This window comes from Vanellus vanellus (genome assembly GCF_965231255.1).
Source record: "Vanellus vanellus genome assembly, chromosome: 9".
In the NCBI taxonomy this organism is placed as follows: domain Eukaryota; kingdom Metazoa; phylum Chordata; class Aves; order Charadriiformes; family Charadriidae; genus Vanellus; species Vanellus vanellus.
The window spans coordinates 4390175-4678532 of record NC_138914.1 but is presented as its reverse complement, the minus strand read 5'-3'; the positions used below and the strand labels follow the sequence as shown (position 1 = coordinate 4678532).

Sequence of the window (288358 nt, the reverse complement as noted above, 5' to 3'; positions counted from 1 at the left end):
AAACAAACTGAGAGTGCCACAAGTAGCTTGTACTGGAAAACAATGAGGAATTAAATAACAAGTCTGAATATTGACAAAAGCAGGTAGAATTGAGAAGAGAGCACAAAAGGAAAGATTTTTACAGTTGCTTTTCGCAGCCTACCCTAAAGGTGTTGCTATTCCTCGTTAAAGGGATGGATGCCTAGTCTTCACAATTACTGTATTTGGGAGGCAAGGATTCCGCTTCTTACAGTTTTTCCATGCCTAAGAGAGGAGAGAAAGAAAAAAAGAACGTATCTATATTTGTCAAGGAAGTTTATATCAAAAAGTTTGTGTCCTAGTTATTTTTAAAGTATGTAGGACAAAGCACAAAAAAATCTCAACCCTTATCTAGAACTTGCCATGAGCCAACAAGATCAGTACTTGCTAAGGATTAACAAGACAAATTATCTGTGCAGTACATTATCATCATGCAACAAAATGAATATACTGAGTGCTATTGAAAAAATACAACCCATAAAAACATGACCGTGCTCAGGATATCATGGCAGGTAAACATAACCTTCATACAATGAAGACAAGTTGTTTATTTAGTTTCAGTTCAGAGATACCAAAAAGCAAAGAAATTTAAGTTAAAACAGCCTTAGAGTGATGCCGGTCATGGTGTTCTTGTCAAGTAGCGACACTTATCCTTTATCAGCTATACATTAGCTGGAGAGATCATCCTGATCCGAAAATGCAGAATCTCCTCTTCTCATTAATTCTCAACTTTGGCATTAGCACAAACTCAAGAGCCTTCAGCCCAGACATTCTTACAGTAGCTTAGTTGAACCTATTCCATGAAATACTATTGAAATATTCCTAGTTTCAGGAAAAACTATTACTGTTGACAGTCTGCAGTTCCCTTTCCAGACCAGTTAAAACCACATTACATGTGAGGCTCATCTACAGCAGACAAATCACGGGCCAGAGTGCATGAACTGAAAATTAGTATATCTACTGTCAGAGAGGACACTTGGTATTTGATTTATCAGTTTCAGTATGTCAAATATCAGTCCCCAAGCACAGGTTTAGTATTTACTTTTGCTGCTGAAAAGTCAATTTTTACATGAAGGTACAAGCGTTTTCAATATTCACAACATAAATAAAATAAATCCAACAGAAGCAAAGCGATTGAGACACTCTGGGAGGCAAATTCACTATGCGGAGTTCAGACATGGTCACTGGGCTGTCTTCACTCCCTCTGGGCTTGCTGCATTCCCACCTTTCAGTTACACTTAACAAACAATAGGTCTCCGTTATCTCCAGGTAATGAAAAAAAGGAGGCTTCAACAGCAGCTAAGGTAAGCCACTTCTGTTAAAGTTCATGTATTTCAGACACCAACATAGAAATGGGGCTATCTAGGAAACAAATTTCTCCCTACAGCATTGCAGCAAGTCACCCCCAGCTCAATACCCCATCTCCTTCCCAGCAGTGCTGTGGCAGACTCTCCCCTGGCCCAACCGGCCTCCCACCTTCTCCTGGCGTAGGGAACCTAGTAGGAAAGGGAGCCAGGAGCCATAGCAGAAAGGTCCCCACACAGACCAAAGCTCAAATATACATCAACACTTTCCTGGCTGCCCTCACCCCTCCCCAGCATCAACGGGAAGAGAAAGAGCTTTCCCAACACGCCATGAAAGCTCGAATCGTGAGCACAGCCAGGAACCGACTCCTTCAGCCCCAAGTCTAGATCCCAAGTACCAACCTTGAAAAAACAAGTCTGGGCTCACCAGCAAGCTTAACTCTTTTTTTCTGTGTCCCCCCCCAAATCAAAAACTTCTTTCTGTAATTTTTTGGCTGCTGCTGCCCCCACTCCTGAAGCAAACACCACCATAACCTCACCCCGCTCTTCCCACCCCCTTCCCCCGATTGGGAACTTTCATAAACTCAAACCACCTGAGCCTTTAAAGGGTTCACAACCTGGCAGAGGGAGGAGCTGGTCTGAAGGCTCAACAAACTGTGAGGCGCAAAGTATTTTTTGGTCAGAGTAAATCCCCGTGACAAGGCACAACCGGGCTGATTTGGGAAGTATGCCAGGACGGTGGTGCTGTGTGGTAGGGAAGGCGGCTCCGAGCTCTGCTATGAGCTTAATGCCTGTCCTGGCTGTGAAATGTCTCCAGGCACCCACTGGGTGCTCCAGTACACAGCAAACGCGCATCCTGGCACAACCCAGCCCCTGTGCTCAGAAACGTCTTATTTTGGAAAGAAAGCTTTGTCTGGCACCTCTGCAAAAGGAAAATGCAAAGAGGCAATTCAGCTCTGCCGTGTTGCACTTCTGGTCTTTGTAACTCCAGGTGCTACCCTGAAAATAGCACTTTAAAGTCTACTAATTCTGCATCGGCCCCAGCTGCAGAGGAAATCTCAGCTCTTATATTACACTAGGGGATTGACCAAATAGCTTATTTGTAAACCTGTGTATTTGCTTCCACTTTATCACAAAGCAAGCCAGTGGTGGAAAAACATTAACAAATTGAGAGGTTTCTTTGCTGCTTGCCCCCTGCAGGGTGAATACTTGTAATGGATTCGCTGTGTGATCTTAAATTATATTTCAGTTTATTACTTCTAAAATGTCCTGGATTCTGCAGGGGCACAGTGTGGCTTCCACACACCTATTTCAGCATGCTTAGAGATCCTCAGATTAGAGGGGCTCCATAAGGAAATTCGGTTATGGATGAAACAGGCTAGGGCGCAATACCGTAGCCTGGAGTTTGTAGGAAAATCCTTGGAAAGATAAAGCAGGCAGGCAGGGACAATTTCAGACTTCAGTTATGTTCATGAAAAAAAAAACCCAACCAACTGAAAAAGTGAGAAAGCAACACAAAAGGCTCCTTTACAGAGGTGCAAACGAGAGATTGGGGAAAGTTCTCCCAACGGAACAAGAAAAAGTGAGAATCAGCACGAATATGCGGTATGCAGCAGCCAAGACTTCCCTGATGCCATCACTTCAGCAAACACAATACCTTAAGATTTAATTCCTTGTCACAGCTATGCGCTTTGTCGTTATTTAAGAACGCCACCCCGAGCGCTCTCCTCCACGCCTCACCTACTTGTTTGCGGGGCCGGGCAGAGAGTGCAGCCAGAGCCCTGCGTGCTGGAAACGGTTAGTTTCCGAGTAAGGAATTAGTGCATGAAATGAGCATGGGAAAAAAAATCATATACTGTTCTGCCTTTGCTTCAAAACAGGTTGGTTGATTGACAGCAAACCCTATATAACAATTCCTTCCAGGCAGATGGCAAGATCATGATTTGCTCTTCAGTTGCAATTTTCTGCTGCCTCTCACAAGCATCCGAACTGCATGATCTACCAATAGGAAGGGTCTGGGCCGTTTCGCATGAGTTTCACAATGCTCACATCAAAACATATGGATTAATATTGTGACTAGTTCTCGTATTCCATTTTGTAAAAATTTGCCTTGAATTTGCCTCCAACATCTCGCAGCTGATCATATGTAGATAATAGCTTCAGAAATCCAGACAAAAGCAACTCGTGAATTCCTACACCACCCCTGACAGACAATACTCTTTTGAACGTTTGCGTAGGTGTTGAAAATCTTGCCATACATCTCGAGCTCTCTCAGCACATATTGTTTTTAGGCTGCCATCTGCTAATGCACAGTTCCACCCTAAGAGAGATGCAGGAGCGCTCCAGTCTCCAGTCTGTTCTCTTTTCAGATTTACTCTTTTATTTCTTCCAGTTCCTCACGCTCAGATTCTGTCATTCTTAACCCTGATCGTAGTTACAAAGTTCAAGAGACCCGTTCACACCACTGCTAAAATTCAGTAATAAAGGACGTTTACCGAACGCATACTCCGGCATTTGCTTTAATGAACCAAAGCGATGCTTTGTGCAGCAGTGTCCCTGGAGGCAGATCCATTTGTCTCCGTGTCACCTGGTGCGCACACAGAGAGGTGCTGGGCCGACCGGCAACTTTTGAAGCGCTCATTCCCACTGCATGGATACCAAAAGCGTGTGTATTAAGTTGGGGGCAAGGGAAGAAGAAAACTCCCAAAGAAACAATGTGGATAACATCTTGAACAAAGCAAGCCATGCGCATCGCCGTGCAGAATGTCGGGATCTAATTATTACAGTAAATAAGGAATGATGAACATTATACTTGACTGATTTTGTTCTTCGCTGAAATTGTCAGCAGTGGTCTTTGTCTTACTGCCGATTTTCCTTCACTATCAAGCACATTAGCAAAATTTATAAGTGATATTTCATTCTTTTTTTTTTTTTTTTGCGCTAGGAAACAAATTTATAAAGGATAATTTAGGCTAAGTTTGCTGTGTGGGATCCATCACTAAAATATATTGGAAGCTACAAATTTAACTCCAGGAAACTATAGGAGTATGTTATCACACGGCAGCTGAAATTTATCTGCTTTGATCCTTTTTTTATATTCCTTTTCTCCCACACATCCGTTTTACTACCCCACCTTCTTCTCAGGTTTTCAAAGATTTTGTTGTCATTTACTTCTGAATAAGATACTACATTCTTTTGGCATTGTAGGCTCTGTACATCAAATTGTTGTTCATGTCACGCCCTGACTTCTGTGCACCAAGCAGAGAAGTCAGAATAAGTGAGCGTACACGATGGCACAGAAGTCCTTGCCATATTGCTTGCAAAGCATGACAGTGAATAAGAGAGGTCCAAGAAAAGAAAACGGAGATTGGAAAATGAAAATATAAAGCGGAGCATGTTTGAAAGAGACGGAACTAGTGGGTTTGCTTTTTTTCCAGCTTGTAGAGCAATCCTCTCTCTCATTCCCTAAATTGTAGGAAAATGGTTTGTAGACTCAAGTTGTATGTTTTCCTCGATTTCAGTAATCAAGGTAAGCCAGGACAATCGTTTCCATTGAAAAAAAGAATTCTTTTTACATCAAAGCAAGAGTAGTAGTTTTTGTTTCTTCTATCTGTGCTCCAGCGAAAGACTGCAACTGCCTTTTTACAAGGTTTTAGTTGCTGAAGGTACAAACTCTCTCTCCAAAGTATGACAGATGAATTCTCATGCAATGAAATATGATGCCTTTCAGAGAGCCTGAAAGCAACTAATAGATTTTCAGGAAAATGCTGAAAATTGGCTTAATGTTGCATAAAGATATTTATGCAACCTGGAATGAAATTCTGCCCCAAGCGGAAGGCGAGGCCCTGCTTAGGATATCAAAGCCTTCTTTTGGCAGTTTGCGTGGGTCTTCAATGGACGCGGGGTCATTCGCTGGCCTTCTGGCTCTCACCTGACAGAGTCGTCATAGCTAAATTTTAAATATGAATCCTTTCCCAGGCAGGATAACATCCAGTTGGCTCCTCCTTCCACTTCCCCACAGGAGGCTGAAAAATGTTAAACTGTTCTCTTCACAATTAAATTCATGAAACACTTAAATTCGATGGCAGCCAGACACCAAGGAACAGGAAAATCATTTCATCTCATAATATTTCAGAGCCCCTAGGCAAATGTAAACAGTGTGTGATGCGATAGAGGACGGATTTATTGCTGCTGCTGAACAGAGAATCTGCTGATTTATTTTTAATTCCGGTAAGATTTTTGAGGTTAATTTATTTATTACAGAATTTTGGTGGCATTCTTATTTAGGAAGTCTGAACGCACCAGACCAATTTGTATGGAAATGCTTTTTAAACAAAAAGATACAGAACCCAAATCAGTCTGTATTGAGCTAACACTGCCCTGTAGCAGTGACTCATTACTGCGCTCACTCTCCTGCCAGAGCTTAAAAGGGGGGTTGAGCTCTCCCACGTATCGCAGCTTCTGGAGTCCAAGTAACATCATTTCATGGGCTACCACTGGAGGTGCTGCTGAAGCAAGTTTAAGCTGAGGCAGAGAAGTGTCTAAGTCACTTTTCTATTCCTGCAAATGTTTTGCCCAAGAGTAGTTTCATTGATTTTGCTGACAAAAACGTCACTAAACTCTGCACCCAAGAGCTGTTTCATCCATTCGTGCAGTTTGCCATTCGACCCAGACTGGCAAAGGTTACCACTTTGAGTCGGTACAGCTCTGTTAGTATACCACATTCATGGAAAGATTAGTAAAAATATGACTTTATGTCATGCCACTTCCTTTTACAGTAAGCACTTCGCCTTACTAGAGCGCACTCCTCTGCTTCAGCGGCACTCAGCAGCCCTGGGAACCGTTTGCAAAACTAAAGGAGGGGAAACTCACTTTCAGGGCAGAGGTGAAGCCACGAGTCTCCACCACCAGTGAGCAGTGGATGTGCGCACGCGGGGACAGCCGTGCCCACACCAGATGTCTGTCTCCGTGCCTATCCAAGCGCCAGCAACAGTCTGTCGTCTTGTGTCCTCCTATCTTTTCGTCCTGCGTAAGCCGCTGGCTCCCGCTGCAGTCTCTGGCTTAGTACTTTGGGCAGAAGCCACCTCCTTTACATCTGCGTGTAGGAGATGTCGCAGCAGAGGCGGAGGTGAGACTAGAGCCCGTGGCCATGCCACAGCACCGCTAAGGAAATCATGAGGAGTCGTAACCTGACCATCACCATAGTTGACAATTCATCAGCTATGTCTTCACTCAAAGGTGCCTGCACATTACTCGAGTAATTTTTCATTCTCTTCTTACCCTCCATGCTTGTTTAATAGGGCTGACAGTAAACAGACTTGTTTCAAAAAATGCATAATTTCTGAATTTCTCTTCAAAGACGCCACAGAAATCACCCCGGAAGATCTGCCAAGCTGGCAGTCCCCTGAGACTGCTTTAGCTCTTTGCTGTGGCTAACTCGAAGGAAGAACTTGAACCATATCTCAGATAACTGCTGTAGAGAATCAATTTTCAATTTCCTGCTGAACTTCAGATATATATTTAAATACTCACTACTTCTGGCATCTGGAAAGAAACCAGCAATAAAATCAAATGGTCAAACCACTCACCTGATAAGAGAAAAATCTGCAATGAATCAAGCAAACAGGAGACACAGACATGGGCTCGAAGGGTAAATTTTCTCAGCGCAAGTGTAAAATCAGTGCCACGATCTTCCCCTCTTTTTGACAAAAAATACCTAGTTACCCAATGGCAATTTTGTCTAAACCAGAATATTTCTGTAGAATTCATAGTTCATTTTAAGAAGCCTAATTTTCTAGTGGAAGGGAAAAAATAAATGAAGTTCATAACGAGCTTGAAATTGGAGAAAGTGTTGATAGTGACTTAATTAGAAACGAGGTTCAGTCAAAGAAGGAGAACCTCTGCTCTTACAAGAAAGACAGTGGAGAAATGCTGATCTTCCTGAAAACAATGGAGCTTTGTCATTGTTCATGGCCAGACTTTTATCCTAATAACTGACTCTGCACCTGTTGTTATTCGGACATCAGTCTCTCAGCTCATCAGTCTGCAGGTTTGCCCGCTTGCCTTTATTTTTCTCAATCTGCAATGTCCTTAATAATAAACAAATAAGTAAATACAATAGCCCCTGAAAAAAAAAAAATCATGCTTAAAACAAGGCCATTGGAAAGATTCGTGTGAAAAAAGTTATAGCAGCTTTGATTGAGGTGTTATTTGAACAAAATTTTAACAAATAGATCGGTGTTCCTCAAGAACGTTAAAATGTTACCAAGCGAGAAAAAAATGCTTCCTGGCTCAGCCTCTAAACACACCAGCAAATGCATCTTACTGCATTCAGAAGGCAAAATATTATTGATGCCCATGGAAAATTACAGCTGTGAGGACATATTACACTGGAATACACAAGCTAGCAAGGACGATAGGAAAAAAAAATCACGGCACCTATAATTGCCCTGCAGCTTCGCAAGATGTTGCTGCTTGAAGGGAATGGGAACAATAAAATGCCTCCCTCCCCTTTTCCAGCTGTGTAAGACTGTTTCTGGGAGTAGCTAACGGGAAGAACGAACAAATACTTTTCTCTGCGATGCTCTGAATGCAGGAATTTGTAAACCATTTCTTTGAAGTCAGAGCGATTGCAAACTGAAGAGGGAAAGCCATGCAAATAGTATTAAAACTGCGTCTCTGGGAGGTTTTGTTCCCCGCTAACCCGCTCCCGCGGTTTGTCCAGACAGCTGATGTGCCGGGAGCCTTCTCCAATTTGCAACGAGCCATCAGCGTCTTGCAAACAGAAAACAAAGAGAAATGACAACGAGGTATCAAATATAAGCTCATCTTGATGCCACTGTTCAGGAGGGAAGCAGCAAACAAAATAATAGGCAGACTGGTGACAACTTCTGAATTTTTTTGGCTTTCAGAGGTGTGAGAGTAGAATTGGAAAAATTAATTGGGTTCCAATTTTATCCTTGCTCTGCGAAAGTGCATGAGCAACTATGGGCAAAAATGCCAATAATAGTAATAGTAATTGTAATAACCAATATGACAGGAACTGCCTGAAAGATGCTAATTTGCAAAGTTAGAGCTTTTCAGAACTCCTACCCGAGGGACCTTTGGAGGCAGTTTCTTGCAGAATGATAGATCGTCCTTTTCAGTCGAGTCAACCAGGATTTAGACCCACGTCCTGCCGGGCGGTACCCCTGCCACGCAGCACAGCACGGCTCCACGCTTCTGTGGATCTGGGGGAAAGGATCAGCCGTGCCCAAGGAAAAACGTTGCCTATGCCACAATGCCCTCTCCTCCGCCCCGCGCGGGATTTCAGGCCAGGTGGTGCCAGCGCAAACGCAAGGAAAGGAGTGGTTCTCCGTGGTCAAAAGTGAGGCAACAGGAAGGAGGTTCACGAGCACTCCAGCTTGCCTTAGCTTAGCCCTCATTACATCGCGCCTAAATTTTAAAATATGATGTTCTGCATTTTTTTTTTTTTGCACAGAAGAGGTTTGGAAAGCCGTACTCTAATTCCCCTCGCACGGAAATCAATAGTAAAGCTCCCGTTGCGTTAGAAGAGCTAGATCTATATCAGGGCTCTGCAAAATCCCACCCTGCTGGCGCAACGCCTTCACCTGCCTTGAAAACACACACAGAAACTGAGAACGTCCCTCTTCAGTAAGGGGCAGCCGCATTGCCGTAGGAGAAGACTCTTTGACGGCCATCAGCTGACCATCAGCGTGGGCAGACCCAGCCACGGCTTCGCCTGGAGACGCGGGGACTCCGCACGCAGCAGCACGAGACACTGAGGGGGCTTCAGGCATCACATCCACCCCGGTCTGGAAACGGGTGGGAAACCATGGCCCCAGCGGAGAAGATCTTTCTGTGTCTTTGTTCTACAGATATCAGTGGCGACGGGGGATAGATGTAGCTGAGAAAAGAAATCCAATTCAAAGTCATTTTTCTCTAAGGATAATTTAACCATCCTGATACTGCTGAGTGATTGTGCGTAGTCGAAAGACAGAAAAGCAAATACCCGAAGGCCTCTTGTTTAAAAGGTTGCAATTTCAGGCAGTTGCTGTGTGGCGGAATGGGGTGTGGATCACAGAGGAGATAATCCGGTTTGATAGTGCTATCGGCACCTGAGGAGTAATAACTGATCTGCTTCGTTTTTACCGAAGGTACCAAGCACTCCGTATTATGTTTACCTAATGATTAAAAGGAGCAGTAAATGGAATGACTTTCTCTTAATCAGTACGTCAGCTTGAGCAGCATAATGAAATTAGTCAAGGGTGACTATGGGCTTCTGAGCCAAAAGAGGCATTTCATTCCAACTTACTTCTAAAATCCATAGCATCGCCCTTTCCGTGGCAGGCCATTGTGTGATGCTGGATCCCTTATGCAAATACAGTGTACGCAAAATTAAAAGAAAAAGCCCTGTTTCTACATTTTATCGTGTCTAGTCTCCTAGCTTGCAAGTTCACCGCAGTCTCAGCCAAGGATTCTTTTTCTTTAAGACACGTTTGTTAATCATTTGCTCATGTCTACCTAGTTACACATGGGTGATATCTGACAGGTTATCCCAGTTATCATTAATAACTATTAATGACCCTGTTGTTACAATCAAGCTGCATCAACTCATAGCCTCGCTTGCATTCATCTAATTTTTCATTTAATTATGAACTTCAGAATGCTTATTTTACAGGCAAGCTTGCTTACTTAAAAGGGCAGGGATCTGTCCATTTGATTGCTTTTAGAAATGGGGTAGATTACACTATTCAACTGCTCTTACTGAGATGTGGAATCCATAATGCGTTTCCTTAATCCTCAAATATAAGTTATTGTCACTCCCACGGAAGCTACAGCTTATGAAAGTTTTAGATGCAAAAATATCCAAATTGAAAGGCGTCATGTTTTCTCAACGCTGAGAAGGTTTAACAAATTCATGTAGACGCTAATGAGTATTGCTAGGCTTATGTAAGGTCATGGAAAATTAGACTGGCTTTTTAAGCCATTATTACAGATTTTCTCATTGTTACATGCTCAGTTCTCTATTATTAATATAGCTTACTTTTGCATTTGCAATTGGACAATGTTTGAGTTTCAGTGACATGGCTCTCTTTTCATATTTTTTGTTTCTTTGGTAACCACATATTTTTCCCAACTTTAAGATTTTGGCAGGATTTCATTTCTAACTTTAACTTACTGGCTTCTTCCAGAAATTTGCTTTGTATCTATTCTGAGAAGAAAATTGTCATGCAACACAGAGTGCTTATTTACCTCATTTTCCAATCAGTACTTGATGGAATGGTATATGTCACCACTGCTGTAAAAACATCTACAATAAGATTAGTTTCTTAAAGGTGCAATGCTGTGTTCCGGCCTGATTAAGTACCACTGGAGCCAGCAGTTACCAGAGTATAATCAGGAGCACAATTTGGAAGTCTGTACGTAGAGTTAGCATACATAGTACAGGGCTTTCACTCGTAAAGTATATTATCCTCTGTTTCAACACAGCGTAAAGAACCTGCCAGTATCCACATCTTGAATGAGCTCAAAGGTGAGGAGCTGAGCTGTGGAGGACATGTTTCACCCAGTGCAGTTTCTCGACATTAGAGGGCTCCATAATCCACAGAGTATGGCAAAAGCGAGTCTCATTTTGAGGTCAGTAGAGATGACACTGGAAAGAGAATTATAGACTCCTCTTGGAGCTGTGGTTTGATGGTACTGTAAATTCAGCTTCTGAGGTCCTGGTATTAAGTCAGAAGCATCGCAGCTGAAAACGCAAAGAGCTGGGCTGGTATAAAGTCATTCCAGCAGTTCATACTGGTTTAGAAAGTTTGAGTGGGGCTTGATTTTACCAAGAGTAGATCACATATCATGGATATCTCTCTCTCTTGTGTTATGATGGATCTGATGTTATACTGGTATTATCTATCTTCCCAGGACTCAGAAGAACTTGGCATACGCTGTCTATCAGGGGATCTTGTTAATGAGACACAAATGCAGGGAGTGTCCGTGCCTGATACAGATTAAATCTGCGTCTGAACTTGGCTATAACAATTGCAGAGACACAGCTGCATGCCACGCTGGTCGTCCATCACCATCAGAGCTGTAGAAGGAGCTGGCAGCACAGCAGGGTGACACCAGGCAACAGAGCAGGAGCACGTGGTCAGAAAACCTGGGAACAGTGCGTGGTCAGAAGGGAAGTTCAGAAAAGCTTCTGAGACAATAAAGAAAAAAAGCCTGAGGTCAGGTCAAAGGACGTGCAAGCCACTGCTTGATCACCCTCTGGATAAGGATAGGGTAGAGCGTGTATCCCACTTGACACCCATAAAGAGTCTCGACCTCGTGCTAGAACCTGGGTTAAGTAGCTCTGGGTTATCTTTTGGCATAACTGCCAAGTCAGCATGCCTTTTCTGTCTCCTATTTCTGTCAACGTGGGTTACATATAAGAAGTAATGTGGACCTGGCAAGGTCCACGCTTCGTGGCTACAGCACATACCTCCAGCCTGAGACTGCACAGACACGCCGAGAGCAGCAGGGGACCACTCATGCCACACAGCATGGTACGGCACAACAGGTAGCAGTTGCTGGTCCTTATCTTGCAGAAATCATCAGTGTCATTCTATTATCTTGTCCTATCATGCCGAGGAAGAAATTTTTGTGACCATCACAGAATGCCACACAGCAGAGTTTGACGGGCCTACAAGAAGCCTCTATCTTTGCATCGACCTGAGCGTAACTATAAAGAATCAATCGCAGAAAATTTGCATCATGAATGTGAGAGCTTTTCCTTGACACAGATAATGTAATAAGGTAATCACTGTGGAACAAGAACAAATATTTGAATGCCATTATCTCACCTTTATGGCTCAATTTATTAACAAAAATACTTTTGCAATATCTTAAACGGCCAAACTTCAGAAAGAGCTTTTACATATTATGTCATAGACTTTAGAAAATGCAACTTGTCTTCGTTGCACTTCAAAGAGCCTAATCCTAAAGATATCTTCCTAAGGAAGCTCATGAGCTGAGCTAACCCCATTCTATGGAAGATAAAAGAGCTTTTCCAAGTAGTGCTTGTCCAGTTCCAAGCCTGCAAAAGTGAACTGGCTCTTTATTGAGGCAGCCATTTACAGAGGTGCTTCATTCAAGCCTCGTGCCCACGGCTGCCCCACCAGCCTGCATCCTGACTGAGTGGCTACCGCAGGGGCAAGCAGGTTGATTGGCTTCTCAGAGGCTACAAAAGAAATCAGTATCTTGGAGAGAATTAAAACTCTCCCTGCTTCCTGTGCTCAGACATGGCTTTCTATAATTAATGACCGGCATATTGGTGTAGCTTTTCTGGCAAATATTGAAAGAGGGTTGGATTATTTTGGTAGGGACCGCCAGATTGTTACAAATAATAGGATTTTCTAAAAGAAAATCAAGCACAGCTGGCTAAAGAAAATCTCATGCTGTGAATTTTTGGCCTGATATATGACCCGTGTTTTTCTCAAATGTTGTGGGCATAATTTGGTCACATAGTTCTGGAAAATGACAGTAGAAATAATCATTTTACTAGTCAACAATAAAGACAGTAAGAAGGAGGAGAAATGTACTGTTCGGAGTACAGCCACCAGTAAAGCATGGAAAATCTCAGTATCTTTTTCGAAGTTACAGAGCTGGACACTCCAACTTCAGCACTTGCAAATTGTGCATACCCAAGATAGCAGGAAAATTCCCACCGTGAAAGGCAGCGGCTGCTTTTGAAGCAAATGTGTGAAATTTACACCAGCTGAGGATCCAGTACTTCTTGTTGAATTTATTGAGCTTGAACCAAATCTCACTGTAACCAATGGGGAAAAAAAAAAAAAAAAAAGGGAAGAAAGAAAAAAAATAGAAGCCCTTCACTTCGGTGCCTTAGAGACCAGACTTGCTGTGTGCGGACCCCTTCGGGCCGTGTGACACGGATATCAGCAGCTTTCAAACCATGACCATCTGATTAATACAAGGATACTGACTCGTTCTTGGTTTGCTGAAAAATCCCATAAGTAATATAAGTGGCATACATTTGGTCACAAAACTGCTAGGAAAAGCTTGCAGATTTATATATCTGAAACCAAGTACTCTCTGAAAAATTTGGAGGTGATAGTGTGTCTCCTTCCCGTCTGTGCCTACAGCGCATAGAGCCTGGTACCCAAATCACAGATCAATAATATTCTGGCAAGATGATGCCTCATCGTGCTTCATTTTGAGAAAAATTCATGTAATGTGGAGAGGCAGCTGCAGGAGGAGAGCAAGTAAAAACTCAGTATTTCCTCATGGCAGTTGAAATTTTTGCTGAATTTCTAATTTTGTGTCTGTATTTGATGGGTCACTGATTTAAATAAATTAAAGACATAAATCACATAAAACTGTGAGGGACTATTTTTTCAGTTTATGTTTATAAAGAATATTTATTTCAGAGTGTTTTATGGCCTCAGCTGTCGTTGTACTGAGATAGTTTCTTCCTTGGGATTTCTCTCTGCCTGGTTCCAGAACCATAAGCTAGCCATTTCCAGAGATTAGGGGACCCTTGCTAGCCAGGATCTGGCTGACTTTCCTACCCAATCTCCCCACACAGCAATCTGCCTTGAAACACCTCCACCTGACAAGAAGTGCCCTTTCTCTGACGACCCCGACACCCCAGAGGCTGCAGACTCCCTTTGGTCTTATTTGGGCAGCCAGACTTATCACGGGCTTTACCGGAGCGCAGCTGGGACTGTAACCAAAGCTGTGCAGCAGTCAGGGATGCCGCAGGACTACGTCAAACACTGGGAGAAATCTGGGATAAACGCAATCCTCGGTAAGGTTTTCAGGGACTGTGTGTGGCCGGAAAAGTGAGTTTACCCGATGCTCTCCAAGAAGCCAATGAGGCACCTGAGGTGGCGGGAGCTAGTGATGGGTGCTGACCGCTTTTACAGCTCCGAGTTTGTGGTGGCCTTCCAGATCTGCTGCACAGCCACAGCCCATTTGCGCTGGCCCTAACAAACAGCCAACCGAGAGTGCCAGACTGGGTGAAAAAGGCACAGAATTAAATATTCTAAAAATGCAGACGTGACTAACATGGCCGAGCTTGCCGTGCAGCCAGCCCAGGGAAGAAAGCAAACTGTCAATGACACATCTGCTCACACTTCTCCATTTATTAAATTTGAAACCAAATTTTGACAGCAATAAACCAGAAGGAGCAGTTGTGTGTTTGTATTAAAACATCATTTGGATAAGCAATAACCAGAGATTGGTGTAAAGGAACATCTGTGATATTATCCTGCTATTTTTGTCTGAGTCATGTCACACTGAGGAAGGCAAAGAAAGAAGGAAAAAAAGAAATAGAATTATCACATGTGATGGTTCAAATTTAGCTTTCTTAAAAGCACACTCCTTTTTATTTTCCAGTGCTATTCCCATAGAGTTAAGATAAAGACATCTGCCTTTTCTAAGGAATCAAATAAACATTCTGGTATTTTGGTTTAACTATGAATCATGCTCCTAAAACATTTTTGGTGATTAATTTTTAATCCCAAATTGATAAATTCCTGCTCACACAACAATGTTAACATTAAGATCCAAGCCTTTGTGAGCCCTTAATCTGAATCTCCCTTGTTAGTACTAATGGAGTTTACTTTGCCTATGAGAAAAATAATTAACTATAGCAGAAAACAAGGCTGAGATGAAAAGGACAATAGGAAAGATATGATTTTTTAAAGCTAAAGCATGTTAGCCTTTTGTTAGGTAATAACAAAGCCACTTTGGTTATTAGTATCCACTATAGAAAGACTGAGGAAATTTATTCTAGCCACAGAAAAAGCACTTCCACTGTTGTATAAAAGCAAATATTTTCTTCATGTGTACCAGGGAGAGAGCTTAAAAGCATTTGTAGGACTTTCAGCTCATCATAGTTTATGTCAGACAAGAAAGTGATAAAATATGTTGATTTTATTAATAATTTATGTGGTAGCAATATTTATAGCCTGCTCAGCACATGGGAAATTGGAGGTCCACAGTAATAAACAACTTATTAGAAACACTAAGCATTAGAATTGTTTACATGTACAGAAAACAATTGACAACTACATGCAGATCATTAAACCCCTTTGAAGGAATATACGTACACTCATATATGCATCTCTTCCTCCTGGAAAGAACACCCATAACATCCATTTCCCTTACGTCTCCTGCTCCATTATTCTTGTTACTAAAGGGTATTCGCAACCCGCAGTGATGGTCCCTGAGGACCAGTGGGAAGCTGGCCAGTGTGTGATCCGAAATGTGTTCCCGCCTGACCCCCACAGCTCATTGTCTAGATGTTACTTCAGGTGCTTCTTTTAAAAAATCAATTCCTTACGATTAATCTGAGAAAGTATCTATTTACCACCCCTAATTGAGGTTAATAAGGAGGGAACATTCGGTATACACATTTGATCTTAGTCCAGCGGTTTAAAAAACAACTTTTTTTTTAAAATGAAAACTTAACTGATATCAATATTCCTCAGCAGGAATTTGTACGGTGAATTAAAGAAAAAAGTTCTTAGCTATAGACCCCATCTTCCTTTCAAGCCTAGCTGATCTCTGTGTCCCAATGGCAGTTTAGGAGTGATGCTGCCGTAACACATTATAAACTTTTTGTCAAATGTTTTGGGTGGAGCTTTTTCACTGCTTTCCCTGGGCAGTTTTGAGATATTAAATCCCTACCATGGGGCTGGAAACTAGGGCCAGTATCTAGTTCAGTCCCCAACTTCCGCTGGAAGTTTGTTCAGAGCACGTACTTTATTTTATGTCTCCAGCAAAATTTCTTGGCTGACAGTGATTTATGAAGATAACGTTTCCTACACGATAAAATTCTGAAAAGACCAGATATTGAAGCGATGTCAAAGTTACCTAAAGTGTAAGCTGAAACAATTAATTTAAGGCCTAATGCTGTAATGCTCACATTGATCAAATTTCTACTACTGCTTACATTAAAGAACTCCTTGATTTTGTGCATACGTGATTATTATGAAAAGACTGCCTATAAAAAATCTCTGCGCACATCAGATCAATAACCTGTCCAAGAAGCAAGAAGCTGTGGAAATGAGTTATAGAGGGAACTGGGAAGATAAATTCTATGGAATAATTAAATAAAAAAGCATTGAGTGTGATTGACAGGGAGAAGATATTTTTGTGAATATCTAGTCAACATTTTAATGCGTTTTTTTTTTTTCATTCTTAAAAGGTACTGAAAAATTCAAATTAGGCCTTTCTGTTACTGCTTTTTGTACCTTTCATAATTAAATCTAGTCTCAAGGGAAGGACTTGTTTATGATTCCGTACTGTATGCAGGACTGCTCAGAGAAGACCCGAAAAAACATCAGCAAAGATGTGAGAAAGACACTGGTGCATGCACTCTCCTGGTGCAAAAGAAGCAGAAAAGAATTGCCGAGAACTTATAAAGAAATTGCAGCAGATCAGATAGCACAGGCTAGAGAAGAAGAGCGGGTCAAGAGATGGAACGAGAAGGCTGTAGCCAAATTCTACGAACGGCCACAGGTCTGGGCCCACCACCCAGTGGCTCCCAGCATGGGGAGCCAAACCTGACCCCTGACACCTTAATAGTCCAACACGACAACTCTAAGTTATTGATTTGATGGAAAATGGAACAACTACACGTTTAAAAGACAAATGATACTGTGAATTAGAAATGCCAACCTTCTACAATACGTGCCTTTTTAGAAGAGACTTCAGAATATTAAAGAAATGCTTCTAGAAGTAGAAGTTGGTTTGGCTGTAATTGTATTATTTTGCTACTTAATGGCCTAGAACTCAGGACACAGTGCACGGCTCAGTTTACTTTCCTGAGATGGCAATTGGTAATATAAGTTAACGTGGTATATGCTTTTTATCCATTTATGGGAAGCCAAAAGTGATGAAATCACACGATCTGAGTTCCATAGGCACAACAGTCATATTTATTTAGCGTGCCCTATTTACAATGGATTTTTAAAAGCTGTAATCCACATGAGTGCCATCATATTAGGATACAAGAAATTGTTTAGATTGTTTCATGTTTCCAAGTTCTGGACTGGGGAATAAAATGCTGTGCTAAAGATGTGCAGTGTGAATAATGTGTGTGGTCATTCATATTTCCAATTGGTTTTATCGTACAAATGAATTTATTATCGAGCAATGCAATAATTTAACATATTCTGTATTTAAATATGCATGCTTTGCATCTAGTATATATTTATAGACAATACGTTTGTGCAAGTGTATCTAGTAAGTTAGAGGGGTTTACTAATCTTGGAATTACTGTGTAGTAAAAGCATTATTTCTTTCGCTTCTCTATTGTTTAATAGAAATGACAAGTAGATCAGACATTTGGAGATGAATGAAGCCGCACCAAGAACAGTTCCCTTGGAAAAAACTCAATAAACATCTACAGTTGTAAATCTAACCACTTTTCTTGGCAAAACAACATTGAAGAACTGTTACAGAATTATAAAATATAGCAAAGCGGCCTTTTTTAGGATGGAACAAGAATTCTGTGCTGTTCTGTTAAAGAAAGACGGCTGTTCACAAATCGGCTTCCCCTCTGCACTTTCCAACTTACTTTGTAGAAATGACCTACTTGTAACACTGGCTACTTCTGCCACCAAACGTTCATTTTATCGTAAATCACGTGACATTTTAGCCGGAGTCGGATAAGCCCAGTAAGGACCGGCTGCAGTAGTCCAAGATGCCACATCTAACAATGCAGTTAGCTGGGATTACTCATAGGAAATACAGCTGAGGAGAGAGGCATTGTAGGCTTGTGTTAGGGGGTGTATTATTTCCAGAAGATAAGGTGCACTATAGATGCTCCTAATGCAGTCTTCCATCAATGCCCGGTCTGCTAAAACAGTGAATGGAAGTGACTGATCTACAATTTGCATTCTCTTTTCAGTCCATCAACAGAACATTATTAAAACCATTGAGCCCAAACCCATTAGAACAGCACTCACGTATGAAACAATGCACAGGTCTGCTTGTTCCCATTTTTATGCACTGCTATAGGACTATAAATATTCATCGTAATGTAACCGAAAATTATTGAAGTGAGAAAAAAGAGAAACAGGGAAGCCATTTGCTTCAATTCATAAACAGCATCTGTTGGGAAGTTATTCATAGATTGCTTCAGGGCCTGCTGAGCAGTAAGCCCATGGAAAAGGATGCCATTGCAAGCAAATTGGCCAAAACTGCAATGGAGATGCTATTAAACATGATTCACTGACAGCCAGGGAGAACGATCAGGCACCGGGTTGTTTTATGTCTTCTTTTATCACTGGGACACAGAAGCAGCCTCCAGCCAAAGTCTCACACAGTTCAAATTAGAAGAGCAACCTCCTAAGTACATTAAGGCCTAACTAGTGGCAAGAGAAAGTTGCACAAAGTGATATTGTAGTGAATACAGCTGTTTATTTGTCCCTACCTGAGGCACGTGTAAAATCCCCTTGCAAATCATGCTGGCTATAACCTTTCCTACTGTATGTATAATTTTGGCCAAAAGCCGTTTAAATATCTTCTTGTAAAAAAGTGAAAATGCAGCCTAATGGATCGGTGATAAGTAATTAATAACTTAATAAGCATCCTTTAGCATCTCATCAAATTTCAAAACACATTTTGGCTAAAAAGGGCCACGATGCCAAAGAAAAATGTATCTGTGCAAATCCACAGAAGACAGTAGGTACAAACATTCGCAAGTACAGTTCATTATTGAGACTAAAACACTCCGCTGCCAAATTTTGTTTGCCGATTTACAGAGCAGAGCTACGCTAAGGCAAAACTGTTCAGCAGTTCTGAATTCAATGCAAATGGTGCTGAGTTTTCAGTTAATGATCGGCCTAAATTTTCTGTGCCACCTGCGGGATTTACCCCATCATGATGAAGTTGAAAAATGCCCTTGCAATCAATATGTGGACAAACAATTTTCCCAGCCCCGTTCCTCCTCTTGTTGCAAATTGTTTATACTTTTAATTAACTTCCGCAATTCACTGATTCTAAGTAACTGAAAGTTGAGTCCCCTTCGTAACCAGGATGCTGCACCGGCCCACAGCTCGCAAGGGGAACTGTTTTCTTATGTATTTGCTCTATTTTCCTGTGTTGCAACTGAGACCAACAGCAAGAGAGATGGAGCTATTGGAAAGATCTTTTTGCTCATCTGTACCTGTTACTACTTTTAAATACGCCCATAAGTTGTTTTCTCTTTTCACGAAAATCTGGGGAAAGAGGTGTTCTTCAGCTGCCTGACCTGCACGAGGTGGGAGACTTTCAGACTCCTGGTCGGCTCTAAATCAAGCCTGTAAAAATGCCTGAATTTGCAAGCAAACAATGACATTTTCTCCTAAGCAAACATTAATCATTTGTCATTTGGTATTTACTTTTTGTTGTTGAAGTACAAACTTGCCTGTGACTCAAGTGAATGAAGGCCTTTTGCGCAGAACAAATACTATTTTGTTTGCATGCATTTTTCGAGGGCTGTTTGTGGCTAGCAAATACACTTCCACAAATTAGGACTGTTTCATGCTAGAGGAAAAAAAAAGATAATTTATTCACCAAGTACCCTGGAATGTGATAACTAGTGGGCATCAGTTACATCTATTCATTAGACTGCTTCTCGGGAAAGTTAAGATAGCTTTAAATTATTCATTTAAAGGTTGACACACTCTCCAGGAACAGTAGGAGATGTGGTGGGTGTGATGCATTTAAGGGGTAACAAATGCTTAAGCACAGAGAAACCTCCACTCAACCTTTACATAGAAGAAAAAACATTTTAAGAAGTTTCATCTAAATTTTCTTTATGCTATCTTTTGCCATAATACGCCCCTTTGATATTCATTTGCATGAAACTGTTTGTTAGAACAACTGAGATTTTACCAATAAGGAATGTTACTGAGAAAATATTTGTTGTCAATAAATTACACATCTGAACACCTACAAGATGCGACGCACAGCTTCAGCACTGTCCTATTCAAGATGAAGAACTATACCATATGATTAACGACAGATAATTAAACAACATACCCTGAAAGTTACAGATCAGGCAAAACTATTCAAACGCGCGTGATATTATCAAGTCCTAGTAAGGTCAAACGAGAAAATCAATGTTTGACAAGTAAAACCAGATCTTAACTTCATAGATTAATTATTCTTTGCATATAACTTGCTTGTCCTTTCATCTCTCCATAATCAGATTGTGTAATTCTGTTAATTCCTTGGACACTGTTTTTAAACGCGTGAGGATGTGGTCTGGCAGCTCCATCTGGAACCTAAGTGTGGGTTTTCTAGCTCAGGGGCATCCCGGCCTGGGACCCAGTTTGGGATTCACAGGTAGACTGCCAGAACAGCCTCCAGCCCGGTTCTGCCATGCTGAATATAAATCCTGGTACTGTCCCTTCTCTGTCAAGTCAAGTAATAAAATTAAGGGCTCGAGTTCTTGCAGATTTAGGTTCCATATTCTCCGAGGAACTACCTTTTGGGGTGTATTTATGCCTGTCCTCTTACACTTCCAGCACAAAACAGCAGAAGGCATTTGAACAAAACACTTGTACAGATCTCTCTATTCATAACTTCCCTAGTCCCCAAGTGAAGCTTCAGGGACAGTTCAACTGGAATTGGCATAAATTTAGACATATTAAAGTGATTTTAGGCATGATCAAAAAAAACCCCATTCTTGTATATGGAGGAAGATAATTAATTTTTCAAAAATGCTACTGCATATATTAGAGCTCTTAGGAACAGCTCTAATTTGTGCTGAGACCATTTATGGAGATTTCCAGTCCTTTATTTATTCCCTTATTAAATAAGGGAGATGCCATAGCAACCCCTGTCACTCACTTCTGTTCATGTATTGATTCTGCATTATTCAATCTATGTAGGTTTTATTGTGGCCATTGTCTCACATTATGCCGTAGGCTCTCCAAATCAAAACCATTCATGGTAATCCTCCTACATTTCAGGGCTCTCAATAACTTGGGACAGAAAAACAACCGCCCTCAGGACCTGGGTCTAAGAAGACTTTACCTATGAAGTAAAGTCTTCCCCCAGTTTTTTTCTCTCAACTCCCATTTTGTATCATCTCCACCTAAAATACCAACAAGCCCAAAGCCTAGTCATTCATCTGAACGAACCCAATTTATAGTGAGAGGGAAACCAAACCAATATGCCAATCAGCTTCGAAACGGTCTTGCTTTGGCACATCGCCAGTAAAACTCTGCGTCTCATAGAAGGCTAGTCTTCGAAGCAGAAATTATATGTACAAAACCTATGTTTCTCAGTATAATCGCCATTTTTTACCATTACAAACATTTTAAGCCATTCAACAAAATGGGTTTAGTCTCTTCAGGGATATAGTTCATACCCTGAAATGACAAAACCTGGATCATCTCGGCTTTCTTGTTAAGACCACAAGTGACGAGTGCCATGACAACAATTTTTCCTCCTGAATATCAGACGGAACCTATACAATAGTCCATCAAGCCACTTAAGCACGCGATGCCATAGCACCACTCATGGGTTCATAGCTAGGTGTGAGCCTAAAACACAGGAGCGGTTCAGTACCTATGTACGCACGGAGCATGTCCTGGAAGTGTCCTACCTACCTGAGCTATCTAACCGGCACATAAATTACCTGTGTAGCTGTTCTTAGCCTATTGTGCAGCTTTCTACTCCTTCCTGTAAGGAAGCTGGAGTTCAGTTTGTTTCTACAAGACCTTTCTCTGCCCGTGGAGACCAGAGCTTGCTCCTTGTGTATGCCAAGTCATTCCAGACGCTCTGTGACCACAGCAGCCCAGTTCCCAGCCTGCCTTAGGAAAAGTAAATTAGCTCAGACTTGGACACGCGTTAGTGTAATCCCAGGACTGTGAGTCAGAGAAGATCCCTCCCGCAGCCGGGAATACAAGCACAGCAAACTTTCAGGTAGACAGACCCTTGAAAGGCACACGACTGTTCAGCACTGAGAAAGTCTGGCAGACGCCTGGGAAATCTTCCTTTGCGTTACTTACTTCCCCTAGGAACTAACACTTTTTTTTACCTGTTATGGCTTTGTTGCAAAAGAGAAGAGCTGTTCACCCACAAAGTGAAAGAAAGTTGGATAACCACTTTTAATGGCATATGGCATGTCCATCTGTTAAGGCTATGGCACGTCACACATCTGTTTTCTGGCGCTGGCCTGGGAGCAGAGCTGCTCCAAGCTGCTATCAACACTATCAGCTCCCTTCCTAAATAGCAAGCGATGGCTTTCCCAGGAAGAGAGCATCGAGCAGTAAGCTCAAATCAGCATCCTGAGCCACACCAGTATGAATCATGCAAGTGCTTGTGCCTTGTGCACACAAATTGGACGGGGTGTCAGCAAACAGCAATGAGAGCGGATTTTGCCCACACAGACGTCGCTCCCCATAAATGTAGAAAATAGAAGAAAAGGGAATGAAAGAAAAAGAGAACAACTCTGTTGTAAAAGCTTTGTTCACATCAAACTTCCTTGACAAACCTGCCCCTAACTCTTCTCACCAAACAAACTGTAAGTAAAAGATGTGGTGACATGGTCCATATGGTTTTGGTTTTCTGGCACGCTCTGAATCTTAATAGATCTGAATCCTAAAATCCCAGGTGCCTCAGCAGGCAGCTTTAGCCATAGCTTTACTGAAGACTCAAAAAACCTAAAGGTTCCTTTCCAGGAGGGAGACTCAAAAAGCACAGGACCAGGCAGTGATTAATTCTTAGGAAAAACCCACTGAGGCAACACCCAAATTTAAATAATCTCATTAGTTTTCTCCTCTGGGGGCAACTCTTTCTCATGTGTGATGTCAGCTGAGGAAAACTATGGAACCAAAGTCTTCCCACCAAAAATTATTTAACAGGTTTAGAGGCTCTTTAGGATAAGAATTTTACTCATCTATTCTATTTCTAGTATGAACAATTATGTAAATAGGAACGAAAGTGAGAGTTTCATGTACGCTCTTTGAAATACTGTTCATTCACCAAAAAAATCTAATCGATATCCCTGGGGTAGTTCAGAGAGTGAACATATAATCGTAAAATACAGGAACAGAGTGTGTTAGCAGGGACAGAAAAAAATCAGAACAAATGACATGGCTTCAGCATGTAGCCCAGGAAACAAAAATATCTCATTCAGCTGGCATTTTTCAAAGTGATATATGTCAATACTGTTGTTCCCTTGTAGGTTAACTAAATCTATCAAAAATGGATTCAGACTAAGACTTGGTAAAACAGTCTCTTTTTTACAGATTTCTTTCTTAGGAAAGTTCAATTTCTATTATAGGAGGCCAGCAGTTAAAGAGTCACATATCTCTAGCCTGCTATTCTCTGCCTCCATTTGATTTTTATAAATTTGTGCCATAGTATAATCAGAGCTTTCAGCACTGAAAACATGCAGTCCCTTTTGTTAACACTTTAAAATTTGAAAACTCAGCAGCAGGAGGTTAAATCAAAGATTGCTTGGCCTCATTCTCTTATTCAGTGGAGGAAAAAATAATAATAAAAAGAAGCTTTTTGTTAGGCAGAGAAAGCAAGCTCTTCAGGCACCGCAAACAGAACCAGTACAAGGGATTTTTAAACAATGGGCTGACAATTGCTGATCCTGAAAGGTTAAAAATGGTGTGAGTCTGAACAAGAAGAGATTCAACTGCTTCTTCACTTCCGCTTGCAAAGAGAATACAGAACATCATCCAGCTTTCTAGCACTGTTATTATGCATAAAGATGAAACGGAACATCATATGCCTTTCTATTACTATTATTTTGCATAGTTAAAGCTGGAGGTACGGCACAAGTTACTGACTGTACAGAAGATACGAGTGGAGGGTTTCCCAAGGCATATGGACGATAGTGTTTGCACTCCTGCATGTGGAAATCTGTGTTTGCAGAAAGACAGTTCATGCAGTCTAAAAGACCGTATGAAAGACTATTCATAGAGCCCATCCATGTGATAGGCGAGGATGAGTACATTGTACATTAATAGTGCTGATATTCTGCAACTCTGCGAGTCCTCATGATCTGAGTGAGAAAAGGATATTTTGAATATTAGATGATAGTCACAATACAGTGTACTGCAGAGAACACTGTACCTATCTCAACAAATTTCCTCTTTCACTTCGCTACAGCTCAAGGATCCTTAACTTTTTCACGGGGGATAAACTACCCCATAGACTGTTTGGACTCTTTCCCTATTGGACCTTGTGCCAATTCACTGTCACCCCTTTTTTCTCTAAGAACACTAAGTGCAATCTTTAGCTTCAGTGAGCCTTTAGTATAACTAAGGTAACTTAAAAAAAAAAAGCAGTAGAGAAAAGAGACTGTGAAGGACAGAGTGGTAGTAGCCTTTACAGCCAAGAGCAGTTGCAGCTGCCCAGCTCTGTGGCACCCCCAAACTCTCCGTTGGCTCCAACACCCAGTGAGTGACTGGGTAAGACTCCAGGCAAAAAGCCACCACTAAGCTTTGTGCTGTCAGGCTAACAAATCCAAAGCTTGTTAGTTTAATGCTGCCTTTGGTGTGTCTCCACTCCATAACGTTCACAGCAGCAACGGCAGCGCAGACTTACCCAGGGAGAGGCCAACAGATGTGGTGAGCTGTGCTCACAGCTAGAAGTACAAAGTGTTTGATCAGCTGCATGTAGATAATTAGTTCTATAATTTAAAAAGTTTCTGTTATTCCTTAACATCCGTGCTAAGCTGCAACTAGAGAAATGCTTCTCTAAACACCAACTGTCAGAGGAAATTTCCATTCACGAGAACTTTATTTTTAATTCACGGAAGAACCGAAAACAAAAGAATGCTCAGAAGACTCACAAGCCAACCTTACATTATTTCTGTAAACTTTAATTTAAAAAAACCCAGTAGATTGATTCCCAAATGTTGTTGAAATGATCCAGTAAGAAATAAAGTGACAAACATTGAGCTAGGTGTTCTTCCAAAACAAGCCTCTACATCTTTTTCTTGGAAAATTACTTCGAGCGCAACCCTGAGCTTTGACGGTGGTGAGCATGAGTATGCAATATTGCTTAATCAAATGAATGGAAATTGCACTTGCCTAATTTTTGCATGCCACAGTGTATTTTAAGGATTAATACTAGCCTGCTCTGATCCCTCGTCAGCTGCTAGTGGACTACGGCTACTTCTATTTTTCTAGGTGCAACCAAACATTAATGTCCAGAGAATAACTTGCTCACGGCTCCCTTAAACCAGCTCAGTGAGAATTTTCTGTATGGGGAAAAAAGGGTATCCACTACAATTCAAGTTGTGATTCCAGTTGGAAAAGAACATTATACGAACACTACCTTTTTCTGTGGCCTATGTCCTTTTCATTCAGCCGTCGCCTTATCCTGTTGACTATTATGACAGAATTTACTTTGATTGTTCTCAGCTCCTAAGAACCAGATCAGAGGTAAGAGTGGAATGGAAGGTACCTCCTTTGTATCACCATCATATAAGCTGTTTAATAAGTTTTAGCCTTCTGCAGATGCATTAAAGAAGCTGAAGTTATTGAGGTGTTAATTGGGGCCTAATTTGGCATAGAGCCTTCATCTTTATTTTCAATGCGTGAGATAGATAGAAAGTTTGCACCTTGACTTCCAGAGTACAGGCTGGAACTTGGAAAAGGGAACAGAATATATTTCTAATTATATACTTAACAGGTTTTATGTTGGATTCTTGAGTGACAAACACAAAACTTTATAAATATCATATTTATAGCCATTCATTGGAGCAAACAGCAATGTTAAAACCTGACATTTCTGATATTATATTTTTCTAAGCCCTGCATAGCTTTGCCTTACAAAAGCTTGAAAATGTTTAAATGAGACTTCGGGTATTTCTCTACATCCTGTTGACGACAGCACTACTGCCTTTTTTTGTTTGTTTTTTTCAGAGCTTTTAATTCAAAGTATGCATCTCTTTTCGGAATATATAGAAACAACTGATTAAAGCACTGCCCTGTGTAGTGTATCTGACGTTTAATCAACATTTACCTACTGTACTGGATCTCAATACCAAAAGGAAGATAAAGACTTTTGCTATTTTCAATTCATGCGTATCTATGCATGGCTTTGCAAAAGAGGCGTTACTGAATTTCTTCTGAATTGCACCATTTCGTGTCCAGCATAAAGCACGGTGATATGAATCTGCTACTTCTGTGCATTTACTTGGAAGAGTTAACTTAAAAAAAAAAATCAGGTTATCATCCCATTTACGCAAATGAGAATGTTGTTATTCAAGACAGCAGCGACCGAGTGTTATATAGCAGAGTTCAGACTACAGACGAGAAAAGGCAAGGAAGGACTCCTGGGTTATACGCTTACGCTCCCTGCCTCTCTCTAGTTTTATGAATGTACCTGGTCATTGCCAAAACTGTGACAAATGTCAGCCATGTAAAACGATGTCCAGGAAGGTTTGCTCAAACACAAAGGGTCCAGATTTGATCAATCATCATTGCTGCTGTTCTTTCATTCATTATTCTTACTTTAGATAGAAGGATCCTAAGGCCAAAGGAATTATAACACCTCGTTGACGCCAATGAATCTCCTTACTACAGGGAAGTCTGTAGGTTTTGGTCCAATTTAAGGTATGAACTGGACCACGGACACCAATGGGACAGTAGCAGTATCCTTCAGTTTTGGAAAGAATGGTGGCTGCAGATATGTAAAGACTTTGAGTCTCTTGTAAAAATTATTTTGGAAACTAAGGGGAGAAAAAAATTGTGGGATGATTTCCTCTCAGCCAGGGAAATGATGCTCTGTGGAGCATGTGATTGCTTTATGCCGCCAAGTAACCCACCAATACCCTTAAGAAGCAGGGGGATAAAGTGAGCTGTTTGTTTTGCATTTCTTGATAGATTACCTATGATAAGGATCTAGAGCTCTAGATTTGGAATGTTTACTTTAAGTGTTTCCTTTGTATATACAGTGTCCTACATGTATAGAGCAAAAAATACATTTAACCTCTATACCCTTGTTTAATAATGTAGAATGTCCCTGTTAGTTCTGTATCAATTTCTTGTAATTAAGACATTAGATGTCTTTTTGTTACAGAAATATAATAAATGAACATCTGCCTTCAAACTACCCTTATACAGCGCAGCTTTTTGCTGTAAGTGAGATGCACTGAAGTGGCATCAGCGATGTCAGTGATGCTCCTGCATCATGCTATGCTGAGCCCACTACAGAGAATTATTACCACAGACCATTCCTCCACAAGGTACTATTACAGGCTACGAGCAGAGGGAAAGTCCGAAATAACCTGAGGAAAATTACTTCCAGAGCAAATCCACAACTTCTTTTCTGGATATCTAGGCAGAAAAAATAGAAAAAGCAAATCCTTTTCTTACCACCGTTCTTGAACTGGAATCTGGCCACTTTTTGTGTCCAACATTTGGCAGTAGGGACTAGTCTTCAGCAACTGATACGCAGTTAAATTCTCTTCTTTGCATCTGTACAATAGATACAGAAGTTTAATAAACATACAAAATGACAGTTTTTAAGACCTTAACCTGGCGGCCAACTAACAGTAGTTCTCTTAGCTAACAGCCATGAGTGCTCAGAAAGACTGTTGTCTTTAAAACATTAATGACATCCCAAGGCTACTGCAGCAGCCACCCTATATATTACTATAAACGTTTCAAGGAACCTAAGCACAGCCAAGCCCTCTTAAAGCCAAATAGATTTGCTTCATTTAAGCTTAAATATATGCTTAGGGCTATGTATACATTTAAGAGTTCTGCAGAATAGCATTTTTCTTCAAAGAACAGCCCCGTTAATTTCAATAAGACTATTTATATGATCGTGTTCTTCCAGTCTTAAAGTATAAATTTACAATCCATTAATCGCAAGGCCAAACCTATGAAATACCATCATAATGAACTTATTTAATAAAGTTCACCTTTACTCAGTTCTAAGCCTGATAATATATCTGTAAGGAATCTCAAGAACGTAGGATTCCAATACTTAAAGGGCACTGAATATGGAATTTTAGAATCCGCATCCATAAATTGGATTTTATCCCCTTTTATTTGCCCGCGTATTTAAAGGAGGTCTTGGTGCCATTTCAAATATGGTTTTGCATCCAAACAAAGGTACTTCGGAGCAACACATCACTGTTTTGCTGCCACTAAAACAACGGAAGGAAACAGTCTAGAAATGCAGAAGCACTTTTCAGCCTATTTATAAAACACATAAAGCAGGTTGCGTATCAAACCTCTCTGTGAATTATGCTTAAAAATCAATTTTATAAATATTAAACAGGCCGAACAACACCTTTACACCTTTTGCTTAAACAAAGGCTTTCAGGTTTCCTGTGAGTGATGGCATCTGTTTATTCTCAGCCTGGGCAGTGAGATCCTTGAAAGGGCATTGCCATTGTCGAGTGGCCATTTTGGGAAGGGGAACACCGCTCCTGACCAAGAGAGCAACTAACCCTGACCAGAAAGAGGTTTCAGGGAATACGGCACGTGGCGAGCAGGAAGGAGCCGTGCACAGCAGGGCACCAGGAGCCTGCGGCACGCACAGAAACCCACATCGCTGGGAGCAGCCAGCCGGGCCGCGGGAGTCACAGCAGAGGCTTATGAGGGACCAGAAGGGAAGAGGCAGCATCTGCCGCAGCTCCCAGAGCCACTTAGGTGGTTAGCCTGGATGCAAAGACTCACAAAGATACTGTAGAAGCGGGAGCAAGGAGTTTTTATTAATATTTTGTCTGGTGTAGTCACCTTCAGATTTATTTATGTACCGAGCTAACACATGTTCTGGAACGAAACGGCAAAAAAATACGTATGTCACGTTTCAGGTCAGAGCTTACGTGATGTATATTGTACAAAAGCCTAAGGGATACATAATGGAGTGGGGGAGAGAGGGGAAGATACACAGAGACTCTCATCCCTGGGGATCCTGTGCATCCACCGGAGAAGGGGTGGGCTCCCCTGCAGCACAACTCAGAGCGGATATGAAATGCGACGTACACTCACCATGCTGTTTTTTCTGCTATATAAGAAATGAAGGAAACTACAAGGGGAAGCCAATGAGAAACCCCCATCTCGTCTTGGACTTTGGGCTGAAACAAATACATCTCATCCTTCCCGCTTGCTTTCCTTGATCAGAAAACAGGAAATATTGGTTTTCCCTTTCAGTGAAAGAATTCCTCATTTCCTATTTTGTGACCCGGGATTCAGTGGCTATTGCTAACAGCAGTGAGACTTGGACAGACAGCTGGAAGACCCGGAGGATACCAGCTGACTCTTGAAAAACGAAGAGACAGCAAGAGGGAGAGGAGACAGACGGGTGTGGGATGGGGGTATAACCTCTTTAAGCAGCACAGATGCTCCAGCAGAGAATGTGTGTCTGCAGCCTTACACCCAGTGGTGGGGACTCAGATGAGGCACGAACCGGTAACGTTCGTAGCAGGAGCGGAAGGTGCAATCATGGATACAGGCATCTGAGTCTCTTCAATTCCTTCAGCAGTCCTTTGCTAAATGCTGCTCTCAGTGCTGTGGGGTTACTTGGCACTGTATTTCTGGATTTACAGTGAGGCAACAGACCCCACACCTTCTGTATGTTGAGATGATATGGCCTGTGAGCGATTTGACATTTTCACAGGGATTTGAGCACTTAATTTATTTGCAAATCTAGGTACTGCAACTCTAGGAAGTTCTGCTATTGATTTCCAGCGTGCTAAGATTTCACCTATGGCTCCACAACTACTGTTGTAACACAGAATTGCTCTTCTGTGTCTGGGAAAACCAAACTTTATTCTTGGTCTACATCTAAATAATAGCAACACCTGTTAAATTCATTGTTAAGAATGTTAACTGTTAAGTTGTTAGTCCTTTTAGAATAATATATGAGTTTTACTCTTGAATTTAACCTCCGGTGAGATTAAGAGAAATAAAGACATGATGGTTAAATAGTTAGAACATTGGCAGATTTTCATATAATTTTCTCCTACTAAAAGCAATATTGCTACTCATCCTCTCAAGTTTTAGTAAGTTAAAAGGTATAACAGAGCAAAGAGACGAAGTTGTTAGCTCCAAATATTATATAAAGTAGCTAAGCACAGAAAAGAAGAGAAAACGTAGTCTCTTAAGAAGAGTCAGAACAAGGAACAAAAGCCCAATAACTTACAAGCCTGCTTCTAAAAACAGAGGCTGCAAAGTGTTTTCATTGCACTTTAGGCAACGTTCCCTACTTTTCATCGGAAAACAAAGAAAAGAAAAGAATAGCTTGTTATTGCATCTATCAGCAGTGCTTGCAATATTCATCTATGTGACCTGGCACTGGGAGAGAGAAATGAATTAAAGTACTGGTGGAAAAGGAGGGGTAGGAATATCTGAGTGGGTATTGCACTTTGCTAGAAGCGGTGAGCTGTTCATATTGCATTTTGGTTTTGTAGATTGAAATAATTGGCAGGGTGCTCAGAGCAGGTGGATGGTTATTTCTAGTCTAGTCTATTCTGGGCTCGATCAAAACTAATAAATAAAGTAGCAAATGCACTCAGCCTCTGGGTCCTTAGATGGGCTTTGGTTTTATTACTTATGTACTACCTGCAGCCTCAACTATTTGCTTAGTTTTGGTGTGTAATGAATTGCTAGTTTCATTTATGGCTGTAAGCATGACAGAAATCATTACATCGTGCCTTATAAGAAGAAACCTTTTTTAATTTCACCCTGCTTCGGTGACTATATTCATACTATTGTGCAGCATAATCACCTCTTATTACCACACGTTGCACTTCAGAACTGGCAAAGCAGAAGTGCCCTTTAAATGGAAATCAAGTTCTTCCCCAACTGTTTTCAACATCTGGGGCAAGCCTGCTTTTTGTCTGATTTTCCTTCTCAAGACCTGCCCCTCTCGCTATGAGTATCGCTCAGTTGAACAGCTCTATCATTAGACTTTACGGAAAGGCGTGCAAGAGCATCTGGGCCTCTGAGACAAGGAGTGAAAAATGTCACCGCCTGGATCCCAGACTGCTGACAAAGCAGGCGGCGGCTGGGGGAGGCAAACAGAAGCAATTCAGTAAATGATACACAGTCCCTGACGTGATGGATTCTGAAGTTAGAAAGAAAGGAAAAAGCAATCAGGAAATGCGTTTGCCATGGTTGCTAACACTATTCCAACTCATCATGAGGAAGGGAAAAACTCTCATTTAATATACAGCAGTGAAAAGCATCACCCCTGTTTGGCTGTCAGAAAAAGTCCATTAATAATACTTCCTACTAAATAGCTTATCTAAATTGCTCTAGCTGCTTTTTAAAGCTGGTTTTATTGGCCCCATTAAAAGGACTGCCAAACCGAGGTCCAGAGATGCAGCCTTTCTAAGACTGCAGCTCCTGGTTCCTGAACAATTAACTTCACATCAAAGGTGTGTCTCTGTCTGTGTCTGTGTTGCAAGATGAATTCTGGATTTGGGAGCAAATTTGGGCAAAATCATCCATGGGATCATTATACGCCTTCTGGCACAGGTAAATTGGAGATGTCTGTATTCACCTCAGGAAGATACAGATTTGAAATCTGAAGGGGACTGGACTTGAGCTCACTGGTGCTCCTTCCAGCTAGACCATGGGAATGAATAAATGCTCAGACCCCGTCCAGGTTTGTCCCTCTCTAGAGAGCTCCACACATGGACACAAGAACTATTCCATCAGGATTCAAAAAAGAGACCTTTTCATTAGACTCATCCCCTATAAAACACACCTGTGCCCTTCAAAGGCACAGAATTTCTTGGGCAGAATAAAGAGCAACCAGGGAAGCTGTCCTTTCCATTAGATGAAGAAATAGCACATTATGATGCTCCTGTCTAGTCTACAGGTCCTGAATTTTCTCTCTTTAAATGGCCATGTAAATCTAGTGCCAAAAGCAGGCAGTATGTCAATGAATGAATAGCCACCAGAGCAGTGCACCACGTCACCGTGCTTCGGCAGCTATTATACCTGAGAAGTGTTTTGCAGAAGAAACTGGCAAATATATGCAGGCTGAAGCTTTCAAAAGAAACTAAAGGAAGCTTCACTCCTTCATTTCTAAATTAACAAACTAATGTTCCAACATGGCTTTTTCAAAGGTTAAAGATTTCCCATCAAAAATGTCTCTATATTGTAACTCTACATTAAATCATGCATGCCAAAAAGTTGCTCTGAATTCCTGGTACGCATTGTTGCTTCTCGCTCACCAAAGCCTCTTATGTACAAGCCCAGCCAAAACAGCACAATATGGCAGTCTACTTACATGATCCAAAAATCACTGCTATGTGAATACTCCGAAGTACGTTCTCTTGCCATTTAAACCGCTAACACCTAAAAAAGAAAAAAAAAAAAAGAAACACTTTTTGAGATTTCATTTTATACAGTTCACACCTTCACAGATCACATGAGAGAAGACAACTTTTCCCATCACAGAAGATCATGATCTCCTCTCTGGAAACCAAACCAAACCAAACCAAACCATAACAAAACAGATAGTCCAGAAATCATTTTTATTTCTAAATAAGATTGAATCAGAAACACATCTTTTAGGCCACAGCTCTGCTTTACTCAAGTTGGTATTCCAGGTAACCTAGCAGGAAAAAAAGAAAATTGATGTGGTTTTTTTTGAGACTGACCTTCTGGGTCATAAATTTAAACTATACTTCAGTGATTTAGCACTAAAAAACATTTTTGAAGGCTGAAAGATTTGGCAGAAGCTGAACACGAAACGTGTGCATCTGGAAGATTTAGACAGTTAAGAGGTTTTTAACCCAGTCAACATCAGGTATCTAATTTCGGTGTCATGAATGAACTAGAAGCCCTTAACATTTTTTTCCTTAACTATAGAAGCAGGTCAGGCTTCCAAATTTGGGGGCTCCAAGTAGCGTTTTGCTGAGATGCCCAAGGCAGCCTCAGCGGGGTGTGTGAACGACCCTTTGCTACATAGCACAGAAGCAGCATTTTGTAATGGAACTGGAGGAAATGGTGGCACAAACTGGTTTGCACCCATTGTCCTGAGGTTTTAAAGAATTCTGACACCAGCAGGTCGGTTCTCAGTGGCACAGACATCAGTGCCACACTTCCCAGGGCTAAGGACACGAGCTGTACTTGCGAGCACTTCTAGGAGCCACCGTGCTCCCCCAGTGGCAACCTGCGTGGTCTGTCATACCTCACGCTCTCGGGGAAAACGCAACAAATTGGTAAGACAGTCACCAGTTTCAGTCCTGACGGAGACATATATGCAGACCCTTCCCACCTACATATACAACCTTGCACTGCATTGTTAAAGACAATTTACGATGTGGCGGTAGATGCCAGGGAGGCTGGGCACTGAAAACCGTACTCTTTAAAGATTTAGAACTTTAGCAAAATACATTTGAAAACAGTATCAGCTTCGTTTCCCTGTCTGCCCCATGCAAAAAAAAAAAAAAAAAAAAAAAAAAGCTGTAAAGGGTTAGGTTTTTTCTTGTAATTTGCTTAATTGCTTAATTTGATTGATGTAGATGACTGAACAAAGGGTAAGGCAATGAAAAACAGGCCATTATCTTTATTTGTTAGCATGTTTTTATTTTGTGTAAATATTTGGGTTTGATTTTATTCAGGTTCTTGCACTGGAGAACATTTTTCAAAAGCAAACAATTTTTACTAACAAAAGACTTGTCACCAGAAATTTCTCTCCCCAAAGGTAAAGAGGAACTGACTTAACCAGCTCAATATTACAGGACTCAGTGCAATCATAAGCAAGAGACTGACTGCAAAATGAGCAATGTGCTACTCCTCCTGCTCCCAGCAGCTGAGAAGCCACTGCTCTCATTTCGGTTTGACACTTTTTCCAGCATGTCAAATAGCAAATTAATACTTTATCTGTTGAGCTGTTCCTCGGTGGCTAAATTTTACTGAACTACAAGATTCACTTTGTAAAGCAGTTGTTCTTTTGGTAATTGCGCTGTGCTTCATTTAGGAAAAATATAGAGCACAGTGAATTATGCCTAACAGGCATTTGGTGTTCAGATTCTGATTGTGCCTCTAAAAAAATAGGGAAAGATTGTTACTCAGAAAGAAGGTCTTGATAAACGTTACGATAGAAGAGTTAGAAGCAGTGTAGGGAAAAGGACATTCACACGGATTGGCTTAATTATTGATTGAAGAAAAATGCTTTTGTCCAAGGAATATCAGTATTATAGGATGATGGTTCTAAAGTAAATGCATGTTCTTTCCTGTTCACTGTGGCATTGCTTTAATTTCACAACTCAGTAGCCCAGGCACCACCTGAGCTCCTAAAGAATTGAATAATTGATCCATAATTAATGGATGCACAGAGCAGGAAAACAGCAGCGGGATGCTAGTTAATACAACAGTCAGCTATGGGGAATGAGGCTGTGTACCTGTCTAACTTTGTGAAATTGTTTTATTAACTTTTATTAGATCTACATGGCCACATGTTGAAAGACACTTTTAAGAGCAAAAGTCATTTGAGAAAATGTTGTGTACATATGCCAAGTTACTTTCTATGAAGAATAACCTAAGAAGTTCAGTAAATGCACACAGAATTGTGTGTGTGATGATACACATTCACTCCATGGCCACAGTAATCATGAGCTTTTCTTTGTACAGATGGAATGAACTGAACAGGTGACACTTTCACATTGAATCACCCACAAGACATCTCAGCATTTATATGAAAAAGAAAATTTCAGCATAGAGGCTTCCGCCCTGCCCTCATCTTTTCCACAAAGTTTGATTTACACCGTCAAGAGAGAAGAGCCCTTGTTACTTGGTCTCTGGGCATGTTGTAGTATGACAAGTAACCTCCCTTGCTTCCTGGGCTTGGGGAGGAGAGGACCTCCTCGCTTCCAACTAGACCACTGTGGCAGGCAAGATCTATTCAAAGGCTTCCCATATTCCGGATTTTCCCTGTCACCGTCCTTATGCCAGCACTATGCACCCACGTGCATATGCGCTCCATGAGCATGGGCACGTACTCTGCAATTAGCTCAAGTTTAAAAGACTCAGGTTACCATAACACCCAGCTCTCAGATATGAACAGATGGCATTTATAAATGCACAGAAACTAGAAGGTAATCCTCTAAAGTAACTTTATTTCTGTAAGCCTGTCAGTGTCACATGAAAACGATGGAGTATTAATCCATTGATCTGCTGAACAAGAGAAACAGAGCAATCTGGCTTGTCCAAGTATCTTTGGGTCTTCATGTGACTTTTAGCAAATGACAATGTGTATAGAAACCTCTACAGTTAGGTTATCAGTTCAGTCTGCAAGTACTTGTTTTGCAACACTGGCTACTGACCTGACGGCTATCATTTGGCCTCAAGCAGGTCTCATCTCTTACTTCTTTGACCGTGATTGAAATGTTCCCAAGAAGAGGAACCTTAGACAGCTGCATGGGGATCTCCCCATCCCGCAAGGCACCGAATGCCTCCTGCATGATCGCCATGTACTTCGGAAAGCAGCCAGCAATGTGCATGCAATTGGAGAACACAAATGAATTAAGTTGAGAGGCATGCTCTTTAGAGACCAGACTCAAAATGAAGGTCCTGTCCAGCTTTAAGCACGGTGAATCTCTGAAAGCCTCAAGCTGACAGCCGTCTGCAGAACTGGATTCTAAATTAAAGACTCAGTTTCCCATGTACAGCAGATGGAACTAAATGACAGAACATGGATAAATATAGAGGACCAAAAAATATAATATCTATTTGAAGCAAATAAATCACCGTGTTCATAACCATCCAAGGAAAGATACCTAACCCCGCTAAGGGGCTGACCAGCATTAGCAAGCTCCCGACTTCAGGCTGTGTCCTCTCAGAAGAACACAGGGAAGTTGTTAGGCACTTGCCAAGCACCCGTACGCCTAAGACACCTGGTCTCTGCTCATCAGTGTTAGGATGACATAGATGAAAAGCAGAGAACTTCAGACGGGAAGCTCTCCTGTTCACGGACTGCTGAGAAAGTTGGATCACACGTACGTGTGACGTGAGAGCTATTTTGAAACGAGTCGGTAGGCACGTCAGCTAGAACACGTTAGGACTAATGTCAGCGCACTTGCCCGGGACTTACAGTGCCGGGGTTCCTAACTGATCTGACAGTTAAGTGGAGAAAAGTACCCCCACAACAGGCAAAGGCACTTTGCCTTTTCCTAGTCTAAAAGTCGACATCAGATTTCATCTCCAGGCTTCTTGAAAACTGGCGCGTTGAGGTTGGATTTTTTTTGCTTCGTGCTTTTTGTTGATGCTAAAATTCAACAGTAGACAGCATCTAAATGCAGCCTAACTTCAGAATGGATCTGCCTTATTTAAAAGAGTGTGCCAGCACTTGTCCGTTCAACTGAAGCATAAAGATGCAAAGTAATTAACATAAACACAAGTATCATCTACGTTATGGAGATGGATTCCTGTCAGGTGGGTGTACACTGCTTCAGTGTGGATAGCCAGATGCTCGAGTCATTCTTTTAAAGGACCTAGAACATTTATAATGATTAATCACATTTCTAAAGCAGTAATGTATGCTACCATCTGTTTAATTAAATCTCATCCTTCCAGACATACTCCAGCCAGCTTACAGGGGTCAGACATTAATTGCCCCCTTTTTACCTCAGGGGACAATTGGTTTACGCCATTATACTTTTTATTCAGTCCTTCTGGTTTTAGGTACCAACCACTAATAGAGATATGACTGACAGCATGACAGGAGAGAAAACTATTTTAAAATGTAGAGATCTGACCTCAGATCTTGTTTTCTCTACAATTACTCTACGGTTTTTAAGTACCCATTACTTTGTACCTGACACAGCTATAGGTATCCTACTCTAAAGTGAACTAAAAGAGCAAACTCAACAGGTTATGAAAAAACTAAAGTGCTCTAGAAACATTTGCTCGCTTCTTCACATGCTTGAGTTGACATGCCCAGAGGCTTCTGTTTCATTGAGTGTAAAAAAGGATTTTGACGGGGTTGTACGTATCATCTCGTCCTGTCCATTTCGTGAGATTTGTCACTATGAGTTTTGGGTTGTCTTAGGTATGCCTAAAGCCTTTTTCACCCATTTCCTTGTAATGATTAAGCTCTTGGTTAATAATGCTCAAAAAAAGTAGCCTTAGGGATTTTGAAGATTAACATCTCCTACTTTCATTTTGTAGAGACACTAAAGTATATAGGTTTGCAGTATTACATTTAACACAAGCTACTGAAGGATGCTTTATATTTCAGATTGAACTTTAAATTCCACAACTCATACAGACTTGCACTTTATTAGCATTGCTACGGTGGGTTTTTTTCTTTGTTTGTTTTTCTAGAGGAGTTGCTGAACTGACAAAATCTTCCATGATGCAGTATCTCAGGAGCATTCCTGCCCTCCAAACCATACAAGCTGTTTGAATCCCACCTGCTGCCTTTCACAAGGACTGTGCCAACCCTATCCTCCAGCCAGAAAGAATGACCATTTCGGTTGCACCAATTCTCCTCCAAAGTGAGACAGACTGTTCTAAAACATAACTATTTCTCCAAATAATGCTTGATCCTAGAGTACATGTTAGGTTTCTTACACAGAGTAGCTGCTGAATCTGCTATAGACACAAAAAGAAGAACTAATTCAATACCGTGTACGTGCTGACAAGATACATCCATTTCTTACCCAGGTAGCACCCTGACAAAATGACCTAGTTGCCTGAAGGAAAATGAATGCATTTACTTGCATTTATGAACTTGAGGGCTGGTTTATGTTAGAGCGAAACGAAGCAGTTTTATTACCTAGCTATGCTTGAGTCAGATCTTCATACTATTCAGTGCTTGGCAATTTTGTTAAACCTTTCCTGAATTCAAACCTTAAATGTAAACTGTTTATTGAAGGAGAATGCCAACCTATGATACCTTCTAGTGAGGTGCTTACTGGCAAATCTTTTGCTTATCTCCGTTAGATGTGGGAGCCCATTTATTTTCTTGTGTCTTTTCAATTTCTATTTGGTTATGTCAGTATTTAGGAGAATAGGCTTTCCGACAGTAGGTCTGATCCTTCTATCCACCAATGGCCAGATTCAGAAGACAAGGTAAGAAAACACTTCTGGGAAGAGTCTTGGAATAATGTGAACACTAACCTTTTCACTGGCTGTCATCATTAGGTAGTCAGTACAGGCATTGGTTAGAACTTCTGCAACATTAATCTTGAGAAATATTCCTTCTGCACACAGAAGTGAACTATTATGTAAATCTCTTTAAAAGTATTTCTAAAAGTCACACTAAATGAGATGTTCAGCCATCTAAAAATATCTGCAAGGCTGAACAGTTCCTCAGTCAGACCTTCGAGCCCCGTTCTGCTGTCTACAATTACTTCTGAACTTGCAGTAGCTGCACTACCTCCACGCTGGCAGGAGAATGTATTTAACATCACAGCGTGCAGGTTGAAACTCTATTTGGGACGGAACAGGGAAGATCCTAATATGGCTTTGAAGCCCGAGGTCCTCGAGAACTTCCCGAGATGCACAGAGATGACAGCACTCTTTGTTGGTACAAGTATCACCGTTTCATTCTTTTCTGTCATTTGAAATTTAACATTGTCACAAACTCTGGAGCCTTGGCAAGGGAATGCATTCAGCTAATCCTCACTGTCAGAGGAGAGGATTATTCATGGCAGAAGAAATCTCATATGTGCTTTGGACACTGAATGAGTAGAAGAGTTTAGAAACTATCAGACTATATAGATGAATGGATCTGAATGCCAGAAGAGGATCCTGTCAAAATGTAGTTGGACTTGGTCCCCCCTGCAGGTTCCAGTTTGGTTTGATTGTTTCCAAAGGGGACATCCAGTCCTATTGCATATTTTTACAAAAACAAGCAGCTTGCATATAGATCTCATAATCTTTGCTTCCTGTGCAATCTGTTTGGCAAATATCCCTTTACATAAAGGGACCTCTTCACATAATTCTCATTATAAATATTTCAATAATAGAAACAGTTATTGCAGAAAAAAAATTGCCGATGATTGATTAATTTTTCAAAGGGGTCAGCACCCACCCAAAAGTCACTAGATAAAACAAGTGTGCACAATTAATTGTTTAGTCACAACACTTGGACTTGAAAACTGCATGTGCCAAGGTATAAGACCTTACACATAGTATAATCCCGTCTCCGATAGACTGTCTCAGACAAGGGTAAAATAGAAGCATCACTCTTACTGAAGCATCAAATGCTGATGATTACTACAACTGAAACGCAGGACTAGACCGAACACAACTTGAGCTGCTAAGGCAATGTCTGTTCTGAACTCAAGTGTTTTATTAAGCAGGCCCAAAATAAGCAGGTAATTTTTAGAGGTAACTTCAGAAACATTGCAAACTGAAGTCAGAAAAAAACCTGTTTTCAAATTCTCCGGAGCCAAGATTTCACCCCAAGTATCCAGTCAGTCTTGAGCTTCTCACGTATGACTCTTATAGTTGGGCATTCTGACTATAAACAGTAGCCAGTATAAACATACTAAATGAAACGAAGTAGGTGTATCATAATATGAAATTTTGAAACATTACAGGACTTTAATCTCTCTGACACATCTGAGCTGGCACCTTATTCTGTTTCTTCTTGAACAGATGGTGACATTACAGTCACCACAAACACTGAAGAAAAATTGCAAGAAAAAATAAAAACTTATACACACAGAATTTAGAGTTTGTGTGATGAAAAACATTGTTGATGCAGTCTAACACTCCATTTTGAAGCCTGTCCATATTTAAAGCCTCAATCCCAGGCAGAGTACCCAGCTTCAAAGCCTGATAATCCAAGTACCAATGAGGTATTGGAAGCAGGTGAAAATAAAGATCCCTAAAAAGTTATGCTAAAAGAATCAAGTTTCCTTTCCTAACATTTAGTGATTTTTAGAGTCCTCCTATAAGGAGAGATTAAAATAGCATCTGGATAAGACTAGAGCCAGATCATCTTATTGTCCTGAAGTTTCTGCCAGAAAAGGCACTGAAGCAAGAAAACCTCTCAACAGTCTCATGTACGTGCACAGAGATAAAATTCTTTAGAAGGAAACTGATCATAACTCATGATCTGAAAAAGATCCCTTATGGATCATAAATTTGGAAGTTTTTCTACATGGATGCTCAAGCTCCTAAACTGTCGATGTAAACCATGGGGCTGTGCGCCACATGACAGGATGGGCTCTGTTCTGCCTGACCAAGAGGAAACTGCCCCCAGCTTTTCACCTATCACACGGATGGTAGATGTCACCATTGTGGGGATAACTGGATGGCTTGTGAGGAACCATCAGCCTCAGCAGTTTTCTGTTTGGTCTATTAGATAACCTGACAGTGGTTCACTTAATGCACTGACTTCGAAATGGAATAGTTTTAGGAGTCTTTCATAAGATGTTCTGGTGTCCCTGCAAATAGAATGAAAACACACATCAACCAGGATCAGGCAGAGAGCTGGAAGGTCTAGGTGCACCTGCAATCCAATTTTAACACCCCAGATGACTGTTGAAGCCTCTACAGACTCTTTTGGACTTGTACACGTACAAACCTGCAGCTGCCTAGGTTGCCCCATGCAGTGAGAAAAACCTCAGAGTGGCTGCTACAGCTTAGCTGAGCTCTGAAGCTGAACAGATTATTTGCTCTTGGTTTTCCCAATAGATAGTCCAACTGGACTTAGCTGTCAGAGTTGGTATTATTGTCCTCAGCTATGCCTTGGCTGGGCAGGTGGACTTTGTCAGCCATTACAACTAGAACATAGACATTCATGGGCCCACAGCCAAATATTTTTACAGCTATTAGTTTTGAATGCTTTATGGTACAGGTCAAAGGAAAGGATTTAATATATAAAGCCTAGTATTATACAAAATAGCAATTCTACTCTGTAGCCCATCAAGGCTGATACTCAGGTGGGTAAAATAATCGCGGTATCTTTCAGATCAGGAACCATTCAAAACAATAGTGATCATCATAATGGGAAATACATAATAGGGAAGTATGAGGGAATGTGAGTAATGACACAAAATGCCTCTGGGCTGAAAAGCAGTAAGAGAAGGACCTTTACAGCACCATATTAAAATACACAGTTGATCAGGTGATGGCCAGAAAAAAGAAAAAAAAAAAAAAGTGCTGTGTAAGAAAAAGCCCTTATTTATTACTGTTCAACAGCTAAAGCAGTGCTTTCATCCCCCAATAACAGCTTAAAACAATTGCTAGCAGAGTTCTCTGCAGCTGGAAGGATTATCTGACTCTTACACAATTCCTGTTACTCAGGTTCATTTCTGAGAGATGTGGTTCATAAACTTAAAATGACTGGTAGTATTTTGGGGATTGCTTTAATGTAAAATTCACTGCTAACACGATTACATTCTGATCATCTGCTAAAGGAAAGTCTGAGTTGCCCAACAAAAGTACAGTGAGCTTACGGTTCAAGGCTCCAAAGGAGGTTGTAGCAGCTATTGGACCTGGAGGGAATTAGATGCATTTACCAGCTTTGGAAAGTTTCCAGGCTTTATCACTGAAGGCTGTTGGAAACAATCCTAAGAGCATCTGGATCTTATAACAATATTTTCCAAAGGTTTGTTGTAGTTCATGATCCTTGGGCAATTTCCAAAGAACCTGGGCAATTTTACAGTTATTAGAAAGCAATGCAAAAGCCAGTGGCTGAAATTCATTTCCCTTAAATTGCAGGATTAAAAATCTCAAGAAAGAGTCAAAGGAGTATGAACTTGGTATACAATAAAATCGAGAGGTCCGCCCGTGAACTGCTATGGCTGTGTTTCACACAAACCTGGTTCCATCAGAATAAAGTGGGCATCACCAGTTCTATAGTGACTCAAGTCGCTCTCACCTGCCTCCTTAGCTGTCCTTCCACTGTGACTTTCTGTGGGGTGTTTCACATTCTACTTATAATAAATAATAGGAGAAAATCCTATTTAATAACATATTTTAAGAACTTGTATGCAATATCTTGAAATCAATAGAACTGCAGTGGCTCAGCAGCCCTCAGGACACACTATGAAGCTATTATCACAAACTGTGGGATCTCATTTCAGTTCCACTTGGCCAGATAACAATCATTCTTATTTCATGTTACAAAAATATACTATTTAACATTGATCTTTAATTCAGGGATGATTTAGATGGACAGAGGGGTAGGATAAATTGGCATAAATAACATGGTAGCTCACCTGACAGAAAAACTAGCCAGTAACCTCTGCTTAACACTGTTTTTCAAAGGACAAGATAGTCGAGAGTAAAATGAAAGAAACTGAATATCAGACAGACTTTCATATCACCAAGTACCCTGGATGACTAGCGATGGAAACTGAGACAGAAGGCAGCACTATACTTTGATTCATTTTTTCAAATACTCAGATGCTTTGAGATGCTCTATCCCTGAATTCCTAAAATCTGACATAATCTTGTCATATAGTCTGACCTATATCTTAGTATCTACACAATACCGATTCATTGCTAAGCTGCAGAGTATTGATGCAAAGTTCTGCTCTAAATAATTGTCCTCCTAGCTGCTCTTGCAGGTTAGATTTGTCCAAGGGTTAATCAGATGGGTACGTGCAAAAAGTTATCTACAAAGCACCCAGAAATTTCTGTAGGTATAAAACTGAAATGCCAGGAAATGCACCTAAGCTTCCTCCCTTAAATCTATGGATCTGATGTTTCCCTCTGTGGGCAAGACTGAGAATTTATCTCTTATCCCATCTGAAACATGTCTACATGTGATAAAAATCCTCCTCCAGATTAACATCTCAGATATTTCACTCATACTGCCCCTTCCTTTCTTAAAAAAGCAAGCTTAGAACTGAAAGAAACACTGCCCTCTTCCTACAATTAGGAAAGTAGGCTCTCTGATCCTTTGTAAGCTGCAGGGACTGCATTATACCGGCTATTACTTACCTAGACTAAGGAAATAAGGTCTTTGAAGCATGATTAATTTACAGAGGCCTTCCCACTACAATATAAACTGTAACCCAGAAAGATAAGCATGAATCTTGATTTATTTTTGATACAAGAATGACGGCAGCAGTGGGAGCTACTAGATCTATATCAGTCTTCCCAAGCAGAAAGGTCGGAACACCATACCTCTTCAAACCATTCTGCAGTAATAGGGCACTTTTTTGCTGTACCAGGCGATTTTGACCAATGTAAGTTGCTTTGTGCAGAGAGATTGAGAGGTGACACGTTTACATCTCAGTTGCCTGGACTATGTTCAAATTCAGCTCACATGATGCCCTCCCTTTCCGTATTCAGTCCAAACACTCAAAGCTGTCATAGTCTTGTCTTCCATTTTTCTTCACTGTCCCTGTGATCTACAGTTGACAACTTGCTTATTCAAGCTTTGAGTAACATGGAAAAAGCAATGAATTCACTAGAAATTGTATCCTTTTTTGTTGCACAATGTCTGGCTCAAATATCTACTTGGTAGATCTGCAAAAAATGTGCTTAACAATTCCCCTCCCTGCTTTCCAGTTTTAGATGGATTTTAGAAATGTTGTACCAAAGCATCCAATTTCTACCCTGTATTACCTGCCACATCTCCATTCTACAGACAACACTGAAGATGTTGCTGCTGTAGAACTTCACTTTACTTTTCAGAGGCATCTTTCTGTTAGATCTCTGAGAGCTGTCAGAATGTATTGCCTTCTTGCCTGACATTTGCATGGGCCTTCCATCAGATATTGCCTTCCACAGCCATCCAGCTGTTCAGATAAGTGAAATTCTCCTTTTTTCAGCTCTTTTCCTGCAAACATTACTCTTGCATCTTTTTATATTCCTCCCACCCTCATCAGCTTTGATTTGGAACTACATACACACAGACCGTATACACAAATACAAAGATGCTATAGAAACAACTGAAGAAATCCCGGTGCCTCTCAAAGCATGATCACTCTGAGTTAGACGAGGAAATGTAATGCATATTTTGTCATTGCTGTTTTATGCATCATTGTTAATGTCACCACTGGATGTGCCTCTTCTGGAAGATGGAAATGCTGATTTTTTGGCATGCAGGATTGTCCCAGAAATGCCATTACTTAAGTTTCACAAGTAATGCAAGACTGCAGCAAACTGGTGAATGTGCAAAAACATTCAGTAGTTTTCTTTTTTAAAGATGAGTGACATTTTAATACTCACAGCTTTAACGGAAGACAGTGCATCTGGCCCTACTCTCTATGAAATGAATTGAGTGTTCTTGGTAAGGCTGGACAATAAATACAGTGATATGTTATCAGTATAAATTGATGAGCTGCAAGGGATAGCCTTCATTCCCATTTATTTAAGAAACTTTGCCTTGTAGTAATAAACATCCAGTAATAAATTAAGGACTTAAGAGATACCCATTCTAGCCTTCTTACGGCTTTAACTCTCTGCTAGCTTAACTCTAAAGTTTCACAAGAATGAAGAATTTAAGAATTCAGATATTCATCCAGATCCAGAGAGTCTCCACTTGCCTGGATGAAGTAAGATTGCTATGTCCAAACTTTATAAGCCATTCTCAAGGGCAGGTAACCAAACTAAATAAACAGAAAGAGCGAAACATTCAGCCAAGTATCAGAAAAAGTATTTCCCGTTGATCACAAAAGGACAAGACTTACACACAGAATAGACCTGATTTCATTTTTGGTTTTGATACTAAATTCTATTAAACCTGTTGATGAAACTTGTTGATAAGTCCCTGAACTTTCTTTCCCCCTCTATTCCCCGTGGAATCCAAACTATGAAAGACCTTAGGAACGTCAGCTGAGCCAGGAAAGATCAGAGGGGCACCAGGCTCCTTCCACTGGTTCACTGAAGAGGAAACACCTGCTTGGCAGACAGAGGTGGGAAACAAAAGGCTTGCTGCCTTTTAGACAATTCCCGACTGCTCTTCTCTCCTACTCAAGTGACCATGACAAATAACTTCAACAGAAATTTTAAGCTTCTCTGTGCTACAGTGAGCATCACGACTTGCCCTCTGTTGTTGATCACATTTTGTGTGAAAGTTCAGCTTCTCGTTTGTATTTTTCGTAACACCTAGGAATCCAAAGAATACACTGAGTGCTAAGTGCAAAATGAAAGTTCACATCTATATCTTTCCTCTAGTGGCTTTGACGATATGACTTCTGTGATGCTACGGGCTTTTGTTTATACTTTTATGCTTTTTCTTTTCAGGCAGTCAACTCCCAACTTGTGGTTTCTCTCCCCTTTCCTAACCATTATGTGGATGCCTTTGCAGCTTCCATGTGCACTCCTTCTAGCTAACTGCTATTCCAGCCCTTTTGACAGCTAAATACTTAGTTCTTCTACTCCTGTAGACTTCGCATTCATATATGTGACAACCTGCCAAAATTCTTGGGCCTCAGTGTCCATAGGTTAATAATCAATGATAGGCCCTTCAAATCGAGAGAGGAATGTAGGAAGTCGATAACACCAAATGAATTATTCTAGGGTAGTTGAATAGTATTTACAAATATGTACAGCAACAAAATATGCTATTGTGGCCTTTTAAGTATCACAAAGTACTGTGCGTGCTCAAAGCAATGTCACACATCCTATTGGAGTCAGCTGGAAAAGCATTAGACCTCAGTAATTGGATAGAAACTACCCATAGCCTAGTTCAGCTCCTAAGCTAGGATGTTCTTTCCAAGACTTTAGTTAAAGCTGAAATGTTTTTGCATTTGGCTTTGCATCTGAGCCTGGAATATTTTATTACTGCTGAGTCATTCCAATGCATTTTTCAGAAATGCCTCAGGATAGTCTTTGAATGGCTGATAAGAAGTGAATTCCAATGCATTCAATGGCAGAAATAAACCCCAAACTGCCGTGGAACAAGTTGATCTTATTAGTCATGTCCTAGTGAAATGACAACCCTCAAAGACATAGACTTCACTTTCCTTACTTAAATACCTATATCCTAATAGAGCTAAAAGAGGAGAACCACCTAAGCAAGATACACTTTTGAGGCTCTTATGTTCATAGGCTATTGGTTACTAATTCCATGTAGAACATTTGGAGGAGGCTGGAGTTGAGAAGGTAAGAGCAGTACAAAGAGCAAGACACTATCAGAAGGGGTAGAGAAGGAAAGAGGTCATAGAAATGCTATATGCTGTTTTCAGATTAGGGGGAAAAAAAAGGAAATAGGAAATTCTGAGCCAGGCTTAGAACAAAGCTAAACGGTACTTCATGCAACAAGCATGTGGTCTGTGAAATGTTTTGTCAAAGGGAACTGTAGATGCTACTGTAGGCTGGTTTGAGGGAAAACTGGAAAGTTCATGGAATCATAATCCATTGATGTTTACTAAAAACTTACTACCCATACTGAGAACAGCTGGAGTCTGGCAAGAGTTTAGAGAGGAGAATCACATATATGCCCCTTCTTCTACTCATCCCCAGGTATCAGATTTTGACAACTGTCACAGACAACATATTGGCCTAGATGGACCTTTAGTTTGACTCACAACTCATTCATATGGCAAGAGGTAGGGGATGCAGCCCTGAAGAAAAGTGGTAAAGTTAGAGTGAGTGCATATATATGTAGGGAGAAAATTAGAAGGGCCAAAGCCCAGCTAGAACTTAATGTGGCTTCTGATGTTAAGGACAATAAAAATGTTTCTACAAACACATTAGCAATAAAAGGAGGACTAAGAATAATCTCCAACCTTTATTAGAGGGGACGGAAACCTAGTGACCAAGGATGAAGAAAAGGCTGAGGTACTTAATGCCTTCTTTGCCTCAGTCTTTAGTAGCAGGACCAGTTGCTCCCTGAGTACCCAGGCCCCTGAGCTAGGAGACAGGGGCGGGGAGCAGAATGAAGCCCCCGTAACCCAAGAGGAAAAGGTGAGTGACCTGCTACAGCTCTCAGACACACACGAGACTGTGGGGCTGGATGGGATCCACCCAGGCATACGGAGGGAGCTGGTGGACGGGCTCACCAAGCCACTTTCCATCATTTATCAGCAGTCCTGGCTAACCGGGGAGGTCCCGGTTGACTGGAGGTTAGCAAATGTGACATCCATCCGCAAGAAGGGCCAGAAGGAGGATCTGGGGAACTCCAGGGCTGTCAGTCTGACCTCGGTGCCTGGGAAGGTTATGGAACAGATCATCTCGAGTGTCATCATGTGTCTCATATAGGACAACCAGGTGATCAGGCCCAGTCAGCATGGGTTTATGAAAGGCAGGTCCTGCTTGACAAACCTGGTCTCCTCCTATGATAAGGTGACCTGCTTAGTGGATGAGGGAAAGGCTGTGGATGTTGTTTACCTGGACTTGAGTAAAGCCTTTGACACCATTTCCCACAGCATTCTCCTGGAGAAACTGGCTGCTCATGGCTTGGATAGGTGTACTTATTGCTGGGTGAAAAACTGGCTGGCTGGCCAGGCCTAGAGAGCGGGGGTGAATGGAGTTAAATCCCGTTGGCGGCCGGTCACGAGTGGTGTTCCCCAGAAAGACATTGAGGTGCTGGAGCGTGTCCAGAGAAGAGCAACAAAGCTGGTGAGGGGTCTGGAGCACAACTCTTATGAGGAGCGGCTGAGGGAACTGGGGGTGTTCAGCCTGGAGAAAAGGAGGCTGAGGGGAAACCTTATCGCTCTCTACAGCTCCCCGAAAGGAGGGTGTAGCGAGGTGGGAGTCGGTCTCTTCTCCCAAGTAACAAGTGATAGGACAAGAGGAAATGGCCTCAAGTTGCACCAGGGGTGGTTTAGATTGGATATTAGGAAACATTTCTTCACCAAAAAGGTTATCAAACGTTGGAACAGGCTGCCCAGGGAAGCGGTAGAATCACCATCCCGGGAGGTATTTAAAGGACGGGTAGACGTGGTGCTGAGGGACATGGTTTAGCGGTGGTTTTGGCAGTGTTAGGTTGATGGTTGGACTTGGTGATCTTCAAGGTCCCTTCCAACCTAGACAACTCTATGATTCTATTCTATATATGATAGATGTGTGTATGCAATGAATGTCAGCAATGCACACACCTACCTCACTCAACAGAACACACAGCTGCTCCTGAAAGAAGTGACATTTTGGAAACTGCAAAGTGTTTCCACTACCAAATGGCATGCTGTCTCCGTGAAACACATCTGTGGCTTGCTCCTCGTGAAATTTCACTCTGCTCACATAGAAAAGCTGTCTTTGCTCGCAATAGTAGCAGTATCTTCTTGTAGAATAAATTCATGGTTTCTTTGCAAGTATCTCGACATTTGCATGCAAATACTAACTAGAGCAAAAGTATGTCATTTTGCTTAGTTCAAATCCATAAGAGAGGGAGTAATGTTTGAAACCAGCAAGCAAGAAACTGAGGACTGAAAAAAAAAAAAGGAGAATTTTTTCAAACAGGATAAGAAACCCAGTCTGAAAATATCCATGGAGCACAGAGCATAACAAACTAAATATGAGCTACAAATACAGAATAATATAAATACATAAATACAAGCATACTTGATTTTGAGATTTTCAGATACAGGCCTTGAACTTCCTCTCCTCAGTCTATTGCAGTTTGTTTGTTTTGCATAATAAAATTATTTTGGTTTGTTCCTTAAAACATACTGCAATTTCTTTCCTCAAAAAAGCCCACATCTCAGTGCAATGACATTCGCTCTGTGAAGACACATGGCTTATTTCAGCTGAGAAGTGTTCTGATCTACAGGAACTAATTAGAGCATTTTCTCGAGCTCGTTCCTTTCTTCTCATTACTGGTGACCAAAGACAAGTGCTGAGACATGATTATTGCAGAACTGTCTGCTAGTGTATGCATTATCTTTTCAGAAATAAATTGGCAAATATTACCAGAGTAGGTAATGCTTAGGAAAAGAGCCACTGGCAGAAAACAGCACCCGTAACAGTCATCCTAAGGCCACACAAGCTGATGTCTGCCAGAAACAACTTCAGAAAAAAAAGTTATTGGGGAAACAGAACGTAGAAGAAATTAACTCTGTGCAGTGTGATGTGAGTAATTATTTACAAAGGCATTCATAAAATGATCAGAGGGCTGGAACACCTCTCCTGTGAGGACAGGCTGAGAGAGTTGGGGTTATTCAACCTGGAGAAGAGAAGGCTCCGGGGAGACCTCATAGCGGCCCTTCCAGTACTTAAAGAGGGCTTATAAGAAAGATGGGGACACGCTTTTTAAGAGGGCCTGTAGCAAGAGGACAAGGGGTAATGGTTTTAAACTAAAAGAGGGCAGATTTAGCCTAGATATAAGGAAGAAATTTTTTACAATGAGGGTGGTGAAACACTGGCCCAGGTTGCCCACAGAGGTGGTGGATGCCCCATCCCTGAAACATTCCAGGTCAGGTTGGACGGGGCTCTGAGCAACCTGATCTGGTTGAAGATGTCCCTGCTCACTGCAGGGGGGTTGGACTAAGTGACCTTTAAAGGTCGCTTCCAACCCAAACCATTCTATGATTGTATGATTTCTTTGTGTGGTCTGCAGGCTGTTGCAACTGTTGGGTATTTCAACCAGTGATTTGAGGCGTACCACCTTGTCTGGAAGGCTGAACAGCTTCATACAAAGAGTTCTTGAGTTCAATAAATTAGAGTTATTTGCAAATTAGTTTATTTGTTTAGAGCCATTCCTTAGCACTATACTCTATGAGTGATATATTTGACCTCAAAAGGGACAGCTTGCTTCATCTGCAAGTTCTTAATTGCTGTGCAAAGAAGCAGCAATAATTACATAAGAAGTGAGGAAAAGGAAGGCATAAGCTGTTCACCCAGTTTAAATGTGGCCATCCATACCAATGGTATAGCACTTCTGCATTTGGGGTGCTTTTCTACATTTCTGCATGTCATGCCTTTTTATTGTCTGGCTGCATGAACTTCTAAAAACCTGAATTAAGTTGTCAGAGCACCATACTCTTAGTGGACTGAATATACCACGGAGTCAGCTGATACATCTGCACATGATAAAGACAGAATAAGATTAATGTGAAGGAAGTGCAGAGAGCTGTTCACAGTATTGGCACCATCGTGCCCCTAAGAAGTGTAAAGGTTGCTCCAGCTGTTCAAACAGTCTCGCCTGACTATATGTTTCAGACAAAAAGTGGGTTGCTTTGCTGAAGAGTGTTAATAAGACATACCAGATCTTAACCGAGTCAGTCAATATGACAAATTCTATAGTCTGAAAAAAGTGGTCAGGGCAGAATTTAGCTTCAAAGAGCAACCCCACCGCCAGAGACAGGCTCGAATAATTATAAAATCCATCGTGTTGCGCAGGCACACTCAACAATAAGTATTTTAACTTCCCCAGTCCTTCAAAATCCCATTTGTTTCTACTTCCAGAGTGCAGCGGGGCTTAAAGAGCATAAGTTTTCAGAAGTGACAGATTTAAATCCAAACCAAAATAACATCAACAGGAAAAAAGGAAAACACCACACCAGGTTTATGAGGGAGAAAATCAGATGGCATTTTTACATGCAAATGATGGATATCAGTGGGAAAGAATTCTATATGATAAATGTGCTCAGTTTCCTCTCTGCTATTAAGTGAGCTTCTGCGATGCCATTGCCTATCCCGGCCTTACATTTCCATAGGAAATTGCACAAGCTTTCCCATGCAAATTTGCGGCAGCTGTATAGGGGACACAGAGCACAAAGCCATGACTGGTTGACCCATCAGTCAAAAGTATCTGATGGATCTTTTTCCTACCAAGGAAGCCAGCTAAAAAGAAGAAAGACGCTTCTAGGGTTTTTTGTGGGCTGTTTTGGGGGTTGTATTTTTTTTTGGGGGGGGGGGGGAGGAGAGGGGAGTTTCACTTTTAACATTTTGTTACTGCTACCAGTATTTTTCATTTCTTTAGGAAGAACAGAGTCTCTCATAGTCACAGAGTTCATGGACAACCCAGCAGTAGTTTCCCATGGTGCCCCCAGCCAAGACTACACTGAAAAGTTTAGCTTGGTCTCACTGTGTCTTTCAGCCTGAAAAAAAAAAAATTACATACTTCAAAAATTCCCCCCAAAAGAGTTTAGTTTATCTCCTCAATAGCTATGCCAGCAGGGAAAACTACTTTCAGCAGTATACATTATCCCTTCACCAGGGGTTTCCACAACAGTACTATAGCACAGAGACCTTGGTAGTTGTACCTTGTGACCTGTCCTTGCTTAAATTCTCTTATTTAAAAGACTGAATAAAGAGAGAAAACCAAATAATTTTCTCACTTCCATAGGCAACTGATTACTTTCTGATTTTTAACACTTGGAAGCTAACATCCAAAGACATCATCTTGCTGTCCCGAAACACACAGAATTTTCACTACAGCCAATGAAGGTTTTGCCAGGAAAGACTGTAATAGTAAACCAAACACACTGAACCTTACTTTCAGGAGAGACAAAATGGAAGTGAAATGAGTTAATCATAAATATTCTTCTTGAAAGGACACTAATACTTTAAGGCAGTACTAGAAACAAAGGGTTAGATTTCCGATGGAGAAATGTTACAATTGTTTTGTGTCCATATGCCCTAATTTGAGGACAAGGAAAACCTTTCCACCACTGTAGTAGGCTCCTTGATTAGGAAAAAAAAAAAAGGAAGAAACAAATAATGACAGCCAATTTCCAGTGCTTTTAGGCTATTTCATATCAAACAGTGTGATGAATGTAGCAATATCACTTTTGGCTATAGCACAAAAAATATTATTCTCTATAGACGCTGCAGCATAAAACAAAAATGCTTTTATTACCAGTAGCAATGATGTGACATGCCTGATGAATGCCACTTTAAGACTCCTTTGGGTCCCAGCATCCCTTCACACTTATTATCAAGTTACTAATAGATTCTGCAGGTTTGACTGGCCATCATTTAGGAGTGTCATTTACTCTAAAATGACAGAAAAGTAAAATGTTCTAAAATGTTCAATTTTTCTCTTTTCCCTGACTGACTGACTAATGACTAAGAATAATAACTTTTATTCATGTTGTCTAGGTGATGAAATGGCCACTGTAGAATGATGAATATCAAGTAAAGATGTTTTCATTTAACATAGGCAGGGGAAAAAAACCCATGGACCTTTAAGTCTTAAAAATACAAAAGAGAGCAGGCAGCTATTTAAGTATTCACATCTCTTGTATGACAACTGAGTCTGTTTCCCATTGTTATTAGTTTTATTTGGATGCATGGAAGCATTGATAACAACAGGGTCAAACAAGTTACAGATTAAATCCGTATTTGCAAGATGATACTGTCCAAAGGCCCCCACTGAGATTAACACCCCTTTATTCTAGGTACTGTATAGACATACCATAAAGGTTAATTCCCACAGAAAAGTGTAGAAGTTTGATAAATCAGAGCAGAGCAGAGATGTACAGAAAGAGAAAACAGTTGTACAGCAGATCCATGGCAGACCTCACAATGGCTTCTATTTAGATTGGAGATGATACTTAGGTTGCAAACAACTCATAAGGGTCCCTGCCTTTGCAAATCATAAACGTAATACCCAGCAGAAGACGATCGTCACTCACCGATGCTTTCTTCAGTATACTACAGTACAGAAATAAGAATATAAACCACATCTTTCTGCAAATTTAATTAATTTGAGCTGAGTGCCTAATTCTCTTAAGCCACTTAAAAAATCAGCATAAATTCTTGTCTGTATTAGAGGATTTGATCTCACCATGACAAAGATGCAGTAATTCTACATTAACTAACTCAACATAAGTGCTCACCTGACCCTCCCCTTAACATGCTCAGTCCTTGTAGTTCAGTCTGGTCAGCAATGAGGGCCACTGGGAGTTGATCTTTTCTGGAAAGAACAAAACATTAAATAGTAAACTTTCCTTTCAAGGGAATAGATTTTGTCTTTCTCCTTACCTGGGAAAAAGCAAAAACTTTATTTCAACATAATTTCGTGTTGATAAAGTACAGTTTTTTCAAGATTTTTCTTAAAAATTTATCTTTACCTGAAATAGCTTGACCTCTTCAGTTCAGTAAGTTTATATGTGGATCAAAGCCACAAAGCAAGATGTGATTCATTTTTTGTCTGTATAAATATGGTAGCAAGTAAGCATATTCTAATGTTACTTTTACATAAAGTATATACCATGGCTTTAGCAGGGTTACTTTAGATTTGACATGGCAGCAATTCCAATAACTTCAGTGGAGATACTACTGATTTGCACTGACTTTAGCACTGAGTCCAGCCATCCCAGATCTTTAGCCTTCCAGTTCTGTGAGGAGATTGAAATGTCTGGAGAGCCCGATTTGGCCAAACAGGGATTAAGCGAGCTGCATTTGAGCAAGCTTTTTAAGTTGTTCTCCTTGAGATGGAAAAACTCCATCATGTAAAGGGCTTGAGGGACAAAGGGCTTTATGGTATAGGGGATGAAGGGCCACCATCCCAATTGACTCACCAGGCAGAGCAAACGAGAGACTATGGGAGATAAAAGCATCCGCTGCCACAGCCTCAGTAAAGAAGTCATCTCTGCAGCTTCTGCCACAGCCTGTGATCCACTTTGAGAGGACTCCCATTGCTACTGTGTTTCTTATTCATTAGACACACTTTGAAACACCAGCTCCTGGTCACTCGGCGGTCATTTTTGATCATAACAAGTTCCCTGGAAAAGAGGAGAAGAAAGCGAACTATATGATCAGAAAGATCACAAAATGCTGCTCTGGCTGTATTGCAGGCTGTGTAATGTAAACTCTATCAAATAAACACTCCCGGATATTTTCCTACTCTATGATTACTGCAGTAGAAATGCTCAATAATGTTCAACAAATGTACGAAAACAGCATATGTCAATCCAGCATTTCCTTCAAACTGTTCTATTTTGAGTTCCTGTTTTGTTCAATTAACACCGCTATAACTGACTCACTCTAGTTACATCTGATCTGCTCAGGAGGAACAGAAGGAGCTTTCGTTAGCACTGAAAATCTATAGTTAAGCAACTTCATAGCAGTGACACACAGAGGTGAAAGTCAGAAAGATCTGAGGTCTGATGCTTAGAGGTCCTTCTCAAAATGCTGGCAAAAAGCATTAAGGCTGGTATTAAGGCTACGCAAAGTCTGTGACTTTCTCCAGCCAGAAAAGAAGACAGGCAAAAAGCACCTTTGTATCAGATGTTATTAGTGATAACTGTTGTGCGTTAACACTGGAAAGAGCAATAAATTAATCTTTTTTTCTGTTTTCTTAAGTGTCTTGTGCGCGTTTCTTCCACATGCTCTCTTTTTCTTTGTGTATTAACAGGAATTCAACTATTTAACAGAAGAAGACAGCAGAATATACTTTTGGCTAAACCAAAAAACCAGACTAAATCCCAGCATGGAAACCTTAGGGAGAAAGGGCTTTATTGTAGCTGGGAGAGGTGGTCCCACACAGGCAAACATCTATATAATTTACCTCTTTCAAAACCCAAAGTCTCTTCATGCCAAATAAACCACTAGTGATTACAATTAGTGTTATTCTACAGCGATGCTGATCAGTGCTAAGTACCACCCAGCACAGCTGTGGGCCCTGTGTAGAAGACTGTCTGATCTAATTTCACACACAGCACTCTGAAATAAAAAAAGTGGGTGGGAAGGACAGAGGAGTGCTTCCAGTACTCCTGTGGTTATGGAGCAAAGCTTGCTGTTCGAGCACTGGCAGGTAAAAAGCTGACGGTGGTGACTAGTAAGCATGCTGAAGAAAAACACGAGAGGGTGAGGGCCCAGCCTGAGGGTGTTTCCCAGCTGTTAGGGCAGCAGAGGACACAGTAGGATGCTCAGGAGAGACTGTGGAAGCCCCTTTAATGCAAGAAGTTGGGTGGTCCTGATTTGCCAGTGCTCAACTGGAGCTGTGGTTTGTGAGGCGTCTGGGAGAGAATGTGTGCAGCCTGACAAATGAAGAGTAAATGGTAGGAAACAGGTCAGGGGTGGAAAGATGCGTGTTGTGAGCCAGACAGTCAGAGCAGGTAGCTAAAGCCACACTGGGGAACAAAATTCGAGGCCATGCACTGGCATAACTGTTTTCCTACCAGAATCACAGAATGGTCAGAGGTAGAAGGGACCTTAAAGATCCTCTAGTTTCAACTCCCCTGCCGCAGGCAGGGACACCCCCCACTAGACCAGGTTTCTCAAAGCCCCATCCAGCCTGGCCTTGAATACTTCCAGGGACGGGGCATCCACAACTTCTCTGGGCAACCTGGGCCAGTGCCTCACCACCCTCACAGTAAAGAATTTCTTCCTAATATCAAATCTAAATCTCCCCTCTTTCAGCTTAAAACCATTACCCCTCATCCTGTCACTGCACTCCCTGATAAAGAGTCCCTCCCCATCTTTCCTGTAGGCCCCTTTTAGGCACTGGAAGACCACTATAAGGTCTCCTTGGAGCCTTCTCTTCTCCAGGCTGAACGACACCAACCCTCTCACCCTGTCCTCATAGAAGAGGTGCTCCAACCCTCTGATCATTTTTGTGGCCCTCCTCTGGACCTGATCCAACAGGTCCATGTCATTCTTATGTTGCGGGCTCCAGAGCTGGATGCAGTACTCCAGGTGGGGTCTCACGAAAGTGGAGCAGAGGGGCAGAATCACCTCCTTTGACCTGCTGGCCACACTTCTTCTGATGCATCCCAGGATTCGGTTGGCCTTCTGGGCTCCAAGTGCACACTGCCGGCTCATGTTGAGCCTCTCATCAACCAACACCTCCAAGTCCTTCTCCTCAGGGCTGCTCTCAAACCATTCTCCATCCAGCCTGTGCTTGGGATTGCCCTGATCGACATGCAGGACCTTGCACTTGGCCTTGTTGAACTTCAGGAGGTTTGCCCTCTCAAGGTCTCCCCGGATCATAACCCTTCCCTCCAGTGCGTCAGCTGCACCACACAGCTTGGTGCCGTTGGCAAACTTGCTGAGGGTGCACTCAATCCCATGGTCCATGTTGCCAACAAAGATGTTAAACAGCAATGGTCGCAATACTGATCCTTGAGGAATGCCGCTCATCACTGGTCTCCACTCGGACATCAAGCCATTGACTGCAACTCTTTGAGTGCGGCCATCCATCCGATTCCTTATCCACTGAGTTGTCCATCTGTCAAATCCACGTCTCTCCAGTTTAGAGACACTAAAGAAAAGTTAAGGGTCCAGGACTCTAATGACTTCACCGAGAACATGACTCAATGGCACACTTATTTAAAAATGTATTTAAGCATCTAATTATGGTTTCTGTCTTAAAGAAAAATACTTATGAGCTTGGCCAAATCCAAATCCAACAAAGTGGGAGAAATGCAACCAGACTTCAAATACGGTTCAGATAAACTCTGAGAATCAACAAACAGCACATCCATCCCAGACTCCCTGGTGAACTGTGCATTAGAAATCATTCGTAAAATTATTATTTTAGTCCTAAAGACAAATTCATTTTACACAAGCCTAGAAGACTCTGTTGCTATTAAATCATCATCAAAAACATCAACGAAAGGTCATTTTGTCAGTGTTCTCATTTTATATTGCTAGACCCATATTTCCCTGTGCCTGCCTGGATCTCTCTGCCTGAGGCACTCTCTTCCCTTGTTGCTTAGGTGAAGGCAGCTGCTATGTGGATATGCTTTACAATGTGTTTTGAAATTATTCTCTAAATAAAAATTGGGTTCTGTAGGCTGCAATAGGCAAGTATAAATAAGGAATGTGTCTCTGGTTTAAATACAGTAAGAAAACACACATCCCTAATGCAGAGTAAGGAACATTTCTGGATAAAGGCAGGAAGGTAAGACATTATGTTTTAAATAAAAGCTAACACTAATGAGCATTTCTAAGATGGATTTGTACTAAAGTAACCCTGAAAAGATTTTAGAAACAGGTGTATTAAAATGTTCATTTGAAATCGTTATGAATTTTTGTCTGAGGAGCAAGTTGTCTTAAAGGTTCCATTTTCTAACAGAGAACTGTTTTCACTTCATGAAATATTTTGCATTATATTTTAATTAAAGTTATAATTACAGAACTAAATATAATTAGCTTCTTTCTTCAAAAGAAATTGGAAGTGAACTTACTTTATTAAATTTTCAATTTGTTTCCTGCAGTGTTACATAGTTTATTCTAATTAATTGAATGAGATCTCATAAATATTTTATCAACATAGGGATGTGATTAACAGCTCGAGTTTTGTGTGGTTTTCTTTTTTCTTTCCAGCTTTCTTCTTCTCTGCATTACCATTCCCCCAGTTTTCATGTGCACTCTCCTGCCTACAGTGACAACTTAAATATGGGAGCCCTGACAGAGCCCCCCCCCCCCCTCCCCCTTCCACAGCAAAATGTTGTGTTTTAGCAGTCTTGGCCATAGGAAGCCATTTTTAACTTCTCTTTGGGAATGTTTGTTATCTAAGCGAGACCTCATATAACACAGACCATGGAAGCGACACTCATTTCTTGTGTGATTTATGACTTCCACACTGAATCGCTTCCTGCAGAATCTTCTCCGCTTTCAGCGTGTGTTTGTGTGTGCGGCATATTTGTTTATTCTCAGAGCAGATAAAGCAGAAAGGAGTAGAAAGGACTGTAACCCCCCATTAGCGCACCCTACGCTAGAGATTAGAAAATGGATCAGAAGGTACATATGGCACAGCTCCCTAGTCTCCGTTGGGTTGCAAAGGTCTCAATTTTTCCGTGGCATCAGCGGGATTTAAACTTGGGAGTGCTGAATGGAGCCGTCGTGGTTTGAGCCTCTGGCTTGACCTGTTCAGCCTCCCCCCTGCAGTGTGGATATTCAGCACAGCAGAAACATCAGCACAGTGCCCTCAGGCCCCTCTTACAAGATGGAGAGTAGCATCGGGGGAAACCACACCGGGGGCTTCACAGACTCACAAGGCAAGAGGCAATCCCCTCTTGAGAGCACGTCAAAGCAAAGAAAAAGGGAAGGAGGGCGCGGAGGTGAAGTGACCTGCCTGCAGTTACACACTGTATCAGGACAAACATGAGAATACGCTCTCCTAATCCCCGGTCCAATAATGCCTCCCTCCCCACCACTACTGAAATGGGATGATTACAATTTACGTTGGAAGCGCTGCTCTGCAGCCACAGCGGCGAGTAGATACACTTATCAGCCCGGAGAGCTAAGCAAATAAACAGCATGTTGATCGTATCAAACAGAAAGAAATGTAAGTACATCTGTATGTAAACTGAATAGTCAGAAAGTAAGAAGATAATCATTATGGCTCTGGATCAGATTGAATCTCTGTGAGTGCCCAGTTTAGAGGGGAAGGGAGTGGTGTCACAGAAAGTACCACTGTGTTCTTTTAATATATTCCAGATTAATTTAATTAAGCACTGCTTTAATAATATCAAAGGAAAGCTTCAGACGTCACCATGACCTTTGCATCCCACAATGTCAAAGGTATGGGATAAACTGAACAAAAATGAAATCCATATATATTTTATCTATCCATTTAGCTCAGGCAGGCGTTGTGTCACTTGCCCATCTTGTATTGCTGACAGCAACAGGCTGAGTATCTTTTAATATCTAAAGAACAAATTGTTTTCCTGCAAGCATGCTTCAAAAGTCCCAGTGATGCTAGCTGGAAGCGTACACATTCCTCCCTGGGAAAAAAACTTCCCCTAATTGTTTTTCCTGTTCATGCATTCCTTTACCAATTATTCTTCAATTTAGGCCAAATTGTGGAACTAAAAAAGTGGATCAGATTTGTTTCTCATTCTATATGTTGTACAAAACTGGGCAGTCCCCATCTGCGTGCACAGTAGTCCTTCTTTTGAATGATGAAATAAATCAGTCGAAATCATGTTGACAAGAACCTTGCAATGATGCCTTGCACTGATGATTCAGTGATCCTGTTGCACTGTTAGTGTTGTTTTCCAAAGTCTAAAACTATTTTCCGATCAACCCGAATTCTGATGGATAGATGATGTTATTAACCCTGATGTTTACAGGCATTTCTTGCAGAGGCTGGAGCTGCGACTGTTGATGCCAGACCTGGATTTGACCCGAGAGTTGCTCTAGGTTTATGTCTTGTAATGACTCCAAAGCAGCTTTATTGTGTTTGGGTCGTCACCCCCTGTTAATTTACATTACTTGTCTGAAATCAAGTACTTGCACAGCTGCAAAGGCAATAATAACAGTAAATGCTATTTTTATGTGGAGAAGGTCCGCATTTCTCAGTTCCTAATACACCAAGAAAGATGAAAAGGCCAGAAAACTTGTTCTGCTGTTAAAATGACAAGATTATGGATATTTTCTAAAATTATTACAAGAGAGGCCTGGGATTCACATGTAATATTTAAAGCACATCGAACATACTTTAGGCACTGCATTATTAATGTCAAATGAAGTATATTCTCTAAGTATTTATTTACAGCTCTCCAGTGTTAAAGCTTGGAGTGGGGATTCCTTCCCGTGGCTGTATTTCCCACTGTGGCAAACATCTTGCTCCTTCTCAGGGTAATGCAACCTCCCATTTTCCTAATTCCGACTTCCTAACCTTTAATTCTCTGTGTTCTCTCCCGGTCAGAGCTACATGTCATATGGGTAGTCGAGAGGGAACTTCGTGTAATATCAGCATCAGCAAAGTCAGCTGGGCCAGTTCCCAAACCCTTACAATTCCCTCACCACCACACTTCAACAAACAATGGCATCACAGTACTATCACTTTATCTAGTAAAGGGTATTTTATCTCCTTCTCTTGTTTTAGTTTGTTTTCACAGCTACAGTCTTGTCTTTTACCTTGTAACATAACTTCAGATACTTTTCCTGTTACCAGATTCTTTACTGCCTGCTGCAGATTTTTTCTCAACATATGGGGAAAACAGTCTTCACGCTTTTCGTTCCATTCCATGTCCTTGACACAACGGGTGGTTTAAACAGTTTGCATATGTATACACAATGGAGAGGGGAATCTGCGCTAACAGAGAGATGGATGCTTGAAGCATTTTGTTGAAACAAGTTTTAGAGAAGGTTCTACATTTTGTTAAAAAGTTTGAAGCTGATTTGAAACCCAGATAGTATTAACTCATTTGTAATGTTAACTCACAACCACTGGCAACACCGCAACCGTTCTGTTCCTGCATTTTATTTTATAACTGAGTTATTTTATAACTGAGTTATTTTATAACTGAGATCACTGTGCTAGGCATGGGACAGGCAGGCGCACAGATCCCTCCGTGGCAGGAGCTCCCAGCTTTGTGGGCTCAGACGATCCCCTTACACATTCACGGCAGAGGAACACAGAAGCTCTACGGGCTTACAAAGCCATGCTGAAAAGAGAAGCACTGGTGCTCGTATTCAGGGAGCTGGCATAGCGCACACTACATCGACTCTGCTGCGTCCTGAAAAGATGTTGAATTCTGAGACGGAGAATAACTCATGTCATATTTCTCGCTGCCAATTTGGCCAGAATAGTTTCTATTTCATATCTCCTTTTAATTCACAGCAAACTTCTTGATGATAAAAATACTGTGAGCTACGTTATGCTAAGTTGGCATATTCCGATAACCAAGGGTCCTTGGAACAACTGCAAGGGCTTTGAAGAAAGATGCACTAAAACCGGTCCTGAAAGTTTTCAGGGTGTGATCACTTCTGTAAGGGAGGACAAGTGAATAGATACTTTGATGCTGGAACTTAGATCAATATAATTTTTCACTCTAACCGTAACAAAACCTCAGTCTGGATTATTCAGTCTCTGTGGTTTTGTCACAGCATTCACGTGGCATATGTACCACAGTATCCTGATCAGTAGGTAGCATCTGTCCTGAGTTTTGTTCTATTTAATTTGATAAAAGTGGAGCTCATGCAAAGACAACTAATTGGGGAGCTGAATACACAACCTACCACCCACCATGTGTCATTACTGGAAATAACTCCACAAAGAAACCACATTTGGAGCTGAAAACCTAAGACAGCTTTAACTCCTGATAGCATTCTCTGTTTCATTAGCTCAGTAACTTGGGATGTTTTTTATGACACATACACACCACACATCCCCGTGCAGAAGAAACTGGACCCAAAGGCATTCTGAGTAAGGGAACTCTGAAATCCCGTAGCTACGACAGTGCAGGCTTTACACCGACTTCAAGAGTGGGACAGCTTGGCAGGAAGACGTGGCCAGAGCACAGATATTCTCCCTCTGTATCATTTGGTGCGATGGTACCAAGATGATTATAGGACCAAAAATTTAGTAAAAAGCTGCCACATGGCCTGATAATACACAGGGCACAAATACTGTTTAATGCACGCAGCAATTCCCTTGCTAGGACCTCACTTTGTGGGACAAAAGAGAGACATGATACTGGGACAGGGGCAGATAAATAAAGACAAAAAGGACTTGGTGGCTACAGTGTCACCTCTCTTTAGCTTCCTGGAGAATGATGAAGAGCCTTACGGTTGTCAGGAAAAACTCACTGCCCCAAGACAACTTTGAAAGTGTTGGGGAAAGTGTTGGCCACCCTTGTCTTCTCTCCTTGGCAATGACAGACACTCCTCTCAGACATCTACAGGGCACTAAATGACTAGGCAGGTTTCACTACAAGGAAATACCAGGTCTTTACAGCACTCCTGGGAGAAGCAAAGGAAAAAAATAAGTCCCTATCTGGCTTTTCCAAAAAGCCTCTGCACAAAAGCATATCTACGTATATCCACGTCACCTTCAGTCTGATGCTCATCACACTCATTCAGACCATACCAGTTCAGATGGGCAGGCGACCAGGGGCATTTATCCTACCACAGTCAGCGTGTCAATACACCTGTGGCTTTAAACTAGCCACCAGACCAGCCACTGCTCTGTGCGCCCAGCCCGACTTGGAGAGCATCACTCACCCAGGCACCCCTGAAGTCCTACTTCTTTTGTAGCTGTTATTCATTCCAGTTCATTCTCTTTGCCCCATATTGATTCATCTCAACAGCTCTGTCTCCACAAAGTATTAAAGAAATTCTCCCTGTGATATTTCCATTTGCCTGTGTTTTTAAATGGGATCAGTTTGGCAGTTTCAAACAGATGCTATATTTTATTGTCACCTGGAGTATACCACAGCGTTTCTCCCCCTCCTGATTTACATATAACAATACGGGATAAGCGGAAACACGAAGTTTTTATTTTAGAGGCACTGTCACTAAAATGCCTTTAGAAGCTTCCAGAAGAATAAGAGGTCACCTATTTCTTTTGGCCTTATAATTTCCTAATTACAGAGCTACAAGCTATGGTTGAAGCCACTGCAAAAGCATATCCTTTTCTCTGCAGACATTTGTTTCACTGAGGCCCCCATAGCTTTCCACACCTTGAATCATCATTGATATGCTGCTGAAGATCTGGACCCAAAAAATAAATAGAATCACTCCAAAAAGGACTTCAACCTTTAGTGAATTATGTCCTTGACTCTTTATTGCCAACTCAAATCCTCGTAACTTTGTGTTTAGACATGCCTTAGATGTCATATCAATTTTAATACAGAACTTCCTAAAAATTTAAAAGGTCTACATCTTTTTTCACTGTTACAATTGAAATCCTTGAATGACCTGCTATCAAAAGAGACTAAGTAAGGCCAAATTTTCCATTCTCCACAGTACTTCGATACTTGCTCCTGTTACTTTGTCTCCTAGTAGTTTCTGAAACTCTTGTTTTGCTCATTTAATGCAATTAGAATTCAACATGAGTCTCAAAAAATCAAGACAATATAATCACATCTCACTGTAACTTTTAAGCTGTTGCAAAAGCTCATATTCTTTCCCAAATTCTTTCTTTTTCTCCAATTAACTATTATATATTTAGTGCTTATTTTCAAACATTAAATGCTTCAGTTCAAAAGTGCACTAAGCAAATAAGTAATGTGCAAGGATTTTTAGCACTCAAAGGAAATCCTATGAACCTGTGACACCCTATTTTTCAGCAGGAAGAAAACCAGACAATTGTGGATAATTTAAATTAAACTACTTTGTAGTAGTTCTAATTTTGTAGCCATAATTTTCACTTTATAATGTACTTTCACGAAGCCAAAAGGAAAATTTTAGGAGTTCTGAATACATGTGGGTGTGAAAATGTTATCAAGGGAAACATGACTTTTTTACTGATTTCTGATGATATACTCAGATTTCAAAGAGATGGATTTTTTCATCACCTTGCTTTCACCAAGTATGAAATAAAAAGAAATGGGACAGTGCAGCTCTGTGATCAAGTAAATGATGTGGAAATATGCAAGTTCATAAATGAACAGTATTATTTTGCAATTCGTTGGAGTTAGGCAGAGGAAAGCAGACACCCATCACGTTGACCATTGTGAAAATCCAGTGTGACCAGTGGCCTTTAATGCTGTGTGGGAAAGTGTTTGCAGTAGCTCCTAATGCCTTTTCTTTTGGGTATGTTCAGAAACTTTCTGATGTAACATTTTTTACTGGCAAATGTCAGTTATGCAATCTGAAACAGTTCACAAGAAGGGGTTAGTTTCAATATATTTCCCTCCACACATTTCTGACTCACACAAAATACCGAAATTAGCAAACATCTTGTTTGCCAAGAAGTTTCATTTCCCGGTCTAATAGACTGTCAGTATTTTCAAAATGATTGAAATGAGGATCTTAAGTGATACAGCACGAGATGATCAGTTGCTTTGGATTTTTCCATTGCCAATTTCATCCTACTTCAAAATTATTGTTTCTAAAATTTTTACAAACCACCGCAGACTAGGAAACCCATTTGCCACGCAGGTGCAGTATCAGGTACTCCTGGTTCCAGACAGGTGTTCCTGCAGAGAGTGTGTCTGCTTCTGCAACGCACTTTCATTTAGAATTGATTAAGAATTGCTTGATCCTTTTTTTCTCCCGTATTGGAACATGTTGGTTATTTAGCACTGGACATTCAAGTTCTTCTGGGCACTTTTTACCCATGTAGGTATAGCTCAGGGCTCAGGCACCAGGGAACAATGTTACATGAGGAACTTTATATTCTGCCCAGGGTTTAACAGATATGACTATAATGGACTCAGATAGAACTTCCATAGGAAAAAGGGAAGGGACGAACAGCAAGTAACTGTACAAACTTTAGATAAAGTTTATAGCCACTTTACCATCCCTGATAAGTCTGTGCCTGTGCTATACTTGCTAATATGCATCTCTCTTGGCAGTGTTAGCTCTGACCTCCTAGAAACAGTCATCTGTATTGTGCACCTGTGAGCCAAAGACATTTTACAACAGCACAAAGTGAACAGCCCATAGTAGCAGTATTTCAGCTGGAAGGACTAGAGGTGAAACAAGAGATACCACATATCTATGAACATCCTGAAGGGACCTCTCACACTGGTATCATTTTATAATCCCTTAAGAAAAAAAGGGCATAACTTCTAGGAAACCCCAGGAGACTGATGACCATTAGCAACTTGACAGAAGGGGAGGAAGTTCAGCTAGCAGCTTTTTACCAAAACTAAACAAAAGATACTGTAAGTGACCCGGAACTCCAGCTCGGCTTCATGAGGACAAAGCCACAGAACCATGTGTGTCCTTTCTTCTTCCCACCTACAACCTTTCCTGGGACTTTGCAATCAAAGGAAGCAGAAATGTACTTTTCCCTACTAGGAGCAATATTGGAAAAGGCTGCGCTTTACAGAGCATATTTTCTGTTCAGTTTGTTCCTTACGTGCAGGCTGGAGTCCTCTTTCATAAGGACTGAGTGGCATCTCACTAGATACGCTTACCAGAAGAGATGTTGCGTTTGGGCTGGGGGAGGGAGCAGGGAGTTTGAGGCTCCTGCTAACAGATGTTAGAGCAACCCCAAGCCTGCTCCAACCAATGCCCAGGAAATGGTACGCATGCTCTCAGCCCCGTACTGAATTTAAGGGAGCCTGAACGTGGCAGTAAAGAAGCACATGGCTTAGGAGCTTGCACAGGGGAAATCAGAGGAGACAGCTTGGCTGAGTCCAAATGGAGCACGCTAGTTGAGTTATTCAAATATTAATAACAGCTGCCGGAAATTTGGAAGAGCCAGCAAAGTTGAAGAATGCCCTGAGCATCTGCCCTTTTGTAACCATGTGGCCAACACATACTCTGTCTCTGCCAGGAGCAGTATTCCCTCTCTGCAAGGCATTACAGTTGGCACGAATGCCTGCCTGGACCACTGCCGGTACCTGGCAAGCATGCCGCGGAGAGCAGTTGTTCTCCAGTCCCCAACCTCACCACGTTCACTGAAACCCCTCCAACATGGCCAGCGCACAGCCTGCGGGAAGAGGGGAAGTGGTTTATTATTCCCTCTTCTCTGAACTAAGTAACACAAGGAACTGAGGAGTTCTTACCATTTGGATAGCACTCATGGCTATAGATGGAAATATACAAGCGTAAGTAAAGCGTAAGTAAAAAGTAAAAAGAATGTAGCCCCTCACTGGCTACCGCAGTTGTCTCCTGCCGCTGGCTGCAATGATACAGCTGGCTAAGTAGGGCCTATCAGCTCTTTGGATGGATTAGCCCACGGCTGCCACAAAAAAGGCATGTGTACATGTGTTCTCTCAGTTCAGTCAATAAATTCAAACTATGGTTAAACTAGCTGTCTCAGGGAGCAAAAATCTCACCCCATGCTAGCCACCTCAGCAGATCTGTTGCTGGGCTTGTTGAATGAACCCTATTTCTAGGGGCTGCAATAGTCTCAATGCTCCGGCTAGGTGGTTTAAAGCTACCTTAGATATGTTTATAAACTCTGTATTCATGGCAATGTAGACACACTCTGAGATTACATGCAGATTACTGCCAGAAAGATGGAGAGAAGCACACCATACAAATAGAAACATGCTATCAGTCTAGTCTGTTACGTCAACCCACCATCCATTATCATGGTTATTAACCTACTTTATTGCAGATATGTCAAATGTTCTGAAGGAAATTCTCAATTTCAGCTCCACCCTAACTGACTTCCTACAGTCACTGAAGAGGACACCTCCATTGCACCAGAAAGTTTGTAAGTGAAGCATATCAGACAGACAAGAAGAGGACAGAGGGAACTGTTAGACAGTGGCAACTGGCAGTGGGGGACAGAACGTGCCAGAGAGGCAGGAATGAATGTAGATCTCCCAGATCTCAGCCATAAAAATATTCTTCCTATCACCTGTGAACACTCCATGTTGGTTAATGACCCTACATACTCGAATACAGCAGCAGGCTCAGAACTGAAAGCTCCTGAATGATCTTCTCTTATTTATATTTCTTTTCTTGGTGCATAATTATAAGTGTGTCCATATGCATTCCTCACGTGTACCACAACTTCTGTTGGACTAGGTTTTTTTCAAAGAGAAAGCAGTACAGCAAGGAACTTTTCCACTTAAAAGTATTCTGCTCCAATGAATCACGGCTGTCACTTCAAAGCTATTTATCGTGCTAACAATATTTTTCCAGAAGACTGTTTCGTTTAGTGATTTGGAATGTAAGGACAATTGTGGGGAATAAATAACCATGCCAGCCATAAGATCGAAAATCCACAAAGATTTCAGAACATATGAAAAGAAATGTATTTTAAAAAATCCCGGACATGCAAAACAAAAGATTCAGATGAAATTCTCATAGCTGTAGGGCTTTTGCTTGCTATTCATGAGAGCTATGGAATTCGCTTCTACTTGACATCAGAAATGCAGATTCAGTGAATTCATTTAAGAAAAAATTGAAATCTTATCTTTTTAGGCTGGCTTTTCCAGCCTTAAATGCAGCTCAGTTTTAAAGCTCCCAGATATTATTTTATGTAAAGCCATTTGAGATCCTTTGTATTATATACATTTAGTTTTATTGTATTTAGTTAATGTGCATCATAAAATACAAAGGAAAATAGTTGAAAGGTGACAAACTGGATAATGGGAAAGGCAAAGTAGTCATTTGCTAATGCAAAAGGATAAATACAACAGAAACGGAAGGAGACCTCTAAATCACGTTCTTGGATATGAAGAAATACTTAGTCAATGAATATACCACAGGGATTTCTTCATCCTCTTTCTTTAGCTGCCATGCACAGCTGTGTGGGTACGGGGACAAATTCCAAATTGTACCGCTCCACCATACCCCCGTTTCTACCTGCCCATACCACAGCATTTCCCAATGTTCCTCCTTCTTTTTCCCTAAATGTGAAATCCAGCTATTCTCTCTTCATGCTTAGTACCTACCACCTGCTTATGGACTACCGCAGGAGCAGCCCGCCAACCAGGCAGAACAAACGGGGCTGCTCCAGAGCCCTGGTGAGGCAGGGAATACACGTGTGTCCCTGTAGCCAGCAAGTCAGGAGGACAGAAGGGTAAACATCTTTGCTCAGTTGCCAAAAGGCTGAAGAATCGCTGAACCCTAATGTATAGCTTCGTCATACTGACCCGAAATCAACCTACTGTCAACGGAGGCAAATTTCAACGTAGCAACCTTTCCTGAAGTTTCAGTAACTCCTCCATAAGCCCATAGGCAACCAGTCCCCTTTGGCTTTTTTAAAAGGTGAATTTTGTTGAATCACAAACTCTTCCTTTAAATGTTATGATTGAGTATTGACTTCCCTAATATATAGCGCTGCACAAACACATGACCCTGACAAGATTTATTATGTCAATTCTTGGAAAAAGTCTGGGAGTGAATTAGGACAAAAAAGGGAGTAATCTGTTTCAAATTTGACTCAGGCGATCACATACTTTAAATATCAAAGGTGCTTTCAGTGAAATCTGTTATTTCTAAGAACTCGGAACTCTCCATTCAGGAGATACAGCTAGGTATTTCTGCGCTCCCAAGTGACAAAAGGTTTAGTTCAACTTTTGCCTTTAGTTCACTCACGAGAGTGGCTGCTGCCGCCCCAAGTCTGTGGTCACTCACTCGCTGTCTATCCCTCCCCCCAGCCCCGTGTACACCAGCATGCTGCAGCGCAAATCCAGCGACAGAGCTCAGTTCAGAGCGCCCCGTCGGGGTGTTTGTTAGGAGTATGGAGCAAATGGCAAACTAAAGGACGGACGCACCTACCTGCCTGCGATAACAAGGATTTGTGCTGCCAAACTCATCGTATGTTCTAACCGGATGAACGAGCAGAACTCATTTTCTGCGGAAAAATGGGATTTCAACTGAATATTCTTCAGCTTTCTGGGAGAAATTTTCCTTACAAAAAGCAGTTTAGCCCTAACCTGATAGATGCAGGCTGAAACAAGAGTGTCATTTGTCCCGCCTTCACCATTTTTCTCCGTGGGCAAAAGGACTGAGGAGGGCATGTTTTGCAGGAGGCATACATGCATCACTGACTGCTGTGGTGCAGAGAGAAGGACCAGGTTCAGCCTCCTGCTATCCGTTATGTTCCCAGGACCAGCTATCTATATCCCATCTTTACCATCAATGAGCAAGCAGACATGCACCATGCAGAGTAGCCAGAACAACCTGCTGGAGGACCGTTTGCCTGCATTGCCCATTTCCCCTCCTCCTAATTTCAGGGAATTTTCTTCTGCTGCAGAAGAAAAAAAAAAACAATCAGATGAGCTATTTTCATGATGCTACGCCCTGTAATTAAAGATTTCTGAACTATAAATGGCACCTACACTCCTGTGCAATGTACAGGGTGGTCTGGGTGTACGGTCTCGTGTCAGCTACATATATAGGTAGCATGCCATGTGACATCAGATAGATCCTTTCACTAAAATAAGAAGTGATAATAGCTTCTGACCAAGTTATTTACATTGCGCTTCATGTTTTCTCTTTTGGAAAAACATTTCCTCTGCGTCTGCATTTGCAACAGTCCATCAGTTCCTATCAGTTCCCTTTAAGGGAGCAGGACCACTCGACAGCCTGATCTGCCACTAAGAAATAACAGCACTGGGAGTCTTAAATTGTAAAAAAGGCATGTTTTCTACATGAAGACTTTGAACTTGGGGAAATGATTTCTGAAAATGATAGTGGAACTAGTAATAATCAAAAAGCTAGTCTTTGCTAGGATGACATTGTTCTAGTTACTTTATTTTAATCAGCCTACTCTAGAAAGGAATTTGGCTTATAATTTGTATTTTAAAAACTCAACATCTTCTGATATTTATAATTTATTTTGGTACAGAATTATCAAAGGAATGCAGAACAAAAATTGAAGAACTTGCTTAAAAACATTAGCAGAGCTAAATTATATATCATGAACATGAAAAAAAGCATAGCGCACAGGCAGCAGAAAGTGAAAGGCAGCTGGGTACAGTAAGAAGAGAGATCAAGGTGCAAAAATATCAATTCAAATATTCTAAACATGACTTAAATATTCATCAACTTGTTCTTCTGTATTTTACAGTTCATTCATCTGTGACTTAAGGGTCACATGATAGCAGGCATGGATTGAATTAGGAAACCCATCTTTGCTGGCTTTAGACTCAGCTTTGCATGAGAATAAGTAGATAGTATTTCCTCCTTCCTTGGGTTTCCCAAGCTATGCAATAGAAAGAATGATAATTATCTTCCTTTTTATGATGCTTTGAGATCTGTGATGAAGAAGTGCTCTGCCAGAGCTTGGATAAGGCCATGTCGCGGGCAACTTTCTCCTTATTTGACTCCATTTTTCTTTTTACAGGCACAGTGTCAATCCATGTTAGGTGCCCTTTTGAAACTCATGTTTCTTTTAAATGACCCCAGGTCTCTTTAAGCTCTGTGTCTTTTCATTCAGTCCCTCTGTGAGTACCCCTTGCACAGGTAACCACTGGGCATGTTCCCATGCAGTCACACTGTCCCCGGCTGCCACTGAACTGATCAGACTCTTTACGATGGCCCTCTTCACGCACTTGGCTTGAGGGCAAGCCTTACATTTTGATCTGTGATAATGACCTACGTTGTGTCATCAGACAAGGAAACGTATTTGGTTTGTGATCCAGATTTAGTTTTGGAGGAGCTGAAAGACAGACGTTGCCAGGGCTGGAACCAGAGTGTTTTTAGAGCAACCCAATGCTGACAATATACTCCTTTTAAGCCAGGTAAACGTCCTTCAGATTTGCTGGAGTCTGTGCGCAGCCTTCCTGCATTTGCACAGGTCTGAAACATAGTAAAATTCATTCCCATTGGCATGCTCCAGTCTAGACCACCTTCTGTTCTTGGCACGCATAATAACTATTTTCACTGTATCCTTGTCAGCTTGTTCTTTCAGGAAATGCATTCTATTTTCCATTAAGTCCTTTTTGCATAAAGTAATTCTTACACCAAGTAGTCTGCCAGGCTTTCTTTATCCTTGGCTGACCCTCGCTAGGTTAGGCTGGCTAATGCCTTGCCTATCAGTTCCACTGCTCACAGTCTTGTGCTATTCTTACTGAGGGCAGTGCTTTCCAGGAAGTACAGACATAGCACTACAAGCAGCCGCTTCACTCAACTAAAATCATGAAGAGATCTATGCAGTGCCAAAATCTTCAGATTTGATCTTAATAAGAAGCCGCTTGCATATTTACGTCCAGGTGCAGTTTTTAAGTCAGATTCTTGGCCCCCTCTGTGGATGGGAACAGCAGAATCCGGTGCGCGGGCACAGGTCTACGGCAGAGTGAGAACCTCACTATGCCAAAATGCCTCCATCCACACAGGGCTGTGAAGGCTCTATGGCACTATTCAGTACAAGAAAAGCCATCTGAATCCAGCCATTAGGAAAGTGCATGCCAAATTTAAAAGCTCTGTTTTGATGGATGTCCTGGTTTCAGCTGGGATAGTTTGTTTGTTTTTTTTTTTTTTTCTAGTAGCTGTTGTGTTTTGGTTTTAATATGAGAATAATGGTGATAACACATATTGTTTTAGTTGTTGCTAGGTAATGTTTATATTAAGTCAAGGACTTTTTCAGCTTCCCATAGACGCTGAGAGGGAGCATAAACCGGACAAGCTGACCAGAGGAATATTCCATACCATAGATGTCATGCTCAGCGTATAAAGGGGGCTTAGCTGGGGGGCAAGGGTCCACAATCGCTGCTTGGGATGGGCTGGGCAACCAATCATCGGGTGGTGAGAGCAATTTGTTGCATCACTTTATTTTGTATACTCTTTAACCATTATTTTTTTTTTTCTCTTTCATTACTGTTCTATTAAACTGTCTTTGTCCCAACCCACGAGGGTTTTTTTCCCCTCCTTTCCTCCCTCTCCTCCCTAACCTACTGGGGGGGGGGGGGGGGGGGGCAGGAGTGAGCGAGGGGCTGTGTGGTCCTAGTTGCTGGCCGGAGTTAAACAATGACAATGAATTAACTGGAATCCTGATTGCTCCAAATGAAGACCACACAGATTTTTGCTTTCTGCCAAGAAGTAGCAGTAGGTTCATAGCACTGTAGAGCTAAAAGATCTTTTTGTCTAGCACCTTATGTCACATAGCCTTATGAATTTTATTCAATTATTCATGTACAGCCTATTACTGTAACTATAACAAAGGGTTAATGTGTCAGGCTAGCAACAGGCACTTCCAGGGCATGTGTATTGTTTTGAAATAAAAGCAATACAAACACATCTAAAAGAATGTAAATTATATCACTGCTGAGAATCTGAAAAGCAGTGATGATTACTTGTCTTTGATCTGCCTTGTTGTGTATTATTATATTTCTGGACTGACAGAAAATATGTTCATTTCAAGGCACCAAAATGTCTGAACTATTTAGGAATTGTCACCTTGAATCAATTCTAGTTTCATGTACTGCATCTTCACAGGCATTATTTCTTCCAAATCAATTCCATCTCTAAACTAATTGTTTAAAAGCCATGACTTCATTCCTATGTTAAGGGAATATCTGTGGCACTCCCAATTAAAACAGAAATACTTACAGTAGGGTACATCATTTACACAATGGCATTGACATCAGTAAAATTTTCTAAACACAGATCTTTTGCTTTTGCACATACACAAAGCAGCTTTTTAAAGGCTGAAGGGCCTATGTTAGAAAAACATACAGTGACTACTTCAACAAGAGAATCAGACATCATTTATAATTCATGTAAGTATATTGAAGTTTTCCACTGCCATCCGAGAAAGATGGTTTCAAATCTACGGAGTGCAATAAGCCAATATTCTGTGTAGCAACTTCTATATATCTCACAGAGATTTTACTCAGGAGATCATTTCTATACTGAGGTCTTCACATCTACAGTGTGATACATTCAAAACCATCACTTTCTCTGCATATCTATCAGCGTTAATTTGTCAGTTTGTTCCCCATGTTATTTTCATAAATGCTTTGGGGACAAGAATTTTTTGAACAGATAGAAGATAGAGTTAAATGTAATCTGAGAGTAATCAGAAGCAAGAGGAATAGTTATCCCAACATTCCAACTATTTTTTTTTTTTATATCCAATATAAAAACCAAAAAGAAACGAATGGTATCTCTGGTCAGTTCCTCCTGCGTTGATGGGCTGATGCAAAACTCCTGCATATAATTCAGCTATTTCCTACAACCACACAATTTAAAAGCCCAGCAAGTGAGGTGCTGAGCTAAGGGAAGTTCATTACAGTTCAACCACAAACATGTCAGTTCTTCTCAAAGAAGGACTTAGATTGTATTTGCCAGTATGAGAAATTTGCACTATGACTGCCTGCAAGGCATCTAACCTATCCAAGACATCTTTGGATCACAAAAGCAATTCCATTTTCAGCTCTTTCTCTTAATTCTCACAAGCATGTAGTCTTAAATAATCCTCTGAAATTTTAGGACTTATAGTAAATGACCGTGTCTAATGTATAAAATCCAGTTTTACACTTTGGAAAAAGCTCCCAAAGAACTTGATTTCTAATAAAATTTTCCTCCATCTCAGCAGCTGGTGATAGTATTTAGCACACAGCAGAAAAGGCTAGAGACTGTATAATGCATCACAAGCGACTTTATTGGCTGTCATATACTTAAAACAGCTTTGTTCTGCACTTGATTAATTTGCGAAGCAGTTTATTTCAGATATTGAAGCTGCTTGTTCTGCATGATTATGAAAACTAAACAGAAGCAAGTATCCATTATTACCTAAAAATAATGAATGCAGAAGAGGCAGACACTTGGGACCCAAGGAGGTGACATTAATGTTCAACATCTTGAAAACAGCAGCATATCAAATTATTGATGCAAAGCATTTGACGACTGTCTTTAAGAGGCAGGGACATAGGCTGTCTAGACATGATCAGATATCAAAGTCTACGAGTTTTGCAATCTGATCATTTTGTTTCCCTTTTACTAAGGTAAAGAGGCGCCTGTCAGTATTTGACAGGCTGCAGACACAATGATTATAACAACAATAAGAATAACTGCTCTCTGTAGTACTATTATCCTCTGAATAACTTTGTTGGAGGAACTCTGTTGCAGTTTGTTTACTTGTTTGTTTAGTGGCTTGGTTGGTTTTTATCTCTGATGGAGGCTAATGTCTGTATATTCTGTGACCCCTTGTTACAGCTCCCATTAGACCAGGATTTAGACACAGATCCCAAATTGATCTCAAACCACAGTGGAGAGACTAAGTGGCCGCATCTGCAGAAGCTGAATTGGAATATATTCCAGATCAGACAAGTTGATCTTTTTTGAATTGGACTTAGTGGGTAAAATCGGACTTAACCCTTCCCATGCACTAGACAATTTCTGTAAGCTTCTCATCTCAGGGTTGTTTAACAGGCTGAAGGCACAATGACTGTGACAGTAGCTGCTCTTTTTAGCAGCGGCCTATGATAATAGATTTTCAAGCGGTACACTATATATTTAGCATATGCCAACAGCAATTTTAGGAGTTGCTGTGTGCTTGTTTTATAATTCTAATTCAATATATCTGTCAATGTTGCTTTTCGTCCCAGGCTTCACGTTTGTGCTTTTGTCAACAGAAAATGACAATATTTTCTTCTAAAGGAAATTTCAAGGTCAAATGAAAGTTGAAATAGATAGAAAGCACGTGGTAACAGAAACTATGATTAGGGCATTTGGTTTAGCCTTTTCTTTGTATCAGAATGTGTGGGCAGCCCCAGCTTAACTATATGTAAGGACAAATTCTCAACTCAGTATTAGTGTTTGATTTGATTTAGACAATGATGCTGATGTCATTTGGGTGAATACCTATGAGAAAAATAAATAGGATAAGACAGATACTTAATGGGAGATTAAGTGATTCAGTGTGAAACGTCACAATTGTAGTTTAAAGAACTAGAACATGTTCCAATTCCTGAAACTGAAACTGTCAAAATTGTACTCTATAATTTTATATTGCCATCTCCAAGCTTTCAAATGTCTCTTAAGTAATAATATCACACGATGCCACATTATGATATTTAAGCCTCTGGGTTAGAATACCAAGTCTATATCATCATGCTGTCTCATACCCTGATGTTATGTCACATGCAGAGATTTTCAAAGGCTTTAAAACCAGACTGTGCCCAACTGCTATTTATCACCACTAGGGACTCGATTTCTAACCGCCACCTCTACGAAGGCTGATCGTCATAGCAGTGAATCAATTTCCATATTGCAAAAGTAATACTGTTGCCTGTTATCAAGAGGACTTTAGACAACTGGTCAGTAACCATTGCTCATAGCAGCCAGCGCAAACTTCCAGCAGAAAATCAGAAAACTAATAGGAACAGGCTTGTCATAACTCACCTATAAAAGGTGTTTCCCCTTTGTGGGCTTCAGAAGGCTTTGGGGGTTAACAAGAGAGTTTCTGCTTTGCTTTGCAAAATCAGTACCCTGTTGCATTCAGCATTAGATGCACACAGAGTAGGAAAATGTTCTTGTCCTTACAAAGTTACCTACATAGATCAGAAAACATCTTATTGTTCCATTTCAGAGCAAGGAAATCAAGGCCATTGTCTGAAAACTGCAGCAGAAGCAAGAAGTAAATCCGTGTCTCCTAAATGTCCACAAATGATCTTTCTTTTGCATGAAATCAGTGAAGGAAAGACAGGGAAAAGCTGTGAAGACTGCAATTATTTAGACAACTAGGGTAGCACGGAGGATAATGAGCGGATGGCCCTGCAAGTAATCTTAGCACTCAAGGCAAAGGCTGGCTAATCCATGGGCATCCCCTAAACCCCACGGATGGTTCCTTGGATCAGAGCTGAAGCCTGTTGCTTACAGTCTGAAATACGATGTGGTCAGCACTTCTGTGCCGCCAGTGAACTGAACTGTTAAACCTCCATGGCTGTCATTTCTCCTATACAGAGAATCCATACAGGCATTTCGGTGCTTAAAGGTGCAATGGGCTGTCTCCGATCCAGAACAGCAGCGAATCCCTGACTCGTCCATGGTTACTGTATCATGGCCTGGTTCACACAGAAGCACAGATGTCATATGTGCTCCAGCACCTGCTGGGACTTAAGAGTCTGAAGCAACAAACCACATGAGTGATGGGAAGGTTCAGGGAACCAAACTGAATCTAGTCCCAAGTAACGCCCCAGACGCACAGCGTGCAGATGGAGGGGGCACAGCACCAACTGCTCCGCTCCCATCGTGCCAAATACCCCCTCTAATGTAGACATGACTATAGACATGCACGTGGTCTGTAAAAATGCGTAAACCAGGGCAGCGTGAAAGACACGCTCTTGTGAATCCTGGTGTGTTTGTACACTTCATTAAGCTTTTGTCCGCACGTCTAAACTCCCAAATGCTTTCCAATTCTGCCCCTCAAAGCACAGTGCTGTTTTGACCAGCCTTTAGGTAGCTGGGATTCCTACTTAACCAAAGGTCAGCCAAGTTAGTGCCCTATGTACTTCTTCCCTTCTTACTCCACAGTCTCAATTCACTAAGGATTTCTGATATCTCCTGAACTCTTGATCTGTACTATGAATAATGACAGATCAGCAGATAACATTACCAGGCTGCCCTACATCCATATCCAGAATCTGATGAACTTTTGCTTATGTCAGTAGAAATACTTAATGGAAAAAGAGCCTCTTGTCCCTGCAGAAGTCTTCATCTATTAACCTCTTTTTACTAAAAAATGCATCTCTAACCTCAAATGGGAGGGTTTATCATATAAAGTTTACAAGACAAATGAGTCATTATTCAAGAAGTTAGTTAATAGCACTGCACACACCTGACCAGAAATGTCAACTACTAGGGAGAAGGGGCAGAGGATACTTTATGAAATTGCAACCGTTGCTCAGGGGCACTTATGTCCGAGTCTTTCTGACAACATCTACAACACTCTAATTGAACTGCCTGGGCATAGAGGAATTGCTTTTTGCTACTGCAAAATAGCTAGCAGAATTACAAAAATGGTGTATCAGAAAAATGTAGTGTATTTTCAAGCTTTTGAAATGTCACACTCCTGGGCACCAATTTATCTGAGTTACATTGCAACATTACAAATAGCCAGCAAGTCTTACAGGGCCATTTTTCACAATAAAAATACTTTCCTAACTGCTATTTTAGTTCAGTAATGATTGTATAGATCTGTTTATTATGCATTTATATTTCCCCCTAAATAATACCTTACTGTTGGCAACGTACTGAAACAGAGGAAAGTGTGTAATATTAATGGGGCCAACCACTCACTTCAGCGTAAAAATATTTTTGACTTCGTGGAAAAAAAGAAAGAGAAAAAAAGAAAAAACTTATAAGAAATCCATAAAGAAAACAAAGAAATCCTTCTGCTATTTTTCTAATTTAATACTGCTTCCACTTCTATCTGTTGTCTTCAGGATAATGGCCATTATGATCATAGCGAAAAGATTACATTGATTGCAGAGTGCCAGGGAAGCTGTATTAAAGGTCAATAAGGAAAAGTGGTATATATCTCTGCTGGAGCTATGATTCAGCCTCTTGAGACCACTTCTTAAGATATTTCCATTGTTTTCTGTTGTATGTAGCAGCACAGATAAGCTGCCACTTTTAGAAAAGCACAGCCAAAAACATAAGGAATCCAGCTTCTAAATGCTTTAATGCACCTGCGTCGTACAAGTTATACAGCATCAAAGAAACTATTAGGCATTGAATTCCCAGTTCTTGGAGACTTCCTTCATTAGCCCTAAGGTAGCTGCTCTTGCTGATGTATGTTCTGCACCTGGCTAGGGTAGCTGGCTGTAAGGGCTGAATTTGGGATTCCTAGCTCAAATGAATATGTTGTACTGCTAGAGCAAAGATATGATGCTATATATCTGACTAATCCTCAGCTCTCTGTGGCTTACGCATCTCTGGGAGGAATACAGCAACACATCTCACCAAATGCACACATCTGAATTTGACCACTGAATATATGTTCCCTCTGGTACCAGAGACTGCAACAGTGAGCTAATTCCAGCCAAGAATGATATTGAACCATTTACACCTATGCATCTAAAGCACCATTTCCTCTTGCATTTGTCCTGGAGTTATTGAGTCATAATTATTAATAGTAAATTAGCATGCAATTGGCCACAACTAACTAATCATCTTAACAAACTCTCGGCATATCCCTGTTACCGCTGAGAAAACTGCAACTCTGGAAGGTCAGGACTTGATTTCAATGGAACCTCTACTGTTCCAACTTCATCTTTTAATGTATGTGCACACCTCACACAGGTACTTTCCTGATGTCAGGACTTATAGATGAGGTTACCTGACTCTAATACACTGGAAACAGCGCATCTATCTACAAATGGGTTTAAAGTTGTATTTTCCTTGGTAATCACCGAAACAAGAAGGCAGTTCCTATTCCTTGCTTAGAGTAGTTCCAACGCAATCAAAGAATGGGATAAATTTAGTCTGTTGTTTTCCCCAGACACCGAACGGAGCCTGCTTTCGTCCCTGCTCAGCTCAGCATAACCATCTACCTATGATGCCTGTGGTATAAGCACAGTAATCCTAGGTACCTTCTACAGTACCTAGGAAAAATGTCTGTATCTCCAGATGGTTCCTTAGTCTATTCCTGATCTGAATCACATCTGAAGAAGTTAGCATCTCTTCATCATCTACAGAAAGAACCTAAAGAAAGCAACAAGTTAAACGCCACTTAAAATTAGAGGGTATGAGTACTCACCCACTATGTCAACATGCCAAATTTCTCTTACAAAGGGAGGTTTGGAAAATCTCTCCATTGCGGTTCTAAGTGCCAGTAACTTTCTAACAGAAGTAGTTGTTAAAGGAACAGCTCTGCCACTTGAAAAAATGGTTGTTTTTCAAAGAATTAATTGCCATCGGCTTGCTTGGCAGTGAGAGCAATGGAAAATAGTCGGTGTGTTTCATGTAATAGCAAATGGAAATGTTTTAGGACTCCTCCTCCTCTGATGTTATGCAGAGGTGAGCAGAGACTAAAGAAGTATTTTTTACGCTGTAATAAAAAAAGTTTAAGTACTAATAACTATTGCTCATTCTGTTGGCGGGATTTTCATACAACACCCTTTGTCTTTGATTTTTAGAAGCATGATACTACAACCTGGAGAAAACAACATTTACACTTTATATGGACATAAGGCAATTCCACGCATGTATTCTAAGCACATGCCTTAGCACACAGACTACTCCACTGGGTGCACGTGTCTATAAACCGGACTCTTTAAAATAAACTCTGGGAAGCTTCCAGATTAATTAGCAAATAAAACACATGGAAAGTAGTTCAGTCCATGGTTCCATACATGAATGACATTCTCATAATAGTTTAATTTTATTTGTACTTTCATACTATATTTGAGGAATGGTTTGAGGAATTACAAGTGTTGCCACAGGGAAACAGTGGGCTCAAGAAGAATCTTGGGATAAGCAAAAGCAGGCTAGAAACCACAAAAACAGAATATTGGCTATTTTGAAGGGCAATGTGCATGTGACTTTTACCACATAGAGAGAGTCTACCAGAAGTTATTCGTTTTCTAACATATCTTCCTCAACTAACTTCTCTGTATTTGTGACTTCTACCTCCTGTTTTGCAAAGGGGGAATATCTCTGTGTAGCACAAGGGAAGCAGCTGAAGTCAGGATTAGGTGAGGAACATGCAGAGAAGCACTGACCTGCAGGATCATCTCATGGATTTGAGCTTCAGAGCAGAAAGTTTAGGTTATTCAGAAGGATGCTGAAGTTGGTATTCAGCAGACACCAGCCCATTCACACTTGCGAAGGTGACAGTTGGGACAATCAACAGGTCTTGTTTTCAGTATCTGCTCATCTCTCGAGACAAAGGCTCTTCCCTGAGCGGCAGTACAACTTTGCTGAAGTGATCACCTGAACCACAAGAAAAACTGAACAACTATTGTGCTACTGAAGAAGCCCAAAAGGAATTGTTTAGATTTTCTTGCTCTTTTACTTACTAGCATTGAGGGTTAGTATATTTCTATCAGCACAGCACGCTAAACCTACCAGGAGAACTGATGTTTAATGCCCAGTGATTTTTATCTCTTCAATAATAGAAGACAGATAAAAACTTCCTATCCAAAACCAAAACCTCAGCCTAGAAAAGTAGATTGCCAAAGAAGGATACGAAGCATAATGGCAGCTTGAGAAAATATTTCTTTGAGATAAACAGACCAAGTTTAAACAGTCCAATTGCTTGTGCCAGTTAAATCAGTGCCAACCAAACATCTAACCCATCTTCTACAAAGCATTCTTCCAAGTAAGAACATTACAGAATATTAGAAACTTCCCTTGGTTCTTTTTTCTTTTCAAAACAAATTTGAACTTTTGCATTTTCATGCAACTCACAAAGAAAAGAAGACTTATTATTAAGAAAATAAGTCATGATAGACACTGCATATTTTATCATTTGATGACAAAGACATTGTTATTTGTTTTATTAAGCAGTGCACAATTAAAAGTCAATATGCAATAACGTAATAGAATCTGTGTAACTAGTCAATTTTTTGCCAATGACAATGTCTAATTTATAGGAAATCAGTAATAAAATGTTTGTTTTCAACATTATCTGCAAAATTATTTGTTTATTATGAAAATAAATCCATATGGCTTTGGGTCAGCAGATGAAGTTCATGGGAAGGTGATCCAGCCTAGGCGCTGATCTCAGAAGTGCTATTCAGGGAAGACAAATTACAGTTTACTTCTTCAGGTCTCTAGCATATTGTGCAGAAATGAGTTTAGTTCCTTTGAGAGTATCTGTCATATCCAAGCAGGAGAGAATACCTTAATAGGCTGTGCCCATTTCATAATGCATACAAGATAGATGTCTCCAGAGGAGGGAGAGGAATCTTGTGTTTAAAAGTTTCTGAGCACAAGCTTGTTAAGAAAGTTGGCAATCAATTACAGAAACTAATCCACTCAATGAATTATTAGTGTTTGTTAGTGAAGCACCACCGGTGTGAAATAATTTCATTAAGTGTAACAATATACATGCTACACCACGCCCTAGTCTTCATTTGCTCCAGCAAGTATAGCAGACAGTTTTTTAAAGTCTGACATGAGTCAATGAGTGGCAAGCACCCAAATCAGAGGAAACAAAACCACTAATCCTAAGGATTTTACTTCCAAAGGAATTTAAAAGGAAATAGTACCTATTAGTTGTAGTGCTTGACAGGAGCATGTACACGAATAACAAAGAGAATCTCCAGATTGAAATGGGATACTTCCAGACAGTTCTTCGCAATGCCTGAAAACATTTCCAAAAGGATTTGTTTACACCAAGAAAAGCAATCTTTTTTCCATTGTTGCTCAAGATGCCAGGCATGGTACAAGCGCACAGAGAGAGGGCACGGAGCCAGACTCAACCAGCTCCTGTGTGCATTGGAAACAAACTAAAAAGCCATGCCTGATTCAGAGAGCTCAGGCTGAGATCTTGATCTGAACCTTCCCACTGCCTGGGTCAGGCTGAAATCAGACTCCTTGCTCTGGACCTCTCCTGAGCTTGTCTTGACTGAATGGAATTTTTTTTTTTTTTTTGTTCTTCTGAGGAGAAATGAGGGGGTGATTTGACATGCAAACAGCACAGCTCTGCAGCAGCAAGCACATGAAAGATAAGAGTCCTACTGCTGTAAAGTAAGCACCAGAATTGGTTTGCGTTTTGAGCAAGGGCATAGCTACTGAGTGTGCAGTTACAGCACGGAGCTAATGGACCAGATCTGCTGGGAAGGGGCTACAGAGATGGGAGAAACCGTAGGGACTGAGTGGGCAGATGGATCCCCTTTGGTTCCATGATTCCTTCCGCATTCCTATTTACTAGGCTGTGGGACTGACGTGCTGATGCTACAGCAGTGTTAACCTGCCATAGCAATACTTAGAGCCTGAAGCACTTTCTAGACCTACCTCAGTTGTCCCTAAGTGAGAGAACGAAATGCAAGTGTGGCTGTGCATTCAGGACAGGCACTGTTAAAATTCTGTGTCACAAACCCCCTAAACCTATTCTAGAAAAGCATTTTCCCTCTGTGACCATAGGTGGGCAGAATCCAGTTCAGAGACATGTTGAATCCGCAAACACTTGAACTTTGAAAACCTGCTGCCTGGGGCTGAGACATAAGGGGGGGGGGAGAGGGAGAGACTCAAAAGAGATGCCTGATTGCCTACATGTAGAGCATTGGCAAAGCATTGGCCTCAACATCTGTCCCCCCTTTTTAGCCTTTTGTATACCCTACAGAAATTTACACTGAGTTGCAGTAAATTGCTCAGATCCTCCTCCTTCCCACCTCCCCCCCTACCGGCTGCGATCCCTTGCGAAGACTTTGAAAATCTTCCAGTCATAATAAGAGAGGAAGCAAATTACTACTTCCCCAGCACAGGAGCAGAGGAAGCACGCTGGCTCGCTCTGTGGGCGGTGCAGATCTGGGCTCTCATTAAAGTTACAGTAGAAATTTCACCCTGCTGAAGTCATCAGGAGTTTGGCACTGGATTTCATCCTCTGCAAATGACTGTGTTACACCCTTTGAAAGCACTGGCTAATACCTCAGCACCCCCAAACTAGTAGAACCAGGAATTTCCAGTTTGGAGGAGATTATCTAACAGATGGATTAAGAGGTTTTAGTAACCCCCCACCACCCCACCCCAGTTACTTCAGCTAGTATAGCTTAGCAAAGTATGCTCCACATTACAGGAACAAGAACCCCCCTCCACATATACGGTGACCACCTGTAGCCCATCGCCCACAGAGTGCCTTCACAAGAGTCGCAAAAGCTCAGAGGCAAAACGCTCCCACCTCTGCACCAGCAGGGAGTCCGCTGCTGTGTCTGGCACGTCCCCTGTTCCCGCGCACGCCTGCCCAGTTGCACGCTGATTTTGGGCACACGTCCCAGGAAAGGCGGCACATCCCTGCACCAGCCTCTCTCTGCAAAGGGCTCTCCGCCGCCCTGCAGACTGCACAGCCCCGCGACGCGCGCGGTAGCCCCGAGAGAAGGTGCGTCTTAACATCTCCATCTACAGAAATTGATATTATTTTCCCATTGTATAAAGTTGTCCATCTCTTGGAGAAAAATTCTGTGAAAGAATTTTTTTACTCTCTGAGCTTCTTTTAAAGTTGAATTCCTGTCTTAAGGGTCCCCAGCCCTGTAAGCTGACCATTTTCTTATCCCATGTGTTTTGGAGACACCAGGCATTTTAAACCACTGGGCAACACAGTGAATTTTTATGGAACATTCTTCTTATTTGCAAGCACTCAGCCACTTAAAAGAAATATATTTTTCACATGCGTGTAGAAGTGATTTGGCATCTTGATGTTAATATTAACTAATTTTATGGTGTTACCTTCTGGCTGCTGCTCATGACAATTTAGAGTTTGCAGTTACAGCCCATTATAAAAGGGAAGGGCTGCAAGAGGGTGTTAACAGCCTATTTAGGATATAAAGCATCGTGCAGTACACAGATTTAAATTCAGGTGAAGTATAAGGTCAGCTTTGAATTGTATGTATAATATGTTTGCCAGGCACCCCATGTGTAAAACTGACAGCTCTAACCTCGTTGCCACAGGCTGTTTTATACAGTTGGGAATATTATGTCTCTTTGACTTCGGTGATGTACACTTGAAAAGAAAATTGTTTCATTTTCAGGAAACTTGGAAAGCCAGAGCCTATTGCAGTAATGAAATATAACATAAACTTCTGAGTTAAAAAGGCTATTTGGAATTAATTAACATCAGCTCATGCCACAATTACATGCAACACATACACGTTAATAATAATAATAAAAGAATAATGAAGCTCACATAATCCAGTTTTCTTTTTGTATAAATTTGACACAAGCCTGGCTTTGCTCTGCTACATTGGAAACGTGAGCTGAATGCTTTAAGCACTCCAGATTCCAGCGGGTGCTTGGTGCAGGGCTCCGAGAGCTGTGCACAGAGCCGGCAGTGCTCTCAACTCTGTGCCTCTCGCAGTACTTGAACCTCGTGTTTTCTGCATGATCCTGACATGCACATTGCACCAGGATTAGGGGGTGAATTTCCCACTTCCAGCTTTAAGACACAGGTTGTTTCCCCATACACACCATCATCTTCCGGACCTGCGAAGCTGTGGCCCCGCCCATTCCCAGCTGATTTGGTAATGTTAGTTGTTCCTGTTTTACATTTAGTCTGCTCTAACATGGACAGAATAATCCAGTCATTGAGCGAAACACGAGCAGCCTATGGCAGGGGCAATGCTCTAGTGCAAATCATTTTGGATGGCACAGGCTGCCCAGGGAGGGGGGGAGTCCCCTTCGCTGGAGGTTTTCAAGACCCGCCTGGATGCAGTCCTGAGGGATGTGCTCCGGGCAATCCTGCTTTGGCAGGGGAGTGGGGCTGGATGATCTCTAGAGGTCCCTTCCAACTCTGAAAATTCCGTGATTCCGTGATTTGAATTGAAACACCAGACACTTCTCACCTACATCAATCCTGCCTTTCAGAAAGAAAAGGATAGTGGAAAGAAAGGGTAGCGTAGAAGGAGCATGTTGATGAAGAAACTGAGGCACACAATAGCACTGTAGTTTGCCAGTCATGTAATGGATCTGGGACAACACCGTTTCCCAATCTACCACCTCAGTGGAAAGCCCACTCTCTTGCACTACATGCAACCACCACACTGAAATGGAGGAGGGAACATCGTACAACAAATGCAGAAGTGACGAAGGTGTAGGCTCTGAAAAGGCGAGGGCTGACCACTATTAGGATACCGTCTCTTCATTATGCCCTACAGCTTTCTTCCAGAGAACAACAGTGCTGTTTCAAATAATTTCTTCCTCGCTTTCTCAGAAGAAATGGATGATGATTTGTCAGGCCATTGCACACTGATATAAAAAGTCCTGCTCTTCACACAGCAGTTTGAAGATACCAAAGTTTTTTATGAGTGCTCTTGGGAGTTAGATTCTCAGCTGGTGTAAAACAACGCTCAGTAACGTCAAAAGGAAACATGCCAATTTACATCGTCTGTAGATTTTGCAGCTCTATTTCTTATATAAGTGTTCTCAATATCTTTTAGTCACCTCCCTAAAAGGTACCATTTAGATCGAATATTTATCATCCTTCTATATTTCTTATCTTCACTTTAAATTAGAAAAGAAAATAACAAGCTGTCTGCAGAGTAATCAATTGCTATAGTAAACATTACTTTAGCATACAATGCAGTACTTATCTCTGTTCTCCTTAATTAAATCTGTGGTGTATGCTGTCATTTGTCTATGCAGAATAAGTGTTCTTCTCACCAACCAGAAACTTACCTCCAGTAATTAACTCCTTGGTTTTAGAACAAATTAGGAAAGAAGTTAACTTAGCCTGATTTTCCTCAGGCAGTTTTCCCGTTTTCCACATTACTGCAGAACAGTCATTTTTGTCCCTCAGCACCTCTGATATGCAGAATCTTCGTTATTGCTCTGAACAAGCAAACTTCAGCACCCATATATGGAAAAAATATTTATACTATGTAAGAAAAGCCACTTTTATAGGCCTTATTTATCTTCTAATGATAATGAATATTCCAAATAACTGAATATATGAATATTTACATTGGGAGGATCACATGCAGGCACCATGTACCACTAGTCAAGAGCAAAAGCAGGGAGAACATACTCATGAAATAGACGTGAGACTGATTTCAAACACTTAGATGAACAAGTATTTGGATATGAATTGCTCATGTGTACAGACATATAAAACATGTACCGGTCTTATAGGTCATTTGTTCAGCTGGGCGAAATCACTGAAAGGTCCTTCTACATCAGGGACAATGGTGAGGCTTATGTCAGCTAAGTATCTTGTCCTACAGTCTGAAGAGCAAGAAAGTATGTTGTCTTGGGAATTTCTCACGGAAAAATGTAGCCAAAGGCAAGTTTTCCTACAACTGAGAAAGTACCTGGAAAGTAATTTTAACTGAAGGTTCCAGCTATTAAACCCAGGCAATGCTTAGAAGTGAGATGCCCAGACAGCAGTACGTAACAGTAACATAAGAGAAGCATCCCAAATAGCGCAACACTGTGCTCAGCTACACAGTCTGGAAGCTGTACTGAGATCAATGTAAATGAATGATGCCTCCAGCTATTATTCATATAGGTTTAGAACCCACTCTGCCCCCAGGTACGTGCAGATCTTGGCTGAGTATTATAACTGAAGCACAGTTTGTTTCTGAGCCAATGGCTTCCAAATACTGTACTAGACCCTTATTAGACCAGACCCCAAAATTGGACTATTAAAAGCAGTAATAACACAGCACTGGTTGTAAAATATTGCCTGAATTTTTGTCAATGCAATTTGCAGATATGATTTTTACCTCTCGTGTAACACTTTTAACAGTTCGGTCATTCTACAGAGTTACTGTATATCGTTGGTACAGAGACGTAGAAAACTTTGTGTCATTTCACAGTTCTGCAGTGGGGCCCATGGGCACTGATCTAATTTCACTGCATCACAAGGCATCTGCAATATTACACAACCTACAACTGAGCTGGAGTTAGCACAGCCACCACAGTACCGGCACAACCCCTGTCATTTCAATTCTTTACGCTTTTTTCAGCAGCAAGGTCTCATCTCCCCACTCTAATAGTGTCAGCTAATAACCAATAACAGTCTCAACAATGAAAAATCTAATGAAAGTGAAGGGAAAAAAATGATGAAACAGAAGTTCACATTCCTGATCCAACCCCAAGTTGAAGGAGTGGGACAAGAAGGGTCTTTTAATTTGTAATCTAAAGGAAAATAAGGAAGCCACAATGTTCATTCTTCATAGTGACCTTGCCTAAAAATTACATCAGTGTGACCCAAAGTTTTACGGTGATAAAACCAAAATCAAACAAAGAGTGAAAATCTCTTTGGTTCAAATGGTCACAGCTCAACTGAATTGACATTTGGATGTGCATTTTTGGGTTTACATGAAAATAATACTTCCCATAGAAATAGCAATTTTCATTAAATAAATAAATAACAGTGAACCATTGGAAATACAGGTTTTGACAGAAAATTTTGAACTTACTTCAACATAAATGGATTATGGTGTCCTTGAGAATTAGATCAAATGGGTTTGCTGGGATATTATAAAAATGAACAGCAAAGCCACACAGCACAGCAGGAGTCTCTGCACATCTATTTTCCATACCAAATTTTGCCGGCACTTTTATTTGTTCAAACCCATCATCTAGTCCTGGAGTAGTGCCCATGAGAAAAAAAATAAATACCATAACTGATGAGCACAATGGACAGTACAGTGGAACCTCCTTGGAACTGTTTCATATATTGAAGATCTCTTTCATTAAGCATCTCTGTGACCTGCCTTCTCTTTTTCTCCCCTTACTAAGAAATTTTAAAGGAGAAAGAAAAAAGATCAACCCTGTAGAAACCACACAGACGAAGGCGCTTGCAGAAAGCAGTGCCACCTGTGCATACCAAATTGCATTTCCAAGCAATCTGTTTGGCCAGTACTGGAATGAAGCAGGGAATAGAACCCTATACTGTCTTTTCTTCAAGCACCTCAATGTGCTATAGAAGCACAAATTAATTAAACCTCATAACACCTGGAAGAGGGAGGTAAAAGACCTGGGACTACTTTACCTGTCCTAGAGCAGGAGCCACTGCAGCTGTTTAACAGTAGACTGCAACAGTATACGTCTGTGAAGGGAAGAGAAGGGAAAGAATTAATATGCCCAACAAAATATTGAAGGGAATTTAATTCGGACTCATCTTTTATTCTTACAAAAACAGCCCCCAAACCTCTACTTTTCATAGGTACTTAGGGCCTCTACTTTATCTCCCATCAGCTCCTCCAGAAGCCAATGCTGACTGCACTACGGAGGCACAGCTTCTGCACCAGATCATAGACAGGAACTGCTGATTCTAAAATCAATTATGCATTTACTTGGAAGTGTGTATACTGCACCTGATTATTTTTTTCAGTTTTCTTTTCCTGTAAGTTGCAAAACAGACTTTCATCTCAGCTACAGCACCCGTTTTCAGTGCAAGAACACTAGCTTTGCACAATGGAAATGGTGATTAGTAGCTGCCTGTTCAGACTTTTGCTTGATTACTGTCCAAATAAGCCTTACATAGATTTACTTCAGTAGCTAAGATTTTACAATAATCCAGAAAAAATGTAAACAAAATTAGGCTTCTTTATGAAGATTTAGACTATCCTTACGCTATTCATTTTTTGCTACATAAGGTGATAAACTATATGATCTCTTGATCTCTCATAAAAAACATACTGAATTGTAAACTGTATTGCATATATAAACGTATGCTCTCCAGCTGCCAAAATTATTCTCCAATGATGCTAAATAATATTCCTTGTCATTTTTACTTAGACCGTATATTAAACTAATAAATTTGTTGAAAAAATATTGCATAATAGAAAAGGAGATATGTTTATTTTTCTAATAACCTCCATGTTTTTTAATCAGTTCAATGTGAATTCAATACAGCCAATCTTCTCTTGGTACTGCTTCCCTTATTGAAATCAATTCTTTAAAAGAGAAGGCAATAAAAAAAAGTAAATATCTGAGTTACAGTCAATGGAAATAATCCCATAGTTCACTCCCATTTCTGGGAAATAAACTAACTGGGAGCTCTGCTTTCGCACTTGTGCAAAGGTGATAGTTCTCTCCCAAACGAAGCACTCAGAAGTGACACATCTTTGCTACCCACGTGTGCGATTCAGTCTGACCAGTTAGCCAATCTGTGTCTTCTGCTTTTAGCACAGTGAACTACACAACTTTCCTCTGGGTTTGAAAATTGGTACGCAGTGGCTGCTTAAAGCACCTCTGATGATTTCTCATTAAGTAAATGCAAAATTCTTACCTAAGTTCATAATCAAAACACTACAAATTCTAGGACTTCTCTCTGTGATTTAAGAAACTATATAAACCAGTGTCATACAACATACAGAAAACACAAACAGCTTTCACAGTTCCCTGTTGTTGGAAAAAAACAGCCAACTGTTGGTAATTTGGTATGATGATGTTGCACTACAATTTTCAATGACCAAATAGCAACAGACCCACTCAGCTAACTACAGGACTCAGAGTAATGAATGTTGAATCACGAGTGATGAGAGAAGGTGTGCTGCCAAACTTCATGCTTGTCCACTTACATTCCCTTTATTTTTATAGTATGATTTATACATAGCCACAACTATTATTACAAAGACAATCCCATACCGCAGCAAAGAAAATAAAATGGAATTTCTCTATGGGGTGGTATCAAACACTGTGACTGATGCTTGAAACATTCAATGGTAACAAATTTCCTGGGACACCATGACTGCTTAGATTGCCATAGAATTGCTCTTGGGGGTCTTGACATTGTTCCATGTAGATAGCCAGTTTCATACTCTACCACTTAATTCAAGAGCTGAGAATGATACATTTTATTCAATCTATGAGCTAAATATTATTTTGCACAATTTCAGGTTCAGGATCTTGTCCTTTTGGTTCAGGATTTTGTAATTTTGGAAATATCTTGTTTGATGTTTTATTTTTAAACCTCCTCAAAGGAAAATAATTGCATGCACAGGAATTTATAAAGCAAGGGTTATCTAAAGAAAGTGTCTTAGCTTGTGATAAACTATTCTGTCAACACTTTAGCTGAACTTCATAATTCTTCATTCCTGTGAAGAATATATTCTGGATCTCAGACAGGACTTCTTAATTTTTTTTATTTTACAAGCAGAGCAGAGTTAGCATTTTCTTTTCTACAGAAGAAATCTACCTCCTCATCCCCTTCTCAGCGCCTGGATCTCAAACAGCATTTGGTAGTTTACATCATCAGTTTGCCCTATGCCATTTCCTCTAGGGTAAGGACATCACCTCTTCATTGCACTGATGAAAATGTGCCTGTTCTTTACAATAATTAAGAAAAAGAAAAGTATCAAATGGACTAGATGTATCACGGCATTCACGGTTCAGGTATGATCATCAGAGGAGTAATGTGAGTAGGATCCACATGGTTCTGGAGCTGTAGGATACTAAACGTAAGCCAGTGTGCCCTTGTCTGCTTATTTTGCTAATCGAGGATGGGGCATAGCAGAATTGTATTGATTGTCCTTTGACTCTTCCTTCCTTCCCTGTTGTCTCAGCCTGTTCCAAAACATCCAGAAACTTCACAGATGTCAGATCCAAAGCAAGAGATAACAGAATTAGCTGCATCAACTTTACACAGATGAAGATTCCCTCTAGCACAAGGTGTATTCTCCAGGTGTCAATCTGGCCAGTTAAATTCATTTTGTACTGACTGAACTTAATGGACTGTAAAATCTATTTCACTATAAGCAATTCTGTTTCAAACCTAGAAGATAAAAATAATTTCTTCTCCCTTTTTGTAGCCAAAATCAAAAGTCCCATGAGCTTCTTTGCAAACTGCCCACACTCTTGAATGCTTCTTTCCTAGCGTGATGCAATGTTCTCCACTTGAGAGAATGATATATAAACAATTTCTGAAAAACAGTATAAAAGCATTATAAACAAAACCACTCCTGCTTCATCCCCAGTATACCATTACAGTTGGGAAAGGGCATTTATGGACATTCTTCTCCTTCCTTCACGGAGTCCTGAATTTGTTCTCTTCTTGTTCTTCTCAAATCCATTAGCAAGTGAAGAGTCAGCCATGCCAGCATGTTCATCTACGATTTGCTACTTGAAAGCATCTGATCCCCAGAATCAAAGCCCTGAATCAAAGATGCTTGTCTGAAGTGATTTGGCTGAGGAATAAGCCATCTTCCCTGGGAAAGATTTCCCATCATAATGGGAAAGATAAAGTGAACAAAAACTTGTTCTCTAGCAGTAGTCACTATCAGAAAAACGCAAAAAACACCTGAAGATATAAAGCAACTTCCATGTGCTGAATGCACAGGCACAGAAACATTCAGCTGCTGCAATGTTTAGGTGTTGTTTTCAATACCCTTTGGCAGGCAGGCTGCAGTAAGCATTGCAAAACTGTTGCCAGGGGCGAAGATACAAAAAAAACCCCGTGCAGAAACACAGGTTCCTGTGCTATATTGTGTTCATGAAGATTAGCAACGATACTTGCCTGAAATGCTGGAATATCACCTTTAATAAAGGTAGCATCCAGGTTTGTCTTCAGAATCCCTGCTTACTGATTAGCGTTCAGGGGTTTTTAATGCGTTGCAGGCATTTTTGACATTTGTAGCATCAGAAAGTTACAGCTGCACTCACAATCTTCACTTGAAGGCATCTTCACCACTGAGAGTTTTTCTGAGAAATGGCAACCTCTCCCCTCATCCACAAGTGTGATTTTTGAATGGAGTGCAGTTAGACGATTTCAGCTGAATGGGTGTCTTTTAGAGGTAGACTCTCACATCTTTTACAATGAGTTCTTAATTTCTTTTTGTGATAGCAAAAGCCTGAGTCTATTTATTCAATTACCATGTGTTTGAGCCTACAGGCTTTGCATGCTTCTGCCTAGCTCAAATAACTCGCTCCACTGCTGAAATCTAATTGAAAGAGTTCTGTGCAGTCCCATTATGAATTATTCTGTGTTATGCTAGGAAGGCTAGAGGTTGTGAAACTAGTTATATCAGCAAAGCTGGCATCTGATTTCATTAGCTGACAATGTAATTGCCTTACATATGATGGGCCTGATACTACCACTTCCCACTGTCTTTGTTTCAGAGCTGTCAGTTCCACTTCGGGAGCTTGTGGCTCTGTGATCCCAGACTGCATACTACAATGAGTATCTGGCTCTCAAAAATATCGCAAGCAGTCAGGGTGAGACAAGGGACATGGAGATGGATGTGTATGTCTTACAGGAAAATGCTTCTACCAGCTCTAGAATTAGCCCAGTCCATTTTGGACCGCTCTTAACTATTACAGTCCTCGCATTTCTTTAGAAGGGCTTCCATGAAGGGAAGCTAGGTATGACACACAGGCATGGTTAGAATGAGGAGAGGCTGGTTTGCCCAGGAGAAACAATGTCTATAAGGCATTGTGCAGTGGTCCAGGTAAAGCAAGACAAGTAGGTGCCCATAACTACATAGTGCCAGATAACAATGACAGTTCTGAAGGCAGAACACGTGGATCAGTGCTGGAGCACAAGCAGTGACAAGGTATATGTGCTTCCAATGCCACCCTCTTCTAGAAATCTTGATCGATGTGGACTTTTCCAGCAGGATTTGGGGAATTGAAGTATTAGTACCTCTTTCCCCTAGCATTTCTTTGAGTATTGATATCAATCACTGTAGTACCCAAATAGTTGATGAACAAGTTTTGTCTTTCATCCAGTGGGAAAGCAGAGCGGAAAGGGGATCCTCTGTCTCTGCCATTTACAAGAAGAAGGATGCCATATACCAGTTATTAAGCTTCATCTAGATTTATGACATGTGTTTGCCATGCAAAATGAAGACATTATCCACAAAGATTCTGTGATTTATTACCTGGAGAGGTGATGAATCACTGAAGAAAAGGAAACTGTGAAGGAATAATAAAAGAGAGAGATAAGCACGGGCAGCAGCAAGGTGGCGGTGGCAAAGGTTTTCTTCCTCTGCCTACAGGAATTATGCTTCCTAATCCATGCACTTCTTTTAGCTCAAGGAAAGGAATTGGAATTCACAAGGATTTCTGCAGGCAACCTCAAATTGCAGCTGGAAGGCACATTCTTCCATCAGTTTCTTATCACTGCTCTCCAGTTCAGTGTAATATTTGCAACTGTCTTTTCCTCCTTTTAAATTCCCTGAGCCTCTGAGCAACAATATAATGAAAAATAGTATATCCGCCATTTCTGGAAAAGTTGTGAACTTAAGTCTGCCATTTTCTTCCACAGTTAAAGAGATCACAGCATTCTTTCTTCTGGAGCTGTCGAAAATGTGCGCTTGGACTTTTTATGTGCCGTTGCCTGAGCCAAAGCAGGACGAGCTCCTGGGGATCTAGAGCACTAGACCATAACGCCACTACTAAGAATCACAGTAAGAATCACTATCAAACACCTCCTAACAAATCGAATTCAACCCTCTCAAACTCTTGGGATAAGAATAGTACAATTGTCCAAAATACATCACATTCTGTATGAGGTTTCCAGCTCCTTTTAAGTCTTTTCTTTGAAAGTATACATGAAAGTACAAAGTTACTGGCGCCTTTAGTAGAATGTCACTTACCTTTCTCTGTCTGCTATTGAATCCTTATAAACTATTTGGAAGTAGTAAAAATACAATGGTTTCTGTAAAAAAACTGTAAATCATGAATGGTTTTTAGAGAAAAGCTATAAAACAGTTTGTCATAAACCAGCTGCCTTGCTGCAGAACACAGGGTGCTTTCAATGCATACTCTACAAAAAGGTTAAATGGCTGGAGCATTACAATAGTTTAATATAATATTTGCCATTGTTTCTAATGTGGAGGTAGAAGATACCAATATAGCTAGGGTACATTTTACTTGATGCTATATACTGTTGGAATACTACTTTAATTTATATAAAGTTTCCAACTATTCTTGGATTATTTGGCTTTTTTAATGCTTTGCCATGCAGTTTTATGATAGCAAATTCTTCTGGAACACATAGCATAATTGAGCTGGTCAAGCAACCACGATTTCCTATCGAAACACATTCTAATGGGGTATAAATTATTGAGTGGTCCTGAGGAAGAAGGTGTAATTACATACACAATGCAATATTTCCAATAAAATCTCAGACTAGGCTTGAGAAAATGAATTTTCAAAGCATTTGACCATGAAGTCCAGAATGTGGAAGAATGAACCTGAAAAAAAAAAATCAAAATAGAGCTCTACAGCAAAAAAAAAAAAAAAAAAATCAGTATTCAGCATTCACATCTGTAAAGACGGAATGTCACTAAAGAAATAAGTGCATGTGCTCAGGTCAGATGGAAAGTAGCTGAACATAAACAGGCTGGGGTACATCTAAGAAGAACAGCCACCCAACTCAGTCACAACAGGAAGGCTGACAAAAGTACTTCTTTATGACAATAAGATATGTCTATCTTTGCTACAGAGTCCTTTGCAAGGAAAATGGATCAGAAACATTACCCCCACACCGTGTGGACAAAGGAGTGAGAGATGATGCTGAGCAATCTACTAAACAGTTCTGTGATGGAGCTGTAAGCCACATCATAAGGTGAAAGGAAACTAAAGCAGAGTCTGTGACAAATCTAAATAACTGGCAGCATTTCTTAGATAAATGGAAGCAAGTGACAACAGACAAGAAGCCAGGCTGTCTGGGCAAAGACTTTGTAGCTCTGAACTTTCAGGTGACAGAAAAACACGCCAATATTTTTAAAGGCTTTTTTTTTTTTTTTTCCCAGAACCGTTGACACGTCACTAGGGAATATCAGCAAATAAAGAGATAATAAAATTTATTTTATGCAAAAGAGAGTTGCTATGAATATTCATTCATTGTTTTAATGGCATTTGCGATTGGCCATTTCTATACCGTTTTAGTGCACAAAAGGCATTTTGGGCACAGAACTGTGGGAAGCAGATTTTAGGAAGAATCTTATTGAGTGCCAGAAAGACTGTTGGTCTGACACAACATCATATGACTTTGCTTCAGTAGTGACACTGGAGTAACATGTCTAAGATATAGATTATTCCTCACAAATTAATTGAATCTAAAAACACCAAAAAGCTATCCTTGAATAACAACTACGAGGAAGGAAACGATGGCAGTTCATAGGCATCTCCTGAGAAAATGCAAATTACTGTGTTCACCCAAAGTTATCAACTTGGCTCCAATCAAATCAGATATATTAGCTGTAAACTGTATTGAATGAAAAGGGTGCAACAAAGGTGGAAAGGGTGTACTTTTCTTCATATTTTTGTGGACTTCAGAAGTATCCTCTATGGCTATTTAGCTAGGGTAGATTTAGCCTGTAGCTTCTGACATGAAACTGTACCTTTTCCTCCTACAGGGAAAAAAAACAACTCTGTGAAATTCAAATCTTGATCCTAGATCATAAAATCAGACCCAGTGAGAAAAGCCCTATCAACTGCTGTCAATGACTGGAAAATAAGTTGAATGTTCTCTGAGTAAGGATCACGTGCTTGATTCCAGAAAGACTTCTTGCTGTATAGTAAGGCATTCATGGCAATACCATCAACTACACTAAAATCAGAATCAAGCAGAATATTGATCTGCAGGATCTGAAAGCACTCTTAAGAAAGTTAGCCATCTAAATATCAAGCAGTAGTAAACTACGAAATAAGTTCATTGTTTCTTAGTACACCTTGCTATCGAATTTTTCCACATTCCAGAATTTTTTTACTGAGCTTATATAGTTTATTGTGGGAGTAATAGAACGAGTGAATAAAATAAAAGTACTCTATCTTCTGTGTCATTCAAATGCAATCAGATATCCTCAAAGAAAGAGTACCATACCAGTCTCCATCCCCCGTGTTAACATTCAGGACTTCCTTCCAGGTTTGCTTATCTGATAAAAAGCCTCTCCATCTGGAGTCTGATACTAATGCATAAATCCCAGAAATGTGTCCAGAAAAGTTCACGCTATTCAACTAAAAAACATTAAACAGAACAAGAAGGGAGGATAAAACTCTTTTGGGATAAAATATGATTTCTATGTTTCCTTTGGAAAGAGTAACAACAGACTACAATCTCAAGGGAAATTGTAAATTCTCCAAGGAACAAACAAAATAGCTGAAAACTTTAGAGATTAATTTGAATAAAAAGTTTTTAACAAATTAAATATTCACAACTCTGCTGTTTATTTAGGCCTCAATAGTGTAACGATGTTAGACTGCAGCATGGAGATAAACAAGCAATGAACTGGAGACCTCTGGACCTAAATATATCAGCTATTTCTGCTTGAGTTTAATGACCAACCCTGGAGCTAAAAGCGGTAACAGCATATCATATGTGGATTGGGACCTGAGAGGATAAGGAAAAGGTACTGACTGCTGGGCAATAAACACTTAATCATGTCTATCCATCTCTCTTAGGGTTTTATACTGCCGTCCATCACTGTACCATCTGAGTGCCTTCATGTAAAATCAATAGCAATAGTGAAACCCCTGGAGGATGTCACAGAAACTCTAACACATCTCCTCTTCTGGGTCAAACTTTGTGTTTGCATAGCCACATACTCATGCTCTTTGATTTTTTTGAGCTTATTCATGAGTACTATGTTAAGGAAACTTTCCGTAATGATACAAACATTAAATTATTCCTCCAAATACTGTTGCTAACAAAAAGGACCAGGTTCAGATGCTATGATTTTTTTCTTAAAACTTGCAAAAACTAGCTCAAATAGCTTAACCCATAAAGTCACAAAAAACCTAAAACTTTTTCTTTGACTTCACAAAGAAGTGTTAATTCTTTCTGAAGAGCTTTGATTCTGAAACTAGAAAATGAAGATGACATGGGTTTCAGGACTGATTTGCACCAACGGTTTAGCAATGTTTCTACAAAATTTTGATATTGAAAGTATTACTGTTGCACCTATGGAGAAAGACACACATAGCATCTTTGGATACACTCTATAACTCGGTTTGAACATTTGATGAACAAATGATTTCGCAGTTTACCCATCAGCTGCACCCTTTTCATCATTTACTGTCAAGAAAAGGAACAGGCAAATCCACAAATACTCTCAAGGGCTGCCTCGTTTCATAGAGGAAGCAATTTACTGCCTCCCTTATTTACACCCTTTGTCAGTGCTAATCCTGTATCATTGTACCTAAACGATGCTACCATCACCTTCTGTCATGCTGATGTCTCCACTCCATTTTTCAGTACACTCAACACATCAGATGAGTTAGGAATAGATGTACTTACATATTCATATGGACTCAGCTTCATTTACTACCGCATGCAAGACTGAGGTTCAGTTACGATAACTCCTAAACAGATTTATTTAAACACAGTTCTGATTTTCTTCACCATACAACGAGTATAACATTATTTCATTTCTCTAATTCTCCAAATGTTAATGATTCCTTAGCAAATCAGTAAATAATGCCCCTCAGGAAGACAGCGGGCAAATGCATATGCCAAAAGGTTTATACGTACATCTCCCTCTCTTCTCGGCTCACTGAGAGATGGCAGCAAAGAGCTCCTTTCCTAAGTTTCAGAGCTGCCCCAGTTTCACACAAGTATTTTGTGAACATGTGAGCTAGATATCTTTTCAGATGGATGACCAAAACGACTGCGAGTTTTCTTCAAGAGAGTTTGTCTCTTGCCATTGCCACATTCAAGGAGCAGATAAATATGACCATTGATCTATCAAAAATAACCCCCATGAGCTGCCTAAGCCTATGTGGCCTGTTGGACTGGCATGCTGAGGGCAGGCCGATGTCCGTGGTAATGGTACCCAAAGGAGACTTTTGGTAGCATCATATGGAGCTGTCTTTGATGCTCTGACCTGTAAAACAAGGTATAATGGATGGAGGGTTGGCCAATGAATCACCCCAGACCTTAGAAGAATGGCCACAAACCCAACCTTACTCTGAACGTTCTCTATGCATACTACCATACACCGGATATTTATATAGGGGAACTGCAATTTCAGAGATAACCAAAAAAAGGCTCGATACAAGAAATGGGCTAGAGTATAAGGATCCTCATCAGCTGTTAGCAGGGAGCCAGTCCTTCTGTTATGCTCTGTGTTACCCTGCTGAAGTCATAGGGTACCAGGCAAAAAAACCCAAACACTGAGGTTGCTCCCACTGCAGTGTCTGCAAAGGCAGATGGGATTTACATGCAGGCTGAGTTTAGACAGCTCATAAAGACTGTAGGTATGGATGCAGAGTATCTTGTCTGAGCATCTGTTGTTCCTGGGGCTGGTCAGTTACGTTACCCAGCAGATATGAACAATATTTTTGCATTGCTGCGCTGAAGCAGAAAGAAGATTTTTCTTAGCATTCATTTCATTCATTAAAATAAATCCTGCTAGTAAGTTATTGGATGGGAATTGAGTTCTTAAACCACACAGAAAAGAAAGAAACAAACAAACAAACAAAACCCCAAACCACGTTTTGCTAGTTTTATGGTATGGGTATCATTTCTCAAATCAAATATTTTAAAGGTTGCTATTACAGATCTTTTCTGGGTGCTTGCAATGGAAACTGGCATGTTACATTTTAATTTCCTCAGCATACAGGAATGCTGGATATGGCTGGAGGAATCTTTACTGGGTTTGTCTTTTAAAATTGCCACTAAAATATAGCAGTATTTGCTCACCCTGCTCTTCCCTCCCTTTGGGGAAAATGGTACCTCAAAAGCTCCTCCTTTTATGCAATGGTATCTAGACCTCCTCTCCCCCAACTCCATGCTCCCAAAATAGAGACCTATGTCTGCCCCTGTTTTTGTTTTTGCTAACCACCAATTTCTTCCTAAAAAGATTTTAGCAAATTTTTCTTTACAGTATGTTTCAAAACTGCAGAAGGAATGATGGAAAACAGTAAAAACATTACAGCATATCCCCTTCTCCCCCACTCCCACCCTATAATCTCTGTAATTAGAAAGCAATCATATTGCTTTTTGTTTTTCTCAGGCTTTCCAGAATAATTCAACTTTCAGCAAAGAACAGATCTGGAAATACATTTATGTTCTAAATATAGAAATAAAAATGTTCTAATGAAAGTTAAGTTGCACTCTTACCTACAGCATTCCCTACTGTGAAGGTTACTGTTTAAAAAGTCTGTTTATAATGCACCATCTGCTTGGCTTCTTTACACTCACTTTATTCTTTATTGTGTGCTGTAATTAATGAGGCTTTCTGTATTATTACCATAATAGCTGATGTTTTTCTTTATAAATGAGAAGCGATAGCTCCCTGATGAAAATTTCAGCTTACTTCAACAAATGAGGAGAATTGCCTTAAGATCGGACCATTGTTTAGGTGTCATCGCGGTATCTGAGCTCAAGTCTTAGCAATATTGCAGACCACTTGCCTTGAGACACCATGAGCATTAAGATGAGTTGGATGAAGTTAGGATGGCAACCTTGTCTTTAAAGGAGAGTTGTCGTATATGACTACTGTACTCTTTAGCAGATAACAAAAGGAACGAGACAAAATAAGTTAACATGAAATCCCTCTGCACGCTTTTGCTTCCTCTTTGCTTGGTGGCTGTCATGGTTTAGGCTGGGCTGGCCACTAAACAAATGACACTTTGAAATACATCACAGAGATAAGGACATGCTGCAAATGCCTTTTTGACTAAACCGGGACAGTTTCTGTATGCCTCTTTTTTTTATTTTTTTTTTTTAAGTTGCAGATGATGTTATCTTCCTGGGGAATGACTGAGTATTTTAGGTATACGAAACTAGCATTCTTCGCAAAAAGAGCAGAAATTGCATAATAAACATGCACTCTGGTTTGGTTTCACATAGACAAAGGAGCAAAAGTATCACACAATGTGAAACAATCCCTGGCTTTTAGTTCACCGATAAACATGCTGTCCTAAAACAAAGGACTCTCCTCTTCGTGGACTTTGACTTTGTCTCTTTTCTTCAACTTTCGTCTACAATAAACACACTTCATTCTGCAGACCACAGCTGTACATATGAGACTTTTGAACTTGCCATTTAATCTCAGATAAAGCCTAAAAGATAATCAACTGAGGCTAAAATGACCTCTGATAGTTGCCTTTCAAAAACTTCACCGCCTACCTTCAAAAACACATTTCTCCATCTGCCCATCAAGAAAAATGATTTCTGATGGTCTGTCCTCACTGTTCATCGAGGACTGATTTTCTCATTTGGGTAGAGTTTTATGGAGCTGATTCCCACTCTCTCAGCCTTTCAGGTTATTAAGACAGACCTGTTCAACCTGACAGCACAGATGCAACAGGGCAGGACTGGGCTACATATTAACAATTCTATACAATTTGATCTGTGTTATATGCAATTAATCTGTACATGCTTGCTAGTGATCTCTGGAATATTAGGTGCACTGAAACGTCCGCACAGTTTTGAATAAGCAGGAAGAAACTGGAGGAATTGGGAAGGAAAATATTGCAGAATTCCTAATGTCCTCTAACAAAAACAGTAGAAGGAAGATCTTACATAATATTTTAGCGTATATTTTAATATATATCTTCTGTCAGTAAGACAGAAGTAAGTCTCCATTGTATGTATATCTTCTTTTCTTTATGTGGTGCTGGAAATCTTTGACATATTACTCCCACTGGCCCGAAAAGAATGAAAGACTTCTGCAAGATATACTATTGACAAGTTTGTATAAGGCACAGTGCCCCTGCTTAGGTCTGTGCTTCTGATATGAAGCAGCATGAATCTAACTGCTCCTTACATTGAGAGGTGAGGGTTAAAGTAAAGACTCATTGCCCAGGAACTCTGGACAAGAGACAAATACCTTCTCAAGCCTCTTCATTGTCTGTTTATTGACTGGAGCTCGTATTTATATGCTGTATCACAAGATCATACTTAGCATTAAAACTTGGGTCACAACAACCCCATGCAGCGCTACAGACTGGGGGCGGAGTGGCTGGAAAGCTGCCTGGCAGAAAAGGCCCTGGGGGTGTTGGTGGACAGCCGGCTGAGCATGAGCCAGCAGTGTGCCCAGGCAGCCAAGAAGGCCAACACCATCCTGGCCGGCATCAGGAATAGTGTGGTGAGCCGGACTAGGGAAGTAATCATCCCCCTGTACTCGGCACTGGTGAGGCCTCACCTCGAGTACTGCGTTCAGTTTTGGGCACCTCACTACAAGAAGGACATTGAGGTGTTGGAGCGTGTCCAGAGAAGGGCTACAAAGCTGGTGAGGGGTCTGGAGGACAAACCTTATGAGGAACGACTGAGGGATCTGGGGTTGTTTAGCCTGGAGAAGAGGAGGCTGAGGGGAGACCTTATCACCCTCTACAACTACCTGAAAGGAGGTTTTAGAGAGATGGGAGCTGACCTCTTCTCCCTGGTGACAAGTGATAGGACAAGAGGAAACGGGCTCAAGTTATGTCAGGGCAGGTTTAGATTGGATATTAGGAAGCGTTTTTTCACTGAAAGGGTTATTAAACACTGGAATAGGCTTCCCAGAGAGGTGGTGGATTCACCATCCCTGGAGGTGTTTAAGAAAAGGGTAGATGAGGTGCTTAGGGACATGGTTTAGAAGTGGTGGTGTTTTTATCAGGGTAGGTTAACGGTTGGACTTGATGATCTTAAAGGTCCCTTCCAACCTCACTAATTCTATGATTCTATGATTCTAAGTGATTAATTCACAACCATTATTGCCTAACAAATTCTTTTCTTCACATAACACTGATGTATTTTCCAAATTCCTCAATTATTTGTTGTTCTGAAATAATGAATTAATTGTAATGCTTTTCAGTTTTATTGGGTGGTAATAGTCGTGTTTTCAGTTGAAACATGGCAGGCAGTTGCATGTGTCATACAAGTCATATAGTATTGTTTTTCTTTCCTGGCTGGCAATATTATATGCAAATATTGAAAGAAACAACCATAAACTCTTACATAAATATAAATTCCATTAGAATTTGGGGGAGTATTCATTGGCAATATTGAAATTCTTTCAATTATAAACAACACTTCATGACTTGGGTATTCCTACTGCCAAAACCATATTATGCACTTGCATTAATATCTGCAGGTTGATTAGTATTAGTAAGTTTGGCATTTTGTATAGAATTGAACCATGGGCCATAGACACTAATAACTATGTTCCCATAAACCAGCAGAGATAAGAAAGTTTACTCTTGGCATTTATCCTTTCAAATGGTCATTTGTCAGGAATCCTGCTCTGAATTCTATCAAGTAAGCCACATATAGCCTTGAGTAACGAACTGATTCATTTCAGTATATAGCTCAACACTCATTAAAAATACGCTAAAAGTCTAAAGAAGCTAAATCTAAAGTGAATAAAAGAGTGATTTTCTCAGAATACTACACTTCAGATGCATATTACCTTAATTTTAAACATAAAATCATCACAGCCTTTAAATGAGCTGTCCGTGTAGATTTTCTATTTTTTCCCTGAATTTTTATTACAGTATGCATTTTGAGCCTAAATGACTCTCAGAACAAATCACATACCTCCTATGGCATTTGTTTTTAATGGAATTGGTCTTCACTGGTTCTCTACTTCAGAAAAATTTCAACATCTTCTGAAGCACAGACTGATAGTACAAAAATACCCATTGGGGAAGAATTTTGATTGTACACTTGCTTGTATGCACTAAATCATTCTCAACTTTCCTAGAGAAGCAAAACCATCAAAAACATTTATTAAGGACAAACAATATACATAGCAGAAGCTATACCTGATAGCATTAAACTGAACAGCTAAGCTTGCAAATGTTATTTTACTAAATCAGATGGATACTAGAACTAGCAGTTGCTTGGAGAAATTTTATTCCAGTTTTGGTTTTGACGCAGAATGTAAAAGAAGAATTTTTTAGGCTCTGCTACAGCCAAGCTGATGGCTAAAGCATTCCCATTTTGATCTGTTTAACAAATGCATATTAATTAAAAATTTGGTAATTCCTACATACTTTTGTAGAAGCTATTAAATAAGATAGGCCACGGGGAAGTTTTTTGATTCCTCCTAGCTCCAATAGTAGAAAAAAAGCTTTCTATTATTATTTCCTGAAGCATGAAAAAGCTGTAGTATATATGTGTACACAGATATAAGTTTTGAAAGCGTGACTACTTGTCTATGTCCATATCCATGAGTTTATAAAATTAGTTGAATGCATTTTTTTTAATTACAGATTCTAAAAATTTTCATATGCAAAACTTTTTTGAGTTATTCTGCTTACAGGCTAAAAAAAAGTTTCACCAAAATGAAGTTGTTCCTTAGTCTGTACATGATATGGCTTCTTTTACTGAATAAAATGCATCTATGTAGAAAGCATCAATAAGTCTGTACCCTCCCTACTAATTTGCTCATATAGGTACTGTCCCATGGGGATACAGTGCTTGCTTTTTTTGCCAGGTTTCCCATTTTCTTTTTCAATTTCCATAGAATTTGCAAACACCATTCAAACAGCAAATACTAATGCTGTTTATTTACAAACCTACACTCCTCTGTGTAGGGAAGGTGATGCTTGGAAATGTAGTAGGAATTCTGGTCAACTATTTAGGCTATACGGTCAGGAAAATATTTACAGTCCACCATAGGCATGGTCAGTTCTTACTCAGTTATGTTTTATGTTCTCATCAGGCTTCTAAAGGCTTCCTGCCTGTAATTGGAAGGGACCTCCAGAAACATTCACAGCCTGTTTTTTCTACTCCAGAAACTTACATTTTCCCTACACTTTCATTTCTGAACAGTTGATACATAAGCTGGTAATTGATACATTAGCTAGCAAAAGAGACACCTGGAAGCACCCTTTACCAGTACTATGCGTAGGAAGATTGCTATTCACTGATAGTTTCTATTCCAAAGGGAACTGATTGAAAAATAAATCACCGCAACCTTACCTATGTGGTTGAATTTGGAGATATTCTCCTTCTCCTCACAGCTGGTCTCAGAGCTGAGCCCAGACAACATACCAAATATGGAAAAAAAATTTACAAACATTGCTCTTTTTATATAAAAGCACTTTGAGAGAATTCACGTTTGACATTCTCTCACTGCAAGCCCTTCAAGCCTTGATGACAACAGTGGCCACTAACGAATGACATGAGGTCAGTACAGGAAAAGACAAAAATGAAATGACTTAACGTGTAAAATACAAATAGTAAGAAATACTGAAGCACTGTCTGAAAAAATGGAAGGAGATATAAACTGAAATGGAATAAAAAGCACAGAATGAGAGAGAAACAATAAATTGTTGAATTTATTGAACAGCAAATTGATGCAAGGCACCCCGTAACCCAGAATAGTCTGTATTGGGTCTGATACCAGCACCAGATTCCTGCACGGTAGGATGTACAAGCCCAAGATTTACATTATAAAATATAAGTGCTATTCCAAGATCTCATTAAGGCATTTCAATCTTTTCAAACCACCAGTTGTGCTGTCTACCTACAATTGTGACTGCAGAGAGCACAACTCCATTAGGCGTAACTACTCTTGTCACCAGCTAAGGCAAAAAATCCTCCTTTATATTACATACTTGTAAATGTCCAAATATGTGGTCTCGATAACAAAACAGCAAGCGTATACACCAAATACCATAGTAACTGTTGTTACCGTGGTTTATGTGTAAGCAGTTCAGTTTTCTCTAGTGGTGCATTCAGGTTTTGCTGTAAGATTTTTTACACAGTACTGTACTTCTTTGTTAGGCTGTTCAGAAAGGTCATGGTTTTCATGAACTTCCATGATCACTGAACCACTTGCTGGTGTCCAACCAATTGTAATGAAAGTGAAACCTGCGTCCATGCCAAAAGATTTCATTGAAATAGGAAAACACAGCAAGAAATCTACAAAATCCACTGAAATAGTACCCCATGACCCCAAACTAGGTAGCATAGAAAGCTACTTTTAAATCAATACTTAATTTGGCAGAAAAATCAATTCCCTCCCTCTGCAATCCATAAAATTCATCAGGAAAAAATTACCCCTCACATATTAGCAGCCCTTTCACCCTACAGGTTTAGAAATTAATTACAATAGACAATTTCAAGCCCTGTAACACGTTGGGATGACATGCTGTAAGGTATTTTGCAACCTGTGAATTAAAACATGGATTAGATGTGATGTGAACACATAAAGATCTCCTAATTTTGCTAGCCTCCCTTTGGTAAAGGCAAAGATTATTTTTTTAGTTACAGCTGCCCACAGTCTCAAGCAGTATCCAGGTTTCATCCCTGGAAAACGGTCACCTTTTTGTAGATACAGTGCAGGACACAAACAATCCTACATAATAAAGCTTGTTCTGGCAGCATCCAAATAATTTCTCTTAAGGCAGTGACATCTTGCCTTTATTCTTCCACATGGGTATTCCAGCCCTGCTCTGCAATAGTTAAGGAGCTTTACTGCACAGCGTACACAGTTCACAGATTCCTATCAGTAAGCATGTGCCCTTGGGTATGGATGTTCCACGTTTGACTGTCTGGGCAATCTCTTAATCTGTGAACTTTCCTTTACACTCTAGATAGCTTGCTTTTAATATGTTTTTAAATATAATGTTTTGCTGTTAAGTATGCTTTAAAATACAATGTATAGAATAGTATCGATCTGGACAAGATTCTGCATCATATTTAATAAATTTATGTTTCTTTTTAGAATGTTTACCTGCATAATAGACTGAATTGCTTAGCATACACATGACAGAGCCTGCCTTTTCATTACATCACTGTTTTGCTGCTATTCTAACCTCCATTCCTTTCCCCAATAACTCTTTACCTTTTTTTTTTTCCCCAGACTGTTACACATTTCTTTCCTGAATTTAGATTGTCTATACTTTTTACAGGCTTCAAAGTCTTTGTGGAGATACAGTCACATTTTATCAAAGAGGTCCAGCCTCTGAGAGGTTGTTTTCTTCCACTGTATCCCACAGCTCAGATCTTTACACTTTTTGTATTCACAGTCCCATATTGTTTCTGACAGAAGCTCAATAAAATTGTCTTTCTACCTACAATATCAGGGTTATCAGCGTTGTTGGAACTGAGTGTTATAGACCTACGGTCTATCTTCTGAGAAACTCGAACTCCCCTGTCTGCCTTATTATACAGTAGGCCGCTGGCAAAAGGTAGCAGTACATCTCTTGTAAATTGATGCATCACTTCTACTGTTTTCAGCCAATTAATTTATGTCATAATTCCTGCATGTTTCCTTTTTACACAGAGTCAAATGGGTAGGTATCAAAAAGGTGGAGCATTACTGTTACTATTACTCCCCTTGGTGTTGCTTCTCTTGCTATAAATCTTTTTAAAGTGGGTTGTTTCACTACTTTTTCTCTTTATTCCTACATGTTATTATTTAAAGTCTTCCCTGTTTTAGGCACTTCTTTTCAGTTTTTAGCTTTAACTGCATGTCAAAGTTATCACACAGTGTTAAAATGCAGCACCCTGGCTTCCCACAGCATCAAATAGAAGATACAAAGACTGTTTTAAGGCTTCATTTTATTCTTTTGCTCCTAGCCACATACAAGTTCCACTATGTACAGCAGAGGTGCATACAATTTGAAAATTAAAAAGGCAAACTAATACTGACATACATAGATCGATGATGCAGCAATAGATAGACCTCATATATTTGCTGAAGACAGTGCAAACAGAAAATTTGATCCTACCTAGCCAAAAAACACCCTGTCCTGCTTGCTTCCAGGATCCCTCCCATTATATTAAAGTAATTTTTTAATGAATGGAACTTTTGAGGCTATATGCAATGACGGAACTCAGTGACCTAGGAGGTCATTTACAATTCTAATATGCTATTTTTCGTTCTATTTTTATGCTTCTTTTGTTTTCTAGACTTTAACATTGTTAATTTAATTTTAATCTTTTATTACCCTTCCTCCACTCATTGCTATATCTACCACTTATCATAATTTTTTCTTTTTGGTTTTACATTTGAAGACAAGCAGATGTGACCAGAGAAAAGGAATGAGGAACACTGAAGGACTGGAACAGCATCACAGGCTGAAAAGGACTTCCGCATCAGGACTCCTACTCTACAGTGTCACCATAAGACTCGGTTTACAATCTTGCTTCCCGTTCTTCAGTCACCTACAGTGGGACTATTTTAGTGAGTCTGTTGCAGTTTTGCTATGCTCATGAATTATTTTGGGGGATGCTGTGTGTGGTGTATCTTTTACATACAGACTGGTGGCCTTCTATGAAGAGATTACAGCGGCAGTGGACAAGGGAAGACCAACTGATGTCACCTACTTGGATTTCTGCAAAGTGTTTGACACTGTCCCACACGATATCCTGGTCTCTAAATTGAAGAGACATGGATTCGACAAATGGACCACTCAGTGGATACAGAACTGGCTGGACGGTCACACTCAAAGAGTTGCGGTCAACAGCTCGATGTCCAAGTGGAGAGCAGCGACGAGTGATGTTCCTCAGGGGTCGGTACTGGGGCCTGTACTGTTCAACATCTTTGTCGGCGACATGGAGAGTGGGGTCGAGTGCACCCTCAGCAAGTGTGCCGATGATACCAAGCTGTTTGGCGAGGTAGACACGCTGGAGGGGAGGGATGCCACCCAGAGGGACCTGGATAGGCTGGAGAGGTGGGCCCAAGCCAACCTCACGCAGTTCAACAAGGCCAAGTGCAAGTTCCTGCATCTGGGTCGGGGTAATCCGAAGCACAAATCCAGGCTGGGCGGGGAATGGCTAGAGAGCAGCCCTGAGGAGAAAGACCTGGGTGTGCTGATTGATGAGAAGCTCAACATGAGCTGGCAATGCGTGATTGCAGCCCAGAAGGCCAACTGTATCCTGGGCTGCATCAAAAGAAGTGTGGCCAGCAGGTCAAAGGAGGTGATTCTGCCCCTCTACTCCACTCTTGTGAGACCCCACCTGGAGTACTACATCCAGCTCTGGAGTCCCCAACAGAAGAAGGACATGGACCTGCTGGAGCGTGTCCAGCGGAGAGCCACGAGGATGATGCGACGGCTGGAGCACCTCTCCTATGAGGAGAGGCTGAAAGAGTTGGGGCTGTTCAGGCTGGAGAAGAGAAGGTTCCGGGGAGATCTTATTGCGGCCTTCCAGTACCTAAAGGGGGCCTACAGGAGAGCTGGGGAAGGACTTTTTACTGGGGCATGTAGCAATAGGACGAGGGGGAGTGGCTTTAAACTAGAAGAGGGCAGGTTCAGATTAAACATTAGAAAGAAGTTTTTCACTTTGAGGGTGGTAAGGCACTAGAACAAGTTGCCCACAGAGGTTGTTGAGGCCCCATCCCTGGAGGTGTTCAAGGCCAGGCTGGACGTGGCCTTGGGCAACATGGTCTAGTGAGAGGTGTCCTCAATGATCTTCAAGGTCCTTTCCAACCTAAACCATTCTATGATTCTATGATTAAGTTATTCACTAGGAAATTTATCTGGATGTGAAGCTCAAGTTCTACAGTTGACACAAGAATAATTACAAAGTAATACGCAGATGACGAAATGTCGTTCAGTCCACTGTTTACAGTTTTCTGAAAAAGAGGCTACAACCCATTAAAACCAGACTGGAGCAACCATATTATCAGTGAGCAAAAGTGAAAGCGTGAGGCTCACCTGTCTCGCAAGTACACTACTGAAGTTGAAGATTAATCGTGTGAATAAGAAAAGACGTATTTGGACCAATTCTATCTCTGTCTAAGTTAGAAGAGTATCCTATCCATGAAAACATAAATGGTCCCTGCTTCATTGCTGTAATAGTGATTTTATTCCTGACATGTATCAGCATGAGCTCAGATATGTTACTCAGGAAAAATTGTTAAGAAAAAAAAATCCATTCAGCTCTGCTAGATATAAAGAGTTTATATTTGTCAAATGGTTTTACGGTTAAATGAAAAGTTAACGATAAACAACCTTTCTGACAGGCTGGATCCACCATCCATGTGCTGGGTGTGACATTTGTCTTTAGCGAATGGTTGGGGAGGTAATCTGCATGGATGAGAAAATGAATATACTATTTCATTGTTAACAAGCACTGCTGCAATGAAGAGGAAATGAAAAAACACTTAAAATTATGTTTTACCTGTGATAAAATAACTTTTTTGGTTTTCAAATGTTTTCACTTGAACGCTATCAATTATTTAGGCTTAAGGATAAGTTCTTAAGAGTTAAGCCTAATGCGATGCTTTTTCTAAACTTAATTGCAAAAACATTATTGGTTATTTTGTATTAAGTAGACGACTGCTAAAAAGCTTAGCTACAATCTAGCTTTTTATGCATCCTGGGGAAGATGAGAGAAAGGCAGCACCCTCAAATGCTGCATACCCATAAGAGATACAGGGATTCCTCAGCACAGGAAAGACATGGACCTGTTGGAGTGGGATCCAGAGGAGGGCAACAAAAATGATCAGAGAAATAGAATACCTGTCCTATGAGGACAGGCTGAGAGAGTTGGGGTTATTCAACCTGGAGAAGAGAAAGCTCCAGGGAGACCTTACAGCGGCCTTCCAGTACTTAAAGAGGGCTCATAAGAAAGATGGGGACACGCTTTTTAAGAGGGCCTGTGGCAAGAGGACAAGGGGTTTTAAACTAAAAGAGGGCAGATTTAGCCTAGATATAAGGAAGAAATTTTTTACAATGAGGGTGGTGAAACACTGTCTCGGGTTGCTCAGAGAGGTGGTAGATGCCCCATCCCTGGACACGTTCCACGTCAGGTTGGACGGGGTTCTGAGCAACCTGATCTAGTTGAAGATCTCCCTGCTCATGGCAGGGGGGTTTGACCAGATGATCTTTTAAAGGTCCCTTCCAACCTAAACTATTCCATGATTCAATGAATGTTTGGAAGCCTAGAAGGAATGTCCTTTGAAATCAGCCTCTCTCCCTCTACCCTTTTTAATTTTGCAGTTCACTCACCTTCCCTCCTTATTTGTCAGGCTAGTGTGCTGGGATTATTCCTTAGTTGTTCCCAAATTCCTGCATCCCAAGTAAGTTTCCTAACAATAATTCATATGGTGTACCTCTTCTCTCACACACCCACACACGTATCCTTGTACCCCATACTCCAAGAAGTCTGTCTGTTGCTTGCTATGCTAGTTGCTTCAGAGACCTGTTTGATCTAAATTTTCTTTGGTTTACGCATATATAGAAGGAAACTGAATGTGAAGACAATGAATCTCTATACCTTTTCTCATCATACTTTAAAGAGATACAAAAAAATCATGTCTTGGTGACTAACCTAGACTGTGCGTTTGCAGTGTTTTTCCATTTACTAAATCTAAACAATAAAAAATAAAGAAGGTTCTCCACTATTTCTATTATGCAGTGAAAGTGCTCCTTGTAGCATTAAACGATAGCGTTGCATGCAATCCACACACATTATCGGAAAGCTTATATACCTGTTATATATATAAACCTAATGCAGACAGCCATAATAGTTTGTATGAAAAGGAAACACTGTGCTTACTGAACCACAGTCATGAAACTAAAAATGAAATTATATTTCCTCCATCATAATACCAAAGTCAGTATATAATATTCTGAAAGAATAAGGACACAGTAATACCTAGGTTAATACTGGGTACCATACATTATTGCTCAATGCTATCAAAAAGCTGCATCTTCAGATTCTTTATTGAAACATATTACATTACTTAAATTGCCATGACAAAGACAAAACTGTTCAATTTCAGATTTTTCTAGCACCTCAGGTTTTATGAAATTGCAGATTTTTTTCTAATAGAAGTATAATTTATTTGCTGATTAAATTCCAATAAAGGAGTTGTTCAGTCCTGATTTTTTTTAAAAACACATCTAGGAGTGTAAGTTCTAAGCACTGACAAGAGCATCCCAGACTAGAAGATGGGGATTTGAGTGCTTTGTTTATCCAACCGTTTCATCATAAACCACTGAATAAATAATGTTCAGCATAACTAATGCTAAACTCCGCATGCTTCAATAAAGGCAAATTAATATCAACTGCTGTAAAATTGCAAGGGTATCTCATCTCCTGCTCAATTGTTGAAAAATTTTTTTCCAAACCATCACTGTTAATTGGTAGCTTGCATGAACTATTTAAAGTCAACTCTCCATTACTCACAGGTGGATTATGCAGATTGTGCATTAACCAGAAAGACACAGAACGCTTGGTGGGCTCACATAGAGACTGTAACTGCAAAGACCAGGCCATCTGACTATTGAGCTTGCTTCAGATTGTAGACACGCTACACCTGTGTCCACACCAGCCCCTAAGTCATTCCCGATGGATGGAATGAGGTATTTTCACAAATCTGGCTTCTGGGACTCACTTTGATGAAGCCACAGCTCAGACAGAGAACTCCACAAGCTACGAGGGCTCTGGTCTTAGCACTGTGTCCCCGGTGGGCCTGACTTCAGCATCTCAGTTTTGACTTTTAACGGGTTTTACCTGCAGGTGAAGAACGGACAGATCCACTTTTGTGGCACTCAGATTAAAGTGCCTATGAAGAGTCAGCTACATCCCAGCAGTGCTTATTAGGGCTTATTAGCTTGGGTTAATTAGCTATTTCCTATTAAAGAAAAAAAAAAAAAAGTGCTTTTAGTCATAAAAAAAAAAGGCGGCAAACCAGCCAGGGTCTCACCTCCAGTAGTTCAAGGCTGTCGCCTCACGCCACCCCACACACCCTTGTCCCCACCGTTCCCCGCCACCGCCTTCCCCCCAAAGCCCCCTCCAGCTCTAACCACCCGCCCCGGCCCCCCGAGCCCCCCCACCGCCGCTCTCGGCGTGAGTACCCCCAATCGCGCCCTTCCCTCACACCGGCCCCAGCCACGCACCCTGCCCCAAGATGTCCGCTCCGCGCGGCCCCACACGGAACCCCACCCCGCCCGTCCCCTCTCCTCCCCTCCGGCGGGGTGGGCGCCGCGGGGCCGCGCCGAGCTTCCGCCCGGGGAGCGGGGCAGGGCGGAGACAGCGGCGGCCGGGAGGGCTTTGGCGGCGCGGCTAAGATGGCGGCTCCCTTGGCTGGGCAGGCGGGGGTTGTGCTGCGGGACCTGGCCCTGAGATCCGCCCGCCTGCGGGGCAGCTTCCCGGTGAGTGAGCCCGGCCCCGGCCGCCGCGTCCCGCCGGCACCGCTCGGGAGGGCGGCGGGCCGCGGCACTTGGCGCGCTGGGGAGCCTCTCCTCAGGAGCAGCCCTGCTCCCCGGCCCCTCCATCGCCGCTTTCCGCCCCTTGAAGCCGCCCGTTCCCCCGCTCCCCTTCGGAGCCTCCCCCGTTGCTCGCAGGTGGAGAGAGACCTTTCGCTTTCCGCCTTGGCGGAGCTGGGGCTGCCGCTCGGGTTTCGTCGCCTGGAGGATGCGGTCCAGCCCGGAGCCCGGCTGTGCTTTTGGCGGGGGAAGCGAAAGGGGACGAGCGGCCCTCGCCGGATCGCGCCCGGCGCTCTGCGGGGCCGGGGCAAAGGTCTGGTAGCGACCGGCCGCTCCGCCGGGCCAGGGCTGCCGCCCACCAAAGCGCCCCCTGAAGCGGCAGCTCTGAAAGTCTCCCTGCCCCTAAAACTAACCATACTGAAGTAATGTCGTTTATGGGAACACGTTTCGGCTGGCGGGGGCGGGTTGGCTTTGGGTTTGTGCTGGTGGCCGAGGTCAGGCAGGAGCGCGGCCGCCCCATTGCGCTCACCTGGGAAGGCCGCTGGCAGCTCTGCCTTCCCGGGGGTCGTGGCTCCCAGAAGTGGGACCGGGAAGAGTAAGTGGGGCCTCCTTGAAGGGCTCGCGTTCAGGAGCTCTCTTGGGGTGTAGCGGGAGTCCTTTATTCACCTTGACAGCAAACATGCTAAGGTAAAATGAGATGTGTACGTTTTAGACAGCTCTGGTGCCTTTGGCAACCAGCCTCTTTATTTTGTCTTTTTATCAGATCAGCAGCTGCACGGGAATCGACTTTGGTCCATGCTTCTGAGCATAAGTATTTTTCCCAGAAGCAAAAGGCTCCGGAGCGAACAAAGCGTGTTTCTGGCCGGTTCTGCTCCGCAGGTGCCACTGCTGGGGATGCTCGTGGCTGCCGGTGTACGGCTGCGTGGGACGGCTGTCGGATAAAACGTGGTGTTGGTGCTGAACCTAACTTGCACTGCACATCTACGTTCATGTGGTTTATCTTTTAACCTAAAGGAAGTTAGCTAGCTCGGTTTTAAATTTGAAATCTTTGGTGCCCAACTTTCCTCTTGTAATGGTGGGTATACCCTTTGGCAGTTCTGTGCAATTAATTGATTTAGTGTATGTCCATTTCATGTGTGTGCGCGTATGTATATACACACGGACAAGGACAGTGTATATGTGTGTGTATATATACATACACATAATTGTGTGTATACGTATATTTATCTGTGTACATACATGCATATTTACATCTGTTTGTGTTGATGACCAATCCTGTCAGTCCCAACAGTGTTTGGTGCGTATGTGTTATATGGCTGAAGTTGCGTTCCTGCCATGATGGCTTATGTGACTCTGATCCTACAATAAGGAGCTTGGAGGTAACTTCCCTGGTTTCGTGTGTTTCCCTACTGTTCTCACAGGGCTCTGATATGGAAGGCTTTTGTAGGGCTTGAGCATGGAGCGCTGTCTGGACTGAGTCATCTCAGAGCGAGGCATAGAAAGTGCTTTGGTTGAGCTCGGTTTCAAGCTCTGTCTGTCTGGTGCTGCAGTGGGGATTTGAGGTGGAGGTGGAAATTAGTATTTTATGCTCTGTTCTGTCATCTCTCAAAGCATGGAGTGATTCTGTAAGTTACCCCACTGAAATCACTGGATATCAACTCGGATTCTCAAGAGTATTCTTCGGGTATTAAGGTGGCCAACTTCTTAAAAAACTTTATCTTTTTTTGTGTGTTACTTATGAAATAGAGGTATTGAACTTGCATTATCATAGAATAGAATCATAGAATGGTTTAGGTTGGACAGGACCTTGAAGATCATTGAGTTCCAACCCCCCTGCCATAGGCAGGGACACCTCCCAACGGACCAGGTTGCCCTGTGGTTGTTCCTGTGAAAGGGTCTTCATTTTTGCTATGTTACATTATAGAATTCCCATCTAAATAATCTCCTAATCTTCCACTGTCTCAGACTTCAAACTACAAACAAATTCATCATTCAGTGTCTGCATTTCTGTGCTACAAAGTAGGATAAAGCATCTGAGAGTAAGAGTCCTTCCCTTGGAAAGAGTTTTTCTCATTTGTATCGTTCACTACTTACCTCAGACTAGAAGTTACACTGTTACTTTTAGTTATTTCTTTACCATAAACCAGCAAAACCTGTCTTCTTCTCAAAGCCTGTCACATTGTTCTTTTCACAGATAAGGGTCTTCCATATGATAAGGATATAATCAAGAAATATCAGTCTTAAACTTTGTTATTTTGGTAACCCTATGTGAGTAGATACTTGCTGAGATTTAAAAATCTTTCCTCATATCCTTCATGACTTACTATTGGAGTGGTGTTTGTACGCTTTGTATCTGTTACAAAATTTCTTATTATTTCAAAACTGTTGATGTTGTTCATAGTTGTGTTGAAACAAGCTTGTTGAGAAGTTTGGTTGTGTACTGTCATTATAATCTACACACAAACATTTTTTCTGTGTTACTTCGTTTTAAGGGTGGAATAAGTGGTAGTTGATGCTATCACATGAAAATATTTTATTGTCCTTCTGCATTCCCTTTGGCTCTTTACCTTTTTATAGCCGTTAAACACTTTTTACTCTTTTTACTTTTTATATGCTTGATAGGTTCAGTTCTTTGTGCTTTTGGATTTTAAATCTGACCAAGTGTTTCAAGAAGTTAAAAGACAGATTTCAGTTGTCTGCAGTGCATGTGGACAAGTGTATTTAGACCTGCTCTTACCGGAGCAATATTTGTAAAGAGCTGTGACAAACGCTCCAGGGACCACTCTGCAGCAGAATTCAATCTTGTTGGCTAGCAACAAATAGGCTCCATTGAAGGCTGTTTATTTGAATGGGAGTTGGATTGGGCCCTTTGGGAGAATGTTGTGTTTTCAAAATAGCTTCAGATGCAGTGGATTTCAGTGATGAATATAAATAAGGAACAATTAAATCAGAATCATATAAAAAAAAATGCTTAAGGTAACTCTCCAGTATTTCTAATGCAGTGAGCAGATTAGCTGGTGCGCTATGCAGCCCTATCCTAGCCTTCAGAAGGGTCCTGTCCTGCCGCAACACCTCCAAATTTCATGCATGTTGAAAACATTAAAAAAAAAGGGGGGGGGGGGAGGGGGGGAAGATGAGATAAAACAATATTCCTGTTATAAAATCTGCCAAATGCTATCTATGTTAAAAATAGGGAACTGTACAAGGTTGTTCACTGCAGATGCCTTCAGTTCCTAGACTTGAATACCTATAAAATCTCATTAATGCTGAACAGAGGAAGTACTGTCTTTGTTAAGAAGCTATCAGCTGTGAGTTTAATGATCGTCCATGCAACAGAAAACATTGCTGGAAATAACTTTCAGTTTATGACTTCAGAAGCTACTTCAGTGCCAAATTCTTAATTTTTTCTTGGCTTTATGTTAAGTTCTTGAAAGTTTCTTGAAGGTTCGTATTGTTTCCCTATTTGGCTTTCCCTGGTTGACAGTTTTGCTGTAATTTGTAAGGTTTTACATTTAGAGGCAGGGAATACATGAGCCTACGGGCTTTCACAAACAGTTTTTTTCTGTAAGTACCCAAACTAAATGACTGGAAATCCCTCTTCAAACTCCAGACAAAACTGAAATGCCAAAGTGGAGCTTGTGTTTGGCCCACTCTTCCCTGGCAGTTCCATTAAACACGTGGTTATTGATTCCTTTTTGGGGATGAAAGAAGGAAATGAGAACATAAATATAACCTTAGACTATGATTATTTTATTTTTTTTAATTATTTTTTCAGGTTGTTTCATACTGGTGGAACTTCTACCTTGGGAGCAATCTGGCTCTGGCACAAATATTCACAGCTTTGTCTTGAAGTAGGGAAGCTGCACTTTGCTGCATTTATTTACCTTTTGTACCTCATGTAGCTGTAATCAGGGGATAAGGCTAATTAGATAAGAAGAGACAGCCTTCATGAATATGACATTAGGTTGAGAATTAGCTGGGACACCTGCGGTCTTAAACCTGGCTGTGAATAAGTAAACTCTTCCTCCCCGCCCTCTATCTGAACTCCCAACCAGTTTACCCAAAGAGACTCCTTACCTTGCTTGGGTATGTTTAGGATTCATTAAAGGTTTTGCTATAAAATCAAGTGTTTCTTCATTTATCTGCCTCCTGAGGCACTAGATAAAGTGTCGATAGACAAACTCTGTGTTTTCTTTACAGGTATCTGAGTGATTGTTTGTTTCCTTCTGTTTTTCTCTGGAATATTGTCAGTGTATGGCAATTTATTTCTATTTAATTTTTTTTTTTTTTTTAAACTTTCATTTGATCTTTCTGGCTGATGTCTGCCAACAATGATACTATGAAGAATGTGTGAAGATGTGATTCTTTTGGGAACACATAAATGTGAGATGAGTGTTTATAAGCACTTGGGATTTGGTTGATTAGAAGTAGGTAATTCCTCCACTATATTTTCCCCTCTTTTGTTTGGAAGGTTCATTTTCAGCAAACATTGGAAATGTATTCATTTAGTGCTTAGAGATATGATTTTCCCACTCCCTGTTTTGGGGACTCACTCACAGATACAGTTCCTTGATTACTTAACCCCAACTGATAGATTATTTTTTTTGTTGCTGTTGACCACACCTGTAGCGAGTAGCTCAGCTCATTATTGCCTCAGGCAGTCCAGTCTTTCTGTGTATGTTTGAGACTATAATCTGCAGCTTTGAGCATATACCCCAAGGATTTTCTCCAGAAAATTCCCTTCTTTAATACTCTCTGCTGAGAAAGCCCATTTCTAGCCATCTGTGAATCAGTTAGCTGTATGCTCACCTCTTCCCCGCTCCATAGCATTGTAATAAAACATGGGACATAGGAATCATGTTATTTTTGCAACTGATTATGACAGTAACTTTGGAACTGGTAATTAAGCATTGATCCATAATTAATAGCTGTCTATTGATCTTATTTTAACTAGATAACACAGCAGGAGTAGGCATGAAACTAAGAGAAGTTAAGAATGACTATCGTCGAAAAATTCCTTAATAGTGGAGGTATGCTGTGCTGTTGAAAAGGTGGTGTTGAAGTCTCTGTTGCATGAATGATATTAAATCACATTCTAAACTGTAAGATGAAGCCCTCCTATGATATGGAAATAGGTACCCAAGGTTGGTGGTTTTTTTTTGTGGTGGGGTTTTTTGCTTTGTTTGTGACATTATGCTGATGTTGTTCTTGTACAATTAGTGGCTAAAAGTTGACTGTGAATGAATTGAAAAACAGCAAGTGGTTACAGTTATTTGTTGCAACACTTCTTAAAATCCTCAGTTAAAACCTTACACTGATAGCACAAAATATATTCAGTAAATAAAAGTTTTTGAGTTTCACTTTTTCTGGTTGGTTTGTTAAAAGATGCTGGCTTGTTGAGCAGATTTACCCATGACATTTTTTCTTCCTGGTGTCTGTCAGGTCTCTTTCTGCTTGCTCATAGGTTTCCTAAACTACCAGAGTCTGTATCCCACAATTGAATTAAGCTTTGTTTTATTTCTGTGGTGATCTGATAGCATATAAGCTTAGAATCCAAAATCATAAATTTCTAGGCACTGTCATCATTGGGCATGAACATGAGTTGGGCTGTTTCACTTAAAGGCTGTTTCATTTAAGAAAAGCACTTTTTAAATATTTTATGAGTGATAAATTATTATTCTTTTGGGTTTATTTACTTTGTACATTGGTAGTATTTGGTGGTGGATCAATTTCAGTCCACCCTGTTTGTCTTCAATTTGTGCAGGAGTGCTTTATTGATTGGCCCTAGAAAGCACAGTTGTTTAAATTTGCCTCTATCATTTGCATCTTTGTATAATTAGTGATTTGGATTTTACTTCTCTGATTTTTATAATAAAAAGGTATAGATTTGTGTTGTTTGCAAGTGAAGGACCAAAGGTTACATGCACGTCCTTATCAGCTAAATTGGTTTGTACAAGAGGCGTTATAAATGTTGCAACTTTGCAGTGTGCTTTCTGCATTTGTAGAGTGAAGATGTGACTCTATATAAGGTGCCTGTGTGTTTTAAGTTAGTAAACTTGGTGGTTTCTCTTAAGGAAGGTGGAACAGACAAAATACCTTCAGGATTCAGTGGGCAGTAATTCAGTTTGGAACAAAAGGGTTATTTTATTTTATTTTTTTTTTTAGCCATTCAACTGTAAATGGAAGAGTTTTGTTTATCCAAAAATGGATAGATATTTTGACAGCATCAGTAGCAGCAACTTTATACACGAATTCGTATAGTGTGGACCACGAGCAATAAGCAAGCTCGTGGGAACAATAACTGGGAAAGATGAAAAATGGCAAGGTATTACAGGAGTGGATAGGCTCTGAGGAATATAAGCAGTGAGCAAGAGTCTCAATTTGTGTCATGAGGAGAGAGAATCACTCTTACTGTAGTTACTTTACCTTTGGCATTTAACTATCGTCCACTTAAATACTTCATGAGATGCAAAAGTTTTGTAGGAATTGCCAAGAATGGAGAATTAAAGATTTTTGATCATGTTTGGTAGGTTTGTCTGCTTATCCAAGACTTTTGACTAAAAAATATGAAGCTGCAAATTAAAAGCCAGACACAAATTACTAGTGGAATATTTCATCATTCTTTTGAGATCTTCCTCTGAGGGATTCATGGACAAAAGAATAGTTTAATTTGATGTCTGCTAATTTAGTGGCAGCCAAGAAAGCAGTTACTCCTTTAGGGGGTGAAAAAAAAAGTTGCTCATACACGATATTGGTATAAAAGTGTCTGGGAAATTCCAGTTATGGGAAAAAATATATGTGCAAATTATAGATAACAATGATGGGTAAAGGTAAAAGATACAGATATTTATGAAAATTGTAGATGAAAGGGCTATTAAAAACAACAGAAAAATTTTTATTGTCACCAGTTTACTTGCTTGGCTTTTTAAGGTCTGAAGATGGCATGAGAAATTTATTTTTCTGTAAATTTTCTAGCTTCAACTCTTCTACCCCAAACACATTGGAGACAGTGAATCTATTTAATTGAATTCTTTCATGCAGAGTTTCAGTCTGAATTTGTTTTTCAGTTAAATGGCGCAGATTAAAATAGTCTACAGTAATGCCATAAATTTTGGGAACAGAGGAACCGATGTTCAGAGCTTTCTTTAAACATGATGTGAAATGTTACGTGAAAGAGCAGCTGGAATGCATAGAGCTCCATCTAGGGAGGGGTGATGACCCAGCCTATGGGTCAGGATCAGTGGGCAGACCAACATTATTAATGATGTTATTGCACATGTCTGCTACAGACAGCTTGATCAGCAAGAATCAGATGAAGCTTCAGCCAACTGGAAGAAGCCTCGTGTTAGCAGGCCCTGGTCCTCGTGGGGGACTTCATTCACTCCAGTATCTGCTGGAGTGACAGTGCAGCAGGGCACAAATAATCAAGTAATCCAGGAGGTTTCTGGAGAGCCTTGATAACAACTTCCTAGTGCAGATGACTGAGGAGCTGACAACGGGAGACACTACTGGACCTCATGTGCGCAAGCAAGGCAGAACTCATTGGGGATGTGAAGATTAGGACAGCCTGGATTTATGAAGGGGAAATGCTTGGCCAACCTGACAGCTCTCTCTGGTGAGGTAACTGGCCGTGTAGTTGAGGGAAGAGCAGTGGATGTTGTTTATTTTGATAGCTACAGTATGGGCTGTAATGAGGTACTAGGACAGAGGCTGGGAATATTCCCAGTTTCCTTAATCAGTGAAGTAATGCCATCAGTCTTTGGGCTTGGAAGTTCTGTTCCATTGGATTAAATCCCTTTTCATTCCTCTCCCTCCATATAGTCAGGCCATATGTTTTAATAAGTCTCTCAGTGCCATTCAGAACCATCGATACTCTGACTGGAGTTTTCTTAAGGGTATATTTAATTTACCTGTGATCCATGTTATGCCTGTTATACATTTAGGTTTTAGGACCTGCATAGATTTTGTTTTTGGTTTTGTTTGTGGTTGTTTTTTTTTTTTTTGTCAGGGATCAACCAAGGGTAGAAAAACTCTGGGGGATAACCTGTCTATCTGGGATTTTTTCAATGTCTTCTCAGTTAGTACTTCTCTGTGTGGTGCTAATGGAGAGGTTATTTTGGTCAGTCCTTTTTCAAAATCTTCTAGCTGCCCGATAGTTTATCCAAGGTGACAAAAACATGGCAGGCAGAGGTGTCACTCTGTCAGACGGGGAAGTGAGGAGTTTCAAGTTCTCTGTGGTCTTGCAATGTGTTACAGATTATGGATTGTAATGTCTGGTCATTTTTCAGTATTTTCTTCCACTGGTGCAGAGGTGTCCCATCCTGCACCACATTTGTAGCATCTGTTAGGAGTGAAATAAAATGAGATTTTATGATTAAAAAGCAAAATACATGTGTTTTAAGTTCTGACCTCAGTAAGACATTCCTTTGAAGGTCCAGTATACAGAGGTATTCTGAAACCCCATCCGTCATAGCCAGTTGCCTAGGATATTTTTTTAGACCTTTCCTATAGCAGTGGGAGATTTGAGGTGGGGATGGAATGTTTCGCTTGGTGTTTGTCACAGAGGAGCCCGGGGCCAGGAGGAGCACTTGGGAGTTTCTGATGCTGCAGAGTTGGCACTTCCCACCTCGTATGGGAGGTTGGCTGGGATGGTTCTGGCTGGTTACAGGTTGGATTTCTGCCAGCGGCTGAATGCTTTCTTCGTTACTTTCCTGTCTCTTATGAGCAGCCGTTTTGGGTCGGCATTGGCTTTGCTGGTGACCTCTGTCGCTTAGTGCCTGATTAATGTTATCAGGTAGGCAGTGTTTTTAGAGAGCTACTCGATGAACATGCTTCTGATGAAGGATTGCTCTCCCCTACTCCCGTTGCTCCCTGATTAGCTTTTACTGTACACCCAGTTTCCACGTGTCTGCAAGTCTCAATCATTCCAAATGGCCGAGCACAGGCAGTGAACGTGCCTACGTTTCCAGGAAGCAAGAAATCAGAGATTGCTTTGTTTTAGGGATGACTTGAAATAGTCTTTCATTTGCCTGGAAAGTTTGGTCAGTGGTGTTAGAAACGTAGAAATCTGCTTTAAGGTCAGAGTCTTTGATGATGAAGAGATGCTGCTGCTGCTTGTCGTTTCCTAGGCTTGCTTTGAGATTTGAGAATGGCATCAAGGTGATTTGCAGTGTGAAAAACGGAGAAATATTAATAAAGAAATGATGTGCAAAGGAAGGAAAAATGTTCATAACTTCTGGATTCCTATTAAAAGCATACTTTCATTGAATATTCCGTGGAAGTTTCTGGTTTCTCCCCAACTCTGCCCAAGCAGCCAGAAGACTGTTTTCCTCTTGCATGTTTCTGCCTTTGAGTTTGCTTCATGTCAAAGTCAAATGGTCTAACTAAAAACAAGATTTATTAACAGTAAAAGATGTGAAGCATTCAGATTTAAACAAAAATCATGTACCAGTCTTTTATTTTGGTGCTTCCAGGATAGAAATGTTTGCAGTCCATTCTGCACTAGTTTGGCGAACCAACTATGACTTAAACATGCAGTAGAACTGTTTCTGTGCATACTTGACTATATTTCTTTATCTACTGCAATGGGCATTTGCATCTTTATTGCCTGGAAGTGCTATGCTGCTTAGTGCTCAAAGTCATAAGCTTCTCTGATGATATAATTAGGTAGCATGGAAATAATCATGATTTGACTTCAGGTATTAGAGAGTGGAACAAAAAAAACTGATTACGTTTCGTATTTGCTTCTCTGTGATGAGAAATAGAGCTCAAACTGTCTAAACTAGCATTTTGTTGTTGCTGTTCTTAAAGTATCATTGACTCCTAACACTTGAAAAAATATTCTTCTAGTGTATGGTAGGAGTGAAAAGCTTCTTTGATAGATATGATTACTTGAGTCGGGAATCTCAAAACGTTTCTGATCAACCCATTGACCACGCTTTGAGTTTCCTAATGAATCAGGAAGCTTAATTAGGATCAAGTGTACAAAAATTTGATAGTGGGGATACTCTGAAAAGCATACTCTTTTACCAGCAATGATGAGATATAAATAGTTTTAGAATTATTTTTTTCTAGTTATATTTAATATTTAAAGCATTTCTTCGTAGTTGCATAAAAGTATATTCTAATATTGTAAAAAAATTAGGAATGCAAAACACTTCATAAGATGAGAACAAAAATATTAAATTTCTGCTGAAGATATTTAAAATAAAAGAATATTTCTGATTTATGTGGAGAAGATAGCTCATTTCATGTTTTGAATAGGCGGTGCATATCGCCAGCAATCTTCTTTCATTTGCAAAGGCAGGGGAAGTATTGCGGTATTTTCTGCAACTGATTATGCAGTTGTGTATGGTGGCAAGTTTATTTTCATCAGATGCTTCAAAGCCCTTACTTTTTAGGTCAGGAAAGTATGCTTTTCCTAAAGCTTTGAAGTTTTAAATAAGCAAAATGAACCTAATCTGAGTAAAATTAATTACTAATGCAAAGCAGTGCTACTAATGGCTAGCACATTGACAAAAGCAGAAATTGAATCTTTGAATTCATATTCTTGTTTCCTTTACCGAAGCAAAGGCTCTGAAAATTGGTTCCAGAAGTATAAATCTTCTGTAGGCACCCTTGCTTCTTGGGCACATGTGGATGTACAATATGTATTTTAAATACTGTTCTATTCTGCTGAAGTTTGGTTAAAGAATGCAAGAAAAAAATGTTTTGCAAGTGTTTTGTGAAGTAAGTGGGGAGAGCATCTTCCCTACCTAGTACAAAGCTCTTTGCCCTGCTGAGTGGACTAGCAGCTTTGTGCTTGGGCGGGCTGCTTTATTTGGTGACGTCCTCTTTGTTATGTGACCTTAGGCATGTTGTTCAAACCAGAAAGCTTTAAGGTAATCTCACAGAATAAGGAGCCTGCCATGTTTCAGCTGAGATTTCTCAAGTTGTTCATGTTTACTGCTCAGGTGAACTTCAGTGGGATTTGAGTATACTCAGCTCTGCTCAGTCAGCCTTTAAACGCTAAGCAGAATGCATCAGAGAACTTGTCAAAAGTGTGCTGTCACTTAATTTGCAGCAATTTCTGTTTTGCTGTTTGCATGTAAATAGCAGCCGTGATACTCCCCTGGGTGGAGGTGCGGGATCCAGGGTGTCAGGGATTTGGCTCTGTCCTCCTTAATTTGGAGGTCAGTCTGTAGCAGCCCGACTGGAGCAGCTGCTGAACAATAGGCTGGCAAGGTATGGGAAATGGAATAGTGAGGTCAGGATCTTACTGTCCAAGAGGAATTTCATTCCACCATCTCCTCTTTTACTCTTGAGGCCTGCAGTCCTCACGAAACCATATCTGAAGGCACCCAGAAAGATCATCCAGGTGGTAGCTGCTAGGATCTGCCTCGTAATGCACAAGGATGTCAGCTCAGATTCTGGTTTTCTGAGATAAGGAGAATAAGGATGACAGAAGGAGCTCAAGTCTGACCCTGTGCATGTTCCTGGTAGTTTACAATGGAGCTTAGTGGGTAGGAGAGTGTATTTACAGAATAGCTGTCAAAATCCCTGTGTGTAAGCAAGCTGTAAATAAGTCTATAAAGTATAATCATTACCGGAGACTTTAAATCTGCAATGAGTGAAGGACTTGCTTCAAGTTCATTCTTGTCTCTGCTTCCTTGCACGAGAAGTAAACAGAAGGATAAATCAGACAGCTGAGTTTATAAATGTGATTTAAAGGCACATTGGAACAGAATTGTGTAGTTTCTTTTTCTTTTTTTCTTGAGCTAATGACCCAAATGAGTTCTGCAGTGTAGGAACATCACACCACGCTGCATCATTTCCAGGGGAGTGCAGAGGTTAGGCTTGGGATCAATCAGTTTGCAATCAGACTGATTATAAAAGGACAAGAAGGAGTACAAGATGAAATCAAAAGAACACAGTAGGACAGAAAGGTATAGAGACAGACATTTGGGAACCCTTGAAGGAAAAAGGTTTCTTGCAGTAGATGGCTAGCAGGAACATTCAGGAGAACTCTTAAGAGAGGCATTATGGTTTTGTTAAAATAGCAGTTCGGGGTTTTCAGCCGCACTTCCATCCTGAGTACATTTACTAAGAGACTGGCAAAGCTTAAATAATCCTTACCGTTTTCTCAGCAATACTGTGAAATACCCAAGACATAACTGAGATGCTTCTAAAACTTTGTGGTTTTCATTTGCATATTGCTATGATTTAGGTAAAAGGGAAAGATTCCTGAATAGATACAGTTCCAATTTTTTTAATACAATCTATATGGCTTTGTAAATCTAGGTTTCAGAGTTGCTGGATGAGTTTGGTGCTGTCTTCTGGAGTCCTCTTCTGTTCTGCGGTGTTTGTTAAAGTGCAGCAAAATTATACTGTTTTGTGTTGGAGCTGGTGTGGAAAGATTTAGAAGGTGGGTTTTAATGAAAGAGATAAATAAAGCAAAGAAAGCCTCAACAGCATCCAGCCACTTCGGAACTGACAGACACGCTCCTGACGTTCCTCTTTCCTAGCTGAGGGATTCTGCCATTGAGAGAGGAAAGAAAATGCTGAACCAAAAATAAGAGGGATGTTGAAGTATCATTATAAGTTTCCAAACAGAATATTGATTATTATGTCATTAATTTTTTTTTTTTTTTGTGGCAGGGAATGTTGGTTTAGAGGTGGAAGAGGTAAATCCTCATGAGTATTTTACATATTTATTAATGAATTAATTTTGAGGTAGTGGGTAGCGAATGAAATGTTCAATCCCCCCAGTCATGATGGCATTTGAGTTTTAATCTTAAAAAGCTCAAATAGAGCCACATATTTTACATTCAGTTACCTTGCAAAGTTGACAGTTCAGCTAGTTAGCGAGTTTTGAGAAGGTTCACACACTTCAGTGAGGAAATCGGGGAAGAGTGAGGGGGTTTGATTCATGACTTGACTTTGGGTCAAATCCAATAGGCTTATTTCTTTAATTAAAATCATTCAGTCTCCTAGGTTAATTTTAACATTCAGGGTAGGCTGTTCAGGTTGAGGCCAAAACTGTTCTTTTTCTAAATGGTTTCTGCAGGATCTTGCTACTTTGAACTGTCCTGTATTGCACATAAATGTCAGATCTTCTTACTCTGACTAAAAGTGCACCCTGCTGCAGTCTCTTGCGTCTGACTTCGTATTTTTTCCTTAAAAAGCAGGAGCATGGCTTATATGGCTGTATCATGTAGAAAGTATTTTATAGGTCTTTATTTGATATCAATTGTGGTTCATTTCTACAATATTATTGAAATAAAACTCCTTTGGCAATATCTGAAATTTGAAGGGGAAAGTAATATTTCTCATTTAAATTGTGTATGAATAAATGATTATAAATTGACAGGTATTGCTTGTAGTGATTCTTTTCCTGAGTGAAAAAACAATTTCCATTTTTCTTAATTTAGGAACTTAAAATTCTTAAAAGATAAAAAGAGAAACTACACACAGCCCCAACACAAACAAAGAGAAATTATTAGTTGAAAGTTTAATAGCCGCTTTTGTTTTCAGGGCCACGTTGCACTGCACTAAATCTGCAGATGGACAGTCTTTTACTGTCCTTCCTGCGGATAGGTTACTAATAAATTCTAACAACAATGAAAAAAAGGTACAATAGGTGGTTCTGTGGAAAAAGCAATGTACCCCATTCTTCGGTGTCCCTTATGTGAGTCCTTCAATCTCTGCCCTGCTGAGCTCAGTAGAGCTGGTGTATCATCTCAGACACAGTTTCTCCAACAGGCTCTCCCTGTTAGAGCAGATGTACATTAACACACGCCCAATTCAGCATGGGCCTCTGCAAGGGTTTATAAAGCGCTGGCACTTGTATGCCACATGGGTACGTTCTCTCACCTGTGTTCAGGAGGGTCAGAATCCCGGGCTGTGAATTCCCATGCACGTAGATGTGAAGTTTTCTGCTGCAGCGGTAGATTTTTAGGTCCGTAACGTTCTGAAAACTTGTGCCTTTCTCAGACAGCTCATCCTGCGGATTCACTCACTACCAGGCTTTTATTATTCCTTTAAATTGTGTACAATATGTTCTGGTTTAATTTGTTTTGAAACAATTCAGCCATACTTTATAATGCCTTATGAAACTCATCAATACTGCTTGTATATCTGTCTAATAAGAGTTCAGTAAATTAGCATAATCATTAAACAAATTCTTATTCTGTTAGTAATTGGTGACTGCCTGTTTCTCAACAGACAAGTGATGTCAACTGGCTTTTATTAGTTTTTAGCATGCTTTGTTATCTATAGGTAGGTAATCTGTTGTTTATATCCTTGCTTTGTTATGTTACATTAGAACAATCACTGCTATCACTGCTGCCTGGCGATGGAAGAGAAGGTAGTTTCTCTTAACTAAAAAGGATGAGATGACTAAACATATCATCTTTAGCTTTTCAGTTAAAATAGCTTTCTTTTCTAAAATTGACACGTTACTAGTTCAAGAAAGCCCTTTCCTTTATTTCTTTGATGTTTGTCACCATCTTGATGTTTCCTGCTGTGATTCCTGCCTTCCTATCTCTGCTTTGCAGTGGCTCCTATTAAAAGAACCTTGCAACATGACAAGAGAAATTGGCTTTTCCTTGAACTATATGAAAGTCTTCAGAAGATTTAACTAAGCACTTGTTCTGATTGTGTGAGCTAGAATTAAAATGGTGACACAAACACCTAATATAACAATAATAATAAAAAAAAATCCTTTAACTCTTTCAAACTGTAGACTTGTGAAGTATAGCTCTTCTGTAGTGTTACTGTTCTCTACGATGAATTGCAGTGAATTTGTGTAATTGCTTCAGAAAGAAATGTGCAGTTGAGTTGTTAGCATGTAGTTTCGTGTTGTCTTCCGCAGGCTGTGTTCGCAACAGGCAGTGCGGTCCTGTGTCTCTGCTACCCTGAGGTAAGGGCTGGCTGCTGTCGGAAGGGGTGGTCCTGCCCCCACCACTGCATTGCTGGGGTGTCTCTTGCACTGGCTCTGATCTTCATCTGGTCCTTCACAGAGTGAAGTGGGCAGCTAAAGACGTTTTCTGCTGGGTTTGCTCAGCTTCTGGCTCGGGGAACAGGAGGGAGGGCATAGGAGTGAGCAGCCGGGGAGCCGTGCTGGCAGCTTGCCTCTGGGTCGTCTGAGCAGAAACCACAGCCCTGTAGTAATGACGTCTTCCAGTACCTTGATTTCAGGTAACACAAACCAGTTGGTTGTTAGAGGCGCTATACAGCTGGGTGAGGGTGTGTCAGCAGTATATGGGAGAGTGGTCAAGTCTAAACTGGTGTAAGCTTTGGCTGGAAGTCTGCAGGTCTACCACAGCAGTAGTTTTCCTGAATTGTAGAAGCACACGGGGAGCAATTAGTCGATTACTTGAGTGTGCTGCTATTTAAATGTCACTAAACTGCCTATGGATGGAGTTGATATGCTTCTCCTTCGGTCTAAGCATGACTTAAAGGGTGGATTAGTGTTTTCAGAGGCTTCAGAATGCTCAATTTTGAATAAGCTCATTTGGGTAATTGAAAAACAATGTTAAGGCAATGCTGGGCAAAGATTTTCCAAAACAGGATTTAACGTTGGGCTTTGCTATCAAGATTTGCTTGCTCAGCATAATGGCTAGATTTTCAGTAATGTGGACTTCTGAGCAGAAATGGTTGTCTGTTTCAGTCTTGAAATTTTTAGTTTGCATACTTAAACAAAACTTACTGTTTCCAAGCTCTTGGCCATCCACTCAACTGTTTGTCTGAGTCTAATTTTTGTAAACTATTTAACAGTAGAAATCCTAATAGCAACATTAACCGTGTTTGTGCTCCTTTTATAACCGAGCCCTCAACTTTTTTATTTTATTTTCAAATATGAAGAGAATGGTTATTTAACATAGACATCTTATTTCAAAGAGTCATATAGCTGTTAGGAATAGTAATAATTATCCACCAGAACAGTCTGTCTACCTTTAGTAAACAACGATGTAGTGGCATATTTCATGGTAGGTTTTTATTTTATTTTATTTGAAGTTGAGAGTTACACAAACCTTAACAATTGCAGTGACAGATCTCACTCATTTTGAAAAGTGAGTATACGGTTCAGTAGTATAGAACAGTAAATTGCCCCTACAGTTTATTGATCAAAATGTCGTACCCTTTAAAGAACTGGGAAGTGTGATATTTTTTCTTTTTCTCTGAGACATACTGCATTTTAGTGCTCAAGATATTTTGTGTGGCGTATTTTAAGTAATAAATTTGAAAGTAAAAGACCTGTAACTGTTAACTAGAGTTTGTATGTTGCTTTTGTTTTAATTCAGTTAAAATGAATTCCCATTTGTAGGAATAAATAATGGAACTTAACTCTTACAAGGTCTTCAGCTGTACCTGTGGAAGATTTTAAAATCAAATGCTGATGTTTAAGGTCAAATTGCTTACAATGTTTTGATACAAGCTATAAGAAATAAGTAATTCGTAACTGCTGTGGACAAAAGTATGGAAATTCTGTTTTTTGTCAAGAAAATACTCAAGACTTCTTCCTAAACTAGCTTATCAGTTTTATCCTTTATGAATATACCACAGAAGACTAGATTGAGACTTTGCTCAGAATGCTCAGCGTTGGATGAAGCTGATGGTCTTTGCTGATACCAAAGGGTATCGCTGCCACACTGTATGCAATCTAAAGTGAACAATTTGGGATGTTGATGGAAAATGTTTTCCTCTGTGGCTTTTAATTAGGATGGTCTGGATGCTCACTCCTGCTTTGGAAGATTAAAATTACTGATTTGTGGTAGGCAACACGACTTTACATGGGAACGACATTTGTTCTCCTCTTTTTCATACTATACCCATAGGTATGTGGCATTAATGATCTTTGTGGAGAAGGGGGTTTGTGGTTTGACTTTACATGGCAGACCTTATAGCTGATCACTCTTACCATGAGTCTTTCCATTTGTTTTTGTGCTTGAAATACTTGGTTTCCTGCAGAACAAAGTATAGTAATCTCTGTATGTTTGCTTTTTATGACTTACACTTGTGATAAACTTTTTCTGTTTAGTCTAGTGCCTTTTCTCTAAATTTTTGGTTTTTGTCAGACTAACTCTACGGGTACTTACTCTTTGCATCAGCACTGCCAGCAAACTGAAATAAGTATTTTAGTTTGTTTTCAGTGGTTTATGTGGTATATTTCAAGTATATGACCTAATAAAATGTACCTGTACCTGAGATGGTTTATATGAAGGTATGCCATTTAGTTGTATTTCTGATGGTTCCTTTTTGATAGGAACTTCTCCTAAACTTTGTCAATTACAGTAGCTGTATGTCAATAAATATAATAAAGGTTTATTTCTTATATTGATGAATGGTATGCTGTTTCATTACTGTCATCCTTGTGTATCTGTTTTCTTCCATATGCGCTTGGAATTATATTACAGGTCAGAGAGCACAAATCAAATAAACTGGAATGCTGTAGAATATGTTGGGTAAGCAAATAGATTTTTTTGTTTGTCTGTTTCAGTTAACTGCTTTTATTTTAGAGAAGATATGCTAAACACGCTTCCTTTTTTGTTTTGGGTACAGAATGCCTCTAAAAGGCTTCCTCATGGACACCACAGTCTTTCTCCCCAAATGACTTCTTTCCAGTATAACCATTACAATATAGTCCATATTTTTAAAACTTGATACTATATACATTTGACATATAATTTGCATTCATGCAGAGATAATTTGTGTTGGTAGAGCTGTTTTTTACTGGCACAGGATCTGTTAGCACAGTTACAGCTACATTACTTCAGTAGAGCAGCAGAGGGAGAAGAAAGTAGTATGTGTTTATTTGACCAGCTTTACTGTCAGGTGCTTTTAAGAGATCCATCTGTGTTCCATGATGTTAATACTGGCTTCCACTCATACCATGAATGAAAAGGGAATGTTGAATGTCACTGAAGCGTGTCTTCCTTTTAACAGTTGTGCAATAAAATGCATTAAGCTAGGTTAATGTAAACAGTAGAGCTGCTCAAATTATATAGCTGTGTCAAGGGATGCTCAATTATCCCAGAAATTTGCTTGGTGGTGGTTTTGTTTTCTTTAATAGTGCTGATTATCACAGGGTTCTCTTACCCTAGCTAGAATTATATGCCATTTTCCAAAAGCAGACATTTGACCTGAAGAGACTTGGTAAGAGAAAATATGTATTTAAGGTTAGGTTTTTTAGTGAAATTGTCTAAACTCGATCACTGAACTTTATACAGTGAAATACTTAGTCAATGTGAATGCTTAGCAGAGGTAGTTCCACGTGGAATTAGGCATGAAATTGCAGAAAATGTTTTGAAATTCATTTTCTTAAGATCAAAAGGTCTTGGTTGTAATAGAGATCATAATTTGAGTCTGGTTGTTTGTCAGACTTGACCTTTCAGTTCTTCTTTGCAACACTTTTTTCATATACTTATTGCAGAAGAAAGTTAAGTGATTCAGTCATGTTTAAAGAAAATATGTGAGAATTCTACAGGCGGGTAGTGGGGTCTGCCTGAAAATGCTGTGTCCTCCAGCCCTTATTACTATTTTCAAAACTTGGTTTACTTTTATTTTGCTTTTTGGAAGAGCGCTATCTTGTAGTAGTAGCTTAATATTGAGTCGAAGGGCAAGTGCGAAGTTACAGCGGTTGGCAATACTGCTAGCTAAAAGCGTTCCCGTCACAAGCTTCAGTTGTTCTACTGACACAGCTACTTATAAGGCTCTGCTGTGAGCTGATTTGGCTTCAAAAAGCCCTGATTTTTTTGCATGAGTGCATGTCATCGTGGCATTTTCTGCTTCTTTGTCTATTAAAGCTTGTCTGTTTATCTTACCTGCTCCAGTGTGACACTGTTTGGTACCTGCCGCACACACACTATATACAGCAGTGTTTATGTGGAATCATCAGTCTTGGAGTCAACCTTAGAGGTTTCACCAGGGAGGCCAAAGAGTGAAAAACCATTGTCCTGAGCTATTACCTCAGCATACAGGTTCAGATAAGAGATAATCAGTAGTCTAGTTTGGTGAAGATTGCATTACTGATGCTGCTCTTGTTTTGTGCTTATATGGAACATTTGTTTCTGAGCATAGTTTTGCTGAAGTAGTTAACATGCAATTCTCAAACTTCTTGGGAATACATTAAGACAGTTTCTCATGGTTTTATGCGTGTGTGTTTTCTTTTTTCAAAAACAAGCACTCCAAAGATACCTCCTGGGTCATTTGAAAGATGTTGCACATCAGAGTAGTTAATGCTGCATATAGAAGGACAAAGATGTCTCCCTGTTGCAGAGTTTTTGAAATTTGTTTTACTTATAATGAAGCAGATTTCTGCTATAAAGTATACTTTTAGTTCCATTCCTGTTTAACTATGTTGCTATTTTTTGGCCCATATTATTCAGGTAATACAATTTATTTTTTGTTGCCATGTGACAGCTCAAGAGTTGGCAAACTGAATAGTGGAAGAATAATGCAACTACTCTCCAAATACATTATTTTGTGCAGAGCCTTTAGCATTTTATATTAAAAAAAACCCAACCAACCAAACAAAAAGGTGGTAGAGAGAGATTATGTAGGTCATGTGAACAATCAATTTTTTCTCTAGCAGTATTCAATAAACCACCGATACAGTTCTGTAACACCTGGCCTTGTTAAGATGGTCAAAAAGAGATGTTTGATTTCTGGGTGCATATGCCACTCATTTTAATGATGCTGTATGTACATAATTGGACCAAACATGGTATCTAGTTATATCAAGAAGTAACTTTGAACAGAAGGCATTTTCAGAACAAAATACGCAATTACTAGTAACGGTAGTTTTCTGAAATGCTTGTTACTCAGTAGACTTTTGGTTTGTATTAGCGTGGTTCTGAGTGGTAACAAAAATTGTTGAGGCTGGAGAAGGGAAGGAAGATTAGAGGTGAACCCCAGCCATACCAATTATTTGTGCTTTTGGAAAATGCCAAGTAATTCTAGCCAGCAGGAGAGAATTCAGGGTGAAACTTGCACTTGATTAAATAATTCTGCCTTCATCTCACTTCATGTTACTGCTCAGTTGAGGCCTTTGGTTCCACTTACTTGAGTTTGGGGATTTTTATGCTGTTGTCAGGCTCTAAGGAAACATTATCAGTTGTAATAGAGTCCTAATTAAATATATTAATCTTTTTGATAAACACTTATGTTAGAAACATAATCTTAGGAAATATCTTATTAGGAAGAATTTAATTCCTCTTTAAAACTTTGATATTTTAAATAATAATGTAAATAAAAATATGGACATGTGCTATTAATGATGTTTTTCTTAGTTTTATGAACTGACTTATTCTTAAAGCTTGTTTGTGAATTAAAATAAAGAAAAAAACATCCTTTCAACTTATCTGGCATATCTGAATCTCAAATAAGAGCCACTCTTCATCTACAATGCATATATCAATACACAACACACATAAAGAGCTCATATGAAAGCTTTTTTTTTTTTCTCGTAATATAAGGTCTGTTGGAAATCTTCAGCAGAGCTATGAATGATATTTACATTATCGTTTTAATAAAAATATGCTTTCAAAAGACTAAATCCTTTAGTTTGAGTTTCTCTTTATTCCATTCCATGGAAACATATTGTCTGGATTTTCATTTAGGTTTACTGGAGTGATTTTAAGTTTTTCTTTCTTACAGAAACTGTAGCTAACACGCTAAGAAGAAAAATGCCACTAAAAAAGGGTTTAGAAAGATATGTTTAAACCTACAGCCCTTCTTTGGGCTGTTCAGAGCTTGGCTGAAGTTAGTATTCAAGGCTAAGGTGTATTTACAATAATGGGAGTGTGTATAAGTTTAGTCAGATGTTCTAAAACTTTTTTTGTTGTTAGAAAAAAATGTCTTAAGGATAGCAGAAAAATGCCACCAATGGAAAGTTTTCTAGTTTTTGCCCGTCATCTTATGAAGATGAAACATAAGATGTCACATAGGGAGTCAGGTTTTACTGAAGTCCGCATACTTTTTCCAGTCTTCTCTTCACAAGTTGGAGTGACAGAACGTACTCCGTGTACTCCAATGCAACCTTGCGATAAAGAAACAGATGAAACACAGATACATCTTAAACTCTTGGAACATACTGTGTTTCAATGTTAGACAAAGCTGCGTGGAAAGATCTGAGAGATGTACAGTGTTTTCCAGTATGGTTTTCTGACTAGTATGTGGGGAGAGGAGAGAAAAGTATTCAAGCAAGGAATAAGCTGGCAATAGAAGGTGACGAGAATCAATAATGAACAGAAATTCTTGAAAGGTAGTCTTTGCTTTCCTGTGCTGTAGTTTCCCTTTTACTAGCTTCCCCCCTGCCCCCTTTGAGATTGAAATTATTTTTCTTGATGGTAGTTTACAACCTAATTCCTCGGTCTGTCTTTCATGAGAGACAGGACGGCGTTGGTGACTCGAGCAGTGCTGTCTAATGCTGCTGAGAGCAATTAAATTGTTGACAAGAGTAGAGCTGTAGAATGGGGAAATAAATAATACAAACGCACGTGATGCTGGAGTTGTATTCTGTGCTGTGTTAAAGTGTCCTCCTAAGAAGTCTCAGGGGGAAAGGATAGATTATGGCTGCCTGTAGAAGGCTAGGTATGGGAAATAGCTTTCTTTGAAAACTTTATAGACTCTTGTCTAGGCCGTCTTAAGGCTGTACCTTTGTGCAGTGGCACTGCTATGGTCAGTATCAGCTGTATATTTATCTCGAGGATGCATAGAAATTTATGATGTCCAAGAAACTTGTACTATTTGAAGCCCAGCTCAAATGCTTGTGAATCTTGGTGTAAATATATTTGAGAGGGTTGGGAACTTCATCTGGCAAGGGTTTTTCAAGATTCTTGTACTAATTGATTCCGTTATAGCTGTCCCTTTTAAATCGTTCAGACATATATTTATTGCAACCAGAACATCTTTGATTTGGGAATTAGTTCAGGGAATCCTCTGTTTACTCACATTTCTAATACCTCATGGTCACTTTTTTTTGTGCCTTGAGCCTCAAGTGCATATTTTTGCAACTGTTTTGATTTTTCAAGATGGTATTGCAAGAGTAGTTGTCTTCCAAGATTCAAAGCTTTTGCTTTATTTCCTCTCTTGTAACTGCTTTATTTTGCCTGCTCTTCTCAAGTCAGATGGTGTATATATGGCAAGTGCTTCAAAGCAAGCCTTTCACGTTCCTTGCTCTTCAGAGCTTCTAATACAGACTTTGTCACAGTTGGTTTCTTAAATATATTGTACTCCTGTAAACAGTGATAGGCTGTGCTAATTCATTTTGAGTAGTTCATTCACAACCAGGAGTTTGTCTTTTGTGGAAAGTCTTGATTGAAAGTCTTCAGTCGGCACTCAGTAAGATAGTCTCTCTTAGAATCACATAATACAGGAGTGGAAAAAAAATGTGCATGCTTTCTAACCTTGAGTTTGTGGCTTTGCTTTTCTGTGCCAACAGTTCTTGGCCAGATCTTTGTTTTGTCACCCTCAGGACTGCTTTGACAGTTCTTTCAAATGAATTATTCTCTTATTTCCTGTCTGTGTTCTTCAGACCTGTCTGGTTCATAATTTATGAAGGAAGTATTCTCATAATGTCTTAATATTGTTTAATTTTTATAAGAGAATAGACCTATATCCATATGCTTATGCATATATACATACATACTGGATGTATATGTAATATGATTATTAACATCTCAGCCATGACTTGGAGTATCCTTGTGGAACATTTTGAGTTATAGCCGGTTTACAACTTGAAAATATGTACAAAAGCTTTTGTAACATGCCAAGAGGGTGGTTGGGAACAGAGCTTTATTGCAGGTTCCCGCTGGATCTGTTACGCTTGCTTTATTCATTAACTGGGCTGGAGCAGAGTTAACGCTGGAGTGAGGCACACCAGACGGGTGGCACTGGAGATGACCTTTCTTCATAAAACAACTAGAGCTTTGGCTGCTTTTCTTGCTGTCCCCTCTGTTCCATATCTGTCGTGCTGTGAGGTATCACTGGTGGCCTTTATTAGGTAGTGGCCCTTTGCAGTCCATATTATTTAAGAGAGTCCTTAAATGATGTTATTACTTAAGCCTCGCTGGTTTGAATGAACAGTGGAGATGTCAGTTGACACATTGTGCCGCATTGCAAATTCCTTAACTATTTCATTCCTACCCAAACAGAAGATTTGAAAACCAGCTGTGTTGAAAGAGACTTTGTCAAGCAACAGCAACAAAAGTCTGCCCCAGGATAAGATTGATTGAATATTTTCCTTTCTGTTTATTTTACATCATCTTAGTCACACATACACGTGAAACTGATTTATTGTTCTAAATGATGAATAAAAGCTGTTTTGATGACTTGTTCTTAAATTATAAACCCAGTCACCAAAAGTTTATCAGCTGTATTACTAAGCTGTAGAAATCTTTGTATAAACCAGTTAGTTGTAAATAAACACACTTAAGCATAAGAGGAAAACAAATTGTAAGTAAAAACGTACTTTTATATAAAAGAGAAATCCTTAGTAAAACTTTTAACTCAGCTTTTTATTTAATACAGCAACTTTAACGTTGTTTTTTCTGTATTTATTTAATTCTATCCAAGATCAGCTTGACAGGTGTCTGAAAGATCTTTTGGCTCCTAATAAATACAAGATTGCATAACATAAAAATAAAGAACTGTATAAGCTTCATAAATATATAACAGATGAGCAAAAAGTGCTGTCAAACTTAGCATAGACTTATCCTTTGTTTCAAATCAACTTCCAGCTCAGGAGAATTAACCTTTCTTCTGGAAAGTACAGATACAGAATTTGAGTATAATTGATTGTTTAAGTCAAGGTTTCTTCCTTTCAGATTTAAATTAGAATTGATGGGTTTGTTTATTTTGGTATAAGTCAATCCACTTTAACTAAAGGTGTGAGCTTCTTTTTCTGAACCCTGGAAGTCAGATTGGTAAATTCCTTGTTGCTCAAGAGAAATGGATTGAGGAATGTCTTTGTAGATGTTCTCCGGCTGTAGCTCCGGGCCCTGAGGAGAGAGTGCACACATCAGATACCGCTTTCAACTAGAGCAGAATGGCTGAAAGCCAGTTAGGCAGACGGAGATGTGTATTGGTTTTTTCCTCCTTCCTCCTCTCCCTCCCTCTGCAAATGTGGTCGGCTTCTGATCGACGTTGGGGTGTTCTTTCCTTTGCTGCTGCTTACAGTTGAAAGGGGGGGGCGGGCTTTGGAAATGTCTTTTAGCCTTACCGTAGTGGTCAAATAACGCATTAGTGGGCTCCTGGCTGCCTGTGCAGATTGAGCTGATGCTTCTCTTCAGTGTGCATGTGTGTGTGTATATGTATGGATTATATGCATGTATCAATAACGATGTATTCTGAAGTCCTCATTATAATAAAAATAATAGTGTTATTATGAAGTGATCTTTAAAGAAACAATGAAAAGAGAAAGTTAATGATTGTCAGGGACAAACTTGTATTTTCTTCAGTCATGCCAAAAGTTCTTCTGTATCTTGATAGAAACTGTGGGCTTGTGGCATCAGCTTTTGGTTGGAATTCTCTGACTTTTTTTTATATGAGGCTAAAATTGACCTTCAAGGTCCCTCTCAGCTCCTCGTGTTAATCCTTTTGTGGAAATGGTCATGAATTAATAGCTGTTAGAGCCTAGCAGAGAACTTATAATAAGAAAACAAATTAAATGTCAACAATTATGAAAGTGACTTTAAATTTTGACCCTACGTTTGAAGGCATTGCATAAATGTAATAACATGTCTGTGAATAACATGGAGGAATATAAAATATGCTGTATGATGCCTGGAATTAGATAGCCATAGAGCATACTGACAACATGTAGGTTTTTATTCTTCTAAAATATGTTAACCAGGTTATGGTTAAAACCATTTAAAATGTGTCATTCTGAGCTATTTGCAACTGTTTAAGTTCTGTGGGAGTCACTTTTACAGAAAACAGAACAGTAAAAGTTGGGTTTTGTGTTTTCTTTATGCATCAATCTTGTGCTATGTTTCAAAGCAAGCAGGAACAGACAGAGGTTTGCTTTTGATACAACACAGCATTTAAAATTCTAGTATTGTGAAAAGGTTATGTATTATTGAAAGATTTAGCATGGAGGCTTTTTGTTTTCAGTATAAAGTTGCGTTAGGATAATATTTTTTATCATGCTGGTAGAGATCAAAGTATTAGTATAGTAAATAATCCTCTTTGTCTAACTTATCTAAATATATAGTGCTAGCTTGCACACTGTGCTCCTTACTTCAGGAGGAACCGAGAATTGTTTGTGGGCTCTCTGCCAGTAGAACAACAGTTCGTCTCTCCATGTGGGAAGAACATCTTTCGCTGGCACAAAATGGGATTATACCATTGCCAGGTGTCAGTGCCACCTTTGCCATTATGCCATTGCCAGGAGTCAGTGACAGCTCCTTAATTATTGCTTTTGTCTGTAACAATTTACCCTGTGTCTATATTTACAGTGTCTATACTCTGCCAATCTATACTCTGTCATTGTATAATGTTTATTGCCAAGCCAAGCAAACGTGATGTTTCTGTGTGTGAGGTTGCCATATCTTTGTGTCTATGATATATATATCTATGCACTTGCGAGCACCTAAACTGGCACGTTGAGAATGGAAGGTAAATTCTTCTCCAGCTGTTGTTGGCCTTGCGTGGCTGACATGGTTGTGCTAGTGTCCTCAACAAAATATCCCTAGAAGTGCAACCAACTAAGCATAGATAGCAGACCACTGCAAATACATACATTAGTATATAGTTTCTTACAAGATGTTGCTAACTCCATGTCAGTTGTTTTTCTTCTGAGATACGCTGCAATAAATGCATAGAATACATAGAAATAATTTTATAGGGAAGAATTATGTAAAATTTACTGTAAATAAGAGTATTTGATAAGAAACAATGGTTTTGTTTTGAGGTAACAGTCTTAATATTTTTATAGTGGAGGATAACATAAAAACATAAATAGACTTTAGAGTTTAAGCCAAGTTTACCAATCTGCATTGATATTATAAATGCAAGACATTTTGTCTAGCTGAGATCACCCAGTGAGCCTTGTGTTGCTTTAAAAAAAAAAAAAAATCTGTAGCTTTCAGAGTACTTTGAGTGCTCAAATGTTAAAAAAAGGCACTTAGTTAAATCAATACGTATTTTTTCCTTTTCTCTGAAACAGTGTTGTTTAACTGCTGGTTTGAGATAACCATAAGGTGGAAGAGCTCAGTTGGCTGTCTCATGAACTGTTCTTAATGAGCATTATGTTATTTTCCCCTCTCGTTTTTCTAGGCTGTTCAATTAACCCCTAGACGATGGCTGAACCTGCAGGAGTACCAAAGCAAAAAACTAATGGCAGACCATGGGGTTACAGTTCAGAGATTCTTTGTAGCTGATTCTGCAAATGATGCCCTGGAGGCTGCTCGGAGACTAAGTAAGTTGACTGATAATGGGAGGAATCTGCTTCGCTAGATAGCAATCTGGAAAATAAATTGCTTTCTAATAAGCTGTACACAATCTTCAAATTGGTGCTTATTGAAAAGGTTTGATATATTATCCAGACCATAAATATAAGCTTAATTTCATATGTGAACAACAGTTTATAACAGCAGTATTTCTTTAGAACTTTATTTCTAAAATGTTTTGTATGCAGTCTTTAATTAACATTATTTATGTCATTTTGAATAACTCAGAGTTCAGAATAACTTTGTGCATGGTTTCTGAGGTAATTTATTTGTTGTTGTATACTTGATATAACTTAAGGAACTGAAGTAAATGATCTTGCACAAAAAGTTGTTTTCAATTAAAGAATTGCTCTATTAAAAAGCAAAGGAAGGAAAAGGCTGCGGATTCTTCTTTTTTGAAGATAGTCAGAACCCAGTTGGACACAGTCCACTTTAGCTGACCCAGCTTTGAGCAGGTGGGTTGGACTAGATGATCTCTGGAGGTCCTTGCAACCTCAACTCTTCTATGATTCTGTGAAGATATAAAATATGTAGGAGAGAATTGCAAAAATGTATGTTTGTTCATGTGCACGTTTGTCCATGTGGAGAGAAAAAAGGTGAGTAGAATTACCTACCATCACAAAGGGACTTGACAGTGGCTGAGAGAGAAGACCATGCTTCTGGAACTTCATTTTGCTTCTCTGACAACATCCTCATTTTAGTGTGGTGAACATAAGATGGTAATGTGGGTCAGAAATGAATTCATGTAATACCTTTTCTCTCAAAAGGAAATACGTTCAAGTACGTTTGTCACTCAATTCTAACTCTGAAAGAAGTTTTCTACTTCAAGTTAAGGGTAGTTTACATAGATTTCCTCTTTTCATTTAGCTTTTATTCATATATCATAAATCAAAATGCCAGAGGACAGATGTTATTTTAGTCTAATTGTCTAGTAACAGGAAGGTTTTTTTGTTTTATGTTTTACGCAATGCACAAGCCACTTAAATACATTTCAGTTTTGCCCACTGGAAAGTAGATTAACGCAACTTACTCGTATCAAAGTTCTCATCAGACCTCAAGTACCTGAATAGGATTAGCGTAATGTCTTGCTAGATCTCTGTAACTTTATTAAGGTGATATATTTTTCAGTAATCAAAACCTTCTTATGTCAACCAGTATATTTGAAAATATATTTGAAACAAGAATGTTAAATGCTACTGTTATGGTCATTTGGCAGTGCAAACTGAAAAATGCTGACGCAAAGCTCATAGAATTGGAAGGTTTTCTCATGTCTGGATGTCTGAGAAAATGAAGAAATGCTAAGTGAAGTTGTAGCAGGTTTTTTGCAAATCTTACAGCACTTAAACTCTCCTCTTCATGATTGAACTTGTAAATGGGTTGTTCTATCCGATAACTATTACTATACTATCCCTATGACTATTTGGAGAAATAAATTACTCCATGAAAGGCAGTGAACCTTTTCTGGTTTATGATGCCAGATTTGTTTTAAACACCCTCTGTAACTTGCCTGCTTTGCAAATCACAGAAATACAGGTCTATAAAAAAAAACAAACCAAACTCTTGAAATTTAAATAACGAAAAGTGAAATATAGAACCAAATTAATTACTTGCTAATCAAACTTTATCAGGTAAATTGTATGTATTTTAACTGGGTTGGCTTGTTAACGCTTCAAAATATTATCAGTCAGTGGTACCTTTCCTCATTTTATATAATTGCATTCAAGCATGCTGCATTACTGGGCATTAAAGAATTGTGGTTTATAGTGTGGAAGCTATTTCATGTTGAACTGATTGACACACTCCATTGATCCACTAAATAATTAACAACATCCTCGTAACCATTCTGATAGTGTGCTGCCCTCGTACTTCTAACATGCACTTTGAAAATTAAGCATCAAGAACACAAGTTTTGCTACCACGGTCACTCTTGTTCCAAGATGTCATCAGATTTATCTTCTTTATGATCCTTCAGACGAGTAGTATCTCTGTCACTCGGGTTTATCTGCCCCATTTGATGTGGGCTGCTGTCTGCTGAATATGCAACCACACAAAGTAAAAAGTTATTGGCAGAATAAAAAGCTTCAGCCTACAGGAGGCACAAAATACCCCAAAATAAAATAACCAATGGAGACAGCTTCTTCTTGATAGACAGGCCTTCTGCAGTGAAAGATGGTGAAAAGAGAGGCAAATCACCCCTGCCAAGTCCTGCTCAAAAATCTGGTGTTTTAGGTAGTATGCCACATTGCAGCTGTCCTTAACTTTAGCTTCTGCAAACAAGAAAGGATGCTTGCCAATCTATTTTTAAGATAAAAATAGAATAAAGTTATCCAAACTTGAAAGTCAAAGGTTCAGTATTTTGCTTGTGAAAGGAGGTTCTTTATAGACTTGTCATCATGAACACAGGAGAAACAATTATTTTCTTTTATAGTCTTGCAGCATTACATCACTCGCATGGGTCTGTGTGTGTGATAAAGGGGTACAGATAACGGGATAGAAATTTCTGACATGGAAGTCTTTATGGAATATGATATTCACAAATTAATTTCACAATTTCACTAAACACTACAGGCTTGACAGAGCTGTCTGTACTGCTGCAGTGCCTGTGGTCACCAGTCTTGCTATTGTTAGATTTCCTCTTGATGCGGTGGAAGGAGATGGGATTAGATAATTTTTGCTGCTGTCTTCACTTGTCAGGAAGGTGTTAATGCGTGTGTTCTTGAAAGGGTTTGCCTTTATTCAGTATCAGCATTTTCGTTATAGTTTGCTCATTTCCTCTGTTGCACTCTCTATTTTTATTAATATGTACGCTGAATACACTGAATATTAATTTTCTCAGAAAGAATTTCAAAACTTACCAACAGCACAAAAGGCAGTCTACTAGGAATTTTTAATGGAATTAAAGGATTGGTTTTTTTTCTTCTAAGATAAGAATGGCAGATGTGAAGAAAATTAAAATGACATCATTAATATTGACTTCAAAAGAAGTTGTACACAATGAAGAAAACAGAATTAGGCCCCAAGGAATTCATTGCCTTTTACGTGCTAAGCGATTTTCAGGTGTAACTCTTGTAGAGAAGGCAATATTTACAGAATACCAAGAAAAGCAGTCATAAATGGTTTTCTGTTTCATGTTAAAATTCCGAGGTTTGCAAGAGAGGAAAGAAAAAACGTGTTGTTTTGCTACAACAGCATGGCAATCCTTGATCTGCCATCTGAAGAAACACAACCTGTAAACAAGTTCTTACAGTTCTAGTGCAGAAAAAAGTGAGATATTTGGGAGCTGAGTTTTTGTCTGAAACGTAAGATCATCTGGCTGCTCCTGCATTAACTCACAAGTCTGATCTGATTCTCACTTAATGCAATGATACATTACGGGCTCGTTTAGCCAGAGAAAGCATTGCCTTTCTTGCCATTTCTTTTCCTCATACTGTAGTATCGATATAGGGGAAAAAAATCCTTATATATGCATACGTATACCCAGACTATTAGGGTGTGCGCATTTTCATTGCTTGTATTGGGCAGATGCACTGTGCATCGTTGCAGGGTCCATCGTTTTCTCTAAGCCTTCCCCACCAGAGGCCCTCCAGTCTGCTTCAGCTCGTGCGCTGTTCTTCCTGTTCTGCCTGATGGAGGAGTTATTAAGCGAGCCATCATTTTAAACTAGTGGGTGGACAAAGCTGAAAGGGATTATAATTATGCTGGAGGGTGTTACTATGTACTGTCAATTGGCTCTTTGAATCAGGAGAGAACTTACAGAGGTGGTGGAAAATAATGGTGACAATCCTAAATGGATGCTGGAAGCTTGGCATGCGAGGTTTTTTCTGATTTTTAACAAAAGCAATAGAGTGCTGCCCGTTGCCACTTAGAGTGTTTCATTACATTTAGGAATCAGTCAGGTGCAGTGTTCACACTCTATCACAGAGAAATGCAATTGAATTGAGTGCAAGGCTTTTATTCACTTTACTTTAAAAAATTGTATAACAAAATATAGTCTCTGCATACCCTATTTCTATTGCCTTATGCATGAGGGAACACATAAAATTCGGCTTTGGACTAAAGGCATGCTTTTTATAGCAAGCTGAAGAGGTAAACATGTATTTTATAAAGAACAGAAGAGGTTTATTCAAGCCTCTTTCCATGAGGTTATTTACCTGTCACCTATTATTCACCATTTTTTTAGAATATTGAAAGAGTTCTCTGTCATGTGATCACCAGTCTCCTTCCTCTCTCAGCCTGCTGGGTTTTTTCCCCTTGGCTATGTTTAATTTAGATGGAAGGCTATGGTTTTAGATGCTGGTTTAGATCCCTTATCTGAAAGTTCATCTCTCCGATACAAGTTGTGAAAACCACTTGAAAGAAGTGTATGTTTAGAAGGGATCAAAAATTGATCTTTAGCTTAGTAATGTCCTTTCTTGTATAGATTATGAAGAATTTGTTGGCGATAGTGCTGTCTCTATTTAATCTAAGCTTTTATGTTAGGAAACATGAGAAAGATCCTTGAACCTGATATTTCTGAGGATACTAGACATGTGAATTTAGGTGGTTTTGTGTTATACCAGGAAGAGCTTTTCTATGAGTATCCTGTACAGACCAGCCCCCTGTTGTTAAAGTTATCTTTAAGTGACTTAATTTACTCCTCAGTCTTTGAGTTTGTAGGCTACTGAGCTGACCTTTTCTTTGTGGTTGGCTTTTTGTTTTTTGTTTTTTTTTTTTTTTTTTACTGTCATCATGTGTTTTGCTTAGGTGATTTAATTCTCTTTCTTCTTCTCTCCTTCAGGATAGATAGGAGAGGAATTTCCTCCTTCAGCATTTCTGTGATTTCCATATTTCTTTCTCTTGTGTATTTCATTGTGTAGTAATAATCTTTCACCCGTGCATAATGAGTTATTTCTCAAAAAACCCTATGTACTTAGTGGTTGTAACTAGTTATTTTTTAGAGCCCCTTGGATTATGCTTCTCTGCATATGTTGAAAAATCAGATGTTGCTGAAATAGCGTTCCATGGAGCTGTAGGCAACAGACTTGCTCACTGTTAAGGAACGGTTCTCCCATAAGTCCTCTTATTTTCTCTGACAGCTTTTATTAAAGTTCTTTATACTTAAATTATGGCTTTCTGAAACTATCCTTTCAGGCAAAATAATGCTGTAAGTTATTGACTAATATGATTCTATTCTCAAATGGGTAAGTATTTAGAAAACAATCTTTTAAATTTAATAGAAAACTAGTGGTGGATGAGTTGCCTTTAAACTACGTTCAGCATTATTGAGCACAAGTATTTCTCTTATTCTGTTTAGCAGGTTTTCAGCTAACGGACTTTGCCTTGTCTGAGTGGTGAAATCTAAGACTAGAGAGAATCTGCATTTTCCTGCAACTTCTCAATAATAGGAAATACCTGTTAATACTCTTACTCTCAGTCTTCATGGACACTTCTTGAATGCATCCATTTCAAAACTCCACAAAATTTGCCATCATCTGTGGTTATAATCTCTTTCCGTCCCTTGTCCAATTTCCTGTGCTTTCTTAGAGCCCTTCCTTCACTGTATCCATTTTCTCTTGTTGCTTCCGAATGCCATCTTCCACCTTGTGAGTTCTGACAGATAAAAGCCTCTTCCTTTTTTTGTGCTAAACAGTCAGTTGTATTTTACCCTGCTTACAACAAATATTTAGCAGTCGTGTACAGCTAAAAGTCACTGTATGTTTCTGTGCATGCTTTTTTCTTGCTAAAGTGCTTTGCTTTGACCACCATTTACTTGACATAGCGGTCATAGAAATTAATGGTTTTGTGTATGATCAGAAAACAAATAATGATCGCTAACAGTTCAAATAAATTTTTTTCTATGTTTGTCCACTTTGAGATGGTTCAATTTTTGGAAAACTTTTCCTAATTTTGTTATTGCGCCAACAATTTAAAAAAAAATCTCACTCGTCTGAAAACAATGAAAATAAAAAAAACTAGAGTGAAAGTCATGAGGGTGATGCCTTGTATGGCACTCTTGTTTAAAGTAATTTATTGTGGTTTTAATAATCTATATGTCAGTGATACAATTTATTTACCCCATCTGGGTGAAAATATCAATCATGGAAAATGAGAGTAGTTAGGGAAGGCGTTAAAGGGCTGTATTCCCTGAAACCTGCTTTACTAAGGATTTTGTTAGAAAGTCGTGGCAAATTTGCTGTGATACAGCTCTAGTGCAAGTCTGGAGTATAGCACCTATTCAGTAGTAGGTCTTTTTATGGACATTCTTCATTTTCCCTCAGATTGCTTTTAGGTGCTTTAACTTAATCTGTCCTTGAAGCTAAACCACACAAAGGCAAAATTAAGGTGGAATTAGGCTTTCCATTTGAGGATTTCATGCACAATGGCTGTTCAGACTGCTGCGTGGCAGGACCTTTACCCCTGGACGTGAGCCCTAAAATACTCCTGCTTTCTCCTCTTTGTGTACGTGCTTTGTCTGGTTGGGTTTGGATCTTGTAATTCCTGCTTGTTCTCTCTCCCCCTTGCTTCCCTTCTTCCTCTGCGTTTTGTGTGAAGAACCTTTATTTCACAGAGACTGCTAAGAAGTGGCAGAATTTTAAGCACAGCAGTATTTGGGCCTTGGCAAACCCTGCAAGGGGTCTCTCGCTTAGCTTTACTGCCTGCCTCCTTCCCCCTCCTCAGCTTGGCAACTTTTTTCCACGTAAGCCCTTGGCACCTATGTGAAAAATGGGCAGCTGTCGAAGAGCACACGCATTTGGGGGGAATGGCCACATGTGTTGCATCCTGCATGCCAGAAGAGCAGGCAGAAAAAACTTGCAGCTTGCCTAGCAGTGATTTTGAGTTTCATTCTTCTTGAAACAAAATTAATAAAAGATTTTTGTCAAAGCTTACCGCTGGGTATTGTGTTGTTTCAAGTTGAGCCTTTCCGTTTCAAGTCAAATTACATATTGTTACTTTGTTAATATTTTAGATATGGAAATTCTTTGAAGGACCCTCCGTCTCATGAGGAATTACAGAAATAGTTAATTTCAAACGCATTGTTATGAAAAACAAATTTGTTTTATTTTTCTTATCTCTTCCCTTTGTTAGAAAATTACATGCTGAGTGAGAGTCAGTAAATTCAAACTTGAGACTGCTTACAGTAGCTGGGTATTTTATAACCATTCTTCGTCACCAAATGTCTTCATATTCAATAGATTTATAGTAATATGAGTAATGGCTAGGGGGCTAACAAATCAAAATCTCATTTCAGATGTCTGACACTAATGTTGTGCTGACTTATTGTTCTCTGTGTTGGATTTCTGATCAAACTACCAAAATAGCTACTTGGAAGTAACAACACAAAGTAAAAAATACTCTACAAATAGGGTACTGCATTTTATATTTAATGTGTGCCATAAAAAGCGGTCATTTACAAATTTCAGTTGTGTTAAATATATTAGTGGATTTTTGTTTATAAAAGAAGGAGGTGACAGAAGCCGTAGCTCTTGATTCAGGAATTTTAACAGATGGTAAAAAAATGCAACATTTCACAAGAAAGGTACAACATGACTGCTGGTGTTTATTCTAGACTTGTCACACTGTATTTTATAGTTCTTCAAGGTAGTTTTGCAGCTGCAGAACAATAACCAGATGCGTAATTGAGAAGCAGCTGCATGAAATTTTCATTTTTTTATGCATAAAATCAGAACCATTAGACACGCTTTATGTATAAGGTATGAAACTCTAAACAACATTGTTTTCTCTGCAGTACTAGCAGCTGTGTAAAGGAGAGAAATCACACCTTCTACACTCTCTAGATGCCCATCTGCTTCTAAATATTTGGGGGCCAGTTGCTGAAACCAAATTTCTTTCTTTTCTGTGTTTTGTTTTTCCTTGTTTCTCTGGCTTGCGTTGGAATGTATGCGATAAAGCCCTTGCTTTGGCTTTAATTTGTGAATCCTGTTGTAAAAATCCACCTGTGACACAGAAAAGTCTTTTTTTTTTTTTTTTTTTTTTCCCCAAATCACCTGTATTTATAGCTGCTGGTTTTATCTGAATACCAGAGCATATCCCGTTTTGGGAATGTCTGTTTCTGATGAAAGATAAATGCATTGTGCTGGTTTTTAGGATCCTGCCATCACTCACTGCATGTGTTTCAAGGCAGATGAGCCCAATTTTTTTATCTGATATAAATTACAGCACCGTTGAAAGAAATACCAGCTTGTTTGAACAATCGTTTAGTTCGCCCTTGTATTTTAACAAACTATATGGGACAAGGTATAAATTAATTGTTGCTGTCCAGAAGCCATGTGTCACTTTCACTTGATAATTCTTCTCTTACTTCTCGTGAAGCCTGATGGATTTATTTAAAAGAAGTGTATGCGTTGATAGTTACTATATCTTAGCACATTATTGGTAACGAATACTGCAAATATTAGGGGGTTAACTTGTGATGGACAAGATCAAATGCTCAGCTGGCGGTCTGTAGTTTTTCCTCCCTGGGCCTCATTACTGCGGCTGTATTGGTGGTGTGATCTTTGGGGTGACTGCGATCAGAAGAATCGTGCTGCTTCTCTTTGCGTGGTATAAACCCTCAGCAAGAGACGTGTTTTAGGTGTTAATTTTGAAATAGTGTTTATTAGTAACTTGAAATGAGATGACAAAGCTTTGGAGATTGATGGGTCTGCACTATGTAGTTCTGCGTCTTCTGTGTGATCAGCCTGTCAGTGTGTAATCTCTTGTACAAGGGTGTCAGAAACGTAATTGACACTTACGTCTGTAAAATGTGGCGTGTGTGGGTTTTAATTTAAACTTTTTAATGGGAGGCAAAATCATGTTGAATTGAATTAGTATAAAATCTAAGAGCGGGGTGATGGGAGCCTAGGGGTGAGGATAGTTTATAATTAGCCCCTTTTGTAGTGTCTGTCAGGTACTTCCTAGCAAAACTCTTTCGGGTGGTCAGGAAGTTGGTAGGGATTTCTTCAAAAACGTATAAAATCTTTTCCCTCCTCCATACCGTGAAGATTTTTTATCCTTGAAACTGATTTTATTTGAGGCTGCAGTTTCATCTGCAAAGGGGGTGGATGACGTTCGCTCTGGTTACCCCGTCATTGCTCCTAGGCCTATGGAGAGACCTTTTGTCTTGTAGTCAGGCCTTGGCTGACTGGCGCGTCAAAGAACAGGAGGACCTGAGCTGGGTTTAGAGAGAGTGAAACTGGGAAACTGTACAAACAGTGAAGCTTTGAGTAGTGATAGGTTCCTTCAAATGAATAGTTAAACTTATGCTGAAAAAACAGCTCTTACTCAGATGCTTTTCTTGAACTGAATTCTGAATTATTGTTTCATCTTTTACCGTTTCTTCTGTTGAGTGTTTAAGACAGCAGTTCTGGTTATCGCCCTACTTTGATGCTGTCGTAATTTCCCTGATCTCCACTAGCGTCCCCCAGGTGACGTCACGCAGGATACAGCAGGAAGGTGCTATTGTTGGATAACCACTTTCGTATATAATTCAATTGAGAAAGTTACTTTTTTTTTCTTAATCTGTCAATTGTTTCTGTTAAATTGCCTGTACCTTTTGTCTTTATGGAATAGCTGGTGTTTTAGGATGGGCTGTGATTGAAGCGTAAGGATATTAGCAGCTTGTACATTTGCTATAAAAGCACGTGGGTTTGAACCAAGGTAGAAGTCTCTCACTGCTGGCCTTTCAGCTTGTCCAAAGCTCAGAGGACGCACAGCGTACAGCCTCCATACTGTGATTCCCATCCCGCTTTTCCTCCCACAGCCTCCTCCAGTCTATGAAGTAATCTTAACTGCTGTTTTGCAAAGGCTAGTATGACTTGCAGGAGCTTGTTTTATCTTTAAAGATGGGAGCATTTTACAAGCTGATATTCTGAGTACATCAGCAGTTGAGAAGTATGATCACAAGAGGCTGTGATTATTATTATTATTTTTGGTAGATAATCTCTACCTAAAATGGTAGAGCAGTTTTTGAAGCTGAGGATGTTCTGACATTTCGTTAATCTGGTACTTCATATTTGAGGAAGTGCTGTGAATTTAAAATAAGTTTATCTACATTTCTTCAAATATTTGCAGTTTAAGAAAACCGAAATATTTCAACACACTTATGAATATGAAATTTGTCTCTGTAACCCTGCTGGATTCAATTGGGAGATGTTATCTGACTTCCTGCCTCACAGTATATTTTAAATGAGGCTTTAACCCTTGAGAATGTCATCACAAAAACATTTAGTGAGACTCATGTTCAGTTTAGTTCCAGAAGTTAGCTATGCTCTTATTTTAAGTGATTTTTGTTTTAAGAAAAATCTGCAGTTGACAGTTTTACCTGTATGTGGTATACTCTACCCTGTCCTGCGGTTAAAGTCAGCTATTGTTTCTTGCGTCATTGTGAAGGAGAACATTTTTCTTGTGCCTCCCCTGGGCTTAGTTGGACTGCTCACCTGAGTAAGATAAATAAGGCCGAACTTCAGGCTATAAATCTTAAACATATTTATTGTTCTAAATGCTTGAGAACAGCACCAGGATTTTTACAAAGAGGGGAGAGAAAGACAGTCATGAAAATTTTACTGTATAAATAGTTAACTATATAAAGTTGCTGGGAAGATTGACCATTACTGGACTGCACTTCCCTCTACTCCCTGCCAAGTCTTGTCCCTTTATTCCTCCAGTTACTCATCTGTGTATTTTAGTAGCAGCTTTCCTAATCTTATTGTGTGCGAGTATTGTGCTCTACTGAAGATTATTGTCATAATAATCCCATACTGTGCCTGCATGTCCAACACCCCCTCTTGTTCTTCTTACCGCAGATAAGTCTTTTACACGGGCTTTTGTTTTAGCTCATTAAATGTTCAGTGTGGTTGATTTCTCTTTTTCTTTATGGCCTTTCCACATCTTGTCTTCAGTATAATACAGCATTTGCTTTGTATATGTTAGGATATAAGTGGAACGAGAGAGATTTGAGGCTGATTACTGCATATTTAACTATCTTAGAAAAAACTATTATTTCTTATAACATTTTTTGCCCCCTTAAATGCAGGCTTATGTCTCATGCCATGAAGTAATCTGCCATATAAATATGGTGATTAACATGTGCTATAAATAACTTGCTTATTTTTATCTTTTGAGTGACATTCTTACTTGAAGTGCATATGCAGATAGTATTTACTTAGTTATTTCTTTGTTCTATAAGAAGCTAAGTTAGATGCTTAAAGATGCTTTTGTACTGAAAAGATTTTTTTACAATTTTGAGATGAAAAAATTGCCTGTGTTTTCATATTTTATGTTGTTGTTTTCCAAGATGACACTTTTGTGTCTCTTGAGTTTATTCAGCTTTGTGTCTGTTTTCATGACTTTGATGTTATGAGTTCTGATTTATGGCTATTTTTTACATTGAGTTTTTGACACTTGGTGTCCTGTAAATAGCCATATGTAGGTACTTCCATAGTCTGTAGTAAGCATTCCTTAAAAAAACCCCAGACTGATGAAGAAAGGTAGTAAACCAGTCAACTGAAATACTACAGAGAGATTTTTAAGGGCTAAAGTTCAGAGGTAATTTAACGGGAGCTGCGTATCGCTGAAGATGTCTATATGATGTGATTCTTGTCAGTTGTGCAGGAAGGAGTGCAATTAGTGCAGTTAACAGTAGGTAGGGCAATGTTAATTATACGTTCTCTTGTCTCTCTATGAATTGTTCTAGCTATTTAGATCCCTCTTCTTTTGCAACTTCTTAGGTAAATTATACCACAAGAGACTTTTTGGGAGTTGACTGTAACCATTATTTGCACAGATGTAATTTATACTGCCTCAAATATAAGTTCTGAACTGACCTCAAAGTGAGAGGGTTGCAGTGGAAGAGATGGCAGAAGCAGGAATAAAATGTCACGCAAAAAATTTGCCTTTGAAAGAAAAATTGCCCTGTTCTATACCTGACACTTCAATAAAATCTGGAACTATTTTCTGCAGCGTAGAGAAAAGTAATAACCTACTGTAGCATTTTTTTTCAGCAGTTACCTCTTCTAATTTGTAAACCAGCAGACACAATTAAGTGACTCTGGGCAGGACTTGAGGAGTGGGTTTTCCGATGTGGTAAAGCAACTTGCTGACCTTAAGTTAATGCAATATTAACCAGTTCTTAGCAGTAGTCAGGATGTCAGAGAGAGCATTTGTTTTTGAGGGTTCATAGGAGGGGCCATTGGGATGGTGCTTAGGTCACATGTTTGTTGTTTAAATAGAGGACTAGCTGAACCTACGAGCTCTCAGCCGGACCGTGGTTAGAAAGCTGGTGTACAGATATGATCGTCTGCTGCTGACAAGTTCAACACAGATTTGATTTACAGTCCTGCTCATCTGAAGCTGAGAAGTTGCTGAACGGCGCTGTGCATAGAGAATGTGAACATTTGAGATGTACTTGTTCACCTGTTATGTTGGTCCCTTTATAGGTTCAACATGGGTCCAAAACACTTAAATCAGCTGCATGTTCTCTTTCTTTGCAAGCACAGTTGCTGCTTATTCCCATTTTACATTTTTGTCCAGAAAAATTCCCTTTAAATGTGGGTAACTGACAAAGCTGCAAATTCCACAGTTTGATATGACTGCTTACTCATTGTGATATTTAGATTGTGCAATTTCATTAAAATATGTAGACTTCAAATTCCAAGCATAATACCTACCTGCAAAGTCCCCACAGAGCTCATCTTGCAGTAAGCCTGATTGAAACAGCTTTGCTGATTTCAACGTCCTATCAAGGTGTGGCTTTCCCTGTAAATGCTGACTGCCAGACCAAAAGCTAATGCCTTTCTTGCTTTTACACTCATTTTTCTAGACTAATTTAATCTTACAAAACCTGAAAAACATGAAGTCGAACTGTAACGTATGTAGTTACACCTTTACTGCCAAGGTAGTGATTGGAACTTGAGATACAAATGCTAAGCTGTTAAAACTGGTGAGTAGGATGTTTGTATTCAAAGGGCTAGGAAAGGTCTACGTGGGACAGGCTACTGTATGAGGAAGGCATGTAGCCTTCTAAATAACGAGTTCAACACTACTAGTAATTGAGACTTAAAATCATAGAATTGGAAGGGACCTTAAAGATCACCAAGTCCAACCATCAGCCTAACACTGCCAAAACCACCACTAAATCATGTCCCTCAGCACCACGTCTACCCGTCTTTTAAATACCTCCAGGTTTCCCTGGGCAGCCTGGTCCAGTGCTTAACAACCCTTTCTTTCCTAATATCCATCCTAAACCTACTCTGGTGTAACTTGAGGGCATTTCCTCATGTCCTATCACTTGGTACTAGTGAGAAGAAGTCGACCCCACCTCTCTACAACCTCCTTTCAGGGAGCTGTAGAGAGCGATAAGGTCTCCCCTCAGCCTCCTTTTCTCCAGGCTGAACACCCCCAGTTCCCTTGTGTATCAAAGTGTATGTAGTGCTATCTATATCTTTTAACCAACTAAAAAGTGCCTTTTTTGATACTAGAATTTTGTTGTCTTATGTATCCTCCTCTTTGCGAGTTCTAAAAAGGTAATCATATACCTTAAGGAGGATCACAATTTATATTCCTTGGATTTAAACTTCTCAGTGGTTGGCCTCACCACGGACTGTTCAGCCATAGTTATAGAGTTTGGTATGCTACCTAGCAAGCTGTTCTGAATAAAATCCTTTATGACAAATCAAATGCTGGATTGATTCAAATGAAATGCTTGGGCAAAGCTGTGTAAGCCTTTCCGAGTTCACAGAAAAAGAGAGATTATAAAAACTGGAGCAGGCAAAGGAAGCACTGGAAAGCCTGCGACGGGCAGGGGGTTCTTGTGCTTCTGGGGGGGGTGGGTGAAGCTGTGTGTCCTCAGCTTTCCTGTGAGGTTCAAGAGCTGCTAAGCAGTTTCTAAGCTCAGCTTTCTTCAAGGACTTAATAAGAAGTTATGCAGATAACACAAGAAATTTGGAGTCCTTGAGTACCAATAATACCTGTAGGTGTTAGGGAACTTATTTTGTTTTCTACCAATATCAACACTTTATTCTGAAATGCAAGTTGTGACCGCAATCGAAGAGATTCATTAATAAAGTCAATAATTTTGGTTACACAATGGTTTAAAATGTGTATTTAATAATAATTAGCCTACTAGAGCACACAGTATTTCTCATTCAATGATTAACTATTGTATTTAAACAAGATGACAGATGTCATTATCGCCTGACGAAAGATGTCTAAGGGGCTCACTGACTGCCTGGCGAGCATGGGGAAGCGTCAAGACTTGTAAGCAATGAAGTTTATCTTTTAGAATTATGTGAAAGCGTGAAATGGAATATAGTTTTTTTTTTTTTAGAAGTTAGGGCTTTCTCTGTTGACTCGAGATTGCTCTTAAAAGGTACTGTATCTTTAAATAGTCTTCAGTGAGACATGGGCAAATCTCATAGCATCTGAGATTTGCTCAGCTGTTCTGTTGGTTTTCCTTACATTTTGTGAGTACTGTGTAACAGTGAGTAAAATGAGGAGCTTTTCTGCTATTTAGCGCTTTTCACTGTGACCCTGTAGCCCTGTAATTTGCTATTGCTAACAACAGGCCATAAGCTTTGTACAGTTTGCAGAGCCTCAGACTTGAGCCTTGTCAGACTTCTCTCTGAACTTTTCTTGCCCCCTTTGATTTACTCCATTTAGCTGTAACAGCATTTTTTCTAATTGGCTAGGTATCTGTGGCTAATTTGGTTTACTTATGTTTATGTTTGTATGATGCCACTGTGGTTTTATGGCTAATGTAACGATGCGGTATAGAGGAGAACAGACCTGGTGTAATATAGGGTGGGGCGTAACAGAGTCCAGGTCTGGGGCGATGAGGGACAGAGCACCGCCTGGTGCTGGACATCCCACAGCCGTGAGTATAACTCACCGATGGGCAGTTAAAGAAGGGCAGACTGCTTGCAGGATAAATCAGTTCTAGCATTAACAAGGAGAACACAGAACTGGTGTCTAATATCTGTAAAAGGCACTGTAAATAGTAAATTCAGATGACTGTGGACCCGTGAAAAGAAGAGCAAATTTTAAAAGTGTGTGGATCCTAGAGTGAGGAAGAAGAGACCATGAAAATGAACATCGTATTCCTCCAAAGGACTCCAGACAGTGATGACTTACTCTAACAGCCCTAGACCAGAATGAAACTGTCAGCCTTAGGATCCAGAAGAGCACTGGAAGGATAAGTGTAACACTAGGAAAAGGGGTAGAAATTGGGAACTGGTTGTATGACAATTTTAACTCCATTATTACTGAAACTTTTTCACATATAGGTATTCTTTCTTGTTCTATAATAAGTAAATCCGGAATAAAAAAATATTTTTTTTATCAAATTGTTAAGATTGTGGTTATATTTGCAATATATTCTGGGTGTTATACGTATCTAAATATGTAAGCTGTGCTTTCTCTTTGCCTGTGAACAAGGGTTTGGGTGTAACATTGCTAGTAGCATAGGTTTATGCAAACACCTAACATGTATAACTGCTGCTTCCCTGAAGCTCAGTTTCTGGAACTCCAGAAGGTGTGTGTGTGTGCGCTCCTCTGCAGGAGGCCAATATTTGAGAGTTTTAAACACATTCCACCACCACCCCACCACCCCCTCCCCCGTTCTTTTTTTGTTATGAAAGCATGTCCAGTACAATGAGAGCTTTCCCCACTTGAAAATATTTTTTTACAAGAACAAAAAGACAGTTTCTTTTGTATATAAAGAAAGAAATAGGCTTATGTGCGGGAGTGGAGGATCTTAAATAAAACATTGTCCTTTTTCTACTTTAGTTCAACTGGGAAAATCAATTTCTGGTTCTTCAACTGCAAAGAAAGATCAAAAGGAAAATCTGACAATCTAAACAAAGGGCAAGGTGATACGGGCTGCTTGCACTCCTGTTCCCTGGTGTGCTTCATACAGGCACTTTTCCAAGGAGAATATATTTACGGAAGAATCAAGGGTATTTTTTTTTTTCCTCTGAATCAACGATGTTGGGAGTAAAAGTGACCTGAATATAAAAGTAAAAAAAATACTCCTTTATATTAATATTGTGGAGTTCTTTGGTGCTAATATAGGCAAGAGTTCTCAGATGTGTCAGGTTCCTCATTGCAGAATACTTATGCTTTAAAGAATTGTCATTGATTTTATTTCACAAGAACTGGCCCAAGCTATCACTGTATTTTTAGCATGTTATGTAATGCAAGAGCAAAAATACTCAGTCCCATGTACAGTTAGAGTACTTTTATTCTTGCTTAAATGCCTTGCTGGATACATATTTGAATCTTCGTATAAAAACTAGTGTCAGTCACTGTGGAGGGAAACTTTGTGGAGATTGGCTTTTCTGCTTTGTATTAGATCATATTTTTACCTTTAGTAAATAAACCATGATTTATTCTTATAGGCTTGTATTTACAAGAGGAGGAGATTAAAGCGTCAGCAGGAAAACAGAAGGGAGGAGTGTGAAAACTCTCTTTAAAATACACAAACAACCACCCACCCCAAACTGAAAACCAACTTGGAAGACCTTTTATGAAGCGTATTCATTATGCACTGCATAAATGTAAAATGTTGAAAATAATTACAAAAGTATTTGACTTCAATGTATTTCCACTTTTTGGAGAGAATTATTGTGTAGGCATCACTTTTATAACCATACTAAATGTTAATTCAGTGGATACTACAAGTATAAAAAATAAACAGGCTGTGTCTGACTTGAGGTGCATCTTTGCAGGAAAATGTTTTCGTATGTATGTTTTGAATCAGTCTGTTTGGGTCTTTACCCATGCAGGCAGAATGCATTTACATTTGGGACTCTGTACTTTGGCATGTCTTGGCATGGTAGAGATGCAAATAACTATCTACAGAATGCTCATTTCAAATACAGATGGTCTGAAGTTTCAAAAACAGCAATTGTAGCTGGCAGCTCTGGGGTGTTTTGGAGAGTCTGGTGTTGTCAGGGAAGGGTACTCTGCGCTGCAGCATTTGAAAAACAGAACCTTTAGAAAGTGCTTCCAAATGACTGTCACAAATGACTAGTGATTTGTAAAGCTTAGGCCTGTGATTTTTGATCAGGACTTCGTCAAGCACTAAGAAGCTTCAGGACCACCTCCTCAAGTCAAGTGTGTCCAATGAAAGCTTTGAAAGCAAATCTGCTGATTTTAGACCTTACATTTGTGTCCCTGTGTAATAGCTTCATAAGGCGGATGTCAATATTACATAAGCAATAAAAATCTGTATGTTTGATCCGTGTAGATTTTGAGCCACTTCCAACTAATTGCAGGTGTTTATTGTGGAGTTAAATCTTACCTTCTGATGACAAATAGTGTTATGAATTAGGTAACAAAGAGTCCACATAGAAAAATAATTATAGTAGTAATGAAATGTGCTTGGTTTTCTAACTGTACTCATTTGCAAGTTTTTTCTTTCTTTGTCTGTTCACTTAATTGATTGTGTAACAGAATGGTTCCTAGGAGATGTCAACAGATAACTGCCAACTCTACCTGCTCAGTCTGCGATGTCACAGATGTCATTGTGGTACTTTATCGCTTCACTTCTTGGACAGGAGTCCAGAAGCTCTCTGCAGCTCTCTGCTGAAAGTAATCCACTCTTAATTTTCAATTTTATTTGTTGTCCTGTTTCTTCTTTCATTAGGCTAGGACAGTTGAGAGCTTTATGAAAAGTTTATTGCATGGGGCACACGTGACTAATACGGGTGGCCAAGGTCAGAGCCTCAGATGTCTTGTTCTCTCTATCAACACCTTTTCTGCACTGCTGGCTGAATTTTTTCTCTAGAGCTGCACTGTACAGGGCTATGAAACAACCCACTCCTAGGGGAAATTACTTTATTTCGCAAGGTGGTACGGGTTCATTACTGATATTCTTCTCTTGCTGCAAGGTCCCTTGTCCCTCTGCAGTTTTCCTAGGTTAGAAACACATTGACAGTGCTTTGACCTGGGGATGGTGGACCTTTATGTTTTGTTCTGTCTTCTGGTTTCACCTTTTTGGGGTACCTTGAAGGGTGGAACCTTTCATTTTACGCAGGTCAACATTCTTTGACATACTAGGGTTTTGTTTCACAGAATCACAGAATGGTCAGGGTTGGAAAGGACCTCTGGAGATCATCTAGTCTAACTCCCCTGCCAGAGCAGGGCCACCTACAGCAGTTGCATAGGACGGTGTCCAGGCAGGTTTTGAATGTCTCCAGTGTGCGAGATTCTTCCACCTCTCTGGGCAGCCTGTGTCAGTGCTCTGCCACCCTCACAGGGAAGAAGTTCCTCCTTGTGTTTAGATGGAACTTCCTATGTTCAAGTTTGTGCCTGTTACCTCTTGTCCTATCACTAGGCACCACTGAAATCTGTTTACATTCCCCTGGCACCTTCCCTTTAAGTATTTATAAGCATTGATAAGATCTCCCCTCTGTCCTCTTTTCTCCAGACTAAAAAGACCCAAGTTCCTCAGCCTTTCCTCATAAGAAAGATGCTCCAGTCCCCTAATCATCTTTGTAGCCCTTTGCTAGACCCTCTCCAGCAGTTCCCTGTCCTTGAACCAGGGAGCCCAGAACTGGACACGGTACTCCAGATGTGGCCTCACCAGGGCAGAGTAGAGGGGGAGGATAACCTCCCTCAACCTGCTGGCCACACTCGTCTTGATGCACCTCAGGGTGGCTATTGGCTCATGGTCATCCTGTCGTCCACTAGGACTCCCAGGTCCCTTTCCACAGAGCTGCTCTCCAGCAGGTCAGCCCCCAACCTGTACTGATGCATGGTGTTATTCCTCCCCAGATTCAGTACCCCACACTTTCCCTTGTTGAACTTCATAAAGTTTCTTTGCCCAATTCTCCAGCCTGTCCAGGTCATGCTGAGTGGCAGCGCAGCCTTCTGGTGTGTCAACCATCCACCCCCCCACCCCCAGTTTTGTGTCATCCGCAAACTTGCTGATGGTATACTCTACCTCTTCATCCAGGTCATTGATGAATATACTGAACAGGACTGAACTCAGCACTGACCCCTGGGGAATACCACTTGCCATTGACCTCCAGCTAGACTCTGCGCCACTAACCACAACTCTCTGAGCTCTATCTGCCAGTCAGTTTTCAATCCACCCCACTGTCCATTCATCTAACCCACACTTTGTAAGCTTGCCTGTGAGGATGATGTGGGAGACAGTGTCAAAAGCCTTGCTGAAGTCAATGTAGAAAACATCCACTGCCCTCCCCTCCTCCATCCATCCAGTCATGCCATTGTTGAAGGCTATCAAGTTAGTCAGTCATGACTTCCCCTTGGTGGATCCATGTTGACTACTTCTAATAACCTTCTTTTCCTCCAGATGCTTGGAGATGACACCCAGAACAAGCTGTTCCATCATCATTCTAGGGATGGAGGTGAGGCTGACCGGTCTGTAGTTTCCCAGGTCATCCTTCTTGCCCTTTTTGAAGACCGGAGTGACATTGGCTTTCTTCCAGTCCTCAGGCACCTTGCCTGTTCTCCAGGACCTTTCAAAGATGACAGAGAGTGGCCCAGCAATGACTTCCGCCAGCTCTCTCAGTACTCATGGGTGCATTCCATCAGGCCCTGTGGACTTGTGGGTATCCAGTTTACTTAATTGTTTTCTAACTTGTTCCTCTTCAACCAAGGGAAAGTCTTCCTTCCTCCAGACTTTGTTACCCACGAAGTCTGGGACTCCCAAGGACTGGCCCAAGTAGGGAAGACAGAAGCAAAAAAGGCATTCAGCAATTCCACCTTCTCTGCATCATCTTGTCACCGCGGCACCTGTCACAGTCAACAATGGGCCCACATTTTCCCTAGTTTTTCTTTTGCTTCCTATGTACTTGAAGAAACCCTTCCTGTTGACCTTGACATCCCTTGCCAGGTTCAATTCTAAAGAGGCCTTGGCTTTCCTCGTTTCATCCCTGCATACTCTGATGGCATTCTTGTACTCTTCCCAAGTGGTCAGTCCCTTCTTCCACATACTGTAACCTTCCCTCTTCCACTTGAGGTTTTTCAGAAGCTCCCTGCCCAACCATGCAGGTCTCCTGCTTCCCTTGACTGATTTCTTGCTCTTCAGGATGCACTGATCCTGAACTTGGAGGAAGAGATGCTTAAATATCAACCAGCTCTCTTGAGCCCCCCTACCCTCTAGAGCCCTGACCCATGGGATTTCTCGAAGCAGTTTCTTGAAGAGATCAAAGTTAGCCCTCTTGAAGTCCAACGTTTCAATCCTAGTTGTCGTTTTGTGCACACTGCACTTAATCCTGAACTCTGTCTTCCCATGATTACTGAAGCCCAGTCTGCCCCCAACCTTAACGTCCTCCACCAGTCCCTCTTTGTTTGTCAGTACTAGGTCCAGTAGTAGACCTCTCCACCACTTGAGTCAAAAACTTATCATCAATGCACTGGAGGGACCTCCTGGACTGTACATGCCTAGTTTAAAACTGTTTGCCTTCTAATAATGTTCACTTTTCTGAAAACCTGGGAAACTGTTGATATTTCAACTTTGCGGCAGGCTGCAAGTGAGGACCTAACCTCAATTTAGTTGCTACTGCTTAAAAATTCCTTTAGCAAATGCAGACTTGGTTCTGCAAAATTCAGTTGAGATAATGGCAGAAAAGTAGTTTGGTGTTAGTCAATTGAAAGGAAAGACATGATTGTAGATGTTCAGTTTCAGATCGGTGGTAATAAAGTAAAAGAAAACTATTGTGTCCGTTATCTGATTTAATTTCTCATGTATCCAATATGTTTGGCTTTAAAACTCTAGTTCAGAGCCTGTGCATCCGATTTACTTTGAAGAAAAATCTATTCATATCAGAACAGCTACGTTTGTGATGAATTTGAAAAACAGTCTTCCCTTGTGAAACAATGGGAATTTGTATATACAAAGAAGAAAAAAATAGATTGTTTTAAAAAAGAAAGTGCCAAAAAGAAAATAAGGAACAGTTTGGATTCATGTGGGTTTGTTTATGACACCTGCTAGAGATAATGTTTCTTAGGGGGAAAAAATTGGAAAATGATGAATATGGTTGATAATAACTCTATATCCTCAATTTAAATGAAATCAATGATTGCTCTTAGAAATGTCACTTTGGGATAAATGACTACACCAAGGCATACAATTAGCAGTGTTTTGTCAGTAATTTAACAGATAAGATGCTGTTTTTCAGTATTTGTTGGGAGTTAAACCATTGATAGTGTCACTAATATACAAAGAGTAACCTTTATCCTCCTTTTAGTTAACATTTGCAGGGCTCCAGCTCTGGAGCCCTAAAGACAAGAAGGACATGGACCTGTCCAGAGGAGGGCCATGAAGACGATCAGAGGGCTGGAGCACCTATCTTATGAAGACAGGCTGAGACAGCTGGGGTTGTTCAGCCTGGAGAAGAGAGAAAACCCCGGGGAGACCACGTAGCAGCCTTTCAGTATCTGAAAGGGGCCTACAAGAAAGCTGGTGAGGGACTTTTTATAAGGGCACGTAGTCATAGGACGAGGGGGAATGGCTTCAAACTGGAAGAAGGTAGATTTAGAATAGATATTAGGAAGACTTTTTTCACTCTCAGGGCGGTGAGCCCCTGGCCCAGGTTGCCCAGAGGAGCTGTGGCTGCCCCATCCCTGGTTGGATGGGGCTTGGAGCAACCTGGGCTGGTGGGAGGTGTCCCTGCCCATAGCAGGGGGGTTCGAACTAGGTGATCTTTAAGGTCCTTTCCAACATAAACCATTCCATGATTTGGGTTTTTTAAGGTATAACCCTTTTTTGTTTTTACTGTGGAATTCTTAAAAGTCAGCTGCAGCGATTGTATTACTCTCTTATCCCTGTGACTGTATTAACAACCAAAAATAGCGTTACTGGTTTTGGCTTTGCACTGCAAGCAGACAACACACGATTTGAATTCTTTTCCTTCTATTCCCAGCCAAGTAACTAGTTACAGTATGACTCTTATAAGAAAAGTACGAAGGTGTGTATACAGGGTGAATCAGATAATAAATTCAAGTCTTGAAATGACCTTGTAGGATGCGCGCTTTCCCATGGCTTTATTGGATAGGTAAAACTTGAAATATGAAACACAGTTGTATCTTTGTATAGCCTTAATCAGCTAATTAGTGACAGGCCTCTTAAGAAGATCTTCAGGAAATACTTAAATCTATCCCCCGTTAACTGATGAAAATGTGCGCTTACGGGGGGGGGGGGGGGGGGGGGGATACTTAGAAAATTGCTGTCATCTTTCAGACTTCATCTATTTTCTCTAGCAAAATAGGGTATTTTAGTTTAAATACCTAGAGAACTTTTAAAAGCAATTCTGAAAGGCAAAATGGAGAAATGGTTATGACTATCTTTGAGATAGCGTATCCCACTAAATAGTTGTAGCTGTTTCCGAATGAGGACGCATCTGTGGAGAGCTGATTTGCACCCAGGTTGTTGCCAAGTGTTTTCTACTATTGTGTGTCACGTCCTAACTTAGACTGTGTCATGTCGACCGTGCTGCAGGTTCTTGAAAATCTAAAGCAAATGCCATCATGAAATGCCCAATGGAATACCAGGGACAGAAAATGCAAGCTGTGCAGACTGGGTGAGTTGACTCACCACCTAATGCGGATGTACGCTTTGATTGCACCAGTGGCTATGTATATATAGAGAGAGACAGATATAGATATATAGCTATATCTGTCTTTCCAGGAAGAAATGATACGAGTACCAGAGCTCACTTTCCTGTGTCTCCAGCAATGTACCTACAAGATTAGTGATTTAAACCGGATTGACTCAGAATTTTAGGTATTCATAGTTACAGGAAGCTCCACAAATCGCTCAATAACAGGGAAGCTTTTTACAAAAGGAACACCCCGTTTCTTACACTGTGACGTACTGTCTAGACATCTGTATGGATTTGTCATTGTCCCTTCATGACTGAGCAGTAAAATATAGCAGTAATTATGTCTATTGGGCTTGATGCAGGTTGATGAGACACGTTAGTCCTACTTACTTGTAATATGTTGTGGAAGTGTAGATTTTGGGACAAGATCGTTACACTGGGAAGCGATGTTGTTGATCGTTCCATTCTCTTTTAATACCTAAATTTATAAGATGTCTATACATGTCTATGTGTGTACATATATATATTATTTTGTAATATGTATCTAAATAGTCAGACCTGTGAAGTTCTTGAGTATGTATTCTTGCTAAGTGCTTTTGTATATTAGCACTAACTGAGGTTACAGACCTTCTTTAATTTAATATTTCTGTATTTATTTATGCAAACAGCAGACAATTTGAGCTCTTTTTTTAATAAAAAAAAAACACAGAAGAAATTTTTCCCTTCTTTTGTCCCTTCACTCTCTGTTATTTTTATATTCTGTAATTTAAAGCTTGCGTATGTTTTTAGATTTTTGAAAGCTTATGTTGGTAGACCTGCATATATGTGTGTGTGTATAGAAGAAGTACATAGATGTTAGGGGGGAAAATAGTTCTGTGAATATGAATTTGAAAGGATGTTAAATTTTTTTATCTTTGGCTTATCTTCAGTATAGCCTCAAAATGTCTTCCCACAAAAGATTAATTTGACAAAATCACACTCTCGACAATTGACAGAGACCACAGTATACAGTATTTTTGAATGTAAGAATTCTGCAGATTTAATGATGGCTATATTTTGAAAGGGATGCAGTCCTTTGTTTAGTAAAGGGATGCAGTTTTGTTTAGTAAAATCTCTCGTTAATATTATCCCCAGGGGATGTGCAGATAATAAGAATCATTTATATTATGAGTTAACATGTTCACATCTGACTGTACTGGAGGTGAATATCACTTTCCAGGTACCCAAGGCCAGTGCATGCTCTGCACGTCTGGATTCTCATGCCAGGCAATAAAATACCTCTGCCCATCAGTTTTCCAGCAGTGGGCAGTACTAAAAGCAGTTATCCAACTTGCTTCTGAGGAAACTCCTCCTCTTATATATGTTTTATTCCAAAATAGTCCGACGAGACAGGTAGCTCTGTTTTTTCAGTTTTACAGTAAGACAAATAAATTTTATCTAACTTCAAGTACTCCCAGATCTAATTGTTCTACAATCAGCACATAGACAAGGCATAATAAAGGGCAAGAAGGGAGAAGGTGACTGTTAGGGGATCATTTAGAGCAACAACTTCAGTTTCATTTACTTGGAGTAGAATTTCTCAATTGCAGCAGCATGCCTGTGTTGCACAGTTTGAATTCTTTCCCTCTGAAAAATGGCAAGGTCCTATAGTAAGTTGTCAGGCTCCCAGATCTGAGCCTGGTCTCTGATACATGGACATGATTTCTCTGGCTGGCGGAGCTCTGCAGATGCTTATGGCTGAGTGGGAACTGAAACTGTTAACAAACCCATGCAATAGGTAAAGATGAAGAGTATCAGAATCATGACACAAATAGTGCTACACGGATCTTCAGACGAACTGTTGTTATGAAGTTCCAGTTTCAGAAGAAAGACCATAATCATGATCTTTGAGGCATACACTGATTAAGCGTAACGTCCAGGGGCTAGCGCGGACCAGAAATGTGTGAATGGATAAAAGGCTGAGGAAGTATTTGGAGCTTCCTGGACATCTGCAGACATTCCAAAGCATCATTTCTTTCATGTCATTGCAACCATATGTATTTTTATGGATTTTTTTAGTGCCCAAAGATTAGAAAATAACTTTTAATTGTTATTTATGAAGCACCATATGGCTCTCTGTAATTTTGGCTTCTCGTGGAATGAGGAGAACGGAATTAATTGGAAATCACACTCAGAAATCTATTATTAAGTTAATAGAGCTAACAGCTTGTCCAGCATCCTCATACAGAGCGTGTTGTGACTGTGTATAATAACAAGCAACTCTTTATAAATCCACAAAGAAAACTAAGGGGCAAAGAGAGGCCCGGGCAAGAAGAGAAGCCGCGTGCACTGGTACAGTGCGTGGTCAGGAATGAGAAGTGATTGTCCCACTGCACTCGGCACTGGTGCGGCCGCACCTTGAGTACTGTGTTCAGTTTTGGGCTCTGCAGTATAAGGACATTGAGGTGCTGGAGAGGGTCCAGAGAAGGGCAACGAAGCTGGTGAGGGGTCTGGAGAATAAGTCATTTGAAGAGCAGCTGAGGGACTTGGGGTTGTTGAGTCTGAAGAAAAGGAGGCTGAGGGGAGACCTTCTCGCTCTCTACAACTGCCAGAAAGGAGGGTGTAGCGAGGGGCGATCGGTCTCTGCTCCCAAGGAACAGGCGATAGGACAAGAGGGAACGGCCTCAAGTTGCACCAGGGGAGGTTTAGGTCAGACATTAGGAAAAACTTCTACACTGAAAGGGTTATTAAAGACTGGAAGAGACTGCCCAGCGAAGTGGTTGAATCGCCATCCCTGGATGTATTTAAGAGCCGTCTAGATGTGGTGCTCAGGGACATGGTTTTGAAGTGGGCCCGGTAGAGTTAGACAGGGGTTGGACTTGATGTTCTTAAAGGTGTTTTCCAGCCATAACGATTCTATGATTCTAGGAATGGTTCAGCTAACAAGCTCAGGGTTAAAATTCAAGATAATCATTAATATTTTCTTCTAGGTTCATGAATGAAAGGCTCAGGTCATAAAAGACTTTTGTCCTGTTTTTTACTTTCATCTTCCTTCATAATGCTAAGCAAGGAGGAACTTGTTTGGCCCACCCAACTGAGTAGTTGCAAGCTTGTGTCTCTTGTGGCTTATGTTCAATGAGCAGTGGTAACAACTTAACGTGAGGGTTTTTTTCTCTTAATCTCTCCTCGTATGCAGTGAGTCTTCAGAGCTGAATCTGTAAAGTTTGCATTATCTTGCTTCCACCAAGCAGTCCAAATTGAACACTTCTAATACAATGGTGTTAAAAAGCAGAAATCACCAAGATGAAAGACTGTAAAAATTACCAAGCTATGAAAAGCACAGTGGGACTTTTTTTTTTTTTTTTTTTTGCTTATCTGGAACATTCCCTAAATTGCCTTTCTCCAGTGTTTTTGAAAAGTGTCTGCAGATGGTGTGATATTAAGAAAAATATCACAGAACAAAAAAGAAATCTAGAAAAAATATCTGAAGGCAGTTATTTTTCTTAGAAAGCTAATTAATATTGGCAGGGATGCATTGTTAAGGATGCATTTTGCGTGGGTTTACATTGTCGTACTGCATGCATGTGAAGGAATCGTATAGGTTGGTTAACTTTATGGGGCTATAAAAAGAAGAGAGTTCAAGGAATAAAGACTCGACACTTGATCTTCTAAACAATTTTTTTTTCAACTTTGAATCTAAATTCACCAGCGTATCATTGATCAGTGAGATGGCCTTTTTATGGAATAATTAAGTCTGAAATATTGAACTAAATATTAACAGACTCTTCTAATGGGTCTCCTCTTAACCTTTTTCCAGTATTAGATTATTTTGGCAATTGCTTCTATTTCGCATATGTGATGAGTAAACAAAAATAAGAGGAGGATGATAGTACATCGTCCCCCTTGTTAGTTGTGCTTAGTGTGTTACTGGCATTATCTGACATTAAGGTATAAACAGTTGTGCTTACCACAGATGAAACTTCATCTGCCTACAGTACTTAATGTTTACCAGTTGCCAGAGGGCTAAAATATTTCTTTTTGTACTGCTTAATGCAGTAAGTTTTTTTATGAAACAAAAAGCTATATACCATGAAAACTAACATCAATAATCCTTAGAAGGATTTTAAGCAAACTGTGCCGGAAAATATATCCAGGAATAAATATGCTTATTATTCTGGTTGCAGTGTTTCTGTGTCTTAAATAGGTGTTTCTCCATTTATTTTTGTATTCCGCTGTCCCTTGTTATCTTTAAACCTTTATGTGGTGAGCTTTCTCTGTGTTTCAAACTTGGATAACTCTGTTTTCTTCACCTGAAGCTCTAGAAATGAATGAGCTTTTGCCCAGAATCTCCAATAAGTTAACCTCCACTTGGCAGCAATGAAACATCAGAACCAATTCAGATAACTTTCTTCTTGGTTTTTCTTTTCACACCGAGTGAAATGCATCGCTACTCCAGATGGCCAGAGCCATACCTGTTCATCGCTTAAGTCTCACTTATACCTGCAAAAGAACTTAAATACCACATAGCCTTGTGCAAGCCCTCTGCCCGCCATCTCTGGTACTAGATTTTACTTCTCCATCGGGACTTTACACCTGCCAGCAGGTGTCCGTCAGAAGCCATGCTGGAAAAAGATTATTTCCTTAAAATGAGATAGTGTTTATTCTCATTCTGGAGTCTGCTATTCTTTTCTTCTTCAAATAGGAAATACCTCAGTAAATGAGACTACATTTGAGTGGTAAGTAGCGTGGTCTTAAAAATTTCCTCTTTTACATATGTAATTCCAATGCATAAGTAGTTTTTCTTAACGTGCAGAAGGTAAGGGGGCAAGGGGGAGTGCGTTGGTGGTCATTTGTTTTTTGGGAGGGGTTGTTTGGAGATTTGAGGGTTTTTTTTTGTTTGTTTTTGGTGGGGGTCATTTTGTACTCTTGCTTCAAGATCCGGGCCAGGAATCCAGGGCATGTGTAGAACAGCAGCTCCAAAGCAATGCTTCCCAACTTTCTGTCTTTAGCACTGCTGAGGCAGACATAAATTCTTGTATGTGATCATTTTCCCATCCAGATGTTTCTCAGATAATGACCAGCCTAGCACGATTTTCTTCAGAGGCTCAATAAATTATTTCAGCAATACAGTGAAAACTTTGTACTTAATTCCACCACATAAATTGTCTAACGAATTAGACTACCAGAGGACATTTCAATACTACTGGGCTTGATTCAGATCAAAATACTGCCAGATTTGCTATTCTTTTTGCACATTTCTAGTTTTGGGAGCGGATTGCTTTATTTACGGTCTGTCCAGCAGAATGTGTGGTGTTTAATGCAGCCCTACACAGTGAGACCAACCCAAAAGGACAAAGGCTGAGAGGTAGAGCAGAATTGTTCAATGGTAACTGTCTCTGGGAGGGAAATGTTAATTTGCTAAAAATGTAACTTTTCAGCTAAGAGCTGTTCAGTATTTTCATTGTTTTGGGTAAAAACGTAAACCGTAGAAGAGCTTTAGGTTTGGAGCTTCATTAACAAATTCTTCATGAAACACGTCAAAGCCCCACTTAGGGAAATATTTATGCAGGTACTCAAAAGCCAAGCTGGCATTGGTGTATGCTTAAAATTAGGCAGATAACTACCTGTTTGATGAGAGCATCGGTGTTGTGTCCCTGTAAATTATCGTAGAGAGGAGAAATGACCACCGTTGATGCGATGCCGAGTAGCGTGGAAGCGGGGGCGTCCCCTGAGCCCGGGCGGTGCACGAACACGTTAAGCCATCAGCTCAGTTTGTCCGGGTATTTCCAAGGCAGTGAGAGATGGTGGAACCCTTTGAAGGGCCTCGGTCCTGCCCTGCTGTCGGCAAACTTGCAGAAATCGGGTCTAAAGCTGCTCCACCTTCAGCTGCCTCCCTTTTAGCGGGCGGCCTCTTTCTCCTGCTTTTAAAGGCTGCTGATGGTGTGCCCAGCCACCACTGTGTCACGGGCTCCCAATTTCTTTGAGCTTCGCCCTCCATATTAATGCTTATTTTTTAAGGATCTTGCTGGGCATAGCAGGCTTCTATGTAAAGACGGTGGTCAGCAAAGGATTAATTATCAAGTCCATAACTGAACGGGGTTCACCTGCCACATGTACTGCATTATGAATTTGTTAACACTTCTTAAGCAATGGTGGTAACGTTGCGGTTGTCTTTACTCTCTCGGCATATTTACGTGCTTTTTTACCATGTGAATTCCCTAGTTTCTCGCTTAGTTTTCTTATTTTGTGCTCCATGTTTGAAAATATGTTCTACTACAACAACTCTTTTATGCTTAAAAGTGAATTATGACAAATTATGTTCCCCAGTTTTTATATTTTCTACACTAAGTACGTTGTTTTTTCCAAATCATCTCTGCAGTTCAATAATGGATAAAAGAATTAGAATCAGTTGGAGAAGAAGACTTTTTGTCTTTTGTGCCTTACACATAATCGCAAAGAATGAAATTTTGAAAGCGTTCCAGGAAAACAGGTGTGTGTATTGTTGCAGCTAGGGGCGAGAACGGTGTTTGTTCTTAATGACTGCTTGACTTCAGCACTACAGATTGCGTAAAACCTGTTCTCTGAATTGCATTAAAACAAATGGTGTTATGGTATTCAATCAAGAATTTAAGACACAGTTGAACTGCCTGAGTATGTTAACTTTAAAATATGTTTTATTTAAAAAAAAAAAAAAAAAAAGTTTGCAGGGTAATTTGGCAAGGAAAACTTGAAATCCCCGTAAGCTTTAAAAGGTGAAGATGCAAAGAAAACTGACAGTATATTCATTTCACTATAACTTTTTATTTTGTAGTTTAGGGAAGAGGGAAGGGTGGAGAGAAATGACGTGTGAAAAATCTGGTAAAATGTAAAATTTTTAAATGACATTGGTTTTAGAAAGCAAGTCTTTTGATGTATCCATGTATTTTATATTTATAAGGAAAACAGGTACATTCCAAGTCTACTAAACCACATGATTTTGCATGCCCAAATTTCTCAGTGCATAGTAGGTTTTCCTGAGAAGCTTCCATGGTGGTGGCAGGTAATAGGGATCACAACTAATACCCAAGGAAAAGCATTCTTTGCTGGCTTTCACAGTCTTAAAGTGAAATCATCAGAAGAGGAGAAAAATAATGTTGACTTGGGTGTGTTATAGAGAATATTATAAAGTCTAAAGCGTGCGAGAACGAAACTGGTGGGTGTAATGACGGAAGAACACTGGATTGGTTTGCATGAGTTTTTGCATTTTGTTCAGTATTTGCTCCGCAGCGTGCTGCAGGATGCCAGTTTGACATTGCAGCTTACAGAGAGGGACCTTCTCTGTTGTACCCGTAGAATGGATGTTGCCTGGGAGCCGGCAGGGGAGGCTTTTGCTCGCTTGTCAGTAGACTTCAGTGCTTTTCCACCAAATGAAGAACTTGTTCCCCTCCTGACTGAGCTTTCAAACCACGTCTCCTCTTGAATTTGTAAGCGAATGTGACAAATTGTAGTTTTTCTAAACTCTTTGTCTGTTACAGAGGAAATCTACATAAAAAATAATGAGAGTTTAGGTTGAAAAGAGAAACTGTTAAAGGCTGGAAAGTATCAGAAATAAGATGTCCCATGGAGTTGTAAACAAACACATACAATGAAGAATTTTAATAAAAGAACTATTTTTTTTGCATCCCTGCCTTAATATGCTTATTTTTCTGTGCATTGTAGTGACGCTGCTGGATCTAGTGAGGCTCTGTTTGCTGTATAAGTGATTTATCAGGTTTAACTTAAATGTAGGACATGTGAATACTTGATTACTTTTGCTCTGAGAAGGTTTAAGAGTACAATATTAAGAGTGAGCTTTAGCTTAGCTGATTTTATCTAGCTTTAAAATTTTTATCACCGGTGAAGTGTGTAGTAATGGTTATGAAAGCAATTCATAACAGTAGTGACAGAAACAAGAGACTGACTAATTTATCATTATAGATTTTAATGAGGCTTATAATCTAGCAATAAATATACAATATATTCAAAAGTATGGAGTTATAAAAAGGATGATTTATTTAACTTTAATTCTAAACTAGTCTGAAAACCAAAGGTTGTAGAAACTAGGCATGTAAGAACATAATTCTTTTTGGTGTTACAGAGCAGAAGCATGAAAATAACAGACGAAGGGAGTTTAAATTAAAATTTAAAGGGGGGGAAAAATCAATTGTTTAACTTCATTCTAAAGACCTTTGAGCACACCGATGGTTTTGTAGATGTGGGAGGTATGGTCTTGTGGACAGCTTCTTTTTCCCATCTCAGTCTGCTGAGTTGGCCGAGTGTGGGAACTGTCTCAGGCGCTGCGTCCCCGGAGTACTCAGAAGATGGGGAGCAGTGGAAGTGGCAGCAATACTCTCTCCTTGGGAAAAGCTGTCTCAGATTTCAGAGCAAGTTTGTGCGAAGAGACCCAAATGCGAAAAGTTATTACAGCAACTTTAAGATTCAGTGTTCAATTTGGGAGTTAGGCTTTATTACCATTTTTTTGTTATTGTATTGTTTATTATGATCTTCCTTAGAGCTTTTATTCTTCTCTCTTCTTTCTTGTGCTGAAGTAAGTATACCAGAGTGTCTCTGGACAGGAGTATTGTTAAAAAGTAATAAGCACCTGACAGGATCTTGCCTGAGCAGTGTAACAGGATGGCTGAAATTTGGAAAATTAATTATAGCCAGTCTTTCCCCAAGGGAAGCTGGAAACTCAGGTGGTAACAGTGGTAGCATTAAAACAAGAAGCAAGCAACAACAATAGAACAGAACAGATGAGACCCCAAGAAGTAGGTTTCCTTACTGTTGGATCGTGTAGGTTAAAAAAAAAAACAAACCAACCCAAACTTGGCCCTTTCAGGGCTTGTAATGGGAACCCCATGTTCTCGAAGACAGTCTCTGAGCTGCAGAGCTGCAGTTTGGGAGAGGTTCTGTAGAACCCTTACAGGACACTTGAGCATTTGCGGTTTTGCGTCAACGCTGGTGAGGAAGCTGAAACAGGAATGGCTTGTCAGCATTCCGGGTTTCATTGGTGTCTTTATAATATATATTGTGCTATCCAAAATGAAGTATAATTGCTGTCAGAAATTGCCAGTAATATCTGTCTTGTTTTCTTCAACTCCCACGTTATGAAAGCTAAATTATAAAGCAGACTGGGGGAAAAGTCTTGCTTTGGGAAGGGAAACACTGAATTTACCGCTGTGTTTTAGGAAATCGGTGTCCAGCATAGGTGGCTGGGAGGTGGAATCAGTCCTGCAGTGCGGGTCCCAGCCAGCCCTTAGTGGAGTAATATTCTACACAGCCATGGAAAAGATGGTGACTAAAGCTTGCCGGGCCAAAGGGAAGCTTAGAGTTGCACATGTCCAGGCATAAGAGTGACTTGTGTCCCTCAGAGGAGTCTCACCAGGTAAATACATCCTTAGGTTGGCCTCTGCCTCTTTGCAGAGGTGGAGAACTGGGAGGCGGTTGCAGATTCAGGTACCCCATCTAGTTCTTTCGGGACTTTGGGGAGGAGGATGTGCTCCAAGAGTTCTGCTCATCACACCCTTCTTACTGACGTTAGGTAAAGAAGGGTGACTAGCAGCGTTCTTGAAACTAGCTAATATACATAATAAACATAGCCACACTGGGCTGGGGTCCTTCTGCACCTACTGAAGGACGGAGGGGTCTCGTCAGCGCCTGCTGCCTCTGTGGGAACCGCTCTCGTGTTTGTAAACTCAGCGTTCATGCTCACGTTTGGGTCAGTAAGGAGACAGTGCTTGTGTAAGACGGTGGTTTGGCCTGTCCTCGATTTGTCTTCATTGCTCCGCTCCCGTGACCTCGGGTTGCCTCAGTCTGTTTTGCGGCCTGCGCTAAGCTCGTCACAGGGGAGAGCGGTGCACTTTCCGGTGAGGCTTTGCTGCCGCTGCTGCAGTCCTTACGGGGCTGCCCGGGCTTGGAGTCGGCCCTTCTGCCATCGCGTGCCCTACACTGGGGTGGAAACACGCTGATGCAATACCGTGTCGGGTTCTGCATTTTTAAAGGAAGCGCAGAATTATCAGAGTTGGAAGGGACCTCTAGAGATCACCCAGCTCCACTCCCCTGCCAAAGCAGGATTGCCCGGAGCACATCCCTCCGGACTGCATCCAGGCGGGTCTTGAAAATCTCCAGGGAAGGGGACTCCCCCACCTCCCTGGGCAGCCTGTGCCAGTGCTCTGTCACCCGAACTGTAAAGAAGTGTTTCCGTATATTTGAACGGAACTTCCTGTGTACTAACTTGTGCCCATTGCCCCTCGTCCTGTCACTGGGAACCATTGAAAAGAGCCTGGCTCCATCCTCCTTCAACCCACCCTTTAGATACTTGTCCGCCATAAGGTCTCCCCTCAGCCTTCTCTTCTCCAGGCTAAAGAGTCCCAGTTCTCTCAGCCTTTCCTCATAAGGGAGATCCTCCAATCCCTCAATCATCTTAGTTGCCCTTCGCTGGACTCGCTCCAGCAGTTCCCTGTCCCTCTTGAACTGGGGAGCCCAAACTGGACACAGTATTCCAGTTGTGGCCTCACCAGTGCAGAGTAGAGGGGGAGAATGACCTCCCTCGACTGACTGGCCACACTCTTCCCTATGCAGCCCAGGGCCCCGGCAGATAGAGAAGCCGAACTGCGGAAAGCCGCATGGCGAGACAGAAATGTGATTAGGATTCCGTGTGAGACCTCCTCCCTTCCAGTCCAGTGCTGTAATTCTGCAGTCTGGGCTGCCTTCCCAAAATACTCCTGACTACACTCTGATAGAAAATCTTTGGTTCACAAAAAGGCAAGAGTGAGGCCTTCTACCACGCCGTCTCACATCCTCTCTTCTTTACAGTAGTTTATTTTTGATAAGCTACAGCACATCCTAATGTAATTGTTAACACGCCTAATTTGCGATCGCGCAGTTGTATCAATGATAATGGCAAGTTGTTCACAGGTAATAAATTAGCATACCGTATCACTAGCACAACTACAGCTCTCCGTATATAGTTTCATGATCAAGAATTCAGTAGTTAAATATACACAGCAGTGGGCTGAGAACAAACTGTTCATTTTTGCTGCAAGCAGTACCGGTGGACCGGAGTAATCATAGCTCCCAAAAGCAAGACTGATTTTATTGATTTTAAATAGGCTTTCGTTATAGACCTGAGCCGATTGCGGTTGCAGTATCACTGCCGTTTGCATTCACAGCGCTGACCGAAGGGAAGGAGGTCCCGTTGCTGAATGCAACGGAGCGGGCGCTCGTCCCTCGGACTGTTATATTCTGTTCTGCTGAAACATCGGAATTTATTTAAAAGAAAAGTACTTACGGCTTTTTTTCTTGTGTGGTTAGATTTATTTTTTAAGAAAAGCAGTTAGACCCGGCTACAGTTGTGAAACTTTAAACTCTGTGGACTTTTCTTGCTTATTTATTGGCATTTGGCTTGGAGACAAGCTGTATTTTGCTTCATTTCTTTAAAGGACTCTGGAAACTTTTGTGTCTCTTCTTCTGTAGGACAATGTAAAAAATGAAATATGAGATCCAGTGAATAAACTGTTAAGTCTGAGATATTCATGTATTCAGGTTATGATTAGTTAAGAACATGTGCTGGTACCAGAAACGCATCATTAATCTGCACGGAGCAGTTTGCGGCTATTTGCTGCTAAATTAGTGACACTTAAAAGCAGTCTCTTTTTGTTTTGTTTTAAATCTGTGACAAAAAAAATAAATAAATCTATGCGCACTTAAGCAGTCTATTTTGTTGTTTGGGTTTGTTTTTTGGGTTTGGGGATTTTTTTTTAATTTACACAAAGGCTTGTCAGTCAACGGACATAAACAGAAGTTCATCGAAGCCTTAGTTACCAAACGCAGTGCTGTTGAAAGTACTGTACTATGCTTCATGGTGGTGTAAAGACACGTTGCTTGTGCTGGATTCTCTTCAAATCCAGTATTTATGATTACACAGCTCTGCTTCACTATTTTCCCAGTGTTACTACAGCAGTTTGGAAGGCTGCTAATGGAAATTAATTACAGCTTTTTGTTTTTAATGGGTTTAATACTGACTTCACGTACTGTTTTTTAGTTTTTGGGTTTTTTATTTTTATTAGTCCCTACAAGTGAAGGCCAGCTAAAACCACATTTTCCTTTTGGGGCAGTCTTTCATAACATAATTTGGGAGTTCAGGCAGGAGATCGCATAAAAACTTTGTGTGAGCGTTTCTAGAAATTGGCTTTAAATAAAACGGTGATGTTAAGTAGTGAATCAACTTGCTAAGTGCTGAATGATGAAGCCTAGTTACTGTAAAATAAGATCTGGCTGGTTTACTTCATTTTACAGAGCTTGGGCAAATAACTGTTGAATTAAATTGCTTCCTGTTGGTTTCCCCCAAGGCAAGAAGAACCTGCTGTAATGTGCTCTGCTGAGCTGCTATATTGATTAGTTCTTCAGGTCTAATCTTTACATGGTTATGCTTGCTTTCTAGTGTGTTTGTTTATGGTTTTGATAGATGTTTTTCTGAAGTTATTGTATTGCCTTGATAGTCCTCTAGTGGATTATAAAAATGTACACGTTAATTCCTTTCTCTAACTCCATTTCTTGTAGCCAAATGAAGATAATCAGTACTCCTGCAACGTGCTGGTTAGGAGTGAGGGTAATCATCACTCACATCGTTGATATCGCGTATCACTGACAGTCAGAACTCACGTGGTCGGGATGGTTGGCACCTAGACCCGATCTAATTGAATGCAGCATCTATTAACAATACTATATCAGATTCTTTATCACAGCAGCTATTGCGATTTTAGTTTGCTGCTGCAGGTTGGAAAGTGATTTATAGTTTTAATTCATCTTAATAATTTGTGTGCTTAGGAAACACTTGATACAAAATTTTTTTGTTGCATTTAAATTTCCTTGTTATCTGCCTTGCAGTGGCATGAATAATAGGGAGCCCAGAACATGAATATATTGGAATGCATGAAGTATTTTCAAGGAGAGTGCTTTTAAGGTTCGGAATGAAGTATGTCAAATGTTACCAAATGGATAAACATGTGGAGGGATTTTGCCTCGAGAAGCTTGGAAATCAGGCATCTCTTAGTACAGTACTGCCAATAGCTATATTGAAAATTGTTTCTGGCTTAATACAGGGAATAGAATATGTATTTCATAATATTTATTCTATCCGAAGACCCAACTTTTTTTCTAGTTGCTGAAATCTATTATACTGGAACTTTGAAATGATGCTGTGTCACAAGCCGGTCGGCACCAAAAAATGCCACACCTCCAAACTTACGTTTAAGAATCTCTTTAATATTTTTATGTAACATGAGCCTAGAAAGCCTGTGCTTGTTCGAATGAAAGTATCCATATCCTCTGTGCCACTTAAACAGTAAATCGGACAGTTTAACAACACATTCTTATGTTTTCCTGCATATTTGCATAGAGTATTGAGATTCAAGGTGTGACCTAATCCAAATGTAGTGAGATTTCCACAGACTTCAGAGGGAATTGACTCAGTCACAAAAGGATAGCAATGTTAGCCTTTTCTAGGCAGCGCTTAATGATATGTTAATATTAGGATCTCAGACTTTGCAAAGTACCTGGCAGGATTATGATACATGTGCAAAGTGGCAGTAGTCAGTATTAATGAACATCTTACAGGCGCCCGGCAGGTCCCTGTGGTTCAAGGAGCTGCTGTGGTCCATGAGGCTGCAGAGATCACGAGGGATGGTTTTGTTTGGTTGGGTTTTTTCTTTTCTCCGTTCCCCCCCCATGTTTTATTCTGTAAGCGTGTCAGGATGACTTCTGTTTGGAACGCAGGTCCTTGTGCAATTCCTTTTGTCCTGTCTCTTGCTGCATTTTCTTCTTACTAAGACTGTTGCACTCGCATTGCCCAAGATTCAAGTGATGCCTCCCCAACAGCTGAACATGTTCTCACAGCTACGGCCCTTGCTCTACACTTACCGCCCTTTGGAGATGGGGATTTCTTCTTCTCCGACCACATCCGTAGCTTTGCTTACACGTGTTCCGAGCGAGGAATGGAATTTGCTTTCCTAGATGAGCATTTCTTTGTTGTGTGTTCAAGACAAAATATGATCTGATTAATCTTTTAAAAACTGTGAGAGTGTAAGCTGTCGAACTGTGTGCTGGTTATAGAGTCTGTTGTGCAGGCCATGCAGCGTTAATAGCATGGGGTTGAGCTAAATGACGACCTGTTTATCCAGCTAACAAGTAGTGTCTATTTTCCTTTAACTTCCTTGAACAATTCTTTTTTGCAAGGTTGCTTTATAAAAATGCTGAATTGACTCTTGTTTTATTGCTCATTAGTTATGAACAACTTCTTGTTGCTTTTATAAAGAGTCTAACCTGGAAAGGCTTTTTAAACTTACACTAACAAGCTCGATAAATGGCACAGGATAGAATAGCGATGTGTTTTTCTCTTACAGAGGCAAAGGAAATTGTTCTGAAGGCACAGATTCTGGCTGGAGGAAGAGGAAAAGGTATTTTCAATAGCGGATTGAAAGGAGGAGTTCATCTAACTAAAGAGTAAGTCTTTAAAGTTGAAAAAGCATAAATTAATTGCTTCTTTTGTAATATTTAAGCTGTTTACAATAGTTGTGTGACTGTTTCTTTTAATATCTTTCAATAAAATAACCTTTTTCCTTTGTAGCCCTAAGACTGTTGAACAGCTTGCTAAACAGATGATTGGGTACAATCTGTCAACAAAGCAAACTCCAAAGGATGGTGTGACAGTTAAAAAGGTAAGATTTTTGCCTCTTGAAAGTTGAGGACTGTATTCACCTGCAATTTTTCATTAATATGCTGGGGTGTATGACAGAGATTTATTTTTTTCATTCCTTTTCCAACGCCTGATTGATTGCATCTAGCTGATGAAAGAAAAAAAAAAAGTTACTTTTTCTTTCTTTGTGTGTTTTTATTTTGTCCAGCAACTTCAGCGTACCTAGTGGTGCAAAAATGAATTCAGTTTTGCTAACCTACGTTGAAAGGAATCTTTTGTCATAGCTTCATCCTTCAACAAATACATACTAAATGCTGGCATAACTGCACATGGTATTAACTGTATGTGCTTATTGATGTTCTGCTTAGAGAGGTAATATATACATGATTACCTGTAGTAATAATATTATCCATATTTCATTCATCGTCAGCTTTGGGCAGCTGTTATTAAAGGTAGTGACAGATGACTTTGCACGAGAATGATCTCAATTTAAAACAAAAAACCCAACCAACCAACCCACCCACCAACCAATCAACCAAAAAAACCCGCCAATCCAACAAAACAAGTGTCTAAAAGTAGATTCTTCCTAACTTGTTGCAGCAGATACAGAATAAAATGTGGTCGTGGTAGTGGTTCAGCTGGTACACAGTAATTCATTGACCTACGGCGGTGCGTACTGCAAGGTGCCGAGATTCACTTCGGTATAAATGTGTTGCTCTGTGTCGGCCTAAATAAGAGAAGCGTAGACGGCCCTTCAGCAAGGTTCTCCTTTACCCTAGTGAAACTCCCTAAGTCAGGAAATCCTAGCAATTGCCTAGCATCTACCATATATATTTTTATCTCTTGCTTTGTTTTACTGAGCAAGGATTTTCATACAGGTACGTAGTCAAGAGCCACGCTGTATTTGATGCCAGGAGATAATTTGGCGTGAGCTGAAAAGAACTGCGGTACACTTTTAATGTATTGTGAACAGCTTGGTATATTAGCATAGAAGGGGAACACCTGTCTGGAATGATACTGTCTAATGAGGGCTGGAGGAAGGTGCTCGGGTGGTTCTTCTCTTGGGGAGCAAGGAGAGCAGATTACCGTCACTCCTCATAGCTGTTGTGAAAAAGAAATACTAGATATTAAAAAGAACGAACAGTATTACCATTAAGGCACGGCTGTCAGAGATTGTGATAATACTAAGGATATAAAACAGGATACGCATTTCTCATATTAAGGCTCTGCTTGAAAAAAATTCATTGTAAAAGCAGCTTGCTTTTATAAATTCTTTGGTTTATTCTTTTGCCCTAGTTGACCTACTTTGAATACAACAATACAGTCTTTTCTCTGGGTGCAAGCTTGTTCATTCATTTACATGTTCAGTTCTTTAAAAGAAACTTCTAATTTTCTTTGAAATTGATAGAAGTGAAAGAAAGGTATGGGTGTTGGGATTTTTTAAAATGGATTATTGAAAGGATTTATATTCAGATGACTTTTGTACCATGTATAGAATAACTATAGAAGATTTAACTTTTGATTGCTTCCCTCCCCGTCCACGTGTTGCTCGTATGAATAAACAATGGTCAAGAGTAAGCAGCTAGGGCACATGTGAAGTTTAACGTGTAGTTTGCGCTACTGAACTTCAGAGATTTGGTTTGGTGGTACAGCAAAGTACATAGCCTTGATAGTCTGTGTATTTTTCTTTTGCTATAGAGTTACTCGGAAACTTTCCAGGATATAGCTTGCAGGTATTTTAATATTGATATATGATAAACCAGTGTGATGCTTTTCATTGGGAGAAGCTGATCATCTATTGTCATAAATGCCCGTTCTGATTATAAAGTTGGCTTTTGAAAGCCCTCAGCCCATTCGTATCTTCATCACACATATGTGTAACAACATAATAGTGTGTTTTATATTTTTGGTGTGGAGATCTTGATTATTGGTAATTTATGGTAAGAGCATACACCCTGTTTTAGGTGGTTTTGGCAGTGTTAGGTTGATGGTTGGACTTGATGATCTGAAGGTCCCTAGACCTAGACGATTCTATGATTCTGTGATTCTATAATTTCATAACAGTTTGGCCAATTGTATGCTAATGAGTTCCCCATTGCTTGTTAGAAAGTGAAGAAGGCATGCTTAAAATTATGCATCTAGGTCATCAAAAGACCATCTCACAGAAAAATTAAGGTCTTTTAAAAGCGTTTATCTTTTCCAAAGTCAACTCACTCTAGGACCTTCAGAGTAGTTAAAGGAGTGGAGGCATTCAGGTTTGTAGTATCAGGACTACAGTGTCAAGACTGAAATTTTAGGCAAGGGGCAAACTACAGTAATGTGATTGAAAGCATGAGTTTAGCTATGTCTAAGGTGTCATTTAATGCAGTGGCTGGTTTAGCGCTCAGAAAATGTCGGACAGACTCTTCGGGCTTGCGAAGAGCAGTGGGGAAGTTGAGAATTAGTAGCTGGTATTTCTCTTCTATTTCAAGGCATATGCTCTCTCTGTACGTGTAAGAATGCCTGTGTGTACATGCACTTGAAGAAAATTGCTGTTCACAAAGGAAAAAAAAAAAGCTTTTTTTTTTTGGTTTTGTGTTCCTTAAACTTCCTTGTGTTCTGGAAAGTTTGAGTGAACTCATATGTTTTAAAAAAATTAGGTAATAAACATCTTTCAGAAGCAAAATAGTTATTAAGTCACTTTCTGCGAGGCAAACAATGAGCCAGTGTCAAGTCAGGGAGTGGAATTCACGTACCTTTTACATGTATTTGTAAGGAAGGAATAAAAGAGAGAAATTTTCTACAATTAAAATAACTATGGAGCAGAAAAATGGAGTTTTCGGCTTTCTTTCTCATCTTGTGCACCAGCTACAGAATTTAAAGCGTGTTTGTGCTCTTTAGTTTGATGTTTCTTAAATAAATAGCAGTCTCCTTGGGTCCCTCCTCCTAACTTGGAAGCTATTTTGTGAGTTTACATAAAATCCTCTTATGGCAGCCTGGAAATTGGAGAGGCTGGTTATCTGAGAAGTCAGTCTTCTCTTATCGTGACAACCTGAGAATTCGCTACCTGTGTTTTCTCTCCAAGCAATAACAAAATTAACATTTTGAATAATTGATTCAGTATAAACGAGCTGTTATAGTTACCCTCGTGAAATTAGATACGTGACTTCAACTTTTAGGTAAGGATTTGTTTTTAAGAAGGAAAGCTTGAAGTTAGCAGGAAGTTTTAAAGAAAAATGGTATTTTTTTTCCCCGGGACATTTTAAATATAAACACGATGTGGTAAACAGATAATGATGCGTCACATTCTCTATCATAAGCAAAACAGACAAAATATGAGAAGAATCAACAGTCTGTAGATTCAATTTCACGTTTCTGTTCATTAACGTGTTTGCATTAGTTTTGTCATGTGAATGATAGGTAGACTTCAACAAATAATACTTAAAGACCTTGAACGCCAATTTCCCTGGCTTTGCTCTGCATCAAACAGGGAGGATGCTGAAGGAAAAGAACTGTTTATTGTTGGGAGAAATGAGAGCTGTTGCACAGTGTGACAGTTTTTGCTGTACAATAAGCTTGCCCACTGCATCGTAGGTAGACTCTCAGTACGTTTGTGAATTAAGACAGAGAAGTATTCCACGATGTTGACATGGTTAATTAGCAATAGTGAGGACAATCACTCGGGTCAGAAGTAGCAGTTGAAAAGATACCTGATTTAATAATGTAAGTTCCACCTGCTGTGCTTGCAAATGTATTGCTTAAGAGTCGTTGAGTGGACTCCCATCATAAGTCTGGCCCTGATCCTGAGCACTCTGGAAACTGTGGGAACAACTCGGACAAGATCCAGTAGGATGAGCTGGCTTTATTTGACCCATGTCTAAAGCAATTGACTCACATTTTTCAGATACATTGATGCGGGATATGTAAGAAGTTGAAAACGCGCATGCAGGTAAACAGACAAATCAAGGATGCTTTCTGTATCTTTGCTTGTTAATTTGACGAATCCTGCCAGGTAGCCAAGCTATGTTTCCGAAGTTGGCTTTTAGCATCCGTTTATAGTAGCCTAAAATACGCAGGTGCTTTTAAGTAGTACGGTAGTTTTCTACATTCTTAGTTGTCTCCTCCACCCCGGTTTTCTTTAGTTTGCTTTTGAACAGTCGTTTATTTGAACTATTCCTTTACATCACCCTATGTACTATGAATAAAGCACGGTAAAAGTAGAAGGAAAACAAAATTACTATAAAGAAAATTTCTTCCAAGTCAAAAAACCCATAAAGAAATAGCATCTTCCCTTCTATTCTGAGCACAGAGGGCTTTATTTAATTCCTTGTCTCTTACTTTTTTTTTCTGTTCTGTTAAGATGTACAGCCTGGCAGAAGGTAAGTACATTCCTTCTTAGGTACTCTGGACTAGAATGTCAAAAAAGCGACTTGGGTGAAAGTATAGTGCATCTTTCTTGTTTATAGTCCTTGAACTATGAAAACCCCAGGAATACTTATTTGATGGAACACATCTTGTCGGGTAGGCAGAGTTTTAAGACTGCGGTTGTGTAGATGCCTCTCGGATCTAAGGAGTTTGAACTGCTGACTGATAGAATGAATTTCTCCTTATGTTTCATTCAGAGTGTTAATTCTTGTCTACAATCGTTATTCAAAACTGTCGCTTTATAAACAGACCATGTTAGAAAGACATTGCCACATAACCCTTTTTAATTATATTGATCTTAGGCAAGTGATTTTCCTGATTTCTACTACCTACATTGAAAGACGGGAAATAGTAGCTCTGCTAAGGAAGAACGTAGTTGATTGTCAGAAGATGAAGCAGTGGGGCTGATGAGATTGCAGGGCTGGCTGCTCAGCTTCCAGCCTGAAAAGCAAAACCCTAGTGCAGAGCAGAACCACAGTCTCCGCACCTGAGATTATGGCATCCGCTATGATCATAAGGAACAATTAGTAATGATCGTATGCAGTTTCGTTTGGTTTGTGTTTTTTTTTTTTTAATGAAGAACTTTTGGGGCAGTTTGGTGTTCTTGCATCAAAAGGTAGTTTTGTGAGTCCTTCACTAACTGTAAAATTACTTAATCTCTGAAGCTGCTTTAATAGCTATTGTTAAACTCTTGCAAAAATTGACAGTTCAGATGAAGAGGAAGGTATAATTATTGTAACATTGAAATGGAAAGGACTTTCGCTTTAGCATATTTTTTGGAGGAGAGAAAAAATTGTAACAAAGAATTTATATGGACCGTTTCCCCCCCGGTTTTAATGTGAGTACTTGTAGATTCCCAACATACAGGATTTGAATTATCACCTTTGTTGCATTCCGAGGTATCTGTCAGATATTGGTATGAAAGAGCTCTGTAGTTTATAGTAATAAATAGAAATGAGTAGCTCTTTGGAAAAACAAATTTTTATGTTTCTAGAATGTGCCAGTATCTGCAGGTTACACATCTGCTGGTCTCTCTAAACTGGAAGTAAAAAGCTGGATGGCAGAATTATCTGTATACCCATTGCAATTCTCTTGGAAAAACCCCAACAATTCGGCATTCCTGGTTCACAGTGCTTGTTACGTGCCCCGGTGAGAACAGCAGCGTGGGGGCAGTCTCTTCTTCAGGGAGAGAGGATTTCTTGGAGAAAAAAAAAAAGTCACTGGGTTGAAATATCTTGTAAAAGCAATGAAATAAAGGTTTCTTTTCAGGATAGCAAGTGTCAAACGGCGGCATTTTAAGGCAATGCAGAAAACATGAGCCACAATGTTTACTGCTTGATCAGAGCAGAGGGAGATACCGTCCCTCGCTGGTTCTGTTATTTTTTAATTGCTTTTTACATTGCAAAAGATTTTACGACGTTCGCTACTCTTGACACCTGAAGGAAGCAAAGCTGCGTTCAGATTTGGTGTCACCAGCTAGATGGACCAGTCCGAAGTGTTGCTGTTTTTTTTCTTCCCTGCATTCATTTTTAGGTGATGGTTGCAGAAGCACTGAACATTTCCAGGGAAACGTACTTCGCCATTTTGATGGACAGAGCCTGCAATGGACCTGTTATGGTTGGCAGTCCACAGGGTGGTGTTGACATAGAAGAAGTTGCCGTTACTAGCCCAGAACTTATCTTTAAGGTATTAAAGTAATATTTTAGACTAAGAATTTTCCTTGTTGGTTATCCAGAATAATATTATTTTTTTCCCCCTTTCTCATTCCATTTCTCCTTCTTGCACGTATGGAAAGAATACAATAAGAACCATAAAAAGTGTGTTTCACCAAATAGGGGATCAGACCTGTCATCCAGTAGATGAATGAAGCATGTTTAACGTCTGATTCTGTTAGTGTTCGCGTCTCCAGCTCGATTTAGAAACAGAGCTGAAATCTGACTGTTATACGATATTGTTAAACTTACTATCCGAAATGTTTTATGAGTTTCGCTTTCAGGAAGGTATACAGTTTTTTCACAAGTGGGTCAGTGCCAATAGGGTTATCGTTTCTGTCGCTGTTTTTTTCTAATTGACAGAGTTGTTAATTATTTCTTTGTAGCTGGATGACTTTTGCATCTGAAACCCAACTGTTGTAATTGCTTTCTTAACGATGACTACATTTAAAGATTTTTTTATGTTACTATGGCATGATAATGAGTATACAAGTTATTCATCTGGGAAAATAATTGATGCCATCGACTATAATTATTCAAAAAATTGTAAAAATATTTAGTGTGCATTTTAAAATTATATAAACTTCACAGTGTTACTGGGCAGTGACACCATTGCCTTGAAAATATTCCAGAAGATGTCATAAAAATTAACAGACTAAATATTCGTCAACGCCATCTGTACAGTAATTAAAAGTGAAAACTGGTGTCACATTGTCTTGTCAGCATGCCACGCTGAAGAATTATATATTTTTTGGAAGGACCGTTTCATAGTCGGTGTGGTAATTATAACATACCCTATAGGCAGCTGCTATAGCCTCAGTCTCGGAGAGCTTTGGCAAACAGCCATACTTTAATTGCTAATTTGCAAATGTATACTAAGTGTTTTCCTTTTGAAGTTATAAATCTCCATTCAGACTGAATATTTAGTTATATTTATGCACGTTATTGTTACAGGAGGAAATAGATATTTTTGAAGGCATAAAGGATCATCAGGCATTGCAGATGGCAAAAAATTTGGGATTCAAAGGACCTTTGCAACAGCAGGTAACCTGACTCTCATCCCTTAGTATTTACTGAAGACATTTTAGCCCAGCTATATAAGCGATAAATGCTTTCCGAATGGACATGAAAGGCTAAGTGTTCATTAGATCAGGAACGTTTTGACGTTTTAAATACTAAATTGCACCTACATACCTGTCGTCAGGCTTTAGCAATTTGAATAAGGTCCTCACAGTTCCAAAGTGAAAGTCCCTGGGCTTTGAAGCGATCGATGACAACAGGCTGTCACATCACGTGGGATTCTTTTGATTTCATGGGGATTCCCTTGGAGCTCAGGGAATTACATGGGCAGAGCTTTTTTGGAAAATTTGGTCCTTAATATGGGGAGAAGTAGAAGCGTATCTCTCTAATTGAAGCCTTTGTATTTTTTTTATCTTCGGCTGAAAATCAAAAGGCTGCCAGTTTGTCGTCTTTTCAGTAACTCCTTTCTATATCTATTGGAACTCCATATTGTACACAAATATGCAAGATATTTTGCCTTCGTGAATCATTTTGCAGAGAAGAGAAAGCTTGTTTAAGCTGCTTTCGCCTGTTTTTTTTTCCATAGCATCAAACTGTCATTTTTGTAGAACCCCTTTATTTTTAATTCAGCAGTTTTAATTATTTTCTATCCCAACTATGCAATTAACAAATGCATAATCATTAAGTTGATTAACACACATTTGAAGATTTAGCTGTATATCTAATGAGGAGGAATTATTATGTTGAACCTTTCAACCCTTGAAGAGTTCTGGTACTTGATAATTAACAGCACTATATGGACTTTTCAACAATACATTTAAATAATGCTGCGGTGAATGCGTTTCTTTCCATGTGCTGTCAACTCAAAGGAATTTACTGAAGCATAGGGACATAGTGTTTGTTCAGACAAACCGTAGTATTTACTTATACATTCACTATTTCAAGGTTGGGATTTTATGCTTTGCCTTGAAGAGGCTCCGTACCTGTAGACCTTGAGAAAGAGAAACGTTGACATTAAGCTGCCTGATTCGGAGAGGCGCTAAAAGATGGAGCCGCCTTTAATAACACTTAAGCGATTCTGGCGCTCTCTTAAAATTACAGCAGTATACGAGGGAAACAACAGCTTTCCAGGTTGCCCAGCCTCAATGTGGGGTTGCACGGTGGGACTTCCTCCCTCGCGTCCCTGTTGGCAGCCTTACCCACACGGCGTTAGGATAGGTTGTCAGCGGGAATGTCCACGCCAAGGGAACTGCTGCCTTGGTGGGTGCAGATTTATACCTCATCATTTTTTTTAAAGTCAAAACCACTGAGAATGTTTCAGCTGATGACTTTTGAGCAGGGAAGACTTCATAAGCAAATTGGATGCTGCTTCCAAACTGTAACTCTCTACAGACTCTTTAAAAGAGTCTTTGGGACTCTTACAAAGAGTCCCCGAACTGGACAGAGCACTCCAGGCGCAGCCTTGCCAGTACCGAGTCGAGGGAGACGGGGACATCCCTCACCGTCTTCTTCCCGATGTAGTACAGTATTGGGCTTGAGTCTTTCCAGTCGCAGTTGCTTTTTCAAGTTTTTTTTCCAGTTTCCAGTTGCTTTCTTATGAATGACATCGATGGAGAAAGCCGACTTTTGGGGTTTTATTCTCATTCACTTTGCTTATTAGGAGACGTCCCAAATATTTTTGGTTTATGTACTTCAGTTGACTGATCAGTAATGAAGGAACAAATCTGAATGGTCCTTTATTAGTGCACTTCTTCAACTGCAAACTTATTTCAGCTAATAGGTTGTCAGTGTGTAATGAACCAAAGGGATTTTTTTAGTGCACGTTCATGTTGCTGTTGTTTAAGTTGTTCTATTAGTGGAAGAATGTCATAAGAACAGAAGACTTGGAAGTTAGTAGTCAGTCACAATACTTCTGGCCACAGAAGCAGTCACGGAGATAGATGGTGAGGAGCGATAAGGAACAAGCAAGAGTATCTTGTAAAGAGTAAACAAGCATGCTTCTGACATAATTCCTTCAAGAAAACGTGTCCGACTGATGTAGAAAGGAGAAATGTATATTTTTTCTAAAGTCACTAATGTGCACATAGTGCTTTGTGGTTTCTGAATTTAGACTGATTAATGTGAATGCAACTTAGGTCTCAGCGTACCGGAGAATATGTCATTAGGAACTGTTAGGCACTTTTCAAATTAAACTTGTCATAGTAATCGTGCTGTTTATTTTGTAGAAAATCGCCAGTTCGCGTAGTCTTTAAATGCACATTTACTAAATATTATGCAGTATCATAATGCTACATTATAGCTATTACAGATACTAGATAAATATGATTAAGAATGCAGAAATAAAAGCAGTAATTATCTAGAGCTAGTGTGCAATTTAATGCATTAAAAATAATCAATAATGGTTTACCTTTGCCTTGAAAACATTAACTTTTATTTTTCTGTGTGGTAATTGTAAATCGTTTGATCAAATTTAGGCAGCAGATCAAATTAAGAAGCTGTATAATCTTTTCTTGAAAATTGATGCCACTCAGGTTGAAGTGAATCCCTTTGGTGAAACTCCAGAAGGGCAAGGTAAGAAACTGAAGGAAACGAAAGAATGCATTATAAGTCTTTATTTATGCAAACTATAAATTAAATTGCATAGAAGGCTGTAGCAGCAGCTTTGCATTAATTTCATTTTGTAATGTAATTTAAGCAACATTCATAAATATTCCCATGGCAGATTTTACATTTCAATACCTTTTGTTATTTCATCCAAATACTGGAAATATCAGCTTCTACATGTCATGCTTGGGGAGAAACAGGAACATTTTCTGCTTTTCTGCTCTTTGTACAAAGTTGGGTTTTCCTTGGTTTTGTTTGGGGTTTTCTCTTTTGTGTTGGTTGGGTTTTTTTGTTAATGCTGCTCGAATTACTGAGATTGTGTGGAAAGAAGCTCGTTATTTTATGTTTGTAAGCATATGGGTAAATTAAAATTATAAGTGCCTGACTCTGCAACCTGCTGGAGCACGGGAGGAATTCCAGCTGGAACTGACACTTAGCTGCATCCTTTGGGAACAAAAAGGGTGATTGATCTGTTTCCACCAGGAATACAGGGCTAAGAAGATACAGGGTAAAAATAAGAAGCTGGTTAGCTTTCGCATCATTCTAGTAGTTGGTTTTCCTGCTGAAACCTTTCCTTCCTTTTGTCATCTTTGTCCAATTAACTTGGACAGAGGCGAAGAGGGGAGGAACTGAAGATGGCTTTGGTATACTGAAATAGAGTAGGGCTTTTCCGGGTGGGTCATAGTTATGACCTCGCTGTTTCATGTGATGGCAGAGCTTTTTTACCCACGCTTTCGTTCCTAATGCTGATATTTTACGGTATTCATGCCCCCTCCCTATTTTTTTTCTTGTCTTTGATGTAAATGGAAAAAGATGAGAAGCTGTGGGGCTCAGGGGGAGCTAGCTGAGACTGCAGTGCCAAAACCTGTGGTTCCCAAGCGCTAGTGACTTCCTAGCAGAGGCCCCACCTACAGTATCATTTTGTGATTTGAGAGAAGTCTTTGACGTTGGGAAGCGCTGGTGGGCGTTTCTTGAGTATTCTTCATCAACGGTCGTCAAGAAAGGCAATTCCAGCTTTTCACCAACTTTATAAGATACGCCTACAGATCAAAGTGGAGATTAGAAAATGGGAAGAGAAAGCTTTTGCCCATTTTAACAGACATTAGGAATGTGGCTGCGTAATTCCTGTTCTGCAAACTTCTGGAAAGAGGTTACTGCTATGTCAGTTAAGAACACGAGTTCCTCACAGGAGGAAGTACCAATGCAAAGAATTAGCATTTTTAGAAAACTTTTTATGTGCCCACAGCTAGTTTGTAAAATAAACAGCTTTTCACTAAAAACCCATATTTTTGGCTCAGATGGCCAGGAATTCAAAAGCTGAGTTGCGGCTAGAAACTACGTAGTCTCTTCCAGTTGTCCAACCTTCGTTTTCCCTTTTTATTAGCAAACCAAATGCAAAAGAGTTGGCAGAGAATTGTCCACAGCTTAAAATGAAAATTCTGCTGGTAGTGAACTCTGAAAAGCTCTAAAAGATGTAAAACAGATCCTGCCCCACCCCGTTTTATTATGGTTAGCTTAATAGGCTCTGGGACACTAAAATGCCCTATTGGGAACTGACATTTTTAAAACAAATACAAAAAAGAGTATCTTTTCCAGTAAAGTTTATAAAGGATAATTCAGATAAAGTGTTAATGATGATTAAATGTATGTTCTATTTCTTTACATACTGAACTGATTTCAGGTTAAACTAAGCCGGAAGAACATATTTATAGCCTAAATGTAAGAATTCCACTTTGACAGCAGACCGTTTTGGAGTTCCTTCTTGGTTGGGTTTTTTTGGTGTTTTTGCCACCAGAACCCTTTAGCTCTCTGGACAGAGTTTACCTCGTGAGAATGATGTCCACCAAATGCTTTCACTCTTTTTATTTGAGAATCTTTGGCGGCACTGTACGCTCAGTTTTGCAGCCCATTTGAAGTGCCATAGTAACGTGCGCATTGCATCAATAGTTTCTGCCCTGTAAATCTCCCTCAGCTTAATGAATGGAAGTCAAATTCTTAGCAACTAACTCAGGCTCCGCTGGTTCTTCTGCAGTTTTTGAAATATGTACCAGGGGGAGAGAATCAGAAAGCCCCGCTGTTGGCCAGTGTCATTCTATTGTAGGCTGTATTTTCAATGGAAACGGGAAATTTGCCTTCAGAACCCAGTAGACTGTTGGCTTTCCCTGCCATTTACATAGAGCCACTGACCTCGTAGAAACCAGTTGGGAATGAGGGGAGAAGGACATTTGCATTTTCTGTTGCATAATGAAGTTAAAGCAGAACCATGAAATAAGGCCTTGTAAAATGAACGGTCTGGATTTATCAAATTTTAGCAGTGTGCAGCATGTGGCAGTTTCAACCTTTTAAGGATGAATGGGACCTTTAAAATACGTGTAACAAAAACTGCTGGAACTCCATTTCCTGTGGATTATGATGTTCACTTCAAAGCAAATTCATTGCTATGTTTGTCTGCTATAACTGATGTACTTACCAGGTTTATTTTGTGGGTTCAAGACCACTGATATTGTAAAACCAAAATTTCCTTCCTCAAAACTTGTTGAAATCATTTTTTTTTAGTGGAATAATTGACCAAGATACCCTAACACTACACGGCAGTATGGAAAGTACTCAGTAGTCCTTATGCTCAGTCAGATGTCAGAACTTGGGACATCTGTGACAATTGCCTTCTATCAAGTAGAGAAATGAGCTTGAGGTGAGCTCTTTGTGCCCGGACTGGGCTGTTCTGGTATTCACACTTGCTGGTTCGAAACTAGCCCAGATGACTAGTATAGAAGCGTTTTACTATTCCGTTATTTTGGCAGAGCAAAGGACAAAATCCCCAGTTCATCATCTCAGCCATGTAATCCGGCACGGAAGACCTATCAGTATTTCTTGAGTGTTAGTGAGTGGACACTGTAGACTCATGTATAGACACTGAGAGGGAAGTGAGGAGGGCAGAGAGTGCGCCGTCAGACAACACAATAGGGGCATCACTGAGGTGCTGAGGACATATTTGGCTGGGTACCGACAGAGGGGGGAAGTCGGTAGATGAGTAGGGGCAAGTGATAGAGAGGACAGTTTGGAATGAGAGGAAACAAAACTGGTGGTCCTAAAAGGTCCTAAAGAACCATGGTGGTGCTACCTTTGCATCCTTGCTGGAGTACTAGGAGGTGGCACTGGGGAAAAAATGAACTCATTTGGCTAAGTAGCCAACATAGCTTTTCGGGAATGGCTGCGCATATTTAGTGAGCTGGGCTTAATTTGAGGGATGGTAGGAGGTTTTACGCTGTTTTCTCCGAGGTTTTCTCCCCATGCATTTTGCATCCAGGAAGCTGAGGAGCAGAAACAGAGTGGGTTTCAAGCTGTGAAAGCCACCATACTAGCAGACATACACAGAAGTCTTCCTGTGCTTATTTCTTATTTGCTAGCAGTTTCTCCATCTGAAATGTCTTAAAGAAGAATAAAGATAAAACAAGTGGAAAAACATTTGAGTAGCTTAATGCAGTTATCTCTAACGATAAAATATAAGTCTCTGTATGAAGACCATTATTCCTGTCAAAGTAACGGTTAAGATGGATTTATTTCTTGCTGGGTTTTGTGTTTTTTACTTGTGTGAATTTGCGTAAGAAAATACATTGTCGTATGTACTTCCTTTTGTTTAATTCTGTAGTAAATTCTTTGTTAATGCTGTTGGGTCAGAAGCCTGTAACTGCCAATATCTTTGGGTTTTTTTGTTTTATTTGCTCTCAGCATAAGCTGTTGAATTGGCAGATGACAAAAATCCTACACTGCTAGCAAAAACAACAGAAATACTCCATGAATATAAGTGTTGGAGCTTTCTTTGATATTTTTTTAAAAGAAAATTTCATTTGTATAATCTATCATGCATGTAACAATGTGCTTTTGATGGTGAAAATGGTTTGATAAATATTAATAGGTATTTTTCCTGCTACTTTGTACAGCATCACCTCTGTTAAAGGTGAACGTTCTGTAGAAATGAGATTCTATTAATGTGACATTGAGGATGTTGATGTCTAAGGTAAACAGAGCTGTGAAACTGGAGCTTTAGCTTTGAGTTGTTTTAGCAATTTAGGGAACTGAAAGCATCCCCTGATGGGATGCACCCGAGAGTGCTGAGGGAGCTGGCAGAGGTCATTGCTGGGCCACTCTCCACCATCTTTGAAAGGTCCTGGAGAACAGGCGAGGTGCCTGAGGACTGGAGGAAAGCCAATGTCACTCCGGTCTTCAAAAAGGGCAAGAAGGAGGACCTGGGAAACTGCAGGCCGGTCAGCCTCACCTCCATCCCTGGAAAGATGATGGAACAGCTTGTTCTGGGCGTCATCTCAAGGCATGTGGAGGAAAAGAAGGCTATCAGAAGTACTCAGCATGGATTCACCAAGGGGAAATCATGCCTGACTAATCTGATAGCCTTCTATGATGGTGTGACTGGATGGATAGATGAGGGAAGAGCGGTAGATGTGGTCTACCGTGACTTCAGCAAGGCGTTCGACACGGTCTCCCACAGCATCCTCACAGGGAAGCTTAGGAAGAGTGGGTTAGATGAATGGACAGTAAGGTGGATAGAAAACTGGTTGCAAGACAGAGCTCAGAGGGTTGTGGTTAGGGGCGCAGAGTCTAGTTGGAGGTCAGTGACGAGTGGTGTTCCCCAGGCGTCAGTACTGGGTCCAGTCCTGTTCAATATATTCATCAACGACTTGGATGAGGGGATGGAATGTACTCTCAGCACGTTTGCTGATGATACAAAGCTGGGAGGGGTGGCTCTTTTCGGTGGTGCCCAGTGACAAGACAAGAGGTAAGGGGCACAAACTTGAGTATAGGAAGTTCCACCTAAACATGAGGAGGAACTTCTTTACCTTGAGGGTGGCAGAGCACTGGAACAGGCTGCCCAGGGAGGTGGTGGAGTCTCCATCTCTGGAGACATTCAAAACCCACCTGGATGCTTTCCTGTGCAACCTGCTCTAAGGTGGCCCTGCTCTGGCAGGGGGGTTGGACTAGATGATCTCCAGAGGTCCCTTCCAACCCTATGATTCTATGATTCTATATTAAAAAAAAAAAAAAAGAGAGATATTTGTCACCAAAAAAAGGTTGTGCGATTACTTATTTTAATCCATTGGTATCTATAGCAAATATCTAAATTTTTAGTTTAGTTGCAGAGACGTGTACAACGCTCATGAGCGGGGGCACGCATGCCATGTATGTGTTTCAACGGCAATATGAATCAAAACACAGCAGAAAGAAAAACTACTCAGTTGTGCTGGATGCAGAATTTAAAGGCACTTAAATCTAATTCAGTCAGTAGTTATAACCTGGATGTAGTAAAAATCAAATTACTTAAATAGTGAAATGATAAGTGTATAGTCTTTTATAGTCGTTTACTTTGAACATTTTAGTCTAATGAGGCGTTTGCCTATGCAAACCCGTAGAAATAATAAGTCTGTAAATAGGCGAGTAACCGGTTCATTCTATATGCATTTCTTTTACTGTTTGTTTTGATGTGGATATTATGTCTACTAACTACTCTTTGGTATCTCTTATTTACTGTAGTCAGGTTTAGCTACTTTTTAATTTGTTTTTACAACCACAGAGGATGTTGACATTGATAGAAGTTTTGTATTTACTTTTAAAATTTTCTTTCTTTAAAAGTCATCTTTTGATCATTTTTAACATACAGTGGCTTAAAGTGATTTCAATTTAGATCTTTAGGGAAATAATGCGTGTATCGCTAATAACACTGTAAATTAGAAATATGACTAAGGAAAGCCTTTTGTGTTGCTCAACTATAAATAAGCGCGTTACCGAACGCTGCTTTGGGTTGCTAACCTGTTACCTCTTACGTGTGTCATACTTTCAAAATACTGAAAGTAGACTCTCTTATGAAATTCCTGCAGACCACCTGCCCACATCATAAAAACTGCCTTCCTGACTTATGGGAACTTCTCTACTGGACTACATGCCAGAGCTTCAGCTGCTCATATGTTGGAAGCAGCCTCAGTCCCTACGCCACCCTCTCCCCCTCCCTGCTGTAGTAGTTGGTGTAATATTTCAGCAGCTCTGACTCAATCTCAATCTCTAAATGCCTATATGTTGTTTTATATTTTTTTTCTCCAGTTGTTTGTTTTGATGCCAAGATAAACTTTGATGACAATGCAGAATTTAGGCAAAAAGAAATATTTGCCATGGATGACAAGTCTGAAAATGAGCCTATAGAGAATGAAGCTGCCAAATATGACTTAAAATATATAGGACTGGATGGAAATATTGCTTGCTTTGGTAAGAACAAATAAATCCAAAAGACATCTGAAGACAAACTCATACTTGCTCAATGTGTAGACTTTGTTTACATTCTGGCATTCAGTCCACCCTCGACAGTATTTCAGTCGGTTTTGCTGAGGTTGTCTGTCCTTCCACGAGTTCTTGCGGGAATGAAACTGAAATGGGGTTGAAGCTGTGATGAAGGCCACAGCAGCAGAGAGGCAGGGCACGTGTGATGGCAGAGAGAAGACAGGCTAAGGGAGAAGCTTATGGGGTTTCTACATGCTGAATTTTTAAGCTGAGGTAATTGGCCTTTCCGGTAATTAAAACAAAACAGGAAAAATCATCAAAATTTGATCGTTAATTTTCAGAAGTGAGACTGTGTTACTCATAAGGCACTGCAAAAGCATGTGTGCAAAAGCATGATATTCCCATTTACAAATGAATATCGAACTCCATTTCCCTTTAAGGAAAGCTGCTACAGAAGCTGTTTGGTTCTTAAAAGGAAAATACCAGTTTCTTCTTTCCCTGAAGTTTCTGTAGAACAGAAATAACTCTTGTGTTTAGAAGAGATAAGTAAAAAAGTCAGCTGTTCTCTAAATAATTTTCATTTTGTACAAATTGTTTTAGCGAGTACGTTTTATGATGAATCAATTGAATTAGCCATTTTATCTCAACTTGGTGAAATGACTGGTTTTAGAAAATGTCCAGTATTTACATTGCTTTGATATGTACTCTAACCACAAATCTAGAAGATACTGATAATATGTTGCAGTTGATTCAGTAAGTGACAGTCAGATTTTAATCTCAATTTAAAAACAAACAAACAAACAAACAAAAAAAAACCAACCCACCCAAACAATAATTGGCAACACTACAGTACCTTTTTTTTTTTTAGTATTAGATATTGCTGTTGAATTACAGGTGACACAGAAGCCTTACTTTGTCTAGCAGGAGCAACTTACTGGGGACAAATACTTCACATCTAGTTTTCCTAGCTTAGAAGATGTTCGTGCCCAGGGAAATGTTTCTAGACTGGAACAAACACAAAATAAAAGGCAGTTCCAGGAGCATCTGATATCTGTCCCCAAAATTTAGTCGTCTGTTTTACAATAATACAAAGCGTCATCTACTGCTATCAGAATGATGGGAGGGGAGCTTAAGGAGTCAATTCATCCTTCACGTCTCATGATGCCATTACTATTCCCAGAAGTTTTTGTGTCTCCTTTTTTTTTTAAATCAGAAGTTTTTACATTTCCACCATTACCATGCCAGTACTCATACATGCTTAAGGCGAGGTGCACATCCAAGTCCTAAAATTGACATAGCCATAAAGAAATCTAAGTGTTGGTGTATATACACCAGATTTTGAATTACTTGTTGAATTGAATATCCATGAATAGCTACTGACCTCTTTAGAAATAAATATTTATGTAATGTTTTTGAGCTGTGTTATGTGGTTGTGCTCATACGTTTTAAGCCTTTTCACCAATCTTATATACTCTTATGTAAAATAAAAGCTCTTGATGTTTACAATTACAGTCAACGGAGCTGGACTTGCAATGGCAACCTGTGATATAATATCCTTGAACGGTGGAAAACCAGCCAACTTCTTGGATCTCGGTGGAGGTGTGAAGGAAGCACAAGTATATCAAGCATTCAAGCTGCTGACTGCTGATCCAAAGGTAAAAAAGTTGGGTTTGGGACCAGAAGCTTCCCCGTGCAGCAATACGGCTGTGTTACAGGACTCTGAATAGTACGCTGAAAAATACAGATGATGGTGTGAACATTGAGGATACTAAAAGGGCGATCCAAGAGGAAAATGATTTCACTGTGAACCGCTGGACTGATTTTTCAGTTCCCGATCCAGGTTTAATCAGTCTTGAGTGGGTGCTTTCTCAAGGCAGTTCCCCGCAAAAATGCAGCTGTGGTCATGCTGGGCATCGCAGTGCTGACCTTCGAACTGGCTCCTGAAGTGGAATTCGCGGGGAGCTTTAGATACTTAAAATATTGTTCCTCGCAGTGTACTGCCACAGTAGAGTGAGAAGGAAAACGTAAATTGAGCAAATACCGAATACTGAAGGCTGACTTGTACTCTTTTAAACTCGAATTTTCTAAAATATCTGATTCTGCACTGCAGGATAGTAGTCTGTGTTTAATTAACATTCACAGGCTGGAATCAGAGCCTGGTACATTCTAACACTTCCTTTTGCAGATGGAGGTGCAGTTGCTCTTTTCTTTTTGAACAACGGGAGAAGACATTAGTCTGTGTGTATCGAGCAGAAGTTATTTCTAGAGATGCATGTTAGCATGCTGAGGTCATCGGTCCCCTTTGCAGACAGAAGCGGAATATCTGCTGGGAGAACATTGATCAGGCGGAGGCGCTGGAGCGGTGCCAGCTGACCATCCCTGCCAACGCGGAGTTATGCTTTTGTGCTTAGCCAGAACTTAAGTTGCTGTAGATTTTTTTTTTTTACTAATGAAAGTCTGGCGAAGGGCTTTGATCATCTCTTCCCTCTCCTGCACCTAAGCGTCTCTGCTGAAGTCCCAATTTCAACATTTTGCTTCTTTTTGTGAATCTGGCTTTATCTCCTTTTCCTCTTTATTTCTGTGCTCCCGGCCGTTTTCTTCATGTTCATTGTCTCTGATATTAGCTCCTCTAAATACCACCTTCCTGTGAAAATTGCATCGCTGTAATTGTGTACCCTGTGCAGCAGTGAGTGACAAAGTGTTGTGACTTTTCAAATAGTGGAGGATATTGTTTGCAGCAAAATTGCAAGGCAAAATCAGGAAGAAAATTTACAGCACAAAATAAGCATAGGTCAACTTCATATTGTAAGCTTTTCGCAGTTGTAACTCTCCTTGCATGTTTTTAAAGTACATAGTACCTTGAAAGCTCAACTGTACTGGCAAGAGTCATCCGCAATATTTAAAACGTTCTTCCTGGATCTTTTTGCCCTCCCGCAGCCCTGGGTCGTGCTGACCTTTGGTTTGTAGACGTCGAGGTTTATGTTCTTCCCAAGACCCGCAGGAAGAGAACTGGTTGTCTCCTTCTCAGTGATCTTATAAGCTTCAAGTCATTCACCTGCCTAAAAGAAGACAGACCGGGAGAAGTAGAGAAGCGAGGTATCTTGCTTGGGGCAGAAGGGAGGCAGGATGGGACTTAAGATTCATGCTAGGAAACCTGATAGTTTCCTTTATTGTCTGATGCTAGTACACACTGTTACGCTTCTCTTCATTTGTGTGAGTTTTAGCCATTCTTAGGACATTATGCGAAGATTTGTTTGTGTGTGTGGTGTTCTGCAGTGTAACGATCAAGGTTTGGCTGAGATGTAATTTAGTTCTGAAGCTTGTACTAGTGCCGGAGAACCAGGTGCAGTGAAGTCTTAGAAACACAACTGAGCTGATGATTATCGCTATGCTAAATAGGTTCTTCTGTCTGCTACAGCACAACCAGCAGGTATTAATTTTGGTGATGAAACGTACTGAGTTTAAACAATTTTAAAACAAAAAGGCATTTCAGTAGCTCTCAGCTATATAACATCTGTGTGCCCAACACTTGACTTGTAAATTTGACTTTTGTTGTATAGTCTGCTTATATATTACCGCTTAACACTGGCTGCTTACATCAGGGCTAGTGAAGCTACGCTGAGTGGGACGGCGGGGCAAAGGAAGAGGCGGCACGGAAAGGGCCTGGAACAGCCATTCCTGCTTGTGTCTGTGCACAGCTGTAGCTGTGCCGTTCTTGGCTTTGACTGCCCAAAGGTGCGGAACGCTTTAGCCTAAATGCAGCACAACTCATTCCTCATTAACTGGTTGCCTCCTCTCTTCCTTTTGAATGCCTTCTCTGATCTTTTCTCCATTCACAGGAGGAATCACAGAACAGCTGCATTGCCTTTCCCTTTTGTTCTCTTTATTGCACCCCAGGAAAAAGGGGAGGGTGACTGCTTAGAGTCCCACTAGACTCTTATTTGGTATGGTGCAGGGGAAAGAGGGTGCATCTCGAAGCTATCTGCTCAAGGAGGGGTAGTCCATAACCGATTTGGACCCACATACGTAAGTGACATCATTCTTGGCCACAGGTATTGTGCGTTTTATCGAGATTTAATGCTGTTGCCCATTTTTAAGTTATTAACATTAGTTCAGTTGAGCCCAGCCCCGCACATGACCAGTCATACTGCAGCTCTTCTCCCTGAGAGCCTCGCCACGTTTAAGGGAATCACTTCTGAACTGCTTCTCAGCCCTTTCAATTTGACTGATTTTGCCTATATCCTATGTCACTGTGACCGTCAGCAATGCTGTTTCAGTTCCACCTGACAACAGGTGAAAAACTTCTCTTAATTGTAACTGATGAAGAATATGTATGAGATTAAATTAGGATTAATGAAGATATGCTCATATCCCGGTACATAATAGGAGGCTGTGGCAGCCCTGGCAGCTATACCAGCCTAACATCAAAGCCCTTGTTTTTCTTACTGCTCTGCAGTTGAATATTAATATAAGTTTACTAGCTATGAAAAAAATAAACATTTCAGGATTTAGTTCATTCTGTTCAGAAAAGATAGTAAATACCTGTTATTTCCAGTTAAATAATAACTGGAAACATCTGTTATATCCAGTTATAATATTCCAGTTATTTTCCTCCATTTTACCAGTCGGAGGAAACGGGGCAGCCAGAAATAGATGTATAATGTGTATCAACTTCTGGCTCCGTGGCTGGTGCCATCACGACGGTTTTGGCTTTTATGACAATGAGACATTCTCTGCTGACAGTAACCTGTTAGGGAGGGATGGATTCCACCTGTCCAGAAGAGGCACGGGAACCTTTGGCAGCAGGCAGGCCTTGGTGAGGTGGGCTTTAAACTGAAGGACGCGGGGGACAGGGTCCAAAACGGCAATGCTCACGCCATCGCGTCCAACTGGGGAATAAGCCAGGCCAAGCAGAGCAGCAACAAATGCTCCTTAGCTGCCTTAGATGAGAACCAGAAAGCCAACCACTTCAAGGGAGTGTGTATGGCCGTGGTGGATCCTGTTGCAGCCCTCCAGGGGAACCAGCGTGCTTGATTGCCTCTCTGAGGTACACCAGCGCACGCAGCGTGGGGAACAAGCAGGAAGAACTAGAGATCTGCGTGCGGTCGCAGGACCGCGATCTCACTGCAATTACAGGGACATGGTGGGGTAGCTTTCACGGCTGGGCCAGACTCTTTTCAGTGGTGCCACAGAGACAGGACAAGGGGCAATGAGCACAAACTAGAACACACAAAATTCTGTCTCAACGTGAGGAAAAACTTCTTTACTTCGAGGGTGATGAAGCACTGGCACAGGCTGCCCAGAGAGGTTGTGGAGTCTCCTTCTCTGGAGGTGTTCAAAACCGGCCTGGACGCGATCCCGTCTCGCCTGCTGTAGGTGACCCTGCTTCACAGGGGGGTTGGACTGGGTGATCTATAGAGGTCCCTTCCAACCCTGACCATTCTGTGATTCTGTGATTCCTCTCCTCATACACCATGTCCGTTAGCTTACTAGTATAGGGTAAGATAATTGAATGAGTCCTCTCTTTCTTAACTAATGGTAGGCTTTCAATCCCAAGAGTCACTGTGGCTGGTGCAGCGTTCACAGTTACCTGGTCAGTCATTTCCCTGTAACCTTTAACCTGACTCTCACCCGGTTTGAGAAGAGACAAATTTGCTCTTGGGAACTTGAGGGACAATTAATTGCTGTAAATGTCTCCAAACAACATTAAGCCTCTGAGGAATGACTAAACAAATAAACAAAAAAAGTCTGCAGGGCAGTAATATGGAGAAGCACTGTCTTCTATTTGTGCTGAAATATGGCACTTGGCAGTGTTATGGACACTGCAAGAGAAGAAATCTTCCAGAAGGAAATGTTCAGCTGCACTTTGAAATAGATTTCTTTCTCTCTCTTTAGTTGTCTTTAAAATGTCTATTTTGTATTAAAGCAAAAAAATACAGGTATGCCATGATTTGATTTAGTGAAGCTGGGGATATCGTTTTCGAGAAAAATGAAGATCTTGGCTGGTTTGCTGCTGGTTTAATTTGGCTGTTGTCAGTGTCTATAATTCTTTTTAAAAAAAAAAAAAAAAGAAAAACGTTTTTTTGTTGCAAAAGGTTACCCACTGGCTTTTGGATGGAAATGCTGTCTCTGGAGTCAGTGACCCTTTTATACTCTGCTGGTCTTGTTTGCAGTCTGCCATATCCAATACTTCCTAGGTCAGACAGGTCATTGCAATGGTCCCGAATTCCTTTCTTTTCACTATCTAAATTCCAGACTGGTGGTGTTTGTTTTGTTGTTTTTTTTTTTCCTTTTCCTCCTTCCTGTCTGTCTTGTTTCTATGAGTTTGTGTTGTGCATCTACCTCTTTTCAGGTAGTAACAGGAGTGGGGAAGATGGCTTCGTTCTGGGTGTTCAAGCTGCTTCATTACTCCTCTTTGTCCCACAGTCAAGTAGAAAAGGTTGTTTCCTTCAGTATTTCAGAGGTTCTGAGTGATGCCTGGTTCTCCCCTGCATGTATGAAGTGCTGTTTCAGCCATCCTCACTGAAGTCCTCATCCTTGAGTACTCTTACATCCTTACCAAGCTCAACAGGTGCTTGTTTGTGTTCACGCTGAAGACCTGGACTGTTACATTTCCTATATGATGACTGTTTGTAGGATGCAACAAGGTTTTGGAAAGGCTTAAGCTGAAAAAAAACAATATCTTGTCCATAAATCTGCTCTCCGGAGCAATGAAGCTCGGTGGCCATCTCTGCCCTCTGCTGTGGCCTGGAGTCATCCCACATATCTGACGCTACTAAATTCCTGCAGGTTTTTCTCTCAGCCTTTTTATACACATTGGAGGGAGAGTCAACACCGAGTTTCAGATGTCAGGCTGTCTGAATCATCTTTTTGAAGACCCTCGTGAGTATGAGAGCCCACAATGACTAGGCTCTTGGTGAGATGTATCTACAATTAGGCAAAGGCCAGGAGCATCTTACCTACAACCTGAAGCAAGTTACACCCTCTATCTTTTTCTCCCATGCTGTCTTGAGAGAATAAAAATAATATTGTATATGTTACTGGTGTAGGAGAATTGCCCATTAACGCTGACATAAGTGGTATGTGTACTTGAGGTGTGACCCAGATGTAGGACTACATAGTATTTCCTCAGGCTTTTGGCTACACGCCATCCCTTTCCTTGTTGTTCTGTCTCCCTAACAGGAGCTAAAATACAGCAATATGGGTAAAGCAAACTAAGGTGTAAGCAGGTTTGTTTTACCATTGACTGGCTCCAGTCCTGAACTTAACAGCTGACTCCTAATAGAAAGTAACACTAAATACAGGCAGTTAAAGGCTAAAACAGTTTGTTGTTCTTGTTCTCCTTCTCCCCCTAAAGCTACTTTGACAACATTTTTGAAGCCTGTCATTGGTGATACGACTAAAGACTTACCAAATCAATTGATGTTAACAAGTTTTCGCTTGTCATATAAGCAAAGTGCTATTGACAGATTGACAAACTTTTCTCTGGAAAAAATATTCCATATTGACATCTGTTAACTCATATCCAGGGAATAATTCATACCAAACACACACGCAACTTCATTTGATTTTTTTCTTGAGCTATTCTTTAGTCCGAATTCAAATTATTGTTTTGTTCATATGGAATAGGCATTCTTATTCCTGTCACTTTGCTTCGCCTGTTTGCTTATGTCAGATGCGTCTCTCCACCTCAGTGACGGGAAAAGTAATGGCACTGATGAGTCTTGCCATTAAGTTGCGTGTGAAGCAGCAGCCTTGGGACTTTTATTTTCCGGGCATCTGAGAGGGTGAGCAGAATTCTGAAAGAGGGTGTCATTAAATCATAAATTTGCAATTCATTTATTTTCCAGCTGTGCTTGGTGTGAAAGTAATACAGTTTATCCATCCTTATTATATAAGACATTTTTATCACCAGTTTATTCTTTTGGCTTGAGGGATTTTTAGTATTAGTTTTCTTAAAATTGCAGTCCATTATGTGGCAACAGAAGGGATAACATTACACTAAGAGGAAAGATTTGGGATGTTCCTTTCTCAGATTTCAGTAATAAAAATAAGGTTGCCTTGTATAATTTATTTGGTCTTTATTTTCAGTGAATTAATTCAGAATTGGATGAGCTGGTTCAGTTAAGGCAATTCAGAAAGGCTGCAAACATTCAGGCCCTTTGGAGTGCAGTAACAGTCCACAGTGTGTTGCTGAACTGTTCGCTCTCACTCTGCACCTTCAAACAAGGACCTGCTCCCAGTTTTAAGGCAAGAGGTTCTTTGGACTATGGTTTCTAGCTAGGCTTCACTGTATAGCTCCGGGTTTTGTCCTGGAAGTTGTGCAAAACTCTGTCTCATTCCGTGAGTCAGCGCCGAGTGTTTGACTGTGGGGTTACAAACCTGAGCCAAAAAGGGGTTATGGCAGATAAGCTTTTTCAGAGCTGCCAGGTGCCTATTCTGTTCCCAGCCAATTATTCCCTGCATCCTGCCCACAGAGGCATCGTTTCAAGCAGTCTGGGAGAAAAGCAAGTGGAAGAAGAAGCGGGGAATGTTGTCACATGGCGTTCCTGACCCGGCATTGGGCACTGAGACATTATAATCACATCAAATAAAAATAAAAATAATGTTGGCAGCCAAGTTGTGAGTTCAGGCAGTTTGCGCAGCTGTTTAATGTGAGCTGCAGAATGTCTGCCATAGTATTAGTCATGCCAATCAGTCAAGGCTATCAAGTCTGTCTTTAGTAAGAAAACAAAGAACTGACTCGTCTGGTTTTCTTCTAGGGCTGCCTTCGCCCATTGCTGAGAACGGTTATTATTGCTGCGAGTCCTGGAAGTTCTGTGTAGAGCGAGGGGAGGCTGCTTTGGAGGGTGGGAAGGGGACTATTAAGCTTTAAAAGTCATAATTAAAAAAATAGTGAGTAGAGGTTTTAAAAAATATAAAAATTAAAATGGCCACACTTGCTGTGATAGTGAGCCTTATCCTAGTTCGGGCATGGGCTGGCTGTGAATACTTTGTCACACGTTTCCTGCGTTTAACTGACTAATTGTCATCAGTGGACTTCTCAGTGTTAGAATAATGCGAAACCATAAATCAGTAGAATCAGATAACCTTCTCTATCACACGTACAGCCTACGTCAGTGGGTGTGTAATGCTGAGGAAAAAAAATGAAACATAAATAGCCTTCAGTTATGGACATATATTAGAGTGTTAGCATTGGATTTGTTTGAATTGTCAGATTGCGTGTCATTTCAGATAATGCGGAGGAACCCTATTCTTACCTCGTCATTAGAAATCTTTTAGCTTTCTCATTCAAATATCTTTCATCCTTTACACACTTCATTACCCAGCTCTTCTTTACACAGCAGGAAAAGTCTTTATGCCTTGTGTGTTTTTCTGATTCACGCAAGAGGGTGAAGCATCATATGCTGGTTTGAGTGCTCTGAAAGCTGTAGCTGAAGGGTTATTGTGGTGAAAAATATCTGTGTGTTATGGTATGGTGTTCCACGAGTGCTAACTGTAAGCCCAGCGTTCACACCTCTGCATGGCCCCGCTATAGCTCCAGATGGGTGTCTGAAAGTGGTGGCACTGAGTTTAGTGAGTTTACTTTTTGAAAGTTCAGGCTTTGACTGCTCTGTTTTTCCCCTTCTGTGTGAACTGTGGGTTATAATGCTCATCTACCATAGATGACTGCTCTCAACACTGATCAAGAATTATATAGTCCATTAAAGAAATAAAGTGCCGTGGAAATGGTAAAAGTTATCCCTGTTCCTCTACTGCTTATTAAATAGCCCTATCCTACTGGCAGCTTTGCGCTCAGCATTGTTTTTGTAGAAGTGAAGTATTAAATTAAAAAAAAAAAAGTCATAATCGATAAACCTGCTGGTTTTGTGCTGCAGTTTTGACATCTGTGTAAGGCGATGTCTAATCAATCACGGAATTATACCACACAGGTTGTGGAAGACGGGTCTTACTATGTCGTCTTAATATTATCTCCTAATAGCATGTAGAGAGCCCCTTTTGCCTTGGGGCTATATCAACACGTAGGGAGAGACCATCCTTGTCTCTTACTTAAAATGTACAAAAGACTCCGGGGTTGAAAGAGGAACCGGAAACAAAAAGGTGAAGGAAACCCTCAGTTAAGCCGGGTAATCTGCCCGGCGTTGCAGGTCAACGTCTGCCTCCGTAAGGCAAGAAGTAGTGAAGTTTAAATGCAGCAAAGGAATTTAGGTTAGCTGTGCTCAAAATTGTCCAGCAGAAAAGGCAGTTGAGTCCTGCAGCAGTTTATTTTAGGAACTTAGCAGCTGTCCAGCACCGCAAATTTTTAAGAACAAGCTAAACAAAAAGGTGTTTCCGGAAGAGTTGCTCCTGCCTTGGGGCCAATGAACGGACTGAGAGTTTCTTTTCCTTTTCCGGAGAACAGCCCTAAACCTAAAGCTGTGATTAGTCGTTTTATGTGGGCAATAATGCCCTGGCTTTCGAAGCTTGTCGAAGTTCAAGATTACTATCGTAGGATACTTTGTGGAGGTAGAAAAGTTCTATTAGAGCACAGAAGCATCTTTTAAAGCTGGGAAAAGCTGACGAAGGCATATTGCGTTTCCTGCCTCAGAAGTTTGTACAAATACTTTGCTTTTAAACAAGGCTGTTGGAGCAGCTCATAGTTCTTTTACAGAACTGTAATTCCACAGGAGTAATTTAGGAGCTTCCCCACATTTTTATTAGCAGTGCATTGGTGAGAAAATATAGACTAATAAAACTCTAACAAGGATTTCTTCTAATGTGTCTTTGCCGTTTTGCAGGAGTTAATGTGAAATGACTGGGCCTCTTTCAGAGCACTTAAAGTATTGAAAAGGCATTCTTGCATTTCATTGACACGTTTTTAGAGACTGATACCATATTGCCAATATTTATGAAAATGTGAGTACAATTATGCATTTAAAATGCATAATTGAATTGTCTTGATTTATAATCAAGAGTAATGTATTTTTCAAGAGCATGTGTGGTATTGAGTCCTAAGTAATTGATATGTAAATATACTTTAACATGAATCTGCCATTATTTATAGGCACTGACAACTTGAATGCCTTTTGGCATTTTAGAGTTGGCTGTAATGAATCTTTAAAACTGGATATGAAAACAAACTTACTAAGCAAGAGGAAAACTTGCAGAGATTTTGTAATCACCTCCCACGTGGTGGAATAAGGAAAAATCACAAATGTTTCCTTAGAAGGTAAACGCTGAAAAATTTGTGGGAGAACCACAATAAAAATTGAGCTGTTAGGTTTGGATGGAACTTGAAATGTTTGTGTGCCGGTTACCCTCTGTAGTGGGATCCCTTCTAAAGTAGGGACAGAGGAGCAGATATTTCCATGTCCTCGGAAGACAATCTCCCTCAACCCCTTGAGATATCTGCTGCACAGGCCAGGCTTGCTGTATTTTCCTGCCTGTTTGGAGGTACATTTGATTAATGATCAGAGTGGTAAAGGATTTTTTATTGGGTTCTTTATTCATTAGTGCTTGGAACTGGAGAATCTGGACTTTTCTGAGGTATCCACTGATGAGCCAGTATGGCTGAGCTTGCAGTGGGAAGTGTTTAAGAGACGTCCATGGTAATGGGGGCAGTCTCTTGTTGTAATGTCATAGCCTAATATTACTCCTCTCGCTCCAAACCGGGACCCAAAGTGAAGGGCGATGGATACAGGCAGTAAATCTCCATCTTGTCGACCTTGCCAGCATCGCCTCTAACTGCCAAACGCCTGATGCCATACCCAGCATGTGCAAGACAATGGGCCGTTGTGTTTCATGCATAATACATCAGAGAAGTGTTTAATCCTTTACTGTACTTTACAAATTGATGAAATTTTGAAAATTTATATGACTCATTTAAAAATTAGTGAGGATGAAAAGGGAAGATATTTTAGGAATCTCAGTTTGGTAATTCATCTTGGTGAGATGAGTAATTTATTATGAATCTATTTATAGATCATCTATCTAGCAAACTTACGGGAGAATGAAAGACAAATCATTTGATAACATAGGTAGGAAATAATATATTAAAAATAGATATATAAAAATATAGATATATAAATAAATATATAAAGAATATATAATATATAGTATATATAAATAAATAAAATATAAATATAAATATATACTAATATATAAATATGTAGATGTATAATATAATTATATTATTATATATTATTAATATTATATTAATACATATATTATTATAATATATGTATTATGTTATATATTATTATATTAGTATATTATTAGTATTATAATAAATAAATATAAAAATATATAAATGATAGATTAAAAATAGTATACTAAGAAATATATATTAAAAATTGATTGCGACGGAGACCGGCTCCAGGGCAGGTAAGACTGTGCTGGGAGAAGGGATCTGTAGCTAAAAAGGCTGACGGAAAGCTCTTTTGGGGGCTTTTTTGACACCGGACGAAGCCTCCTCCTCGTGCTGGGGGCTGACAGCTGGTGGGCGGGTGCTGACTCAGCCTGGGCAGAGCCAGCTCCTCCCGCCATTCATCACACCGCCGACTTATAAGGAGCCCCCGGGAGGGCAGAGGGTGTCCTCTGCCCACTGAGCAGTAATCAGTGTGTGGGGGTTTGTCCTGGTCGGTGCCTCACGGGGCTGTAACTCGTACGGCAGGTCCTGAGCCTCTGCTGCTGTATAAGGTAAGTTCAATTCTTTTTAGTAGTAAATTCCTTTTAGTAGTCAGATGACTGGCACGTTTATTCCAGCTGACCCATCCACTGTCTCTTGCTTGCAGACACCCAACCATGGTTAGAACTAGGTCAAAGGCTATTGTTAAGAAAGCTGTGGGCACCCAGACAGAGGCCCCACGTAAACGTGTGGGTGTCCAGGTCTCTGGCCGCAGGGAGCGCAGGGGCCTGGCTCTTGCCATGGAGGGTAGTGGGGACAACAGCTGTGTCAGATGTGAACAGGTGAATGATCTCCTCAGCCTGGTGGTTGAGCTGAAGGAGGAAGTGGAGAGGTTGAGGACTATCAGGGAGTGTGAGAGGGAGATCGACTGGTGGGCCCATTCCCTGAGAGTAAGGGAACATGTTGGGGCCTCACAAGCACCAGCGGACCCTCTCCTCACTTCTCACCTGGCAATAGAAGGGGACCTCAAAGAAGAGGGGGATCTCAGAGAAGAGGGGGAATGGAAACAGGTCCCGGCTAGGCGAAGCAGGCCAATCCCCTCCCTGCCCCTCCCACCTCCCCAGTTACCCCTGCAGAACCAGTATGGAATCTTGCAGGAGGAACTGGCTGTTGGAGAGGAGGATGCTACATCTAGGCAGGAAGTGCCAGAAAGACCAAGTCACTGTAGACCTGGCATCACAACTAGTTCTAAAAGGAAAAGCAGAAGGGTCATCGTTGTGGGTGACTCTCTATTGAAGGGGGCAGAGGGACCAATATGCCGTCCTGACCCACTTCACAGGGAAGTCTGCTGCTTCCCTGGGGCACGGGTCAGGGATGTCTTAGACAAAGTTCCTACTCTAGTCAACCCTTCTGATTATTACCCCTTTTTAGTATTTCAGGTGGGCAGTGATGATGTCGGAAGAAGGAGCCCAAAATCAATTAAAAGAAATTTTAAAGCCTTGGGAAGGGTGCTTAAGGGATCGGGAACACAAGTAGTGTTCTCCTCTATCCCATCAGTGGCTATCATGAGTGAGGAAATTAATAGGAAGAGACAGCAGATCAACACGTGGCTTCAGGACTGGTGTTACCAACAGGGCTTTGGGTTTTTTAATCATAGGTTGCCTTATGAGACACCTGGCCTGCTGGTGGCAGGTGGGATGAGCCTGTCCCAGAGGGGGAAAAGAATTTTGGGACAGGAATTAGCAGGGCTTGTTGACAGGGCTTTAAACTAGATATGAGGGGGAGGGGGGTATAACTGGGCCTGTTAGGTCTAAACTCAAGGGAAACGCGCCAGGGCTTGAGGGATGGTGGACTAGCATGGGCTCTTTCTCTATCAGTTCATTTCAGAGAAGCGAGAGACACCTAGGAATTATAGAAACACCTGAGAGGGGCCTGGTAGGAAATGGGGCCCACACTCGCAAAAAGATGTTCAAACCATTAGCTCATCTGAAGTGCATCTATACCAATGCACGCAGTATGAACAATAAACAAGGGGAGCTTGAAGCCATGATACACCAGGAAAACTATGACATAGTGGCTATCACAGAAACTTGGTGGGATGCCTCACAAGACTGGAGTGCCACAATTGAAGGCTACAAACTTCAGGAGAGATAGACAGGAAAGGAGAGGTGGTGGAGTGGCTGTGTATGTCAGAGAATGCTATGAGAGCTCAGAAATTAAGTATAGTGATAACAGGGTCTAGAGTGTTTGGATTAGGATAAGGGTAAATAAAGGTGACATCGCTGTGGGAGTCTGCTATAGATCTCCCAACCAAAGCAGTGAGGTGGATGAAGCCTTCTATAAGCAACTGGGCGAAATACCGCAGTCGTTTGCCATTGTACTTGTGGGGGACTTTAACCTCCCCGATATCTGCTGGGAATACAACACAGCAGACAGGGAATAATCCAGGAGGTTCCTGGAATGTGTGGAGGATAACTTCCTCATGCAGCTGATAAGTGAGCCGACCAGGGAAAGTGCCCTCCTAGACCTGCTCCTTGTGAACAGGGAAGAACTTGTGGGGGAAGTAAAGGTTGGAGGCCGTCTAGGGCACAGTGATCATGAGATGATTGAGTTCTCGATCCTTGGAGAAACAAGGAGAAGGGTTACCAAAACTGCCACCTTAGACTTCCGGAGGGCAAATTTTAATCTGTTCAGAAGACTGCTAGACAGAATCCCTTGGGAGGATGCCCTGATGGATACAGGAGTCCAGGAAGGATGGACATACTTCAAGAAAGAAGTCTTAAAGGCACAGGAGCAGCCTGTTCCCATGTGCCGAAAAACAAGTAGGCGGGGAAGGAGGCCAGCCTGGCTAAGTAGGGATCTCTTGCTGGATCTCAAAAAAAAAAAAAAAAAAAGAGTCTACGACCTTTGGAAGAGGGGGCAAGTCTCTCATGAAGACTATAAAGATGTAGCAAAGCTACGCAGGGAGAAAATAAGGAGAGCCAAAGCGCAGCTAGAGCTCAACCTGGCTACAGCTGTTAAGGATAATAAAAAATGTTTCTATAAATTCATTAATAACAAAAAGAGGATTAGGGAAAATCTCCCTCCTTTATTGGATGCAGAGGGAAACATAGTTACAAAGGATGAGGAAAAGGCTGAGGTGCTCAATGCCTACTTTGCGTCAGTCTTTAGTAGTGGAACTAGCTGTTCCCTGGACACCCAGCCTCAGGAGACAGGGAGGGGAAGCAGAATGAGAGCATCACGATTAAAGAGGAAGAGATCGGTGACCTGCTATGCCGTTTGGATGCACACAAGTCTATGGGACCGGATGGGCTACACCCAAGAGTGCTGAAAGAGTTGGCAGACGTGCTTGCCAAACCGCTTTCCATCATTTACAGGAAATCATGGCTGGAAATCACCCTCCAGTGGACTGGAGGGTGGCAAATGTAACACCCATCTACAAGAAAGGCACAAAGGAGGATCCAGGTAACTATAGACCTGTCAGGCTAACCTCAATACCAGGGAAGGTCATGGAGCAGGTCATCTTGAGTGCCATCAAAACCCACATAATGGGCAACCAGGGGATCAGGCCTAGTCAGCATGGGTTTATGGAAGGCAGGTCCTGCCAGACGAACCTGATTTCCTTCTATGACAAGATTACCACAATATTGGACGAGGGAAAGGCTGTTGATATTGTATACCTTGACTTTCAAAGAGCATTCGATACTGTCCCCCATACAATTCTCGTGGAAAAACTGGCTTCGCACAGCCTGGATGAGCATATGATCCGCTGGATCAAGCACTGGCTAACTGGAAGGTCCCAAAGAGTGGTGCTCAATGGATTTAAATCCAGCTGGCGGCCAGTCACAAGTGGTGTGCCTCAGGGCTCAGTGTTGGGGCAATAGAAGGGGACCTCAAGACACCAATAAAGACATTTCTGTTCAATGTCTTTATTGATGATCTTGATAAGGACATAGGGTGTACCATCAGCAAGTTTGCAGATGACACCAAGTTAAGCAGGAGTGTTGATTCCCAGGAAGATAGGGAAGCTCTACAGAGAGACTTAGATAGATTGGATTATTGGGCCAACATCAATGGTATGACTTTCAACAAGGGCAGGTGCCAGGTCCTGCACTTGGGCCTCAATAACCCTATGCAGCGCTACAGGCTTGAGGAGGTGTGGCTGGAAAGCTGCCTGGCAGAAAGAGACCTGGGGGTTCTGATTGACAAGCGGCTGAATATGAGCCAGCAGTGTGGCCAAGAAAGCCAACGGCATCCTGGCTTGTATTAGAAACAGCGTGTCCAGCAGAAGTAGGGAGGTGATTGTGCCCCTGTACTCAGCACTGGTGAGGCCACACCTCGAGTATTGTGTCCAGTTTTGGGCATCTCAATACAAGAGAGATATCGAGGTGCTGGAGGGAGTGCAGAGGAGGGCAACAAAGCTGGTGAAGGGCCTAGCAGACAAATCATATGAAGAGCGGTTGAAGGAGCTGGGACTGTTTAGTTTGAGGAGGAGGAGGCTGAGGGGAGACCTCATCACTCTCTACAACTATTTGAAAGGACACTGTAGAGAGGTTGGTGCTGGTCTCTTCTCACAGGTAATTAATGACAGAACAAGAGGGAATGGCTTCAAGATCCAACAGGGTAGGTTTAGACTGAACATTAGGAAAGAATTTTTCACAGAAAGAGTGGTCGGGCATTGGAATAGACTGCCCGGGGAGGTGGTTGAGTCACCATCCCTGGATGTGGTTAAGAGACGTTTAGATGTGGTGTTGGGGGATATGGTGTAGGGAAGAACTTTGTAGAGTAGGGTAGATGGTTGGGCTCCATGATCCCAAGGGCCTCTTCCAAACTAGACAATTCTATGATTCTATGAAAAAAAAAAAAAGTTGTAGGTGTCCTTACTTAAACTCTTCTGCAGAGAAAATCGCGTTTTAATACTCATTATTTTTAAGTGGTTTGAGGTGTTATGGTGTCTAGGAAAGTGTTTGTTCTTTCCATCAAAATGAAGAAACTTAATCACCTTACCTCCATCTGTTCCTGATAGAAACAGGCCTAGATGATGAACTGTATATTTCAAGTAGATGCTTCTAGCCATTTGTACTGGGTAAGACATGCTCTTCTGACAGTGAAATGAGTATCAACTGGTCTTACTTATAATTTCAGAAGCATCCGTGATGGATGGAGCACAGGTAGAGAGAGCATAGGTTAGTTGAAGAATAAGACTCAATTTTGGGGAGGGAAAAAAAAAAAACTGCTGAAACACGGCAAAGTTAATGAGCATTTTCCCATCATAAAATTATTTTTTAAAGACGGAAGAATAAAAGGCCTGATCTTGCTAAGATTTTTATTGTAAAGATATGCCTATACTTAAAAAAGGGGGGGGATTTGAAGCAGTTTTTTGAAATAAGCTTTTTGTCTCTAAGCTGAAAAAGTGTGATGTGGTTATTGGGGAAGAGGAGAGAATTGCATAAAAAGATACAGATGTTGCACTTGTCTCTGCAGTGACGCTTGTGCTCTGGTTTGCATCCTAAAACAGGGAATAGATTATGATAGCTGATCTTTTTCTAACCTGTTATTATTAATCCCATATGTCGTTTGAAATGACTGACACAGTGATGTGTTCAAGAATAATATGTAGGTCAGGCAACCAAGTAGCTTTTAAAAACTTATTGGCATCTTTTTAAGAAAAAGTTCTGTTGTTAGAACATCCACCCATTTCTGTGGAAATGGGATTTTGAGGTGCAGTGTATCTTCTGATATTTTCTGTATTCCACTGTAGGTGCCTTTTTTTTTCTTTCCATTTTTTTAGTGTTGAGGTAGGGAATGTAGTTTTCTAAAGCACGTAGACTTTGTTTTTGGAGCAGGGTACACTCTGTCCTCCCAGTCAGAGGAATGTATTTAATTTGTATTTGAATAAGAAAAATATTCCTTGGCCTGTGTTCATCCATTCGTCTGCATAGCTGAGCACAGAATGATGAAAAAGCTTTGGAGGAGAAAAATTATTTGAAATACGGCTTAACGAAAGAGGGAAAAGCTATTTCTTTCCCTTGAATCTCTGTTTTGTTTCAGGTAGGACTGAATTATTTCACAACTTCATTATTCATGCTTCAATTCAACAAGATATTCAAACCTGTTTCAAGTTTTAATATTTTATTATCTATTATTCTGAGTGGATGGGTAAAGCTGAAATAAATGAGCCTATTCAGTTTTAAAGCTTGTCGTCTGTTTAAGTACTTGGCAAATCAAGTCCACAGCTACCACAAATGAGTAGTTCTTACTCTTGTTGCTGGAGGTTTAGTTTCATTTTCTAATAGAAAAACTATCCTCTTATAGGAAGATGAAAATTAGTCCCATTTCTCCAAAGATGTTATCTGTGTTGTACCTTTCAATATTTTGTGGTACTAGGCAGTCTCCAAAATAGGTGTTTTCTTTAGAGTAGTGAGAAAAGTGGAGAGCTTATCTCTTTTAGTGCTCATACTTTTGATGGCAATCTGCAGAAAACACGAGTTATTCCATCTCCCAGTGCCCGATTCTTTTATGTATGTAGTCTGGGGGTAGGTGTGGAGAAATAGGAGGAATATTCCAAACAGGCTCTGTGGGCATCTCACCACGGTTCCTTCAGTTGCACAGAAGTTCAACTGATTTAGATGGCTCCAATATTTGTGTTACCAACTGTGAGTGGGGAATAGTGGTGCGGGGAGTCTGTGGAAAGCAGCATGAGGGTGGAAAGGCTGTGGTCCACAGCAATAACCACATCAGTCAAAAACTGGGCAAAACTTGGGGACTGTCTGCGAATGTATTGGATTTTGTGATTATCGCACAATTATCTTCATATATTACATTTTTGAACTATCCTTGAAAACAAAACACATTACAATGTGCTGTTTATATCAGGCACAGTGAACACATCTTGTTCACTTGATCTTTCAGTGACTTTGGCTTGAATTAAATGTATACCCTGAGCGTAATTAACTTTTTGAATTTTGTTTGGGGTTCTAGCTAATACCTTTGGGGAGGGAAATAGTTTCCCTGTGGGGTTTGTTTGCTTGTTTTTTAAACTTTTCTCTCTGTCCTAAAAATGCACTTTTGTTTGTTTTGCACTCCCAAACACCGTAGCAGATCGTGGCTAAAATCTGGTGAACAGAAAGCAGGAAATTTTTAGCTCTCCCACAGATCCTCTCTTTTTCTAACAACCTGGGGGATGTTACTTCTCTGTCCTCTTTCTTCAACAGAATCCATCCTTCATTTGCCATGTGGGTACCTTCTAAAGCACTGGAGGGGAAAGTAATCTTACATACCTGTATTTAAGAAACACATTCCCTTTCCATTATTAAAATGACAATATGGATTCCTTTCTGAAATGTGGACCGAAAGTCTAGTGAAAACTGAAATGACTAATCCAGCCTTCTACCAACAAGGACTGATTCATTCCTAGAAATCTATGAGCAAAATTATGTTGGTTTTTTTTTTTAATTGGGTAAAGTGTACTTACAAATTAGCTGGATAAGGTTACGTACCTCATTCTGGTGCTGGTACTTCTCATCAAATTACAGGGGAGTTATCTCTGGTGCTGGGTGCCCAAGGAAGAGATTGTGTATGGGAAAAGGCAACAGAGAGCCGTGGGGGCTGGAAGCTACAAACTGGGTTACTGCTGTCTTTAGGCATAGGTTACAAAGCTTGGGTACTGTATAGGCTCTGCCGGTCAAGAGAAAAGTGGGTCCCAGTTCCCAAACATTTTCCTCTGTCTCTGTTGTAAAGCAGAATAGCAATAGTAAGCTATTTTTTTGCAATGGTGGTACCTAAATGATAACAGAAACCGTCACTTTAACTGATGGATTTAAACTGAAATGCTGAGATTTGTTTAATGGAAACTCTTGATTTTTTCTTTGGGTTGGTGAAAGATCACACATTTCTTCAAGAGACGAGGACTGACTTAATGAAAAAAGCTGAAAACTTAGGTTTTTATTCTTTCTTTCTTTTTTTTATGGAGAACTGTTCAACCATTTTGAGCCAAATGGCTTTGAAAATTCCAGCTAAAAGAAAATAAGTACCTGTGTCTGGAAAGGCAGGTTGATAATGTCTGACCAAATAGATTTTGCTGAAATTTCCAAAATTATTCAGAGTTTTTCAGCAGGGAAAAAAAGCAAAAATGTATTCTATTTTTTCCAAGCAATTAGAGGAGTTGATTAAGAAGGTAGCTTTACTTATTGCAAATTGTTATATAATTTGTTCCATTCAGAAGAGTGGAGCAGGTACTATTTCAGATATTCCTAATGAATTTAAAAAAAGAATAAATTCACTGGCTATACAACACCATTTTCACCTTGAATGTTCTGCTATGGCTTCGAAATACCTTTTTTCTATTCTTTTTCACTTATAAACGTCTTTTACTCATCAAACAAGTATGGGGAAAAGGGAACTAGATTTTTTTCTTAATTTTATACATGTAATTTGCTAAAGTGAAGTGTAAACAGCAATATGTGTATGAGTATCTGCATATGTATATATGACTGCTGCTCTTACGCAAGTTGTGTGGACGTTTGCACAACCTTTTTTGTATGCAGTGTTGGGTGTTGCTGTACTTTGGAAGCCATTTCTAATTATTTAAGGCGAAGCCTGAGCAACCAAAAGAGCTGCAGAGCGCCAGACGTGCATTCCCCGCGAGCGTGGGGGAGACAGAGCGCTCTGTGGCTGCTCGCAAACTGCTGGGTGCAGAGCAGCAGCCAGCGGCAGTTGTCATGGCAGAGCATTGCCTTCCTCCCACCAAGAACCTCTGAAGTCCCTCAGGGTAAGCGACACAGCAATCCTGCCACCAGCGCCATGAAATTGCATTTCTGAGTGGATGGCATTTGGGCTGACCATGTAAGCCAGTGTTCTCTTTACCAGAAAAGGCAACGAAATCTCTGTTGCGCCAACTCGGCCAGATTGTGAGCTGTATTTACAGATGGGCTCCAGCTGAGGCTGTAATGCAGAAGTTAACATAAAGCTCTGTCCTTTGACAGAGTAATGCCAACTTCGTCATTAAAGTAGAAGCCTTCCTGTAAACTAGGGGTGGCTCTTGTGCATGGTAGATTTGGAATTAATAGTGATAATAGGGGAAAAGAGTAAAAGCATCTCATTAAGAAAATAGATTACATACATGCTTATGTGATAGACAAGATTAAAACTTGAAAATGCTGAGGATCTCTTTTTTTTTCTTAACTAAATCTTGTTTAAGTCCCCCTCCCTGAATACTGTTACGGGCCTGTAACTGCCAAAAAAAGAAGAATCAATTATTGGGTAGAAATGAATGAATGTGCGGAGTCAATATTTTGTAGTACGTGGTGAAAGTTGAATGCCTGATGCCCAGCAAATCATTTGATTTAAAGGTTTGGGACTGCAATGCTTGACTTCTCATTGAAGAAATATAAAAGAGCAAATTACTATTTGCTGGAAAGTCACAGAAACCTTATCAGAATTGTTTAGTTCCTGCTGCTCCCTGGAGGTTTTCCTCTTCAACCACTGATTGACTATGTGCTCTCTGAATTGTGAAGGATTTGGCTTTAATCAAAACTTTCACAGGGCCCTATACAGTTGGTTTGGGGTTTTTGTGTGTATCGCTTAGAAAGAATCTCAAATACATTTTTGTTTGCACTTTGTCTTGCAAACTACGGAAGTAATTGAACTGAAAAGATAAAATAAAAGCAATTTAAGCAAAGCCGGTGCCTACGTTTCAGCAATGTTCACTTAACTCCCTTAACAATGCTAAAACTCTGTTGCACTTCAGTAAGAAAAGCAGATGAGCTCAGCCTTCTCCCCCACCAGTGGAACAGATTTCCCCTTACTGACCACTGCAGTTTGAGGCTTTTTATCAAAAAAAGCTTCTTCCTCCACTTGCAGTATCAGCAGTCAACTCTGTCATTCCCTTCTGTCAAGCAATCAGGTCTGTGGCAGTCTTGGCTTATTGAAGTTGATACTTCCATGGTTGCACCCTCCTTCTCTCCATTTCACTCGCGCTCATCTGACACCACAGTGAACCAGCTCGAGGAGGTACATTGGCAGAAGACTAAACCTCTAAAACCAGAAATAGATTGGCTGCCTGAACTGGATCATTACTAGGTCAGATGAGTAGACCCCAGAGGACAGTGCCGCTGGTCTAGATAAGCTTCAGTCCTTCACACCTACCTTTGGTCCCTTGTTCACACCAGCCTCTTGCATTCTTTCGTGCACTGTGTGATGCTTCCATCTTCAAGTGCTCCTGTTGAATTCAGTGAAACTACTTTTTTGGTCATATGTTGTATGGCATAATCTTCTCCAAAAGGAATCTGGTCCATTTAGAAAAATTAATAATTTAATATTGTTGATAGGGGTGATGATATATATATAAAAATCATCTAGTGTTAAGCTGCCCAGCAAGAAGAAAAAGATTATGCAGCCATTGCTGGCCTATGACTTAGATTTGAGCTCTGATTAGAACAGGCTTCCTTTCTTCACTTCATAAATCACAGGTAGTATGTGTGCTGGGAGTTTTGACTCAGATCCAAGAAAAAAATGAATTTTGTGGGTGTGAATATATTTACATAGTTAATGCCCTCAGAAAAATGGAATTAAGCATTAAATTTAGAGAGAGATTTTCAGCAGTTCACGCTGATTAGTGATCGAATGTGCTGTACTCTTCCACCCTTCGTTTGACACCTGACTTGATATTTCCTTTCTTTGTTACTCTTGCTGAGTTCAATCAGCGTGTTTTACTGTTGAGCACTCAGTGGTGCTCACAGTCAGGAGCTAGTCACCAAACTTGCATTATTCAGTTTACCTTTAAAAACCCAAGGAGCAACTTTGACACAAATTTGTTCGCAACAGAAACTAGTATTAGTGGCACGCTGGTACTGGTGCTGCTGTTCTGGTCAGTGGGATGTCTTCTCTTTGTATTAATTTGAACAATACCAATCCGAGATTGTCCCAGCAAGCCAAGAAGAGCAGCTCCACTATGGAATTCTCAGGTGCAACATCTTGCATATAAATCAAACCTTGTCTAATTATAGTGCTAACTTGTTGGTCAAAATCTTAGCCCCGGTGTTGAATTTAATTACACAGTAGATAAAGAGCATGAAGTACTTTCATGTTATTTAGGAAATCGTGGTCATGACTATTAAATAGCTTGTATTATTCCCTGAACTTGGTACAGGGCTAATTGTTTATCACTCACAAAGTCCCTCATTTTCCCACTTCTGACAGTCGGTGTGCTGTAAGACCCCAAGAGAAGTCACGATACCACCCTCAACAGAGGGAGATGATAGTCATCAGAAATAAGGGGAACTCGGAATCAAGCTAAAAGTGCTGTGAAGGTGGGTTTTTTTCCTCTCAAGAGAAGAGAAGGAAAACTTCTTAGTGAAAATGATTGCATTATCTCAGTTCCTTCCGTTTTTTGATGTACTTTTATCAGCTGATTTGCTCCAAAATAAAATGCCTGAAACAAATTACTGTAGCATAAAAGAAAATACTGGTTTGGTCTGTTGTTCTTTCCCCAGCTGCATTATATGTACTAGTGCAATATTTTGGTTACTTTGGGGAACTGTATTTGCAGAAAGTGGAAAGTTGTTTTGGAAGTCAAATATTCCGCTTCCTTTGAACACTGAGGAGGAGGGCTTGGTTGGGGTTTTTTAAAAAAAGCATTTGTCAGGACAGAACAGCTCTAGAGGCTTTAAGTAAAGCACTGATTGCCCTGTCAGTCAGGGTGCTGAGGAACTGGGAACTCCACAGATTGATGCTTGACAGAATAATTAGAAAACTGTCACTTGAAGTAACCACTCTGGTGTTCCCTAAAGAAATGTGCCCGTGCCAAATGTGTGCTGTCCAAATCTAGAGGTTAAATGTTCAGTAAGACAAAACATAGCATGTCACCAAAGAAAATTACTTCCAACATGCTGTGGAAGTGATGCTCCTCAAGCCCCTAAACAGCGACTACACGGTTTATTGAGCTTACCTGCTTTGATCTTGCTCGTGTATTCAAGAGCCTTTCAGCCCTGAACTAGGGGTTTTAACTTAGTAATGCACTGAGGCATTATCTAACATTTTAGATAACAGAGGGTCTTGAAGGGTTTGAGGCAAAAGCACTTAAAGTTTTAACAACGTTTTCCAAATCTGGAAAGGTTTTACAGCAGTTCTCCAAGTGCTTTTGAGTACTTTTTGCTAAAGTAAATGGTGTCACATGCTTCTTTTTTAATCCTTAGCCAATAAAGAAGCCTGGATGTGGTTTTTGGCTTGGGTTGGTTTGGAGATTGCTCTGAGGGGTGCAGGACAGGGACTGTGACATTTGTGTGCTTTGGTTTTCCTTTATGTTAGTGCCACGTTGTCTGCGTGGGGGCTGGCATATCAAAGAAACAACATTTGTGCTGGGAAAGGTTGCTCTTAGTTTGTTGGAGTCAGTTCTGAAGTCTCAAAATGGGAAGATCCAAAGAAGGTCTCTCCAGGGAGGAGTTTCTATGGTAGAAAGCTCTGTTCCTTCCTGGCAGTGGAGCTGCTGGTCCCAGCTCTGCTCCTGCAGAGTTGGGAAAACCTGTTGTCAAAGCAGTTTCTGCATCTGAATCTGCATACCCATTGCTTCATAGTGGTGGGCCGGGAGCTGGGAAGTAATCAAGCACAATGTTTGTTTTCAGCTAGATAGTTCAACATGGAGATGTCAGGTACAGGTTCTATATGGGACAGCTCTCCAGAATGAATGTGATAGGTTTATCTTATGGCAACCAGACTTGCATAAGCATTGTGTTGAGGTTTGTCTGATTTGCAGCTTGGAGTTTATTTTAAGGTATACTGGGCTTTTTCAGAATTAGTATTTTTCCCAAACTGCTTATGGTTTCTCTAAGTAGTCAATACAAAGGATTAAGTTGAGATTTGGACTGGAGGCATGCATTTCCCTATTGATTTGGAACGTTATAGGAACACGTGCTTTATTTTGTCACTCTGATGCTTAAGATGACTCCATATGTGAGAGTGGTTTCCTGATTGCTTGTTATCCGTAGGGCTGAGTCTTGAATTGTGCAATTCTCTTGACGGAGGAAAAACTGCTTGAATAAGGTAGAATGAATGGGTTTTGGACAGTCAGGTTGCATTTCTCAATGTTAGCTCTGGAGCTGCTGAGACTGTATTCGCAATAGATCTGTCAATCAGAAGTGGAAGTGTCTTTTCTTTGAACGTTATAGATACTGAAGGTCAGTGCTTCTATGGATTTAACTGAGAATAATTTTCAAATTTCTTTTTTCAGAGTTATAGATGAAATTTAAAAACTGTCATAGGAAGAGAAAAGATTTATTTCCGTGAGCAGTCAAGGTCTGATTCCCCTTTGCGAAATATTTCTATTAGTTATAAATCTCTTGGTACTGGAGTGTTAGTGCTGTTTTGCAGTAATCTAACTAAAATCAGGGTCCTTAATACCTGCTCAGTTCTATTTTGTAGAGTGAACTAAACTGTTTTTTGTTGGTGGTTTTTTTTTTTTTTTGTGGTAATGTGTGTATGCAGTTATGTATGTGCATGTGTACAGAGTCTGAAGCAGTGTTCACATAACTGTCTGCACTTGGAAGCCAAATATTGCATGCTGGCTTTGTGATAGTTCAGGAATGTGGGGTTTGTTTTCAAAACTGTAGATTCTTCTTTGGTTTTGTTTTCCAAATAGTATTTGTGACTGTAATTTTATAGCACTTTTAAAGCATCACTTTTCCAAAAAGAAACAGGCTGTGGCAGGGACAATAATGTAGGGCCACCAAGAAGTTATGAAAACTGCCTTGCTGCCTTGGTGGAAGACTGGGGCTCCAGTCACCTTGTTAGCACAGCAGTTCCTATGGTCTCGACAACTCTGTAGCAGCACTTCTTGGAAAATCTTAGCAGGAGGACAAGAGGGGGTGTTTCATACCTTCCAAGAACAATTGTAGTAATTTCATTCAGATCAGAAAAGCCCGCAGGAATAGATGAGACAGGGGTGATCTGATTCTTGAGATTTAGGATCAAAGGCAGATAAGTTGTTGAATGCAGGACTCCTCTTTTATGTAAGGTGGGGTGCTAAGACCAAATCTTTCCTTTGGGAGTGTGTCTGAGAGGTCCAAATTCTACTGGAATTGGAAACTTTGAGATACTGATCTTCCTCAGCAACTGACTGCCCACAGACTGAAGGGAGAAGGTTTCTCCATAGGTTGGATACAGTACAGTGGAGCACTGCGTAAAGGAAGTTGGTGCAGCCACAGATATAACAGACACTTCAGTACAGTTTATTTTGCTTTTTACCCAAACCACCCTTAAGATTTCAAAATAGTATTTGATCTAACTTTTTACTAACACAACTTTTCACGTGCTGCGTCAGTGACAGAATTGTTTCTATGGAAACTGATTTTCTCAAAAGACCAATATCGAAAAACTGAAACCAAATAAGTGGCATGAAATAAAATGTGATGGTACACATGCTTTATCTTTATGATTATTGTCACTCATGGGGGGAAATCCATGTAGGACATTCATATCTCTGGCACCCATAAAAGATGTTGTCGTTCCAAGCTCACAGTGGTGAAACCTTTAGAGGTTCCCACACCATCTCCTAATAATTTTTGTTCTCTTTTTTTCTATTCCACACACCAGTTTTCCATACATGCTCCATACACAATTTTATCATAACAGTTTCAAGTAAACGTCCCTTATCTTCTGTTATTCTCCAGTCCAGAGGTTTTTTGTGTTGACTCTTTTTTTTTTTTCTTGTTAATATTTTTTAAAGGAGGTGGTGAATTTTGATTGCGTTTGGTAAATATGTGAATAGGGAAAACTTTTATTTCCTACCCTTTGAAATCATTCCCGTGTAGGTTTTGATAAATTGGACCTGGCATAAATGCCTTCATTTTCTCCCTCCATAAAACTTCTGTGTCTGAATAAATCAAAGAGCGCATGAAAAATAGTGGAGGCAGGGGGTGAAAGGGTTATAGAGAAGTGTTAAAAAATTATACTCCCTGGGAAGAGGGACATGCTGAGCATTTTGAAGTGTATAAAAGGTGTAAACATGAGGGAGGGAGTATAGTTATTTAATCTTAGTAAAACTAGAACTAAACATTTTTAAAAAACAAAGAGCAGTGAATATCATCACAAAATTTCCTAACAGCAAGAGCTGTAGTGTAAGACTTTGATCCTGAAATTAGCTTGGTACGTGCCCTTCCTAATGCAGGCAAGGAGTGCTGAGTAGGTTCTTCACTTACCCAGTCTGCATTTCTGTTCACAAAATCCTGCCAAAAGGTGCTTAATATCTAAAATAAAATGGAAGCCATCTCTCTGGAAAACTTTAAAAGGAAGTAGGCTGAAAAAGGAAAGAGTTTTCATGGCCTGTCAAGAGAGTAACTGGAACATCTCACAGGTATTTTTTTTTGTTTTTTTAATTAGTGATCCTGTTGCGTGCACAGAAGATGGCAGGTGGTAAGTGCTGGTTTTAGAGGCTGTGGCATAATTCCAGATTTGCATCTGGTAACAGGATCTGACTTCAAATGTGTTCTCTCAGTAAGTCCAAACTTCTACAGGAATTACCTCTACAGTTCCTCCCTCTTCCTCTGTGTCTTCGCCCTTTCCCGTATGGGAACCTGTATTCCTCCCATCTTCTCACTCCTCCTTTACCGATTTTCCTTTCAGCCCCTGCACTCCAGTTTGCACTGGCTCTTCCACTGGCTTTATCCACCTCCCTAGCGGGAAGTGGTGACCGTGTACATCTCCACAGTTCACCACCTCGCTGGCGGAGGAGACAAGTGTTACTCTGAAAGATTAGTAAGGAAATGGGCATGGTGCCATTTAATGCCAAGGTGCGTCTGGGTTCGGGGTTAATTGGTGTTCCAGATTTGTGTTGTGGGTCTTACGTTGTTTTGTTTTTAGTGCTGTTAAAACCCCTCCAGCTCTGCTTGAAGTTGAGAACCAAATTTATTCAATACCTGGGGGAAAAGTCAGTGTCAAAGACTGAATGGTCCCAAGATCAGGATCCTAATGTGGCCTCTAGAAGGTCACAGACCTTGTCAGTCTCTGGGGCAGAGCCATGGCATAGACTTGCCCATGCTGTTTTCACTGACTCATTTGGGGTATTACCTTTTTTAGAGTTAGTATTTTGGAGTTAATATCTTTGTTTGTAGCTTTTATTGCAGAAAAGAAGAGATAAATTTCTGTCTATGCTTATTAATTTTCTATCATTTTTCCCGGTCAACACACACCACATTTCTGCCTTATCTTAAAAGCAAGGTTTTTCAGTGCTGGAGTGTCCTGGTTTGAGGAGTAAATGGAGTAAATTTTCTAATTGAATACATCCAGTTGGCATTCTAATAGCTTGTCAATTTGAGCCTGTTTGACAGCTAGCCCTGTTGCCTTCACAACTAATGCTAGTTGAGTGCCAATATAAATGAGTATGATAATAGTCTGATATTATGTCTAGTCTTTTTCTGAATGTAATTTCAACATTTTTCTGAATCTGTTGTGGTGTTTTCCTCAAAGCAAATAATTGAGAAATAATGAAAACTTGCTTTGTTTGTCGTATCTGCAGACACTGAACCCTACAAAGAATTTTTCTTTTCCGTTTGAACGTCGGAGAATTCAAGTTGTGAATGCTTTGTAAAAGATGTCTTATTAGCCAGAGTATGACAATAGGAACAGAATGTAAAACTTTATGTCCATTTAAAAGAATAAAGGAAAAGGAAAGAAAAAGGCAAAGAAAGGTTGCCCTTTAAATGATTGATGGGCTGCCTAGATCAGGTAAGTCTAAATTAGACACATTGGATAATTGACCTTCTGAATGGATAGAGATTAAATTTGATTGATGTCACTATTTTAATAAAGACTTTATTTTTTGCCATTTTTGCTGGTTTATTTTGTTGACATGTAGAGACGATTAAATAAGTACTTTAGCACGTATGACGACTTTCCAAAATACTAATAAATAGTTTGGAGGAAGGGTAATTTTTACATGCTGGACCACTTTGGTGTACAAAAGTAATTCCACGTGAATGTTGAGTTTAACAGACCCTTGGAAAAGATTTGCTGTAACTGTTTACATTGCAGCGCTGAGTAGAAACCTGGGCTGAAATTAAGGTCTCTCCGCATCATGCGGTAGAGCTCTTCCACTTCCTTAAGCAGTTTGATCTGAACACCTAAAGCTTGAAAATAAAAAGTTCTCTGGAGGCAACAAGACTTGCCCAAGGTTACCCAACGGTCAGTGGCCGACCCTGTATTGGCAACCAGATTGCGTGGCCTTGAGTTGTGCAATGCCACATCCTCTAGTGTGGTCTCCTGCTGCAGATGTCACTGGTGCAGAGTTGGGGTGGCAAGTGTGTGTGCATGTGTGCATATTTATATAGGCAGCAAAGATCAATGGCATATTCAGCAGAAGAGTGGAGTTCTAGTAGTTCCTCCATGTTGTTGTTTTTCCTGAAGCAGAAAGAAACTAATAAAAACTGTTCTCATTATGATTTTTTTTTTCTGCTGGCATGCTGACTGAAGAAGGTTTGATATCAGCATTTGTCAGGAAATTTACTGAATTGACAAGAAAGGAGATGTTATTTATTAGTGTACAAAACAAATAAATGCAAATAAATACAAATAAATGTTATTGTTTTGTAAAGGTGAGGAGAATCCCTATAAAATGAAGTCACTTTCATTTCATCTCAGCTGTCTGCTTTGTTGAAATAGTGGCCTATGAAGAGAAAAAGGTTATTTTTTGAGATTTAATGCCCTGAAAATTTACAAGCTTGATGCTTAAGCAGTAATAAGTGAAGCATTAAGGCATTTCTTGGGGATTAATGACCGGCTGGGAGGAGTTGATGGCTCGAAGAATAGCTGAGGACCATTAACCGCCACTGGTCATTAATCTTCGAAGTCTGCCTTGAATACTGAGGTCATTATTGCTATTAGAAAATAAATATTTGAGGAGGGGGAGAGCAGAAGGATCATACAGACTTCTAAAATACATGGTTTGAATGGTTTAGTAGCTACCCTGTCTATCATATGTTGTGCTAGGTGAACAGTCACTAATATTATTAATCTATGGGATTAATAATAGTTTTAAATTCACCCTGCCCAGGTTGCTTTTATTTTACTCACTAATTCAGGCTGCAAAGTCCATTAACATCAGGATAAATACAGTTTTAGAAATGTGAATGTAAGGTGTGTACAGCTGCGTGGTGAGGGAACAGGCCGTGTAACGGTGCTTCTAGCTTTGTTGTCATGTGTAAATGAGATACCATGGCTGCCATAAAACATCCATCCTTCTCCAGCCCCGTTCCCTGTTCAGGCACGTGGTAGGTACGTGCTTGTGTCTCATTTCCCTGTCAAGGGACATACCTTTCCTTGTCTTCGGTGTTCTGCAGTGGTGTTCTCTACAATTCTTTGCAGAATAGCATGGTGTAGCACTTGCTTTCATGCTAGTCAGACCTGCTTTGTGTATGAAAAAGTCTCGAAGTGGCCTTCTGTGTCTCAAATACAAGTGAAAATCAAGGCGGTAATGCTGCCGCTCTTCGCAGTTTCTGTCCTTCAGCTGCAAGCCAGAGAGCGGTGTCACCTGGAATAGCGGATGCACAGCGTTAACCGGAAACAGGTCTTTCTAGCAACCTCCGACATGCACTGTGCTTACGTGCTGTTGGTACGACATTTACCATGTGAGGCGTATTTTGCATCTCTGCCACACTTTGTGCTATTAACGGGGTAATGTCAGATGAAAATCAGATTGTCTTGATCTTTGTTAGGGTTACAAAACATGGGCAAAATATTTGGGGTTTTTTCTTCATCTTTTTTACTCCATTCAGAATAGGTTTTTGTATATGCTTAGTTTATTTTCTGGGTCGAACTCCCCTGCTCTCCTCTCACGTCCTGCCATCACAATGAGCTGTCAACGGAGCAGCTGATTGATACACTGATTATCAATCATCTGGGTTTTGTGTCTATAGGTTGCTGCTGCTTTTAGTGTTCTTTAGGATGATGCTATGTCAATCTCTTGCTCTCACTACCTTAAATTAGTCTTGACTTCTTAACTACTACATTTTGCAAAGATAAGCACTGAAAATGTGTGTTCTTTATAGTAGACGCCACCTATTGGGCAATGTCTCCGGCTTTATGGGACTGCTGAAGGCCAGAAGAAGAATTTGAAAGGATGTCATTTGCTATTAGGCGTAGTTACGCTGCTGAAAAGTGGATTAGCCTTTGCTCACATCCAGCCCATCTTTAAGTCAATGGAAGATTGTCTGTGGATACTGGAAAGCTCCAGACAAGGTTCTGGAGTGGCATGTAGAAGCTACGTGGCTCATTTTCTCCTTGTCTCAGCCGAGGAAGGACCTGCTATGGGCTCCAGTCAATAGGTATTCACTCACTAGGATTGTTTAGGAAAAGCAAGGCAGGATGCCCAAGGCATGTAAGGAAAAGGATCACTGAGGTACAACTTTTGTGGTGTTGCCTTTATGTTTTGCAGAAGCTTGTACTTACATAACTTAGTGTCTGCATTTCTAGAGCATACAGACACAAATACTTGGGAATTTTATTATTTTTTTAACCTCACATTATTCATATTTAGATGCTTGAAATTAAAGCTTCTTTCCTATAGTGATTTTGCCCTTTTTCTGTTTGGCAAACACTGTTTTCTTCCCCACCCTCTGTGTTTCTAATGAACCCTGAGATTACTGTAGCCTCTTCCCTTTCCTTCTTGATGCACTGTCAGCATCAGTGTTGCAGAAGATGCCCTAGTTGTTCCAGTTTCTATGACTTTGAATGTATATCCAGGGCAACACTAGCCTTGATTTACTTTACTTGCTTGAGAATCTCTTTCAGTTATTTTTTTTTTTTATTTAGGAATATATTCTTTTTGCATCATGTCAAGTATCTGCCATCCCAGTTCAGTGTTTTTTGAACTTGGTTTCCTTGTATACCTGCAGTACTTTCATGAGACAAACTTGTTTCAAAAACTGTGGGTCAGCTGTTCATCTGGTACAGCCTCGTCAAAACAAATGCGGGTGAGCAGGCTTGCATCTGCTGGTTCGACTCCCATAACTAGTTATGCGGGGGAAAGCCAAGTAAAATCTACCCTTTTACTCTAGGGTAAAAACAAATTTATATCTATAATATGCTCGATATGGTAAGGTACAGGGTTGTTATACAAAGCCAAATCTACATGTGCTCCTTGAGCCAGATTTGAAGATTAGGAAAGACATTTAAGATCATCTAGTCTGTTTTCCTGCAACCTCTTGACTCAAAATTCCTGCTTTGAGTTCAAAGTCCTGTGATTGAATGAGCACGTGTTTTATTTAGAAGAAATTGTCTATTGGGATATATGTACTTTGTTTTTTTGGGCAGATACCACACGTACACATGCAAGCTTTTCCATAGTTAATCTATTTTTATGTGTGAGATTCCTTTTGCGCATTTGGACTTCCAGAGCTTGTGCTACCAATTGTAGTATGTTGTTACCTTCTAAAGTATTAGGTATTTTCTGTCAAAACTTATTGTGTAATCTTCCAATCAGCGGTGTAATAGATTGAGTTCCTTAAGTCATGTGAATTTTTGAGATTCTGCGTAACTCTTCTAGTTGCTTTCTCTGACTCCATTTTCTTGCCAAAAATCTCAGAATGTGAGAATTAATCTCCACTCTAAGAGGAGAAATGACCAAGATAGTCATTGCTTTGTAGTCCTTGTCTTTGGCACAGGAAGAAATATCTCCAGACAATAAACTTATGTAGATAGCAACACCAAGAATAAGTTAAAGGCTTCCTTAACAGCTGTGCGTGATACCAAGTTTGAAAGTGTGACAAAGATGCTGGAAGTCCTCTTTCTGGCTCAGTTTGTAAAATCTGCCTCGTCCTACTAAAGCATTTTAAATGGAAGGCTTTACCACAAGTGAAAGATGAATTAATCAATTTAAGCCTAAGGCAAGACAAGGTATATGTCAAGTTACAAGTTTTTGGTGAAAAGCTGTCTGCTGCTGTGGTTGATGTGTGCAAGATGCATAGAAAGCTATGCAATGAAATTGAAAACTTAGGAATAAATACGTGTCTGGTGTTGAAAAGTGAATGAAACCGACCTGTATGGCCGCTGAGTGCTCCCAGAAAAGACTTTTTCTTGTAGAAATGAAAAATTAATGCGAAACAGGTGACAACTTCAGCATCACGTTGCACTGAAGGAAACTGCTACCTGTAGCTTTTTCATAATTGGTAAACCAAAAGAGCTCTCCAGAAATCAATAAAATGGTTCTTGTTTCTTGGAGGGTTTGTATGTGAGTGTTTTGCATTGCACTTGTGTGCAGTGTTCAACTGTGTCCCTGTTTATTTTTTGACATATGGATGGACCAACTTGCTTTTAGAAGAATGCTTACAAATGTGTGCCATACCAGTGAAGGCCTGAAAATAACCAGTGAGTGAATTGAGAATCCAAACATCCTGGTGGCATCTGTATTCAGCAATATATAAGCTGAACTGTTGTAGAATTCTGTGTTTTAAAAGAGTTTGTTCTGCCTATGCTACAACCAATGGTTGTAGCTAAATGTAGATCCTGACCAAGGCAGTTGTCTGACCTTGTGAGTTGACAATAAGTTCTTAGTTGTCCAGCTGTAAAATGTTTGAAAGAATTTTGGTGCCTTCTTCATGTGAAGCGTTATTAACTGGGAGCATTCACAGCTCTGCCATTACATGCGTTTGTGGAATTAATTCATCAAATAATAAATGTGGAGCATAAAGCAGGGTTGCAAGTCCACAGTGTTGGTATGGTAGAAGAGTTCAGACAGATACAAGAAGGACTTGCAAGGGCTTGCTGGGTTTTGATTTCAAAGCCTGAAGAGTAAAAAATTATTTCAAAAGTAGCTTTGTAACTCACGCATGAATCGTATGCCAAAGGGAAAGCAGCAGCCTCTCAGGGTAGAAAACTACTTCAGCATTTTCTGCCAGTTCCAGTGTTTTCTAGAAGTCATCATCACAGCTGCAGCCATAAGAGGAAATCAGTGATATTGGATTTGCTGAGGTCCTGGTAATCAAAACCTAGCAGGTAATAACAGAGGCAGGCTGTGATGGTGATTAACTGGACCACAGTTGTTTTGCAGGAAGGGAAATTTTCTGGGAACTTTAAGTCCAGGCCAGAAAATAACTGAGATGACATTGAATGAGTGCTCATTGAAAATAAGCGCAAAAGACAATGGCCAGTTTGAGGCATAACTGTTTAGACTAAGAATCCAAACATCCTGGTGACAGTGATATGTCACGTCCTTGGTCTTGTCTTGCCAATTTGCGCTAAAGGATGATGTTGAATAAGCCTCCTTTGAAACACCAATAAAGTGAGCTTTCTGTGCCCCAGGTAACCTGTCCTTCAAGGAAAACAATCCAGAATCAGTAAACACAGGACATGAGCAAAAGCATTACCAGTTTGGATCAGAATTGTCATCTCTGCTAGCCGTTATTTCTCTGACAGTAACCTTTAACAGATGGCTACTTAAAAGACAAAGGTTAAAGAAACCCTATAAGTGGCAGTTACAAACCAAAAATAAAAAAATCTTATTCACATTTCTTGAAATATTTTTTTTTAAATTTTCTAAAATTTGGTATTTTGACAATACAGTCCATATGCGTGGAGTAGTTAAATATATTTGTAAAAGTGAATCTGAGAATATAATTTCCATAGCAATGACTTGTTTTAAATTGGTTCATATATTCTCTGTACTTCTGATAGTGGTGACTGTAAAAGGAATGTTCTCTTTATGTGAACAAGTAAATATATTGATTGTATAAGGGTTAATGAAATACAAGTGCAGCTATGTTGATAGCTCTGTGAAGTACCACACCTGTTTACATTTGGATCCATCACAAAATCGTTTTGCATGAAATTTTTCCTAATCTCTGCTTCATTGAATATTTGAAAACTTATAGAAAAAAGTAAGAATTTTGCACATATATTTAGCTACTTTGTTATCAAAACTTGCTTATTTGGACTTTGAACAGGTGTTGGTTTTTTGACAGGACAAATACAACACTACCACGTACAATAATTTTACTGCTCTATTTGAGCAGAGGGATACATGCAGAGGTGAAAGAGGGAAGGAACTGGTAATTGGATCATTTCAATATTGCTGTGTTATTGTTCCTTATGATTTTCATCAACTCTAGCCAGCTAATTTACTTTCTTTGGACCACTGGCTGTATGACTCCTCACCTTTCTAGAAAACTTGTACATGTTTTAAATGAAACCTTGAGACATTCACTGCTGGATATCTGCCAGAACGAACACTGACCCTTTCATTCTGCATTTTGCTTTCTGAATTCGGCCTGTCTTGTTTTTAATCCATGACGGTGCTTTTTCTTCCACATCAAGGTACTGTTTTGATAATCTCTTGCAAAGGAGCCTTTACAAATGCTTGTGTATTTTAATTATAATGTATGAGTATCCATAATTGCTGACACAGTTAATTCTTTAATTCTGAATTCCAAAGCCTCTTGATATATTGTTAATCAAATATTTGGGGTTTGTCATCCGGCTAGTTGAAAAATCAAGAAACGGTGACTGCAAAGTATTTGAGTATTTATCAGAGAAATGCACTGGTGGTTTCAACAAGGACCTATCATGCTTCCCCAGTGCTTCTCATTTCTGATCATTTCTTATTTGCATCAATTTTGTCTGCAGCAATGTGTTGCCTGGAGTTGCAATTGGTAATCATCGCATTTCTGAGACAGCTTTCATCAGGTGCTCATAGAGGATTATATGAACAATCTATATAATTCCATATGATCAGAATAATTCCAAATGAAAGGAGTGATACAGTAATCACTGTACCATTTACCTGGGCTTTATTTTGTTGATTTTTTTTTTTAAGTATATATTCTTTATGCAGTTTAAGTAGCGTTTCAGTCTTGGGTTTAGAACAAAGAAGAGAGTTTGTAACTCTAAAAGCAGAGTATTTTTCTTGATTGATATGAACAGCAATTTTCACTCTGTTTCAGGCATTTATGGTGAGAAGGAATTATAGGCAGTGGAACAGACTTAAAAACAGAGAATTTTTTTTTGACTCAATGAAAATCGCTGGAGACTTAGATATGCTTCTAATTTCGATCAAAATTGGAACTGTTCAGAAATTTGTAGGGCAAAGAGATTTTCTTGATACTTTACTTTTGATAATTCTTAAATTTTTCATCCAGGTTGTGTTTAATTCTGAAGAGAATCAGCATTCCAGCAAACACCAGGGAATAGCCTGTTGGTTTTTCTGTTAGGTACGATATAGGACTTTTTGGGTGTCTTGAGTTTTGAAACATTGCCCAGTCATTTATGGAAAGAATTAAATTCATAAGCTCAAGTCAAGGGACTAATTCAAAAGAATTTGCCAGTCTGCAACTGCCAAAGGATTATAAATTACTATATCTGTCAGCTGCAGACACTGAAGACAAACGACAAAGTGAAACTTTGATAATGAATGTATTATTATCTGTTATTATTCAAGAATCATTCAGTTGACTTCATGGATTGTAAAGTTAAATTGTTTCCCCTCCTTTCCCACTCCTCTTTCCATCACACCACGGAAAACTAGATTGCAATATTATATGTGAGTTACACATATCTAAACAACATCATTGATTTTTAAGTTCCTGTATTAGACTTCTGGAGCAATATTCTATTAAGTCGGTAAGAAATTGGCATTTTATTAGTTCAAGGGTTAACTACAATGAAAAAGAGCATTTAGAAAGAAGTGGCATTGTGCTATTCTAGTCTAGGTCTTGGCACATCTTTTGTGTCCTTAATTGTTTGTGTTGTGGTTTTTTGTTTGCTTTGGGTTTTAACAGCAGAAGTTTTTTGTCTGTCAAAGATGTCACTTGTGCAGTACGCCTGCATACTACTTTTTTTCTATTTGAATGTAATGAGCTTGTAAAGATCTTGTAAATTTACTTTTCCCATTTAAGTGGAGGAAAAAAAGCGTACAAATGCTGCCATTATATTCAAAACCGTATTCAAGCAGCGGATTACATTTCTGGTCTATTTTGGATTAATATAACATTCCTGCAAAGAATTTAATCTTTTAACATAAGCAACGTAGTTTACTCTGTCTTTGTATTGACTCCTAATTTTTGCATTTCAGAAGATGAAAATAAGGTTTTACAGGAAGTGCAATCATACAGTCTTTCAGATCTAAACATCTGTTTATATGGAAAGCAAACTATTCTTGCAAATTATTTAAGCCTGTGAAATTAAATAAGCTCTAATGAATATATCTTTTTAATATCTGAAACTCAGCCTTTATGTTTCCAAAATAAGACAGGGTTTCAAGCAGTTAATTCCAGTGACAACTTTTCACAGTTTAAGAGTTACCTTATTCTTACAGAATTAATCTTAACCCATGGCCTTTAACATTTTACCCACTCATGCGGGCATTTTTCAATTAATAAGAGAGCTGGCATCTTAGCCATGAATATAGATCGGGAAGCCTGCAATTAATAGATAACCTGAAACAATAGTTTTAATAGCCCATGATTGAGCTTATTTAATATGTAAGGAGATTTTCTCACTTAAAACAAAGAAACAGTGAATGTGTGCGAGATTACCCACGTGCGTCAGGGGTGTGCCATTGTCTGGGCTGAAAAGAGCCGCACATCTGTAGATAGTTGATAATTCAGATAATTATTCATTTATGTGTAGCTGACTGTCTCATAATAACAGAGGGGTACAAGTTTGGGGTTTTATTTGTCTGAATTAGATAGGGAAATGATTAATTACAGAGCTGTATTTCGTGTCAAGTTGTGAATAAATATGTTTAGCATTCGTATGGTTGTTTACAAACAGGAAACCCACACCGCTTGCCAACAGTTTGATTAAAAAAAAAAAATAATCGTTCAATTCATCACTAATTCTCTGTAGGAAAGATCTTTACATTTGTGTGGTTTAGCATATTGTAATTAAATTCTTCTAAAACGTTTTAATTAGGCAGAAGTAAACCCGAGTCCTTTCGGTTGCAGTTTGTGAACGCTGTCAGGAGTGGCGGGGGCGAGAGGCGCGGGGACGCTGCAGGCCGGCCGCGCCGCGGCTGTTTCCTGTGCCTCCACGCTTAACTGGTAGATGGCCTTATCAAAGCAAACAACGAATTCAAGAAACAGTTCTTCAATTAACGTTCTTCGACGATGTGTTGGTACCTTAAAGACCGAAAGTGGTAGAGTACCTTGGACTGACGTCTCACAGAAATGTGGGTGTTTCTGATGTTTTCCACCCGAAAAAGAAGGGCCTTCTGGAACAGGAACTTGTTGCAAAGGTACTCAGTTTGCCCATCGTCTATTTGTGCGAGCACCACTGAGCTGCCATCCCTTTCAAAGGGCACGAGTAAGGTCTGAGCACACCCCCGTGTGCCATCTGCTTGCTCCCCAGAGCCGTAACCTGCCATCTTGGGGCCGGCGCTGTGGGGTTACGGCCCGGCTGCGGGCCTGCGGGCGCCTGCCTTCCTCTGAAGTGCTTTCCTGTGGAGGTGAATTGTAGCATTAAAATGACAGCTACAGTGAATTAAAAGGCAAGAGCTTGGAGCGCATGTGGATTCGCTTTCAGGGCCAGTATATTAGTTCGCAGTGGAGCCGCTGTCATTTTGCAGCTGCTGGATTAGGTTAATTGCTGTTACAGTACAGTGTCATTACGGTTCCTGTTACTGGTAGTATTTCTTCTTTTGTACTGGCTCTTGATGGACCAGGACTTCACTGTGCCAGACAGTATATCAACGCAGCCTAAAACCCAAGTCTCTAATTCAAAGAGCTGACAGTCCGAGGGTACGACTTTGCATTACAGCTAAGTCAGATTCGGTGAAAAGGCAAGGTCTTGCTCCTCTCTCTTTCCATTCATGCTTTAATTGGATTAAAACCATTGCAGAACCTGTGGCCTGAAGTTCCAGTAGGATCCAAGATGGAAAATGGAGACCGAGAGCTCCAATTACACTGGTTTCAGATTGCTAAGAGCCCTACCTTTGCCAACCCGGGAGGTTTTTGGGAGGTTTTAGATGTCATGACTAAAAGGCGTCAGTGTAGTGGCACGGGGGAATCTTAATGTAAAGCTTCTTTCAGACATGAGAAAGTGCGTGAGATGACTGTTTAAGTTTAGCTGGTGGCTGCCATCAACTGGCGGGACAGAATGTAGGCAGGAGCCTACCCTGCTGATGCTTGAAAAGAGGAGGTAGGAATGAGACTATGGTGGGCCATTAATGGTCTTGAAAGTGAAGGCGATGCTTTCCTGATTAATCAGCACTCTACGGCAGACTGTGGCTCAGCATGAAATACCCACTTGGAAACATTTTTATGTAATCTCTCTTTCAAGTTCTCTTTAGCTACCACTGTGCTTAAGTACTTAAAAAGTAATTAACAAAAACTATGCGCAATACATGCATTAAATCATTTCTGCCTGCATTAATTTCCTTGCTTATAACTATTTGTATTGTTTTCTTTTGAAATATAGACTTTGAATTTGCTTTAATTTTTACAGCTTAGCCCCAGTCATGATTGGTTCTAGGTACTGTGTGTGTCTGAGAACAAGGTGTGTTTCTCAGGTGATGAAATAGATTCTGACAATGGGAAATTCTTCCTTTCCGTGTATCATCCACCAGTGAAATAAAAACAAAAAAAAGTTGCTACCGGAAGATATAAACCTGTAATTTCACTTTCACGCTACAAAATTGTAGAATAAGTAATCTGCTTTGAATGTACTTGCTTATTGGATTTTGTTATCAAAAGGTATGAGATAGTGCTGGACTTAGCCGTTTGCTTAGCATTAAATATTAAGATTGAGTTTTGCACTATACTAAGATTCTGAAGCAGTTCTTGTTTTGGATTTGGTTCTTTATTTGTATCTTTGGTTTCCTGCACCAAAGAACTACTGTTAAGTTGCCAATATAATACAGTATTGATCACAGCAAAAAATCTGAATTTAGAAAAAGTCTGCTGCTGAAGCCAAATGACAGCTTTTGGCTGTGAGATAGATGGTCAGTTTTATAACTGAATATTTGCTGGCTATTTGTTTGTTTGCATCATGCTTAGTTACAAGTGTTATGTCTGCATACGTTTGAGGCTCATTCTGACATTTTTTGCAATTTAATGTGAGAGTTTTAAATCCTCATAAGATTTTCTAATTCTCATTGAAGTTAACAGGTATCTAGATTGTTTAGGTAGGCTTGGAAAAGTCAAAAAACTACACTCTGAGATACATTTTCCTTGCCCATACTGCAAAAACACTTGTGAAGCAAGGGAATAGAGTTAATAGAGAGACCTATAATTCCATGTGGTGTTCTGTACAGAACTGGGTTGAAATATTAGAAGCAGGCTGTGATTTACATGTGTCTCCTGTTAATTTTAATGTGTATGACTCCCCGTGGCTGCCTGGAGCATCTCAACCTTGATTAATCTAAAGTTAAGTTCCTTTATGCTGGTTTATCTGTGATTGTTTTATGCTTACTCCATCTGTTTCTTAATGTAGCTCTATAACTTCTTTCACAGTTCAGATTTGCTGATTGTATCACTTTGGGGTAGTGGTTAAAACATTCAGCTCTGTTTTTATTACAAGATGCTTTGATAAATTTGTGAAAAGTGGTTGGTATATCATTATCGAATAATTATGTGTGTGCAGGTGATTCCTTTTTAATGCAGAAAATATGTGAAAAAAAATTAGTGAAAATGAAGATGATAGGCTAAATTATTAGGAGTAAAGTGACATCACCGATTTGTACCTGTCCAAAAGTCAGGCCAATTTTTTTCCCCCTTGTTATAAGGGAGGAAAAAAAAGTTAAGTTGTATTTTATGATTTTGCAAGTAGCAAGACAATCAAAAAAGTATGCAGAACCACTTTGTTGACTCCTGAGTCATCCCATTTTGCAATAATACAGTTCTTAGCTTAGCATCCTATTTGAGGGGATGTTATTACTGGTCATTAATTTTTAAACTGTCACTTTTTTTTTACTTTAAATTACTTTATATAAACCTTGCAGAAGATAAAGATCGTTATCCATCTTTCAGCAGTTCTGTTCTGAGCTGAATGTCTTTAATATATAATGCCAGAGCAGACAGTCTTTGGAAGAGATGTTTCTGGGACAAAAGTTCTTGCTAACGTTTAGATGTTAACAAGTCCTGATGGTCACCTGCTGCTGGTGCAGACTAGGAAAGAGTCTGAGCTCATGGGTACTAATCTGCCCCACGTCTCCTCTGCAGGCTGAGCTTAGCAAGGTGGGAGGAAAGTGTCTTAATTCTTCTTGTGCTGTCTTCCATCTGGGGTTGGTACCTCCATGGGAACCAGCTTTGGATATGTCTTGATCTGATCTTCTCTCTCCAGTAGTAGCCAAAAGCAGGTTCCTAGAGAAGAACACAAGAAGTGGGCAGGTGTGTGAGGGTACATTCCTGACATATTCACAACGTTCTAGCGATCTGTGATATCCTTGTATTTACCAGTCTTTGGTGGCTTTCCTTCCCTGAATTTGTTACTGTATATTCTGAACTCGTGTAAGCTTTTGACATACTCAATATCCTGTAGCAATGAGTCTCACACAATAACTATATGCTGTATTTGAAAATAACAGTTAAATGACCCCTTTGGTATTTTCACCATCTCTGGCCTTAACAAGAACTAAGGACTAAGAAATAAAATTACCTGGAGGACGATACAATATGGCTGTACCCTCTTCTGTTTTCTCTTACTACTTGCAGTCTTTGCTATATAGCTTCAGCTTTCATTTTCTAGGATGAAAAGTCCCAGTTTACTTAGTCTTTCTCTACACAAAGCTCATTCAGTATCTTTGTCACTCTTCTTTGTACCTTTCTCAGTTTTTACTATTTCTATTTTGATTTACTTAAGTGTTAATAGTTAGCTGATTTTTATGTGGTAGTTATTCGGAACTTAATGAGCACAGTAATTCAGGTTTTTGATGACTACAATGTTACCATAAAAGAACGGGTTTTAATTATTTGGAGATTTCAGACGTGTATGTGCAGTTCAGTACCCATGACAATGCATTTTTATACTTTAATTAAGCTTCTTGAAGTACAGAATTCCTTTTTAAAAGTTTCCATTGTCTCAGTAAGAAAAACAGTGTGACCTAGATAGGAGCTTCTGTAGCATTTCATTCTCTTCTGCATGGGGAATACATGTCAGAGAGATTTCTTAGGTGACAAAATAGGAAGATCCCAAGTCTCTCTAGAGCACAAGAATAACTGTTCTTCATCTCTTTTCTCCCTTGCGATGGGTACAATCACTTAGTATTTTGATACTCTAGATAAATACAGTATTTATATTTCTCAGGCTATTTCTAAAGAGGGAATAGAGATAGGTTTTGAAGACTGTTGGTTTCAGGAAGTAAATCCCTTGCCATGATGGCTTGAAAAGTGCTAGTTGGGCCTGTCCCTTACTCAAAACAAGGTGTAGAGTTGAACACGCAATGATGGGAAAAATAAATCACAGATGGCTGCAGTGCTGTGAAGTCTTACTGTGTCAATCTTTCAACATGTGGAGTCTGTCTGAAAATTCCAGCTCCTAGATTCCTGTGTCTTCTATAAACAGAAGATGAAATCTTCATGTAAAGTGAGTTCCCAGCTTTCCTGAGTGGAAAAGCAAAGTCATGATGATTGACTTGCCTGCCTTTTTTTTTTTTTTTTTTTTTGTCTTCTTGGGAATTAGCAATATTCATCCGACTCTTTGTTTGCTAACTTTGTATACATGGCCATTCCTTTAGGACCTCATTTTTCTGTTTGTGGAAACTGGTTCTGATGCTTCATTTGCAAATCATTTTTAAGGTTATTTTACTGGTTTTGACCCCTGGTTTTGTTTGGGGCTTTTTTTGTTTGTTGTGTAAGCATCAAGCATGTTCACAAAAAGATCAAAAAGACATTTTAATTTTTGTACTTTTTTTATGAGCAGGTTTCTTACTGTCCAGACTGGGAGGTCTAAAAATTGCCAGTCTAGAACAGACCTGACAAAACTTGTTTAGTATTAGTCATTGCTTTGAAAGTAGCCATTGCCAAATACTTTAGAGAAAGGTGTAGTAATGTTGCCGTGAACAAATATCATTTTGGTAGCTTGCAGGACAGAGTAGTTTTTACTGTTTCCAGATAGTGGCTGACAGATGTTTGAGAGCACAAGCATGAGATTTTGATACCTCGTAGACCTGTGGGTATTCTCATCAGCCATAGATGTGCCTTCTTTCAGCGACTGGCTGTATTCACACAGATCTTTCCGTCTCCCCAGACTACTCCTTTTGATTAGGCTAGTTTGATAGGATCCCACATGCCTTTTGACGGCTATATAGGTATCAGATATGGAGGGACTCCAGAAACAAATACAAAAATGAATTTTTTTAAGTGTCACGTTGAAATGTTATGCTTTGTTTGGAAATTTCAGTGGTGGTCCTCAAACATTATTCACATCAAGATTTCAGATCTTAGTCTGTTTATTGGTTTTGGTTTGGGTTTTTTTTCCCTGAATTAACTGTCTGTTTACAGTAAGGCACATTCTGGCTGGACTTATGTCAAAATCAATGGCCAACAGGTAGAGAGAAGGCGCGCCTTAAGATGTTTCCAAATTTATAAAACATACATTTTTAACTGGCTAATGAAATAAACATGAAGACTTGAACTAGTCATCAAATCAACATTTCTATTAGGTCAAGCCCTTCTGTGGATATTTGTGATTGTTGATCATTTAATAATATCGGTTTTGGTAGTTTCCCAAGTGTCTGTAGCACACCCCAACACTGACCAGTGGAACAATTCATCTGACAGCAGCCCATGCTGTGGATTTTGTATTGCACCACTTCCATTTTGATAATATATCCATGTTCTCCAGGTACTCCATCTTTTTAGGAATGTTGCATGTTTTGAGTTCAAATGATTTAAAGTATGATGAAACTGTACACAGATGCGCCCCAGGGCATAGCATGTTGCTGAAATAACAGGAACACGTGCTACCTATTGTATCACATTGCATAAATAACTATCACATTGTTATGTTATTTTCCAGAAAGCTGATTATTATTTAGCAAAAATCTGATTTGAACTTCAGACACTGAGAATGTTAGAGAAACTGTACTATGTGCCTTTGAGAAATTAACCTGAAATGCAGAGGCAAAATTCAGTATACTTTTTGTAGACTTTTCTGTTGTGGAAGAACTACTTGCAGTCATGCTACTGTATAAACTATCTTGGATGAGTGGGTTTGGAGGGTATCTATAACTTATCGTGCTAATATGGTACAGTCAAATAACATGAATTCCCTAAATACTTAATGGCCAGTGCTTACTGCATAAGCCTACAAAAGGGGTGGCGTGGGTGCGCCTTGTGTTTGCTAGAATTAAATCCCCCAAACTAGAGCAAAATATGGAACTGCCCTTAGTTCGGGGTGCACAAAGAGGAAATGAAAAGAAATCTGTAATATTGCACTCTCACCTGACACGCAAGAACTGATCACGTGTGTTTTTTCAGTCTTGCAATATGTGGTCATGTAGGTAGTCATCATACCTTAATTTTATATTGGTCTTCATTCTGGTCTGCTCATCGAGGGGCTTGATCTCCTTGAAGCTCAGGTATTTAAATGGTAGTCAGAACAAATTGAAGTACTTTTATTCCTTGTGCCCATGATCTGAGAGAGGAGTTATCCTCCCATATTGGCACCAAAAATGTAATTGTTCTAGCAACTACCAGCTGCGTTTTGTCTCTAAAACAATACTAAAAGCTGTTGTCCTCATTCTCACATATACTTCAGAATACTACTTTGTGGTCTCAACGTTTTTCTTTCCCTCTCTTTCCTTATTCTTGTCCCTTATTATCATAAATAAGGATTATGTTAGGAGGTGGTTGTGCTTCCTATCAGTGAAAGAACATGCCTGCATGGTTGCAGGCACTCACTTGCCTGCTCTGCCTGTACTCTGCAGTAGGATTAATTAGCTCACACTATGGACTGTATTAACATGGTATATATGGTTTCCGGACAGGAGCTGACTGATGCCTTGCCAGGCAGTAGCACAGGCATAGAAAACACGTGACTGTTTGCATCTTCATAAACACATCTGGAGTGCGATCACATACCAAGGGCTCCACGGGAACGACAGCGTTATTGTGATGAATGTGTTTGTGCCTGGGCTCAGGGTGTGAGGAGTGCGTGTCCTGCGGAGGAGGAAACATTCCAAAAACTGGCTCAATGTGAGACTGCCTCACTGAAAAGTGATATTGAAATTAAGGTTCCCAAGGTCACGTTTCTGCCTGCCATGATATGTTGGAATTTGAAGGAGTCTTCATGCCTAGAATTGGAACGTTTCTGTTCCTAAAACATGGGCTCCTCACAGCTGGGCAAAGGAAGGTGTCCGGGGGATGTTTCAAATACCAAACTGCGGTGCGTAATCTGCCAGTCCTCGTTTCGTCTCATACCATTGATTTAATGACCTCTGATCCCTTAATTTTTTTCTTATGTCAGTGCCACAGAGGAGTAAGACTCAATCCCAGGACAGAGATGTTCCTGGTGGTCCATCCCGGGACCCAGCTTTGGTATCGGAGGGCACCAGAGTTCTCCCTGCTCCAGAACACTGCGTACCTGCATGCTTTTCTCATCCCATCAACGGGCCGCACCCAGGATCTGGTCCATCAGTGGAGGATTGCTGCTGAATAATTTTCAAACCAGCAAAAGCCAATAAAATTGTATTGTTTTCTAGATCTTGAATTTGCTGTAAGGAGGAAAGACTGAAGACGTAAGCTGACTGTTTTAGCATACCGGAAACTGGAGCCACAAAGTTTTGATTTTGCAAAAATGTGGTGTTTGGGACTTGATGTGGCACCAAAGGAGATGCGTTGCTGAAAGGCCATCCCCAGTGCTGGGCTGGTACACAGGCCAGATACTGCTGTCTCACCGGCCGGTCACGTAAAGGGCTTAACATACAACAGCTGGATGTAGCAGGAACATGGCGCTCGCTCTCAGTGAGACTTGCGTTCCTCAGGAACCTCTTAAATACAGGCCAAAAAATAGCATTGGGGAAAATCTTTATCTGCTTTTCCTACCTATCAGCCGGTCCCCCCAAACAGAAATCCTTAATTTTGTTTTGGGCATTCATCAGAGTTCCTTTCCTGCTGTGGCATAAGGGTGCATTACTAGTGAATTTTAAACCTTGATCTATTTTAAAATAGTAAAATCATTCAAAACTGTACTGTATCAGTATTTCTTCACCTGGCTGGAAGCTTTCTTGCTTTGCTTTTTGTTGATTCAACCTCCTTAAATTTATCACCCTCAGACTTTCAAAATTCCATCCCAAAGAGCCAAAATAATATTTTGCATCATTTTTATAAAGTAAAATGAGATGGTTTGGCTTTAAGTAGGAAAAATAACCCTGCTCTTCTCTCCAAGGGGATTTTTATATTTCTTTTCCACCTTGAATTGCACTGTCCTCTAGTGGATATTTTAAGCAATTCGGTTTGTGTTTATAAATCTTTCATACTACTCTGATACATTAGGTTTAATCTTTATTTTCAAACGAACCAGAAGTGTTGTCTGATACAACGAGCCAAAGAATTACAGTAATATTTCAAAACCGGATAAGAAAAAGTTACATTTGACCTGCAGTCCAAGTTATAATAATACAGAGACATTTAAAAATGTTTGTATCTGTCTTATCAGTTGGAGCAGAAAGATAGAGTGAAGACGCCAGTGTATGGCATTTGTGGTTTATTACATTTTTATTATACTTTACCGAGATTTGGAGATAATCAGCTTCTTTCACATTGAAACAAATTTTGTAAACTGTGAATGAATGAATGAATAGTAAAGACAAATGAAATAATAGGAGGGATTAAACGCACCTTAATAGATTCAAAGTGAAGAACTAGGCATCCCATTTTACCCAGTGGTTTGTTTTTTTCCTTAGTATTGCTACGTACCTCTTAGAAGGCATAGGGAATAGATCTTTGTCTGGGACACAAGAACATTTGACTTGTAATCCAGGCAAACTCAAGCCATGTCCAAAGGGCTTGGAAAATATCCTCACCTCTCTGCCTCAAGGTCCGTGTCTCCGAAACGGATGATAAGGAGACTCACTTTCTCCTTGTCACACTGAAGATTTCTTTCTCAATAAAAACAATGAGTGGCTGCTAAGAAGTTGAACGAGAGAAAGTTCCATGCTTACCTGTAGCTAATTAAATACATGTTCCTGGGATTCTCTAATCCTAGCAAAGTTGTGTTCATGGTATCATATCTTGCCTTGCACGTCTCTAAACTGCAGCAGTTCTTGATGCTCTGCTGCTGGTAAAGGTTCCCACAATCTTCCAGCTCTGTGAGGAAGAAGCTCTTGCGTGTCACTGTTCCAAAGGCCAATGGATCTTTGCAAGGCCAAACTGCAACCTGGAAATCTGATTCTAGAAGTGGTGTATACCCCTCTTTTTAACTGGGATTCCATGGGAATTGAGGTGTTAAGTATGTCTGAAGATAAGAATGGGAATATAAAAGTCTTAAGTGACAGTGCCTGTCCGGCTTGTGTGTATGTTTGCAGTACTGGACATCTGGATCCAGCTGTAGGTTACAGCCTCTTTACTTTCCCTCCATGATCTGGGAATACACCCACATCTTCAGTGCTTGTGTCCCAGCATCCTGCAGTGGGAACTTCCCCACGTTCTTTGATATACTTGAGCGATTTGAGATTTGCTGTCCTTCCACTAGTGTTTATTGTATTGAAGGAAGAAGAAAAAATGCCTGGCAGCGTGCTGCTGGCTTGCTTTTCTTATTTATTTTCTGGCAACTTAAGGGTTTAGTTTGGTAAAAGAATGTGTTTTTGCAGACACAAAATTGGACCCCGCTGACCAGAAGGATTGGGAGACATGATACATGTTTTAACCTCAAAAAATGCTAGAAGCCTCCATGCAGGAACATGTTTGCCGGCTGTACCATGCAGTCTTCCATGTAGATGTGACCTGTGGCATCCTGGAGAAGAAAACTCGATAAACATAGTCTGCTTCATACTGTCTGGGTACACATTTAGCTGATGAAAGAGTTAGGAGTGGTCAATAAATGAATTTAGTCAGCTTGTAATGTAAAGCTGTTTTTTTCAGATTTCAATCAAAGCAAACCAAGCAAGTTCTTTGCTAGTGTAGCTTTTAATTTGCTGCAGATGTGGTTTTACTGACAGTTGCTGAATAGCTTGTTTTCAACCAAAAGAAGTGGATTGAGCTTCAGTGCAACGATTTCCAGCAAGGTCAGAGATTATACTGGTGATTTTATAATAATATTTATAGTTCAGTGTGTGAGTGTTCATGCATTTGTGTGTGCATGTAAGGGAAAAGATGCATACAAAGTCCCAAGGCGTGCATCTGACACTGCTAATAGTTGGAAAACTGTCTTTCCTGCTGTCATCAGATGAGATAATGTGGGGTTTTTTTGAGAGAGCTTCTCATAAAAACTACACTAGCAGAAACTTTGATTAAGGGGATCTGGATGTCGCAATAATTATGCTTTTGAGCTATTTTTATGTCAGCCATCCTGAAATATTTTGTTAAAACACGTATTTCAAAACACATATTTAAAAAAAACCCCACACTTATGTTCCAATACACATTTTCAGTAGTGTTCAGAAGAGATCTGTGCTGTACAGTCATGCTTTTGGTGATTTAGGCTTTGATTTTTAGTGGTCAGTTCACTAGTTGTATTTCTGGCCTCACGTACATAACTAATACTCACTCTGATCCTGCAAGGCAACACCTAAAGGAGTGGTTTCACAGCTGCCTTAGACATTTCCACCTCATCCCAGGCCCTAACAGCACGTTGGGGGTTCTTCCTTGCTTCAGGGCCGGTGCTGGTGTGTCTGCAGGGTCAGCGGGGTCCAGGAGCTGCTGTGGCATCCGCGCGGCTCAGGTGCCAACAGGAGCCCAGGAGAGGGGTTTGTGGGCAGGGGGAGGGAGGGGGAAAGGAAAGCAAGACAGCTTCTTTGGTAGCTGCCTGTACTAGGTCATCTTTAAATGATTATGAAACCTCAGCCTATGTTAATCTGCGTTCGTGTTTGGATTTCTGGTTTATGTGAGATTCAGAGCTTTACCTTGTATGAAGTATCTGCCGTTGTTCAGTGCTACAGCGCATCATTATCCTAAGGCTGCGTAATTGTTCTGCAGTAATAAGAAAGGGGGAAGAAGAAAGAGAAATAACATCTTGCAAGTGTCAAGTTTTTGTCCTCTGTCTTTTTGTGTGCAGAATTTGCAGGGCGGACTCTGAAGGATATTCAGCAGACTGGAGTGCAGCGGCTGCAGACAGTGAGACGTCCTGTGTATAGATTTATAAATGGGCTGTAGGAAAGGCGGAATGCTTTATAGGTGCTGCCTGTATTAATCCTTCAGTGTATGATCATCAGATGTCAGTGTGCATTTTGTTAAGGCTAAGAACATTTTAGAGAAAAATAAGAAGAAGATGTAGTAAATGCACACTGTATCTATTTGTGAGAGCGCAGGCAGGTATGCTACTGCTGCTTCTGCTGTGCATGAAGTGCCCTTGGTTGTGTGGAACCTGGCAGCCTTGTGGATTGTGTCAGTGATCCAACGCAATCCTGACTGTAATCTCCTACCACCCTTACTTCAGTTAGTATACAATTACACTTATTTGGGGTGGGGCTTTTTTGGTGGCAAACATTCAAAGCCAGCTTTGTCAAGGCTCACTTTAACAAAAAGTCACTGTAAATTAAAAATGTTGGTTTTATTAATAAAACAACATAGATTTTCTATAGATACACATAAATATACCTAATTTCTTATCTAAAGAGAGAAAAGGCTATCTCTGTGTCTGCACGTATGTTCATATAGTATTTAGGAGCTGTGGGATTAATGGGTATTCCAGTATTTGGAAAGATTCAGTTCTGTGTGTAGCACAAAGACAGTGAGAAAGCAGCACTTGCTTAGTTTCTATCACTTTTGCTTCCCAGCATTGGTGCTTAGACCTAGCAGGCTGTGGGGTGTCACCACCACTGGCGGTGATGCCTTTGTGCTGTTGTGGGTTCCTTTCTTTCTCCAGAGGAGTCCGCAATCCATTGCAAGTACATTTGATGGTGATTCCATATCTATCAGTTGTTTTGTTGGGTGGAAAGAACCTAACCTGCGGATATACTGCTATCTTTAGTATCCTTCATAATGTTGCTGATATAAAAAATAATTTTATAAGGCATGCTGTTGGATAAAAATGGTTATTAGAATAATAATGCTATCAAGTAACCTGTCCTGTGTGTAGAGAGTTTGCCCTCTTCTTAATATGTCCAGTGTTCCAAATGCATTAGATACTGAGCATGTTAATATGTAGTGGTTCTATTATACAATGGAAGGTTTATTTTCTGATAGACTTAGATAATAGAGAGATTGGGCATTCTCTGTGCACATGAAATACTGAAAACCTTTTCATCCGTCTACCGGGTCTGAATGTTAAAGTTCTTTCAGCTGGAAATGCAAGATCTTGTCAGGCTACAGAAGCATATACAAACAATGTTCACAAATTTCAGCAGGGTTAAAGCGAATCTCGGCATCATTTGGACTGATCTTTTGGCTTATTTTGAAGATTACAATAAAACCCAAGATTGAATTCTCTACCTGATTCAGTTTCTTATTGATTGAATCCTTTTAGACTCCTCTCTAATTTACCAGTGTATTTTTATTAAAGTCAAGCATACAAACATCAATTATCCAAGCTGCATCTAATTTCCTTCAAGATTTTTTTTTCCCTTTGCTGCCAATGGATTAGAAGACCTGATTAGAATTCAGCTTGAAAGCTGAAAAGCAGATCCTTAAATGAGAATGTCTGCATTAGGAATTAAAATATCTGTACTGGGCATAAAATCCTCCTCCTTATCTCTAATAATGTAAACACGCTTAGTTAAGTTGATCTGTCACATGCCTGGTGCAATGTCCCTGAATTAGGAGCATGTATTAGAGAGGGCGGAACAGTGTCTGTGGCTTGTCCTGCTGATAGAAGACATCACTAGTGGAGTTTAACATCAAAGTGCTTTGCATAGATATCTCCTTACTGTAAGGGTTAATGTGACAAGAGTTTGAAGGGCCCTGTTTTTACTTTTTGTGTTTTTACCAAGAATGTATGCATGTGCACAAGTGGTAGGAGCAAGAGAGAGAAGGGGCCTTCTAAGATTTTACTCTTGGTAGCTTCTGCAGAGTTAAGGGTTTTGTAACAACACAAAGGTGAAATAAATAATTGTAATGGCATCACCAACTTAACATCCAGAAAAACCTAAAGTGGTAAATGCATGCATATTATTAATTATTGCTCTATTTATATAGCATTAAGAGATGTTTCATGCTTTGAAAAGGCACGTGAGAATTCTGTTTATAGTATCAGGACATGCAGAAGAGTGAGCAAATCTTAATTGGATGACTCCACTGCAAATAGTAAGGGGAGACAAGTAGCAAGGGCATGTCAGCACTGGAAAACTAAATGGAAGAGCTGGTGTCTAATAAGCTGAAGAGGAGAAAATGAGGCTGTGCCCCATATGGTCAGATGGGAACTGTTCTGGCCACTTTTGGGTGGCACCAGCCTTGGCGCTGGAAGGAGCAGCAGGTGATGAGAGAGATGTCAGCAAGGTACTCCTATTGCCATCTTCGTTTTACGACTGTTGTGCTAACACTGGAGTTCGACTGCGCAATGTAAACACTGCATATTCGTATAGTAAGTGTTGTTTTTGCAGTCTGGGGTACTGCTTCAGGAGTGAGCTGATTTCTTGTGGGAAGCAAAGTATTTGTTGAGACTTCATGTTTTTTCCTTTTTTATTGCTGCGTTGTGGATGGCAGTATTACTACCAGTGGTGAGCTTTCAATCTGTGTGTGTGACTGCACATCCCGGGAGTTAATTGTCACATTGTGTCTGCAGAGAAATATTAAACCTGATTGTGCAGAGCTATAAACGTGCATGACTGCAGGGAATTTTCTTGGTGCTGGTATGAGCCTGGCTACCTGGAGGTGGGCAAAGTGAATCTGTTCATCTTGTGCAATGAGTTAGGCATAATTGCTGTTGACATCATGCTCAAGTGAAATCCAGTGGTATTTCATTCCTTCAAGCCTAATCCCCTCTTCATCTTGTCTGCTTTTGAGTCAACATGATTCTGGCAAAACTTGTTTGTGACACCCAGTGAAGCTTATTTTAGACTACCCGGAATGTTGTGGATTAGCCCCACTATGGAATGAGAAACAGCATAGCTGCATCTGTATGGAGTCCCCCTGGACTCAATAAGCCATGGTGGGAAGCCTGGTATATGGACTTGGGTTCAATGTTATACTGCCTTACCAAGTGGAAAGAAACCATATTAATGTCTTGCATGAGTTAATGTCTTGTATATTGTGAAAGGTAATTTAATTGTGAATTGGGTGCAGGAATTTCAGTTTCCAGAAACTGATGAATAGCAGTTTTTTGAGGTTATCAATTAATCTGTTGTAATGAATGCTCCTCATTACATGCCTCTCCTTGTTAATTAGCAGGGATTTTTACTCCTCTTTATCAAGTCAGGGCAAGTATATTACCTTTTCCTCTGTACTGCTTATGATAAAGTGCATATCCAGATTGTTTTGTGAAGTGTCTACATGAATATTTCATTGCATGTATATATGCACATTCAAACACTGTTTTCTGAGCTCCAGACTCTGATGATTAGTCAATACAATAAAAAAAAATCCAAAATATTGATTGTTTAATCTATTTTCATTTATACTTATCAGTAAAATTTCCCCTTTTCTCTGTAATAATGTGTTTATGACATTAATTACCATGCCAGTGTAGACCAAGGCAATTAATGACTGCTACAGACTACAGAAAGAATAGACTCAGAATGAAGTTCTCTGAGTACAGAGGTGATGCTTGTACCTTCCATAAATGAGAACCTGCCTGACCGAGGGGAATTTGTACCCTGGTTTGGGTCTTTTACCTGTGTTTATTTAAAAAACAAAACCAAAACAAAACACAAACCAAACCCCCACCTGTTTCCTATTCTGTTTCTTTCCTACAGGTTGAAGCAATACTTGTAAACATTTTTGGTGGGATCGTGAACTGTGCCATTATAGCCAATGGTATTACCAAAGCCTGCCGAGAGCTTGAGCTGAAAGTTCCTCTGGTGGTCAGACTGGAAGGTGAGTGCTAATGGTTTCAGACAAAAATCGTCCCTCAGGTGCACAGTAATCTATTTTGGCTTTGTTCGATCTCTAATCTCTGAACACATTAGTCCTACATAACAAGAATATGTCCAATTCTTCATCCATAGCATGACCTGAAGTCAATAAACTCTTTCCTTACATACATCTGTATCCCTGGTCCCAGGTGGTACTTGAAGCAATGAAATTTTGCAATGAAAGCATTATGGGTTTGCTTTTAAGATTTGCAATGCAAATAGAAATGATTTTGATGCAAGTTTCTATTTACTGGAAGGTATTTCTTTTTCAAATGATTTCTTACTGAATTCATTATTGCTAAACCTGCAGCAACATATAGTTTTCTTAAATTTACTCCAATATCGTAATTAAAAGAAAGCAGTATTTGTGAGCAAGAGATTACTGTTCTTCTGCCCATATAGCCCATCCAGCTAAAACCCATTAAAAACCAGAAGATTTGGTAATTGTAAGGATTTTTTTTTTTAATACATCCACTATTGTTAAATTGGAAACCAAAAAAGTAATAGAGAGGCGAGGAAAGGCGGTCTTTGGCAGTTTCTGGCTTTAATGTAATGGCAGTGGATATGGAGTTCTTTTTCTTATTTCTGAGAATTACCCCAAAGGAGATTCTTCTTCTGCCATTGAATGAAAAAGTGCTTTGGCTGAAATCAGCACAACTCTGGTAAACTTAAAACATTTCTTTTTTTTTTTTAAGCAGGTTTGGAAAATAGAGGGGTTTCTGTTTGTTTTGTTTTTTTTTTTTTGTTTTGTTTTTTTTTTTTTTTTTAAGGCCTATTCCTCAAAAACCTGAATATTCATGTTTGGGTGTGTGTAAAGGGGGTAAAATGTCCTATCACTCAGTGGTGAATGGAGGCAACACATCCCTTTATGTACCTGAGATACAAAACAATAAGGTGGTTTTTAACACTAAAATTGAGGGGGGAGGAAAAATTGGTTCTGACTACACCAGACATTTTCCTTTTCAAAAAATAAAGTCACCAAGGCTCATGAAGGTGCAGGTTGCCTGTGAAGCCCTTTGGTTAGCTGGGTACTTCTTTTGCCTCCCGTGGGAAAGCAGGGTTTTCCCATCCCTCACTCTCAGGCTACATACTTCATGTCAGGAGAGACCACAGCCTGTGACACGCAATTTTGTCCTGTAAAAGATCTGCTGTGCATTTCAGTGCCAGGTTTGAATGCTTTCCAGAGTGCATTCTTGGTTTACCACGGATAGCCTTTTGCTGTAGTAAGCACAGGAAAATTTAAATCTTCTAAATGGATTTTAGAAACAAATTGTGAAATTTTTCTTTGGATGATGCAGCACCACTAAACACCTTCATAGACTAAGTGGGTAGTTTAATATGGATGAAGAAGAGACTGATGGAAGTTGGTTAGAAGCAGGAAAGTTTCATAATATAAAATTTTATTGTTTATCAGCTCTAGGCAACGTTGGTTTAGGTTTTTGTTGTAGCAAGAAACTTTTCCTGCCTGTCATAGCCGGCAAAAAGTTTATCAGAACTAAAAGACTTTATCATCTATTGTAGCTGTTACTTTTTAAGCAAAGATACTGGAAAAGCTTTTCGTTTTCCTTATAAACAAGAGAGTTGCAAGTTGTTTCTTTGAGAAACCAGTGTAAGAGAAACAAGAAGATCAACTTGCTCATTTTAAGCTGCAGTCTGCTAGGTCTGCCACTGGGTTTTCTTGACCTTTCTCCAGTACTTTTGATAATTCCATGGTTGTACACAAGTAAGGGTGAATTATTTTTTTTAATGTGACTTCTGGGAGATTGCAAGAGGCAAAACAGTCCCTGAGCTGAATGAGGAGAGTCCTGGCGCTCCTGCACTGTGGAGTGCGTCTGGAAGAGGAGATGTGGAGCAGGAGAGCTTCTGCCTGGGGGTTGCACAAAACCCTGCAGAGGTGACTGCATGGTGCCTGTTCCTCTTGTGCCTGCGACCTTTATAAGTCATGTGCTGCTTCATCCACAGAGGCCGAAGCTGAATCTTCAGAATGTCTGACACAGATTTTAATACCAAGATATTTTCTTGGTCATCTTCCCATGATTTCTTACTCTTTACTAGGTTTGTAATAATGCTTCCCCTAGAATAGTTGCTGACTCCAGAGATGGCGATACCAGATTTTCCTTAGGAAACTCTGCCCCAGTATAATACAGCAAACTCTCCCTTTTGCATAATATTTAACTCAAAAGTTTTTTAGTACCTTCTCTTATTCCTGTTGTTACCCATCAGTTCATACTAAATGAAGAGCTGTGATGTTTACAGCCTTCAGATGTTGTACTTAGAAACCGTTAGCTTGTAACTCCTGCTTTCTCTGCCTCCTTAATCACCCAACCAAGCAATATATATATATGTATACTTGGTTCTTTAATCTTTCCTTGGAAATCAATCCCTCCGGATCCTTAATCATCTTCGTTGCTCTTCTTTGAACTCACACCAGGTTATCCAAACGTATAAGGATTTTGAATTAATAATGAGTACTGTGGAAATAATAAGGCTACCCAAGACTTTTTAAAACATCACCAATAACATTTTACACTTCAAAAGGAGAAAAAGGGACAAGCATTTTTTTGGATTTCCATTTTGAACATTTTTCCGACAGAAGGTTCATGATTTATTCCCATAAATCTAACAGATTTGTGACCTGCACTTTAAAGACTCTTTGCCCGTATGCACTGTATTACAAATGTCTTGATGACTAGAGTTTTAATCAGTCAAATCTGTCTTGATTTAGCAGGATTCTGTGGACAAATCTTTGTTCTCAGTTGTATAATAATTACAAGCTGTTTTACCAGTGGATAAAGAAAGGATTACTCTCCTGTTTGAAAATGGTAACTTTATAATTACATGTATTTACTTGCCTTATCAGTAAAGAACTCACCAGCTGAGTCTCAGGATTATTGTTGTTTAAAAAGCTCATGGACAAATGGAGAAACCACATATTCCAAATTTTATCTTTTACAGATGTAGAAAACTAACGTCTGCTGGTTTTATGCAGCATTTTTCCCCTTTAAAGTGTAATGTGCTTCAATTAAGTTTTGTGAAAACTAACTCGGAGCACTGAATGAAAGCCAAGCCTTGTTTCTCATTTATGTAGCTCAGTTAGATGAAAAGAGGAAAGAATAAAAAAGGATTGTGAATTAAATGTCCTCTTCCTATACTAGAAATTTTACATTCTCTCTCTTTCAACAAATTAATTCTCTGCTTCTCTGGTCGTAGGACAAGAAGAATTGGGAGGGATTAGAACTACTTAAGATGTTGAAATGCAGCTAGAAGCAAGTTGGCTTTTATTCAAATGTCTGAATCCAAAATTTCCTATTATATTTTCAGCCATGTGATTCCTGACCTTCTGTGTTCCTCAGAATCTAATGATTTTTTTTAATATATTCAGAAATCTTTTACATACAAGTGCAGTTTTGCTCCAGTTTGTATAACTTGCTCACAAATACGGTTTAGTATGTATGCCTGTGATTTTTAGTATCCCAAATTGCTTATCAACAGAGAAGAATGTGGGGTATTGCAAAGTCACATTTAGAACTTTATTCGTATCTCTTCAGACATCTTGGGTTTAAACATTGCACACAAATTTAAATGTGCTTGACTCTTTCCCAGTTTGGATGTAAACATGGAGCAAAGGAAAATATTATTTTAATATTCTTTGGGAAAAGTTTAAGATAGAAAAGGGCGAATGATGTGGGCAGAATAGAAAAGGTTTAATTCTCTTATAAGTAGGCAGTGAAAGTTGATTTATTTTTGACTGCAGAGCCAACAAGATGTGTGAGCCACCAAAACTTCATAGGTTCCCTAGCTAAAGATCATTACTTAAAGCTTATCACTGGCCGAACCTCAAATCAGTTGATGACTGAAGGTTAGCTAGTGATGGCCTTTAAAAGCTGTCCCTTATTCTCCAATATCTCTATCTAGGAGACCTGAGAGGCTATGGGTTTCCAGCTTGTGGGCTAGCAGAAATGACATGACCTGGATCCACGCTGGGGGTGGGGGGAAATTTGGCTCTTAATACGCTCGTGAGTGTAGCATATCAAAGCTGAACCGTTGCTATGGATAATGTAACATAGTCACAACATGTTCACATCAATAATACTGTCCGACGTACTGCATATTGTGAAATATTTTGTCATAGCAGAATGTTTTGTGCAGATCAGATTTTTTTTTACATTAGTCTTCTATTTCTTAGGATGTACCAAATGTATATCACTGTGCCTTCTCCCCTTATATCTTATTTACCTGAAAAGCTAGAAGCAGCATTGCAGTCTTGCATCCTCACCAGCCATCAGCATTAAACAACCTAATGGTTTTATGACAGAGCAAGTGCATAAATGAACATTATCAAAATCCTGTTGGGTCCCTGTTGGGGACGGTTTATATCTTTGGTTTTGTTCAACCTGTGCAGTCCTCTCGACTCATTTGTAACAATGTGTGCTGGTATAATCTTACAATTTATAGAAGCATGCTTAGATAGAGTATTTATTACTAGGATTTTTAGGTAATGAGTTGAATAGATTCGCTTTCCTAGTGAATACAGAGATTTCAAGGCAATAGAAGGGTAAATGTGAGCGATTGCATGCACACAGACTGAGAGGTTGTTTCAGAACCCAAGTTTCAGAAGGAAAATATTTAGATTAAAAAGCCTGAAAATATCTGCTGATGAAGTTATCTTTCCTGTTTTTCCATGAAGTGTCATTGACAGTAATATGTGTCAGAAAGAAACAACTCCTTTTTCTCATCAGAAAGCCATTCCCTTAACAGGAGTCAAGTTTAAAAAAAAAAAAAACAAAAAACACACAAGCAAGCAAGCAAAAAAATCTAACAAAAAACCCAACAGCAACAGAAGACCTATAGCCTTCAGTCTTGTGAATTTTCACCATTTATCAGTTGGCTGCAGCGTAAGGTGAAGGGCAGATTATTTTGATAGCCTGCGTGTGGGATTCTGTTTACAGTTCTCTGACACCCTCCAGTGGCAGGAGGTTAATGTTAGAATAGTGGGATTATTTATTTGTTTATTTTAACATCTGCTGCAATAAGATGATACCCTTTGTAGATTCTTCAATGTTTCCAGTGTTTTCTGATCATTTAATTTTAAAACTCTCACCTCTGCTTTCAGCAGGATTTCATTATAATTTCTGTACTCTCCATATATCTAAAATACTTATCACAATGGGATAAAAAGCTATCATTAAAAAAAAAAAAAGAAAATTACAGCAAAGAGAATACTTGCTGAAATATATGTTTAGTTGGGTGGCCTGCCTATAAAACAGTATTTTATTTAATAAATACAAAGTGTACCCATAGTCTTTTGACTGAAGTGAGATTTTTTTAAGCTTCCATATTTTAATTTGTCTGCATAATCTCCCCCCTTCCTTCTTAGTGGACTGTGTTTTGTATTGATTTTGTGATGCATGTTAGACAAGTGGTGCGTAGAGTGATCAATGCAGAGCAGAATAGATCCAATGTATTGTTCCCACTCTGACCTGTTAGTAAATTAATATTGGCCACTTAGTGAAGAGCAAAAATTACTTTTAAGTACTATGTGGCTATCACAAACAGCATCATATTTTTCTCTGTGAGAAATTTCCAGGAAATTCTTTCCTTCTTTCCATTTTTTTTCCTCACAACACTTTGTCTTGTAGAATCCTATTTGTGAGATCGTTACAATCTTGACTGTTTTAAATGTTTATCACACTTGTATCTAAATAATAGATAAAACCTTCAAGACTTGATGGGAATCGCAATACAAATTTGAGGAGCTTAAGAGAGAAGAGAACCTTCATAATGCCGTCTGACTTCCCTGTACAGTTCTGTACCGGCAATTAGCAGCTTCCACATTACGTTATATAGGATGGTTGAAAAAAAATCAAATAGCGTTCTCTTTTTTGCCCATAACACACTTTTTTTTCTGTAGGAAAAATCTTGTACAGTTCTGAATGTTACTATGCAACCAAATCCCCCTTCTGTCAGAGATTTCAGATGTCTTTGACCTTCCTGCACGAGTCCCACGGTGCGTCCTCTGCATATCGATGGGAGGCGTGACCTCTTCTGCCAGTGCTTTTCAAGAGCTAGCAGATGGGGTCCCACATTCCTCTTCCAGACACCTGCCTCTCCCAGCACAAAGCGCCGGGCCTGCCGCGACAGAGATGTCTTTGGTCTTTTTCGGTGCCGGGAGTGGGGATCCTGACTCGAGCACACTGATGAAAGAGACTTCTGCATTTCTCTACTTTTGCTCTACAATTTCAGACATTTTATAAAGGCTGCCAAAAACCCCAAATCATCCTTTAAAATGAGCATTCTGGAAGCTGCATAGTAAAGAGTGTGCTCCTTGCTTGGTTAGTAATTAAGGGTATAATTAGTGTATGGCTCCAAATATAATTAAAATTCATTTTGCTAGGTCTAGGAATTACAAAGTAATTAAGCATTTTGACATGGCAAATGAACAAGGAACTTGATGTGGAGGAGGGGGCTAGAAATGATCTTAAAGAGGATCAGCTCAGGCTCCTGTGCTTGTGAGCAGTGTGTGATCCCAAGTGTAGATTCCACCTCCTCGACAGGCTACCTGACGCCAAGTTCTTCTGTGGTGCGGAGCCTATCAGTGATCGAAACTGTCACTTGGCTTTGCTGGAGAAAGCTCTGGACAGTTCATATTTTCTGTTTGGCTTTTGTTTCAGTGGCCAGTCCGGCCCAAACCACAGCATTTTCCATCAAGAATGAGCTGGAAGGCGATGCACTTGTCTTTTATACATGTGAAAAACATGCTTTTCTGAAATATGCTTTTTTAATTTATGGTTTGTTTTTTTTTTTTTTCTTTACTGTGCATTGACTAAATTCTTTGTATACAAAATGGAGCACTTGCAGCAGCAGAGGAGGGAAAGGTGTCCTGCTGAATGCCTTAGAGATCTCTGTGTTCCCTCTTTTTAGCAGAAATGCAAAAAAGCCTATTCAAGAACAGCTCAAAAACAATTAGATTTTCAGGATTACCCAGATGTTTGTCTTTCAATAGCCCGTCTTGCAGCTTTCAGTTAACATGGGAGAATTTTAGTTATTGTTGATTCACTGAGTGCTGATTATCTGTAGCGGATTGTTGCTAATGCGTTAAATCTTGAGGGTCTTAAAGGCCTGATATGTGATCCATTATCCGCTGCTCTTGCTGTATGTCCCGACTGACTCTGGTGGATGTTGGGTTGACCCTCTAATCTTCACAAAGCCCCTCTTGTGGATGCAAGTGCTATTATCAGATTGCATTGTCTGGTAAAATTGTCAATGAAATTAAGAGTTCCTTCTTCCCATCACAGTCTAAACCACTCATTGAATGTTGTTAAACTGAAATGATGTGTAGTTTGAAGCATTAACTACTTTTATAGAGATTTAATAGAAGGTACTCATTTATTCATTGATATTAATTACTAATTATAGTCAATGTTCTGTTTTAGGAACAAATGTTCATGAAGCCCAGCGTATTCTGAATGAAAGTGGACTCCCCATCACATCTGCAAATGACCTTGAGGATGCAGCAAAGAAGGCAGTGGCTAGTGTGGCCAAAAAATAGCAACCTGAAGATATTCACAAGGAAAGCGTGTGTTTTCCAAGATATCATTCCTGTTGTTATTTCAGAGAGGATTAGTGGAGTTTTCCTAATCGGTCATCAGTGTTGGTGGACTTAATTTGTGATACATGGCAAACTCAGGCCACAGGCTTGTAAGTTAGGCTTCAGAAACTTTGCAGCTCCGTTCTTGAAAAGTTTCTATATGTATTCATCTAATTTTGTTAAATTTGTTATTCAGAATTGTAATAAGTAATACTTCGCTTCATAAAGCCCTTTTTCTGCTTTCCTTCCAAAATTGTCACTGCTAAACTCATGATAAGTTACAGTAATTAATAATTGACTTCCATGAACAGGATTGTTCTTTAATCAAACACATGTAATTCACCAATTTTACAATATTTTCAGTCATTTTTTTATATTGTAAGGAGTAAACTATTAATAGGTTTATATTTTTTATGGACTTTTACAATAATGTAAAAATTGCGCTTACAAAATCTATTTTTATTCAAATGAATAATGTTTATTTTCTTTTTTAGAAATCACACATTTTGCCTTAAGATTATTTTCTTTTGTAGATGCCAAAGTATACCTCACAATAGGAAAAGGGATTGAATAGTTGGTAGTGAAAGGACCTTCCATTCATATACTGTGCCTATAAGCTGGTAAAATGTGATTCATTTTATTTTTGAGTTTTTGGAAATGAGGTGCAGTATTTCTAGGTGTAACAGTGCCATACAGAGAGCTTTAGGAGGATGTGTCTGCCAGTAAGAAAATGGCTGCTAACTTTTTAAAATAACCTCTTTGATAAGAATGTCACTGCTGTGAGGTTTTAAAATAAGATGAGAACCCGAAGCAGTTTTCTGTCAGGAGCACGGAGTATTCTTCAGTTGATTTAACTTCCAAAAAACATTTCTGATTTATTGGGAATAAAACACAAATGAACTCTTCCATTTTTAAAGTATTTGATTTCTCAGGCATCAGTAAAAATATGTTGAAGAAAAAAAAAAAAAAAAACAACCACAAACTTTCAGTACTCAGATATTGACCGGGATTTATTTTGATTATATATTCTTTTGTAACAGTCAAAATTCAAGCTGTTAGTTACACAAATCATTCATTCAGGGAACAGAAGACAATACCAAATGGCTTGTGTAACTAAAGAAATCAGTACAAATCTCACTCAGCCCAGGAACTACATGCTGAAAATCATCAATAAATTTGAACAGTGAACAAATGAGTTGGATATTATGATCTGGTCTTGTAAATGGGCAGAGAGGTAAAAATTTATCTAATAAATTCTTAATTGTGATTTTTGAGCAGCTCTAATCAATACCATGTTCTGCTTAGAAAAATGTAAATAAATTTTTCTTGACATTTCCATTAAAACTGTTACATTCAAAATAAATTATCTGCACTAATCTCTGGCTCTTGACACAAATAGTATAGATAGGTTGCTATCATCAATTACTGTAGTTTTTTTCTTCTCCATTCCTTTATCTATGTATTGCTCAAGGAAAAAAATGTATGACTGTTAGAATAGCAATAAATATGCCACTAGGTATGTACTTATTGACTGAATGAAGGAGAAGGGTATCGTTAGCAGTTCTTGTGAAGGTGCACAGAAGCACTCTGCTTGGAAGGAAGAAATGTTTACCTCACCACAACAAATAAAGAAAGTCACACTCTATTTTATATGTTTTAATACTGGAAATAGAAGCATTCTGTGGAAGAACTGTTTATGCAATATTGTCGCACACTGTGTATCTAACTTCTGGTCTCAAAACCATTCATTTTGTGTGTATATGATTATTATTCTGCAAAGATTAACACTATGTACGCCGTTTCATCAAATAAATGTAAAAATACACCATTTAATGACTTTATCCTTTCTATAAAATTGAAAAATGTTTAATTCGTCTGTTGTGTTCTCTGTTCTTCCATTCAGCGTTTTGTTACAGGTGGGTGAAATCAAATGCATAGGAATTTAGCTTCAAGTGAGTAATATTGATATACTCATATACATGCTTTTTCTCTTAAAAAGTAGATCTTTTTATCTCTGTATCTTCTCTTATACATAGGCTAATGACAGTGCAGCCCAGTTTTATTCCTCTTAAGCCACATAAAGAATAGAACAGTATAATTTTTAATTTTCAGGTGTCATGGAAAATTTCATAAGCTCTGGGTTTGTGTTTTTGAACGTTTGGCGTTTCACTTGCGCCAAGGCACTGTTCGCTCTCTGTAACCAGAGGTTCTCTTTCTGTGTCCGGCTTTCTTGCTGTGGCCTTGGGAACTGATTTGGTTTTATTTGCACGAGTCATTTCTCTGTGCGTGGAAATGTGTAAAGCTAGTTTGGGTCTCCCTTGGAAAGGCATTTTAGTTAAATTTTCTGTGATTTTTAGCTGTTATGAATTGCAAGTAAACGCAAAACCTAAAGGGCTGCTTTTGTCTTTGCTCAAGCATGCAGGGTCGCAACCTGGCAGGAGTGGGGTTTGCTGTCCTCAGCAGCTGTCTGCCTGATTGCTGCCCCCCACCCCAGCGGGGCTGGATGCGAGCTCCGCTCCGGCCAGCCTGATACAGCTGAAACCTAAAAGGCACATGCAGGAGAATTGTCCCTCCCGCAGCAAGCGACCAGCAGTGGAAGCAGTGGGTAAGTTCCAGCTAATTCCCTTTGTGAAAGTTTTGAGTGGGATTTACTTAGCCTTTAGATCTTGAAATTTCAGCCTGTATTAATAAAGCTCTGTAGGATTGGGCACTTAGAAGGCAAAACAGGAGGAAACTGTTAATGCTGACATTGTGTTACATCTTTAACAAGATACCTTTAAATTCTCGCAGTGAAAGTATAACAGCTGGGAGTTCTGCAGTAATGTCCTTAACGTGCATTTACTGTCCTATTTGTCAGGCCTGTTCTTCCCTACATCCGGAAAAGCAGGTGGTATCATGCAAAATTGCTGTGGTTGGAACAGCATGTCAGTGCAAATCCATCACCAGACGAGATCCCGAGCGGGGCCGTCCCTTCGCATCGGAGTCTGCTTCCCCAGTCAAGAGCAGTGCTGTGCCGCTTGCCTTGCCTGGTCGCCTTGGGGGTGTTCAGACCTGGGCACCCACAGTAACCTCTGGTTATTGTGTGTCAGGTTGGCCCGGATGGTTCCCTGGTGTGGAGAGCTGAGCACGCTACTAGCCAAGTGTACTAAGAGTGGCCCGAAGCCCAGGTCTGAGCAGCCCCGCTGGGCTAGAGGAGCCGGGAAGTCTGTGTGCACAAGGCTAGGTGCTGACAAAACCACGACCTATAATAAAAGCTGTCAACTTTGTTATAGAAATCCGAAAACTTCCTAGGCTTAGTGCTTTATTACGTTACATGTAAAATGCCAGTGCGAGATGCTGCTGTAAGCCTCTGAACTGATTGTGAGATTTCATGACTTGTTTTTCTGTTTGCTGCCTTTCAGAAAGCTGGAGTTTCTTTTGAAGTCAAGGTCAGCTCTAGCAAGGGGCACGTGGGGGAAAGCGGGTCAGTGCATGCTTTGATTTATCATCTCAGATTCTTTCCCCTTCCTCTACTAAACTTCCTGGTTTTTTTCCCCCCTTTTCCACCTGCATAGCTCACTCCCTGTGCTTCCTCACTACTTACGGTGTCATCCTCAAAACTGGCAGAGTCCATGTTGCTGGGCTTTGCCAGGTTTGCATGGTTGGGCCGGCTGCTCTGGAGTTGGATGTGTTGTGTGAGCTTCCAGCCGCCTGCCTGGGAACTGGGCGTGCTCTGGTCAGCCCATCTGCCGGTGCCAGCCTAACGTCCTACCAGCAGGCACCAGTGATGAGGTGCAGCTGGTGTACGCCAGCCAAAAAGCCGTCCTAGAATCCTCTCAGTGCCTCTTCCCTACCTGTCCATTGCTGTCCTGCCAAGCTGAGACCTCAACGTCCTGTGTTCTCCACTCGCTTCTATACAGCAGGAATAAACACAGGAGCAGAAGTGGGCTTGAGGAACAGTTTGACTTCCCTGTTCAGGAGTGCCGGGCTCTGAAATGGGGCTGTGTTTCAGAATAGTTGTAGACAGTTATTTTCGTAAGAGGTAAGAGGAGTGAAAAGCATGGGAAAGCTTGACACGCCTTGTAAAGGGCTGCTTCAAAGAGAGGAGAAATACTCTTCTCCAAGGAGAAATAGTCTTCCTCAAGTCCAGTGTGAACAGGAGAAGCAGTGAGGGGCTTTGACTGTGGTAAGGGACATTTAGGTCAGACTCATAGCCATGAGGTAAGCCAAGGAACAGGCTGTGAAATCATCAATGGGCTTTTTTTGGAGTTAGATGAGCATCTGTCAGGGATGGCTTAAGAAGAGTTGATTTTTGCCTCAGGGCAGAGGGACGGATGAGGTGACCTTCCAGCCTGATCCGATAGGATTTAATGCTTGTTGGTAAGGTTTTGTTTTCTTATTTTCTTCCTAACTTGTAGGTACAGGAAGGAAAAAGAAGGACAGATCTGGTGGATTCTTGAAAGAAACTGTTTTTAATTTAGTTGCCGAGAATGATCCGCAGCTGCCAGGGAAATGAAAAGCAGATTATGCAAACTCAAGACTTTCCCTAACAATGGGAGCAGTGTTATTGCAATGCATAAAAGGCTGAGCAGCGAATTAGGGGTATCTATCAACTTTAATATGTTTAATTTAAAAGGGAACAGGTTGCACCAACAATTTTTTTTCTACTTAATGAGGCCCATTCATAAGTAGAATAACAGGATTTGCCTGTCACCCAGAGGAAATCACGGTATGTGTATTTGTACTTTGGTGCAAAACTTGTGTTGATCGCAGTGATTTAAAACTTTTTCCAGCCCAGCTGCAGTCAGTTTGATGTCAGGATCCTTTCATCCGGAGACAGATGCACCCTCGGTAGAATCCTGAACATGTCGGTGTCTTTGTTCAGCCTCACAAAGTACCAGCTAAAGATTAAAAATAAAAGTATACATGGGTTATTGCCTGTTATTCCTCAGGGATAGCTGCTATGAGATAAGATTTGACTTATCCAAGACCTGGTAGCCCCCTCCTGCAGACTGCAGAAGGAGCTCTAGTGCATATAGGAGTTTGGCCTTTTGCGTTGCCCTATTCTGCCCGTGTTTGTGGGTGCTGAGTGGTGTAGGGACAGTAATAGTAGAACATTGCATGGCACGTGATGCCCCCCATTTCTTGGAGTCGTTCCTTTTTTATAGGATTTAGACCACTGAAGAGGGGAAAAGGTTTTCTGTCCATCTTGAATCACAGTGCCAGGCTGGAGACAGGACTTGCCTTCATTCTGGTGTGTGGATAGGTGCAGGCTGCTTCCGATGAGCTACCCTTTCCACGAGCTGTTCACCTAAGTACGAAGTGGCCTGTATGGGCAGGCAGAGGGAAAAAAACTGGGGGAGCACACAGGACTGGATGGGGATGGCAGGTGGATCGTCCCTGGGCCTCAGGGAAGGCTCTGCTTCACGTCTTCTGTATCTCACACTGCTTGCAAGGAAGAAGCTTCACATTGGAGTTGTGATGGTTTCCCACCTCTGCCCTCCTTGTGTCCTTAGCTTAATCCCATATCATCAACAAGGAAAAGCAAAAGCAATGCCACGAGGACAGTATTCCCTTCTCCCATCATCTTGGCACAGGCGATGCATCGCTCTGGACCTTCTTGTGTCTGCATAAATGGGGAAATAGCCTGGACCTCAATTCCCAATTAAATCCTGGCTAATTTGTAATGAAATCTAACAGGGATAGCCAAGCCTGGAGAGAAGGAAGCAGCTGACAGAAATAGGTTACTGCACGAATTAAGTGCTGTTGGGATGTGCAGCATGATGGGATTTGGAAACTGGGTCCTTTGTATTTACCAGAGCAACTCTTCTGAACACGCGCATGCGTACAAGCAGGCCATCGTCAAAGAGGTGACAGTGACAAAGTATCGGTAAGTGAATCTGGGAAAGGAGGGCTTGGAGAGATCAAGTGTAAGAGTTTTTGCATTTCTCTAGATACAGAGATGGGAAAATGAGAAATTTGATCTTTCTATTATAATCGACATAAAGAATTGCAGGTCAGCAAAAGGCCACACAGCTAAACAAAGCTGTTCCCTTTAAGTTTATTTCAAATGTCTCTTTGCTTCAGCACTATGTCCTTCAAGACTTTCCCTCTGTAATTGCATGTGGCAGCCTCTTTACAGCTAGATGCCGATTGCTGCTCTCCAGCCGCTCCAAAACAGAAATAAAAAAGAACAGGCAAGAAAGGGCATTGCTGCAAGTACTTAGGAGAGATGGTCCTCCTTTGTTTCACAGATGGGTCAGTAGAAGGGTTTAGAAAATGCCATTTTGTTCATGAGCGCTGCTCTGTTTGGCTCCGTGACCGAACACTGGCCAATACTCAGCAACTGAGTCCCCATAACAACTCTCCCTTTTGCTTCCATTAAAAGGCTTTACCCTGCAAGGCAGCACAGTTCAGGAAATAAATGGTATTTGTTGCCCTGCCGTACCTGGGCTGCTTGCTTAGCAAAACCGACCTTTTGCCCCAGCCACGTGGGACCAGAGACTACATTCAAAGGATATTGGCAGCAGAGTGGTGTTAATCTCCCACAGCTGTAATATCCTGGTCTGTAGGGGAGCCAGGTTTGTGAAAACAGACAACCTGCAGCTTTGGAGGGATTCATGCTGTGTTTCAATAGGAGAGCAGCAGCGCTGCCATTGAACATCAGAGGGTTCATCCTCTGTCTGCCACCAAGCAGTGAGCAAGATGGGGTTTGCATAGCAAATGCAGACCAACATGGGTCCTGCCCTTATGCGCCTCTCTGCCATGTACAGACAAGCTCAAACTTTACTGTGAAGGTGTAAACCCTTTCTTTATCACTAGAAGATACCAGGCCTAAAATCCTGTGCTCCTGCGTAGGTCGTTAGGATGTTCTTGACTTGCCCCTGGAAAGGGTGCTGGAGAAGCCGGTCGGTGTTGGCAGCTCTGTGCGGGGAGCTCCTGGAGATGTCTGGGCGAGCTGACTTGTGAACTCGGCCTCTTCTTTTTTCCTCACTCTGGGGTTGGTGGGGTGCCTTTCTCACTGTCTCTTTTGGTTTTCCATTTTCTGAGGGAAATATGAAAAGAAGGGCTTTTTAGGAATTCTGACTGTAGCATTCCTAGGAGCATTCCTGACTGATGTCAACAGGCATTGCTGGGACTGGCTCAAAGAAAACAGTATTAATGGGAAGTCAGACAAATTCCCATTCACTGAAGTTCAGCTTCATTGATTAGCACTGCTCAGCCTAAACCCCAAATTCCTGAGGTGCTGGAAAGCCCTTAGTGCCAGTGGCTTTTCTACTGTTTTCCAAAGTGCTTTTCCCATATTGTGCAGCTGGAGGAATAATACTTCACATGTGAAGATGTTAATCCTCTTTGAGTTGTGCTCTAAACAAGCGTGTGCAAAACACAGGGAAAATGCAGCAATACATTATTTTGCATTTAATTTTCCATAACTCTTGTCTTGTAGCCCTGGTGAAATGTTTGAGGTAACACACCTCCACTGCCTGTCCGCTGAACATCTGGTAATCAGTCCTTAAATTCGCTTCAAAGAATACTCAGAGCAGAAAGCAAATTTTCTCAGACATGCGGAATGTCACTTGCAAGAGAATGAATCTTTTTTCCATTATCACCATGATGGGTGCAGGATACTGCTGCTCGCGTGTCAATGTCCAGAACGCTGAGTGCTTCCTCATCAAGACAAAACTTTTGAGGACAACAGCAGCCTAGTGTCAGTGCCAGTTCTCCCTGTGTACAACTCAACCCTAGAGCTTCAATCCTATTGATTTCCTTAACATTATCCATCTATTGATTTTTCCACTATTCTCTGGATTATACCCATTGTAGAAATTGCTGCTCGCAAGCCTAAAGAATTCTTGCTGTCATGCTCCATCTGCTGAAGCCAGCCTGTTCTTGCATGACAGCTGCACTGGCTTTTCTAGTTGGGAAATTCCCATCTCCATCCTCATGAGGCTGCCCTTTGAAAACAGCTTGCTTTCAAAATACACGGAGCAGTCTGCCAGAGCTGTGCCTCCTTCTAACGATTGATTTCCAGGTTTCATCATTAAGCTTGAGCTTTTTCACATCACAGCTCGAGTTCTGCCCTAGTAGTTTCCAGATCTTGCACAGATCTAAAAATGCAGCAATGGCAGCAGAAGCGAAGCCCGTGCTTGCAGCCTGTACAGCGGGACTTTTATGTATGGTCCCTTTTATTCTGCTGTCTGTTGCTGGTGTAACAGAACCACCCACACACTGTGTTTGAGTCTCTTCTAAGATGGGTACTAAAAGCAGGTAATTCAGAAAGTGCCTGTGTCACTCCCAGCCTTCGGGACCAGCTGTGTAGTGTCTCTACAGACATCCCAGGCACCCCATCCCTAACTAGGTATATGGGGTTCACAAAGAAACATTCATTTGGCAACTCACAAGTAGATGGTACTTTAATGGTTTGCAATAACTCTCTTTCCTCTCCTCACGTAGCGTTACTGTGTCTGCTCTAACAGCAGGGAGAGGTGGCTGAGACCCTCCATGTCTGTAAACGCCTTCTATTTCAGGGAAGCTGAGCTGCCTCTAAATTGGAAATCTGCTTGCTGGGTCTTTTTGCCTGATATTTTTACAGGGTGGGTGATGGAGACTGTGGAAAGACGCCTTTTGAACGTGTCCTCTGGTTGCACGTCTCAAATCCAGTCACTGTGGAATATCTCTGCTGTAGAAAGCCAGTGTTAAAATTGATGCATGTTATTGAATGGACATAAAAGGCCTTTCAGCTGTGGCGGTCAGACAGCAGAGTTTACTCTGAACATGCTGATAATACACCAAAGACATTTTTGGTAAGTATGAGCTAAATCCTGACATGTTTGCAGCACTCGATCAGGGGTAGCAATGGAGTTGTTAATAGGACTGCTTGACGGATTTTGTGACCCATGCAGTCAGATGTAATACAACTTGGTGCATTTACTGATTGGAAATGTTTGTCTGAAAGCTTTTACCAGAAATTTTGTTTCTTGGTGAAATGAAAAATTTGAAGCATGAAAAAATGGTCAGCATTTAAATTTGTTCACAACTGAACTGTCACGACTGATTTTTGGAGCCAAAGGATCCCTGCAAGATCCCTGCTTTTCCTTGTAGTATGTGTAAAAGCAATATTGTAAAGAAACTTTAATGGGTAGGATTTTTCTACCACACTTTCCCTCTTCAATTTTCAACCAATTCTGTCTTTCCCCGGAAAGGACAAAAGAAACCAGACAGGTAACGCCAAAATAACTTTCCAGTAAAATTCTACTTATTAATTAGGCACAGTAAATACATCCATAACAGTGTAATGTTTCATATCTCAGGCCTGAGCTACAAGTGGGAGTGCGGGATGAAGGCTGCCCTCGCAGCCGGAGCAGCCCCGGCGTTTCTGTTCCGCTGGCTGTGGGAGGACTCTCGGCGGTGGGAGCAGCTGCTGCGGCCCCTCGGCTCCCATCCCTTCGCTGCCTCTCCAGGCTGGCTGGATGCCAGCAATTAGAAACTAATTGAGAAGCTTTAAAAATGCATCTCCTCCCTATTCCTTCTGCTCTGTTTAAACCTCTAACAATCCCCATCAGAATTCTTCACAGGGGATTTTGCACCGCTTTACTGTTTGCTCGGTGTTTGGAGTTAAAACAGGTATCTCAGCAGAGCGGGGCTGTTTCGGGGACCCAGGAGGGACTCGCTTTTCTTTCTGACTTCTCTGCTGCTCCATCCTCCTGGGCAGTCCCTGTTTTTGCATAAACTGTGATGTTACCTGGTTGCACGAGCGTGTCCAAGTCCCAAAGCTGGTGCACTTGGTGAAACTAGTTGGGTGCCTGCAGTGATTTTGGTAGTGTGGAGATCGGGGTATGGCTATGTGAGAGCAGGTAGCACTGGCAGGTATTTCTGTGCTTTTCCCTTATCTCAGTTTAAAAATAAAACCTGTCATGAATGATAGCCTGAGAATTTCCCAGAAGTGGGAAGAAAGCAGCTTCATCTCCTCCTCACTGACCATTTCTGGATGCATGATAAATGGATTACTGCGTCCTTTGCCCGGCAGCGAGGAACCCCCGATCAGTGACTGAGGGCCCATTGTACTCAGCAGTATTCAAACAAGTAACGCTGAAGTCAGGCAATGCCTGAGAGAGTCAGAGATCCTTTTCTGGTTTGTAGGTCTTCCCCTGACTTGTAAGCCATTCCTTCTCCCCATTAGTCCGCGTTGACAGATGTTTATTTCCCACATGCAGCAGGGTGTGAAGACAGTTATCCACCCCCTTCCTATAGCTTCTCCCCTGGCTCTGTGCCTCCTTCCTACTCACTCCGTCTCCTGGCATCCTCCTGCTCTGTTTTTTTTCTAGTCGCCAGGTAATCCAGAATACCAATGGAAGTCAGGAGTGTAGTAGATCTTTGTTTTCGTCCTTAGACTTTGCTGACTCCATGGAGTGTGGATCAGACCCCGTGTTATCGCTGTCACAACTCTTGTTGGTTTAATGAGAGTTTTGCCTGAGGAAGGACTTTGAGCACAAGCACTTTAGCTGCCCGGTAAGTAGAAAACAAGAAACTGCTTTACCACTTAGACCTAGCTGCTCACTAGCAGGAGGAAGACGTTTGGAGCGTGTCTTGAATGCACAGAACAAGCATGGCCATCCCCACGCTTCCTCCTCCTGCCTAGGACGGCTGCACAGAAGTGCCTGGGGTTATGACACAGCAGCTTTTCCCCCCATTTGTTCCAATTCCCCAGCCCACTTACCAGAGGAGGACCTGCTTCCATGGGTTTAGTGCTCACCCCTGATAAAGCTCATCAAGAGATTTATGAAAGTATTAAGATTATAGTCTGTAATATGTCAATAAGCAGAATAAAGAGCTCAGTGCAGCAGTTATAGGGATCCAGCAATTAAAGCATTTGATGAAAGTATTTTATTGGAGTATATATTACCATTTGGTCCAATTATTCTGCCATTAAACATTAAGAATAATTGAACCAAATGGTGCCCAATAGAAGGAATACATCTGCTCTGATTAATTCCTGCCAAAAGGCACTGGAAATCTTAGTACAAGCATTTTGTCAACCAAGATAACAGTATTTTTCTCTCCAGCTGATAAAGCAGGGCTTTTGAATCTTATTTATGACATATAAATTGGCTAATTTGTTACCAATATCAAACAGCCCATAAGAATCAGGCAGTGTAATAGCTAACAAAGTACTGACAGCTTCATCACTTGCTGACTGCATGGAGTACAATATATGCTCAATTAATAGAGAGTGCAATTATCACAGAAACTGGGAGCAGGAACTAATTATACAGAAGCCAATCAAAACCAGCCCAAAGCAAGGTGGGATGTATTTCAAGAAACTTGGAGGTGGGTTGTTGTGTTTTTTTTGTCTTTTTTTTTTTTTTTCTTATCTCCATATTGGTCTTAACTCCGTGAGAGGGAAGGGGATGTGGCATCAACAGGAAGAACAAGTCAGCCTAGAGCGTGGCCATAATGCTACCAGTGAGCTCTAGCACAGGTTCTAATTTCTGTATGAAATGGAAAATCAAAGTGCTTTTCTATTTAAAAACATTGCAACTATGGTATAAGTAGGGATAACCGAAACACAGCTATAGCAATCCTTTCCCTAAGGTATAAGAGATTTGCAGACAGTGACAGATGGGAACACTTTTGAAGGAAATTTAAGGAGAAAATAACATCTTGATATGTATTTTGAAAAAAAAAATGGTGCATTCAAGGAAGAATCTTTTAAACCCCTAGGAAGGGCAGCTTTTAATTTTGGGATAAATACAGCACTGGCTTGTTAAATTCCTGATGGTCTCTTAAATACTCAGTAGTTGCTAAAGTAAGAGGTCATGCTGCTTTTTTCACTTAAGTTGAAGCAAAAAAAAAAATCTCTATATGGAAAATATTGATTTAAACTATTTTCCTTGGCTTTGTTTTCCTGTAGCTCTCATACCTTGGGTAATGTTGGTCAGTCTTGGCAATAAGTCTAAAAATACAGAAACCTGGAGAAAAAAAAAAAAAGAAAAAAGAAAAATCTCACAAGAGGAAAATCATGTGAAGGGCCAAGAAATTTCCAATGTTTCAGATATCAAGAATCTTTTGAATAATCCTGGTTATCTTCAGTAAGTAAAATGAACATTCCTGGCCCTGGGATTGTTTACACATTTATTAACGTGGGGGTTAATTACAAATGCTGATATCTTTTACACACTACCACACTTAGAGGCCACAGAAATAAATATATTATAAAGCAAAAAAAGAACAAAAAAACAACCAACCCTAAAGCACCTCAAATCCATAATCTGGCAGTCACAGCTAACCCTCTGCCCAGAAGAGTCCTACCTAGAATTAGGAAGCAAAGTGGTTTACTCATAGGTGACCAGAAAATTTATTATGGTTTTATTATGAGAACAATAATCTTCATTTGAAATACTGTGGTTGAAGATTTGTTTTTGCACTTCCAGACAAACGGCCATTCAGAATGAATGTTTTTCACTGAAAGTTAGGAAATAACAGTTTATACTGAAAATAAAGGAATGTAGTGCTGGTTTTGATTGATTCACATGTCAAAACCTGAGCTTCCCCATGGCACAGTCAACATCTATTTTTTTCCTGAATGTTTTCTGGTTTTGATGAGAAAACTTTGGATGCACAAATTGTACCCTACCTATGATGCTACATTTTGGAAACTGTTCTGTGTATTTTATTGGAAAAGAAGCTGTTGGTCTCCAAGGGATGTCGGAGGGAGGGGGAGTCCAAAATTTCTTTCGGGGTGTTGTTTGTTGGTTTTTTTTTTAATTTTAGGCCAGAATTATTCCCTGAGATTCTGGGCTTGCTGCAAAGCCTTTTAGTCCACAGCCTGCAGTTTTGCATCCATGTGTGTTCTCTGCTTGGTGAAAAACAAGGTTGTTTACCAGTGGAAATGATCAATGGCTCCTGCAGGCCTCGGTTCAGCAAAGACATCCCACTGCAGGAAACCACTTAAGCATGTGCTTTGCTATAAGCAAGGATGGAAGACAGAAGTTGTGTTCCCTGACAAACGATGGATAGATGCTGATGGTTTTGTTAGTTCATTTGTCCTCTGAGGGGTTTATTAGACTTTCACCTACTTCCAGCTGCATTGCAACCGAGACCTGCAGAGGAGTTTATTGCTTGCATCCCCTCAGAAGAGATGTGCCTTGTTCCCCTGCGTCCGGTTCTGAGTGCTGTCACCCAATACTGCTGCTTTAGGATTAAGCCCTGGGGCTGTTTTTGCTGGAGAACTGATTCTGGGAAGCTATATCCATGGTTTAATACTTGGTGACCTGACCTGGGGGGGAGTCCCCTTCACAATACAGTGTCATCCATTGTGCAGCACTCCGCATATTCCAGCATCCCGCAAAGCACATCCACAGGGCTCAGTGATTCTCCCAGTGAGCTGAAAAATCTGGTAAGAGGTCCTGAGACAATTGGGATTCGGAAGATAGAATTAGTGCTGCCCTGTGGCTGAGAATTAGCAGTTGTCAGCACTTGAGGGGCTTAGTGCTTGCTCCAAAGAGAGAGGAGCACCAGCTGGCATGAAACCAGAACTTACAGGCTTGCCCCACTGCAATGGCAATGAAGGAGCTGAGTGCCTTCCGGAACTCAGCTCTGCTGTATCAGTTAGCACCATCAGTAGTAGATACAAAGCTGTGTGGATGGGCAGTGTCGCTTAGTAAGAAAGGCACTGAAATGCTGTGCAGGAGACCTGTCTTTTGTTCATGACTCCCAGCCGGTCTCCTGGGGGACCAGGACAAAGAAACATTTTATTTCTTTGTACCTCAGTTTGCTATCTGCCAAAGGACATTGGTTTCTTTTGTAAAACCTGGGGCTGAAGAGTGATATTCCTATTTACTGCTGTGTGAAATTCACCATTGTTAACGTATTCAATGTCATCTGTCCATGATTTAAAAAATACTCTGAGTGGTTGCATTTATTTTCTTCAAGCCTCTGGAGTTGCGAAGCCTTTTCAGTTTCTCTGACAGCTATTTAAATCCTGCTTTTTTTCGGTTTCTGGTATAAACTTCCAATGCAGAGAAGTGCTGGCACACAAGGTTAAATAGTTATTTGATGCTCAATATCTTTGCACTTGCAAGTTTTCCAAAAGCAACCAGTAGCACTCCTCTAAACTCCAAAATTAGTTTTCCTTGGTCCTTTTATGAGTAATCACGTTAATCTTCTTCTCTGGGTCTGATAATGATAATACAGCATACCTGTGCTCTTCGTGAGAAGCAGATTATCAGAGCAGCAGGGAATGTCGTGTACGCTAATGCTCTGAAGCATTTAGACCCCTCTTCTACCTCTGCCAACAGAAATTCTAGCGTCGCTACACTTTGCATGGACTATGAGGCTTGCAGAGTTGAGAGGATTGGGAAACCGTAGTTAAACCTTCAGCAAAATGAAAAAGAGTTTTTCACAAACATTTCTCACTTTACCTGGCTCCAGGACGCAGCTGTCCACGGTGCACTCAGCGTGCAGAAGTCCCCAGGGCTGGCTCGAGGCTCCTCTGCAGACAAAACCGAAGGAGAGGTGAGATCATGGCTGGGCTGCTTGGGCATAGGAAGGGGAGAAGTGCACAGAGAAGAGCTGTGGTCAGGGAGCAGAAGGCAATGAGTGTTGTGGGGGGATGCTATAACTGTTCTTTTATTCCCAGTGCAGCTCAGAGACCGTCTGCGCAGAGTTGTTCACAGCTCAGCATTTGCAAAGCAGGGACTTTGGACTCTGTTTCCTGACTTGAAAATAGTATTTCACTGGCATGTTTATTGGGCGCTTGCCCTGCCAGCTGGGAAGAGCCAGGCAGCGTGTTTTCTTGCCCAAACCCCAGTTCATTTATCTACCTGCACGTGAGTGCTGCCATCGCAGTCAGTGAGCCTCACTATAAACAGGTGTTAATGCTTTACTGGGTCAGAGCTAATGTAAATCTGCAACTGCTTTCAATCAAAAAGGGAATACAATAATTTAGTCCAGACGCTCATTAGCACTGCCACCATTTGTCAAGAACATCTTGCAGTTCTCTCTGTTTCGCGCTATGCTCCGTGCATATTTGATATTCATGTTTCCACACGTGTCATTTGTTCTGCGGACAAACCTCTCCCAAGGTTCAGGGCCTTGGCTGTGGGCAGCTAATTCCTTGGGTTGTCTTCTTCTGTAGGGACATGAAGATGTATGCTTGATCTATTCAAGTACTAATCAAGGCTTGAATGACTCCCGGTATCACCCCTGTTCATTTTGAGTTGGGAATATATCAACTGCAGAGCAAAATGGTGTTTCTCAGCAATGTGTCATAATGATTGGTTATACGGGTGTCACAATTCTGCAAGAAATACAGTAAGTTCAGTGCTATTGTCAGGAGTGCTGCCTCACAGGGAGGCATTTGTAACTAAAACTGTTGTTCATTTGCAGAATCTGTAAGAAGAATGAAGCCTTGACTGGAAATATGCTGAAAAGCTGCCGTAATAAATTTGACATAATATGCATGACGTGGATGAATAGATCATTGTTCGCTAGGCCTGGCAAATAAAACTGGTGGTGTGGAGCCAGAATTACAGGGAGGGAGAAACATTGTTCTACAAGGCATGCTTCAGATCGGAACCAAATTTGAAACAGCTATATATTTTAGTTGTGCTTAAATTGAATAATAAAGAAGGCTTGCTCAGAAATCTTACTGTGCCTTGGAACACACATTGATTTTTTTTGTTCTCGTGAACTTCTAAGAAAGTTTCTTACTCATAAATAGGAGCACATGCATATTTTTTATTCCTTTTTAATGTCGTTAAAAAATATTTAAGATACCCAAGAAAGAAAGCAGAGAAACAGGTGTGTACTGTTGTACCAGGGAGAGTTTTATGACTAGCATTTTAAGTTTCACTTGGGAGATCTTGCTCCTGTTCTTGGTGCTCTCACAGATTCCCTGTATGTCTTTGGCAAATTGTTCATTCTCTTTGGCCTGTGTTTTCAAAAGTGATTTCCAGGTATGATGTTTGGATTTCCAGCTGGGTAGTTGCTGTAGGACCTATATGGAGTATATAAACCGTATGCAACAGTTCCACTTCGGAGTTTTGTACCCTACCATTTGTCTGTCTATGTCTTTCAAATCAGGACTATTATGTTTTATTATGTGTACACACAATTCCTAGCCCAAAGGGAATTCAGACAGTTAGATGATATATAGTATTTAGAAATATACAAGCTCTCAGTAAAATTACTGCAGCAATAGGTAAAATGCATGAATTTGAATAGATGGGAGTTGCAGCTTGCAAAAAGAGGCAGAAAGAGGTGGATAGAATTTAGAATGTTATGGTAGAAAATAGCGATTTTCCGTTCTGGAGATTTTAGCAAGATATCCCTGGGAATGCAATACCACTTCTTGCATGTACAGGGCTTGACTCTGCAGCGAGCTGTGGTACGTGTGGTACACTCTGCTTTACAAAGCAGCTGTGGGGCCATCCCAGCCATGGCCTGGCTCTATCCATGACTTCTAGCTATGAGAGTTAGGGCAGTGGTTTTCAAAAGTTTTTAAGTAAACTCAGTTTCAAGGACATCTTTAAAGTGTCTGTGCCTTTACTGAGAACAACTGCATCTTATACAGGTGAGGGCTTTCAGCAGACAGCTCTGTCTGAACAGGGGCAGCTGCAGGACAGAAAGTATTCTTCCCAAAGGAAGGACAGATTAATTTTGGCCCCGACAGTAGGAGATGCAAAATCTAAGCAAGCACAGAAGTTGCTCTCATTAAACAGCAAAACAATTCGCTGAGACCCAACTGCAACTGGTGACATTTGGGGAGAGGTAAGTCACCCTTGGATGTCTGAAAGAAGGAATGCACCTATGAAAACACTCAGGGAGCGAAGGCAGGCACAAACCTGTCCCCTCTGCCCTCCCGGTGCTTGAGGCACGTGTTGGTAAGGGGCTCTGGGGCCGCGCAGCGCTGCCCAGCCCAGATGGAGCGGCATTAATATTCCCGACTTGCGGCTCTGTGCTGCTTTGACACCGAGGAAAATGAATCAGTAAAAGAGAAGCTTGTTTTTCCTGTTTATTTCTACATTTGGGAGCACAGTGTGAAAAGCAGTTTTTTACCTCGGAGCGAAATTTCATGGAAATGTCCAGACAACAAGACTCTGTGATTTCCTCTGTATATTACAGCTATTAATTTACCTGAGTCTGGGCGGGCAGCTCGTACTGTCCCGTGGGTCCCTCAGCCGTCCCTCACTCTCATCGCCAGGAGTGATATCATTTTTTCCTGCCATGGTTTTTTCTGCCAAAATTGCCACAGAACAAGGGCCTGCAGGGGGTGTTGGGCACTGGCATTTCCTACCCAGCCTGGAGTTAAGCCCGTCCCAGGCACAGGTACACCAGGAGGGACTGTGTAGAGAAGGCAACTGAGGACTTAGAAAGAGAAATTCAGCAGCGTGTGACTGAGATGGTGAAATAGCACGTGCTGCGTTCGTTGGGACACACACACCCCCCTCAGGTTTTTCTCCGTGCTGCAGAGCTGGTGTGGAGCTCGCATCTACCTCAGGCTCCCTGAAGGCCTCTCCTCACGGCAGGGTGCCGGGCCAAGATGGCGGCCAGCCCTGTGGTTGCACTGGTGACAACAGGGACTGGCATGGCCACCGAGGTCCTGCTGACTGACCGGGAGGCTGGAGCCAGGCAGGTAGGAGAGAGCTGGAAGCCCTTCCTTCCCATTGAGAGACATGGCAATGGTTTCAGTGGCCATGTGGGTTGTCAGCTCTGCATTGAGCTGCCTTGGGTGAGCGGTGCAGAAGGTGACGATGTCTTCCCCTGAGCATTACACCCACAGCTGAATAACACTGTGAAACTGGGTAGACCCAGCTTCCCCTTCCATGCTGTGCCCCAGTGTGTTTCCTCAGCCTTGTGCCGGTCCCTGGGGAGACGCGGTGACTGCCGTGCCTCAGGAGGGCGGTGGGAAATGGAGCCCTTCATGTCGATGCCCGTGTTTGTCTCTGCATGACTGCCAGGGGGAAACGTGAACCTCCAGCTCAGCGTGCAGGCACTGAGTGTTTTCATATTATTAATGTCCTGCCTCACCTCTAATTTAATTATAATCAGTTAATGACCCAGTCCAGGACTTGTTTAATTGCAGTAAATCATACCTTTGAAAGGGGATGCAGACATGAGCCAGGTTCTCTGGGGAGTAAAGGACAAAGCCAAGCTGTGCTGGATTGCATCCCTGAAAGCCACATCTCCTGCTTTTTGAGGAAAAAGGAGAGGTGTTGGCCTTCAGCACCTGTTTCTCTGTGCCCAGACATGTGCCCAGGGGCTGGAGGAGACTGACGGGAGGGGTGGGTTTATGCCTTTGGAAGATTTAATGTTGCAGGACTGTTTCTGCTTACAAACCAAATGTTTTGGTCTTACCAAGGGGACTACAAAGCACTGCAAACAACAACTGTTTGGGAAGTCTGAGGATGGCTGCCCTTGTGCTCCTATAAAGGCTACCATCTAACCTACCTGTGCAGCAGACACAGGGTAATCAATGTTTTCTCAGCAGCATGGACTGCCTCTTACATGCTCCTGGAAAATGGGGAGAGATAAATGTTTTTGCACTCTCACCAATAAGCTGTCTGTGTGGGGATGAAGGTCACCTTGCAACAACTCAGAGCAATTATCTGAAGGAGGTTAGATCTCTGTCCTCTGTCTTTATATTATTCTCATAAGCTGCATTTTTGGCATCACTTAGAAGCCAGGAACATATCAAACCCGCATATGTCAAATGCTATTGACATCAAATACCTTTCATCGAGCCCCAAGCCTCTTGGCGTCTTTTGAGCTCTGCACCCAGGAAAGTGGCTTGTCAGAGATGATTTTTCCAACTGAGGAAGCAAGCAGCATAATGAGACAGTGTAGCTTCAGCATACACCTTCCAACTAGTTTCCCAACTGCTCAGAAACCAAACATGAGCCTGCATAGTAATTAGCCCATAAAGAAAGCTGTGGATATGATGAATGTATGAACTGTATTAGCAAACTCTTTATGGCCCCTCATTACCTCCAAATGCACTTCTGTCTGCATTTCCCATTTTCACCAGCCAAGATCATCTAGAAAAACAAAACGAAAATCCGACTGTATCAAGCAGCACGAGCACAGTCGCTGCAGGAAATACACCACCCGGATGCGCCAGGTGCTGTACAGATTTGCTCAGCGCTCAGGAAAGCTCTCAAGCTGCATACAGGTTTGTTGCTTCTGGACTTCACAGCAGTCAGAAAGTGTTTTGTTCCATGCAGGATGTCACCCTTCACAGGTTGGTGCATGCACACTGCAGTCAGAGGAAAATGCCCATCAGTTCCAGCTCAATCTGGATTTGATCTTAAATTACATTGGGTTTTTTTTTAATTCCTCTCCAGAGCAATAGAGGGTGAGCACTGACCTGGGAAGCTGCTGCCACCAAATGCCTCCGTCAGCAAAGGACCTTGTAACACAGTCCCTTTTCTCATGCTGGCTAGTAGTTCCCCAGGTGATGGGAACTGCTCAGCTGAATTGACTTTTCTAGTGTTGTCTGAGCGGGTGAAGTGCTGTTACAAAATCTAATCTCACACAGAGAGGCAGTCTGAAGAGCTGGATGCTTGGTATAAGAAACACCACAGATTAACTGAAAAAAGCCAAACTTCTTGCTCTGGACAGCAATAGGTCCTGCAACACCTGAACTGCCTATCATACAGGTCTTTTCTTTTTTTCCTTTTTTTTCTGAATTCACATAATTTAGGTATTCTAAACTTTAGTTTTATTCATTCTCTTCACAAGCACTCTTCACAGGTGCTCAAACTAAAATGTCAGAGGAAGAGTTTTCATGTTTCTTTCATGGTCGTTTTTGAGGTTACTTTACTTTGGGCCTTTTTTCTTATTTAAGCCATGACCTAATTCTGCAAGAAGGAAAAAATGCTTTTCAGGACTTATTTCATCTTCTTCATCTCATCTATGAATACATATTTTTTAGCCTGAAAAACAAAAGCTTATTAAAAACTCTGAATTTGTGGAGAAAATAACACAATGATTGTAGAACAATATGTATATCACAAAAGCTATAGACAATGGTGGAAGATAAAGTTGGGAAAGGGAATAAAAATTGACACTTTTTTTTGAAATATTTTCACAGTCATTCCTGGAAACATTCACTTATTTGAGCATGCAGAAGAACTTGCCTTGGAAGAGTCTTTCGGTAAGTGACAAATATCAGCAAAAAGTTTTTATTAAAGTAATGACATGGAAATGAGTATGAAAACAATTTGATAAGTAATCCAGTTCACCAGCTACTTGTGTGCAACTCGTGTAGTGCTGATATAGATATTTTGAAGTGACCTAACCCTTTGCTTGAGGATGGACTGGGTGAAGCCTAGGTGATGTAAGGTTTCACTGCGGACACTCCTACTCTCAGGTTCGGAAGTAGGGCAGGTTGCAATTGAAGTGTTACCTGCCTGAAGGTTTTGCAGATTGGTTTATAAGAACTTTCTCTGGCAGAGGTGGGTTTGTGTGTTGTGCTGAGTGTGGTGATCTACATCCTCATGATGTCCTTGAGGAATACACTGGATGTGGAAGGCCTGGGAGGAAGTGTGCTTTGGGGCAGTGTATGAATAAGGAGTGTCCAAGTGTTACTGGAGGGGATGACGCAGAGTATAAGTGCTCAGCTGTCCCTCCCTTGGCCTTAGTGCTTCTCACAGCACTGTGGAGGGGGAAAGGCTTTGGTTCAAGGCTGGGGACAAAGAGGGGAAGGTCTGGGTCTCTGATCAGCATAAACTAGGCAGTGTCACCAGCACTGCCTGCAGAGGGTAATGGCCTAGGGAGGGCAATAGGTGTCCCATGCATGCTGTTCAGCCCTCTACGTCCTTTCACTCATAAGCCCATCCCATGGCTCTTCCCCCTCCAGGGTGCACCTTCCACATCTCTCCTCCTCCTCCTTCACTTGTACGTGTGCTCGCTGCACTTCCCCCAGCAACAAAAGTCCTGTCAAACCTTTACGCAAGGCCAATTTTTATCATATTCCCAGGCCTTCGATATTGCCACAGCTATAAAATTGTCCCCATGTTTCCCTTGTTTAATAGCAGAGTGCAGTTTCTTTTAAGTCTATGTGTTTGCTTTGATATTTGATGTAGACTGGAGAGGAATTCATGGACCAAGAGTTTGAAAAGATGCTTCAGTTCTGAGAAAAGAGAGACAGCATCAGGTTCAAATCTAGAGGCAGATGAATCTTTCCTAGCAGAAAAGCGTGCACATCAGCAAATCCACCTGCTTCCATACCCTGCAGAGAAACAGCATGATAGCTGTGGGATGAAAGGAAGGAAGTTGGGAGACTCCTTTAGCTTCATCTAATGAGCTGTGTGTCTACCAGCTCTTCTTACCGGAAAATTATGATAAGCCGTAATCACGAATAGAGCAGTTTTATATGATGTTGAATTCGAAGTGCACTCCAAAAATAGAAGCATATTTGCAGATGAGGAAGCACAGGAGTAAGGGACATCTATCCCTGCCTCCTACCCCTCTTTCCATTACTGTAGCACCTGCCACTTCACAGCGCCGCTGTGAGTTTTTATTGATATTACTCAATGGCTACTATTTCTATACTTGCAAGCAGGACTGTGCAGTATGGAGAGTGTAAGCAGCATGCCTTACATTTCACAGGAGATCATAGCAGAGCAAAGACCACAAGATGGGTTTCCTAAAAAGCAGATTTAGCAATTAGCACAGAAATTTGTGGGTGGATTGTCTTTCGAACTGCCCAAGCCTTAGGCAAAGTCCAAAATGCCTCTGGCCTTCTCCAACCTCTGCAATTGCTCACAGAAACACCCTTTTCGTCAGCTAGAACAGAAATCCTCACTTTGCCTCTGCTGCTGTGACCTGTTCATTCATCAAGCTACTAGAAGACACTTTGCCCTTGCCTTTCCCCAGCCATCAAAGGTTCTTTCTTCTCTGCCCTCTTCAAAGCCTAAAACCATAAAGAAATGATATATTCTTCCTAATTAATGTGGTGATTTTTACAGAAATAATTTATGGCTCCGTGTCCTTTACTGCAGTGAGGCTTGTATGCTCATTACATTACTCCTTCCCTATCTGAGGGAGTTTGACTGCTGATTCCAGTGGTGGCCAGGACTCCCCTGAGCAGAAATGTGCTACTAATTCCCAATGGTGGGATGTTGAGAAGATGCTGAAGAGTGTCTAGAACTGTGGGGTTTTGGGTCTCTCCTGGAGCTTGTATGCAGTGATGGGTGAAGAGGAACAGGTAAGCAAGAACCAGCCCTAATGAGTGCCCAGGGTCACGCAGCCCCCTAAACAGCAACATCAGTGAGTTGAGTGTCCTCCAAGTCCCTGGCAATTATTGCAAAAATTGCTTTTGTATAAAAATAACTTGAAAGATCCGACTTCAAGCGAAGAGTTACTAATAACATCTAGAAAGAGCAATAGTTTAATGGTCTGGAACATTAGAAATAATTGTTGTCCTTGCTTCATGCTGTTAATGATTCAACAAAGTGTGAGGTGGTGGAGATGCGGGTCCTTTTCAGGCATCCTTGGAGTACCTTTTCCCTGGGGATGTGAGGTTTGTACCTTGACCCAATACAAAATCTTCACCTGCAGTTACCATAGAGTTCCCATATCAGCCATTAAATAAGCAACGCTATTTAAAAAGTAGTTGTGTTCTGAAACCCTCCTTCAAGGACTTGTTGGATCAGTTATTATTAAGATTGTAGAACAATAGTTCCATGTAATAGACTTGTGCTGGGAGAGTAAGTTGCCCCACTTAATATATTCATAGAAAGCTACAGTTGTAGGTTTCTCTTTTATACAGGTCAAGCAGGGGGAATCACTGCTGAATCAATGTATCTAACTCCTTCAATGCCCAAATTTACAAAGAATACATTCCTGCTAAGATTTCTATCTGCTTTTTTTGATTGTGTCTCATCAAAGCAAATTCACATAAGGTGAGCCTTTAAAAGGAGCGATTTTCTGCTCCTCTTGACTACATGAGACATTCAAAAATTAATGAAAAAAGCAACACCCGTCTGGCTTCCAGGGCATCACATTTATTTCTGCATAAATTCTCCCAGGTCAACTCAAAAACAGTTCAGGGTCAAAATCTCATCTAGTCACCTAGATTAAAAACTAATTTCTCTAAAGTATAGCCTATATTGAAGCCTTTTCATGCAAATAAATAGCCAAGGGCCTCATTCTCTCCTTCTCTATTAGTTGTGCATGTCATGAATTTGAACAGAACATTTTGTCCTGTACTCTAATTACATGCATTATAAAGAAAAATCTATTCCTTGCATACATATTATTAGAAGCAGTTCGGAAGCGCCATTCCATCAGGGCAGCCGTCATGGTGGCTCATCCTAATATTGACAGTTTAATCTTTTTGTTTCATATGAGATTAAAAGTCGTATGATGGCCGCTCCTCTGTGGAGCAGACGGCGAAGCCAATTGGAGTCAATCCGTGTCTAAGTGCCATTTCTGCTCTGAAAATGGACTTGCAGTTTACAAAATATATTAGGTAATTATCAGTGGTTATGGAAGAATGATAAAAAAAATCTGGGTTGATGACAGAGTAAATAGGGCTACTGTTAAAAAAAAATACTCATTTTACCCACAGCTGTGCTGCAGTACATGTACATTAGAACTAACTCAGTTGCTGCCTAATGTATTCATATGCATGATCATTAGCAGTTTCAATTCCCTTCGCTTTATCTCACTGGGAAAGGAGAGAGCAACTGATACACCAGGTGCCCACCTACACCTATTGCAATTAAAGTTGTCTTTTATCAAAGGAGAGTATAACCTCCTTGAAAAGATACTGAGAGTTTTAATAAACATAGCAAAATATTAGACCTCTACCCTTGTTTTATCTTTGTGTAAACCCTCCTGAATTCACTTTCAGAGGTGATGTCTGATTTAGCCTCTGCCTTTCTAAATGCAAACCAGGAATAAGCAGTGGTTCAGCTGTATCCATTTTGTGGCTTCTTAGTGTGAGACATGATACAAAGGTATGCTTTTTTTGGAGGACTGGATAATGCTGTCTAAAGATCAGTCCCCTCCAAACCATCACACACAAGGCACCCTAGATCACCTATCACCTGCACAAATGTTGACTAGAATAAATTCCCAAAAGCTCTTTCACCTCACTGAGGCCAGGACTGTATCTGGCATCCTAAGAAGTCAGCGGTTGAAATCCAGTGTGGGTCTCAGGTGAATATAGCTCTAGTGTGAATGTGAACTACTCTGTGCCTGCAGCATGTAATATGGGAGTGCTGCCAATGTGCGTGCATATATATCTACCTGTCTAGATGACTGTTGATTCAACTTATTTCCAGCCTGGGATAGCACAAGATCTTTGGTTCTGTATTTTGCTTTAAATCACTCAATTTATTCTTTTTATCTAGTATGTTTCAGACATGATAAATACCCTGCAATTTCCAGTGATGTCCTTAAAAGTTTAGAAAGATCAATGACTGTCCATCAATAAATTTGGGACTTGACTCCCTTGAGTGCTTTCCTTTTGACGGAGCCTCTTGAAGAGTTTAAGCTAATATGCAGTAACTGCCTTGTTATTGTGAGAGCACTGTATTTGAGGTCACAGCTAAAAAAACCCAATAATTGATAAAATGCTTTGTCTCTGGCTGCAATTCCTCTTGGAGTGGATAAAACATAATTATTTTTATCTTAAATCCCTTTTGGTTGAGTGCCAGAGAGGTACAGTTCAGCACAAAAAGGGAATTCAGAACTGTTGAGGATTTTCACTGTGGAAGTTCATAGGCTTTCTCGTTGTGCGATGTCAAAGTATGCATGATACAAGCAAGCTAATGGCCCTGTGCTTCAGCACTTGCTTTCTCTTTGAAGCCATGTGTAGCAAGGACTGGCACAATGCCTTAACAGTAGCCAGGGCGAAGGTTTTATGGCAGACAGAATGTCTTCCTGCTGGAAGAAATATTCTGGCTGCAGTTACCCAGCATTAACCTTTCACTTGGCTAAATCAGCCAGAATTGCCTGTGTGCTGTCAATGTTTGCACATAGGAGCAGTAATTATGAAAGCAGGATCATTCCTGCTCTCTAGCAGAGTGCAGTCCTTGAGTAAATGAATTGTGATTGGGAAACAATTGGATGGTGGAGATGTTTCTAAGGAGAGCACCTTATTGACAGTATTTTCAAACTAACAGGACACATCCTTGCAGTGCAGATATTGCTTTCTTTTGCAAATGTGAAAGAGTTATTACTTACCACTCTGTAAGAGGACAGACCTGCCATCAAGATAATAGCAACTTAGTATTTTATTGTGAATCTTTCCACACAGTTTCTGTGATGATTATCATGGCAATTGCATAGACAACCCATTCTTCATTTCCAGTCTAACTAGATTACAAGTGACAGCAATATAAAACATGATATTTAATTGCTTCAATGAACATTGACTTCCTTGAGCACATATTATATACTCCCAGGCTGACACTTTCCAGAGGCATGTGTCATTCTGAGGATCTGCATTTTGGGGTTCCCATGTTGAGTCACTTGAAAGAGTTCTGACCGTCCAAAAATGCCTATAGTGAAAGACTTGGTAAATGACTTTAAAATGAAGCCTTTTGCAGGTTCTCTGCTGAGTTTGTGGCACAAGCGGAGAAGTTTTTGGATGCTGCTGTCAATTCACAACTCCCAGGACATCTGCAATCAGCGTAACCTTGACAGATACTAGCAAAAGGAAAGAGGCAGCATCTTTCAAACAGATGAACTGTATTACTCTTGTGAGAGTTCTTCTCCCATTCACTGATGCACATCCATGTGCAGGCATGTGGTGACATCTCAGTGTAGCCTGCAAATACGTAATAAGGGCAAAACAAAACAAAACCAATACAGAAAAAAATGTTGTGTTTTTTTTTTGTGCTGTCATGATAAGAAGCCTTGGCTTATCAGTACCAGGTAAGTTGATACTATGAAAAGCCGCCTTCTCACAAAGATAGGGTGAACATCAGATTTGATTGCTTAGGGAAGATGGGACTTCCTGTTGTTGGCGGTTTTCAAGAGCAAATTAGCCAAGCATCTGCCACTGAGTTTGTGGCAGGACGATAGGTTTCCTTCCCAAAGCCATTGGTTTGGGCTGTATGGAAGACCACATTGTTTAAGGCTCCTTCAAGCATTCCCTTCTCTGAGAGGAATTCCAAATCGCCAAAAGCACACATAAGTGGTATGGAATACATTTAGAAATTGGCTCAAACCCTTTTTAACCTGAAGGTCCGGGGATGACTCTGAGAATAAGAATGTATCTGCCTGACGTATCTGCAATCAGTGCTGTTGCTTGTGCTGGGTAGCCATTCTGGGTCTCTGGCTAGTTATTACCACTCCAAACAACTGTGCTCCTGTTTTCACATTATGCACACTCATTTCCAAACTCTCTGGTAATAATGTACTCTTTTTTTTTTTTTTCATATATATATATATGATGAAAAATCAATGATGAAGGAGATGAAGGACTACTTCTGTCTTGGTTTGGATTTAAACAGTATTGCTCTCTTTTTCTTACTCTATCTCCCAGGCTGTCCAATCATATCTTAAGATTCATGGAATGGTTGCCGAATGCCAACTCCCTTTTACAAATGCCCCTGTAAGTCAATAAATCAAACATATCTCTTATTCATCCCAGACCCTCTAAGTCCTTCTGCCAGGAGCAATTCTATGTATTTGGGAGCCTAAAGCGTAATAAAGCTTTCAAGAATTTTTTTTTTATGAATTAGAAATTATTGGAGCTATAACTTTTAAAGAGAGCACTGAAGTTTAAACTGATATCCCAAATTATTTAAAATCATATGAAGTGTAGTACCAGTAATTTCTTTGAAATTAAAAATGACACTTTTAAAGAATGTTTTGATGATGTCATATGTTCAGGCTGTGCATGGCATGTACATAACACTGTGCAGTTACAAAACTGTTAACAGGATCATTTAATAAATTTCAGTGTGTGTATTTCTCCCTATATATCTATATCTGATATAGATATTTGATGTCTATATATCTGTATCAGATATAGATACATGTAAAAATTTTAATTGGAAAACATTCTCGTACCAGCTTGTCTACTAAGACCTCATTAACTCTAGATGCTTGGTAGTCCATTTTAGAATATGGATATACAAGCTGATTTTATTTCAAGAGCAGAGAGTTCTCTAAGATTTATACGCCCTAGATACTGATTTAGCTTTTGATCGGTTTCTAGAATTCCTGAATTAAAGATGCTTTAAACTGATAACTTAACTGCAAAGTAAAATTACTAATCAGAAAATTGTTTCTGTTTTACCTCAACCCAGAACACACAGGCACTTGGAGATTATGAGATCCTATTAGACACAGAAGTAAAACACAAATAATGTTAAACTGACTATTTTGGTTTCATTGTTTACAGATTTCTACATGGAGGGATTTGCCCTTCTCTTCTGCATATATGCTTGTTTCAGAGAGAACAATATATTTCTGAGAAAAATACTATAACCCTTTTGGTTATGTTACTAGTATGAAATCCAAACTGAGAATGGGTTAAGTGCTCAGCACCCATCATTTTCATATACAGTTTATCAGTGGATTGAAATAATATTGGATGTTGTTAGGATTGCACGTTTTTTGCCATGAAAACGAGTCATCAAAGATTTCACGTGTTGCATACAATGTTCTGTTCTTAATGATGCCTTGCAGTTTTCTGACTTATTTCACTATTTGATAGTTCGATTGGCCAGCTACTGTGTCCTCTTCCTGGCTTGAAACAGAAAAGGTTAGAAAGTGGGTGGCAATTGCAAGCAGTCTGTGGTAAGAAAAATGCAGAATTCCTTTCTCAGTTTGGATGTAGATCCATTGATTTGTTGGATTCCATTGGTTTAGTAAAGGTTGGATATATCTGCTGAGGACATGTTGCTAGCCTGCAAAACTGAATTCCCACTACAGAGATTAGTATGTAAATACATGTAGGCTGTCAGTGTGTCTGTAACAAATGTTGTCATGGGGAGGAGAAACAGAAGGAATTTCACTGTGCCTGAATTCCATGATTCTTTAACAAATTTTCTGATCTTAACGCTGGTTTCTTCTCTCTCTCTTTTTTTTTTTTTTTTTTTTTTTTTTTGCTTGAGAGAACTTCATCTTTCTGCAAGAAGAAATAATCCTGGAGAAATGGATGGGTCCAACCTTCTACTGAGTTTGTCATCATCAGGTTCTGCAGAGCAAAGGTAATGCCCAACAGCTGCTCAGGGATGTTTCCCAGATGTAAAAGCTGGGTGGCTAAACCTGTCTTTGATACCCTGTGGCAGGGTTTCATCTGCAGCATTTACCCTGTGCTCAGAGTGGGGCTGCCTTACTCTGTTCGTGGAATTAACCATCTTTTGCCAGCTGTGTGCTTCGGGCTTCACTTGACCCAGATGTAACGTATGTCAGAGAGTATAGCGTGGGGTAATGCCTGGTAGAGAGACACTGGTGGATTCATTCTTCCTTCAAATCGATCAGGGTGATAAAAGATCCACATTTTTTATGACTATCATTGGTGTGAAAATTCACAGCAATAATGCATTAATATTGGAGATAGGCCACACACTAAGGACCAGAGGTGCAGTCAGGCTGTTTTTCACAGCAAAGCAACCTTAACCCTGGTTAACCGACTGACTGAGCTGGGTTTGAGCACCCAGTACAGAGCAGCGGTTTTTGCTGGCAGACTCTGATTCTTTGTATTTAGAGCCTTGATTTCAGGGAGTTTCAGTCCTAACAGTTCTCAGCAATTCTGAATCTGGGAAATCTCTCCCATTTTTCTTCAAGATACGAGTAACTTCAAGCAGAGCAATGTGCTCAGACTGAAAAATGCTGCTCATGGAAAGATCTTGCACTATACGTTATTTTTCTCACTGAGGAGAAAGGCCTGTATCTTGGTGCTGGCTAAAGCTACTTTAAATGGACAGCGAAGGTTTCTCTTGTTATGGAGGGACACTTAGTTGTTGCAGAACCACATTTGCAGGCTTGTGTGCTGTAAGGGATACTTTGGGGAAATTCTGGAGGAAAGAGACATACGGCATCTTCGCTTTCCCTGACCAGTGTAATAGATCTCAGTGTAATAAAAGTTGCCCATAGATATGGGTCCCACTGCTGATCTCAGTGGTTCTTGTCCAGAGGCTGAGTTACAAAGTGGCAATGAAGAATTTTATTGTCATTGTAATAATTCTGCTCGCCATGGCTCATTTCCTTCAAGTTTTATAAAGGCTTTGCTCTAGATAGACACTCAACCCTGGCTGTAGCTAGAATGGCTGCTCTCATTTGGCATTTATTTCTCAATATCTTAGTCTGGTTGAGGACTCAAAACACTAAGATGACTCGTTCTTTGGATGTATGAAGCATTGACAGAGTCAGTCATGAAATCATGGCACACAGCAAAATTCTGTCTGCATGCCATTGTCAGTACAGTCTGTTCGGCAGGTTATGTTCTGTAAAGGTACATCTTGGGAATGTGTTAATACCATCATCAGTACTAGTTCATATTCAGGTTCTTTTGAGTAGGCTGTTTTATTGGTTTGGGTTTTTTTTTTTGGGTTTTTTTTTTTTTTTTTGAGGGGGCTAGTTTTTATAGCTCTCTGCCAAGGCCAGTTGTGGTGGAGCCACATACAAAGACTTATTGCCTGCAGTGTCCTGTCTAAAAGCCCAAACAAATAGGAGAGCAGAGCACAGGTACAAGGACCCCATGGGTCTTAATCAAATGCAAGCAGCAGGGAAATAGCAGAGATGTAAGAAAATCCCTCTCTTCTAGTCCGTTGTATTACCCACCTTGTGGCACATCATTTCATGACTGTACTGCCAAATCCAGCCTTCACTTCTCTGTTTTTTCCCGAAACAGTATGTAGAAAGCTCTTTTGATATATCAGCCTAAAGAAGACTTCCTCTTATTCACCCCAATTTTCTGTTAGCTTTAGTGAAATATCACATCACACTGTTACTCCTTTTGTTCATATCTGCTTTTTGTTTGTAGAAGAGCTAATTTTCCATCCTTCAAGGAATTAATATTTCTGCTGATGTGTTTTGGAGCAAGAGCCCCGACAAAAGTAATTTCTTCATGTATAATATGAGTATAACCTTAATGCTCTATGTGCACTATAGGATATATCAACAGGTTTGATTCTTAGCATTTTGCAACATTAGTGTCCAAATATGTCCCTTTTTCTTCTGAAGAAAAGAAAGTAATGGAGACACAGTTAAAAAGAAAAAGGCAATGAAATCCAGTTCAGAGACTATAATGGTTACTGCAGTTCTGATAAGAGGTCTTTTTTTTGGGGGGTGGGCTTTTTTTTTTCCCCAAGTCAGACATCTTGACTCTTCATGTCGATCTCTCCTAAAGCTTACAGGACTCGGTATTGAAGCTGGAGGTGCGGAGGTTCCAGTGCAAAGACTGTAAAGAGAAGGGGAAGTTTATAAGAAAAAGGGAACTGGTATGACCTGAAACCATGGGAATTAGGAACAATGGCAGCGTACTTGCTTTATTGGACAGAATACTAGAAATTAAAAGACTAAAAATTCTTACTTTCTTCTTTTTTCTGTTTGTTTGTTTTGCTGGAGAGAACTTAGTTAATCCAGTGGGAGTTTTCTAAGTAACAACCAGCAGCCCTAGTCTTACTGCTGTCTCCTTTGCACTGCATCATTGTCTTTGCTCTGGGGGGTCTCAGAGGAAACTGATTTTGCTGGCCACTCGGTCATTTTGATGTGTTACATCTCAGCTGGGATCTCAGTTTCAGCTCACAGAAGTGAGAAATAAATTTTTAAAGGTGGTGTGTGAGCAAATTTCTTTGGCCTTTAAATATGCATGTAATTTCTGTAGGTTTTTGGAAACTTTTACTGTAGCTTACAATTGTTATTACTCTAAAATGCCGACCTGATTGTAACTAGAATACTCCTTTCTCAAGTAAGATGCAGAGGAAAATAATCCAATAAAATCATTGACTTTAAACAAATGGGGGGGATAATTAAATGTAACAGATACTGTGGTTTCTCTACAAGTATATACAGTCTCTTAACTAAATCCACAACTCCATCGTGAAGAAATGACAAATTAAAAATAAAAGGACAAAGAACAACAGTCATTACTTTTGTGATCTTCAACAGGAACATGCTCCACTCCATCTGCTTGTTCTGCAGCTGTGGTTAACTAATAAACAGTATTCCCAGTCCTGTACTAACCGCATATGATGTGGCTGGTACACAAACAAAGATGTCTTGGCAGAATAAGGTGCTATAGGAGTTGTTAAAAAGAACAGCCTTGTCAATTTTAGATCCAATGGAAGCAAAGGGGAAAGCTTTGCCTTTGCCATATGGAAAAACAAACAAGCCAAAAACATTTTCTGAAACTATGAAATGGTGTACAGTAATAATAAGGATGTGCTGGAGGCTATGGAGGACTAATGTCTGCTTTAAAAGCACTCAGAAGCTGTGGTTTTCTTTTTCCTCTCTGTTTCCAGTGGTTCTATCAGGTACAACCAGAGAAGAGACCCTTCTGAAATGCTTCAGCAAATTTCTCAGCTTAGTCCAAAACCTTAATCTCTCATTGCTCTGGATAGAAGGCAGCTTCACAGCAGCCCTTCTGTGATCTGAATGAAGCGGTGCTACCTTTGGCCTCTTCCCTGCTAGCTTCATGCTCGCAGCCTCAGTGGAGCTCCCAACATTGTGAAGCTTGTGTCCAAGAGCCTTGCTGAAAGGTGGCCTAAGCACATGTGAAGTCCGTTGAAAGCAAGACTTCAAAAGGTAGGGTCTCAGCTTTTTAGCAGGGCCTGTTGCAATAGGACAAGGGGTAATGGTTTTAACTTAAAAGAGGGAAAATTTAGACTAGATATAAGGAAGACATTTTTTACAATGAGTGTGGTGACACACTGGCCCAGGTTGCCCAGAGAGGTGGTGGATGCCCCATCCCTGGAAACATTCCAGGTCAGGTTGGATGGGGCTCTGAGCAACCTGATCTAGTTGAAGATGTCCCTGCTCATCGCAGGGGGGTTCCACTAGATGACCTTTAAAGGTCCCTTCCAACCCAAACTATTCTATGATAATACGGTGCTTCTCACAATGCCAAGTTTTCTAAGCAAGTGATTATTTTTTAGAGCTTTTCCCTCCCACAGGCTTCAACAGGAATTGCAAGTAACACATACTACTGGAAAGCGGAATCTCTCTTCCATTTGCCTAGCTGTGGATTCTATAGTTTAACTTTAATTCACAAAGTTTAAAACAATTTGGCCTGGATGTCTTAGTTCAGGGATATAACAGACCTGCAGGTGGAAGGTTTCTCTAACACTTCCTGTGCATGGATTGAAATGGTCAGCTTCAAAAGTTAATTACTCTATCATTGCCATGGAGTTGTGCCTGAAACAACACTGAGATCTTCTCTTGTAGTTACTGGCAAACACTGTTGTGCCAAAGCAGTTATGAGTCATGCTGGCAGCCACAGTATTGGTTCAGAACCGGCACAAGGCTTTGATATGCTGCTTTTCCAAATGAAAGGGAAAATGCTTCTCATAGAAAACAGCTCTGTATGAAATATTGCAGTCTTGGGAATAGGAAAAAAAAAAAGATGTAATTCTGTTGTCCCTTTTATTTGTTTTTGCCACCATACAAAACCAGAGAGGGACAATATACATAAGGCCTTGTCTAAATGGAAATTTTAGTATTTTGGGGAAGATTGATCATTACCATAGTTAGAAACCAAAGTATTTACACTGACATAGCTCCATAATGAATCTTCAATAACTATTTCTTCATTCCTGATAGAAGTGAAGTAAGGGGTCTTTACTACTTTTATTGCTCTAAGTGTGTGTAAAAGAGGTCTAAATGAAAACAGGGTGGCAGTGAGTGAACCAGATAAAGGAGGACAAGGTTGCGGCCTATACTTGCTGCCATTGTTGCCAGTGGCAATAGCAACTTGAGGGTATTTATGCCTCTCCCTAGCCCTGCTGCAGCTTTCCAGGGCAGGACTGCCTCGAAAACACTCTGCTGTTTTCCTTCTCAAATGCTTCATTAATCCCCTAGCCTTCAGCTGCTTACACCTGATTTTCTTTGCCTTTATGAACAGCTCCATTCGGCTCAGTGAGCCAAGACATGTTTAGGACCCAGACCTCGGCTTCCAGGCTCTCTCTCTGGGTACGGAGTGTGCAGAGTTCCCCGCCGAGCAGCACCCTGCCTGAGGCTGGGAGCTGGCATATGCGTCATAAGGGACAACAGGGCCTTAACAAATACAGATGACATTTAAATTCTGAAATTAGGAGGCAGCTGGGGACACCTGTGTCTGTAGAAAATACAAGCAAGCAGAGACGTGTATATATGTATATACAGCACATGCCCACACGTACAGCCATGTCAGGCCTCAGTTAGTTTTTAAATTGTGAGTGAACCTTGGGAAGGCCCAGGTCCCTGGTGGTGTAAATCCAGCAAATTTACATCACCTGAACACACAGCCCTGGGCCTTTCCTGCGACACAAAATGGAAAGGCAGAGAAAGGGAGATTGATCCTTCTTCCCTTACGAGTTTCTCATATGTGATCTTTCAATGGTAAAATTACAGCTCCTCCAATACAGTAAAACCTACTGTATTGGGCCACATTTTTGGTCCATGTGTATCTGTGTAGCTCCTCTACAGCCTGTGCTGCGCCAATTTACACCACAGACGATCCGGCCTTGTTTTTATAAACAACACAATGATACAGCTAATCTAGAGGAATGCACAAATGAACTGTATTCTGTATAGCCAGTAGCTTGTTAATAACTTTCTAAAATTGTTCCCCAGCATTAATTGAAATCATAAATCCCAATCACATTCAAAACATAACTACTGTATGCCATTGGCTCACTTCAGTTCTTAATCATAGTCTTCTGGGGAATTTTCTTGCTGCTTCTTCTTTCCCTCAGGATCAGCCATATTTATTATTGCAGTTCAAATACCTGGAGATATTTCAGTTGAAAAGCCATATAACATCTCTCTAAGCATGTCAATACGTGTTCAGCTTAATATGAATGTCTGTGCCATTCCCACTGGAGAAAAGTAAAAAGTGTCAAGGAAAGATATTTAACTTGCTTCTGCACAGATGCCTGCAGATATCTTGTATCTAAAGAATATTTAAATTCTGTTTTGTTAAGACAGGATACTTATACAGTGGAGCAGCCAGGAGGTTATAGTCTCCACTAGACAATTTGCCAGACAAGAAAGATGGCTTAGTTGCAATGTTGACAGCTTTATTCTTGTGGCTTTGGCAGAAAAATAGGCAAAAAGATTGCAGAGGCGGCAGGATAGAATACAACATGAAAGTTCAGAAAAATATTAACTGGTTGTAAAATGAGTGGGTGGATGCACTAAAGGAGATGGCATTTCAGTTATATAACAACACTTATTTCAACATCTTTATGGCCAAATTATGCTCTTTTTCTGTGCTGTATTTTTGCATCTGCTGCCCAGCTCCAATGGTGAGGGACGAAATGTTTATTTGGCAGGAGAAAAGGGCAGTAGCCATTCATCATTTTCAGCTGAATCCTCCCATCGCTCTCAGTGAAGATTCCCCTGAGAATTTTATTCCATTCCTAATATATTATATATTGTGATTTTACAGATCTGCTTTTATTGTCTAAACCAGCCGCTTGTATAAGGCCCCTACAAACATCCCTGATCTGAATGCGGGTTTAGAAGCTATATTGAATGTAGGGTACAGCAGAGGAATGGGCATGCTGATGTGGTCTTCCTAGGGAACAAGCTCCACATTTACTATTACCATCTTGTGGCCTGAGGAAGACCTGATGCATCTCCACAGCTGTGTCCTTGGGCCATCCAGAGTGATGTACTGCTGAGCATGACAGAGCCAATTCCTCCCCAACAGGCTCATTAGCCAGAGCAAATTCAAAGGTGCTTCCAGGGGTGTGTAGTGACAGTTGCATTTGAAGGTCATTTCAGACTCTCATCGTACACATAACTCTAAAACTGCTTTTCTTAGCAACCACTGCATACCCCTTGTGCACATCATGAGGAACCTCGCTGGCAGTACAGTCTCTATTCTAAAGAGCATTAGACATGAATAAGGGAAAAGAAAATAAAGATGATTACTTAGACTTCAGAAATGGGAAGTAAGGCAGTGAGGTGCACTTTCTTTTTCTTTTCCTTTTCATGACTGTTGAGACTTTTAGTGGAGTGCCCTTGAAGCAGTTGCAAAACATTTTGGGGAAAACTGTTTTATTTGTGCTTCAGGTGAGGCCTCAAGAACTAAGTTTTATATGCTGAATAAACAGAAGAGGAGTTTGGAATACTCTATTGCCCGGTCCGTTGCCCCATGCAATATCCAGAAGAATATTCTCTGCAGCCTTGGAACTAGTCTAAGTTGTTACTGCAAGTCCCAGGGTTTCTAGAGCCACCAGTTCAATCCCCTGTGCCTCCCTTAGTCCCCTTGAACTTAATCTTTAACCTCCCAGTGCTACATAATACATCCATTCTGATTCTCTCAAGATCTGCCTTGCTTTCCTGGGCTAAAATAAAAAGGAAACGCTTTCAAAACAAGAAAAAGAATTTACGTGATTTGGAGGGGGATAATGAAAAACCCTACACGGTGTGATCAGTCAGAGTTTTGTAGTTTAATGTTAAGGATTCCTTTAAAACTGGTGCATAGGGGTAAGTGTGGCAAACCTGAAGACTTTAAAAAAGAGCAGGAAATTTAATCACTTGGTTACACACATGCCTAAACCCAAAAGGTGACAGTCTAGACTATCTTCTCAAAGATGCTGTGTTTTTCTGTCTCAAGGATTCAAAGGTTATATGGGAATTTACTGCAGTAGAAAGGAAAGGGGTAAGATAAGAAATAATGGAAGAGCCAAGGTTCAGTGACCAATACAGGGAACAACAAGATAACAACCACGATGGGAAAAAGTGAACAAAATATAAATTAAAAGATGAGTGAAAATATATACTAAAAAGAACCGAAGACTGGTGAAGAAAGAAACTCAAATAGCAGTTAGAAAATTGGCAGTGGAGTGAGAGAAGATACCAAGATCAGTTCCTGCAACTAGAGAGAAGGGTCTGTCTGCTTTGATGACTTCCCTATAGCCTGATTCTCAGGAAGCTGGTAAGGAGACAGCTGATTGATAGGAAAAACTGTCTGGAAAATGGGTTTGATTTCTCCTGTGGAAAACATGGTGCTTTTCCTCTAAAACTAAAACATTTTTACATTTCAAAAAATCAATCAAAATATTTCCAAGTTACTTTCAGTGGCAGAATTTTGGTGACTTAGTTATTAATTTTTATTAAGAAAAGTCACACAAAAATGTTGTCCCAAAACTACCAACACAGATCCTCTGGATGCTGAAGTGCTGACAGAGTAAATAGTGAGAAGGCAGCGCAGCTTTCAAGGAGTCAGTGTACCAAAGGTCTTTTTCCTGGTGCCAATCTCTCTGATATCATTCTAGCCAACCACCTGAACCAGGCATTTCTTGATTACCACTAGGTTTTTATAGCCTGGATCGAACTTATTTACTGAACTCTTCTCTATGTTTTCTACAATATTGTTTACTGGTTCAGACATATTTTCATTGCATGAACGTTTTATTTCACATTTGTACAGGTATGCTGTGTGCAGTTTGGCTTAAGGAAACTTGTTTTTTCAATAGAACATCTATAGAATGTTATTACCAGGCATTTAATGGAACATTTTTACAGTGATGGAGTTTTGTCAGAAAAGCAGTAATTGATTTTGTCTGTGAGTAAAACTGATGTGTGTGAATACTTCTGCCCTGGCACAAAATAAAAAAAAAAAAAAAAAAAATTGAAGTTCTGTAAGAGAGAAACTAACCTCAACACTAGATATTTTAACAGACACACTGCTTAAATTCCTCCATAAAAGCCTCAGGAAACTTTCAGGGAATGTTAGACAGTTTTTCCCCCCATTAATCTTCACACAGCTTGAGTGTTTGCTGTGTGCAGCTGGTGTAATTTTTTGGCAGTGTATTACACCAATTGCCATAGGACCATTTTTTCATAAATTATTCTGTATGTTT

General features: G+C 40.4%; 1 protein-coding gene and 1 long non-coding RNA gene across 2 annotated transcripts; one reads left to right on the top strand and one right to left on the bottom strand.

The window, feature by feature from the left end:
- Positions 1 to 53744: 53744 nt before the first annotated feature.
- On the bottom strand, positions 53745 to 110652 carry LOC309675425. The gene is made up of 4 exons (XR_014269497.1): positions 110618 to 110652; positions 110232 to 110352; positions 86928 to 86984; positions 53745 to 53796 (listed from the first exon to the last, which is right to left on the bottom strand). It is a non-coding gene; the product is annotated as an uncharacterized lncRNA (long non-coding RNA).
- Positions 110653 to 110781: 129 nt separating this feature from the next.
- On the top strand, positions 110782 to 251364 carry SUCLG2 (succinate-CoA ligase GDP-forming subunit beta). The gene is made up of 11 exons (XM_082487480.1): positions 110782 to 110872; positions 137186 to 137327; positions 174305 to 174404; positions 174529 to 174619; positions 180535 to 180687; positions 181668 to 181757; positions 184208 to 184304; positions 190446 to 190607; positions 192132 to 192274; positions 243647 to 243767; positions 251239 to 251364. The coding sequence occupies exons 1-11, from the start codon at positions 110789 to 110791 to the stop codon at positions 251352 to 251354; spliced, it is 1299 nt and encodes a 432-aa protein (XP_082343606.1). The 5' UTR covers positions 110782 to 110788; the 3' UTR covers positions 251355 to 251364.
- The last annotated feature ends 36994 nt before the right edge of the window (positions 251365 to 288358 follow it).

Coding starts and splice junctions, on each gene's coding strand:
- SUCLG2 (XM_082487480.1), top strand. CDS start 110,789: ATGGCGGCTCCCTTGGCTGGGCAGGCGGGGGTTGTGCTGCGGGACCTG. Junction 181,758..184,207: donor AAGGACCTTTGCAACAGCAG/GTAACCTGACTC, acceptor GATCAAATTTAG/GCAGCAGATCAAATTAAGAA. Junction 184,305..190,445: donor TGAAACTCCAGAAGGGCAAG/GTAAGAAACTGA, acceptor TTTTTTCTCCAG/TTGTTTGTTTTGATGCCAAG.